Here is a 288358-nt window from a genome sequence, read left to right on the forward strand (position 1 = left end):
ATGGCAGATCTCTCGCCTACTTCAGCAGTTTTTTCTTGCTGTGGTTGTCCCACCTGATGACAATTGCTTGTGTTGCGATAGCAACGTCGTGATCTATTATTTTTCTACCGACGTGACTTTACCGAAAGAACCAAACAGTATTTAATAAAAATACTTAATACATCCTGTATTGTAGCCAATAGGGTGCCTGGGGTGCGTCACCTGGCTCCGCCCACTGTAGGCAGGGCCAATGACGTCATCTCCGGAGAGTTTACGTAACCTCCGACATTTATGTCACCTCCGGCGGTTACGTCACTCCGGCAGATCGAGCTGAGCGCCTGCTTGTGTCTCTTGCGCCCCCAACAGGAACCATGAGGTTCTTCAAGAGACCGCAGCAGTTGCAACCGATGCAGGAGATTCCAAATTCGTCAACAGTGGAGGTGAGTGGCGCCACCTCTTGCATTTTGTACGAAATAACAAATACTGTGATCACATACATTTTTAAAAATGTAATTTAAATTTAAAATTGAACGCTTGATACGTGGGTCAGGAGGTTCATAGTTTAAGATCACAGATTGAGAGTTTCGTCAAGGGATCTAGTTGGAGGGAGCTTTCTCTGGACAGTTGGTCCTTGTTTGCGTTGCCATGGTGACGGCATCTCGGGCCAACTGCCATTTCCCAGCAAGTGTGCCTGGGGGTCACGTGAACTTGGGTGACGCAATAAGGCCCGGCCATTGGCTCCGCCCAGGTTGGGTGGAGCCAATGACGTCATCACTGTAATGTATGGCGTCATCACCACATGAGCTTCTTGGTGCTGCGAGGTGGCCTGTTATTCCGGCAAAGCGAGCGAACTAAGCACCTGTGTTTATTTCTCTGGGTCGGCAAGAGTATCCACGATATTCTTAAACAGACCACAGTTGAAAGCAAAACACAGGAGACAAGGAATTCGTCAACGGTGGAGGTGCGTGGTGCCACCTCTTGCGTTTTGATGAGTTGTACTTGGTAAGAGAGTGGAGACAAATGTTGGATATATGAGCCTTTTACAAAATTGATATTAATAATAATATTTGCCGATAATTTTTTTTTATAGTAACCAAAATAATGAATGAAAACACACAAACCCAGAAACAGCAAACAGCATATGGAGGTCATGGAAAGGCCATTAAAAAATAAATGAAATAATGAACTCCAGGGCGAAGAGAGTTTAACAAATCTGCGAAATCTCCAGATGGCCATGGGAGGACGGTGACAAAGGGTACTTTTTTTCTCTCTCTCAAGAGTCAGCCAGAGAGAGAGAGAGCCTCCCGGCCGTCTTTGTCTTCCCGCAGCACGAGAAAGGAATTTAACCCCTAGCGAGGAATTGCTTGTTGTTGCAGGGTGAAGGGATATCTTGGGGAGGGGACGCTGATCAATGGGGGGACGCAGGATGGCTTGATGGGATGACACACACACGAACGCACACACACACACAGGCCACGCCCCCCCCACTGCGCAGAGCGGAGATTTTTTTTTCGAATATAACAACCCAACCATCATCTCGAAATACCAGTTCAACAAGGCACAGCGAGTTCAACAGGTCAATCAGCCCAGCGAGCTACAGAAAAGGGCACGAGCGGCTGGCTACAATGAGCCCCGCGATCAACTAAGGATGGCGAGACTCGCAGGGTAGCGAGGTGCCACCGAGTGTGAGTTTAGAGCTGAAAGAAGAAGAGCGTGTGCCGACTTGACTCATCCAGCAGCGGAAAGAGCCTGTATCTGCCAGCACGAGCAGCCAAGCCGACGCCTCAAACGAGAACAAAGCCCAGTGGAAAGAGCCTGCTGCTGCCAGCAAACCAGCAGCCAAGCGTGTGCCGTCTTGGCTCATCCAGCAGCGGAGAGAGCCTGCTGTCAGCAAACCAGAGAGAGCGCGTTCGGGCATCTCAACAGAGAGAGCGCAGTCATCCAGCAGTGGAGACTGTACCTACCAACACGAGCAGCCAAGCCGACGCCTCGAGCAAGAAAAAGCAACGAAGCCGTTGTAAGACACGCCCACCCTTACCGCTCCGCAGGGGACAAACACATTTTTGATACAAGGGATGCCCAACCTTGGCGTTTGTTTAACGCAAGAAGATCAACAACACTCACACATTAACACATACAAGAAGACTCATGATAAGTGCGTCAACTATTAGCTGATAACGAAAAACATTGCGGCCCATTGAGTTACGTGGATACGGTCACTTAGAAGTATTTGAGTCGTTCGTTTTTTTAAATTGCATAATCTTACAGATGTTAACGCTCGGCAATAATTGTATTGCCGAGCGTTAATACAGAATTAAACAACGAAGCGGAGCTAACTCTGGCATACTTACATCACACTGGCATAACTTAATACGATCAATTGCATGATCCTGACTGATAATCCGACCCTCGTCAGCAAGGCGGGGCCTAATTGTTATAACGGCGTGCATTAGCAAAAGCACACACACTCGCATAAATTAATACGAGTATTTATCTAATTAGCATAATTTATGCACATAATAGCATGAATTAACATAATTGCGGATAATTATGCGATTTTTCAAATTTCATTTGATTTTTATTATTTTCATCAAATTTTCATAACCTACATATACAACACAAAGCTGTGCTGGAGTGGAGGCTACCGCTGCAAATCTGTATGGAATGATGAAGAAGGCTTTGTCCTTTCTGGAAATAATCCAGGTGTTCAGATGTTCAAATGCCACCGTGGCACCCCAACACCAGATTGACACCTTTTACAACGCATCAAGTCCGCATTAACCACACATACCTGCTAACACCAGAACACCAGTGACAAGGGATATCTGAGCCAGTGTTGAGACTCCCCTGGGTCGACTTAGGTTAAAATGAATACAGGCAGTCCTCGCTTAGCGCTCAAGATGCATACATGGAGAAGTGAGCATTCATCAAATCAGCGCTAAAAGGATTATACCTTTGTATATATGGGGATGCCTTCCCAAGAGCATTATCTCTTATGAACATGATGATGATTGCTTGTGTTGCAATCGAAACGTCGTATATTATGTAATTTTATTTCTTCTTATTTTTACGTGACTTTACCGAAAAAAACAAAGATTAATAAATGAGAGCTTCATTGGGGTATCAGTATCAGCGCAATGTCATAACAGTAATAAAACAAATGGTAAACATTGTATCAAAACAAATATTAGTTTTTTTATTATAATAGCATCAGTATTATGTATTGCACTCACCAGTGTATCTGCCTGATGCTCACCCACCTCGACCGGCCTTATCACTTGCATGTTAACATTTTAAGTGATACTTTTCCCTGACGTTGGTCTCATTTCCAGCACTAACACTTGCAGGCCTCTTTTCAGACATTTTGGGGCTAAGATGCAAAAAAAGAAATAAGGCAGAGAGAGACTAAGGGGCCATCCATAAATGGCGTCACGTGATTTTGGCCGATTTTTGACCCCCCCTCCCCCCCTCGTCACATGGCGTCACATGGCGTCACAAAAAGTCAGACCCCCCCTCAAATATGACGTCACAAAGCTATGCCCCCCCAAAACCATAAACGATTGTCCTTGTAGTGTGTATTTAATGTGGCACTGCACTCTGATGTTGTAGGAGAAAACACGTATTAAAAAGGTGTTGTAAAGCTGAAATTGTGCATAAAAATTTTACTTGAAAATATTCAACGTCTAACTAAAACTGCAGATGTTCAGAATATTATATTGAAATTGTCTTATAATTATAAAATATTAAAAGTAATTATAACTACAAAAAAACATACTTGAAACTTTGTAGTAGAACGAAGCAAAATGGAGAGTACAATTATAACAATCACGTACTGTATGTGTAGAGAAGTAAAATTGGGACGTGACGTCATGTGTGCCGTCCAGTGTGATGACATCACGGAACGTGACGTCATGCGCAAATTCCCCCATCCGACCCGAGGGAGAGAGACTGGAGCTAGCCGGGCTGGACCAGGACCTAGTGTAGGACCCCTAACTCCTGGGAGTTGTCACACCCTTTGTGTATTGTAATAGCTTTGAATAAACCCTTGGCGAAATCCCTTACCTTCCAAGCCGTCTCCGAGTCGTCGTCGGGAACTCCTCAACATATGTAAGATTATATTGGCTTGTATGCATGGTGGTCGCCCATCAAAGCGCTGTCCAAGTTCAACCATGCTTTCCTTCCAAGATCTGAGACGAATAGGTGCATTCCGGGTCATTTGGTCATAGGTGGTGTATGGACATCTGTGAAAAAGAGCTTCATAGCTCATTACATCCAATTATAAATGAAGATTCTGGTCCTGTGTGTGTTGTTATATCCGTATGTTCTACAATGACCGCATGTAGTTGTTAAAATGCTTTTCCATGTCGCTCTGCCACCGTTTGCCTGTGGCCCATCCAGCTCATTGATAGGAATTGGCAGCTAGAATCTCTGCAGGCAGAGATTCAGTGGTACCAATGTGTGGTGGCGGAGCTGCACGCTGAGCTGGGGCCCTACCGTGACAACGTGCAGAATGCACACTCACAGCAGCAGCATCTGCAGAGCGAGGCGGAGGTGAGCGCACAGCACTTGCGCGTGGCACACACACACACGGCTAATGCTGCTGATGATGAATGGTCTAACCATCTCCTTGAGCCGTCATGGGCCCTGTTTACAAACGCATTGTCTATCCATATGTAGTGTAGTAGAACGACATTACTGTGTTGGCTCGGTATGGGGGCTGTAAGCGGGTGTCATGGAGGTCATGTCAGGCCATGACACTCTGCGTGAACCCAACAGGACACGTGACCAGATAAAGGGGGGCCAGGGGCCCCAGGGGGGTCACGTGGTTGAGGGCTCGGGCCTTCCCGAAGGATCGGGAAGGGGGGCGTGGCCTGGGGCGGAGCCGGCCACGCCGAAGTGGTTATAAGCGGGGTATGGACGGAGAGCTGGGCTGTTCTGTGCTGTTCTACTGGGTCAACTCTGGGATGAAGCCACCATCTGCGATCCTCGGTCTCCGGTCCAGAAATTTAGTATCCCCATGTGTTAGCTAAGTTAGGAACGGTGGTTACCACCCTATGTCATTATCCTGTTAATGTTAAGAGTTACCCGTTGTGTTTAGCTAATAAATAGTGGTGCCTCCAAAGTCCAGTGTGCGCCTGAATTTAACCCACTACACATAGACACAATTCCATTATTGCTTTAGACAGTGATGACGATGAGAATGATTTAACGCCCTCCTGTACAGCGGGGCATCTCATCTCAACACGTTTGAAAGGGCACCCCCAGTGACAGATGTCCCTGTGGGTACAAGGTGACTCAGCACCTGGCCTGCAATCGAGCATTTGTTTGCCAGTAGGGGGTGCTGATTGTTGCATATAATCCCAGTTGAGCTGGTGGTATATGTACTTAGTTGTGTGAAATGTCTAATGGGTCGGATTGTCCACAGGTTGTCACTGTTGAGGAGGAGGAAGAGGATGTCCCTGGCTACTCACAGGCCTCCAGCCCCCTCTGAGCCTTTTACAGCCCCCCATACTTCCAGCACCACCCACCCCCACCAGCACCCCCCTTCTTTTTTACAGAGCATCGGGTTTTAATAAGAAAGGTTTGTATTTAACATTATTGCTAGTCTCAATGTTTTTGAGTTTCTGGGACATGTGAGTGGTTCGTATTTCCAATGCTAAGGGCTGTCTAAGTCCACAGTGTGAGTGGGCTCCGTGGCTGTCGCGGAGCTTCTAGGAGCCAAATGTGAGGCAGAGCTCCCTGCCCCTTGGATAATGCCAGCCCTCTAAGGGGTCTGCACTGAGCTTGAGTAGGGGGCGACAAGCACAAGATTGTGGAGGCGGTGATGGTGGTGGAAATTTAGGATGGTGAGGAAGAGAAGATGTCCTTCAATAAACTAGTTGACCACAGTGGAGCCAGAAACCATAGTCGTTCCCACGTCCCTATTGCGAGTGGCGGTGCTGGAGGGCACTTCCACGATCTCAGACGGACGTTTCCAACTCAAAGGACGTGGATACTCATTACCATAATTGCACAGTTACAAAGTATTTCAACCAATTGGCACTGGGATTCAGATAGAAATAATCTGTGAATGTATATTCTAAAACAAGAATTACCTTCATAATGATATCTCATATATAAAATTTGGATGATGCTGAAATTGACTGTTTGCCTAATATGTGGAACTGCCCTATATGTAGTGCCAAATACTGATGCTCTTGTGTTGTAAGGACGAGCAGACTTCTTTAGGAGGCACACTCTGTTTATTGTATTATTTCCTTACACAATGGTTAACACACAGAGGGATATTCGGTCCCCTCACCCGATACCCTAGGGAGGTACAGCCTCCGGACCTGGCGGGACTCACACGTCTACCGCTAACCTCCTTGATACCTAAGGAGGTACAACCTCCGGACTTGGCGGGACTCACACGTCTACCGCTATCCTAGTCCTCCGGCTAGGACCTAGGGGAGGCTATCTGACCCACCGCTGGCCCGGTGGGTCCTGACCACTGGGTATGCCGAGCCTTAGCCCTTAGAAGGGCTGAAAGGCTGGTCCAGGGTCCTAGCTAGGCTTCAGCCCAGTCTTCTGTCTTCGTGCAGGGAGAGAACTCCCCGAGGTCCGTTGGGTCACCCGTCTTATACCCCTTCGTGGCCAGGTAGAACCAATCATACATTCCCACGTGAAACCGTCTGATTGGTTCGCACCAAACCCTGGCCACGATCCGTTTCACCTCGACTGACCCCAACCGTTGTACCCAGGGGTAATGCTGCACTGCCCTGGTGGCAACGCAGGTTACGTAACAGCGCATAGTTAACACCTCTACATCACCCCCTCCTTCGGAAGCTCCAGCCGTCCCGGCGGCAACAATGGGAAACTCCGAAATTACCAACGGTAGAAGAATTGTGAGTGTGCCTCACGAACAACAAGAACAATTAAACCCCTATAAATACCCCCCTTAACAACATAACGTATGTACAAGGCACTAGACATGCCAAAAAAACATAACAACCGGCGAGATTTCGCGCGCGTGCGTTTCGCGGGACCATCGTAAGGGATGGCAGGCTTTGTTGGCGGCACAAGGGAAGGAGGAGGATGAGCCAGAGCATCCGGTGGGCCTTTAGGCATCTCCACGGGGACACCTGCTGCTCCACGGTCCATTGAGGCCGAACGTGGCCTGCATGGAGCCGTCACTCCCGCGTCATCTGCAGGAGGAATGACACGCCTGCGCTGTGGGTTAGGCACCAACGGGGCAACATCCGGCTCGTCGGACGCGTCGCACACTCGGCCCCCATGTCGTGTGTGTTGTGGAGGGACGCGTGGCGTGACAAAGGGTTTTAACCGAGAGGGGTGAACGCACCAGCGACGCCGTCCCCAGCTAATTTTAACACATTGGGGACGCAGGACTTCCACTACCTCAACCGGGCCTCGCCATGGTCTGAGGAGTTTGGCCGACGTGGACACCGGCACCTGGGGGCAGTGGAGCCATGCCCTGTCTCCCGGTGCCCACCGATGCGTGTATGACCGAGGGTCCCGCAGTCGCAAATTCGCCCGTTGGCGGGAAGCCGAATTTTCATTGGCGGCCTCCCGTGCCTCGGCCAACTTACGGAGGTTGAATCGCAAGTGGTCAACGAGCTTTGACTTTTGCGGTGGCTGTTCGATTTCCAGCCGAACGTCGGCGGAAGGAAAGGCATCCCTGCCGTACATTAGAAAGAACGGGGAAAATCCCGTCGCCGCGTGAGGTGCCATACGGTATGCGGCGAGGACCCCCGGAACCTGCAAGTCCCAATCGAGGTGGGATTCATCGACCTGATGGCATAACATAGCGGTGAGAGTTCTATGAAGGCGCTCCACCATGCCGTCGGTCTGGGGATGGTAGGGCGAAGTGCGCACTTTCTTAGTGCCCAACAGGCGGCACACATCAGTCAACAAGGCTCCCGAAAAATTCCTTCCCTGATCGGTCAGCAACCGTTCTGGTGCGCCCTTGTCCAGGACGTAGCCTTGAACAAAGGCGTCCACAACGGCCGCCGCCGACTGGTTGGGGAGGGCCCAGGCCATAGGCCACCGTGTAAAATACTCTACCCCAACCAGAAGGTACTTATTACCCCGTGGCGTAGTAGGAAAAGGGCCCAAAATATCGAGAGCCACCAACTCATTTATACGAGAGACCGAAATGGGTTGCAGGGGTGGGCATGCCGGTTTAGCCGGCGGTTTACGTTGCGCACAATGGGTGCATCCCAGCAAAATGTCAGTGACGTCGCGCAGCATGCCCGGCCAGAAAAATTGCAACCGCAACAACCCAATGGTCTTATGAACACCCAGGTGCAATAAACGCTCATGCGCCGCCCATACGGCCTTGCATCGCAAGGCGGATGGCACGACGATTTTATGTTGACACGAGTCAGCATCCCAATGCATCAACAAGCCGCGCTTCATGACAAATGAATTAAATTTGCCCTGTCTTGGAACCGCATTATTCGCGTGGCGACGCAACCTCAATAATGACATGTCCTCGCCCTGGTGCCGACCCCATTCGGCCAAAGTTATCCCCAGCAAATCGTCACTGGCCATTGGATCTGCATGATCCAACATCGGCGCTGAGGCGGCGGGAAGTGCGGCTGACACCGTTGTGAGAGGCGCGACCTGCGCAGGCAGTGGCGGCTTACAACGGCCCGAGCCCAAAAAACACGCACATTTTTGAGCCGGCGGAAGGCGAGACAACGCATCGGCATTCGTGTGTTGTGCACCCCTACGGTAAGTGACATTGAAATCGTAGTCCTGAAGGACTTCGAGCCACCGAGAAAGCTGCCCGGATGGTTGGTCAACCCACAGAGCGTACTGTAAAGCCGAATGATCAGATCGCACGGTAAAATGCTGACCATACAGGTACGGCCTGTATTGCTGAATAAAAAAAAACAATGGCCAGCAGCTCGCGTCTGGTCACACAGTATCTTTGTTCAGCAAGAGACAAGACTCTGCTACTATAGGCAACAACCCTTTCAATGCCATCAACTTTTTGTGATAGAACACCCCCAATCCCCGTATTGCTAGCGTCGGTGTCCAACACGAATGGCACGGAAAAATCGGGGTACGCAAGGGACGGTGCCGTCACGAGCGCGTTCCGCAAGGAGTCGAACGCAGCCTGTTCTGCGTCCCCCCAATGAAACGCCACCCCTTTTGACGTAAGGGCGTGGAGCGGCTTGGCAATCGTCGCGAAGCCAGCAACAAACCGGCGGTAGTACGACGCAAAACCAATAAAACTACGAACATCGCCCGCAGATGTAGGGGTCGGTCAATGTTGAACACATTTGGTTTTTTCAGGGTCGGTAGAAATGCCCGAGCGGCTAACTATGTGGCCCAGATAGCGCACAGACTCACGCAGAAGGTGACACTTCTGCGGCTTGAATTTCAAGTTAGCGGCCCGCATTTTCAAGAAGACAGCACGCAACCGTTCGATGTGTTCGCCGAACGTGCGGCTAAAGACGATGACGTCGTCAAGATAAATGAGACATGAGTCCCACTGGAGCCCAGTGAGGACCAGCTCCATGAGCCTCTGGAACGTCGCTGGGGCCGAGTGGAGACCCATGGGCAATCTATTAAACTCGAAAAGGCCCTGTGGTGTCTGAAAAGCAGTCTTAGGTTTTGACGATTCGTCGAGGGGGAGTTGCCAAAACCCCGACAAAAGGTCCAAGGTGGAGAAATAGTGCGCCCCTGCCAGGGCATCCAATGACTCGTCCATACGAGGGAGAGGGTAGGCGTCCGCTACCGAGATTTTATTTAGGCGCCGAAAATCAACGCAAAAACGGAGACTGCCATCGTGCTTTTTGACCAGCACTATTGGAGCACCCCAGGGACTAGTGGAGGGAGAAATTATATCGGCCTTCAGCATGTCATCCACAGCCGATTTAACATGCTGTTTCTCCGCCGGGCTAAGCCGAAACGGGTTTTGTCGAATCGGGGCAGCGTCACCAGTATCAATGTGGTGACGCAGCAGCTTGGTGCAGCCAATATCAAATTTAGATTTACTAAAGACATCGGAAAATTCTCGCAGAAGAGCGCGCAATTTAATTCGCTGCGAATGAGACAGATCACCCGTGTCTGTGCAGAGCGCGTCCAACCATCTCTCATCCGATTCGGAAGGAGGTGGGACCTGCGGCGTGTCATGCACGTGTCCCGCGACTCCGGTCCACAAAGGCACCGGGGACGCGTGATCGAGCACAGTTCCTTGCGGAATGACGGTTGTGGACAATCCGACATTCAAAACCTGCAAGAACGGCTCCCTGTCGGCTGCTACGAGGGTCTGTGCAGCCACCAAATCTAACCCCTTAGCAGCTGCGTTTGAAGGCCCCAGCAAAATGCCATGTGCCGAGGCCTCCGGGGCTAGCGGTTTTTTAAGTTGCAAGGGCACGAGCATTTGTGTCCCTGGCGGAATGCGGACTGTGCTCGCGACAAACGCCTGCACCGAGGCACTAGCCATGCGCGGATGTGAGGGTGTGGGCAAGAACGCCATCCGTCGACCCGACGGGAGTTCGATGCAGCCTTGATCTACAAGGATCTTAATAGGCATTTTCGCGAGAAAATCAGTGCCTAACAAACACGGCACGGCGAGGGAAGAAGAGACCAAAATAGGCCCTGCCAATTTAATGTCTCCAATCGAAATTTGCGCCCGAATTTGCCCAATAATGCCAAGTGAACTGCCATTAGCGGCGAAACACGGGATAGAAACCCGTTCCAAGGGGCGGCATCGTACGGGCAGTATATTTTAAATCAGATCCGAAATGATCGTAGCCGACGCACCAGTATCGACCAACACGCGAAATTCCACACCCTCGATTGATCCGACAACCACGGACGAACCTGCCGTCGCCGCGACTACCCTATGAGCCAACTCAGACCACTGCCCAGGTCTGAGTGGCCGCGAACAAACGCCAGAATACCCCCCATCACACGCCGAATCGCGAGCCCTTCTTATGGTGCGTTGCAGTGTGTATGGTGTGAATGAGGGCCGAGCGTGAGAGGCGTCGCGACTTGCCTGGTTTTGCCGCGATGCCGTGGACGTCCTGTAGTCCTGGCCCCGGGATGCGGAGGGGCGTCGTCGAGGCGCACGGCAGTCAGAGGAGATGTGGCCTCGTCGGCCACAGTTGAAGCACGTCAAGTCGCCGCGTGGAGCAGGCCGTCCCCGCTGCTGGTCGTTGCGGCGACCAGCGTGGTCGGACGATCGCCGGCCCGTTGACCTGGTCGCCATGAAGGCCCGGTCGGGGGAGAACTCGGCATCCCTGCTGGCAGGCTCCGACGTCGAAGCCGAGGCGGCGATGGTCGATTCCGTGTGGAGCAGCAGATGTGCGTGGATGCACCGAGCGGATCGTAGCGAGCACATACTGTCGTCGTCCACCGCTTGGATGACGATGCGCAGCTCGCGCGCCAGCTCCAGCATCTTCTGGAGAACGATGGCATCGATGGCCTCGTCGTCCATGCGAGGGTAACCCGCTCTTGCCATCGCCAGTAGAGCGGTCCGGAATGCCAACGGAGACTCTTTAGGGCGGCGTTGCCTGTCGTAAAATCGGCTGCGGACGTCAGATGGAGGCCCGTACACGTCGGACATCCGTCGAAGGGCCGATTGAAGAGTCGCCCTTTGTTGCCTGGGGATGGTGAGGAGCGAGGCGAGAGCGTCATCATCCAAAGTGGCCGGTAGTGCTCGGAGCGCCTGTGCGTCCGACCAGCCCACCATCTCTTGGTGGCTCAGGAAGCGACGCTGGAACGCCGCCCAGTCGCCCCCTTCAGATGTGAATTCTCGGAAGATGGGCAGGCGTTGTTGGAGGGCGGACGTCGTCTCCCCCTCAGCTTGTACCGTCTCGAGCCGGAGATCGGCGATTTCCCGGCCGATAGAGTCTACTGTACCGTGTCGGTACAGTGATGATGCGGCGTCCGCTGAGAAACTTGAATTCGCAGCGTCGCGTGCTGATGACGTTGCGGGTTGTGATGGGCCCCCCGCGTTCCCAGGATGCCCCTGGCTTCCGCTTCCGGCGGAATCACGTGGTTCCCCGGCGGGAAAATCAAAATGTCTGCCCTGGCCGATGGCGGGAACGTCTGCCGGCGGTTGACTCGGCCTGCCCGCAACCTCCAAGTTGATCTCTTCGAGAATGGAGGCCACGGCGTGTAGGAGTTGAGCGAGACGGCCGTGTGCTGCCCTGAGTCCGTCCCCCATGGCAGGGGGAGCAACCGGCTGCTCAACCGGTGGCTGGGCGGCCGTCAACGCGGCAGCGTTTTCAGCGGAGCTGGTGGTGCTTGCAGGTGAGACAGCGTTATCTTCGTTCTGGCTCCGCGCGTGGGCTGAACTTCTGGTTTCCATTTCCAACCACTTCTGACTCCAGTTGTAGTGTTGTAAGGACGAGCAGACTTCTTTAGGAGGCACACTCTGTTTATTGTATTATTTCCTTACACAATGCTTAACACACACAGAGGGATATTCGGTCCCCTCACCCGATACCCTAGGGAGGTACAGTCTCCGGACCTGGCGGGACTCACACGTCTACCGCTAACCTCCTTGATACCTAAGGAGGTACAACCTCCGGACTTGGCGGGACTCACACGTCTACCGCTATCCTAGTCCTCTGGCTAGGACCTAGGGGAGGCTATCTGACCCACCGCTGGCCCGGTGGGTCCTGACCACTGGGTATGCCGAGCCTTAGCCCTTAGAAGGGCTGAAAGGCTGGTCCAGGGTCCTAGCTAGGCTTCAGCCCAGTCTTCTGTCTTCGTGCAGGGAGAGAACTCCCCGAGGTCCGTTGGGTCACCCGTCTTATACCCCTTCGTGGCCAGGTAGAACCAATCATACATTCCCACGTGGAACCGTCTGATTGGTTCGCACCAAACCCTGGCCACGATCCGTTTCACCTCGACTGACCCCAACCGTTGTACCCAGGGGTAATGCTGCACTGCCCTGGTGGCAACGCAGGTTACGTAACAGCGCATAGTTAACACCTCTACACTCTGAAAGATGTCTGCAGCTAATTAGTAACCCTAGCCCTAACTCCAACCCTGAGCAGACTATGGAATATATGACGACTCAATGCCCAATTTACAAATACGGAGGAGGCATTATCACAGGGCTCGCACTGGAAGCTGGCTCCCCCGTGCACCTGTGACAGCACCATGCAGTGGAGGCTCACGATCAACGCGAGCTCCCCAGGACCCTTGGGAACCATGCACAAGCGGCCGTGCCCCTCCACATCCCTGCACCGAGACAGATACACATAGGCAAAGGTCCCTTGTATCGCCTACAGCAAACTGTTGGGGCCAGTGCTGTTATGCAAGCTTCTGTTCAGATCAACAGCGGCACACGAGCGGGTGGTGTGGATAACACCACACTCAGCCGCCTATTGTCTCCCCAGCGCTGACGTTTGCACACATCGCACCAGATAGTTATTTGAGGCTGAGTAGACCTACGGGAGGAACAAAACTTGGGTCGCGGGTACATAACGCATTACGCTAACCACTACATTATCGTGGAGAGAGAGACACATTCGGGCACGTGTCATCATCAGCAGCAGCGGGAGCATCAGGTATAATTGTCACTAAACACATGGACAGTATTGCGATAATGCGTTGGCAGTGGTGCATACGCACACAACAAAAAATCGCAATCGTCAATAACACTGTGGTCTAAAAAGGAAAAGTAAATAATCGCCGACGTTGCGGGCTATGACCCTTCTTCATAGCGCATGTGCTTGGTTCACTCGATAACACGTGTGCTGTGTGAAGACGGGCCATTTCCCGAAACGTCGATTATATATTTTATCTTATGATCGTGAACTTGTGACGACGGGCACCATACCCGACGAGTATGGTGCGCAGCTCGTGCAAGCCGGCTCCCTCTATGCGCACGCGGTGCAGGGCGCGCGCCATGGGGTTCGTGGAGCAGAGCACGGAGATGAGATCGCGACCCACGTGCGTCCCCTCTATCACCTGTGGGGGATATTACAGCATCATCTTCACACGATCATCTAACATCGCACGATTATCACGCCATCACAACCACAGCTTCTACCATCACACCACCACCATCATCACGATCACACTTTCATTTGACATCGCATCATCATTATCATCACACCATCATTTACAACCGCACCATTATCAAGCCATCATCATCACACCAAGGCTGTAGCCATGGAGTCTACATTGGGAGGGACCAAATCTTCCAGGGGGTCTGGGGGTCCACCCCAGAAAAAAAATCAAAATTTGAAAACTCATTTCCTGCCTAAAATATAAAAAATGCACGAACACATGGGATAAACTTTTTATTTATTTTTTACAATAATGTCTAATAGTGTATTGTATTACATTGCTTTTTTTACCTTTTCTTGTTTCATTGTATGTAATGGCAGAGATTAAGGATTCATGAAGTACAACCATAACCACAATCATATAAACATAAATCTATGTATTGTTATATGAAGACAAGTCCATATATTGTGGCCAAGGTATAGCAAATTGTTTTTATTTACATAGCATCGCAATTATTATTTTTTAAAATATTTTTTATAGCAATATAATGGGGGGGGGGGGGGGACATTTTGAGCATATTTAAATATTGGGGGGGATGTGTCTCCCCAAAAATGGTGTCCCCCCCAATATATATTATAACTAGCTTACTACCCGGCTTCGCCCGGGACTTGGATCCACCACGTCCGGCCGCCTTTGTCTCCCCAGTGGCGATGTTGACACACCACAGCAGTTACTCGTTTGAGGCTGAGTCGACCTAGGGGAGGCCCAGGACCAGTTAAAATAATCGTCACCGGTGGTGGCCGTGAGTGGGAATCGAACTCGGGTCGCTGGGTTCGTAGCGCAGCGTGCGAACTGCTACACTACAATGCGTTACGTTTCCACATGCGAGGGTCACGTGACAGATTTGACGTCACAGCTCACTTGCCGTGCAAAAAATATATGCATTATTGAGCTCCCCCCCTAAAAAAAGTGTATTTTTATATTTTTTGCATGGTGTACAGTCTGGAAAGTACCCACATGGCAAATTTCAAGTTTGTTGCATGTTAGGAAGTACGCTAAGCATTTTGAACAGACACACATTCACAACTTTTCCTTTTATATATGGAGATTACGGCCTTGCATCACACCATCATTATACCATCATGCCATCGCAAACACACCTCCGAGAAGCACTGGTGGCTACGTACGGTGCGAAAGAAGTTCAACATACATCTAAGAAGTTCAACATACATCTAAGAAGTTCAACATACATCTAACATCACAGCATCGTCTAACAAACCATCATTATTCTAGATTTGAAGTTTTTGTGACTGCAGGAATCCATACTCTTAGGTTTTTTCGTTAAAGTCACGTAGGTATCAAATAAAATAAATCACGATGTTTCGATTGCAATACAAGCAATTATCATCAGGTGGGAAAACCAAAGCAAGAACATTTTTTTTTGCTGAAGTGGGAGAGAAAGAGAGCTGCCGTGGTAAGAGGTTATATAGGTAAGAAAGGGGGGAGGAGCAAGGGGGGAGAGAGAGGGGGGTGTGGGGTAGGGGGAGGGGAATGCTGCGTGGACAAAAGGAGAGGGACGTGAGGCTGGGAGGGGGTGGAAGTGGGCGGGGCTGGAAGTGGGAGTCCGAGAGAGCTGAGGATGCGGGGGGGGGGGGTTAACTCGGAAAAATACTCGTACCCGGCAGATATGATAGACAACAACCATAAAGCAGTTAGGGTTTTACCTGGTTAATAACATCCTTCCAATTATTGCTCAATTTGTATCAATTTTCTCGGTTGAAGTGTTTTGATAAGGGAATTCGACAGAACTTCGACAGAATTCCCTTATCAAAACACTACACCATAGGGCCCACTGCATTTCTGACGAACACCATCTAGCCAGTGAACTGGAACATGTACACCAGACCCTCAAGATGAATGGGTACTCGAAGCGCATTATTCGCAAAGCTGTTTCTCCAGCCATGGAGAAACAACCCCCTGAGAAGCCAATCAAAACCATCATGTTACCATACATAGCAGGTGTTACCAAAAAGATTTCCAAAATCTTAAACACAAGATCCAGGTCCGATTCAATACAGTACACAAAATCCACGATCTAATCCCATCTGTGAAGGATGTCATTCCTGACATGCAATATCCTGGAGTCTACAAACTGAGTTGTACCTGCGGCAGCAGTTACATCGGGGAAACGAAACGACATGTCTCGGACCGTGTCCGCGAACACAAGGCAGACCTGAAACACAGCAGAACCAATACCCTGCCATAGCTGACCATTGTTATAATACTGTGGGCTCACATGATATTGTTTTTTGGAGACCAAGGTACTCTGCAAACCTTCGGGCTACTATCAAAGGTTTGTTCATGAAGCCATCCAGATATATAAATACAGTGAGGGAAAAAAGTATTTGATCCCCTGCTGATTTTGTAAGTTTGCCCACTGACAAAGAAATGAACAGTCTATAATTTTAATGGTAGGTTTATTTGAACAGTGAGAGACAGAATAACAACAAAAAATCCAGAAAAACGCATGTCAAAATTGTTTTAAATTGATTTGCATTTTAATGAGGGAAATAAGTATTTGACCCCCTCTCAATGAGAAAGATTTCTGGCTCCCAGGTGTCTTTTATACAGGTAACGAGCTGAGATTAGGAGCACACTCTTAAAGGGAGTGCTCCTAATCTCAGCTTGTTACCTGTATAAAAGACACCTGTCCACAGAAGCAATCAATCAATCAATCAGATTCCAAACTCTCCACCATGGCCAAGACCAAAGAGCTCTCCAAGGATGTCAGGGACAAGATTGTAGACCTACACAAGGCTAGAATGGGCTACAAGACCATTGCCAAGCAGCTTGGTGAGAAGGTGACAACAGTTCGTGTGATTATTCGCAAATGGAAGAAACACAAAAGAACTGTCAATCTCCCTCGGCCTGGGGCTCCATGCAAGATCTCACCTCGTGGAGTTGCAATGATCATGAGAACGGTGAGGAATCAGCCCAGAACTACACGGGAGGATTTTGTCAATGATCTCAAGGCAGCTGGGCCTATAGTCACCAAGAAAACAATTGGTAACACACTACGCCGTGAAGGACTGAAATCCTGCAGCGCCCGCAAAGTCCCTCTGCTCAAGAAAGCACATATACACGCCCGTCTGAAATTTGCCAATGAACATCTGAATGATTCAGAGGACAACTGGTTGAAAGTGTTGTGGTCAGATGAGACCAAAATGGAGCTCTTTGGCATCAACTCAACTCGCCGTGTTTGGAGGAGGAATGCTGCCTATGACCCCAAGAACACCATCCCCACCGTCAAACATGGAGGTGGAAACATTATGCTTTGGGGTTGTTTTTCTGCTAAGGGGACAGGAGAACTTCACCGCATCAAAGGGACGATGGACTGGGCCATGTACCGTCAAATCTTGGGTAAGAACCTCCTTTCCTCAGCCAGGGCATTGAAAATGGGTCGTGGATGGGTGTTCCAGCATGACAATGACCCAAAACACATGGCCAAGGCAACAAAGGAGTGGCTCAAGAAGAAGCACATTAAGGTCCTGGAGTGGCCTAGCCAGTCTCCAGACCTTAATCCCATAGAAAATCTGAGGGAGCTGAAGGTTCGAGTTGCCAAACGTCAGCCTCGAAACCTTCATGACTTGGAGATCTGCAAAGAGGAGTGGGACAAAATCCATCCTGAGATGTGAGCAAACCTGGTGGCCAACTACAAGAAACGCCTGACCTCTGTGATTGCCAACACGGGTTTTGCCACCAAGTACTAAGTCATGTTTTGCAGAGAGGTCAAATACTTATTGCCCTCATTAAAATGCAAATCAATTTATAACATTTTTGACATGCGTTTTTCTGGATGTTGTTGCTATTGTCGCTCACTGGTCAAATAAACTTACCATTAAAATTATAGACTGATCATTTCTTTGTCAGTGGGCAAACATACAGAATCAGCAGGGGATCAAATACTTTTTTTCCCTCACCGTATAACTTCAACCGAGAAGATGGATACAAATTGAGCAATCATTGGAAGGATGTTACTAACCAGGTAAAACCCTAACTGCTTCATGGTTGTTTATCATATCTGCCGGGTACGAGTCTATTTTTCCGAGTTAACGACCCCCCGCATCCCCAGCTCACTCGGACTCCCACTTCCCCAGCCCCGCCCACTTCCCCAGCCCCGCCCACTTCCCCAGCCCCCACCCACTTCCCCACCCCCCGGCGTTACGCCCCCCTCCTGCTCTCCCCCCCCCCTTTCTTACCTATATAACCTCTTACCACGGCAGCTCTCTCTCTTCCACTTCAGCAAAAAAAATGTTGCTATGATTTTCCCACCTGATGATGATTGCTTGTGTTGCAATCGAAACGTCGTGATTTATTTATTTTTATACCTACGTGACTTTACCGAAAGAACCAAAGTATACACCATTATTATGCCATCATAAACACACCACCATCTAACATCGGCACCAGTGTCGATACCTAGTCTATTTTTAGGCGTATAGTTGCTGCTGCTATTGCTGTAGTGTGCCACTCACGTGCACGTGCAGGCGCGGTACACGCGCGCGACCTCGGCGTCCGTGTCGAGCACGCGCGCACTCGCCACCAGACAACAAGTTTCAAGTTTCATTTATTAGGAATAGCCCTGTGAGCCATGCGGCTCTTAAGTCGGGTGCAACCGCAACAAACAAAATTTGAACACAGAACATCTTAAAGCGACAACGCGTAACAGAAACATCCTGGAATAAACCAGCAAATATTCCACACAAAAAACGTATTCAAACGCTGTGTTAAAATAAATGTGGTGCAAGCCAACAACAACCATAAGACAATTTAGATTAACCATGTTTTCGAATCACCAAAATAAAGCTGTAAAACAATGTAACAACAGTAATCATAGGAACTGTGAATTTAAATTTAACAATAAACGATATACATAACACGTACGACAAAAAAACTGCAGACATAGCTGGCAGAACGACACTCCCAGTGTATGTGTGAGTGAGTGTATGATGTGCGAGTCAGCGTATGATGAGTGAGTCAGCTGCAGCGTGAGTGAGTGTATGATGTGCGAGTCAGCGTATGAAGAGTGAGATAGTGAATGTGTGAGCGAGTGTATGATGTGTGAGCGAGTCAGTCGCAGTGTGAGTGTATGATGTGTGAGTCAGCGCACGATGTGTTAGTCAGCGCATGATGAGTGAGTCAGTGTATGATGTGCGAGTGAGCCAGCAAACAATGAGTGAACCTGTGTATGATGAGTGAATGGGTCAGTGGTTGTGCGAGTGTATGTGTGAGTGAGTAAGCGCATGATGAGCGAGTCAGTGCATAATGTGTGAGTGAGTCAGTGCATGGTGTGAGTCAGTGCATGGTGTGAGTGAGTCAGTGTATGATGTGTGAGTCAGTGTATGATGAGTGAGTCAGTGTATGATGTGTGAGTCAGTGTATGATGTGTGAGTGAGTCAGTGCATGGTGTGAGTCAGTGTATGATGTGAGTCAGTGTATGATGTGTGAGTCAGTGTATGATGAGTGAGTCAGTGTATGATGTGTGAGTCAGTGTATGATGTGTGAGTTAGTCAGTGTATGATGTGTGAGTCAGTGCATGGTGTGAGTCAGTGTATGATGTGTGAGAAAGTGTATGATGTGAGTCAGTGTATGATGAGTGAGTCAGTGTATGATGTGTGAGTGAGTCAGTGTATGATGTGAGTCAGTGTATGATGTGTGAGTGAGTCAGTGTATGATGTGTGAGTGAGTCAGTGCATGGTGTGAGTCAGTGTATGTGTGAGAAAGTCAGTGTCGGCTCCCTCTGCTTGCGCCGTCGCCCCCCCCCCAGCTCCGTCGGCCCCCCCCCGGCCCCCCCCCAGCTCCGTCGCCCCCCCCCCGGCTCCGTCGGCCCCCCCCGGCTCCGTCGGCCCCCCCCCGACTCCGTCGGCCCCCCCCGGCTCCGTCGCCCCCCCCGGCTCCGTCGCCCCCCGACTCCGTCGGCCCCCCCCCGACTCCGTCGCCCCCCCCCCACCGACTCCGTCGCCCCCCCCCCCCGACTCCGTCGCCCCCCCCCCCCCGACTCCGTCGCCCCCCCCCCGACTCCGTCGGCCCCCCCCGGCTCCGTCGGCCCCCCCCCCCGGCTCCGTCGGCCCCCCCCGGCTCCGTCGGCCCCCCCCGGCTCCGTCGCCCCCCCCGGCTCCGTCGCCCCCCCCGGCTCCGTCGCCCCCCGACTCCGTCGGCCCCCGACTCCGTCGGCCCCCCCCCGACTCCGTCGCCCCCCCCCCGACTCCGTCGCCCCCCCCCCCCCGACTCCGTCGCCCCCCCCCCCCCGACTCCGTCGCCCCCCCCCCGACTCCGTCGGCCCCCCCCGACTCCGTCAGCCCCCCCCTGGCCCCCTCACAAACGGCCCCGCCAGCCGCTGCTGGCCGCGCGCGCCTCAGGCGGCCATCTTGCGGGCTGCGCGGGCCTCTCGGCCGTGAAGCTGGCGAGGAATCCGGTGCCGGCGTCCTCGCCGTCCGTGCGCATTCGCAGCCAAAGACAAAGGTCCCCCCGTATAGCCTTCAAACAGACTGTTGGGGCAAGTGGTGTTTGTTAGAGCACTTATGCAGGCCGGCACGGCACACGAGGTGGGTGACCAGCACCACGCTTGGCCGCCTCTCTCCCTAGTGGCGATGTTTACACAGCACCGGGTACTCATTTGAGGCTGAGTCGACCTAGGGAGGGCCCAGGACCGTTTGTAATAATCGTCACTCGGGCAATCGACCTCGGGTCGCCGGCTTCGTGGCGCAGCACCGCGCAAAACCGCTGCACCACCGCTCCCCCGCTATTACAGTGAAGCACTGTACCCAAGGCAAGATGGCCGCCCGCCCCACGTGACTCGGCGCGCGCACTCTGCCTGACACCACGTGCCGTCGCCCAGGGCACGCGGTCTCGCGCCGTCACCCAGGGCACGCGGTCTCGCGCCGTCACCCAGGGCACGCGGTCTCGCGCCGTCACCCAGGGCACGCGGTCTCGCGCCGTCACCCAGGGCACGCGGTCTCGCGCCGTCACCCAGGGCACGCGGTCTCGCGCCGTCACCCAGGGCACGCGGTCTCGCGCCGCCGCCCCTGCTGACGGAGTCGCTCCCGCGTGAGTCTCTTGGGCTTCTCGTGTCCAGCGTCTTTCGGTTTCTTGCCGCTCAGTGCGAGTCGCTTGCTATCTGTAAGGGTCTCTTTGTGGGCCTTTGTGTGTGTCGCTTGCTATCTGCAAAGGTCTCTTTGTGGGCCTTTGTGTGAGTCGCTTGCTATCTGTAAGGGTCTCTTGTGAGTCTTTGTGCGAGTCTCTGGGCCCGTGAGTCTCTGGGCCTAGTGCAATAGACAAAAGAATGGAGCCTGCCGATGTCTCCTCCACGTGGCGTGGCACTGCAGCCGCTCCCCGCTCGCGTGGGCCCGTGCAGTTGCACCGCCTGCACACGCGGTAGTAGACGCGGTGGCCACTGGTGGTGTACCGCGTGCTCATAGTTGTCTGTACTGTATAGTCATTTCCCAAACAGGAAAATAAAGGTAATTGTTTATAGCACATAGGGTTATAGCACAATACAGTTTTTTTGTTTGTTTAGATCGCGTGTAATAGTTTTTTGGGGTAAAAATGTTCGCGATCTAACCCAAAAAAAACCTGTATTATGGATGATATTGGTCGCGAAAGCCTACGCATTGAACTGTTTATAGCACAGTCTGCATGCACGTGCGTTTTGTGTTGGTGTGCTTGCTCCGTACACTCCGAGTAGCACCGTTGGCCATGTAGAAAGAAGTTCAACATAGTAAACATTGTTTTACTTGCTACATCCGTAAAAGGAGCAGATGACGGCAAAATTAACTAAAGTTTCGTGTAAGGCAGTGGCGCTTACAAACAGACACGCCTTGAGTTCAGGTGCATAGACAGTAAGAGTCTCGTTGAGACGCAACGTGAAGATTCCTGAAGAGAATTAAATTTCTGACGGGGAGAATCGGCGGAAACTCGAATCTGAACCATTTCTGGGGGCCTCCCTTAGGTCTGCTCGGCCTTAAATGAGTAGACAGTTCGCTGTGGACTCATGAGACAAAGACGGCTGTGATGCTGCTTACGCGACCACTAATACAACACGCTGTTGACCTTCATAGAAGCTCTCTCGCTGCCCTTGATGTGCAGAGCTTAAAATAGCGAATTGATTCCCCGAAAGAAGATCTGAGCTGGTCATCAAAATAAGCGGACAAACTCCGAATAGTTTTTTTTACGCTTCCCGTCATCAACACGCACCATTGTGTAATTTCAAGCAGCATTGGTTTAACACAAGCAGGTAAGAATTGTTTCAATACCACCAGGTAAATGAGTTGCTAGATGTACTGTTAATGTATTAAGTGCATAGGTTAAATGTGTTAATCTAATGGATTAATAATATAAGTACTGTAAATACTATTGTAGTAGCTTAATCCTGCCTTCCCCCCCTCAGTCCATAGTTGCGTCACCACTCACTGCTGGCCTAAACCAGCCCGCGCCTGGAGCAGAGCACGTGTCGAGCACGTGGTGAGGATGTCGTGGTCGTTGCTGAACACAGGCACCGCGGGGATGCACTCGCGCTCCTGCAGATCCTGCTTCCGAAACTACATCCTGGCATGTGAGTTCCAACTACACCCTGGCGTGTGAATGTAATGCAAGACTCCTGCAGCTTGCAAGCGTTGACTTTGAATGCTTCTGCAAAGGTAAAGAAGTCATCACAGCCTGTGCTGTTGGTTGCACATACCGCGCCATCGCTTCCTTCAATTTGCCAGAACCCTCAATGTCTATGCCTGCTTATCTGTTGGTCATTTTCCTTTGCGTCAACCCTGGGGTGCCACTTCCAGTGATTGAAAAAACAGCAGCCAACAGTCACAAGTGGCTGATAAAATTGGTAACACATTGGCAAATGAAAAACATTGGCCTCGAGTTACTCAATGGGGTGCCATGGTTTTCAGATGTTAACTACCTCGCCTGGTAAACAGAAGGTTGTGGGTTCGATCCCGACCCTGACGCGTGTATATTTGTAGTTTGCATGTCTCTCTCCCATGGTCGCATGGAATTTTCTCCGGGTCCTCCAGTTTTTCCATCCACATTTATTAATATGCGTTTATAGTATTTGGGTTTGACTTAAAGCTTTCGTGACTGCAGGAATTCATATTCTTTGGGTCTTTCGGTAAAGCCACGTAGATAGAAAAAATAATACAAATAATACCACGACGTTTCGATTGCAACACAAGCAATCGTCATCAGATATTGTTTTAATTTGATTAGTTTTTCTATCTACGTGGCTTTACCGAAAGACCCAAAGAATATTAATAGTATTTGGGCTGATATACATTTCCACATGATACGCCACTTTGTTGACCTATCATTTGTGATAGCCAGGTCGCTTCTGAAAAAGAGCCACATAGCTCAGTGGACCTAACCTGGTAAAATTAAAATGGTTGGTTTTTTCGTTTTCAATTGAACCTTATGGCAGGACCCCGGCGTCCCGAATAAACGGAAATCAAAATCGTAATTAATTTATTTTTGCCGACTCCGTCCCACCGCGCACATTAACGCTGCAACCCACCTGGCGCGGATGATTCTGTTGTCATGTCGTCCAAGCGCAGCGAGAACGAATGCGCATTTAGAAACAACACTTTTAAACTTTGATTAGCGCATCGTGTCGACCTCGTCGAGAGGAATAGTGCCGTATCGTTCGCCTTCACCAGACTTAAAATGACTTCGCGACGCAGTTTATTGCGAGAGCCGGGGGCTTATGGGACCCCGGGGTCCAAGATTGTTGTACAGTGGTTGACACGTAATTTGTGTGTCCTTTTTCTTTACAGCAGTCTTCATGTGGCCACATGCCATAGGAAGTGAAGTTGCATTCTGTAGTGTTCCCCACTCCTTAAACCCTATAGCCTTAACCCCTAATCCTCACAGGAAAACTCAAAAACTTTGCATACCTTAATCCAGTAGACCCTCGATTATCCACGTGCGGTTTACTTGATTTGCGGATTAACCGTGCACCACCTGAGATTTTGGCATAAATTAATAATTAATAAGATTATTTTATTCTCATTCTACGTGACTTTACCGAAAGAACCAAAGAAGATGAATTATTGCAGTCACGAAAGCTTTAAATCGAAATTTAAATCGAAAAATAAATTAATAACTCATGGATTTTGCCTCAAGCCCAAATTAATAATCTAAAAACAGTTATACATCGCATCAACTCCCAGCCCTGTGCACATTTTCACCCCCTCACCTCCCCCCCCCCCCCCCCGCCACTTCGCCGTTGCTTTGTTGTACTCGCTCCCTCGCCCGTTCAAGTGCACCCGTTCTTGCAGCTCACCACCCCCTACCCCACACCCTCCTCTATCTCTCTCCTCCCTGGCTCCTCACCCCCCCCTCTCTTGTTTATATAGCCTCTTGTTTAGAGAAGCTCTTTTGCCCACTTTAGCAAATTGTTTCATGCTGTGGGTGTCCCACCTGATGGCGGACGCTTGTGTTGTGCCAAAATCGTCGTGATTTGATGTATTTATTTCATTTATTTGATTTTATACGTTACTTTACCGAAATAACCAAAGAGTATACATTGATATTCTTGGATATTTTTATTACAAGTCACGTGCTTAAACCGAACAAATATGTTGCTCCAGGTTGATCCGAAATCCATGTGATCATCTCTAAAGTACAGTAGTTGTATATCTTTACAACAGTGGATGGAGTTTTATTTATGTTGATTGGCGTGGCTCTGCTGCTGTCCACTAAGTGGGCCGAGTAATTTGCGCGGGAGCAATGAAGTGTTATAACTGAGCACGCGCATAATCGATCGGTCGATTCTTTACTACAAATTATTTCGTAAACAAACTCATCTTTCTTAACTTAAACATAAGTTATATCTATTTTCGTGCTTTTTGGCATGGAGATCCGTGAAAAATTTTCATTTTTTATATTGCCCGCGATTTTGAATTATCCGCGGCCATCCTCCCCATCATTAGCACGTATAATAGATAGTCTACTGTACTTTATTAGCTGAATTCTAAACAAAATCCGGAATGAATATAAAATCAGGTCTTTGATTGAAACTAAAAACCTGCACGGACAGTAATTCCAGACTCGAGTTTCACCCCCTTAATCTGCAATGATGACGAGGAGTCGCCGCTTTCAAATGGAAAATGCCGACACTGTCTTTGCACGTCAGGTGCTGTCTTAGCACTTCGTCCATGCCTTCGTTGAGATTTTAAAGTTATCCGTTTCCCAGTGGAGCCTGGGGCACCCAACAGCCGCCCCTACCTGCTGGTGTGCGGACACGTCTTCTGTGGAGCATGCCTGCAGGACAAAGGCACACACGCAGGCTGCGAGTTTGCGTGCCCCACTTGCAAGGTACAGTTATTACAATTGTACGGCCACGTACGTATGGTTGTGTGCACGCGCGTGTACGAGTGTATGTACTGATGTGTCTATGTACATCTGCCTGCATGTGTATGATATTGTAGCGGTTAGTGTGCTGCGCTATGAACTTGGCGAGCCGAGTTCGATTTCCACTCACGGACACCAACACCAGTGACGATTATCTGAAGTGGTCCTGGGCCTCCCCTAGGTTGACTCAGCCTCAAATGAGTACCTGGTGCGGTGTGTAAACACCCCACTAGGGAGACAAAGGCGGCCGGGCGTGATGTTAGCCATCCACCGCCTCGTATGCTGTGCCGGCATTCATAGATGCTATTTGTTAAAAGCACTTGCCCCAAACAGTCTCTTAAGGCTCCATGGGGGAATCTTTGTCTTTTGTACGTGAACGTGTCATCAAAATGCCTCGGCTAGTTTTGTGTGAAGCCCCCAGTGGCGTAACTGGGCATTTCTGCAGTGGAAAAAAACAACCTGCAAATGTGAGCCAGAGACTGACTAACTCTGTGTATCCCCAATTACATACATCCAGATTAATTTGTTTACGGTGAAAACTAAGTTTTGCGGGAATTGACAAATCGCTTTGGCAAGTGACCAGAATGGATGGATGCGAGTCAACTAGATGGCGCTTGCGTCTGTCTGTCTGATTCGCAGCGACGAGTTTTACTCACTCGATACCATGCTTGCAATAGTTTCCTTGTATTTGGCAAGCAATCGGAGAGGGAGAAACGGTGACGCCATCTCTTTGTACGCTCTCGCTTTTAGGAGTCTACTGCTTGACATTGTAAGGTTAAACTACCAAGCTATCAGTTTAAGACATCCTGCTATCGCGACAAATATTATCCATAATAGAGGTTTTTTGGTTAGATGGCGTAAATATAAATGTCGTTAAACCCGCCACCACCCGACACGGCCAATTAGTAAGGTTTGTCACGTAAACAAAACATGACAATTAGTGACTAGTACAGCACACTGGTTTGTTGGAGAGTAAAGGTGGATTAAAATACAGGAAAATCTCTTGTTATCTGGCACTCTACCATCTGGAATGCTCTTAACTAGCCAGCATAAGTCGTAGACGGCAATGGGTTGCGGAAGACTCGACTTATGGAAATCCTACCTTATGGAAATGCTTCCATAAATCATGTAACAAAAAAATTCAATATGCAAAAATTTTTGCATTAATTACGTAAACGCATATAGTGCAGTGTGCTGAGGTTCGGGATAAATACTGTGGAGGGAGACGTAAGGCGGGCAACCTTATGTCTCGCTCGAGCTTCACCCGGATTAATACATTTATTGTAGTGTTACGTAATTTTCTTCCTTTCGTAGTTGTTTATTATCTATGCTTAGAACTATATTTTCCCCCCGTGTTTCTATTGATAGTTTTCTTAAATTTAAGGAACATTTTTAGGAGTTATTTACTGTATGTACTTAATTTAACACAATTCCACTTCGATTGCTCATGGTCTGAGCAAACAGTGACCCGGAGAAGTCGAGGCCTAGCCTAATACACAGAAAGCAAACATTCGGAAGTGACTGCTTTCTGTTAACAATTGATATTAAAATGTTTCGTGGTCTTCATAAACAATTGGATAGAGTCAGGGGCGGAGCCAGGATTTTCAGCCAGGGGTGACATTCAACAAATTTTAATTTCAAGAATGATTAGAGTGTCAGGCTGTTGAACTAGACGCCATCGGTTGGTGACACCCTCTGACAATGCAGTTGCACGGAGTCCGCCAGACCGAGTGTCGTACACTTATACGCAGAATGTTTCAGATTTTCGATTTTTTTTCGGGGGTGACAATTGTCTACCCTGTCACCCCCCTGGCTCTGCCCCTGGATAGAGTATATGTTCCATTCGTTTAATTATAGGCAGTGTTAGGGTTGATATTCTAAGAAATTGAAGAATCGTAGGAAATGCAAGAGCACAGCGATATTATACAGGCAGCGATAGAAAACTAACGACAGCGGGATACAGTACTAAGAGAAAACAAACTAGTAATCGGGTAGGGGAGGCACAACTATTTCCTGCTATGGGATGTTATCTTGATTTTAGGGGATAATTGTTCAGTTTCCGACATACGGAAAATTCGGGTTACGGATTGCTCTCGGGAACCCCTAACCCTTTCGTCACCCGGGGACTGTCTGTATCCAGAAAAATTCCGACGGCCGTCCGTCATCTTGCTGTGCGCTTTTCGTAGTTCCATTATTTACGGGAGCTTCAGGACGCTGCCGGGTGGTGGCGCCTCGTGGAAGTGTCAGTTTGTAAACAATCCGCTATGGTGATCGCGTTGTGTTGTATCCCATTTTTTCGCCATATGGCATTGTAATGTATAACGACTTATTGTTAGTAGCTCAGCTGATTGGAGAGTATATAGAGTTTATTGATAGCATTGATGTAGTTTATATTTTAGTTTTTTATTAGTTTACTATATGGTATTCATTATATAGTGTAGTGTATACCCAGTTACTTTATGTTTATAGCTCAACTTATTGAAGAATATATTGAGTACATTTATTATTGATGTAGTTTATACTTAGTTTTTTTCACATCGGTTTATTGTATGATAGTTGGTTAAGTTGCAGTCCTTTAGCGTCCATATACTAAATGCCTTTGTTGAGATGTAAACTTTGACTTTCACATAGCTATTTCCGTGACCAGTCACATGCTAATCCCTTACATTAACATCATGCTAATCTCCCAGTTACATGCTAATTTCTGACTTTAACACCCTGCTGATCCAACACTTTAACACAGCTATTTCAATGCTAAATTCTCCTGTTTGATATGTAAACTCCTTTGTCAAGGCGCTTTACCTCTCCCCACCTAGCTTAAAAGACGCTGCGAATCTTAACAGCAGTCATTGAAGCGCTGTCCCGACAGTTCTGTTCCTTCACCTGAAGAAGGCTAATTGTGTTGTGGCTGAAACGTCGTGAGAATTTTATTCTTTATTTTGTTTTATTTTTATTATTTTATTTCCATTCTACGTGAATTTACCGAAAGAACCAAGAAGATACATTCAACGTATCGTATCGTGGTAACCCTAAAAAGAAATCGCTAAAACTACGTATCATACATGCATTGAACGTATCGTAACGTATCATATTGTACTGTACTCACCCAAGATTCTGTCCATCGTCTGCATACTTGAAAGATGTTAGGTTGTTGATGGCTACATTGAAAATATTTTACAATTTTGTCGTATCACTATCGCCATCGTAAGATCGAAATATGTCGGACCATCGTAACTCGGGGACTATCTGTCCCTCTGTAAAAAGCAGATATTATTTCTTACATTATAGTTAAAATGTAGGCTTAGTTTCTTTCGTCAAAAGTTGTGTGCACTTGTAAAATGTTGTGAACCATAAGTATAACCAGATATCATGGATTTCTGATACAGAGATTTTCCTGTAGACAGCTGCATCAGCGACACTACTGCCCATTAAACCACTAACTTTAAATGTGGGCCCATTTTGGATGAATGTGGAGTTTCTCCACCACTGGCTGAGAACCGGCAGTAGAGGAGGGTGGTGAGCATTATATCCCGTACTCAGATACCGCATTCGCTTGAAAACACAAGTCAGAGGTTTAATTTTTTTTTAAAAGAAGTTGAGAGAGCCGGGAGAGCTGCGCACATCTCGGATTGATTGAGAAAATAACGCTCATAAGTTGTTTTTATAATGGTGTTGGTCTGGTCTTGCGCTGCTGATTGCCCCCCCCCCCCCCCCCGGGGTGGTGCAGATGGTGACCAGGATTCCTGGAGCCGGTGGCTTGTCTCAGCTGCCCCTGGATTACTATTCACTTGGAGTTTTGGCCGCATACAACTACTCGTGCGGTGTCCCACGGTAAAAATAATTTTAAAACGGGTTCAACTGGCCAAACGTCCCCGATGTAGCAGCACCCACCTGAAAAACAAGTCTTGAGGATTTGCGAGCTAAAGGAAGTGGATAGTTCCTCACTATTGCACAGCGTCTTCAGATGCTGTCGCAAGTCGATGTTTTGATGTTGTGGCAAATAGCATAAGAAATAGGGCCACGTTCCCATACTCCAGAACCTATCGTATTCCCAAACACCTCACTTTCCCCCTGACTCTTTTTATTTCTGAAAGAGCCATGCGATTTTTTTTCTGAGGCATTTAACCTTTTAACGATTCAACCACTATAAACTCGGTGATTTTTGTGTAACGACGCTACAGATTAATAAAAAAACTAAAAGTGGTTGACACTTGCTAAGTGGTGGTAATTTCAGGTTCTAGTGTGATCTGGAGGCTTATGAAAATGGAGTCCTTCTAAGCCCTTAACATTTTCATATTCTTTGGGTCTTTCGGTAAAGTCACGTGGATAGGTTCAAAGAAAATCTATTTGTGACTTTACCGAAAGACCCAAAGAATATTAATTCCTGCAGTCACGAAACCCTTATCATTTGCCTGGGAAGTTTTGGATCACACGGAATCATCAGGATGGGAATATGAAAGGATGGGAATTAATCATCAGCATGGGAATGCTGCCATTATTTTGTGCGTAGAACCGTCATTGAGCAGACGGGAGTGACCCAGTTACTGTTTTCGTATATTGTCTGTTACTTTCAACCGAGTTAATATCAAGCAAGTCTACAACAAGAGGAGATTAATTCTGAGTGAATGGAGAATTGAGTATCTCAGAGTGTGTGGTAGCGTACATGTTAACGTTTCTGTGCAGTGGCTGGCACAGGGTGATGTTTTTATTATAAATGTGCTCGTATATGAAATACAGAGGCGTACTATGCGCACGCACGCTCGCTCGTGACGCTCCGGAGTTGTTGTGCCCAACACGTCTCCTCCTTTTGTGCCACTCGCCGTTTCCTGCCCCCACCCCCCGACGCCGCTCAGGTCCAAACAAATCCTTGGTGGTGGGAGCCAAGCGAAGTTGCGCCAGCCCTTGCTCACGGACGGAGGAGCTCTCACGGAGGCCCGGGGGATCCCGGAAGATGTCCGCTTGAATCTGACCAGTACGCGTGGTGGGGGGGGGGAAGTGACATGTCGCCACGCTTGACGTCCAGAGTTGTCGATGCGCGTCTATATAGATGTGGTAGAATGAAAATACATGGGAAGCTTTTTTACGTGTTTTGTTCTGATTTTGTCTTGCAAAACAATCCACTTGTGCAAGCTCTAATTGATTTTGTTATGGCTAGTACGGTTACTATTGTAACCTCACCAAATCATGCATAGCTGCTTCACTCATAATTCTCAACCTAAATTTGATAAGAGGCTCTGACGATGCAGTATACCATCGATGATAATCGATGTAGAACATCGATGATAATCGATGTTCTACTGTTCTATTGTCGCCGCTGCTTTTGTCGGCTGCATTTCAGCTGGAAAGGAGAGGCGCTGTGCCGAATGCGAGCGCCAGAAAGCCATCCTGTTCTGCAAGCACTGCCAAGAGGACTTTTGCGACTCTTGCTTTAAGAAGGTAATCGCCGTGTAATTATGAAATGTGCTTTACCCGCTTAGGCTTTTGCGACCAATATCTGGAAAAAACAAAAAAACCTATTATGGATCAAACGTACTGGGTGCAATCCATTGCACTTACGGCCTCGTTGCAATCTTCTTGTATAAATGCTCCAGAGTGAGTGTGCCTAACACCTCATTTGCACTATAAATCCCCCTCATACACATGTTTTGCATGTCAATTCCAAAAACCTGATATTTTCTCTCACTTCTAAAGAGCATCATACAAACTTTTAAAACAGACACCGGCCACTACTTGTATAACAATCAAAATGTTTTGATTTAAAGCTTTCGTGACTGCAGTAATTCATATTCTTAGTTTTTTCGGTAAAGTCACGTTGAAGAGAAACAACAAAATAACAAAATATATATAAAACAATAAAAAATTCTCACGACGTTTCGACCATAACTCAAACGGTCATCATCAGGTGTGTCGGTTTGCATAAATTTATTTTTAAAACGGCACATTTATTTATTTATAAAAAACGTTGGCGTCACGCGCAGCGATTGGCAGTTTGCCCAGGACTAGTCCATCTATTTTTTTTAAAAGAGGAGGGGGGAGACGAATTATTTTTTTTTATAATGTATGCTGTCTGAAAGCCACTGTAAGCGTGAACAATCAATCAAGAACTGAAATGATTTATCAAATCTTTCCAATGATTGCTAAGATAGAATCCATCTTCTCGGTTGAAATTGTCTCTGTGCTTGTATATGTGGATAGCCTCATGAACGAATCTCTCATGGAAGCCAGATGGCTTACAAAGAACCTCCGTCTTGGAAAAGTCAATGGCATGTGAGCCTACTGAATTAGAACAATGATCTGCTACGGCCGAGGTGTTGGTCCTACCGTGTTTAAGGTCTGCTTTATGTTCACGAATGCGGTCCGAGACATGGCGTTTGGTTTCTCCAATGTAACTACTACCACAGAGGCAACTTAGTTTGTAGACACCAGGGTATTGTATGTCCGGAATCACATCTTTTACAGACGGAACCAGATCACGGATTTTATGTAATGTGTTGAAACGGACCTGGATCTTGTGTTTATTCAAGATTTTGGAGATCTTTTTTGTGATCCCAGCAATGTAGGGTAAAGTGATGGTTTTGAAAGGCTCCTCAAGAGGGTTCTTCTTCATGGTTTGAGTGATAGCTTTGCGGATTGTATAGTCGGAGTAACCATTAGCCCTAAGAGCTTGGTGTACGTGCTTGAGTTCACTGCTTATGTGTTCCTGGTCGGATATGCATTGGGCTCTATGATACAGAGTCTTGATGAGAGAATTCTTCTGTGATGGATGGTGGTGGGAATCCGGTTTCAGATAAGCATCCGTATGGTAGCTTTATATATATTTTGTTGTTTCTCTTCAACGTGACTTTACCGAAAAAACTAAGAATAATCAAAATGTTGTGAGGGCACACGTGACATCCCGATGGAATACGGTACAAGGCGTCATTCACTGTTTTTGTATTTGATTCAATTGTGGCAAACGTTGCACAAGGTTTAAAAATCGGACCACCTTTACAGACGAGAAACAGCCAAAGTTGGCTGTCGCCTGATGAGGCTGGTTGTAATTACTGGCGAAAACGTCACGGTTACTCGAATTATAAATGTCGTTAAACCCGCCACCACCACGCGACAGCCATTTAGTAAAGTTTGTCATGTAAACAAAACGTGCCAATTAGTTACTAGTTCAGCACACCGGTGTGTTGGAGAGTAAACCTGCAACATTTACAATTCGAGTACCGTGACGTTTCACCGGTAATTACAACAACCAGCCTCATCAGGCGGGTTTATCGAAACGTTTATATTTACTCAATCTAAGCCTAAAATAACCTCAAAGATAATATTGGTTGTCAAAGCCTCCTAGGATGTTAAACTTGTGGCAGCATATTTAGATGCTGTACAAGTTAAAAGTGTGTTGTCTATGTAGGTGTCTGTCCTAAGCAGTTTGTTCTTAAAGTGATTTGCTCCCGCTTGGTAAATTTCCGAAGTCTACGTTGTCAACCAGAATGTCTCTGCTCGCTAATTCTGACTGATTTCCATTCGCTTCCCAAGTAGCTCTCGCCAGGGTGGGGAGGAAATGTAAACTACCTCTCCTGGAATACAGAAGGTTGTTGGTTCGTTTGCATGTTCTCCCTGTGGTCGCATAGATTTTTCTCCGGGTCTTTCGGTTTTTCCCTCCATCAACCTCACATGTCTACAGTATTTGGCTGCTGCTATACATTTTCACATGATAAGCCATTTCATTCCACTATCATTTGTGATAGCCAGGTCGCTTCTGAAAAAGAGCTACGTAGCCCTCATCATCCTTGCTTTTGTCGCTTCTCAACTTGATCACTGCAGCTCTCTCACCGTTTCCGTGAACAAGAACACATCGTCGCAAGACGCAAAACTATCCGTGGACTCTCGTCACCGTGGGCTCTGCTTTAGCCGCAGGAGGCTCACTTCACAGAGGCAACTGCACGCGACTGCCAAGCTCACGCATAAGTCTGAGGTTGCATGAAGTTAAATTATTTGATAACAATTTAATAAAACTGGGAATGAGTAAGGTTTAATTGGCGGTGAATGTTTTGTAGGAATTCAGTCACGATGTGTACCTGCATGTATATGGTGTATGTGTTTGTGTGTTATTGTTTACCTGCATGTATGTAGTGTTTGTGTGTTACTGTGTACCTGTGTTGTGTGGAGCATCCGTGTAAGCGGTTAGCGCGCTGCACTACGTACCCGGCAACTTGAGTTCGATTTCTACTCACGGTCACCACCAGTGACGATTATCTGAACCGGTCCTGGGCCTCCCCTAGGTCTACTCAGCCTCAAATGAGTACCCAAGTACGGTGTGTAAACATCACCACTCGGGAGACAAAGGTGGTCGGGCATAGTGTTGGCCGTGCTGGCTTTCATAGGCGCTTACTATAATAGCAGTTGCCCAAACAGTCTGTTGAGGCTACACGGGGGAACTTTGCCTTTGTTACTGTGTACCTGTATTAGGGACTGATTTTGTTGGGAAGGCAAGTCCTTCAGATTGGGTGGCTACTTTTGTTTACCTGTGTAGCCTGTGTGTGACACTTGTGTACCTGCAGAGAGTGATGATGTTGTGAAGGCTGGCCTGATATTCTAGTATTGGGTTTGTGTATGTGCGTGTGATGCGTTTCAGGTTCACGGAAATGCGAAAGTGCTGAAAAACCACAAAGTGAACAAAATTGATCCCAGTGATTGGTAAGTGGTGGCTAGGAGATGTTAACTACCTCGCCTGATATACAGGAGGTTGTGGGTTCGATCCTGACGCCTTCATTTCTGGAGTTTGCATGTTCTTCTCTTGGTCACGTGGATTTTTCTCCGGGTCTTCAGTTTTTTCCCTCCACATTTAGAATCAACGTCACATTTAGAGTCTAAAAGAGCTGCCCAGTGGGCCTTACCTGGTAAAATAAAATAAAAAATATTTTAAATTGCTGCAACTAAAATGTTTTGCAGTGATTGATGCCCTGATACTTCACAACAGTCCTCATGTTGCCACATTCCCATAAAAGTGAAATTGCGGGCTGTAGGGTTCCCTACCCCTTGCCTTGAACGCTATAACCTTAACCCCTTAAATGAACCGTGCACCTGAGATTTTAATAAAAAATAATAACGCATGGATTTTTTCCTTCAGCACAAATTTTAACAAAAACTGTACATTGTTATTCTTGTAAATGTTCAATACAAGTCATGTGCTTAACCGAACAGATATGTGCTCTGGCTAATCAGAAATCTACGTGATCGCCGCTATAGTACAGTAGTTGCAGATCTTTACAACATTGGGTGGAGTTTGATTGATGTTGATTGGCAAGGCCCTGCTGCTGTCCACTTAGTGGGCCGAGTCATCTGTGCGGGAGCAGGAAAGTGTTATCACTGAGCACGCGCATCATTGATCGGTTTATCGTTAGTATTAATTCTAAATGTAAACGGTAACAATCAAAATCGTCAGTTGTGGTTCTTTTGAGTGATTTATCCCATCATTTCATGAGTTTTAATATAATTAATACCTTAATCAGTGGTTTTTGGCATAGAGATCCGTGGAAAATAGATTTCTTTGGGATTATCCGCAATTTTTTTATTATCTGCAGGCGTCTTCCCCGTCATTATCACGGATAATCGAGAGCCTACTATCGTCATGTAATATAGGGGCTGGGCAGTGGCACGTTGGACACTTTTACAAAGTGTTTCATACGGGGCCATCCATGCGTCCGTACTAAATGGATGGCTCCTAGAAAGGTTTCTGGCTTTGAAGTCCACTCTTGGGTTATGGGTGCTCTTGACTCCACCAGTGCCCTGGGTGTTATCCGATTGCAGCGGTCGCACCCATGAAGCATTTGAAACTAACGATTGAAACCATTTTTTTATTTATTTTAAGGCCCCACTGAGCGAAACGTTATTTTTCAGAAGCGTTTTTAGATTATTAATTTGGGCGTAAGGGAAAATGTGCACATTATTAATTTATGTCAAAATCTCAAGCGTGCGCGGTTAATCCACAAATTGGGTCAACTGCACGCGGTAATCAAGAATCCACTGTACTTCTTGGAGCACGTCAGCCATGGTCGCGACGTGCTCGACACTTTTAGCTGCCCCCTTCAAAAGAGACAAGGCCGTGTTTTTCATGTTCAACGTGACATTTTTACCAATTATAGTTTTTAAAAGCTGGGTAAAGAAAAATTGGAACAGAAGATTTTGTGATTGCCAGCTCATTGCTCTGGCTTGTCCCTTCGTCTCCGCTTCCTGGCTATGTGCCGGTGGGAACGTGACCTGTTCGTGATCTGTGCGTCGATGCACATGCTTGTTATCTATGACTGTTTATATTTCTGGCAGCCAAAAAAAACCCAAAAACAATGACGGATTATTTATTTGCAAATAACCGCATGAAATAAAGTGTTTTAGTGCAGCATTTAAATGTTGACAGTGTTGATCGATTTTTGACGAGGCCCTTTCCACAGCGAGAATTGTGAAGTGCATGGTAAGCTGTACGCCTACTGCTGCGAGCTTGGTGGTGGTGGTGGCGGTGGCAGCGGCGTCGCGTGCGCTGATTGCATCGCGGACTCTGAACACAGCGACCACGACCATACTCTGCTCGATGCCAAGGTGAACCACCACCAATGTTCGCCTGCGGGTGAGACGTCGATCGCGAGGTCAAATGAAGTGCACCACGTGGATGTAATGTCGCTCATCTGGTGCTTTTGTTCATTTTAGCCATATTGACATTAAAATGTGAAAAAAAACGTACAAATGTGGGCAACACATTAAATTAGAAATTAAAATTCTAGATTTGAAGCTTTCGTGACTGCAAGGATCCATACTCTTTGGTTCTATTCGGTAAAGTCACGTAGGTAAAAAATAAAACAACAAAAATCACGACGTTTCGGCCACAACACAAGTGGCCTTCATCAGGTGAAGGGACCGTGCTGTCACGAGGACAGCGTTGGAGTGAAGACAGTCCAGCCCAGGTCGCGTCCTTTTAAGCTGTGTGGGAGGAAACAAAATGCTTTGACAAAGGAATTAGCATAAAATGACCGTAAAGCACAAGAGGACCGGCACGGAGGGGGGGAGGGGGGTGTGAAGTGGAATGTAGAGGACCGGCACGGGGGGGGGGGGGGGGAGTTTACAAATGTAGGTGTGAAGTGAAATAAGCTTCTATGAAAGTTTGGTATATCACTACTTGGATAAATATACTGTACCATTGAAAATTAGTTTAATGTTTGGTATGATTTAGAACATCTTTCCAATGGTTGCTTAATTTGAAACCATCTTCTCGGTTGAAATTGTGTCTGTTTGTAAATCTGAATTGCCTCGTGGATAAATCTCTGATGAAAACCCATGGGTTTACAAAGGACCTTGGTATCGGAGAAAACTGTATTGTGATCACCAACAGCGTTGTAACAGTGGTCAGCTACGGCAGAAGAATTCATTCTGCCGTGTTTCAAATCTGATTTGTGCTCGCGAATTCGGTCAGAGACATGTCATTTCGTCTCCCCGATATAGCAATCACCACACGTGCAGCTGATTCACTATCAGTCAAATGCAAAGCTAACCTGATTTCTAAATTCAAACACCTATCAAAGGAGAACCCAGTCCCACATATAACAAAACTAGACGTTAACAAAATCGTCATTAATCAGAGTAGCACCCCGATTTCGGACAATCTGAAAACAGTACTAGCTAGAGGGCTAAATTTTGCTGTCACCCCAAAACATATACCTGTAGATGATATCATCTCTCAAGTCGATGTAGCCCTCAAAGGCGTAGGACACATCCAAGCAGACGTTGCGAGAGCTGAAATAGCCACTATTAAGAATGCTAAGAAACCCATTAGCAACATCAGCAAAAATGAACGCTCTGAACTCGCGAATTTAAAAAACAGAAATGATATAGTCATCCTCTCAGCCGACAAAGGCAACGCTACTGTAATTATGGATAAAGATTCATACAACAACAAAATCCAGAACCTTCTCAACGATAGAAGTTACTCAAAAATTAAAAATGACTCTACTAATAGCCTAACGATAAAAACCAACAATTTTTCGATTTAAAACTTTCGTGACTGCAATGATTCATCTTCTTTGGTTCTTTCGGTAAAGTCACGTAGAATGAGAATAAAATAATAAATTGATAAAATAAAATAACACAATAATATTCTCACGACGTTTCGGCCACAACACAAGCGGCCTTCATCAGGTGAAGGGACGAGACTGTCTGGTAGGACAGCGCTGGAGTGAAAGAGCCACGTTCAGATCACGGCCTTTAAGCTGTGTGAGAGGAACAAAGCGCCTTGACAAAGGAATTAGCATATAATTTAGCATTGAAATGGTTGAATGATTAGCTTGTGACTGGTCACAGAAATAGTTATGTTAAAAGTTAAAGCATACACATCCGCAGAGGCACCCCTTGACAATGGAATTAGCATAGAATTTAGCATTGAAATAGCTAAGTTAAAGCATACACATCCGCAGAGGCACCCCTTGGCAATGGAATTCGCATAGAATTTAGCATTGAAATAGCTGAGTGATTAGCTTGTAACTGCTCACAGAAATAGCTACGTTAAAGTCAGACCATACACATTCACCGAGGCACTTAGTACAAATCAAACAGGAGAATTTAGCATTAAATAACTAGGCGAATTTAGCATTGAAATAACTGAGTGATTAGCTAGTGACTGGTCACAGAAATGACTGTTGAAGTCAAGGCCTACACATCTGAGTTATTCACAGTACTATATAGTGAACCAATAAAAAACTAAAATATGAATTACCTTAATGTTATCAATAAACTCTATATTCTCCAATCAGCTAAGCTACCAACAATAAGTCGTTATATATCACAATGCTATATGGCGAAAAAATGGGTGGATTCTTACCCTCAACTTTAGCACCACGGATAGCTACGGGCCCCGTTCAGACGGACGAGTTCGTCCATGGTCGGAACAGAGGAGGGGGAGAGAGACAGCTGCGAGGCCCTAGTATACTCCATGTTGTAAAACCATACCATTAACCGTGGTGTGAGAGGTATTAAGAGGCAATGCTGGCGAAAGAGCTGCGGTCTGAAGGTCATCGTAAAAATACAATTAATTAAGAACAGAAATGATTTAAAACATCTTTCCAGTGGTTACTAAGCCAGAATCCATCTTCTTGGTTGAAATTGTCTCTGTGCTTGTATATGTGAATGGCCTCATGAACGAATCTCTCATGGTAGCCGGTTGGTTTGCAAAGAACCTCCGTCTTGGAGAAGTCCATGTCATGTGAGCCCACTGAATTATAACAGTGATCTGCCACGGCAGAGGAGTTCGTCGTACCGTGTTTCATGTCTGCTTGATGTTCGCGGATGCGGTCCGAGATATGTCTTTTGGTTTCTCCAATGTAGCTACTACCACAGAGGCACTTTAGTTTGTAAATGCCCGGGTACTGTATGTCTGGAACAGCATCTTTTACAGATGGAACTAAATCACGGATTTTATGTACTGTGTTGAATCGGACCTGGATCTTGTGTTTATTCAGGATTTTGGAGATCTTTTTAGTGACCCCTGCAATGTAGGGTAAGGTGATGGTTTTGAGTGGCTCCACAAGAGGATCCTTCTTCATGACTGGAGTGATGGCTTTGCGGATTGTGTAGTCGGAGTAGCCATTAGCCCTGAGAGCCTGGTGTACGTGCTTGAGTTCACTGGTAATGTGTTCCTGGTCGGAAATGCATTGGGCTCTATGGTATAGAGTCTTGATGAGGGAGTTCTTCTGGGATGGATGGTGGTGGGAATCCGGTTTCAAGTAAGCATCTGTATGGGTAGCTTTCCTGTAGACAGAGTGGCTCATTGAACCATCATGTCTCCTTTTAATTAAGACATCCAAAAAGGGTAGTTTGCCATCTTTTTCGACCTCCATGGTAAATCTGATGGCTGGGTGTATGGAATTGATGTGGTCGCGGAATTGGTCTAGAGCAGGCTGGCCATGTGGCCAGATGACAAAGGTGTCATCAACGTACCTCTTCCATAAGGTCGGGCGTAGAGTGGCAGTCTGGATGGCGTCAGTTTCCAATTTTTCCATGAATACGTTGGCTACAACCGGAGATAGGGGGGAGCCCATTTGGGTGCCCTCTGTTTGTAGAAAGTTCCATTCCAGGTGAAGTATGTGTTGGTTAAGCAATGTCTCACCAGGGAACTCAAGCACGTACACCAGGCTCTCAGGGCTAATGGCTACTCCGACTACACAATCCGCAAAGCCATCACTCCAGTCATGAAGAAGGATCCTCTTGTGGAGCCACTCAAAACCGTCACCTTACCCTACATTGCAGGGGTCACTAAAAAGATCTCCAAAATCCTGAATAAACACAAGATCCAGGTCCGATTCAACACAGTACATAAAATCCGTGATTTAGTTCCATCTGTAAAAGATGCTGTTCCAGACATACAGTACCCGGGCGTTTACAAACTAAAGTGCCTCTGTGGTAGTAGCTACATTGGAGAAACCAAAAGACATATCTCGGACCGCATCCGCGAACATAAAGCAGACTTGAAACACGGTAGGACGAACTCCTCTGCCGTGGCAGATCACTGTTATAATTCAGTGGGCTCACATGACATGGACTTCTCCAAGACGGAGGTTCTTTGCAAACCAACCGGCTACCATGAGAGATTCGTTCATGAGGCCATTCACATATACAAGCACAGAGACAATTTCAACCGAGAAGATGGATTCTGGCTTAGTAACCACTGGAAAGATGTTTTAAATCATTTCTGTTCTTAATTAATTGTATTTTTACGATGACCTTCAGACCGCAGCTCTTTCGCCAGCATTGCCTCTTAATACCTCTCACACCACGGTTAATGGTATGGTTTTACAACATGGAGTATACTAGGGCCTCGCAGCTGTCTCTCTCTCCCTCCTCTGTTCCGACCATGGACGAACTCGTCCGTCTGAACGGGGCCCGTAGCTATCCGTGGTGCTAAAGTTGAGGGTAAGAATCCACCCATTTTTTCGCCATATAGCATTGTGATATATAACGACTTATTGTTGGTAGCTTAGCTGATTGGAGAATATAGAGTTTATTGATAACATTAAGGTAATTTATATTTTAGTTTTTATTGGTTCACTATATTGTACTGTGAATAGCTCAGATGTGTAGGCCTTGACGTCAACATAGTCATTTCTGTGACCAATCACTAGCTAATCACTCAGTTATTTCAATGCTAAATTCGCCTAGCTATTTCAATGCTAAATTCTCCTGTTTGATTTGTACTAAGTGCCTCGGTGAATGTGTATGGTCTGACTTTAACGTAGCTATTTCTGTGAGCAGTTACAAGCTAATCACTCAGCTATTTCAATGCTAAATTCTATGCTAATTCCATTGTCAAGGGGTGCCTCTGCGGATGTGTATGCTTTAACTTTTAACATAACTATTTCTGTGACCAGTCACAAGCTAATCATTCATCCATTTCAATGCTAAATTATATGCTAATTCCTTTGTCAAGGCGCTTTGTTCCTCTCACACAGCTTAAAGGCCGTGATCTGAACGTGGCTCTTTCACTCCAGCGCTGTCCTACCAGACAGTCTCGTCCCTTCACCTGATGAAGGCCGCTTGTGTTGTGGCCGAAACGTCGTGAGAATATTATTGTGTTATTTTATTTTATCAATTTATTATTTTATTCTCATTCTACGTGACTTTACCGAAAGAACCAAATAAGAAAAACCAACAAGATCATCACAAGTTCGACCTCCCTAATCGAACCAACTAAACTTCCCTCCCTGAAACCTGCTGCAAGACCCCCTAGATTATATGGTCTCCCCACGATTCATAAAGAAGGTACCCCACTACGACCCATCGTATCCACGATCAACTCCCCTACCTATAAGCTAGCACGTTTTCTGTCAGATACCTTGCTACCTTTCACTGGCAAGACCTCCTCAGCAGTACTTAACTCAGCCCAATTGGTCTCTATGGTCAAAGACGTTGTACTGTCCCCTGACGATATTCTTGTCAACTTCGATGTGGTCTCTCTGTTCACCAAGGTCCCAGTACCTGATACCATTGAAATAATTGAAAATTTGGTACAACATGGACTAGACCCCGATACACCTGCACTGGTTAGGCACTGCCTCACCAATACCTACTTTACTTGGAAAGGCACCTTCTACAAACAAAATGAGGGTACCCCCATGGGTTCTCCCTTGTCACCAGTGATAGCCAATGTTTTCATGGAGAAATTTGAATCAGACGCCATCCAGACTTCCACCCTCAGACCTTCCCTGTGGAAGAGATATGTAGACGACACTTTCGTCATTTGGCCACATGGCCTCCCAGCTTTAAACCTTTTCCTACGCCACATCACTTCCAGACATCCCGCCATCAAATTCACCATGGAAGTGGAGAAAGATGGCAAGCTGCCATTCTTGGATGTTTTGTTTGAGAGGAGACCTGATGGCTCATTGGGAAATTCTGTCTACAGGAAACCCACCCACATAGATTCCTACTTGAAACCTGATTCCCACCACCACCCAACTCAAAATAATTCTCTCATCAAAACGTTATACCACAGGGCTCATTGCATTTCGGACCAACACCACCTGACCAGTGAATTAAAACATGTACACCTGGCCCTCAAGAGAAACGGATACTCTGACCGTACCATCCGCCAAGCTGTTTCTCCCTCCATACAGAAACAACCACTTGATACTCCGATCAAAACCATCACACTACCATATATAACAGGCGTTACTAAAAAGATCTTCAAAATTCTAAACAAACAAGATCCTGGTCTGGTTCAATACAGTACACAAAATTCGTGATCTGATCCCCTCCGTGAAGGATGTCATTCCTGACTTACAGTACCCCGGGGTTTACAAATTGAGCTGCACCTGTGGCGACTGCTATATCGCGGAGACGAAACGACATGTCTCTGACCGAATTCGCGAGCACAAATCAGATTTGAAACATGGCAGAACGAATTCTTCTGCCGTAGCTGACCACTGTTACAACGCTGTTGGTGATCACGATATAGTTTTCTCCGATACCAAGGTCCTTTGTAAACCCACAGGTTTTCATCAGAGATTTATCTACGAGGCAATTTAGATCTACAAACACAGACACAATTTCAACCGAGAAGATGGTTTCAAATTAAGCAACCATTGGAAAGATGTTCTAAATCATGCCAAACATTAAACTAATTTTCAATGGTACAGTATATTTATCCAAATAGTGATGTACCAAACTTTCATAGAAGCTTATTTCACTTCACACCTACATTTGTAAACTCCCCTGCCCCCCCACCGTGCCGGTCCTCTACGTTCCACTTCACACCCCCTCCCCCCCTCCGTGCCGGTCCTCTTGTGCTTTACGGTCATTTTATGCTAATTCCTTTGTCAAAGCGTTTTGTTTCCTCCCACACAGCTTAAAGGACGCGACCTGGGCTTGACTCTTTTCACTCCAATGCTGTCCTCCTGACAGCACGGTCCCTTCACCTGATGAAGGCCACTTGTGTTGTGGCCGAAACGTCGTGATTTTTGTTTTATTTTTTTACCTACGTGACTTTTCCGAATAGAACCAAAGAGTATAGAAATAAAAAACCCGCATTATCATAATCTAAATTGTACTAAAGTATAACACGTAGGCTTTTGCCACCAATATTATCCATAATAACTTATTGGCTGTATCGGGTGGTGACAGGTTAAACGATGTCTTTTTATTTGCGTGATCTAACCCAAAAAACCCTCTCATGTAATAAAGTACACGGATTAACCTGAGTGCAATCTTTGATCGCAACATTCCTGAAAGCGCGTTTCTCACACCTTGAGCCACGCTTCCATTGACGATCATGTCATTGCTGCCCATTGCAGAAGGAAGAGCTGAGCATGCAGCTTCCCAAGGCCATTGTGGTGGGCCAGGCGAGGGTCTTAAAACTGAAGGAGGCGCTGCGAGTGAGTGGTCGCTGGCTGCAGCGATGCTGTATCGTCGTCGTCATTGTCGTTATCATTGTCGTCACCGTTGTCACCGTTGTCGTCATCGTCCTCATCGTTGTCATCATTGTCGTTGTCGCCGTCAAAGTTGTCGTCAACGTTCTCAACAACCATGATCTATCCACAGCTGGTTTACTGCACAGCAGTCGTTTTTAAGATGGAATACTCTGCTTGTGTTTTTTTAAGTGAAAAACTACCTTTGGCTGGCCACGACTAATCAGAACACTCGAGATCTATATCTAAACGTTTGCACGAACCCATTATAAAGTAACAGAGCATTTTAACAATTTTATGCAACAACGATCTCATTTTGTGCGGATTTAATGGCGTAGATGATTAAAGTGCGGAAACGGGTTTTAATCGATGTGTGGGAATAGGCTGAATTTGTACGCCTTTTAGTGTGGTGCATTGTCAGGCACTGCTATCATGGCTTTTATCCAGACGTTCATCGTCCTGGTGTATCATCCGAGCTGAAGGGTGTCTTTGGCTATGAAAGTGGCAGGTGTAATTGTAGCTTCCCCGACAGGAGTTTGAGAAGCTGCAGTCTGAGCTGCAGCCGCAGCTTCACACGGTGGTGTGCAGCATACATGAGAGCATCCACTCGCTGTGCTCCATGGTGCAGGCCCGGTGAGTTCCACATTCCACATGCACACGTGTACACTCCGTGTCATCGCATTAATGCACAAACATAAAAATAAAACATTCTAAACTTTACTCCAGTGACCCGGGTGCTACTGCGGGGTCCACGTTCTGCTCTGCTTCCTTCCCCCCCCCCCGCCCCTTCTCTCTCCCCCCTGCTAGCCGACCTCTTCAGTGCTGCTGCGGTGGCCCACTTTACTCCAGTGACCCGGGTGCTGCTGCGGGGTCCACTTTCTGCCCCTCCTCCTCCTCCCCCCCCTTCTCTCTCCACCCCTACTGCCGAGGTCTATATAACCTCGTGCCACGGCAGATCTTGCCTACTTCAGTTTTCTCTTGCTGTGGTTGTCCCACCTGATGACGATTGCTTGTGTTGCGATCGAAACGTCGTGATCTATTATTTTTCTACCGACGTGACTTTACCGAAAGAACCAAAGAGTAATGACAATAAAACAAGCGTATGCCACCTTTAGTTACGTGATGCAAATCAATTGCATTTCACTATTTACTTATTATGTAAGACTTACGTTTTCAAACCCAATATTTAAATCGTAGTCATCCGTAGGCAGAGTTAAAATAAACCTACCATTACAATTATAGACTGATCATTTCCTTGCAGTGGGCAAACGTACAAAATCAGCAAGGGATCAAATACTTTTTTCCCTCACTGTATATCTCTTAAGCCCCTTTCCCGAAGGTTCCTTGAGCTTCCGCTTTCCCTCCAGCCAATTACCTTCCACTTTTCCTCACAGATTCCAACTGTCCACCCTGTCGATCATCCTCCGTTTCCTGCTCTATTCCAAGTTATATTTCACCTCCAAACCTCCAATTCCCTGCTTCTAATCACTCCCCTTTCAGGCCCTTTAAGCACCAATCGTAGGGGCTTGTTTTACTTACTCTTTGGTTCTTTTCGGTAAAGTCACGTAGGTAAAAAATAAAACAACAAAAATCACGACGTTTCGGCCACACACAACACAAGTATGGATCCTTGCAGTCACGAAAGCTTCAAATCTAGCTCGTTTTACTTCCTGATTGTTTGTGTCATGCACGCCGTGTCTATAACGTCGGGGTGAGTTTTTTCGGTTGTGGCTGGATCACTACGCTCGTAAGAACGGTCAACAGCACGGATGATGCCAGCGATGGTTCCCCGCCAGTAGCGATGCTGTGACTCCAGGCCGAGGGGGCCCCACGCCGCTGGGCCCTGATCCCGGGAGACGCACACTGACGGTCTCGCCGAGTGAACGAGATGCGCGCACGAGGAGCGACAACGATAAGTTGGCACGTCAGGGGTTGTGCTTCCACTAAAGCAGTTCTCGCTGGAGTAGAACGGGCGTCGGGAGATGGCGGCAATGAGATCCACTCCACAATCACGTTCACGCATCGCTCGAGACTGGGAATGCAAAGTTGCATTGCGCACACGCGCTCCTGAGTTGAAGCGTTCCGCTTACCCAGCTGGCATGCGTGCCAAGTCTCTGCTGCTACCAATAAGGGTACCTGGAATAAATTTTGACTTAAAGCTTTCATGACTGTAGGAATTCATATTATGTGTCTTTCGGAAAAGCCACATAGAAAAATAAAAAAAACGTTTCGATTGCAACACAAGCAATTGTCATTGGGTGAAAAAATATAGCGGGAGTGTTATATTTTTTCACCTGATAACCATTGCTTGTGTTGCGATCGAAACGTCGTGATTTTTTTTACCGAAAGACCCAAGAATATTGGAATAAATTAGTCTTCTTTCTGTGCTGCGTGAGTGTGTGCACCACCTCGTGTCATCGCATGTTTTAGCCGCGTGTTCACTCGAACGCAATTATGCGGAGGCAGTGTTCTTGGCTGCAGCGCTGGCCATAACCATGACTTGCCAATTGCTTTTCTTTGTCTTTTGCAGGGGTGCAGAGCTGGTTTTTAAACTGAAGGACATGGAGGTTTGGCTCAACCCCATACTGACGAGAGGAACGAGCGTTCTTCACGAGTCACTCTTGTCGAACTGTGTCACCCTCGACACTGCCTGCAGAATGGCTCGGGGCCAGCAGTTCTGTACGCGGGACGTGCAAAAGGCACGGACGTATTCATTTTCTGTGCGCATTCGGTTGCAATAAACATGTCTGTGCCGGCCGCTACGATGGTGAATAACCGGAAGTTTGCGTCTTCACCGTGATTTGTATCGTGTCAACGTGTTCCGTGCAGGTGGTAGACCAGCTCCTGACGATGGACGTGCCAGAGCTGTGCTCCGTATTGCTCGAGGACTCGCTGGACCTGCAGTGAGTACAGCTTTTGAGACGCGGCTGCTTGCAATGCGACCGTTGAGTGTGCGAGGACGCCTGCGAATTATACCTTCACGCACGAGCAGCTTCCGAGGTCAAGAGGTCATAGTCAATGTTACTGACACCACAGTAACCTCACCTGTGTTTCCTGTTGCTGGCTCCTCTGTCTTTTGTTCCCGTGTCAACACCTCACCTCGCTGCGTTTTTTAGTCTGATCACCAACACCTCTGGGTGTTGCTCCGTGCCCTGTCTAGGTCACTGCTTGCCCCCCTACCCCTATCCAGCACACTTTGCTGTGCCTATAGCTCAGATACATAATATTCCCAATTTCCAAGTTTTTTTAAGTCTTGTCACATTTCTATAATTCTCTTCATACACCTTCATGCCAGTATCAGAATTTTTTTTCTTCTATAATTGTGTAATGAGAGCGCCATCGCCTGGATCATCAGGGGGCCATACAATTACCTTAGCACAGGCTTATCGATAGTGGGGTTTCTACCTAGGTGAAAGGTGAGAGGCGGGTCCACCAGGGAAGCCTCTGGGACATTCGGGAAGGTTTCAGGAGGGGCGTGGCGAGAGGCGGGGCTGAGCCCCGGGGAGGGGGATATAAGCGGGACCCCGAGCAATGCGAGGGGTCGGTATCCGAATTCTGAAGAGGAGCCCCGTCGCTGCCCCGCCATCTCCATCGACCACGTGGCGGCTCGTCCTTCAGCCGCTCAGTCGCTCCCTGGCGCACCGTCAGCCAGCGGTGTGTCAGAGTGGTGAGCGCCACGTGGCGCGGGGCAGCGTAGCCACCCGAAGGTGGAGTCCGTAATAAGGAGACGGAGACTGTGGATGTACCAAGCTTTATTTGAAATAAACATACAAAGTTCCTCACGTGTCAAAGACCACTCATTACAATTGCTTTAATGAGGCACCTATTTGGTTGTGTTACCTCACGCATGATTCAAAGCTACGGTGAACATTTGATTCCTCACTCAAAGCATTTCTCCAGAGTCCACGCTTCTGCCTGCCTCCCTCTCTCCTGCTCGTAGTGAGGGGAGATATCGGCGTTGTGGCCACCCCCGTATCAGGGGGGATATTGATGTTGTGCCCAGCCCCCGTTTAAAGGGGAGATATTGGTGTTGTGTCCAGCCCCGTATAAAGGGGGATATTGGTGTTCTGCCTACCCCCCTAACAGGGGGGATATTGGCGTTATGCCCAGCCCCATATCAAGTGGGATATTGGTGTTGTGCCTAGCACCGTGGCAAGCGGGGGGATATTGGTGTTGTGCCTAGCCCTGTGGCAAGGGGGGATATTGGCATTATGCCCAGCCCCGTATCAAGGGGGATATTGGTGTTGTATCCAGCCCCGTTGCGACCGCTCCCCACTCCACGCTGCGTCCGTATCGGCGGTGGGCAACCTGCAGCCCGTTGAGCCTGGGTTTTGTTGAAGTGCTGCGTTGAATGGGTCCCATGATTTTAACGGCTGGCTCTCCACTCTCACCACACGGCCTTTCAGGACCACGTTGTGCCGATGAGGCTCGGTCTAAACCCATCCAGAGCTCGACCTCCTGATTAAACAAACGCCTCAGGAAAGTGGTGGGTCCAGTAGGCGCCATCGGCTGATGGACCAAATGTTAACCATCACGTGTTGAAATGCATCCTTGTCCTGATTATTAAAAAAAAGAATTTGATGCTACTTTAAGTAATACCGTTTAATAATACATGATAGCATGGATTAAAAAAAAACATTTTATGATCCAAGTGTCCAGCGGTGGTGTTTATGAGCAGTGTACAGATGTGGAATGGGGAGTTAATTCCGTGTGCTCATGCGCAGGTGTGACCTGGACGCGACGCAGCTGTTCGGCCACATTAAGGAACTCGGCACGATTTTGTTCCCCACAAGGTAATCCTGCTTCTTCGAACACGGTTTTTCAAACTATTGTTACATCAGTCATTGTTATATTTTTTGTCTCTTTTTCACCATCCCTTTGTTGAATGCTGCAGGCGTTGACGTCACGCGACGTTGACTTGCGTCTGGGAACTTGCGCGGAAAGCAGCAGCGCATCATACCCGTGTTGGAGAGAACAGCCCCTCTTGAAAGATGTCTGAACACTTTCTGTTATATTCCATCATGCACCATGGGTCCCACACCAGGCGGTGCTGCTGCCCCTCTTCTCATGCCCTGCCATGGAGGAATTTGCCGGATACCCCTCAAATTCACCGTTTCCGCCTCGCGTTACCTAAACGTACGCTAATGCGGTGGGTAACTTGTCTTCCCCCCTTTGTTGCCAGGCTCCTGGAGTATGGCAAAAGCATGAGTGCGGCTGCTGGGTCAGACCGGTCTCCAGTAGGGGCCATGCCCCTTTCGCCGATGCAACAGCAGCAGCAGCAGCAGGCTCACGGCAGCCGTGCCACAACCAGAGGCCACGCAGAAAAGGGACCAATCGGGCCTGACCTAAAGCTCACCCTGAACCTGCAGGTAAGTTAGCAAACACTATGGAGGGGTAGTGATGCTCTCTGATACTGGGCGGTGAACAGTTCGATTTAAAACCAATTCCTGCACTCATGCACCTTTGTAGTCTTGTTAGTGCGTCATTTATGGAGGTTATGTGTTCCTGTATACATGAATAATGCAATTGTCACTTTGGCTTTTGAAGTAAACATAGGAAGAAACGAGATGGAACATGTGGGGCAGACAATATGAATGAGATCATCTGAATGAGATGTAAAATAATGCATCTTTTTATGATTTACAAAAGATCTGCACATGCCAATTTCGCAAAGCAAACATCAAGAAAAAGATAAAAACAAGAAATGCAAACGACAAGTTGTTTTGGACGTGCAATTATACCTGTTATTGGTTCCATGGGGGTCACATGGTCATCGTGGAATTGTGAAATCCAGCACGGCTGAATTGTCAACACATCTGCATTGAGATAATTTAGACAATTTTGGTGCTTTAAATGTCCAAATGACAGGCCACTTTGTTGAGCTATCAGTTGTGGCCAGGTCGCTTCTGAAAAATAAGTTAATACCTCTGGAATTTTCTTGCTTAAATTTGGGGGCTTTAATTTTTATGTTTGGGTGATTTGTTTACCTTGTACTTTGCACTACTAGCATCTGTTTTGTTGTAACATTTTTACCCTGTGCTCCTACTGGACATCTGTGAAAAAGAGCTTTATAGCTCATCGGATTCCTCCTACAGTAGAAAAAAATATTTTGATTCTGTTATTAAAGAGTACTAGGTCGCTTATGTTCTTGTGCATGGCAATGTGTTGAAGACCTAAATGCCAACACCGTCTGCTGACCACGAGAGGCCTCCAGGAGAGAGCTGGTGCAGCTCTGCTATTCCTTCCCCCCCCGCCCCGTTGAAAGAGCGCAGTCGATAGCGTTTTTTTACGATGTGATCCGTAGCTGTGGGTTTTGCCTCGGCCTTGTCGGTGTTCAGATGAACGAGTTCCTGCCGGTTTTGTTGTGCAGGGTCCGAAGCACGCGAACCCCCCCACAGCGACGTGGTCCAAGAAGGGAGGAGCAGTGTCGGCTGCTGCAGCGCTATCGTCTGCATCGCTTGCCCGTTGCCTGTTCCCAGGCATATCTGGAGATGAGTCTGTCAGTCTGGCAGGTGAGCTCCCCCTCGCGCATCGGGGCACCGTGGTGGCGAGATGTTATCTCCTTCGCTTGGTGTGCAGGAGGTCGTTGTGGGTTCGGTCGTAACCCTGACGATGCCTGTTGTGTAATTGGCGTTTGCGTATCTCTCCCAGTGGCTGCGTGGATTTTTTCTCCCGGTCTTCCAGTTTTTCCCTCCACATTTCGTATCAACATCACTCTGCTGCTTTACATTTCCACGAGATCAGCCACTTCGTTGAACTATCATTTGTGGCCAGGTCACTTCTGAAAAAGAGCTATATTGCTCGGTGGGCTTTACCTGGTAAAGTAAAAATTGTATTTTCTTTCGTTTAGGAGGGGAAGCAGCCCCTCACTGGTAATTAATAATAATGTTATTCCAAATGCGTTACTGTGGCCATCTCGAACGCTCTTACTTCCGATATTATGAAGCCAGTGGAACTATGCACTTTTCATTCTAAATTGAAAACTAATTTCTTTAGAACTGCTTTTTGTGTTTAGTTTATTGTCCTCTCTTTGTACCTCCAATTATCATGGTTCGCTACGTACAGTTTCAAAGAAGTTCAACATAAACAATGAAACAAATAACAGGAGGTGGTCAGATGTTGAAACATCAAATAGGTACATTTTGCAAGGCATCAAGTCTGTACTAACCAAACGTATTTGTGGCAAAAATTCAAACAAACATGCTCTGAGAATAATATACGCATTGTCTTTGAAATTGATTGGACTACACCAGAGAGACACCCTTCTTTATGGTCTTGTCTCACCACCAGTGTTAGGCCAGAGAACGCCAAAAGGCAAACAGTACAAAGACAATGCAAGTTTCGGAGCACTTATAGCTCAGGTCGAGCAGTTATTTCTATGGGATACCTTTTTGCCAGTATAAAAAATGTTGAAAATAAAATGATAGGTTGTATACCCTTTGGCAATAAAGGTATCTATTTGAACATGTTAACACCTGTTTTATTGCCAGAAAGGGTACAAAACCTATTTTTTTTTTCATTTTAAATACTGGTAAATAGATCCCATAGATAAGTTCAATATAAACACACATTTCAGGGACTCCTCTACTTACCAACGAGTTAGGTTCCAGAGGTCTGTTCGTCAGTTGATTTGTTTGCAAGTCCAACTATCAATTTCAAACATGTTGTACTGCATGTACACTAAATATGGGGAATGGCTTTAAAAGTTGTATTATCTACTGTAGATATAGATGCCACTGGTTCTTCACGTTCTGTAGGTTAAGATGCTACCACCGCCATCATTTGCGCGGCGGTTGAAATTACGACTCTTGGTCCAAACAGGCAACTGGACATGCGGGACAGGTTTGTTTGTATCTCTGAAAGTTTCTAAGTCGAATATCCGTAAGTCCATAACCTTTTGCCGCTGCAATAAGCTCCATCCACGAATGGTTCGGTACTATGCTTCAGCACCTCGTCTGTGAATTACCACGGAACAAGTAGGGGCAGCGAGAATTGTTCCGTTTGTGTTTAGAGCCAGCAGTGGCAATGCGATTGTTCTCGAGATCCGAACCCCTACTTGAGCGTGGTGAGTGATAGTGTCACACACAGTGAAGTGAAATCATGTCAATGTATTTATCTACAACCCCTTGAGGGTTTTCCAGATGTTGGCGCTTGGCTGTTTTTTTCTTTTCCCTCCCCTTGGGTAGGAATGATGACAGCTGGTGGGGAGCCGAGCTCCGTCCAAAGGTGCAAGATAGGGAACGCAAAATCGTCCCGTAATCGGCCCTCCTGGATTTCACAGGGTCAGGAACCACGCACTCACGTGACAGATTACAGCACGCTTGTGAAAACATTCTCGGGCGTAATTTGTTTTATAAATAATAAAATAAAGATGTCGCTCTCAAGTCACTTTCTGCATTGTCCTTATTATTTGAACATCATGAACACATTATCATGCTATTGTGTCAATGCTAAATTTTAATCCTCTTGACTTTGGTATAAGTTATGGGCCTAATTCATATACATTTTTTTGGCCTTCATTCAACGTACGTTACTAAATGCTGCAAACACCACAAGGACAAATCTCCTGTCCACTAGAGCAATGGCCCCAGTGGACGATCAGAAAAACTTCAGAAAAAGCGGCAGGCACTGTCCTGACACGACACCCGACAGAATAGGAGCGAGTGTCCAGTCCTCAACGTCGCCTAAGAGCATTTCACTGGCAATGCCTGGATAAATGGTGTATCCATGACAACTCAAGGTGAGGGGGGAGGTAGGTGACGAGGTTATCTGACCCTGCGTCTGCCTCTCTCCCTCTGTACCGGTGCTCGATGAGCTTCCTAAAGCCTTTGTGTCGTCTAATCACTTGGCTGTTATTGACTGCAGGAATGGGATAGCAGATTTGTATGACGGTGTCTGATGTAGTAATTATAGCTGTAAACATAGCAGCCCCAAGCATACCATGTGAACTATAATGCGTTTTGCAATTGCCATATATTCGCATCAAACTTATGCCTGTATAGAAGAATATGCGGTGTGTAAGTGAAAATGCGCCAAACTTGGCAGCATAACACGTGCACCTGGTGCACGAAGTAAAGTGTATTTCTGTGTTGAATCGCATTCGTGTTGTTCATCGTTTATGTTGTGTTGTGCCGTGGGCTCATGTGCGCAGACGCGATGCATTCGGAGCAGGTAATGCTGACCCACGTGGTGAATCCCAGACACTTCTACGTGCAGTACTACGCCGCTCGCTACCGCAACGAGAAGCTCAACTTGGCGCTTTCCAAGTACTGCATGGCCCAGACTAAAAACTCTTCAGCCATACAAACCCTCAGCATCGGTAACACACGCACGCATGTACACGCACGCTCACACACGCAAGACAGTTGTGGCCCAAGCGGTTTTTGTTATTATTTATTTAGAACCATTGCAGGTCAAGTTTCAATATAGGTTTTAGAATTATGGAATGTGTGTGACGTCCAGGCTTGACCTTAGAGGGGGTGGTAGTTAATGCGTCTCCCCGAGCTGCGTGGCGTGAGAGGAGGGTGACTCCCCTGATCTTCGTGCGTCTCCAACTGGAATAACTTGCAGTGGGACGACTCCCTATAATCGTGTTGAGGGTTCTTTTTTTTCTTGGGCCATAAATAGTAGACTTGATTATCCGCGTGCGGTTTATCCGATTTGCGGATTTTGACAAATTAATAACTAATGATTATATCTAAAGCCCAAATTAATCATCTAAAAATAGTTAGACATTGTTATTCTCAGAAATGTTTATTACAAGTCACGTGCTTTAACCGAGCAAATATGTTGATCCAGGTTGATTCGAAATCCACATGATTGCTGCTACAGTAGAGTAGTTGCAAATATTTACAACAGTGGGTGGAGTTTGATTGATGGTGATTGGCGTGGCTCTGCTGCTGTCTACTTGGTGGGCGAAGTCTTCTGCGCGGGAGCAGGAAAGTGTTATCATTGAGCACACGCATCGAACGGTCGATCGTTACTATTCTAAATCGAAAGAGTATCAATCAAAATTGTCAATTGTGATTCATTTTGAGTGATTTATCCCATCATTAATCTTTTGAGTTTTACTTGACGAAACTGTGCGATGGCAGAGAAACGTAAACATAATTTACACCTAAATTATTGTTTTTTTGGCATAAAGATCCGCAGACAATGGATATTTTTGTATTATTCACGATGTTTGAATTATCCGTGGCCGTCTTCCCCGTCATTAGCGCGGATAATCGAGAGTCTACTGTAGTTTTAATAACACGAACCTCCACGTTCTTGACCCCAAAGCCACGAATTTTGAAACCGAAAAGTGCGGAGTCACTATTTTTAAGCGGCGTCAAACTGCATTGAATCCACTCATAAATAGCACAGCAGGGTTATTATAGCGGCGTGGCAGTAATTAAGTATTACACTGAATTCTTGAACGTCAAAACAATCCAGGCAATACTCTTAGCCATGGTGAGCAATGGCAAAAGACTTTGACACCCGAGGGTCACAGTGAACGAGAATGTTGTGCGGCCGGATAATTTCTGAATCCGTGGTGCAAACAAGATGCCGTTGGACTAACCCTCAGGAATACAATGCCCCAGCTGTCGAATGAGTGGATAGGACATGAATGTGCATGCAGTGGTGCGATTTACCATGGTGTCCGCTTTATCACGTTGCCTGAGATCTGACATCCGTAGAGCGAACGCGGCAAAACGCGTTCTCACCGCACGTCCCAAACCATCGAATTTTAACTTGAACGCTGCGAAGGTAAACGAGTTAACGGGACACGTGCGCCTACTCCACTGCGGTGCGACCCATTGCTTTCCTTGGATCCAACAGCCTTCCCGCCCTCATTTTGTGTCCAAGAAACCTTAAACAACATCTGACCTTAGAGCTGGTTCTCTTGGAGCGTTCCGAGTCACCCCAGCATGCGTGTAGGTCCCTAGAATACCGAGACAAACTGCTCCGTTGCCACTCACCACCATAATAGAGACTGTACATTGATGTGCGGTATTCCTTTGGTCAACAGTGGCATCGCTTAACGGTTTTTCACTTAATGTCTTGCCTTACATAGGGACCCATTGTTTTGATTAACGTTAACATTTTGACTAACGTTAACAGTGTGACTAAAGGTACGTTTACGTTATGTACGCGGCCGTCAATTTCGGCCAATCATAGTGCTCGTAAAAGGGACTGAGCCATGCCCTCAGCCAGTCGGCGACACCACATATGAGCGTTTAGACCTCGACTGGCTTTGTTTACATTACTTCTGTTTTAGCAGTGGAATGGATTCATGCTTTTGTAGTGACTGTGATTGTCACTGTGGTGCCGGGCTTACGAAGCCACGGCGGATAATGTGTTGGCATTATGTGTAGCCCGCTTACTGGGCGTAGTACCAGCCCTAGCGGGGCTTTGTGAGCGCTGGTCAGCGCGGAGGCACCACATACAGTGTGCGGTGCGGGCTCCCGGTGAGGGAGCTAGAGGGAGTGTCAGCCAGCCAGGGTTACGTTGGGGCATGATACGCTGGTTGACCTGCCGACACGTGACCGGATGATATTGGAGGGGGGGCCACCGGTGGACGGGGGCCGCTGGGGGGGTCACGTGGTATAAAAGAGCTCTCGGGAGCCTTCGGGAAAGAGCTCGAGAGATCTAGAAGGTGAGCGGGGCGAGGGGCGGAGCCAACCCCAGCCCAGGCCGATATAACGGGGGTCCCGTGAGGAGCTTGGGGTTCTTGGGGTTGTTGGTGATGAAGATCCACGTCGGGTAAAAGAAGCCTCTAGCCACGTGGTCCGGGACCCAGCTTGTGGTCCGGGCCGGAATAGCGAACCATGTCTAGTTCTGGCATAGCGTGGCTAGATGGGCACTCAACGCCTAAGTGTAGGTTGTGTTATGTTATGTTGAGTTACTAAAATAGTGTTGCTCCCAAGACCACGTCTACGACTTAGTTGGACTCACTACACTTTTAACATGTAATTCCTATATTCGAGTAACAGTTTTCGTGGAACAGATTAAAAATGTTGACCGAGGGACTACTGTATAGCTTGACGGTCATGTACATTTTGTTATAACAAAAATCATGAAATGTGGCACAAAGATTAAATTGTTGCTGCTTTTGATTTGCCAGGAGGAATTAGGTTTGAAAGCGCTGTGTGTATTTCTTCTGTTGGTGTACACTTTTAAAAAGAAATCCGTAACAAAATTGGAATTCTGAAAAGTAAACTTGTGACCTGTAATTATTGCGCCGAGTAGGCCACCAACAGACTAATTGGCGTTTCGTTCTCGCAGGCGAGGTTCTGTGCATGCGGAGCTGTGTGAGCAATAAGTGGCACCGCGTCAAAATAATTTCCATCCGGGCTGGTGAGGAGTTGTGCGGTTCTGTGCAAGCGGAGGGGGGAGAGGGCACGGCCAGCCTCGGGCTTTTACGAAGCATCGCATTGAAAATGCGGGTATTTGACGAGCGGGAGTCGGAAAACGACGCGGTCCTCGGAGTGGCGACAGCAGCCGAAATGACGTCGTCTGTGGAAGCTGGGCACGTGGCCGATGAGGGCATTGTGAAGGCGAGAGGCAGCACTGCTGGGCAGACGCTGCATGTGGCCGAGAGAAGCGGCTGTGGTTTTGTCGAGGCAGATTACCTCTCTCTGCTTGAATGCACACATCCAAAATCCCCCGGCGTATGTGGCTCGATCACGAGCTTGCAAAAGCGAGAGGATGCAGATGGCAAACGCGCGGACGCACGTGGAAAGGGCCACGTTGCCAAATGGAACTTTTCCACCGAGAAGAGCGCCGAACGTGCTCGTGAAATCTGCGAAACGAGCAAAAAAATTGGAGTGGTGTCGGGTCTGCTCACCTGCTCGGAGGAAATGGAAATGATCGACGGTGTCTTGGAATGCGGCTGGGAACACGAGGACAACTGTGCTGCTGCACCTGACAGGCACCCAGGAGTGGAAGGTGAAGCCCAAGCAAGCGCTGACACTCAGTCGTCCAAACCGGCCTTGGTTTCACAGGGAGCGTCATCATTCCCCATTGACAAAGTAACCAGGCTGAACGTTTTCCTGGTGGATGAAGGAAGAACGGAAGTGTTTTACGTGAGAAGGTATTGTCATTCTAAATAAGAACGTCTTTTGGATGTGCGTGTGTGCGTGTGTGCGTGCATTTGTTTATGATTTTTTAAATTGCCCTGTGGCAAGCGATGCTCTGTAACCTTTCGTTTGGGAAGTTGGTGGCCGAATTTGGTGACATAATCCACATGATTTAAAGCTTTCGTGACTGCAGGGATTCATATTCTTGGTCCTTTCGGTAAGGTCACGTAGAAGGGAAATAATACAATTATCAGGACATTTCGATTGCAACAAGCAATAATCATCAGGTGTGAAAACCACAGCAAGAAAATTTGAAAAAAGTGGCGTTTTTTCCCTATCATTAGCACCACTGCCAGCATCTGGCGGTTGTTCAGACGTACGAGTCCATCTATGCTCGGAATGGAGGGGGGAGAGAAAGATAATGGAATGCGGTCTGAAAGTCACCGTAAGTGTGAACACAATTAAGACCCAAAATGGTTTATCAAATCCTTCCAATGATTGCTAAGCCAGAATCCATCTTCTCAGTTGAAATTGTCTGTGTTTGTATATGTGGATAGCCTCATGAACGAATCTCTCATGGTAGCCAGATGGCTTGCAGAGAACCTCTGTCTTGTGAGCCCACTGAATTATAACAGTGGTCTGCCACGGCTGAGGTGTTGGTCCTACCGTGTTTTAGGTCTGCTTTGTGTTCACCGATGCGGTCCGAGACATGTCGTTTGGTTTCTCCAATGTAACTGCTACCACAGAGGCAACTTAGTTTGAAGAACATTAGCCTTGAGAGGGACTTCCCTCATCAAGACTCTACACCATAGAGCCCAATGCATCTCCGACCAGGAACACATTGCCAGTGAACTCAAGCACGTACACCAAGCTCTCAAGGCCATCACTCCAACCATGAAGAAGGACCCTCTTGAGGAGCCATTCAAAACCATCACTTTACCCTACATTGCGGGGGTCACAAAAAGATCTCCAAAATCTTGAATAAACACAAGATACATGTCCGATTCAACACTGTACATAAAATCCGTGATCTGGTCCCGTCTGTAAAAGATGTGATTCCAGACATACGGTACCCTGGCGTCTACAAACTAAGTTGCCTCTGTGGTAGCAGTTACATTGGAGAAACCAAATGACACATCTCGGACCGCATCCGTGAACACAAAGCAGACCTAAAACACGATAGGACCAACACCTCGGCCGTGGCAGATCACTGTTATAATTCAGTAGGCTCACATGACATTGACTTCCCCAAGACAGAGGTTCTCTGAAAGCCATCTGGCTACCATGAGAGATTCGATCATGAGGCTATCCACATATACAAACACAGACAATTTCAACTGAGAAGATGAATTCTGGCTTAGAAATCATTGGAAGGATTTGATAAACCATTTCGGGTCTTAATTGATTGTGTTCACGCTTACGGTGACTTTCAGACCGCATTCCATTCTCTTTCTCTCCCCCCTCCTCCGTTCTGAGCATAGATGGACTCGTCTGTCTGAACAACTGTCAGTTGCTGTCCGTGGTGCTAACGTTAAGAAAAAACCACCACTTCAAATTTTCTTGCTGTGGTTTTCACACCTGATGATGATTGTTTGTGTTGCAATCAAAACGTCGTGATAATTGTATTGTTTTATTTTTATTATTGTATTATTTCCCTTCTACGTGACTTTACCGAAAGAACCAAGAATATAATCCACATGCTTCTTTTTTCCAGATCTCTCCGATATTTCCCGCATTTCTCCACTTAAGGGTGTTTTTTTATTTTACAATATCTCTGTTGGGTAATCCACGTTGCGGGGGTGTCAGCCGTGTTTCGGGGGGTAGACTGTGATGATCACTGAGATCTCGAGTTTGATCTCCAGCCATGGCCAACGGTGGGGTGATACCTAAACCGACCGTGGCCCTAATGAGCTCCAAAACCTCAAAATATTTTTTTGGGATTCATTCCTTTTTTACCGACCGTCTTGTTAATTTCTCTTTGCTGGTATTTTATTCGATGCTTTTTTCTCCTTGGCACCTTTTAGCCAAGATCAAAATTATGAAAAATAAGAATAGATTTTACCTTTTTACTTGTGTTAAGTTCAAACACCAAAATAGATGGCCTTCTTTGTGGCCTTGTTCACGAACAGTTCAAAGTCTTTGTACCGTTCGCCTCTTGGCGTTCTCTGGTATAACACTGGTGAGAGCCATTTTTAAAGCAATTTGTAAACATTTAATTGCACTCTATTATAAATAAAATGTGGTGTTTTTTTACATATTTGTGGGGCAGGTGGAATTTTGTAAAGTTTATGGATGCAGCAAAATATTAAAACCCACCCGAGATCTAGCATTGTCCCAACAGTAATGTGAAATGCACTCTCAGCCTTGTACAGGTATCCCTCGATTTACGGAAGGGATGCGTTCTTCAAATGCACACACACATGGCATAAAAACGAAATTTCGTAAATTGGGAACTTATTTTCCCTTTAGTTTAACACTAACAATTATGGATGTGGCCATTACAACTCTACTTATAGCCTAAAACACACTGATATTGCGTTTCAAGATACGAAAATAATAAATAACATCATTATTAAAGCGATTAAATAATAATGAATAAATAAATACAAATATTCACCTTTTCAGGGAACTCGCAAAAGATCTGCTGCGTGTTGGAATGCCCGGCAAGGTGATGTGGATGCATTGCTGTTGCAGGGACACGGTGGTGGATTATTGTTTGCCGATCTCACGGCGTGCGTGCCGTAGTGACATTTTTTTAAATGCCGAAATCCGTTTTTGTTCATCGAAAAAGCATCCATAATTTGTAAATTGGCGTTCACGCGAAATTCCGTAAACCAAACGTTCGTAAACGGATGGATATCCCGTATTGTTATATCTGCCATGGACGTATTACTCGTCGCACCTCTACATGTATGTGAATCTGTGTGATGATCGACAGTTAAAATAAGTGCGCGTGTATTCCAGTAAACGTGCGCTCAAGCAGAGCAGAAGGAATGCCGCGTGCGCGGTTTCGGATTTGCAGCCACATCTTCGTCGTCCAGACCACGAGCTCCTGAATCTGTTTGAGAAAGTCCCAGCGGCCGCCGTGCGCTGTGCTCTCAAGGATGTGGTGCCCTTCGTCGCGGTGAGTCACACGCCGCCACCGTCGTCACGGTGAGTCGCAAGCCACCATCGTCTTCACGGTGACTCGTCACGATCGTCATCATGGTGAGTCATGCACCACGATCGTAGTCATGGTGAGTAGGACGCCATGACTGGTGTCACTGTGACTCACGCCACGTCCGTCGTCAAGGTGAGTTGCACGCCACAATCGTCATCACGGTGAGTTGCGCACTACAACCGTCACGGTGAGTTGCACGCCACAATCCTCACGTAGGCCGAGACAGCCGTGTGTCATCCTGCAGGTTAATTCGGGGGAGTCGACTGCAGGAAATCAACTGCGTGTGTTCTTTATGGCTTCGTTATTTTTTAGTTTTTCCCCAGTTCCAATTGCGCTGTCAACACCGAGCAGTGAGATGCCCTCTCCAGAGTTCTGTTGCTAGCAGTGCATCACTTTGTGTCAGTGAATGGCTCCAGACGGGATACATCAGAGAAGTGTTTCTGGACCTTCACCCACATTTAAGGCACATCTTTTAATGTCTTGCAAGCGGTGTATCTCGCGTGTCAAACCAAAATGTTTACATCTCAGAGCTGGAATTTGGACAAACGTTTAAGTGTGAAATAAGATTTAATCTGATGTGTGTGCAGTCATTGACCTGGCTGAGACTATCGAGATGTTATCTACCTTGCCTGGTATACAGGAGGTCGTGGGTCCTTTCCCGACCCTGACACCTGCTGCATATTTAGAGTTTGTTTGCGCAACCCGTGGATTGTGTGGATCTTTCTCTAGGCCCACAGGTTTTTCCCTTCCACGTTTAGAATCGACATACATTTTAGAGTATTTGGCTGCAGTACATTTCCCCTTGTCATGACAACTCGTTGTTTAGAGGCAAGATCGCTCTAACTTATTAGGCTGCTAAGTGTTGAAACTGGGCCCAAGGGGGTGTATTGCCCAGCTGATGTGTGTGCAGTCATTGACCTGGCTGAGACTATCGAGATGTTATCTACCTTGCCTGGTATACAGGAGGTCGTGGGTCCTTTCCCGACCCTGACACCTGCTGCATATTTAGAGTTTGTTTGCGCAACCCGTGGATTGTGTGGATCTTTCTCTAGGCCCACAGGTTTTTCCCTTCCACGTTTAGAATCGACATACATTTTAGAGTATTTGGCTGCAGTACATTTCCCCTTGTCATGACAACTCGTTGTTTAGAGGCAAGATCGCTCTAACTTATTAGGCTGCTAAGTGTTGAAACTGGGCCCAAGGGGGTGTATTGCCCAGCTGCATTGCTCTCTCGAAAGATGTTAAACATTGATGAGGTGAGGGGAACCACTTGGCTAAAGTTGAAAATTTAATCAGATTTTTGTTTAAATTGTATCACAAATATTGAATTGTGAAGTTTTTTAATTAGTATATTCTCTCCATTGTAAAGGGTGAAATGTACATGTAACAGTGCATACTGCCGAGCACAATCGGTGTATTATTGCATGTGTAGTGACATCAGGGATGTCACTGTATGGTGCTGACCCGGAAGGGTCATGCTGTTTGATGTTCCTACATCGTGGACAGCACCGTGTGGGTGGCTGTGTGTAATACCAGCCCTAGCGGGGCTTGGTGAGCACTGGGATAGTGCGGGCACCACACAGCGTGTGGTGAGGGCTTCCCCGTGGGGGAGGCGGGGGGAGTGTCAGCCAGGGGCAGGGTTGCCCCGGGCCATGGCACTCTGGTTGACCCCGTAGACACGTGATCCGGAATGTCCATACAGAGGGACTAAGGGGTGATCACGTGTCCTGAGAGAGAATTCTTGAGAAGGATGGAGAGGGAATAAGACTGTTCGGGAAGGCGGGTGGGGCCGAGGGCGGAGCGGCCCCAACCGGAGAGGGATATAAGTCGGGTCCCTGAGAGGGACCGGGGTCTCTTCGTTCTACAAGCTGGAAGTTCCGCGTCTCAAGCTGGAAGCGCCCCGTCCTACGGGGGACCATGTGGTCGGAGACCGAGTGAGGGTCCGACCCTTCGTAGCAGTAGCTCCCCTGTATAGTGTAGTTAGCTGGGTGTTGCCTCTAAAAGGAACGTCTGTGACTCAGTTGGACTCACTACACATGTACACTTTGTGTAATAATGTGCACATTGGGGGGAAAACGAAGTCACGTTTGCCGTCTTGCGTGTCATCGTTTTTTTTTCCCCCGTCGTGTGTTTTTTATGTCTGGCTCTGTCCGCTTATTCATTTTCTGTGCCACGGGGATTTTGTCGTCGCCAGGGTCAGGGTTGGAGTGCAGAGTCGAGCAAAGCGTTTGCCGAGATGCTCCAGGGACAGATTGTCCACATGGTCGTGGCCGCCAGAGCCGGCGATGTGTTCATCGTGGACCTCGTGAAGTCCCCGCACAACCAGGTGGAGAACGACGTCCCGGTGTCGCTCAGAGATGCCCTCGTCTTCTTGGAGCTTGCCAGGTGCTGTGCGCACGCGTGGTGTGATACATGTTCGCGTGTCGTCTTGGTGTAATTAATGTGCGTCACGCTCATGATGCGTGCATTGCGGTTAGTATAGTCGCCTCACGTTTTTTTACGCACGCGATTTTGGAATTTGCACGTCAGATTAATTTACAACGCGCTTCAGTGCCTTTGGCCCACGCTGTTTGGAATGCGCTGTGAGCAGCTGATGGTTAGTCAGGGCAGAAAAGTTTAGGTAGCGATGCTGCCTAAGGGGTAGCAGCATTACGACAACAGCCAGAAGTGCGGGACATCAGCATCAGTCAGCATCTGCTCCTCACGTGACGTTTTAAAGATCTTTGTCCCGCGTGAACTTTGTCTTGTGCACGCATTTGCCTATCATTATGTCCGGTAAGCATCTCACTGTGTGTTAAAAGTTTTTTTAAACTTTAATATGTTTATTTTTTCTTTATTTAATTGATGTCTTTAGGTTTTGTAAATATATGTACCTACTGTAACCAGTGAAACATGTAGATGTAAGAGTGAGGCTTGATAGCGTGCTCTCCCTAACACCAACCATTTTCTTTTTCTAGTGGGGAAAATGTTTAATTTAGGTCATTTTGAGTTTCTCTGCCGTTTTTCAAGGACACGACCTCCACGTAAGACGAGAGATAGCTGTCTAATAGTAATCTAAAGATTTCGATTCTGTGCCGATTCTGCTCATTGTCAGAACGTGCAAGATGTAGCACCGATAAGTCGCTGTTGGATGAGATGGCACAGATCAAAATCAGACGATACAAATGTGATACAACATGGGACACGGTACGGTTGATGGTACAAATCAACATTACAAACATGGCAAGGGCTCATTCCTCAAACATAGCGTGGATTGTGACCGGTAGATTCACGAGGTCTGGGGGATTACAAATTGTTGCGCGCCTAGAGAGGGAAGTTTTGCAGACGGGTTAGATGGCAATCGGTCATTATTGTAGAGTAATGCTCTCCCATGTTACAGTTGATAGGGGATGTAAGCACATGCAGACAGTGACTTTTAATATGGCAGCTCCCTTTGTAGGGGATGTAAGCACACACTGACTTTTTAATATGGCAGCTCCCTTTGTTTATAGGGGACTAGTTTTAATACCCGGCTTCGCCCAGGACTTGGATTCTTGTCTTGGATTAATACACGGCCTACGCAGAGGGTGGGGGGGGGATGCGTGACGTCAGCAGGCACACAGCGTAACGCTGCCACATGCGAGTGACATCACAGATGTGACATCACCGCTCACTTGCTGTGCAAAATATATCCATTAATGTGCCCCCCCCAAAAAAATACAAAAGTCTTATTTTTATACTTTTTGCATTGTGTACAGTCTGGAAATTGCCCACATGTCAAATTTCAAGTTTGTTGCATGTCGGGAAGTATGCTAAACATTTCGAACAGACACACATATTCACAAATTTCCCTTTTATGTATATGTAGATGTAAGCACACAGTGGCTTTATATGGCAGATCCCTTTGCCTATAGGGGATGTAAGCACACGCAAAAAGTAGCTTTAACATGGCAGCTCCCTTTGTCTATAGATGATGTAAGCACTTCGACAGTGGCTTTAACATGGCAGCTCCCTTTTTTATCAGTAAAAAACACAGTTAAGATGCTTATAAATGATGAATAAAAATGATCGGTTTTACCCTTTCTGACAATAAGACAGGAGGTTTTAAGATGTTTAAACACCAAATAAATACTCATAATAAAGGTTTTTGGGTTAGATCGCGTTTATTTATAAATGCGTCGTAACCCTCCACCACCCGACACGGCCAATCAGCAAAAAAAAAGTGTCACGTTGACAAAAGACAAATAATTCACTACTTCAGCCCACCGGTGTGTTGAACAGTTAATCCACATTTACAGTTTGAGTACGACGTTTCTCTGGTAAATACTTCCAGCATCATCGGGCAATTCGCCAGAATGGTAAAGCCCTCGCTTGCTCCCGGTTTTATATAGAGCAGCAGGGTGATGTCATCACTTAACTCATCAGGTGCAGTGATTAGAGGCGGAGGGGGGGGGTAATGTAATTATATAATCGATTAGTAATCAGTCATTGGTTATGATTAGTAATGAGTTGTAGATTAGTAATTCTTTAAATCAAAATGTAATGTGTATTATTTAATAATACGCTTCCAGGCCGCACTAAGCCGGTAGCTGTCAGAGCGATTAAAGTTATTCCTGTTCCTCTCAATTTCAATGGATTCTCTAATTAGTCTTTGCCAGTAATAATTAGTTTTACACACCACTGCAACATTGTCAAAATCAATTGAGTGTCCTTGTTGACAAGCATGTTCTGCCACTGCCGACAGTTGTGTTTGAGATAATTTAATATTTCTCTGATGTTCTTTTAGTCTTACGCTGATGTTACGTCCCGTCTGCCCAATGTAGCAGCTGCCACATGAACAATTAATCCGATATACACCTTCTGTTGATAGTTTAGGTAATGCGTCTTTAGTGCAAGATACTAGTTTTTTAATTTTGTGTACTGTACCAAATCTTACTGTAATGTTTTGCTTTTGCAAAACGCGGGCTAATTTGTCAGTTACTCCTGAGATATATGGAATTTTTATTGTTTTAACAATCTGGTCGCTTTCAGTTGTATTGCTTTGCGATCGTGATTTGGCATTCAGTGCTCTGTTAATTTGAGCATTATTGTAGCCATTCTGTCGTAGTGCGTCTTTAACGTGTTTAATCTCTCTCACTAGACTCTCACCATCTGACACTGTTTTCGCCCGATGTACGAGTGGTGGAGGGTTACGACACATTTATAAATAAACGCGATCTAACCCAAAAACCTTTATTATGAATAATATTGGTCGCGAAAGCCTACGTGTTAAACCAAATAAATACGTTTTACAAGACATCAATTCTGCATTAACTACACGTACTTGCGGTGAACATGCAAACAAACATGGCCTTGATAATCTATGCATTGTCTGTGAAACAGATTGGCCTACACAAGAGACAGCCTTCTTTATGGCCTTGTCTTACCACCGGTGTTAGATCAGAGAACCACGCCACAAGACGACCATGTTCATTAAGTTTGTAGAGCTAGCTATCCATGATTGAGTCAAACTTTGCCCACTTTTCACCCTGACAACTGGAGAGCACACACTATAAATGCTACTAAGCTATCATTAAAACTAACAATCATAACATATTTAAGTATCACAGTCAAGAGACTATTAAAATAAAAAAAAAATCTCATCAATGGGTTCTTGTACTATCTGGGACACTGCTCCAGTGCCCAACTAAGCTGCTATTATTATTTCATTGAAAACACCGTCAGCATCACCTGAACGCCACCAGGAAAATGTTTGCAATTGAAAAGCAGTTACTTGAAAGCCAGGAGATTGAATCCATAAGAGAGGTTTTTTTTAATATACAATTGCAATTTATATATAAATATATAAACCGCCCCCCGCCCCCCCCCCCCCCCGGTCTTCCTCCTGATCAACAGGAGGAGGATTTCTCCACAACTTTGGCTGTAGCCTGATGAGACTGGTTGTTGTAATTACCGGCGAAACATCACAATACCCGAATTGTAAATGTTGTGGGTTTACTCTCCAACACACAACCGGTTAGTGCTGAACTAGTAACTAATTGGCACGTTTTATTTACATGACAAACCTTACTAATTGGCTGAGTGGCGTGTGGTGGTGGCGGGTCTAATGGCATATTACATTTTATGCCATCTCATCCAAAACCAAAAAACCTCATCCATAATATTTGTCGTGAATGCCTACTACATGTTAAAGGAGATTGATTGTGATGAGTTTTGTTATTTTTTTGGTGTAGATTAAAAATTGCAATTATCAGTTGGTGGGCTAATGCTCATCTGTTTAATTGCCTTATAGACATTTTTTTGTTTAGATTTCGATCTAAGCCAAAAACCTCTGTGTGATGGCATTATTTATTATTGTTGCGAGCAGGTTCCAGTGTGACTCCGCGCCACTCTGCGTGCCAGACCACAGGCCCGGTCGTAGCCCAGCCTTCATTCCACCCAGCAATCTCCAGCCCCTCGCGTGGCTCTGTCTCATGCTGAGCCACATCAACAGTCCCAGCGACTTCTACGTGCAGCAGGTAAAACGCTCGCCGGGCCCCAGCAAGCGATTGCGTCTCTTGCACATGTTTTGGCCCCGGGGTCGGACCGTGCTCCGCGCGTGATTGTTGTATGGTGTGTGGCGATGCATGTAGCAACAAAAATAGATTTTTGCAACAAATGCAAAATAATGCCAGAAGCATATCTTTCAATGGGCAGTGCCTTTCTCGTCGGCGCTGCGGACATGGATTTTGTTTTCAGGTAATGCCTGAAGTGGGTGTCTCGGTGGCGAGATGTTAACTACCTCACCTGGTATACAGGAAGTCGTGGGTTCGATCCTGACCCTGACGCCTGTAGATTTGGAGTTTGCATGTCTCTGTCTCTACCCACAGTCGTGTCGACTTTTCTCCTTGTACTCCAGGTTTTTTCCTTGATTTAGAATAAAAATGCATTTAAAGTATTTGGGCTGCTATACATTTCCACGTGACAAGATACTTCGTTATCATTTGTAATAGCCGGATCACTTCTAAAAAAGAGCTACATAGCTCATTGACTGCATAAATTACTCATTTCTTTTCTTAGGTTTGTTGAAGTCTCGTCTCTCATCTTCTTGTTGTATTTACCTCCGTGCAGTTTAACGCTCTCTATGTGTTGCGTTGATGTCACCCTATGTGCTCCCTCGCTATTTGTTTTTTACACCTGATGATGATCGCTTGTGTTGCGGTCGAAACGTCGTGATTTATTTTAATATAATTTTATTGTATTTCTACATATGTGTAGAAATACAATAAAACTGGGGGTGAGATCAGGGAGGAGCAGGCGTAGAATGGGCGAGGTAAAAGAGAGGGTTGACACTGAGATGGTTTGATACTGAGATGGTTGATACTGAGGTAGCACAAACTTTTTTCTGGACAGTTCCAAATCACGTGATACAAGTTTTACATTTACTCCCATCAAACAGTTGAAACTGAAATAGTTTTGCTTATTTTAACTATTATGATACAATCTACCATTCTGTCGTGTGTTAACAAACAATGTGTTCACTTATTCTTTGGGTCTTTTAGTAAAGCCTTAGTAAAGCCATGTAGATAGAAAAATAAAAAAAGTATGACGTTTCGATCGCAACATAAGCAATTGTCATCAGGTGAAACAATAGTGGGAGAGCTGCTGAGGCAGGAAAAAATATAGTGGGAGAGCTGCTTAAGCAGGATGTGAAATAGGTTTGAGATGGGTGTAGCCCAAGGGTAAGTGGGCAGGGCTAGAGATGGAATTTGCGTGTAAATGTAAGATCGGAGAGCTGATATGCCTCCACGACTACGAAGCTGTGGAGGCGCTATCTACGTGGCTTTACAGAAGAACCCAAAGAATATTAATTCCTGCAGTCCCATAAGCTTTAAGTCAAATTTTAATGCATTCACTTTGTTTGTAGACTTCAGATGCCACTGCGCACGGTTGACTCGTTTGGTGAAATCTGGGGCCTGAGTACAGACAACGTATGATGTACGGACAGATCTCGCTTAACACTCAATATGCGTTCCTGGAGAAGTGAGCGATCATGGAATCGGCGCGAAAAGGGTCGTTACACCATTACATATATTGGGATGCGTTCCCCACAGCGCTATTTTCTAGCATATGAATAACATACGAAGGCTTCATTTGGGTACTGGTAGTAGCACAAATAATATGGATGGTAAACATCTTTTCTATAAAACTAGCTTGACTACCCGGTTTCGAGCACAAATCTCGGACAAGAACATTGTTTGCACACTAATCTTGTCTTAAAGGAATCTATATAGCACCTTAACCAAGGCACTTTAAAAAGAATTAACGGTACAACAGCGTATGAATGTAATTGTGGAGATGAAGTGAATAAAATTGATGAGAGGAAGCAATGGCGAGCTAATCTGTGATGATGCAGGAATTTGGTGAAAGCAAAATTGATGACAGACAATGATGATGCATGGATTGAATGAATGAGTAATGGGTGAAAGCCATATGAGAATACTACCTGGCTTCGCCCGGGACTTGGATCCACCGTGCCCGGCCGCCTTTGTCTCCCCAGTGGTGATGTTAACACACCACAGCAGTTACTCGTTTGAGGCTGAGTCGACCTAGGGGAGGCCCAGGACCGGTTCAAATAATAGTCACCGGTGGTGGCCGTGAGCGGGAATCGAACTCGGGTCGCCGGGTCCGTAGCGCAGCGCGCTAACCACTACACTACCGCTCCCCCCACACACACGCGCGTCCATAGGTACACATACACGCGCTTGCTGCAGACACAAAACTTTCAGGGTGCGTATGGCAGTAAACGACCCAAATAATCAACCAATGCTGCGCGAAGAACGCCTTAGACCTGCAACACATTTGTATTTCACTTTACCCGCGGAGGGTTGGGGGGGGGGTGCGTGACATCAGCAGGCACACTCCGTTACGCCCGCATACGGGTCACATGACAGATGTGACGTCACAGCTCACTTGCCGTGCAAAATATATCCATTATTGCACCCCCCCCCTCCGCAAAAAATACCAAATTCTATTTTGATAATTTTTGCATGGTGTCAGTCTGGAAAGTACCCACATGGCAAATTTCAAGTTTGTTGCATGTCGGGAAGTATGCTAAACATTTTGAACAGACACACATTCACAAATTTCCCTTTTAAATATAGAGATGAATTATGTACCGTACTCCCGAGTGCATTCTACTGTACTCCTACATTCTCGGAGGTGAAAACTCGCGAGACCAGGATAGATAAGGAGTCTCACAGGCTCAACCTTATCACGGGGGGGGGGTGGGGGTGCTGTGTTTCCTCGGCCGTTATTGCTCCTGTTCCTGCTGCTCCTGCTGCTCCTGCTGCTGCTGCTCTTGCTGCTGCTCCTGCCGCTGATCATGCTGCTGCTGCCGCTGCTCCTGATGCTGCCCACTGCTGCTGTCCTGATGCTGCTGCCGCGTGTTCTCGCTCATAAGCGGATTTTGGGATATTATTCTGTGATTTTTTTTTTTGCTTCTCCAGAACAAAGAACGCCGTGACGAATCGGCGTTCTTACGTACGGGATCGCGTTGAGCGAGATCTCCCTGTATTTTCTGCCAGGAAATGGTTCGCGTAGGATCTGGAACTGTTGTGCGTATCCCAGCAGCATTGCAAAACTGGGCCTGCCAGTCAGTGGTTGCTAGGGATTGTCATCTCTCCCATGTACAACAGCCAATAAGCTTCCAGCAAGATAACCCTCTCATGTACCATGGCGTCATTTCTGTGCACTACAGCCGGGTTGTGATGTGAGAGTGCATGTTTGTAATTGTTCCAGGGTGATACTTTGCATTGCAATGTCTTTATGTGCGTGTGTGAGTATCATGTATCTTGTGCCGGCTTTAATGGGTGCTTGTTAACAGTCTGTTAAAAGGCTGCATGGGTAGATGTTTGTGTATTTATGACAGTGCGTCTGTGTAGGGAGAGTATATGCTATTGTACGTGTGTATTTGGGAGTGGATGTGTTTGTGATAGTGTGTGACTGTGTGTGTATAGACATTAGAACGGTAGTGTAGTGGTTAGCGTGCTGCGCTCCTAACCCGGCGACCCGAGTTCTATTTCCAGTCACGGCCACCATTAGTGACGATTTTTTGAACCGCTCCTGGGCCCTCCCCTTGGTCGACTCAGCCTCAATTAAGTACCTGGTATGGTTTTCGATTTGAAGCTTTCGTGACTGCAGGGATTCATATTCTTGGTTCTTTCGGTAAAGTCACGTAGAAGGGAAATAATAAAAATAGAACATAATAAAATAAAATTCTCACGACGTTTCGGCCACAACGCAAGCAGCCGTCCTCAGGTGAAGAAACAGAGCTGTCGGAAAGACAGCGTCCTAATGAACACTGCTAAGCTTGGCAGTGTATCTTAAGCTGGGTCGGGGGAGGAGAGAGCCTTGACAAAGGAGTTTACATATCAACAGAGGAATTTGGCATATTGATGACAAATGCAGATATAGGGTTAGTCACTCCTTGCGGAATGTGTGGGCGGTGGGTTGTCCCAAAGTCATATTATGCTCGTGTATTATGTAGGATTAGCAGTAATAAAGGGAGGGAAATTTCTATAATAAAGAACTGCAGCAGCCAAACAACGACGTATCAAGCTAGTGCATTATGTGGAAAACAAAAAAGGAGTTTCTAAAGAACTACAAATACCCTACTACCATACAATAAACCGATGTGAAAAGCCTAAATATAAACTCCATCAATATAATCAATGTACTCAATATACTCTCCAATAAGTTGAGCTATTAACATTAAGTAACTGGGTATATACTACACTATATAATGAATACCATATAGTAAGCTGATAAAAAAACTAAAATATAAACTACATCAATATAATCAATATACTCTCAAATAAGCTGAGTTTACATATCAGCAGAGAAATTTAGCATATTGACGCTAAGCAACTGCAACTACCCTACTACTAACAATAAGTCATTATACATTACAATTTTACGTCGCAAAAGATATATATAATATGCCTCCAACTAAACTTTTTTCTACATCACACGACTATACCCCGTCATATACACTGCCATAGACAAACCCCAACATTGAATTATACACTGCATTATTAGACTATACATTGTAATATTACACTGTATTATTCTACAAACCATACTGTATACCACACTGCTGTATATTCACTATACAATTACGATACTATATATTACCTTATACATTATATTAAACATACTATTTTTCTATTTATTATTATACAATCTGCTATACACCATATCATTGACCGTCGCATGAAAGGTACTACGAGGAAGCAAAATATATGTAATGGGAGAGTGGTAGCAGGAAACTTGTAGCGGAGCAAAGACTCCGATCCGTGAGAATGCAAAAGATTTCTAGTCAATGCCAGCGAAATGGGCTGCGGTCTGAAAGTCACCGTAAATGTGAACACAATCACTCAAGACCCGAAATGGGGGAGGGAGGAGAGAGAGAGAGAAACAATCACGGTGCGTTACTCTGTCATGCTAAGCTTGGCAGTGTATTTTAAACTGGGTGGGAGGAGGAGTGCGCCTTGACAAAGGAGTTTACATATCAACAGAGAAATTTAGCATATTGATGACAAATACAGATATGGAGTTAGTCACTCCTTGTGGAACGTGTAGGCGGTGTGGGGTCTCAACGTCCTATTATGCTGTAGTGTATTATGTAGGATTAGCAGTAATAAAGGGAGGGAAATTTTAATAATAAAGAACTGTATATCAAGCTAGTGGATTATGTGGAAAACAAAAAAGGAGTTTCTAAAGAACTGCAAATACCCTACTACCATACAATAAACCGATGTGAAAAAAATAAATATTAACGACATCAATCTATGCTCGGAACGGAGGAGGGGGGAGAGAGAGAAACAGCCACGGTGCGCTACTCTGTCCTGTGCTGCGTGACAACTATGCTATAAACTAGACTACTATATTTTGATTTAAAGATTTCGTGACTGCAGGGATTCATATTCTTGGTTCTTTCGGTAAAGTCACGTAGAAGGGAAACAAAGAACCAAGAATATAGACTACTTCTAGATTTGAAGCTTTCGTGACTGCAAGGATTCATGCTCTTTGGTTTTATTCGGTAAAGTCACGTAGGTAAAACAAATGAAAAAAAATGTTTATTTTATTTTAATTTGTTTTACCTACGTGACTTTACCGAATAAAACCAAAGAGTATAATATAGACTACTATACATTACAATATTATACCTTCCAATCTAATCTACACTGTATAATATCGTATACACAGCCTAACATGAGCTCTAACATTATGCATTATATTGATGTACCTACAACTAAACTTTTTTCTACATCACACGACTATACACCGTACTATACACTGCCATAGACAAACCCCCAACATTGAATTATACACTGTGTTACTATACACTACCCTATACGCACTTTTTGGCAGATCGCAGTGTATATTTTTAGTTTTTATTGTTGTAGTTATTAGTCATGAAAAATGCGTATACGTCCAGTATATTCATTATTTAAGTTATATGCAGTGTATAATGTACTGTATAAATATTTGACACTGAAATCAAGCATAGCTACTTTTTTGTCACGCACACGGTGCTGATTGCCGGACTGGTTACAACCATTGGAGTGGTTTTGCCGGTCTCGCCCGATCGGCCTGAGACTGCAGGATAATGTTGGAAGCCGGATAATCGTGCTGGGGATAATCGATGATCAGCTGTAGTTGGTATAAGGAGTGGGTTTTTTTTTACTAGCGCCCTGTCATGGCTTTAACTCGCTTTGCATCGTAAAACAAAATACTTTGCCTTTTGTGGTTTCCAGGTGAGCACGACAAAGTGCTTGCTGGAGCTGAAGGGCGCTCTGCAACGCTTCTACCGGGACTACCGCAACGATTGGACGGTCGTGCATCCCACTGTGGGACAGCTTTGTGTTGCCCAGTTCAGCGCAGACCAGCAGTGGTACCGTGCCCAGGTCATCGGTATGTGCGGAACCGTTAGTCTCTAATGCCACGGATTGGCTTGGTACATGGGGTTAATAATTAGCATGTTAGCATGTAAGCTATTAAACTTATAAGCCCCCAACACTGAGCTATGTAGCTCTTTTTCAATAGCAACCTGGCTATCATAAATGATAGCTCATCATGTCTAAATGTATATCAGCCAAACACTCTTAAATGCGTGATGTTGTAAATGTGGAGGGGAAAAACCGGAGGACCCGGAGAAAAATCCATGCAACCATGGGGAGAATATACAAACTCCAAATATACAGCAGGTGTCAGTGTCGGGATCGAACCCACGACTTCCTGTATACAAGGTGAGGTAGTTAACATCTCGCGACCTTGTATCCTAATCTTTCATCCGAACTTAAATTTTGCTGTATTCCGTAAGCGACCATATAATATTTTACATGCTTTTGTTAATCTGTTAGCGTATCAGCCTTGTGCCATTTTAGGCCAAGGGGTTTGTTCGTCCATACTTCACCACTCTGGGGAATGGAGGCTGGTGCAGTGGGACCGGACCGGCGCAGCGTTATCACTCACTCGTGCCTTTGCAGCAAGGAAGGACCTGTCCTCCGTTACCGACTAGGGTGCCTTTCGATGTGAAGTTTGTATGTTTTCCCTCTTGTTATGGACGGGGCTTTCCTCAGGTTCCCTCGTTCCTTCAGTAGCCGAAATAAAAACACATGGTGAATAGTCTTGGCTAAACATTTCACGCTCACAAAAATACCTGCAAACATTGGTCAGTTGGGATTATTACTATTGCAAGATCTTTGCCATTACAGACCTGGAAAATTATCTTGGCTTGCCGAGGTGTTCCTGTTAAACATGCTGTAGTAGTAATCCTTATGTTATAATGGATGTGTTATTTTTGTGAAAATACATTTGGCAACAGAGACTTGGGCTGAGCTCAGTTTTTGAACTCGGCACGTCGGGTTTGCCGAGTTCAGTTTTCGTAGCAGATTACAGGACACGCCCTCAACTGTTGCTTTAAAAATACACTAAAGAAAATCCTCTTTACGTTCGAGATGGGTTTAACACCAGGGCCTGAACTGGTCCCGATCCCACCCTTCAACAGCGAACCCTGACCAGCGTGGTAGGCTATTGGTCAAACAACCCCAGTGATTGACAAAGAGTTGGGGAAGCTTTCATCCAGCAGTGGAAATATAAAAGGGGGCTGTACATTAACTATAATCTTTGGATCTTTAGGTAAAGTCACGTAGGTACAAAAATAATAGATCACGACATTTCGATCGCAACACAAGCAATCGTCATCAGGTGGGACAATCACAGCAAGAGAAAACTGCTCAAGTAGGCGAGAGATCTGCTGTGGCACGAGGTTATATAGGCCTCGGCAGTAGGGGGGAGAGAGAAGGAGGGGGGGGGAGGAGGCGTGGCAGAAAGTGGACCCCGCAGCAGCACCCGGACCACTGGAGTAAAGTGGACCACCGTGGCAGCACTGGAGAGATCGACTGCAGGGGCCTATATAGCCTCGTGCCACGACAGCTCTCTCACCCACTTCAGCATTTTTTTCTTGCTGTGGTTGTCCCACGTGATGACGATTGCTTGTGTTGCGATCGAAACGTCGTGGTTGGTTTTATTTGATTTTATTTCTAACTACCTGACTTTACCGAAAGCACCAAAGAGTATTTTTTTTATTTTTCTTTACTTGATGAGATCTCACATTGTGCGTCGTTACTGCCAGAGCAGTGGTTCTTAACCTTTACTGCAACCTGCACCCCTTTGGTTCTCAATAATAAAAAAAAATAATGTTAATAAACACATAGGGTTTGATGAAACAGTAGTTGTACTTACATGCCCGTGCTTAATTTGTTTTCGATTATGTACCTTCTAAAATTATCTGGCCATATCGCGCATCCCCAGAAAGGGCATCTCGCACCCCCATGTTTAGAACCACTGACGTAGATAGACATAGCTGGCTCGTGTAGAGGCCGACCGAAATTCGGTTTCGATTTCGGTGCCGAAAGTTGGCAAATGGCCTCTTTCGGCATAGTTTCTGTTTCGGCCGAAGCCAAAAAGTTAACTTTCGGTTTAGGCCGAAACTGATATTGACTTTCGGTCATCATTCGTCAACCGAAGATCTATTTTTAGAATATAACGCTCGTGCTACGTCTCACTATGCCTATAGGCCGGTCAGTCGGCGCCAGACAATCCTATGCGATAGGCTGCAAACACACACACGTCAGCAGCAGCAGCAGCTTAGGAGCGAGGTTACAGCCTCAACCATGGTCTTCTAATTAGAGGCTGACCGAAATTTGGTTTCTGCGCCGAAAAGTTGGCAAATGGCCTCTTTTGGCATCGTTTCCGTTTTGGCCAAAGCCAAAAAGTTAACTTTCGGTTTACTTTCAGTTTCGGCCGAAAGTCAATTTTTTACTTTCAGTCTGGTTTCATTTTCGGCCGAATCCAGAAATTCAGTTTCGCTCGGCCTCTAGGCTCGTGACTGCAAAGTTGTTTGCGATCGTCTCTGTGGTGCTGCTGTGCGTAACCTCTCCCCCCGTAGGTTTGCCGGGCAAGGGAGATGTGGAGGTGAGATACGTTGACTACGGGAACACAGAGCGCACCTCGGTGTCCTGCATACGCAAACTGGGCAACATGTTTCTACAACTGCCAGAGCTGGTAATTAAAATAATTTGCATTGACCAAAGTTATAACCCACCACATGTGGCCCCATGGTACAGAGGACTACCGAAAATCCGATGATGATGGCTGGATTTAACTACCGGCGAAACATCACAGTACTCAAATTGTAAATGTTGTGGCTTTACTCTCCACACCGGTGTGCTGTACTCGTAACGAATTGGCACGTTTTGTTTACGTGACAAACATTACTAATTGGATGTATCAGGTGGTGACGGATTAACCACACATTTATTTTTACGTGATTTAACCCCAAAAAAACCTCTTATGAATAATATTGGTCGCGATGCCTCCTACGTATTAAACTGACCTCCCTGCTTATTTGGATATATATCGCACACAGTGGTATTCCAAGAGTCTGTTTAGGTTTTCAGCATATGACGCCCGTGAGGAAAGAATGCAGATTTACAGGGTCAAGATCTCTGCTTGGCTCTCCTGCAGTGTCTAGAGCAGCATTGAGGAATGCGCTCACCCCTTGCATTGCGTAACTTCCCTGAAGCACACTGCACACCGTCGCGGGTGACCAAGTGGCTCAGGAAATGAGGGCCCCAGTAGTACACGGCTCTTTTAAGACTGTGATCCTAGAGGTCAAGGGTGCCTCAGTGGTTAGGAGATATTAACTGCCTCGCCCGGTATACAGGAGGTTGTGGGTTCGATCTCGACCCTGACGACACAGGAGGTTGTGGGTTCGATCTCGACCCTGACGACGCCTGTTGTATATTTGGAGTTTGCGTGTCTCTCTCTCTTCGTGGCCGCGTGGAATTTTCTCTGGGTCCCTCCGTTTTTACACGCTTTCTATTAACTCACCCTGTTGTCGTATCCTCAAATCTTGTAACTCAATTTTAACCCACTTCCCAATGTGGTATCGACTGCAAACTTGGTATACTTATAGCATACTGACGACAATACTATATTATTATATCATTAAAATTAAGAACATCTATTTTTAAACATTATTTTTTAATATGTTACTAGCGGCAAGTACCCTGCGTTGCCCGAGGGAAAAATTAATTTAAAAAAACTTCTCAAAACTTAAAAACACAACATACAAATGAAAATAAAACTTTGATCATTACCTCATTAATTAAAATAAAACCCAACGCGCGGTGAAAATAAAAACTTTCGCTCGCGCGCCAAGATTCGATTCTTTAAATTGAGCAAAGGAACCGAAGGTTGTAGATTTCTTTAGAATCGGCCTATTCACGTTTAATCGATACCACAAACGCTCACAAAATATCGATTCTCGCCAGTCTTGTATGCGGGTTGACGCCACACACTTCATGGTGATTCTCTCCCCCCCCCCCCCAAATACAAATGTCTTTTTTTAAACGTTTTACTTTGTGTACAGTATGGGAACTAGGCACATGGCAAATGAAAAGTTTGTAGCCTAGTTTATTATATCCATTATTTCCCCTCCCCCCCAGCCGCGCATTTGTGCGGGATACAGGGCCTACGCGAAGGGTTTGGGGGGGGGGGGATGCGTGACGTCAGCAGGCACACTGCGTAACGCTGGTGACGTGACAGAGATGTGACAGAGATGTGACGTCACAGCTCACTTGCCGTGCAAAATATATCCATTATTGCGCCCCCCCCAAAAAAAAATACAAGTGTATTTTTATAATTTTTGCATGGTGTACAGTCTAGAAAGTACCCACATGGCAAATTTCAAGTTTGTTGCGTGTCGGGAAGTACGTTAAACATTTTGAACAGACACACATTCACAAATTTCCCTTTTATAAATATATAGATGTTTCGGCTTGAGTCTAATTGTCCATGGTCAACTGACATTGGCTGTAAATCACCACGGTCCCTTACGTTATGGAAAGCTTCGGGGCCACTTCCTCGAGTCGTGGAGTTCTGCCATTACGAGTATGGTACATTTCATTAAAGCGTGTTTAAAAAAAGAAGTATTTTAAAATGTTACTGATTTCCCTCTACATTTAGAATCATTGACACATGCGTTGAGAGTATTTGGGCTGCTATATATTTCTATGTGATAAGTCAACCACTTTGTTGAGCTATAATTTGTGATAGCCAGGCCCCTTCTGAATAAGAGGTATATAGCACATTGGGCCTTAACTGGTAAAAGTATAAATCGTTTCAATTTTTTTTTTTTTTAATTGGAGGTGTTTTGAATACTTGCAGAGAGGGCATTTTGCCAATACCCAACTATCCTGCATTGCCTCTGCCAGCTCCCCCCCCCCCCCGTCGTTGATGCGGTGTCTGTTGTGGCAACTGCCTGCGTGTGTGAATGTGTGGCGATGCCCCACACGGCCGCTGCGCTATCCAGGCGGTGCCGTGCACGCTGGCAGACATCCGCGCAAACGGAGAGTGCTGGACAGTGGCGGCCATGGAACGCTTCCACCAGATAGTGGACAACAAGCACCTGTGGTCCTTGGTTACCGGTCTGTAATGCATGGCAATGTATTGCTTGGCTCGCCAGATGAACCTGACATACACTGCACTCACCACTTGAACATGACATACACTGCGCTCACCACTTGAACATGACATGCAGTGAGCTCACCACTTGAATGTGACATGCAGTGAGCTCACCACTTGAATGTGACATGCAGTGAGCTCACCACTTGAATGTGACATGCAGTGAGCTCACCACTTGAATGTAACATGCAGTGAGCTCATCACTTGAATGTGACATGCAGTGAGCTCACCACTTGAATGTAACATGCAGTGAGCTCATCACTTGAATGTGACATGCAGTGCGCTCATCACTTGAATGTGACATGCAGTGAGCTCACCACTTGAATGTAACATGCAGTGAGCTCATCACTTGAATGTGACATGCAGTGAGCTCACCACTTGAATGTAACATGCAGTGCGGTCGCCACTGTCTGTAATTGCAAATGCAGGTGTGCCTAAGACTGGTACCTGTAAAGAGAATAATGTATTACCAATCCTCTTATTTCTAGCTCTGACAGTTTCATCTGTGATGTCTGGAGGTGGTTAACAGCAGTGTTGGAACTGGTCCTGACTGACTCGCCCTTCAACAACCCGCACTGAGCAGTGTGGTAGGCTACGGTCAAACAACCCCAATTACCCAATGGCCCTAATCAGAATATTTATTTATACTGCAGGAGGAATCCGATTATCTACAGAGCTCTTTTTTACAGGTGTCCAGTGAGGACTGACAAAGCGTGAGAGAAGGCTTTCATCCAGCAAAATGTCGTTATCACATTTGGTGTAAATTGATGATCGTCTTCCAAAAGTTTTCCTTGAGATTAATTTTGTTGAATCGGCACTTTGATGTTGGTTGGATTTTTGCATCTTGACAAAGCAACAAAGTTGTCCATGGAAAAAAAGAGGTTCATTGATGTAAAGTCCAACATACTCAAAAGTTTGTCATTTGGCTTATTGACAGTGATAGCAAATCCAGGAATGATTGGAAACAGTTTTCTCTTCAAAATAACTGGTACATTACAATCTGACGGTGCCAGATCAATTCTGGGAATGAAGACAATATCTCTACGATTGGATTCTGAAATTATGTCATCCATAACAAAATGACGGTGCATTTCATGAATCACCAGACAGTGTGCCATTGCATAATCTTTTTTTGGGGTTGAGATTTCGAATTGACATTACAATGGTTACTTTTTTCAAAACCAATTAATAAGGCTGCATTCCAGATGGTGTTAGCAATGTGTGCAGAAATTCTACTGGATAATTTGTGACGTCACTTGGATCCACATAGCCTACCCAGCGTTACGCAAAGTGTACAGTGCCAGGCGTTAGGCACTTATAACCAGAACTATATGTATAATGATGATTTATCTTAAGACGTTGCCTGTCCTGCAGTTTTTATCCTGCCTGCTTTTTGCCAATAACTGACTTCTTTTAAACCAATCTAATGTCTTGCCTCATTCCTGTCAATTTGGACTGCATCGTCTCCTGCTATTTCCTTGTTATACGTCCGAATCATTGAGTTTTTCTAGCTTACCTGTCAGACCGAGAAACTGTAGCTGTCATTTCAACCCCAGTAAATATTAAACCTCTGTTACATCCTTGACCTTGGAATATTCATGACATTCCCCTGTTCCGTCTTTGCTACACGGTTGCAGTCTTGCTGTGTGACCAGATGTTTTTAAACTCCTGTCTTCTTCCCTGCTGTGGGATGCGTGTGTGGTTTTGTCGTCCAGATAACAGAAGTGGCAATCACGTGTCTGTGCACCTCTTTGTCGAACCGGCCCAGTTGTTGAGCAAGATGCTGGTGGATGAGGGCTTCGCACAACGTTTTGGACTCCGGTATGGACTTGGGGTGCAAATGCAATCACCAAACGCGGACGCGAAACCTCGCAGCAGCACCTCAGCCCCCATCAGCCGACAGTGCTGGCTTTTCTGTTCATCGCCTCTTGGCAAGATCATTGTTACATGCTCTATCATCAAATGATGGCTCTGATGAAAATGGTAGAAACATCACATATGGGGAAACCTCCTAAGCCGCACTCGAGTGAGCTGAAACTTTGGGTAAGCTGGGAGGTTGCTCTAAATGTATTAATAAATACGTATCTCGAGCACAAATCTCGGACAAGAACATTGTTTGCACACTGATCTTGTCTTAAAGGAATCTATATAGCACCTTAACCAAGGCACTTTACAAAGAATTAACGGTACAACAGCGTATGAATGTAATTGTGGAGATGAAGTGAATAAAATTGATAAGAGGAAGCAATGGCGAAGCTAATCTGTGATGCGGGAATTTGGTGAAAGCAAAATTGATGACAGACGACGATGCATAGATTGAATGAATGAGGAATGGGTGAAAGCCATATGAGAATACTACCCGGCTTCGCCTGGGACTTGGATTCACCACGCCCGGCCGCCTTTGTCTCCCCAGTGGCGATGTTCAGACACCACAGCAGTTACTCGTTTGAGGCTGAGTCGACCTAGGGGAGGCCCAGGAGCAGTTAAAATAATCGTCACCGGTGTTGGCCGTGAGCGGGAAGCGAACTCATGTCGCCGGGTTCGTAGCGCGGCGCGCTAACCACTACACGACAATGCGTTACGCTTCCACATGCGCGGGTCACATGACAGATTTGATGTCACAGCACACTTGCCGTGTAAAACATATATGCATTATTGAGCTCCCCCCCCCCAAAAAAACACAAAAGTGTATTTTAATTTTTTTGCATGGTGTACAGTCTGGAAAGTACCCACATGTAAAATTTCAAGTTTGTTGCATGTCAGGAATTATGCTAAACATTTTGAACAGACACACATAATCACAACTTTGCCTTTTATATATGGAGATGAAGAGGAAAACTAATGGTGGCAGTTATGAGGGGGAGATTAAGGGGCTGTGGGATAAGTTAGGGAACGATTACTGTGAGTTTTGAGTGTGGAGCATAGGAGAGTATGCACTTGCAATTTTTTTACTTTACTTATCCGTTGGGTGGAATTCTGTGAACCTGTTTTTTTGGATGCCACGTCTTCGGCTAAGGCGCTTCTCATTTTTCACATTTTACTGTTCTGGCAGAATTCCATTCATTTGAATGGCGATGCGGGACTTGCCATTGAAATTAAATTGGATGCTATGGATGGGTTCCTGGATTGTCTGGACACAATCCCCATTCATGTCAATGCTAAATGAGCACCAAATAGTTGAGATTAGAAGACATGGCAGAATGATTGTGGGGGAGTTGAGAGGAGGTTTACAACGGGAGAGGAGGAGACGCACGTGCAGCGTGGAGACGGTGGCAGGCTTCTGGGACTTGCATTGTCATGTTGGGTGGCTGTCGGAGGTCGCGGACCCGAGGGAAAGCCCAAGAACCAAATGATGGTGGTGATGTGAGGGGAAATCCTTAAAGGTGGGAGTGCCAGGTATGTCGTGGTTGTTAGGGTCTGGTAGCATGAAGGAAGCCATGGCCTTGTATTGAGGCAATAAACATATCCAATCTAGATTTGAAGTTTTCGTGACTGGAGGGATCCATACTCTTTTGTTCTTTCGGTAAAGTCACGTAGGTATAAAATGAATTAAATCACGACGTTTCAGGCGCAACACAAGCGTCCGTCATCAGGTGGGACAACCACAGCAAGAAAACAATTGCTTAAGTGGGAAAAAGGGCTTGTAATAAGAGGCTATATCGGTAAGAGAGGGGGGGAGGAGCCAGGGAGGAGAGATGGAGAGGGGGGTTTGGGGTAGGAGGAGTGTAGTGCTGCTCACTAGAGGGAATGAGGAGCGAGGGCGCCAGGGAGGAGATATAGAGAGTGGGGTTTGGGGTAGGAGGAGTGTAGTGCTGCTCACTAGAGGGAATGAGGAGCGAGGGAGCAAAAACAAAATGCCGGGGGGGGGGGGGGGGAGAAAGTGAGCGGGGCTGGGAGTGGGAAGCTGAGGAAACTGGAGATGCGGATATGAAGGCAACACCATAACACAGTTAAGGTTTTACCTGGTTAATAACATCCTTCCAATGATTGCTCAATTTGTATCCATCTTCTCGGTTGAAGTTACGTCTATGTTTATATGTATATCTGGATGGCTTCATGAACAAACCTTTGATAGTAGTGTTGTATATGTGGGTTATGAAAATATGATAATAATTTAAATCAAATGAAATTTGTATTTTTAATAATTTGTCCGAAATTATGTTAATTTTTGTAATTATATGCATAAATTATGCTAGTTTGAGGGATAATTGTATTAATTTATGCGAGTGGGTGTGGTTATGTTCATGACAGCCTTTATGATAATCAGACCCCGCCTCATTGACGAGGGTCGGTTATCAATCGGGATAATACAATTAATCGTATGCCGTTTTGCTAGTGTGATGCGGTATGCCAGAGTCAACTCGGCTTCGCTGTTTAACTTCGTATTATCGATCAGTATAATACAATTATTCTCGCTTTAACGTTTATTGAGTGGATTAGTGTGTTTATATTTTAGGTCACCAAGTTCATATAACCAGTTCTTATGCATAGATTTCAGGAAATAATCACACGACCACTTCTGCATTAATCAATTTATTTCTAATTAAACCTTAACTCTAAAAGATACAACTCTCGGCTTGGAATTACAACACAGTATCAACACAGTCTCATCAATGACTGGGTTGTTTCACTTTGACACCAGCACCTGGTGTTAATTCCGCCGCGTAACGCGAGCTCTGTTGGTGAGAGAGTCGTTAAAACATGCATATGCTAATCTAAATAAAAACCTTAACTTTATAATAAATGATTATACTTGAATTGTTCACGCAGTACCGCACTCATTATTGATCATATGTAACCCTTATCACGTTGTTAGCACATTGGGTCACGGAACGGTAGAGTATTTTCTCTAAAAAAATATGTGTCGGCAAATATTATTAATATCAATTTTGGAAAAAGGCGCATATCCAACAGTAGCCCAAAGGATTGCAGAGCACCTTAGTCTCGGAAAAAACTATCATGAGAGCCCACTGCGTTATAGCAATGGTCAGCCACGGCGGAGGTGTTAGTTCTGCCGTATTTCAGATCTGACTTGTGCTCGCGGACACAGTCCGAGACATGTTTCGTTTCCCCAATGTAACACCCTCCACATGTGCAACTTAGTTTGTAGACTCCAGGATATTGCATGTTAGGAATGACATCCTTCACAGATGGGATTAGATCACGGATTTTGTGTACTGTACTGAATCGGACCTGGATCTTGTGTTTGTTTAAGATTTTGGAAATCTTTTTGGTAACGCCTGCTATGTATGGTAACGTGATGGTTTTGATTGGCGTCTCAGGGGGTTGTTTCTCCCTGCGGGGAGTTATTAACAATTTCAATTCTTTGTAAAGCGCAGTCCATTCAAAGTGTATTCTTGGTTCTTTCGGTAAAGTCACGTAGAAGGGAAACAATAAAATAATAAAAATATGAAACAACAAAATTATTTTATTGTTTTCCCTTCTACGTGACTTTACCGAAAGAACCAAGAATATGAATCCCTGCAGTCACCAAAGCTTTAAATCAAAACATTCAAAGTGTGTTATAGGTGACATCTGTGGCCATTATTGCACGATTAGGACTTTGCCTGTCTTGCACCTTTGTTCATTAATAGCTTACATAATTTTTTAAAATTCAAATCAAGATTTTAATGTGAGCTTTGAGTTCTTCAGGAGCTCTCTTGCACTCAAGAGTGTCTGTGTGCCTCAAGCAACACCAACAAACAGTGATGCACCGAGACTCAAGACGTTTGAAATCTCGAGGAAACAAATTCATACAGTCGTATTCTCCTATAACGCTGTGGTAGTTGCGTTCCTGAAGAACATCGTGTTTTGGAAAAATCGCGTTATAATTACAATTGTTGATTCAATGGGAATTAAGGGGTTGTATTTCAACAATGTAATATTTTTTTTTGTTCCTGGGTAGTAAGTATTATTTCCTAATTGCTTATGCCTCATAAGTACAGAAAATTAATATTATTCCCCACAAACTTTGATTTTGTGACCAGGACAGTGATATTTTGAAATGTACCTATTTTCCAGAACATTCCAGATAGATTCAGTGCTGAGTAAACTTCTCGAACATTCTAGAACTTTCCAGGAATATAATTAGGAGTATAAAGACAGGGGCCTTAAGCCCACCAGTTCAGTTTAGTTCCAGCTGCCTAAGTGGCTACATATCTGCATTTTTCTGAGATGGCATCAAGAGGCTGCAAGCATCCGGCAAATGCAATTTTCGATGCCTGTGGCCGATTTATCAAGACGAGCGAAAAAGTACTCAGTGGAAGCATCTGCTAAGATGTGCGAGGCCTACAAGGCATATTTCGGCATGCCTGTCGGGGATCAAGATAAAGCCTGGGCACCTCATTTCGCCTGAGCAATGCAAAAAAAACTCTGGAAGGTAAAGTGGACAATTGTTGCTCGGAATTTGATGTAATAAAATTGAAAAAAAATGTAAAAGTTTTTTTTACATTTTTCAATGTTATTCGAAAAAATATATATGAAAATGTTGCGAGAATCTCTTACACATTAGTCATGGGTGAAATAAATGTATTCTTGTAGGATGGTTACAGAGGGGAAAAGAGAGCCATGAAGTTCCGCTATTCAAAGAATTTGGTGGGAATCCACTGACTACTCAAGCAACTGATACTTATGCATGGTGGACCCTTCCAAACGTCGGACTGGCAAGAATGCACCTGCTATCACGTATCTGGACCTTCCTTCATTCATCACCCCGGTGCCACACTGCCAATGAGCTCCCTGTACCCACTCCTCCAGAGAGAGAGCCAGCCGTCTTTAGAAGAGAGTAGCAAGTCGAGAAGCGAGGAAGACGTAGATCCAAATGACAATTTCAGAGGTGGAGCTGAGGCGAGAAACCCATACTATACTACCCCAACCAAAAATACATCAACGATTTGATCAGAGATCTTGGTCTCACCGAGTCCAATGCCGAGCTTTTGACATCTAGGCTCAAGCAGTGGAACTTGTTGGATGAAAGTGTGCAAGTCGCAGATCAGAAGGAAGCGTCGCCAACCTTTTTGTAGCTTCTTCACCCGTCAAGATGGGCTCTGCTTCTGCCACAATGTGACCAGTCTGTTGGAGGCAATCGGAATCGCCTGTAACCAGAATGAGTGGCGCCTCTTCATTGACAGCTCATCCAGGAGCCTGAAAGCCGTGCTGCTCCACAATGATAACAAGTACCCATCTCTTCCCCTGGCTCACTCGGTGCACCTCAAAGAGGATTACAACAGCATCAATACTCTGCAGGACGCCTTGAAGTATGATGAGTACGGCTGGGAGGTCATTGGAGACTTTGAAATGGTGGCATTCCTGATGGGTCTCCAAGGCGGTATTACAAAGTTTCCCTTTGGGACAGGAGGGACACCAAGACGCACTACCACAGGCGGAACTGGCCACAGCGGACATAGTTCTCTGTGGGGAGGAACAACGTCAAGTGGGAGCCACTGGTGGACTCCCGGACGGCGGTGATGCCACCACTGCACATCAAATTGGGCCTTATCAAACAATTTGTCAGAGTCGAAGATAAGGAGTCTACAGCCTTCAAGTACATTCAAGACTTCTTCCCTAAGCTGTCTGAGGCCACAGATAAAGAAGATCCTGGAGTGCAATGAATTTTCCCAAGAAGCTCACTATTAAGGAGAAAGCGGCTTGGAACAGCTTTGTCGTAGTGGTTTGTGGCTTCCTGGGCAATCACAAGGTCGAATACTATGTGGAGCTGGTTGACACTGGTGAAGAACTACAGCACAGTGGGATGTAGGATGTCCCCCAAAGTCCATATCCTTGATGCTCATCTTGATCTATTCAAGGAGAACATGGGAGCGTACTCGGAGGAGCAAGACGAGCACTTCCAGGATATAATGGACTTTGAACGCCGCTACCAAGGACAGTATAACAAGAACATGGTGGGAGACGATATTTGGTGGCTGATTCGTGAAAGTGATTTACAGTATAATCGGGAATCTCGAAAAACTACTCGCTTCCAAATGTTTTGTAATTTTTTTTATTACTTTAGTATAAATACGCGTTAATTTTGACAAAAATTTGCCCGTTTTCTCATGTGAAAATAGGTAAATTTCAAAATATCATTGTACTGGTCACAAAAGCAAAGTCTGTGGGGAATAATAGCCATTTTGTATACTTATTAGGCATGAGCAATTATGAAATAACACTTATTACCCAGGAACAAAATTTTTATTACGTAGTTTAATCAACAAAGTTGTGTGCAAAGCGAGACTAATTATATTTGGTAAAGCAACAGTCTGCGATCACACGTGAGATGCGTACGCAAGCTGAACAAAGACTGAGGCGCGTGGGTAGCATCTGGAAGCATCCAGCAGCATCCCGATGCCTTGTGCGATGATGCTACGCCGAGGCAGCCGCACAATTGCGTATTCCTACTCTCACGACGTAGTTCACTGCGATTGCGTTCTATCCAATTCGCATCTGCGTTATAAAAAAAAATGCGTCCTCTCATACATTCATTGTTTTCCAATCTACGTTATGAAAACAAAACGCGGCGTTACGGGAGAACATGGACCGTTACCGGCGTATTTTAGTAGCGACTTGTAGAGCATGGGGCGTTTATCCCTTTGGTGTTACCGCAGCTCGGTGTCCTTGGAGGAGTTGAAGTTGGCGAAAGAAAGAGCGGCGGTGCAGACGGACGTGCCGGAGGGGCCATGTGGCGTAGAGGCTGCGGCTGTGTGGTGGTCGGGCCGAGCTCGCCGGGGCACGACGACGATGCCGACTCATGCCTTCGTCTCCTTCGTCAGGTCCCCCGCCTCCTTCTACCTGCAGCCCGACGAAGCGCTCGGAAATTTCCTACCCACGTGAGAATCACCGCACTCCCCCTCGCCTCTGCGGTCGCTCGGCTCGTCTCCGTATGCGCAAAGTTGCGTGGTGATGTGTTTATTGCATTTCTCTTTTTCCTATACTACTATAAACTAAACTGTTATTTTACCAGGTAAGTGCCAACTGAGCTATATATATAGCTCTTTTTCAGAAGTGCCCTTGCTACAAAGAATAGCTCAACAAAGGGGGTTATCATGTGGAAATTTATAGTAGGCAAATATTCTTAAGGCATCTTGAATCTAATTGTGGATGGAAAAATCAGAGGACCCAGAGAAAAATCCACGTGACCACGGAGGGAACATGCAAACTCCAAATATACAGCAGGCATCACGGTCGGAATGGAACCCACGACGAGTATACTGGGCGAGGTACCGCGGCACTATACTGCCGACCACCGTCCAACATTCACAAGGTTTCAGCAATTCCCTTCGTGGCCCCGCGGAACACGCTGCAGATAAGGTTTTAGAGGGCGTGCACACAGTACCCACAGTTCCCACAGTGTCCACCCCCTACCCACAAGCCTCATCCCTCACCACTCCCTACTCACAATCCTCATCCTTCCCTACTTCCTATCCACAAGCCTCACGCCTCACCACCCCCTACCCACAATCCTCACCCTTCCCTACCCCCTATCCACAGCCTCACCCATCTCCTACCCACAAGCATACAGGTGCCAATCGCGCAGGCGCCACGTGCACGGATGCCATACAGTCAGGCCAAATACATAGCGGCAGTACTCAGGATTGCTTTATCAGATCCCCAGTAAGTCTGCGCTTCGGCTAACATTGTAGATCGCGGCGCAGACAGCCGAGTTAAACGTAAGCGCCCGCTCTACATGGAGCGTTAACGGCCTGCCGCCATACCGAACACACGTGGAAGCGTGCTCAGCAGCGTCAAAGCGAGCCGCCTTGAGTTGGGCGAGAAAGTTGACAGCCCTGACCACGGGGACGTGGCTTGTTCGGATGACGCGGCGACTTGCGGTCGCGAGCTTTTACTTGATCGGCGTTTCGACTCATCGGGACCGCTCCGTGTCAATGACCCGCGGCGGTCTCGAATGTTGCTCAGCCCAGGACTCTGGGCCTCGATCGGTCACGCAGAGCCAACGCCCTCCAAAACGTTGACCTGCAGCACATTGCGTTGCCGCAAGGGAATTGCTGAATGTTACGAGTAACGTTGAACTGGTGGCCCGCGGAATGGACTAGAGAAACAAGTTTTCCATTCATGAAAAATGTAATGGTATCTATTTGGGTGTTTGAACATCTTAACACCTATTTTATTGCCAGAAAGGGTTAAACCTATTCTTGTTTTTTTACACGCTTTTTATTAACTCTGTCGTTGTCGTTGTATCCTCAAATCTTGTAACTCAATTTTAACCCACTTCCCAATGTGGTATCGACTGCAAACTTGGTATACTTATAGCATACTGATGACAATACTATATTCTACCATGAAAAAATATATTTTTTTCAACATTCTTTTTTATATGTTATGTTTCGGCTTGGGTCTAATTTTCCACGGTCAACTGACGGCTGTTATTGACCACGGTCCCATACGTTATGGCAAGCTTCGGGGCCACTTCCTGGAGTCGTGGAGTTCTGCCATTACTGGTACATTTCATAAAAGCGTGTTTTTTTAAAAGTTTTTTTAAATATTACTTATTATACTTCGATGCTGGAAAATAGGTCCCGTGATAATTTATTATTTTTGTTTCCACAAATGACCAAACTCCTCCCCAAGTCTTCGTAACAGCCGTGCTTCATTGCTTTGTGTAGCAGCGCCACCGTGTGGATGGAGCCTCATAGCACTTGGACTGTGGCGTTTTTTCTAATTGTGTGCGGACATCGCATTGCGTCATGTGTGTGCGGGGCGCGCAGGCTGAAGGAAATGCTGGAGGAGCGATTTGGTGGGAAGCCGCGGCCGCTCGCTCAGGGCAGTGCAGCCGCTGCGCCGGCGTCTGGCGCCGATCTTGCCGAGGGCTCGCTGTGCGCTCTGTACAGCACAAACCACCGCACCTGGGCCAGGGCCCGGATCCAAAGCCTCCATCCTGACGGTCAGATTCAGGTCTGTTCCCATGGTCGAGTTGATGTTTAAATTCACGCTGAGCAATGAGTTGATTGCAACCTAGAGATGTAAAGTAGCAGTTAGGCCACTTCTGTCACCACGCCTTTTAGCTGCGTTCCGACCAAGGTTTTTTCTATACTCTTTGGTTCTTTCGTTAAAGTCATGTAGGTATTAAATAAATCACGATGTTTCGATTGCAACACAAGCAATCATCTTCAGGTGGGAAAACCACAGCAAGAGTTTTTTTTGCTGAAGTGGGAGAGAAAGGTTATATAGGTAAGAAAGGAGGGAGGGGCAACGGGGGAGAGAGAGGGGGGGTAGGGGGAGGGGAGCGCTGCGTGGACGCTCGGAGAGGGACATGAAGCTGGATGGGGGAATTGGGCGGGGCTGGAAGTGGCAGGCCGAGAGAGCTGGGGATGCGGGGGTGGGGAAGTTAACTCGGAAAAATACACTCGTACCCGGCAGATATGATAGACAACAACCATAATGCGGTTAGGATTTTACCAGGTTAATGACATCCTTCCAATGATTGCTCAATTTGTATCCATCTTCTCGGTTGAAGTTATGTCTATGTTTATATATCTGGGTGGCTTCATGAACAAACTATTGATAGTAGCCCGAAGGTTTGCAGAGTACCTTGGTCTCGGCAAAAACAATATCATGTGAGCCCACAGCATTATAACAATGGTCAGCTACGGCAGAGGTATTGGTTCTGCCGTGTTTCAGATCTGCCTTGTGTTCGTGGACACGGTCCGAGACATGTCGTTTCGTTTCCCCGATGTAACTGCTGCCGCAGGTACAACACAGTTTGTAAACCCCAGGATATTGCATGTCAGGAATGACATCCTTCACAGATGGGATTGTGAGCATTTTATTGTTTTATATTTTTTTTACGTGACTTTACCAAAAGAACCAAGAATATAAGATGGGATTAGATCATGGATTTTGTGTACTGTATTGAATCGGACCTGGATCTTGTGTTTGTTTAAGAATTTGGAAATCTTTTTGGTAACACCTGCTATGTATGGTAACATGATGGTTTTGATTGGCTTCTCAGGGGGTTGTTTCTCCATAGTTGGAGAAACAGCTTTGCGAATAATGCGGGCCGAGTACCCATTCATCTTGAGGACCTGGTGTACGTGTTCCAGTTCATTGGCTAGGTGGTGTTGGTCGGAAATGCAGTGGGCCCTATGGTGTCGTGTTTTGATGAGGGAATTCTTCTGTGCCGGATGGTGGTGGGAATCAGGTTTCAGATAGGAATCTGTGTGGGTGGATTTCCTGTAGACAGTGTCCCAACGAGCCGTCAGGTCCCTTCTCAAACAAAACATCCAGGAAAGGTAGCTTACCATCCTTCTCCACTTCCATGGTGAATTTGATGGATGAGTGTATGGAATTGATGTGGTTGAGAAATTGGTTCAAAGCTGGCAGGCCATGTGGCCAAATGACAAAAGTGTCATCTACATATTTCTTCCACAAGGAAGGACGTTGGGTGGATGTCTGGATAGCATCTGTTTCAAATTTCTCCATGACAACATTCGCTAGGGGGGACCGATGGGGGTACCTTCATTTTGTTTGTAGAAAGTACCATTGCAGGTGAAGGAAGTGTTGGTAAGGCAGTGCCTAGCCAGAGTAGGTACATCAGGTTTCAGTCCATGTTGGACTAAGTCTTCAATTATTGCTAAGATGTCAAGTACAGGAACCTTGGTGAACAGAGAAACTACATCAAAGCTGACGAGCAAATCATCTGGGGACAGTGAAATGCCCTTGATTATAGAGCTCAAGTGAGATGAGTTACGTACTGCTGAGGTAGTCTTGCCCGTGAATGGAAGCAAGGTGTCAGACAGAAACCGGGCCAGTTTGTAGGTAGGTGAGTTGATAGTGGAAACGATGGGTCGAAGTGGAGTACCTTCTTCATGGATTTTAGGAAGACCATATAATCTGGGTGGTCTAGTAGCAGAAGGTTTTAGGGAGAGCCGTTTGAATGGTTCGATTAGAGAAGTCGAACTGGTAATGCTATTGTTGTTTTTTGTAGCCAGGCGGTGAGTAGGATCTTTGTTGATTTTGGTGTAACTGCCATCATTAAGAAAGTCCTGGATTTTGTTGTTGTATGTAGTTTTATCCATGATGACATTAGCATTGCCCTTGTCGGCCGAGAGAATGACTAAGTCATCTCTCTTTTTCAATTTTGCGAGTTCAGAGCGCTCATCTTCTTGGTTCTTTCGGTAAAGTCACGTAGAAGGGAAATAATAAAATGATAAAAATAAAACATAATAAAATAAAAGTATCACGACGTTTCGGCCACAACACAAGCAGCCGTCTTCAGGTGAAGAAACAACTGTCGGGAAGACAGCGTTCCAATGAACACTGCTAAGCTTCTACAAACAAACTGAGGGCACCCCAATGGGCTCCCCCCTATCTCCGGTTGTAGCCAACGTTTTCATGGAGAAATTTGAGACTGACGCCATCCAGACTGCCACTCTACGCCCGATGTTATGGAAGAGGTACGTGGATGACACTTTTGTCATGTGGCCACATGGCCAGCCGGCTCTAGACCAATTCCTCGACCACATCAATTCCATACACCCAGCCATCAGATTCGCCATGGAAGTCGAAAAAGATAGTAAGCTACCCTTTTTGGATGTCCTAATTAAAAGGAGACCTGATGGTTCAATGAGCCACTCTGTCTACAGGAAAGCTACCCATACGGATGCTTACCTAAAACCGGATTCCCACCACCATTCATCCCAGAAGAATTCCCTCATCAAGTCTCTACATCATAGAGCCAAATGCATCTCTGACCAGGAACACAATGCCAGTGAACTCAAGCACGTACACCAGGCTCTCAAGGCTAATGGTTACTCCGACTACACAATCCGCAAAGCCATCACTCCAACCATGAAGAAGGATCCTCTTGAGCCATTCAAAACCATCACCTTACCCTACATTGCAGGGGTCACAAAAAATATCCAAAATCCTGAATGAACACAAGATCCAGGTCCGATTCAACACAGTACTTAAAATCCGTGATCTGGTCCCGTCTGTAAAAGATGTGGTTCCAGACATACAGTACCCGGGCGTCTACAAACTAAGTTGCCTCTGTAGTCGCAGTTACATTGGAGAAACCAAACGACATGTCTTGGACCGCATCCGCGAACATAAAGCAGACCTGAAACACGGTAGGATGAACACCTCAGCCGTGGCAGATCACTGTTATAATTCAGTGGGGTCACATGACATTGACTTCTCCACGACGGAGGTTCTCTGCAAGCCATCCGGCTACCATGAGAGATTCGTTCATGAGGCCATCCACATATACAAACACAGAGACAATTTCAACCGAGAAGATGGATTCTGGCTTAGTAATCATTGGAAGGACGTGATAAACCATTTCGGTTCTTGATTGATTGTGTTTTACGGTGACTTTCAGACCGCAGTCCATTCGCTGGCATTGCCTCTTAGTACCTTTCACGCGACGGTCAATGATATGGTTTATAGCATATTGTATAATAATAAATAGTAAAACAGTGTAATGTTTAATATGATCTATAAGGCAATATACAGTCTCGTAATTGTATAGTGAATATACAGCAGTGTGGTATACAGTAGGGTTGGTAGAGTAATACATAGTGTAATATTACAAGTCTAATATTATTATAGTCTAAAGTATAGGGTAGTGTATAGTAACGCATGGTATAATTCAATGGTGGGTTTGTCTATGGCAGTGTATAGTACTGTGTATAGTCGTGTAATGTAGAACAAGTTTAGTTGGAGGCATATCAATATAATACATAATGTTAGAGCTTATATTGGGCTGTGTATACGATATTATACAGTGTAGTTTAGATTGGAAGGTATAATATTGTAATGCATAGTCTAGTTTAACACGTAGGCTTTCGCGACCAATATTATTCATAATAAAGGTTTTTGGGTTAGATCGCGTTATTTATAAATGTGTCGTAACCCTCCACCACCCGACACGGCCAATCAGCAAAAAAAAGTGCCACGTTGACAAAAGACAAATAATTCACTACTTTAGCCCACCGGTGTGTTGAAGAGTGAATCCAGAACATTTACAGTTTGAGTACGACCTTTCGCTGGTAAATACATCCAGCATCATCGGGCAATTCGCCAGAATGGTAAAGCCCTCGCTTGCTCCCGGTTTTAAATAGAGCAGCAGGGTGACGTCATCATTTAACTCATATCAGGTGCAGTGATTTGAGGCGAAGGGGGGGGGTATTGTAATTATATAATCGATTAGTAATCAGTCAATGGTTATGATTAGTAATGAGTTGTAGATTAGTAATTAGTTGTAATGTGTGTTAGTGATTATATGCTATGTTAGTAATCCGTTAATTAGTATGTGTTTCCCCTATAAGGAATTGTAATGTGCATTCATATTCTTAGCTCCTTCGGCATAGTTGTAACGCAGCACAGGACAGAGTAGCGCACCGTGGTTGTTTCTCTCTCTCTCTCCCCCCTCCTCCGTTCCGAGCATAGATGGACCCGTCCGTGTAAACAACGCTCGCTGCTTTCCGTGGTGCTAGCGTTGAAAAGAAACCGCTACTTTTTTCGACATAGAATTGTAATGTATAGTGACTTATTGCTAGTAGCTCAGCTGATTGGAGAGTATATTGAGTTTATTGATAATATTGATGTAGTTTATATTTTATCTTTTATCAGTTTACTATATGGTATTCATTATATAGTGTAGTCTATACTCAGTTATTTAATGTTACTAGCTCAATTTATTGGAAAATATATTGAGTACATTGATTATATTAATGTAGTTTATATTTAGTTCTTTCACATCGGTTTATTGTATGATAGGTGGGTAGTTGCAGTTCTTTAGTGTTAATATACTAAATGCCTCTGTTGATATGTAAACTTTGACTTTTAACATAGCTATTTCCGTGACCAGTTACATGCTAATCCCTCACATTAACATCATGCTAATCTCCCAGTTACATGCTAATTTCTCATTATAACATCCCGCTAATCTCTTAGTACCTTTCAGTGTAATGTTTAATATAATTTCCCAGTTACATGCTAATTTCTGACTTTAACATCCTGCTAATCTATCACATTAACTTAGCTACTTCAATGCTAAATTCTTCTGTTGATCTGTAAACTCCTTTGTCAAGGCGCTCTGCTCCTCCCACCCAGCTTAAAAGACGCTGCCAAGCTTAGCGGTGTTCATTGGAACGCTGTCTTCCCGAAAGTTCTGTTTCTTCACCTGAAGACGGCTGCTTGTGTTGTGGCCGAAACGTCGTGATAATTTTATTTTATTATGTTTTATTATTTCCCTTCTACGTGACTTTACTGAAAGAACCAAGAAGATGAATCCATGCAGTTACGAAAGCTTTAAATCAAAATTCAGAGCGCTCGTCTTTGCTGATGTTACTAATGGGGTTATTAGCATTTTTAAGGGTGGTGGCAATTTCAGATCTATCAACGTCTGTCACGATGTGTCCCAAGCCTTTTGAGGGCGACGGCGACCTGGGCGATTATATCATCCACTGGGATATGTTTAGGGGTGACTGTGAAATTCAACCCTTTAGCTAGTACCGATTTTAGGCTGTCGGAAATTGATGACAATTTTGTTAACATCTAACTTTTTAACGTGTGGCTCTGGCTTCTTTTTTAACAGGAGGTTGAATTTAACGATCATGTTAACTTTACATTTTTCGATGTAAAGCTTTCGTGACTGCAAGGATTCATCTTCTTTGGTTCTTTCGGTAAAGTCATGTAGAACGAGAATAAAATAATAAATTGATAAAATAAAATAACACAATAATATTCTCACGACGTTTCGGCCAGCGCTGTCCTCCAGACAGTCTCGTCCCTTCACCTGATGAAGGCCGTTTGTGTTGTGGCCGAAACGTCGTGAGAATATTATTGTGTTATTTTATTTTATCAACTTTACATTTGGTTGACATGGAATTAGCAGAGTAGACTGTCATGTTATCTACATGGTCCCAATCAGAAGTGGACATTTTATCTGTTAATTTTAAGTGTGAATGTAAGAGAGTCTTGTCTAAATTATCAAGTTCAAATCGGAGCAATCTTTGTTCTCTCTGAGATTAGCGATAGGCTGGCTTTAAACAAGATCCGTTTAGCGTTAGGAGAAGTGACAGCAGCAGATGTGAGTGTAAATGCGATCGGTATTACCTTGTTATCGCGGCATCTCTTAAGAGAGGTTAGCGACTCGGTCAGGCGAGCCTTATTGTCTCGCAGTCTGTTAAAAGCTCTCACAGTTGTGTGAAAATCCTCCCTGTAGAGGCGGTTCAATCTAGATTTTAAGCTTTCATGACTGCTGGAAATCTATACTCTTTGGTTCTTTCGGTAAAGCCACTACTATACACTATGTCAAATCACCATCAATCAAACTTCACCCACTATTGTAAAGATCTGCAACTACTGTACTGTTGAGGCGATCACGTGGGTTTTGGATTAACCGGAGCAACATTTGTACGGTTTAAGCACGTGATTTGTAATAAAAATTTCCAAGAATAACAATGTAGAAATGAATTTCGATTTAAAGCTTTCGTGACTGCAGGGATTCTTCTTCTTGGTTCTTTCGGTAAAGTCACGTAGAATGGAAATAAAATAATAAAAATAAAACATGATAAAATAAATTCTCACCACGTTTCGACCACAACACAAGTAGCCTTCTTCAGGTGAAGGAACAGAACTGTCGGGCCGACTGCGCTTCAATGAACGCTGCTAAGATTCGCAGCGTCTTTTAAGCTAGGTGGAAGAAGTAAAGCGCCTTGACAAAGGAGTTTACATATCAAACAGGAGAATTTAGCATTGAAATAGCTATGTTAAAGTGTTGGATCAGTAGGGTGTTAAAGTCAGACATTAGCATGTAACTGGGAGATTAGCATGATGTTAATGTGAGGGATTAGCATGTAACTGGTCACGGAAATAGCTATGTTAAAAGTCAAAGTTTACATATCAACGGAGGCATTTAGTATATGGACGGTAAAGGACTGCAACTACCCAACTATCATACAATAAACCGATGTGAAAAAACTAAGTTTAAACTACATCAATATAATAAATGTACTCAATATATTCTTCAATAAGTTGAGCTATTGACATAAAGTAACTGGGTATACACTACACTATATAATAAATACCATATAATAAACTAATAAAAAACTAAAATATAAACTACATCAATATTATCAATAAACTCTATATACTCTCCAATCAGCTGAGCTACTAACAATAAGTAGTTATACATTACAATGCGATATGGCGAAAAAATGGGTGGCGTTTTTTTTCTTTTCAACGTGAGCACCACGGAAAGCGACGAGCTTTGTTTAGACGGACGAGTCCATCTATGCTCGGAACGGAGGAGGAGGGAGAAACAGCCATGATGCGCTGATCTGTCCTGTGTTGCGTTACAACCATGTTATAAACTATACTACTATACAATCTAAACTACTTTGTATAATGTCGTATACACAGCCCAATGTAAGCTCTAACATTATGCATTATATTGATATGTCTCCAACTAAACTTTTTTCTACATTACACAACTATACACCGTAATATACACTGCCATAGACAAACCCACCATTGAATTATACAATGCGTTACTATACACTACCCTATACTTTAGACTATAATAATATTAGACTTGTAATATTACACTGTATTATTCTACCAACCCTACTGTATACCACACTGCTGTATATTCACTATACATACGATACTATATATTTCCTTATGAATTATGTTAAACATTACAATGTTATACTATTTATTATTATACAACATGCTATAAACCATACCATTGACCGTCGTGTAAAAGGTACTAAGAGGCAGTGCCAGCGAATCGACTGCGGTCTGAAAGTCACCGAAAAATACAATGAATTCAGAACCAAAATGGTTTATAACGTCTTTCTAATGGTTACTAAGCCAGAATCCATCTTCTCGGTTGAAATTGTCTCTGTGTTTGTATATGTGGATGGCCTCATGAACGAATCTCTCATGGTAGCCGGATGGCTTGCAGAGAACCTCCGTCGTGGAGAAGTCAATGTCATGTGAGCCCACTGAATTATAACAGTGATCTGCCACGGCTGAGGTGTTCGTCTTACCGTGTTTCAGGTCTGCTTTATGTTCACGGATGCGGTCCGAGATATGTCGTTTGGTTTCTCCAATGTAGCTGCTACCACAGAGGCAACTTAGTTTGTAGACGTCCGGGTACTGTATGTCTGGAACCACACCTTTTACAGACGGAACCAGATCATGGATTTTATGTACTGTGTTGAAACGGACCTGGATCTTGTGTTCATTCAGGATTTTGGAGATTTTTTTTGTGACCCCCGCAATGTAGGGTAAGGTGATGGTTTTGAATGGCTCCTCAAGAGGATCCTTCTTCATGGCTGGAGTGATGGCTTTGCAGATTGTGTAGTCGTAGTTCCTTCATCTGAAGAAGGCTACTTGTGTTGTGGCCGAAACATCGTGAGAATTTTGTTTTATCATGTTTTATTTTTATTATTTTATTTCCATTCTACGTGACTTTACCGAAAGAACCAAGAAAATGTAGAAATGTTTTTAGATTATTAACTTAGGTTTAAGGGCAAATCAAAATCTCGGTGCGCGGTTAATCCGTCAATCGGATAATCGAGAGAACTCTATATTAGCCTCCTTTAGCCATTGTGTGACTTAACGTACTTTGGCCGATGACGTTGCATGGAGAAATCGGGCGACACCAGGGCAGGATCCAAGTCGCTCATCTGTCATCTTCATCAGCCATGATCTATCCGCTGATGGATAATAACCAAAAAACGACGCTTCTCTAATGTGGGTTTGTCATCTAATCCACATGCATCTTTCTCAGCAGGAATTTCTCTCTACTCTTTCACAATCTTCGCTCTGCTCTATCCGCTGCTGTATTGGAGCTCAATGCGATTTGTCCAACTTGCGTTCCCCCCTCCAATCCACACCTCTTCCTCTCTCTGTCTTATCCTTGTTCCAAGCGTGCATCTCTGTTTTTATCATGATTATCGTCAGTGCTGCGGTAAGCTCAAATTTGTGTCTCTAATTTGCCTGTTTTGTCTAATGTACTCTGTACCTTTTTCTGTGTCTCAGTGTAATTTCCAGCATCCCATCTCTCCACGCCGCTGTGAACAGCTGTCTATTTTCTTGCACTCTCCGTTTTCATTTGTTGTCCACGTTTCTGATTTCCATGTTTCATTGCGACAGTGGGTACCCATCGCATTGCAGAGTCTCCCAGGGTGAAGTATGGTGCAGGGTTTATAACGTAGGAGGCTTTCGCTCCAATATTGTCCATAAGAGAAGTTTATTTAATATTTTGGGTTAGAGCGTGTAAATCTAAATGTGTCGTTAAACCCGCCATCCCCACCCAACACAGCCAACTAGTCAGGTTTGTTACGTAAACAAAACGTGCCAATTATTTACAAGTTCAGTACACACGGTGTGTATTGGAGAGAAAACCCACAACATTTACAAATCAAGTACCGTGACGTTTCGACAGTAATTACAACATCAATCTTCATCAAGTTGTTTACGTAACAAACCTTACTAATTGGCTGTGTCGGGTGGTGGCAGGTTTCATGACACATTCATTTTTACGCGATCCAACCCAACAAAAACCTCTTTTGGATGGTATTGCGTCATGAAAGTACTACTACGTGTTAAAAGGCGCTAGGCCACTACCGTACGACACAGTTTGAGCAGCTTGTGACGCCATTTACAATGCATTACCCAGGGTCACAGCTCGAGACTGGCGCTGAGTCACAGGAGGTGAGAGTCCTGGGCTGGCTTTCTCCGAGTCCCCCGCTTCCTCACCAGTGCCTGTGTCTTCTGCTCGGTCTCAGGGCAGCTGCGTCTGCGTGCTGCTGTCCTGATCCGGGTATGCCGCCACACACAACGTGAGGCAGGCACGGGGCCACACCCCAGTCTCTGATGTGCAGGATATTCACTAAACTCTGAAGAGAATATTTGTGAAGTAAATAAATTCTGTGCTGGCATCTTAGAGATCCTCCTTCACTCACTGCTGCTGTTTCTGCTCCTGCTCGCTCCTCATCTGAGACGCCTTTTCATACGGGATGCCTCACACCCCTTTGTCTTCGCTCTGGACTAGGCGCGGGGCCTTCTGTCACTCGGCCAAAACCTACAATAACCACTTGTGGCTCTTGGGCAAATATAGAGAGGGTGTTTTGTGTTGTTTGTGTGTCTCTCTACAGTAAGTGTGGCTTTGCTATTGAGTAGTGAGTCTTATGGGTAGAGAGGAAATTGCTACATGTTGAGCTTAATGTTGGAGCAGTGGGGGGTGGGCATGGACTAGAGAAACAACTTTACCAAGGTTCAAAACTTTATTTCATTATAATATGTTTGGGAGCAGAAACCGAAAGAGACTGCAAACGAGATGGTAAAAGCGAGAGACTTAATTATTTTCCATCGAAGCATGACCCACGAGTTGCGATCGTTCATAAAATCGGAGGGGTGGATGGAGCCCGACACTCCACCTGGGCTCCTCACTCAGACGACTGACTGATTAACTAACTTGACTGACTAACTTGACACGCCTGTGTGCGGTTTATCGCACCGCCCGGTCTCCGAGTGCAGGTGCTGCTGCTCGACTACGGAGATGCGGCGGTGGTGGCGCCGAGCGAACTGCGCCCCATCGACATGGCGTGCAGCCGCTACCCTGCCATGGCGGTACACTGCTGCCTCGCTTGCTTGACGTAAGCGCTCCCTCACAACCCGCGTTCACACTGCCACGGCAGATGTGCACGCGCGTGTGAACAATGTAACATGTTTATAACCCTTTCCTTTCGTACGTTTGCAATTTGCCTGAAGCCGGCCCGTCCGCATGGCCAGAAACATTGTCTTGTGATTTTTCTGAAGGTTTCATGAATCCCATCTCCATCCAATCATCTCCCCCCATGGATTTGCTTGATTCGTGAATATTGTCTTTAAACACTTCATGTTGGTCCTTCTCCCTCGAGTGCCAGTCGTCGGCTCGTTACGAGAATATAGCATGGGGGTGGCATGCAGTCTCAGTCTCTATCCTCCCTGGGGGTGCTGCACTTAATTATTTCATCCAGAGTGCTGAACAAATCAGAAGCAGTCTATTTTTTATTGACTTTTTTAAACTCAGCCTTTAAAAAAAGAAAGTATTTAAATTTTTACTCAACATTTGTGACTGCAGGAATTCATATTTTATGGTTCTTTCGGTTAAGTCACGTAGATAGAAAAAATAATAACAATAAAATAATACAAATGAAAATAAAGTGAATAAAAAAATAATAAAAATACTACGACGTTTCAATCGCAACACAAGCAGTCATCATCAGGTGAAAAAGAGGGGGAAAGCTTCTGAGGCAGGCTGTTTATAAAGGTTTAGAGATGGGCGGGGCAGCTAATGGTAATGTAGGAGAGGTCTCCAACACGGGCAGTAGGTCTACACCAAGAAAACACAAATCAAGTCATGACCCAAAGTGGTTGATGACATCTTTCAAACGATTGCTGAGTTTATTATCATCCTCTCGGTTGAAATTGTGTACCTGGCTAATAACATCCTTCCAATGATTGCTCAATTTGTATCCATCTTCTCAGTTGAAGTTACGCCTATGTTTATATATCTGGATGGCTTCATGAACAAATCTTTGATAGTGGATCCCTGCAGTCACGAAAACTTAATCTAGATTGTTTACATACCTGTAATCAATGAGTGGTAGTTTTAGGTGACTGCGTTTACGAAGTTGACCGTGGTGATAGCGCGTGCCTGTAAACTCACGGGGCTGTGAGGTGGCAGTTTGGCAAGTTGGTGTCCGTCACTTGTCTGCGGCCCTGTGAATGTTGTCCCCTTGTGCTCGTGGGCTTTCGTTCCTTTCTCTGCCACAAAGCAGTGACAATAGGAGTGTCAAGTACAGTCGACTCTCGATTATCCTCGCTTTTGATGGGGAGGATGGCCGCGGACAATTCAAAATTGCAGATAATCACAAAATATTAATTTTCAATGGATCTCTGTGCCACAAAGTAAATTATCGGACAAATCACTCAAAATGAAGCACAACTTACGATTTCGATTATTACTCTTTCGATTTAGAACAAATACTAATTATCGATCATTAGTATTCGATGGCCTTGCTCAGTGATAACACTTTCCTGCTCCCACACAGAAGACTCAGCCCATGAAGTGGACAGCTGCAGAGCCACGCCAATCAACATCAATTCAACTCCCACCCACTGTTGTAAAGATCTGCAACTACTGTATTGTAGAGCGAACACGCGGATTTCGGATGAACCAGAGCACATATTTGTTCGGTTTAAACATGTTACTGTTAATAAACATTTCCAAGAATAACTACCGTATTTTCCCGCATATAGCCCGCATACGCATATAACCCGCAGACACATATACCCCGCAAAAATAGCGTTTTGCGTAAAACAAATTTCAGATAGCCCACACCTCCATATACCCCGCATGCATTCATATCTTTAACGTCGTTACCGCAGCTTAATTCCATCATATTAACACGAAGTTTACATTTGTAATACATTCCACTATCAATTGTTAACATTAAAATCATAACGTGCACAAAGAAAACAAGCTAACCGGAAACGAGTGAACTTAAAACAGTAAATAAGTAACAAATGTAAATATCCAATAAATAAGTATCACATAACTGGTAGATAAGTACAGTTTTAGCACTGGTAGATTGCGCACTGCACAGACAATAGCGGCACTACGGTTACGCCATTGCCTCGCCCCCAATCCCCCACCTCTCTCTCCCCCCAGCTCTCCCGTTGCTGGTAAACAAAGTGCGCCCACTTCAAACATTGTCGTTTCATTGTACAAACAATTTGGATGATTTAAAACGTGATAACGTGCAATTTCAGTATGAGTGGTTTATTCAGCAGTGCTTTAGTCAAAGGTAAGTGTTGCATAGTGGATAGTCCTACCATGAAAACATTTAGCGGGATAGCCTGCACCTCCATATACCCCGCAGGGTCTTGTTATGTTTGTAAAATGTATACCCCGTGGGTTATATGCGGGAAAATACGGTAACTGTTTTAACATTAATTTTGGCTTCAGGGAAAATTCCACGAGTTATTAATTTGCCAATCTCAGGTGCGCGCAGTTAATCCGCAAATTGGAGAAACCGCACGCCGACAATCGAGAGGCCACTGTAGTAGAGTGAGTGCGTGTGTGTGTGTGTGTGCGTGCCTCTGACCGTCTCCTTTTCCAGGCCAACAGGCGGCAGCGCGGAATGGTCGGCCGGAGCGTGCGACTTCTTGTCCGATGCCATTTCTGAGAAATACTGCTACGTCAAGGAAATGGTATCGTTAAGCGTTTCTCAGACATTTCCTTGTTGTAAACTGTGAATTTATGTTTTTGTATCTGTACTGTGTCTTGGCTTGCATGTGTTATACATGGTGTATACATTCCTTATAACGGGGAGCGGGTAGTATAGCAGTTAGCGCGCCACGCTACGAACCTGGCGGATAGGGAGAGGATCACTCGGGATGAGTGAATCCAGAGTGCAGTAATATCTCGACGTACGAAGCAGATGCCTTCCTTGAGCTTCGTTAGTATGTATCAAAACTTCGTATATTGAATAACATATAACAGTACTATTGGGATGTTTGTATGTTGAACTTCTTTCGCACTGTACGTAGCCCACTGCTAGTCAGAGGTGTGGAGGAAGGACATCAAAGTAAACACAAAATTCAGTTCTAAAGAAATTAGTTTGTCAATCGAGATGATTTAAAAGTGCACAGCTCCAACGGCTTCCTAATATCGGAAGGACGAGTGTTCCGAATGGCTTGCAGAAGCGCATCTGGGCGCACGATGCGGTGACTGTCTTTGTTTCATGGCCAGCCAATAGCCGATGTGAGGATTACCGGAGTTCGCGTGTTGGTTTGTTTTTTAATGAGATCAGCTAGGTGTCGTGGTTCATTTGTGGTGACTACTTTGTGTGTAATGAGCAACCTTATGTATTAGTTCAGCAACCAGAAGCCAATGCAGCTCAGCGAGCACCGGACGGACATGGTCAGATATTGCAGTACCCGTCACGAAATTTGCCAGAAATTTTTTTTACACACTGCAGCTTAGTCATGTTTTTACCAGACATCTCGTCTAGTTGCGCATTGCAATAATCGAGCCTCGTCAATACTATGCTACACGCCACGGTGTTGGCTCAATAGTGGCCGAATGTGTTGTAGAGCCCTGATATGAAAATTGGTGGTCAAATGAGATATTGTGGTCGATTATGGTGGCAAGGTTCTTTAGATGAGTAGAAAACTGAATCCTGGAGTCTGCAACCATCACACCTGGTCCGCCCATTATTTTTTTCGTCCGAGACTGCGGATACGTTCTCAGCCTTTGTGACGAGCCATTTCATATGATAAACACTTAATAACTTATTCTTAGTTTTTTCGGTAAAGTCACGTTGAAGGGAAACAACAAAATAATAAAATATATAAAACAATAAAAAATTCTCACGACGTTTCGACCATAACTCAAACGGTCGTCTTCAGGTGTGTTGGTTTGCATTAATTTATTTTTAAACGGCGCATTTATTTATTTATAAAAAAAACGTTAGTGCCACGCGCAACGATTTGGCAGTTTATTTAGGACTAGTCCATCTATATTCTGAAAAGAGGAGGGGGGAGATGAAATTTTTGTCTTGGAAATGAGGTTCTTTGTAAGCCATCTGGCTTCCATGAGAGATTCGTTCATGAGGCTATCCACATATACAAGCACAGAGACAATTTCAACCGAGAAGATGGATTCTATCTTAGCAATCATTGGAAAGATTTGATAAACCATTTCAGGTCTTAATTGATTGTTCACGCTTACAGTGGCTTTCAGACAGCATACATTATAAAAAATGTCGTCTCCCCCCTCCTCTTTTCAGAATATAGATGGACTAGTCCTAAATAAACTGCCAAATCGTTGCGCGTGGCGCTAACGTTTTTTAAATAAATAAATGAGCCGTTTAAAAATACATTTATGCAAACCAACACACCTGAAGACGACCGTTTGAGTTATGGTCGAAACGTCGTGAGAATTTTTTAATTGTTTTATATATATTTTATTATTTTGTTGTTTCCCTTCAACGTGACTTTACTGAAAAAACTAAGAATATGAATTACTGCAGTCACGAAAGCTTTAAATCAAAACTTAATAACTTACCATTCATATTGAATAAATATATATTTTATGCTGTACAGTATTAAAATGTAAAACTAACATAAATATAAGAAACCGTGTACTGTGAAATATATTTACACTCACCAGTGTAGTCTTGGGTGCAGTCATAAGGTTGCATTGCCCACCAAACGCCACAGCTCCATTATGTAGTGCGTTGCTGCGTACTGATTGGCGGAGACGAATGTTAACAAACGTTCTGTGACTCATCGCGATGCGCAACGTTCGGAAAACATAATAAAAATTGTTTTTATTTTTTTCAGTATATTTTTTTATTATTTTACCTTTTTTAAAAATCCCTTAATATAATGAGAATAAAACCAAAGCTCATTGCAGGGACTCTCCTCTACTTACGAACGAGTTAGGTTCCATAGGTCTCCGTAATTCGATTTGTTCGTAAGTCCAACTTTACTCCTGTCGATTTCAAACATGTTGTACGGCATGTATATGTCAATTTTCAAAAGCGGCCGCAGATTTTTGCGTTACGGAATCTCAGGGTGACGCTGGGACTTCCTGGTCCTTCCACTCGGACTCTCATTCTCCTCGAGGGTATTTAAAACTAAACTATTTTTTGCTTTACCAGGTAAGGCCCACTGAGTTACTCTAGCTATTTTTCAGAAGCAATCTGGCCACAAATGATAACTCAACAAAGTAGCCTATCATGTGGAAATTTATAGCAGTAAAATACTCTAAAAGCATGTTTCTTAATGTGGAGGGAAAAACTAGAGGACCCGGAGAAAAATCCACGCGATCACGGAAGAGAGACATGCAAACTACAAATATACAACAGGCATCAGGTTCGGGATTGAACCCACGACCTCCTGAATACCAGGCCATGGAGTTAACATCTATCCACCACGAAGGTGTTGGTCGTGTTCATCGCTCACCTGTGAAAGGACGGCATCGACGTGTACCCAAGTCCAAGCCACCTCGAGGACACGATCGACACTGCAGTGACCACTCGCCGACAGTGCGAAAAGGTCAGATGCCTCCGAGCGGAGACAGCCAAAGTGCAAGGCACACCCTGGTAACCCCCCTGGACTATGTGACAGCGATGGTCGACGTGGTCCCCTTGGGCCAGGCTACCTATGAGGGCCACGTAGTGGTGCTTCCTGACAGCATGGGTAGAGACCCCTTGTGGGGGTGACTTGAGGAACTCTGTGAAGCTCTCCCAGCCGGTGAGACAGGAACCTCTTAGTGGATTGAGTCGTCCCTCTCTTGCAGGAGGGAGGGCATTCCCCCGCGGCTTCTTGAAGGAGCAACAGGCAGTGGTGGAGACAGGCGAGCCCGTTCAGGATGTAGAGCGTGCTACCAAAGCACAGAGCTTTCGCGGGGCAGATGGTCGCCAGAAGAACCGAAGGAGCAGTATCAATATATTAAAGTTCAGAGCTGTACAGATATCGCTGTAGCCTCTAGGAGCAATGGACAAAGGATTGTCTTGTTGAAGTGCTGCGACAACCTGATGGCACGGCCCTTCACGGTTTCAAAAACTGACACGCTCGCCTCTTTATCCTGGGCAGAGAGAGCCAGGGTGTGCCCTTGCTGGGCTTGCCAGCTTGCTGGGACCGACAATTCAGACAGCCGGTTTGGTTAAGCTGAGAAAGCCTGGATTCGGGCGAGCAGTAACTGCATCCCGAGGTTTTTCAGCCGGTTGCCAGGAAGATCGGGATTGCCCAGGATGGACTGGGTTTTGCCTCCACAAAGAAAATGCAAAATTAAGGAGCTTTGTCTCGAGATAGCCCCGGCAACGAAGTTGTGGTCAGAGGCGGGATTTCAGTGCTGGACGGGGGACGAAGGTTGCCAGGGGAAGACCTTTAGTTTATCAAAAGCAACAAGTATGACCAAATAACTTTGCATAGATTACTAAAAATGAAATATTACGTCACAAATCATTTTCATTAGAAAATAATTGCTTTTGATTGTTTCAGTTGGTGACACTGCGGGTGTCATTGCTGGCTGTGCTCAATGTGACACTGCGGGTGTCATTGCTGGCTGTGCTCGCTGTGACACTGCGGGTGTCATTGCTGGCTGTGCTCGCTGTGACACTGCGGGTGTTATTGCTGGCTGTGCTCGGTGTGACACTGCGGGTGTCATTGCTGGCTGTTGTTCAGTGTGACACTGTGGGTGTCATTGCTGGCTGTGCTCGGTGTGACACTGTGGGTGTCATTGTTGGTTGTGGCTCAGTGTGACACTGCGGGTGTCATTGCTGGCTGTGCTCGGTGTGACACTGCGGGTGTCATTGCTGGCTGTGGCTCAGTGTGACACTGTGGGTGTCGTTGCTGGCTGTGGCTCAGTGTGACACTGCGGGTGTCATTGCTGGTTGTGCTCGGTGTGACACTGCGGGTGTCATTGATGGCTGTGCTCAGTGTGACACTGTAGGTGTCATTGCTGGCTGTGGCTCAGTGTGACACTGTGGGTGTCATTGCTGGCTGTGGCTCAGTGTGACACTGTGGGTGTCATTGCTGGCTGTGCTTGCTGTGACACTGCGGGTGTCATTGCTGGCTGTGCTCGCTGTGACACTGCGGGTGTTATTGCTGGCTGTGCTCAGTGTGACACTGCGGGTGTCATTGCTGGTTGTGCTCAGTGTGACACTGCGGGTGTCATTGCTGGCTGTGCTCAATGTGACACTGCGGGTGTCATTGCTGGCTGTGCTCAATGTGACACTGTGGATGTCATTGCTGGTTGTGCTCGGTGTGACACTGCGGGTGTCATTGTTGGTTGTGGCTCAGTGTGACACTGTGGATGTCATTGCTGGTTGTGCTGGGGGTGACACTGTGGGTGTCATTGCTGGCTGTTGTTCAGTGTGACACTGTGGGTGTCGTTGCTGGCTGTGCTCGGTGTGACACTGTGGGTGTCATTGTTGGTTGTGGCTCAGTGTGACACTGCGGGTGTCATTGCTGACTGTGCTCAGTGTGACACTGTGGGTGTCATTGCTGGCTGTTGTTCAGTGTGACACTGTGGGTGTCATTGCTGGCTGTGCTCGGTGTGACACTGTGGGTGTCATTGTTGGTTGTGGCTCAGTGTGACACTGCGGGTGTCATTGCTGGCTGTGCTCGGTGTGACACTGTGGGTGTCATTGTTGGTTGTGGCTCAGTGTGACACTGTGGGTGTCATTGCTGGTTGTGCTCGGTGTGACACTGTGGGTGTCATTGTTGGTTGTGGCTCAGTGTGACACTGCGGGTGTCATTGCTGGCTGTGGCTCAGTGTGACACTGCGGGTGTCATTGCTAGTTGTGGCTCAGTGTGACACTGCGGGTGTCATTGCTGGCTGTGCTCATTGTGACACTGCGGGTGTCATTGCTGGCTGTGGCTCAGTGTGACACTGAGGGTGTCATTGCTGGCTGTGCTCAATGTGACACTGCGGGTGTCATTGCTGGCTGTGCTTAGCGTGACACTGCGGGTGTCATTGCTGGCTGTGCTCAGTGTGACACTGCGGGTGTCATTGCTGGCTGTGCTCAATGTGACACTGCGGGTGTCATTGCTGGCTGTGCTCAATGTGACACTGTGGATGTCATTGCTGGTTGTGCTCGGTGTGACACTGCGGGTGTCATTGTTGGTTGTGGCTCAGTGTGACACTGTGGATGTCATTGCTGGTTGTGCTGGGGGTGACACTGTGGGTGTCATTGCTGGCTGTGCATGGTGTGACACTGTGGGTGTCATTGCTGGCTGTGCTCGGTTGTGACACTGTGGTGTCATTGCTGGCTGTGCTTGGTGTGATACTGTGGGCGTCATTGCTGGCTGTGGCTCTGTGTGACACTGCGGGTGGCATTGCTGGCTGTACTCGGTGTGACACTGTGGGTGTCATTGCTGGCTGTGGCTCAGTGTGACACTGCGGGTGTCATTGCTGGCTGTGCTCAGTGTGACACTGTGGGTGTCATTGCTGGCTGTGCTCGGTGTGACACTGTGGGTGTCATTGATGGCTGTGCTCAGTGTGACACTGCGGGTGTCATTGCTGGCTGTGGCTCGGTGTGACACTGTGGGTGTCATTGCTGGCTGTGCTCAGTGTGACACTGTGGGTGTCATTGCTGGCTGTGCTCGGTGTGACACTGTGGGTGTCATTGCTGGCTGTGCTCAGTATGACACTGCGGGTGTCATTGCTGGCTGTGCTCGATGTGACACTGTGGGTGTCATTGCTGGCTGTGGCTCAGTGTGACACTGCGGGTGTCATTGTTGGTTGTGCTCAATGTGACACTGTGGGTGTCATTGCTAGTTGTGGCTCAGTGTGACACTGCGGGTGTCATTGCTGGCTGTGCTCGGTGTGACACTGCGGGTGTCATTGTTGGTTGTGCTCGGTGTGACACTGCGGGTGTCATTGCTGGCTGTGCTCGCTGTGACACTGCGGGTGTCATTGCTCGGTGTGGCTCGCTGTGCAGGGGGAGATGGAGAGGGATGACCCCCTGCCTGTGCAACTCACCTGCCGAATGGCGGGAGATAAAGACCACCTGCGAGACATCGGCAACTTGCTGGTACTTCAGGGGCTGGCCTTCCACGTCAAAAGGTAGTACAACTCGCAGGGATTTTCATCACCTGTATTTGCCACTTAGTAATCCCCCTTGAGTGATGGTGGGGAAGAGGATAGCGAGTTGTCCTATCCTTCGTGGGTTTTCCCGCTTTTGTGCAGGCCGATCGCAGATCCAGGAGTGGTGCACAGGAGGATGGGCGAGGACATCGTCGCAGCGTGCGTCAAGGAGATGTCCCGCATGGTGGTTCCACCCCAGCAGTGGGCCGGTGTCCCCTACCTAGCGCCCGAACTCCCGGCCAGCGACACGTTCAGCCTGGTGGTGTCGCACGTGAGCGCCAGCGGCCGCATCTACGGACACCTGGCTTCAAATGGTGAGGACGCGGAGGTTTTGCACACGGTGTGCAATTTGACGACGGATTCATGAAGGGGCTCATACTCTTTGGGTCTTTCGGTCAAGTCACGTACATAGAAAATAATAGATCACGACATTTCGATTGCAACACAAGCAATCGTCCTCAGATGAGAGAGAGAGAGCTGCTGAGACAAGGTCTTATATAGGCCAGGGGAGGGTGCATCAAGGTGGGTGGAGCTAGCGATGGTCCAACCACAGAGGCTGGGGCAGTGGACACCCAGCCTGTCAATACAAAGACATCCATCCTAGTAATGAAACTCAGAGAGTCGGTTAACATCGGTAGAAAGGATGGAAACATCATAGCAAGTTAAGACTTTACCTGGTTAATCATGTCCTTCCAATGATTGCTTAATTTGTACCATCTTGTCGGTTGAAGTTGTCTGTTTATATATCTGGATGGCTTCATTAACAAATCTTTGATGATAGCCAGTGAGTTTGCAGAGTACTTTCGTCGTGGAAAAATCATTATTGTGAGCCCACAGCGTTAAAACAATGATCAGCCACGGCCGAGGTATTGGTCCTGCCATGTTTCAGATCCGCCTTGTGTTCACTAACACGGTCCGAAACATGTCGTTTATTTTCCCCAATGTAACTTCTGCCGCAGACACAACTTAGTTTGTAGACACCGGGGTATTGCATGTCGGGATCCCATCCTTCACAGATGGGATCAGATCACGAATTTTATGTGCTGTGTTGAATCGAACCTGTATCTTGTGTTTTGCCATGATTTTGCAAATCTTTTTGGTGACCCCTGCTCTGTATGTCAAGGTGATGGTTTTGATTTGGTTCTCAGATGGGTTTTTTTTCCCCACGGTTGGGGGGTGACAGTTTTGCGGATTATCCGGTCCGAATATCCATTCATCTTGAGGGCTTGATGTACGTGCTCCAGTTCACTGGCTAGGTGGTGCTGGTCGTAGATGCAACGGGGCCCTACGGTGTAGGGTTTTGATGAGGGAATTGTTCCGGGCTGGACGGTGGTGGGAGTCAGGTTTTAGATAGGCATCCGTGTGGGTGACTTTCCCGTAGACAGAATGTCCCAATGAGCCATCTGGTCTCTTTTCGATTAAAACATCCAAGAATGGTAACTTGCCATTCTTTTCCACTTCCATGGTGAATTTGATGGCTGGGTGTATGGAATTTGTGGTTGAAGAATTGGTTTAGTGCTGGCGGGCCATGTGGCCAGATGACGAACGTGTCATCTATGTATCTCTTCCACAAGGAAGTATGTAGGGTGGATGCCTGGACGGCATCTGTCTCAAATTTTTTAATGAAAACATTGGCTACCACTGGCGATAAGGGAGAACCCATTGCGGTACCTTCATCTTGTTTGTAGAATGTACCATTCCAGGTGAAGTAAGTGTTGGTATGACAGTGTCTCACCAGGGTTGGTACATCAGCATTCAGTCCTTGTTGGACCAAATCTTCAATGATTGCAATGGGCCAGTTTTGTAGGTGGGTGAGTCAGTGGAAGAGATGCTAGGATGGAGCGGTGTACCTTCTTTATGGATTTTTTGTAAGCCATAAAATCTGGGTGGTCTAGCAGCAGAGGATTTTATAGAGAGCCGCTTGGTTGGTTCGATTAAATATGTCGAATCAGTGATATTGTTGGTTTTCATAACCAGGCGGTTAGTAGGATCTCTGATTTTGGTATAGCTTCCATCATTGAGTAGGTCCTGAATTGTGTTATTTAACGTGGTTTTATCCATGATGTCGGCTGAAAGGATGACTGTCTCTCTTTTTCAGTTAAGCAAGCTCAAAACGCTCATCCTTGCTGATGTTGCTCATGGGTTTCTTAGCGTTTTTGAGGATTGCAGTGATTTCCGATCTCGCCACATCTGCAGGAATGTGTCCCCCAAACCCTTAAGGTCTACGTCGACCTGGGCAATGATATCATCAACTGGGATGTGTTTAGGGGTGAGTGCGAAATGCAACCCTTTAGCTAGTACCGATTTTTGGCTGTCAGAAATTGGGCTGTTACTTTGATAACAAAAGTGTGGATCAGGCTTATTCTTCGACAGGAGGCTCAATTCGGAAATCAGGTTAACTTTACATCGGGCTGACATTAAGACGGCTGAAGAAGCTATCATGTTATCTACATGGTCCCAATCAGATGTAGACATGTTGTCTGTCAATGCTAAGTGTGATTGTAAGAGAGTCTTGTCTCTAAACTATCGAATTCAAATTGTAGCAATCTTATTCTCTTTGAGATCAGGGCTAGGCTGGCTCTGAACAAGATCCGTTTAGCATTAGGAGAAGTGACAGCAGCAGATGAGTGTGAAAACCATCTGTGAGGACCCAATCAAAACCATCACCTTGCCATACATAGCAGGGGTCACCAAAAATATTTCCAAAATCATGAACAAACACAAGATCCAGGTTCGATTCAACACAGTACATAAAATTCGTGATCTGATCCCATCCGTGAAGGATGTCATTCCTGACTTACAGTACCCCGGGGTTTACAAATTGAGTTGTACCTGCGGTGATTGCTATATCGGGGAGACAAAGCGACATGTCTCTGACCGAATTCGCGAGCACAAATCAGATTTGAAACACGGCAGAACGAATTCTTCTGCCGTAGCTGATCACTGCCTCAACAATACCTACTTTACTTGGAATGGCTCCTTCTACAAACAAAATGAGGGTACCCCCATGGGATTCCCCTTGTCACCAGTGATAGCCAATATTTTCATGGAGAAATTCGAATCAGACGCCATCCAGACTTCCACCCTCAGACCTTCCCTGTGGAAGAGATATGTGGATGACACTTTCGTCATTTGGCCACATGGCCTCCCAGCTCTGAACCTTTTCCTACACATCAATGCCAGACATCCCGCCATCAAATTCACCATGGAAGTGGAGAAAGATGGCAAGTTACCATTTCTTAGATGTTCTGTTTGAGAGGAGACCTGATGGCTCATTGGGGCATTCTGTCTACAGGAAACCCACCCACACAGATTCCTACTTGAAACCTGATTCCCACCACCACCCAGCCCAAAATAATTATCTCATCAAAACTTTATACCATAGGGCTCATTGCATTTCGGACCAACACCACCTGACCAGTGAATTAAAACATGTACACCTGGCCCTCAAAAGGAATGGATACTCTGACCGTACCATCCGCCAAGCTGTTTCTCCCTCCATACAGAAACAACCACTTGATACTCGGTCAAAACCATCACACTACCATACATAGCAGGCGTTACTAAAAAGATTTCCAAAATTCTAAACAAACACAAGATCCAGGTCCGGTTCAATACAGTACACAAAATTCGTGATCTGATCCTATCCGTGAAGGATTTCATTCCTGACTTATAGTACTCCGGGGTTTACAAATTGAGTTGTACCTGCGGTGATTGCTATATCGGGGAGACAAAGCGACATGTCTCTGACCGAATTCGCGAGCACAAATCAGATTTGAAACACGGCAAAACGAATTCTTCTGCTGTAGCTGATCACTGTTACAACGCTGTGGGTGATCACGATATAATTTTCTCCGATACCAAGGTTCTTTGCAAACCCACGGGTTTTTATCAGAGATTTGTTCACGAGGCAATTCAGATCTACAAACAGACACAATTTCAACCGAGAAGATGGTTTCAAATTAAGCAACCATTGGAAAGATGTTCTAAATCGAACCAAACATTAAACTAATTTTCAATGGTACAGTATATTTTTCAAGTAGTGGTACCCCAAACTTTCGCAGCTCTTAAAAATTCCTTTTTCACACCATCAATAGGTAAGCTCCCCCTCCCCCCCGCGCCAACCGGCATGTTCACCCGCATGTACACCACCTCTACACCGTTCATCATGCTAAGTCGGCCAATCAAATGCTAATATTTATGCTAATTCCTTTGTCAAGGCACCTTGTGTCCTCGCACACAGCTTAAAGGTCGCGGTCTGAGCGTGGCTGTGTTTCACTCCAGCGCTGTCCTCGAGACAGCCTGGTCCCTTCACCTGATGAAGGCTGCTTGTGTTGTGGCCGAAACGTCGTGATTTTTGTTGTTTTATTTTTTACCTACCTGACTTTACCGAATAGAACCAAAGAGTATGGATCCTTGCAGTCACGAAAGCTTTAAATCTAGAATGGATTGATGTTGATTGGCGTGGCTCTGCTGCTGTCCACTTGGTGGATCGATTCTTCTGCGCAGGAGCAATGAAGTGTTCTCAATGAGCACGTGCCATCAATCGGTTGATGGTTACTTTTTGGCATAGATATCCGTGGAAAATGGATATTTTTCAATTATCTGCGGCCATCCTCCTTGTCATTAGTGCGGATTAATCGAGAGTCTACTGTACTCTTTGCCACTTAATGTTTCCTAATTTTTGTTGGGTCAGATGCGGTCCTGCAGAAGCTGATGGAATCCATGGATTTGGAGTGTGGCAGCAGCAGCAACAAGAACAGCAGCCTTTCTGGACTTGTGGATGTGCCTTTTTTCTTGGGCCAGCCATGCGTCGTTCAGCTGTCGGGAGGCTGGTACCGGGGCCAGATTCTCAATGTGCAAACAAACTCCGTGCAGGTGGGCGCTGCATGCACCAAGGCAAAGCCACTTGAGTAATGATGCACGTGGCTTGCCTAGAGCTGGATTAACCTTAATGTAGAAAATGACCGGGCAAAAGAAGCGATCGATATTGTGGCAAGATCTTAACCGAGGGCGTTGTGGTGGCGAGATGTTAACTCCCTCGCCTGGTATACAGGAGGTTGTGGGTTCGATCCCGACTCTGACAATGGCTGTTTTATGTTTGGAATTTGTGTCTCTCTCCCTCTGGTCGCGTGGATTTTTCTCCGGGTCCTCCTGTTTTTCCCTCCACATTTAGAATCAACATCACACGTTTACATTTCTACGTGATAAGCCACTTGAGCAGTGTCTCTCATTTGTTGACACTGCTCAAGTGCCTGGGCTGCTCTTCTTATGAATGAACTCTGCGATGTGATGATCCGTTCTTGTTGTTGTTGATGTTCACGCTGACTGGTAAAGGCGAGTGCGTGCATGTGTCTGCGTGTGGTGCGTTCGTGTGGTCTGTGTGTGTGTGCCAGGTGCGTTACGTCGATCACGGGGGTGAGGACGAGGTGGAGCCTGGCGCCGTGCATGTGACCGACCGTTTCACGCACGTGCCCCCGCTCTGCCTTGAGTGCGTGCTGAGCTCCCCGCATCTGGTAGGGGCTCTCTCTCACTCACCTGCATCTGCACGAAACCCCCACATGCCCAGGGAAGCACACACAAGGCTCGCATGCATTCTGTTTACACATTATTATTATGCTTATCATTGAATTTATATATTCATAAACAGCCTCGCTTAGAAGTTGTCAACACTTTTGTAGGAGGGTCATGCCAATTTTTTTAATGAGGTGGGTTGATGTTGCTTCTGTGGTACAGATGCAGGTGATGATTATCATCAGGGCATCTGGTGCAGATACAGGGCTGCTGAATCTAACAACTTTAGGAGCATCGCTCTTCCTAGTGTGCCGGGAAAGATCCTGGCAAGGGTTATTCAACATTGTCGTGCCAGACACGCTGAGGAAAGGCTTTCGGAGCCCCAATGTGGTTTCAGACCAGGACGGTCCTGCACGGATGCCATATTTTCTGTCTGTTTGCTACAGCAGAGGTGTAGAGAATTCCAACAAGACGTACATCTCTGCTTTATTGACCTGGTCAAGGCCTATGATACCATCAATAGGCCAGGGCTTTCAGAATCTCTGACTCTCTGCTTACAATCAGTAAGGGTCTTCATGATGGTGGGCAGGCCCAGTCTTCATGATGGTGGCCAGGAGTCAGAACCATTCCCTGTTCACCTTGGGGTGTGACAGGGATGTTATTTGGCTCCCACATTATTTAACATCATCTTTGACCACGTAGTTACAGAAGCTTTCCCTGGCTGTACCGGAGGAATCTCCATGTGGTACAGATACAACTGGAGGCTGATCGATACCCAGGTGCGGTCGAGGGATGCCTCCCTATTTGTCAACCATGTTGTATATCTTCTTTGGTTCTTTCGGTAAAGTCACGTAGAATGAGAATAAAATAATAAAATAAGAAAATAAAATTATCACGACGTTTCGGTCACAACACAAGTAGCCGTCCTCAGGTGAAGAAACAGGACTGTCCAGAAGACAGCGCTTGAGTGAACCATGTCAAGCTTGACAGCGTCTTTTAAGCTGTGTAGGAGGAACAGAGAGCCTTGACAAAGGAGCATGTAACTGGGAGATTAGCATGATGTTGGAGTGAGGGATTAGCACCACGGAGAGCGAACGAGCTAGGACTGGAGGAGGGGGGAGGGGAGTTCACATATAAATTAGCATGTAACTGGGGGATCAGCATGATGTTGGTGTGAGGGATTAGCACCAGGGAGAACGACAAGCTCGGACCGGGGGAGGGGGGGAGAGGAGTTTACATATAAATTAGCATGTAACTGGGGGATTAGCGTTGGTGTGAGGGAGAGATGAGCACCACGGAGAGAAAAAAATGGTGGTTTTTCCCATCTCCTCAACAACCAGCACCATGTTGTATATGCTGATGATCTGGTGATTGCTACTCACTCAGAGGAGGAGTTGGAGGTGCTACTGCTGAACCTGGAGTGTACCGCTAAGAGGTGGAGTCTTTTCATCAGCTCCACCAAAACTAAGCACCTGCCTGGGTATTTTCTGCCACTAAACACTCCACCCCCTCAGCTCCCCATTGGTGATGGAGCAGTTGTGGAGAGAGTTGAGAGTTTTCCATACCTGGGCAGTGTGCTTATGACCAGCTCCGATTTGACAGTAGAGGTCTCACTCCGAATCAGTCGGGCAGCATTCTATTTTCATCAGCTGCGCAATGCTTTGTGGAAGCTACCTAGTTTGTCACTGCGCACAAAGCTTTGAGTCTTCTCGGCCACAGTCATGCCCTCCTTTCTCAACGCTTGTGAAACATGGACCCCTCTAATGGAACATCTGCACCGGTTAGAAACATTTAGGCTGGCATGCCTACGATCCATCCTCGACTTAACTAGACTGGATTGTGTGAGGAGATCACATCCTTGAAAGATCTGGACACATAGCCATCGCTGATTGGCTGAGGGCATGGCTTAGCCCCACTTACGAGCACTCTGATTGGCTGAAATTGGCGCCTGCGTACATAACATAAACATGTTGCTGTTAGTCAACAATGTTAACGTTAGTTGAAACCATATAAGTCCTGACTTAGAGCTTTCGTGACTGCAGGAATTCATATTCTTTGGGTCTTTCAGTAAAGTCACGTAGATAGGTTGAAAGAATATAACCAAAAACTACGAGGTTTCGATCACACAAGCGATCGTCATCAGGAGGAAAAAAAAATGATCCAAACGTCGTAGTTATTTTCTTTCAACATATCTACGTGACTTGACCGAAAGATCCAAAGAACATGTGAGTCCTATTGGAGGCGAAATGTTAACCGCAAAGCACGTTAACTGATGTCACCATTAACCGAGGAATTACTCTACCAGTTAAACTGTGCGCTTTGGCTTATGGGGGTAAACCGGAAAACCCGAAGGAAACCCATACAGGACAGGGGTAGAGAGAGAGAGAGAATATACAAACTCCACACATGGAGAGGTGCCCAATTTGGGAATGGAACCCCCCACCCAGGTGCTTGCTGTGAAGTACACACAAGTGTGTTACTACTGGTTTATACCCTGCCGCCCAAAAGTAGTTCCCATTGCCAACGCTTAAATTTAGACTTGGTATATTCAATTGGTATATATGGAAGGTGGTGGTAGGTGGAAGCTATCTCTAGCTGTGCAGATGCAGCCTTTCTGAGTGAAAATGGATTATTAACTGTCTACTGAAGTCTTTTGCATTCGAGTACAATATCTATTTTTCTTGTCACACTTGTTCCGGTGACCATTGGGTATATATGCACAGAGGTACATGTGATATATTTTATTTTGAAAGCCTTTACAGTGCAGTATATCAAATTAGAATGCTGTATTTATAATGTGTACGAGCAACAAGTTAATACTTTCACCATAGTATGTTTTTTAAGGACAGCAAAATTAAAGTAAAATATTCACATTCAGAGTCCCCGTATTTTTCGTGACGATACTGCTAAGATTTGTTGGTTACTGCAGGCTGCTGTTCTGACTATATACTTCCAGGATGAAGGCGACGCACAGAAGGACGAGGTGGTTGAATACCTCTCCAGAATGCTCTGTGGACAAACAGTGAGCATGACACTGAAGGTACTTTGAAGGAAAATGAGCGGTCTTCACGGTGGCATCCATGTGCCTGTACACGCAAACGGATCGGGAGAATTGTCCACAACACCATTCATCACGATGGACGTGGCCTCTTTGCAGCCAACTGCATTTCCCAGGTTGCAGCGTTGACTTTGTTTACAATCAGCAAAGATTCCAGTAAACATGGTCGCAAGTGCACAAGACAAAGATCCCCTGTGTAGGCTTAACACACTGTTGGGGCAAGTGCTGTTAACGACCATCTATGAAGGCTGGCACGGCCATCACCACACCCGGCCGCTTTTGTCTCCCTCTCGGCGATGTTTAACACACCGTACCAGGTACTCATTTGAGTACTGGTTGAGATAATCGTCACTGGTGTTGGTCGTAAGTGGGATTTTAACTTGCAGGTGCCCTGCAGTGAAGCATCACTGCCCCTCCAAGTGGACGTCTACACAGAGCAGCAGGGCTCCCTAGAGGCTCTTTTGGTATTGGCTGAGCCTCTCGACGGGGAGCAGTGCAGCTCACAGGTCTATACAGTAGCACCAACAACAACACTGTTAGGGCTTTAGACCACATTAGTTTACTACTTAACATAGTCCGTGAGCCCAGACCGGATATTTTTCACTTGTTGGCACCGCCTTTGGTGGCATCACTTTAGTGGTTTAAATTTCTTTGTAGCCAAAAGAAAGTGAGTTATCACCATGTGAAATGCAACTCAACTCCATGTGGGTTGATTGGTTCATATTCGTTCCGTAATTTTGTTGAATGCTTTTGGTTAGGGGCCATCAACTATCTTTTGAAGAGTTGGGGTATGAAATCGTAAAGTAACAACGAGATTTCGATTTAAAGCTTTCGTGACTGCAAGGATTCATCTTCTTTGGTTCTTTCGGTAAAGTCACGTAGAATGAGAATAAAATAATAAATTGATAAAATAAAATAACACAATCATATTCTCACGACGTTTCGGCCACAACACAAGTGGCATTCATCAGGTGAAGGGGACGAGACTGTCTGGAGGACAGCGCTGGAGTGAGAAAGCCACGCTGAGATCACGACCTTTAAGCTGTGTGAGAAGAAACAAAGCGCATTGACAAAGGAATTAGCATATAATTTAGCATTGAAATGGCTGAGTGATTAGCTTGTGACTTGTCACTGAAAGGCTATGTTAAAGTTAAAGCATACACATCCGCAAAGGCACCCCTTGACAAAGGAATTAGCATAGAATTTAGCATTGAAATAGCTAAGTTAAAGTATACACATCCGCAGAGGCACTCCTTGACAAAGGAATTAGCATAGAATTTAGCATTGAAATGGCTAAGTGATTAGCTTGTAACTGGTCACAGAAAGAAGAGGTACGTGGATGACACCTTTGTCATCTGGCCATATGGCCAGCCTGCTCTAGACCAATTCTGCGACCACATCAATTCCATACACCCAGCCATCAGATTTACCATGGAGGTCGAAAAAGATGGCAAACTACCCTCTTTGGATGTCTTAATTAAAAGGAGACATGATGGTTCAATGAGCCACTCTGTCTACAGGAAAGCTACCCATACAGATGCTTACTTGAAACCGGATTCCCACCACCATCCATCCCAGAAGAACTCCCTCATCATAGAGCCCAATGCATTTCCGACCAGGAACACATTACCAGTGAACTCAAGCACGTACACCAGGCTCTCAGGGCTAATGGTTACTCCGACTACACAATCCGCAAAGCCATCACTCCAGTCATGAAGAAGGATCCTCTTGTGGAGCCACTCAAAACCATCACCTTACCCTACATTGCAGGGGTCACTAAAAAGATCTCCAAAATCCTGAATAAACACAAGATCCAGGTCCGATTCAACACAGTACATAAAATCCGTGATCTAGTTCCATCTCTAAAAGATGCTGTTCCAGACATACAGTACCCGGGCGTTTACAAACTAAAGTGCCTCTGTGGTAGTAGCTACATTGGAGAAACCAAACGACATATCTCGGACCGCATCCGCGAACATAAAGCAGATGAAACACGGTAGAACGAACTCCTCTGCCGTGGCAGATCACTGTTATAATTCAGTGGCCTCACATGACATTGACTTCTCCAAGACGGAGGTTCTTTGCAAACCAACCGGCTACCATGAGAGATTCGTTCATGAGGCCATTCACATATACAAGCACAGAGACAATTTCTGGCTTAGTAACCATTGGAAAGATGTTTTAAACCATTTCCGTTCTTAATTGTATTTTACGATGACCTTCAGACCGCAGCTCTTTCGCTGGCATTGACTCTTAATACCTCTCACACCACGGTTAATGGTATGGTTTACAACATGGAGTATAACAGCGCCTCGCAGCTGTCTCTCTCTCCCTCCTCTGTTCCGACCATGGATGAACTCGTCCGTCTGAACGGGACCCGTAGCTATCCGTGTTGCTAAAGTTGAGGGTAAGAATCCACCCATTTTTTCGCCATATAGCATTGTGATATATAACGACTTATTGTTGGTAGCTTAGCTGATTGGAGAATATAGAGTTTATTGATAACATTGAGGTAATTTATATTTTAGTATTTTTATTGGTTCACTATATAGTATTCATTATATATTGTATTGTATACCCAGTTACTGTGAATAGCTCAGATGTGTAGGCCTTAACTTGAACATAGCCATTTCTGTGACCAGTCACAAGCTAATCACTCAGTTATTTCAATGCTAAATTCGCCTAGTTATTTCAATGCTAAATTCTCCTGTTTGATTTGTACTAGGTGCATCGGTGAATGTATATGCTCTGACTTTAACATAGCTATTTCTGTGACCAGTTACAAGCTAATCACTTAGCTATTTCAATGCTAAATTCTATGCTAATTCCTTTGTCAAGGGGTGCCTTTGCGGATGTGTATACTTTAACATAGCCTTTTCTGTGACCAGTCACAAGCTAATCACTCAGCCATTTCAATGCTAAATTATATGCTAATTCCTTTGTCAAGGCGCTTTGTTTCTTCTCACACAGCTTAAAGGTCGTGATCTCAGCGTGGCTTTCTCACTCCAGCGCTGTCCTCCAGACAGTCTCGTCCCCTTCACCTGATGAAGGCCGCTTGTGTTGTGGCCGAAACGTCGTGAGAATATTATTGTGTTATTTTATTTTATCAATTTATTATTTTATTCTCATTCTACGTGACTTTACCGAAAGAACCAAAGAAGATGATAACGAGATCTTAAACGCCGTGTCACTTGACATTCTCAGGGGCAGGGGCCCATGGAAGGCGAGAGAAAGCCAACGAGCACCGAAGGCCAGATCCAAGTGAGAGAAGTGCCTCACTTCTTCGAGAGCGTGGTGGTTCATGCTCTTCAAGTGGATGACTCAGGAGAGGAGAAGGGCGCAGGTCTGGGCGCTCTTGGCGAATGGGGGGAGGAGGAAGATGAAGAAGATATGGCGGCTACGGAGAGGCCAGGGGGGAGCGGTGATCAAGATGAGCAGGAGGAAGATGTCATGTGGGATGAGCCCCTGGTATGTTTTTACAAATTATTAACACAACTGTTGGTTATTTTTGTTAAGTTCACATGCTATTTGAACAATAATATGGCGTATTTTCCCATATATAGCCCGCATACGCATATAGCCCGCATACGCATATAACCCGCAGACGCATATACCCCGCAAAAATAGCGTTTTGTGTTAAACAAATTTCAAATATCCCGCACCTCCATACAGTGAGGGAAAAAAGTATTTGATCCCCTGCTGATTTTGTACGTTTGCCCACTGAAAAATAAATTATCAGTCTATAATTTTAATGGTAGGTTTATTTGAACAGTGAGACAGAATAACAACAAAATCCAGAAAAACGCATGTCAAAAATGTTATAAATTGATTTGCATTTTAATGAGGGAAATACGTATTTGACCCCTCTGCAAAACATGACTTAGTACTTGGTGGCAAAACCCTTGTTGGCAATCACAGAGGTCAGACGTTTCTTGTAGTTGGCCACCAGGTTTGCTCACATCTCAGGAGGGATTTTGACCCACTCCTCTTTGCAGATCTTCTCCAAGTCATTAAGGTTTCGAGGCTGACGTTTGGCAACTCGAACCTTCAGCTCCCTCCACAGATTGTCTATGGGATTAAGGTCTGGAGACTGGCTAGGCCACTCCAGGACCTTAATGTGTTTCTTCTTGAGCCACTCCTTTGTTGCCTTGGCCGTGTGTTTTGGGTCATTATCATGCTGGAATACCCATCCACGACCCATTTTCAATGCCCTGGCTGAGGGAAGGAGGTTCTCACCCACGATTTGACGGTACATGGCCCCATCCATCGTCCCTTTGATGCGGTGAAGTTGTCCTGTCCCCTTAGCAGAAAAACACCCCCAAAGCATAATGTTTCCACCTCCATATTTGACGGTGGGGATGGTGTTCTTGGGGTCATAGGCAGCATTCCTCCTCCTCCAAACACGGCGAGTTGAGTTGATGCCAAAGAGCTCCATTTTGGTCTCATCTGACCACAACACTTTCACCCAGTTATCCTCTGAATCATTCAGATGTTCATTGGCAAACTTCAGAGGGGCATTTATATGTGCATTCTTAAGCAGGGGGACCTTGCGGGCGCTGCAGGATTTCAGTCCTTCACGGCGCAGTGTGTTACCAATTGTTTTCTTGGTGAATATGGTCCCAGCTGCCTTGGGATCATTGACAAGATCCTCCCGTGTAGTTTTGGGCTGATTCCTCACCGTTCTCATGATCATTGCAACTCCACGAGGTGAGATCTTGCATGGAGCCCCAGGCCGAGGGAGATTGACAGTTCTTTTGTGTTTCTTCCATTTGCAAATAATCGCACCAACTGTTGTCACCTTCTCACCAAGCTGCTTGGCAATGGTCTTGTAGCCCATTCCAGCCTTGTGTAGGTCTACAATTTTGTCCCTGACATCCTTGGAGAGCTCTTTGGTCTTGGCCATGGTGGAGAGTTTGGAATCTGATTGATTGATTGCTTCTGTGGACAGGTGTCTTTTATACAGGTAACAAGCTGAGATTAGGAGCACTCCCTTTATGAGTGTGCTCCTAATCTCAGCTAGTTACCTGTATAAAAGACACCTGGGAGCCAGAAATCTTTCTGATTGAGAGGGGGTCAAATACTTATTTCCCTCATTAAAATGCAAATCAATTTAAAACATTTTTGACATGCATTTTTCTGGAATTTTTTGTTCTTATTCTGTCTCTCACTGTTAAAATAAACCTACCATTAAAATTATAGACTGATCATTTCTTTGTCAGTGGGCAAACGTACAAAATCAGCAGGGGATAAAATAAAGTTTTCCCTCACTGTATACCCCGCATGCATTCATATCTTTAGCATCGTTACCGCAGCTTAATTCCATCTTATTAATACGAAGTTTACATTTGTAATACATTCCACTATCAATTGTTTTCATTAAAATGATAACGTGCACATAGAATTTTGATTTAAAGCTTTCGTGACTGCAGGGATTCATATTCTTGGTTCTTTCGGTAAAGTCATGTAGAAGGGAAACAATAAAATATGAAAAATATAAAACAATTAAATTCTCACGACGTTTTTTTTTCTTGCTGTGGTTTTCACACCTGTGCTTTTCACACCTGATGATGACTGCTTGTGTTGCAGTCGAAACGTCGTGAGAATATTATTGTTTTATATTTTTATTATGTTGTTTCCCTTCTACGTGACTTTACCGAAAGAACCAAGAATATGTGCACAAAGAAAATAAACTAACCGGAAACGAGTGAACTTAAAACAGTAAATAAGTAACAAAAGTAAATATATTGTTGGTTCTTTCGGTAAAGTCACGTAGAAGCCATCTGGCTACCATAGATTCGTCCATGAGGCTATCCACATATACAAACACAGACAATTTCAACCGAGAAGATGGATTCTGGTTTGGCAATCATTGGAAGGATTTGATAAACCATTTCGGGTCTTAATTGATTGTTCACGCTTTCGGTGGCTTTAAGACCGCATCCATTATTTTCGTCTCCCCCCTCCTCTTTTCCGAACATAGATGGACTCGTCCATCTGAATAACTGCCAAATCGCTCTCTGTGGTGTTAACGTTAAAAAAGCCACCTTTTTCAAATTTTATTGCTGTGTTTTCACACCTGATGATGATTGCTTGTGTTGCAGTCGAAATGTCGTGAATTTTTTTAAATATTTTTATTATTTTGTTTCCCTTCTACGTGACTTTACCGAAGGAACCAACAATATGAATCCCTGCAGTCACGAAAGCTTTAAATAAAAAAAGTTAATGTAATAAGTAACATAACTGGTAGATAAGTACAGTTTTAGCACTGGTAGATTGCGCGCTGCGCAGACAATAGCAGCACTGCGGTAATACCGTTGCCTCGCCCCCCCCCCCCCCAGCTCTCCCGTCACTACCGCAGACCTTGCTCTGCAACCACCCCCCCACCTCTCCCTCCCCCCAGCTCTCCCGTCGCCTGTAAACAAAGTGCGCCCACTTAAAACATTGTCGTTTCATTGTACAAACAATTAGAATCATTTAAAACGTGATAACGTGCAATTTTAGTGTGAGTGGTTTATTCAGCAGTGCTTTAGTCAAAGGTAAGTGTTGCATAGTGGATAGTCCTACCATGAAAAAATGTAAACGAGTCATGACATGTCACACGTGTAAAATATTTTTGGGATAGCCCGCACCTCCATATACCCCGCAGGGTCTTGTTTTGTTTGTAAAAAGTGGTATACTCCGTGGGTTATATGCGGGAAAATACGGTATTCTCTTTACAAATGTTGTTGGTTTTAAGGGAGTCTAAATATTTTAACTGCATATTGCAAATTATTTTTTCATGGTTCAATTATTAATAAGCTCAAGGGTATGGCCCAGTAATTTTGATTACTTATTTGTCCTATATGCACCCTCACTTTTTGTGTGTGGGTTTTTACTTCACATACGTGTACTGGCTCATTGGCAACAGCACAAATTTACAGCAAAATAACTGAACACATTTGTCAATAACACTGTGGCCTTAAACTAAAAATATATATCTAATTGGTGATGTTTCAAGCAGTAGCTCATCTTCATAGCACATGGCGTATTGTTATGTTTGTGGTAATGGATCACTGGCTATGCAGATGCAGTATCACCAAATAATTTCTGTATCTTTATAACACAAGAGGCTGGGGAAAGATGTGTCTGATGCAATCAAGCTGGAGGATAGATTGTCAGAATGCAGCTTTGCACCACTTTTACCCCTTTTCATTGGAAAATCCAAGCTAGTCCGCACTTGGGCATTACGGTATGCTTGGTTTATCCACTGGTTAAATACTGAGCCAAGCCGGAACCAATCAATGCTAAGCCATCTGAATCTGGCTCGTGACCTAGTCAGGCCAGGTGCTGGGCTGATAATAGTGAAAATGCATCTGACATCACACACAGTCCATAATAAAGGTTTTTGAGATCGCGTTATTTATAAATGTGTCGTAACCCTCCACCACCCGACACGGCCAAACAGTAAAAAATGTGTCACGTTTCCAAAGGACAAATAGTTCACTACTTTAGCCCACCGGTGTGTTGAAGAGTGAATCAACATCATTTTAAATTTTAGTAACCCTAATGATACAGTGAATTTTTACGTGATTTCTCTATTCACAAAGGTTCCAGTGAACGAGTCGCTTAAATTACTTGATACACTAGCAAAGAATACAGGTTTACCAAAACATATCCCGAAACTAGCTGATCATTGTTTAAATAACACTTCTTATGGAGAGGTGATTTATTTAAACAAAAGGAAGGAGCCACAATGGGCTCTCCTTTATGTCCTGCTATAGCAAATCTGTACATGGAAAACTTTGAAACAAGAGCACTTGCCTCGAGTACATTAAAACCATCTTTTTGGTTTAGATATTTTGATGACACTTGGGTTGTATGGCCACATGGTAAAGATGCACTTAATGATTTTCTAAATCATCTCAATGCACAAAACCCGGCAATCCAGTTCACCATGGAAATGGAGGTGAATAACACACTCCCGTTCCTAGATATATTGCTTGGACATGGTCTAAATGGCAAAATAACAGCCTTTACCGAAAGCAAATGCACACTGATGCCTATCTGAATGCAGATTCAGATCATCACCCAGCTCAGAAATCCTCTCGTATCAAGACACTCATGCATCGGGCTGAAACATTGTCAGATGGTGAAAGTCTAGTGAGAGAGATGAAACATGTTAAAGAAGCACTACGACAGAATGGCTACAATAATGCTCAAATTAACAGAGCACTGAATGCCAAATCCCGAACGCAAAGCAACACTGCTGAAAGCGATCAGATTGTTCAAACAATTAAAATTCCATATCTCAGGAGTAACTGACAAATTAGCCCGTGTTTTGCAAAAGCAAAACATTAAAGTAAGGTTTGGTACTGTACACAAAATTCTAAAACTAGTATCTTGCACTAAAGACGAATTGCCTAAATTACTAACAGAAGGTGTATAATCGGATTAATTGTTTGTGGCAGATGCTATATTGGTCAGACGGGACGTAACTTCAGCGTAAGACTAAAAGAACACCAAAGAAATATTAAATTATCTCAAACACAACTGTCGGCAATGGCAGAGCATGCTTGTCAACAAGGACACTCAATTGATTTTTATAACGTTGAAGTGTTGTGTATAACTAATTATTACTGGCCAAGACTAATTAGAGAATCCATTGAAATTGAGAGAAATACAAATAACTTTAATCGCTCTGACAGCTACAGGCTTAGTGCAGCCTGGAAGCGTATTATTAAAACGTATATATATATTACAATTACAATTCCTTATAGAGGAAACAAATACCAATGAATAACAATTGAATGATTACCAATCTAATTATATAATTACAATACCCTCCCTCTCTCTGCCTCAAATCACTGCACCAGATTGGGTTAAAAGATGATGTCACAGTGCTGCTCTATTTAAGACCGGGAACAAGTAGAGGGCCTCACCATTCTGGCAAAATTGCCCGATGATGCTGGATGTAATTACCAGCAAAACGGCGTACTCAGATTTTAAATGATATTGATTCACTCTTCAACACACCTGTGGGCTAAAGTAGTGAACTATTCGTCCTTTGTAAACGTGACACATTTTTTACTGTTTGGCCATGTCGGGTGGTGGTGGGTTACGACACATTTATAAATAACGCGATCTAACTCAAAAACCTTTTATGAATAATATTGGTCGCGAAAGCCTACATGTTATCACACTGTTTATTAATACTTTTAGCTTTGTGTGGAACAGGAATGTCCTCTTGTTCCGACACTTAACATCTTTTGACTGTGAAGTTCGAGAAGCTTTTTCCAAAACTGTACCAGTGGAACTTTCATCTGGTACATACACAGTGGAAGGCTGATTGATTGATGACCGGGTATAGTCAAGGGATAGCTCCTTACTGGTCAGTCATGTTAGTTGATGATCTTGTCATTGCTGCTAACTCTGAAAAGGAGTTGGAGACTGCTTCTGAACCTGGAGCATGCCACTCAGAGATGAAGCCTTTCCATCTGTCCCACCAAACCAAAGCACCTGCCATGGTATTTTATGTCCATCAAATACTCTATCCCCTCATCTCTCCATCTTAAGTCATGGGGCGATTGGGGAACGAGTGGAGAATTTCCGTACCTGGACAGTGTGTGCTTATGACCAGCTCCAGTTCCGCAGCAGTCCCGCTCTGAATCAGCCGAGCTTAATCTTTTCATCGGCTGCGTAATGCTGTGTGGAAGTTACCTGGCCTACTGTTGCATGACAAGCAAGCTCTGGGTCTTCTCCGCCACATCTATGCACCCTCCCTTCCCTACGTGTGCGAAACGTGGACCCCTTTAAAGGGACATCTACACCAGCTTGAAACATTTCATATCCCTACGATCCATCCTTGGTTTAACTAGACCAGATTTCATCAAGACCAGTTAATTCCTGACATGCAATATCCTGGAGTCTACAAACTAAGTTGCACCTGTGGTAGATGTTACATTGGGGAAATGAAACGACATATCTCGGACTGTGTCCGCGAGCACAAGTCAGATCTGAAATACGGCAGAACTAATACCTCCGCCGTGGCTGACCATTGCTATAACGCAGTGGGCTCTCATGATATTGTTTTTTCCAAGACCAAGGTACTCTGCAAACCTTCGGGCTCCTATCAAAGGTTTGTTCATGAAGCTATCCAGATATATAAACATAGACATAACTTCAACCGAGAAGATGGATACAAATTGAGCAATCATTGGAAGGATGTTATTAACCAGGTAAAACCTTAACTGCTTCATGTTGTTGCCTTCATTTTCCACATCTCCAGCTTCTTCAGCTTCCCACTCCCAGCCCCACTCACTTCAGCACTCCCCTACCCCCACACCCCTTCCCCCTCTCTATCTCTCCCCCCTTGCTCCTCCCCCCCTCTCTTCTTCAGCTTCCTACTCCCAGCCCCGTTCACTTCAGCACTCCCCTACCCCACACCCCCCCCCTATATCTCTCCCCCCTTGCTCCTCCTTCCTCTCCCACCTATATAGCCTCCTGTTACAGCAGCCCTTTTGCCCACTTCAGCAATTGTGTCTTGCTGTGGTTGTCCCACCTGATGACGGACACTTGTGTTGTGCCCGAAATGTCGTGATTAAATTTATTTTATTTTATACCTACGTTACTTTACCGAAAGAACTAAAGAGTATAGATTTCATACTCTTAGGTTCTTTCGGTAAAGTCACGTAGATAGGAAAATAAATGAAAAATAGATCACGAAGTTTCGATCGCAACAACAAGCGATCATCCTCAGTTGAAAGAGAGAAACATGCCTCTGACGAGGCATTATATAGAGGGGGAGGAGGGGAAGGGACCGGATTGTTTGAGGAGCTCACTAATTCTTGAAAGCTTTGGACACAGTCCAATAATCTGTAAATTCTGGCAGGCAAAGCTACATTGGCTGGTTCATATCGCCCACATTCCCTGTTTGACCGGAGAGAGGGGGCAAAACAGGAGTGCCATGGGCTAGATAAGAGATGGACTGATGTTGATCAAGACGTATGTAGAGCTGCGTGAACTTGCTAAAGAATGGTACTAGCGGTATCCAGATCGGCCTCTGGGCAGGCTCGTAAAGGACGCTACTGGGTAATTGTAGGCAGTCGCCCTCCAACAACGGAGGGCAGAAGAGCGATGCTAACAACGAGCGGAGCAGCATAAACGCAGCAAATTAGAAAAGTAGGGAATAAGTTGGGCATCTGCCAGTCATCTAAGGCAACCCTAACATCTGGGTCTTTCCCATGACTTCCTGCTGGTATGGCTATACAGGGGATCTTTATCTTTTTTTTGTCCCCGTGCCAAAAACACACGTCTCAAGACGTTAATTGTGCTCGACTTCGGGTGGCACGCCGGCATCTGCAGTGAGAAAACTAACCTGCGTTGTATATGCCAGTTCTTGAAAATTAAGAATAAATAAAAAGAAATTAAATACAATTTGGAAAAATGCCTAATTATCCAAAACTTTGTTAATTGCTGTAATTATGCGCCTACATTATGCTAATTAGGGAGGTGTTATCGTAAGTTGTGCAATTGCATGTGATTATGCTAATGAAAGCCGTTATGATAATTAGGCCCTGCCTCGCTGTCGAGGGTAGTATCAATCGGGATCATACAATTGTATGAAGTTATGCAGGTGTGCTGTAAGTATGCTAGATTAAGCTCGGCTTCGTTGTCTAGGTTCGTATTATCAATCGGTATAATACAATTATTCCCGCTTAACATTTACTGATTATGTCTTAGTGTTTTTATATCAGGTCTCCAAATTCAAATCTCACCGCAGGATACAGTTCTTATAATTAAGATTATTATGCATGAACTTAGGAAGACACTTCTGTGTTAAGAAATGTTTATTTCTAAACAAAACCTTAACTCTAATGTGCGAACTCTTATGCTTGGAATTGTCAACACAGTACTCCTGGAGATGTTCTCATTGATCCATACATTTAACCCTCAATGATCACGTTTGTTAACTGGGTAACAGAACAATTGATTAATTCCTCAGAGTAACACGAGCATATACGGCGATAGGAACAAAAAGTCCTTAAAAATTCATGCAACGATATTCATACGAATGCAATAAAGAAACATGTCCCGAAGGCAAAAGTATATCGGCAATGAATTAATGGGCAAGATTATGTAATTAACGAAATGCCTTAGAACAATGGTGTGCGGCAGTATGCCTGCTTCAGCAAATACTTATCAATTGGCTAAGGCTTCAATAAATTTGCGGGCAGATTCTACGATCACAAGAAAGATTTCAACACAATATTCTCCCTGTGAGTGTGTAGATTCGTAACTTAGGTTTCTAAACGTTTAGTTTTCATCGATGAATTCATTGATAATATTTATGCAAATCAAAAGAAACATAACTACTAAAATACTTGTAAACGACCGTTTCCCCGTAACCCAATGGCAGCCGTGTTCTTCGTTATCAGTTGATATTTGACGCACTTATCATGAGTCTTATTGTTAGTTCGTGTATGTGTTGACTGTGGATGTGTCTTTGATCAATTCTTTGCGTCAAGCAGACGCCAGGCGATGCGTTGTAATGTGTGGAAGTGTGCGTATCATACGGATAGCTGGGTTCTCCTTCCTTCTCACGGGCGGCCGGAGTTCTGTCCGCAGCCGGTTGGAAGCGTTGACACGACGCTCGCCGTCGGTGCGCGATGATCCCGTCGTCGGGTAGCACCCGCAGCTTGTCCGCTGGCAGCTGACACCCTTGCTTGGTGACGCTGCGGCGTGCTCTCTCCTGCTCCGTCTCTCTGGCGGTGTCGATTGCGCGTGCGGCTGGTTCTCTGCGATGCTGGCTTGGTCAGTGCTTGGCGCTTTCCCCCCTTTCTCGAGGTTGATTGCTTGGTGCTGCTCGCCAGTTCAACTCGAGCTCTTCGGTGACTGATGGCCCTCGGCTGGCTGTTATCTTCTGTGGTTGGCCATCTTCCATAGTTGATCGTTGTCTTCTGCCGTTGGTAGCTGTGACGATGTGCCAGTCACGGGGGCAGGTTCCCGGAGCCTGCCGTTCGCAGCACTGCTGGCTTGTGGGAGCTGGCACTCACTCTCAAAACTTGTAAATTGTATTCGCACACCTCTTACACAACTCTGATAGCTTAGTACAATACGACTTATCGCAATCCTTGACTTTGCAAGCGACTCAAAACATCAGGATAACTGTAAAATAAAACTTTCAGCGATACTCTGTCGGTCCATGCCGAACTCGGCACCAAACATCACCTTGCCCCTCTTCTCTGCGAGACACAGCACCCATTGTTGATCTCGAGGCCATGCCCCGGAGTCTGCCCGTCGCAGTTTCTGTCGTTCGCAGCACTCTTCCTTGCAGAGCTCAACTGTGTGTGTCGTCTTGCTGGTTATATGTGGAATTTCGCCCACCTCGGCTCGCCTTCTCACAAAGGACCGGAACTTCCTTTGATTTCGCTCTCAGCCTGTGGGAACAGCTGTTTGTCCGGCCTGTTTGTGTGTCATATTTATTGAAGTAATATAAGTTTCATCAAGGCATGGTTCCTGTCGCCTTCCTCAAGCCATCCCGCCATCAAAAGGAAACAGATGCTCCAGATTGCCCCCGAGTGCGTCCTTCTTCTGCAACCCTCTGTCACAATTAATCTGGAAGGAAAGGGGGGTTCCCCCTGTCCGGTCGAGTTCTCCCCCCTCTTCTCTTCCCTCCCGGTGTGACATTATTTTGCCTCTTCTTTGGTTCTTTCGGTAAAGTCACGTAGAATGAAAATAAAATAATGAAATAAAATAAGACGATAAAATTCTCACGACGTTTCGGCCACAACACAAGTAGCCTTTTTCGGGTGAAAGAACAGAACTGTCGGGACGACAGAGCTTGAATGAATGCTGATAAGATTCGTAGCGTCTTTTAAGCTCGGTGAGAGGCGTGGAGAGCCTTTACAAAGGAGTTTACCTATCAAAGAAGGAGAATTTAGCATTGAAATAGCTGAGGGATTAGCTTGTGACAGAAACAGCGGTGTTAAAGTCAAAGTTTACATATCAACAGAGGCATTTAGTATATGGACGCTAAAGGCCTCCAACTACCAACTATCATAAAGTAAACCGATGTGAAAAACTTTATCTATATTACATCAATATAATAAATGTACTTAATATATTCTTCAATAAGCTGAGTATTAATCACAAAGCAACTGGGTATACACTACACTATATAATGAATACCATATAGTAAACCAATAAAAAACAATATAAGCTCCCTCAATGTTATCAATAAACTCTATATACTCTCCAATCAGCTGAGTCACCAACAATCAGTCGTTATATATCAATGCCATATGGCGAAAAATGGTGTTTTTTTCCTTTCCCCTCAACGCCAGCACCACGGACAGCGACGTTCAGGCGGACGAGTCAATCCATGCTCGGAACGGAGGAGGGGGGAGAGGGAAACAACTCCAATGCGCTGTTATACTCCATGTTATAAACCATACCATTAACCGTGGTGTGAGAGGTATTAAGAGGCAATGCCAGCGAAAGAGCTGCGGTCTGACGGTCACCGTAAAATACAATTAATTAAGAACCGAAATGGTTTAAAACATCTTTCCAATGGTTACTAAGCCAGAATCCATCTTCACGGTTGAAATTGTCTATGCTTGTAAATGTGGATGGCCTCATGAACGAATCTCTCATGGTAGCCAGTTGGCTTGCAAAGAACCTCCGTCTTGGAGAAGTCAATGTCATGTGAACCCACTGAATTATAACAGTGATCTGCCACGGCAGAAGAATTCGTCCTACCGTGTTTCAAGTCTGCTTTATGTTCGCGGATGCGGTCCGAGATATGTCGTTTGGTTTCCCCAATGTAGTTGCTACCACAGATGCACTTAAGTTTGTAAACGCCTGGAAACTGTATGTCTGGAACAGCATTTTTACAGAAGAAACCAGATCACGGATTTATGTACTGTGTTGAATCGGACCTGGATCTTGTGTTTATTCAGGATTTTGGAGATATTTTTAGTGACCCCTGCAATGTAGGGTAAGGTGATGGTTTTGAGTGGCTCCTCAAGAGGATCCTTCTTCATGACTGGAGTGATGGCTTTGCGGATTGTGTAGTTGGAGTAACCATTAGTTCTGAGAGCCTGGTGTACGTGCTTGAGTTCACTGGCAATGTGTTCCTGGTCAGAAATGCATTGGGCTCTATGATGTAGAGACTTGATGAGGGAATTCTTCTGGGATGGATGGTGGTGGGAATCTGGTTTCAAGTAAGCATCTGTATGGGTAGCTTTTCTATAGACAGAATGGCTCATTGAACCATCAGGTCTCCTTTTAATTAAGACATCCAAAAAGGGTAGCTTGCCATCTTTTTCGACCTCCATGGTAAATCTGATGGATGGGTGCATGGAATTGATGTGGTCGAGAAATTGGTCTAGAGCAGGCTGGCCATGTGGCCAGATGACAAAAGTGTCATCCACGTACCTCTTCCATAAGGTCGGGCGTAGAGTGGCAGTCTGGAATGGCGTCAGTTTCAAATTTTTCCATGAATACGTTGGCTACAACCGGAGACAGGGGGGGGGGAGCCCATTGGGGTGCCCTCAGTCTGTTTGTAGAAAGTTCCATTCCAGGTGAAGTATGTGTTGGTTAAGCAATGTCTCACCAGGGGGGGTACATCAGTATGCAGTCCTTGATGAACCAAGTCTTCAATGATTGCGATGGTGTCAGGTACCGGAACTTTGGTGAATAAGGACACCACATCAAAACTGACAAGCAGGTCGTCTGGGGACAGGGAAATTCCTTTGATTGTCGATACCAGGTGAGTAGAATTTAGTACCGCAAAGGTGGTTTTTCCAGTGAAAGGTCGCAGTATATCAGCCAGTAAACGTGCAAGTTTATTGGTGGGGGAGTTTATAGTAGAGACGATGGGACGAAGCAGTGTATCCTCTTTGTGTATCTTTGGGAGGCCATATAATCTTGGTGGTCTGGCAGCAGAGGGTTTCAACGAGAACTGTTTGGTCTGATCAATTAATGCTGTTGAATCAGAGATGATTTTGTTCGTTTTGGTAACCAGGTTGTTGGTGGGATCTTGTTTCCCTCTCCCCCCTCCTCCGTTCCGAGCATGGATTGACTCGTCCGCCTGAACGTCGCTGTCCGTGGTGCTAGCGGTGAGGGGAAGGAAGAAAAAAACCCCACCATTTTTCGCCATATGGCATTGATATATGACTTATTGTTGGTGGCTCAGCTGATTGGAGAGTATATAGAGTTCACTGATAAGATTGAGGGAGCTTATATTTTGTTTTTTTATTGGTTTACTATATAGTATTCATTATATAGTGTAGTGTATCCCCAGTTGCTTTGTGATTAATAGCTCAGCTTATTGAAGAATATATTAAGTACATTTATAATGATGTAATATAGATTTAGTTTTTTCACACCGTTTACTTCATGATAGTTGGTAGTTGGAGGCCTTTAACGTCCATATACTAAATGCCTCTGTTGATATGTAAACTTTGACTTTAACACAGCTATTTCTGTCACAAGCTAATCCCTCAGCTATTTCAATGCTAAATTATCCTGCTTTAATAGGTAAACTCCTTTGTCAAGGCTCTCCACGCCTCTCACCGAGCTTAATAGACGCTACGAATCTTAACAGCGTTCTTTCAAGCTCTGTCGTCCCAACAGTTCTGTTCTTTCACCTGAAGAAGGCTACTTGTGTTGTGGCTGAAACGTCGTGAGAATTTTATTGTCTTATTTTATTATTTTATTCTCATTCTACGTGACTTTACCGAAAGAACCAAAGACGAGTAATCCTTGCAGTCTTGAAAGCTTTAAATCGAAATTAAGGGGTGTGTTGAGGCTTTTGAAGTTAAACATTTTATTTTACCTCATAACTTGATACCGTACCACTTTGTCGTTATGATTCTGTACGTGACTCAAGGTATGTTTTTAGCAGCGTTTAAATTGCTTCCATCGTGGTATTTGATTTTCATTTTCAAGAGGAGATGTCCTCTGCCTGCGTATGCAAATTCTATCACATGCTGCTGGAAGACAAAGGCGGTAGGGAGACTCTCTTTCTCTCTGGGATACATTTTATTTTGGTTATGTAAGTTTGACCTATTTCACCTCATCTCTTCCGGATTACCCCCGGTTTAATACTTCATAATTATTATTTGGTTTATGTTTCCCAAGATTCGTTATTTAAGATTTCCTAGGGTTTTATTAACCTTCGTTCCCCCGTCTGTATCCAGGGATCCATGCTGTTATACTCGAGTTATATTTTGATGTCCTGAGGTTAGAGGTATAACTAAGTTTCAGTTAAGCTTCTTGACTGCTGGAATTCATATTCCTTGAATTTTGTAAAGTCACATAGACGGCAAGATGTTATAGATTTTAAGGTGAATAACAGTATTAAACTCATATATGAGCGTTGATAACCCACTACTGTAGATTGTAGCCTGGTTTTTAATCGGAGTGAGTGTGTTGATCTATGATGCTCACTTATTCTTGTTGCTGAGTTTTTTGACTTTCTGTTAATTAAAATAACCCAAAAACTTGTCTGTCCGGTTTTCGCTGCCCTGGAAGCTGGCGAGGCTTTGAAGCCGTGTCGGGATTTTTCCAGACTCTCATGGGGAATTCCCCCCCTTCTCTTTTGTTTTGGGTTTTTATTATCTTTTATGGCTTATCTCCGGCTGCCTGTTTCCGAGTGAGAAGGGCTGCTGCTGTGAGGGGATGGGGGTTCACCTCACCCCCTTTTGCCCCCACGCGACACTACGATTAATAAAAAAAAAATTGCCAGAATTATTATTAACATCAATTTTGGAAAAAGGCCTATATATATACAACACCTGGTACCTTCTGAGCCGTGCCTGGATGGTTTGGCACGGCTTGAATGTGCCAGTGGGAAAGTGGAAACAGACTTCTGAATCCCATACCCAAAGTAACCAATCGGAGGTTTTTTTAAGCAAGGCAATATTAGCAAGGATTTTGCAGCCTGAATTCCAGAAAGGCTAAGCTTGGTAGATTTTATTCCGGAAGACACACGAGTAATCACTTTTAATTCAACCTGTGTTTACTACTTTGGGCTAAGAAAATATTGTGGTGTTTTCTCCATGTGTATTCTTGATGTGGTGTGTACGGTGTCGTGCAGGTATTCACGCTGCAGCAAAGGCCAACCAGTCTTAGTTTTATGACGCTGCCACCCCCAGGACACTATTACCCAGTCTCGGTCACCCATTTGGAACTTCCCAATCAGGTAACAGCGATGGTTAACAAGTAGACACTGTCCATGTCGAGAGTGGCGGTGGCATCATCAGGAATCCAAATACAGTAGATTCTCGATTATCTGCATGCAGTTTATCCGATTTTCTGATTAACCTCGCACTTAAGATTTTGACAAATTAACAACTCATGGATTTTCTCTTAAGCCCAAATTAATAATCTAAAAACAGTTATACATTGTTATTCAATGTTTATTACAAGTCATGTGCTTAAACTGAACAAATATGTTGCTCCGGTTGATCCTACATCCACGTGATCACCCCTACAGTCGAGTAGTTGCAAATATTTACAGCAGTGGGTGGAGTTTGATTGATGTTGATTGGCATGGCTCTGCTGCCGTCTCCTTAGTGGACCGAGTATTCTGCACGGGAGCTGGAAAGTGTTATCACTGAGCAAGGCCATGAAAACCTAACGATAGAATGATTGTTAGGATTCGTTCTAAATCTAAAGAGTAACAATCGAAATCAGTTCAGCTTCATTTGATTTATTTATCCGATCATTTATTTTGTGAGTTTTAATATATTTATGTTAGTGTTTTTTGGCATAGATATCTGCAGAGAATGGATATTTTTGGATTATATGCGATTTTGAATTATCCGCGGCCATCCTCCCCGTCATTAGCGTGGATAATTGAGATTCTACTGTACGTTGAGTTGTGCTGCATCATACTGAATTGCAATAATCTGAAGAGCAATGTATTTGTATTTTATAACATATTTGAGGCAGCGTTAAGATTTAACAGGCAAACGTAGGGGGTGGGGGGGGTTACTTTTGCATGATAGAGGAGGGGGCAAGTCACAGAACGGCCACGGGAGTGGCATCCAGAGGCTGGCGACTGAAGGGAAAGAACTAAAGCCACCAGTTGGTGACTATGAGAGAGCAGAGACCTTCAAGGTTGGCTGCCGATTCCTGCAAAAGCTTTGGGATCTGGTAGAATGAGAGAAGTGTTGTCATTGTGTTTGACTACAAAGGTATTGGCCGTTGCCCAGGATTATTAAACAGCCCTCACACCTAACATTAAAAATGAGCTGCGTAAAGCTAAATAAACTGCTATCCTAAATGTGTATTGCATATGGCGCTGTTATCTTAAAATAATTTATAAAGCGCCTTAACTAAGGCGCTTTACAAATAATTAACAACGATGCAACAATGTATGAATGTAATGATGAGGTGAATAAAATAGTTGAGAGGAAGCAATGGGAGAAAATTGGTAATGCGGGAATTCGGTGAAAGCAAAATTGATGACGGTCAATGATGATACATGGATTGAATGAATGGGGAATGAGTGAAAGCAATATGAGAATATGAAGAGGGAAAAGTAACGGTGGCGGTTATGAGGGGGAGATTAAAGGGGGGGGGGGTCGTGGGGTGAACTAAGGAACAATAAGTGTGAGTTTTGAGTGAGGAGCGGAAACTAGTTCACTGCTTAATGTGAAGGGGGAAGTTTGTTCCAGTGAAGGGGGGGGGAAGAAGAGAAAAAGAGTGCAAGCGTGGATTGAGCGCAAGGAAAAGGAGGAACAGAGAGACAGCAAGATACTCGTTTTGTGCTACAGTTATTCTTGGTCCAGTGAATTGATTTCGTTATCTCTTGGTGTCGTGATCTCTTGGTAATGATCCCACCACGTAGGTGTACATCCGCCTGTCTGCCAGCACCCCGCCCACGCCTCTCTTGGAGGGCCAAGAGTATGAGCAAGGCCTCAACCCCAATCTGATCGCCGCTTTCATTAAAATCCACACATCACCGATCCGCCTTTCTCCACAAAAGGATTTTAATGTTGGTAAGTAAGACGATGCAGTGCTCACAATAAACGTTGTTGTGCTTTCCGAATTTACAGTTTTCTACTTTTATAGAGCCTCAGCACCATCCTCAACCAGAATGTGTCGTTTGATCACCACGTGCAAAATATAGTCAGGTCGAGCAATTTTCACATCAGGGCTCTACGACACATTCGACCACTATTTAGTTGTGACGTAGCCAACACGGTGGCGTGTAGCATCGTCTCGACAAGGCTCAATTATTGCAACTCGTTACTCTACGAGACGTCTGGCATAAACATTACCAAGCTGCAGCGTGTACAAACTCTTTGCCACGTGTCGTGATGGGTAATGCAAGATCTGACCATGTCCGTCCGGTGCTCGCCAAGCTGCATTGACTTCCAGTTTCTGAACAATTCCACTGTAAGGTCATGCTCATTACACACAAAGTGCGCGCCACATATCAACCACAATACCTTAGTGATCTCGTCAAGGAATGTGAACCATCATGCGAACTCCGGTCATCCTCGCAGCGGCTTTTGACTTGCCATCGAACAAAGATGGTCACCACATCGTACGCTTTCAGATGTGCTGCTGTGTCCATCTGGAACTCTCTTCCTGATATTAGAAAACTTTCTGTAGAACCGCTTTGTGTGTGTTTAGTTTGTTGTCCTTCCCCCACACCTCCGATTAGCACGATTGACTACGTATGGTTCGAAAGAAGTTCCATGCAAACAAATATCCTCCGTAGAGCCTGAACAGACTGTGAGGCAAGTGCTGTTTGTAAGCATTTATACACACATACAACATGCTTGTATAGGTTCACACAAATAAGGTTTTTATACACAAGTTTGTCATGTGAAAACTTATTCCAAGAAAGCTAAACAGAGTGGTGTGGTAACAGCCACCCCTGCAGCTTCATATGTTGAAACAACAACACCCAAGTGGCAGTGACATCACCACGGCGCTTGTGCCATGCTCGGTGCACATTGAGACCAACGTGAAGGGTCGAAGGCCTGCTGCTGGCAGGAGGAGGTCACGGAACAGACTGGCAAGATCACGTGCAAAATTATGTCAGGTCGAGCAATTTTCATATCAAGCTCTGACACATTTGACCATTATTGAGTCGTGACGGAGCCAACACGGTGGTGTGTAGCATAGTATCAACGGGGCTCGATTATTGTAACTAGCTACTCTATGGGACGTCTGGCAAAAACATTTAATAATTATTTGGCACGTGTCGTGATGGGTACTGCAAGCTCTGACACATTTGACCATTATTGAGTCGTGACGGAGCCAACACGGTGGTGTGTAGCATAGTATCAACGGGGCTCGATTATTGTAACTAGCTACTCTATGGGACGTCTGGCAAAAACATTTAATAATTATTTGGCACGTGTCGTGATGGGTACTGCAAGATCCAAACGACAAGATGCACCAACTGTGCTCCACAATGCGTAACCCCCCACCCTCCCCTGCACACACCCCTCATTCGCGTAGTCTGCTCGTCGCGAGGTTTGCAACGACATTCTTTGAAACTGGTGAGAGCTGTGGGAGGAGAGGGCCGTTTATTAACGTGGTGGAGCGCGTTTGACCATCGGCACTGCCAAGACGAGCGATTCTCCTTGCTCACGTGGCCCATTGCCATGTATTTTGTGTTCATGTATGCCTTAAGCTTATCTCGCGGTGTTTACCAATGACCATAGCTTAGAAACATATCCTCATATAACGTTGCATATTAGTTATTGTAAGATGAATAGTCGATTGTTTACAGTATGGAGATATGTTCTAAATTGTTTAAATAATTATATAAGCTACCCTGGACCCAAAATATGTCTGTAACGTTGTTGTTGTGGGAGTCCATGACCCCCCCCCGAACTTCCACGTGTCTGTGGCTGCAGGCTCGCTCTGCATGGCGCCGTTCAGCGAGGACGGCCGCTGGTGCCGAGCTCGCGTCAAGTGCGGCCCCCGCATGCTCGCCGGTGGCGACAGCGTCCTGCTGGTGGAGTACGTGGACTTTGGCAGCTGCTACGAGCATCGCCCCAGCGAGTGAGCGCTCCTCTGTTTTTCACTGCTTGGTAAAAGTGCAAAATTTGTTGGGTGTGACTTGCATCCAATACTTATTTTTTCCATAATTGTTAAATGTTAGGACACCGTAGTAATGCATTACCACTTCTGTTCATGTGGCAACTTTATGAATTGGCTGTGAAGTGGAGCATGCTTCACGACACATTTTAATTTGGAGATCTGACCCAAAAATCTATTATGACTAAAACAAAAGCATAGTATAGTAGTGATCCCTTAAAAATGGGATATTGCAATATTGTAATGCAGGAAATGTCCTCTTATTCACGCTCCTATTACCCGCGGGTTTCTGATTGGCTTGGAGCGTTCGTCATCTCTCACTGGCTGAGCGAATGTAAACAAAGATGGCGGCAGGGTGCGCTTTTGTACCGTGGCACCACAATTAGGGACCCACCACACACAGTGCAGTAGCCCCTCGGTTAACGTTTCTAATCCATTCCACGAAACTACTGTTAACTGAAATAACTGAAGAGAGCTGTTTTCACTCCCAAAAACAGAAGGTATAATGTAAGCAAAGCCAGTGGAGGTCTAAACGGCTCATAAATGAGTGTCACTGATTGGCTGAGAGCATAGCTCAGCCCCACGTACAAGCGCTCGGATAAGTACAAATTGGCGCCACCGCATGCATAACTTTAATATGTTAGTCAACAATGTTAATATTAGTCAACTATGGGGGGGGGGGTGCCCTATGGCAGGCGAAACGTTAACCGCAAAAACCGTTGAACTGATGTCGCTGTTAACCGAGGGACTAGTGTTGTGTTTCTCACGGCGATGATGGCCTTATCACAAATGCTTTTCAGATTGCGAGCCATCCCGGTGGAGCTGCTGGAGTTTCCGGTGCAGACAGTACAGGTGCGCCTCTGGGGGCTTAGCCCACCACCCTTCGAGGGCCCCGCTTCCGCTGCTGCTGGTGCCGGGGAGAGACTCCCCTATGGGCCCGAGTGGCCCCGCTGCACCTTGCTAGCGGTGCGCAGCTGCGTGGATGGCGTGCCGCTGGTGGCCAGCACAGTGGTGAGTGCCAGGTTTGCGTGTGCTGCTGCGTGTGTGTGTGCATGCCAAACCGTGGTTTACACTTACCTGGCAGAGTCTGCTATCTGAAACTGGTCTTTGCGCAAAAAAACATTCCAATTCAATTTTGGGGGGAAAAAATACCTGCAATTATCTTGGTTGGAATTACGCATCGACAACGTCGCTCTCTCCAACTGCAAAAAAATACTTTGCAAGGCCTTCCTGAAAAAGAGCCTTGAGATTGAGTGAGGCTTTCGTGGGTAAAGAAGCCTAAATGGTAAAAGAACAAACAATGACAATACTGCCATTTGGTGGTAAACGGAGCGCTGCGTGTTTTCTCTACGTCCTATGCTGCCGGTCACCAGTCCAATGGTTTGTTCACGTTCAGCAATTCCCCTTTGGGCCATGGAACGCTCTGCGCTCATCATTGCCCTTTTCCAGGCTCCCTATCCAAAATCCTCGCTGCTTATTTCTGCACCTGGGGGGGGACGAGTTGTAGACAACAAGGCTAAAGCCATCTAGTAGTTAAGAGTTACACGTTTAGATATAAACAAGTTGATCAACGATTATCTGGTGCTGAACAATTTTCTGTGGCTCCAACATTATCCGGTGGTCCCGGGCTGATCTGGCAAAACCGCTCTGAAGGCTGTAACCAGTCCGGCGATTGGCACCGTGTGCATTAGAAAGAAAAGTAGATTTGCTTGATTTTAGTGTCAAATATATTCACTTCATTATACACTACATAATACAATTTAAACAATAAATATACTTCACGTATATACATCTTTCATAACTAATAAAAATAAAATATACAGTGATCCGGCAAAAAGTGCATGTAATTTGGCGTTCACATCAATCCGGCGATCGTCAAACACAAGTTGTTGAGAATCAAGAGTGTAGTAGTACTACTACTTACTATGTACATCACCCCATGCAGTCTTCGAGATTGGAGTGCAAAGTAGGATACAGTAAATACAAACTTTTTACAGTAGGATATTTATTTTTGTCTTTGTATGTTTATGCAAATTTCACAAACAAATGTAAGACAATTTTCGATTTAAAGCTTTCGTGACTGCAGGGATTTGTGTTCTTGGATCTTTCGGAAAAGTCACGTAGAAGGGAAATAATAAAAATAAAACAATAAAATTCTCACGACGTTTTGGCCACAACACAAGCAGCCGTCCACAGGTGAAGAACAGAGCTGTCGGAAAGACAGCGTCCTAATGAACACTGCTTAGCTTGGCAGCGTATTTTAAGCTGGGTGGGAGGAGCAGAGCGCCTTGACAAAGGAGTTTACATATAACAGAGGAATTTAGCATATTGATGCTAAAGAACTGCTTCTACCCTACTACTATACAATAAACCGATGTGAACAGAAACACAACACCTAAAAACATAATGTTAGGCAAGAATGTGCAAAAATAAGGAAGGTTCGCCGCTGCGTTACATGACAACGCCCAGTGAGGCGGGGGAGTCGCCAGCGTGCTGAGACGGGGGGGTGGGGGGGGAGCGCGCTCCTTTTGCCACGTAGTGCGGTAACGCAGCAGTGTTTGGGGGATTGCTTTATTAGCTCCACATAGCGAATTGCTGTGGCTATAACACTCATGCGGACCCTGGCACAGGCAGAGCTCACAACGCTCCTTCGCCGATTACGGAAGCAATTTGCTGTGCGATCGTTGACGGCCTGCTTTCCAAGCATGCTCGCTGAGTGTGCACAGCATCGAGCGCATCGTAGCGAGAGCGCAGTGGTGAACGCGTCGTAGTGAGCGCGCAGCGGCGACTGCGTTGTAGCGAGAATGCAGTGGTGAGCGCGTCGTAGGGAGTGTGTAAACGTCATAGCCCCGATCACGGCTTGCGCTCAGACTGCGCAGCAACTCCGCCCTCACTATTTTCACCAGAGTGGCATTCGGTTTGCCAGGGCCCGCCTCCACATCGGCCGCTCACGGCGATGACGTCCCTGAGTCGGTCACGGGGCCGGCCGGTTCTGTGGTCAGTGGCACGACTGAGTCGCAGGGTTTAGATTAATACATTTTATTATTCACAACATGTTCTGGTATAGCTGTATATTTTTAGATCAGGAGTAGAGTTGGAACGACTGAAGCACATCCTTAATTTTTGGTATTAAATTCATGGGAAAAGCCACGTCATTTACAGTGAGGGAAAAAAGTATTTGATCCCCTGCTGATTTTGTACGTTTTCCCACTGACAAAGAAATGATCAGTCTATAATTTTAATGGTAGGTTTATTTGAATAGTGAGAGACAGAATAAGAACAAAAAAATCCAGAAAAACGCATGTCAAAAATGTTATAAATTGATTTGCATTTTAATGAGGGAAATAAGTATTTGACCCCTGTGCAAAACATGACTTAGTCCTTGGTGGCAAAACCCTTGTTAACAATCAAAGAGGTCAGACTTTTTTTGTAGTTGGCCACCAGGATTGCACACATCTCAGGAGGGATTTTGTCCCACTCCTCTTTGCAGATCTTATCCAAGTCATTAAGGTTTCGAGGCTGACGTTTGGCAACTCGAACCTTCAGCTCCCTCCACAGATTTTCTATGGGATTAAGGTCTGGAGAATGGCTAGGCCACTCTAGGACCTTAATGTGCTTCTTCTTGAGCCACTCCTTTGTTGCCTTGGCCGTGTGTTTTGGATCATTGTCATGCTGGAATACCCATCCACGACCCATTTTCAATGCCCTGGCTGAGGGAAGGAGGTTATCACCCAAGATTTGACGGTACATGACCCCGTCCATCGTCCCTTTGATGCGGTGAAGTTGTCCTGTCCCCTTAGCAGAAAAACAAAGCATAATGTTTCCACCTCCATGGTTGACGGTGGGGATGGTGTTCTTGGAGTCATAGGCAGCATTCCTCCTCCTCCAAACACGGCACGTTGAGTTGATGCCAAAGAGCTCCATTTTGGTCTCATCTGACCACAACACTTTCAGTTGTCCTCTGAATCATTCAGATGTTCATTGGCAAACTTCAGACGGGCATGTATATGTGCTTTCTTGAGCAGGGGGACCTTGCGGGCTCTGCAGGATTTCAGTCCTTCACGGCGTAGTATGTTACCAATTGTTTTCTTGGTGACTATGGTCCCAGCTGCCTTGAGATCATTGACAAGATCCTCCCGTGTAGTTCTGGGCTGATTCCTCACCGTTCTCATGATCATTGCAACTCCACGAGGTGAGATCTTGCTTGGAGCCCCAGGCGAGGGAGATTGACAGTTCTTTTGTGTTTCTTTCATCTGATTGATTGATTGCTTCTGTGGACAGGTGTCTTTTATACAGGTAACAAGCTGAGATTAGGAGCACTCCCTTTAAGAGTGTGCTCCTAATCTCACCTCGTTACCTGTATAAAAGACACCTGGGAGCCAGAAATCTTTCTGATTGAGAGGGGGTCAAATACTTATTTCCCTCATTAAAATGCAAATCAATTTATAACATTTTTGACATGCGTTTTTCTGGATTTTGTTGTTATTCTGTCTCTCACTGTTCAAATAAACCTACCATTAAAATTATAGACTGATAATTTCTTTGTCAGTTGGCAAACGTACAAAATGATCAGGGGATCAAATACTTTTTTTCCCTCACTGTAATGTGTGCTTTTCGAGGTACGCATCCCTTGTTTGTAAACAGAGGAATACCTGCTTTGTTAAACAAATGTGTTTACGCATGCCTGTATGTGTGTATGTGTGTCCAATAATAGATGGATGCACGAGGGACCCAACAGTCTGTACAAGCTATATAGGGGATCTTTGTCTTTGTGCAATAGTGGGGAGCATTAGTGCAGTGATTAGCACGCTGCGCTACGAACCCGGGTACCCGAGTTCGATTCCTGCTCACGGCCAACACCAGTGACGATTATCTGAACTGGTGGTGGGCCTCCCCTAGGTCGTTTCGGCCTCAAATGAGTACCTGGTGTGTTGTGTAAACATCGCCACTGGGGAGACAAAGGCGTCCGGGCGTGCTTTTGGCCACCAACCCCCCTCGTGTGCTGTGCCGGCCTTCATAGGTCGTACTTGCAAACAGCACTTTTCCTACAAGTCTTTTCAGGCTAATTTATTTAATATTTTACCTACGTGACTTTACCGAAAGAACCAAAGAGTATGGATCCCTGCAGTCACGATAACTTCTAATCTAGATTATACGGGGGATCTTTGTCTTTGTGCAATAATAGACAGATGCACGAGGGCCATGCGTGGCGCTGTACCACGCTGCGGAGCCAGGCGGCCCCCTGGTCTACCAGCACATCCCAGAGCAGGGTCTGGCTCAGTGGGAGGTGGGCGCTGAGGGAGCGCGGCCGCCAAAACACGGGTGGGTTGAGTCATGTCATTCCGCTCAATGCCACATTGAGCAGTCAACTTCGCTAATTAGCTTCCACTTCTCCGTCGCAACTCACTTTTGTTTTCCCCTAGCGCATCTCACGGCATCTTAACCTCCTTGTTGCTACCATTCATTCCCCATCCATCGAATCCATTCGTCATAATTTGCTCTTCACTGTTGTATTATTTATAACTAAATTCACGCATCGCAGGGTTCACCCATTAATTCCTTCCTTGTATTTTATTCATCTTCACCTTGGTCAAGGTGCTCTATAAATTACAATAAAGATACGATCCCATTTTAGTTATAATCTCGGAGGCAGCCCGTTTGAGCCCACTAATTACAGCAGTCACAAATTTGATGAGTAATGGTGTCAATGCCAAGCAAACATCTGAACCAGTCCTGGCCATGCACCCCATATACCAATGTGCATTGACGAGAGATTTGGTGTATCCATAGAGGAGAGAGTTGCAGCAGACAGGTTCCGGATGTGCTAAATGCACTGATGAGAGTCTTGGCTGCAGCTGGCGTAAGGATATAGCGTATGCAGAGATGTCGGGTAGGGTGGAGATAGGTCCTGAAGAGTTGAGATATTGGTGCATGGGGCAGCACTTTGTTGATATTGTAGTTGGTTATATTTTCAGTCACAATACATTACTTTTATTACATTATAGATATAATATTGTAAGTAGCAAGAGTGACTATTGTATTGAGTTGGATTATATATTTTTCAAGTCATTTAAAAAATATGACATACAAACATGCACTGATTGAATAGCCAATATAGTTTGTGAAAGGTACTTTCTGTTGGCCTGGGGCTTACTGGATGCACAGTGATGTCTTTCTTTCAAAATATTCCTGTGTATACTTGGATTACACAGTCATCCATTAGAGGTTTTTTTTGGGGTTAGATGGAGTAAATATAAATGTGTCGTTGAACCCCCCACCATCTCACACAGTCAATTAGCAAGGTTTGTCATGTACTAGTTCAGCAATAACTGGTTCTGTGTTGGAGAGTAAACCCACAACATTTACAATTAGAGTACCCGTGACGTTTCGCAGGTAATTACAACAACCAGCGTCATCAGGCAACAGCCAGAGTTGTGGAGAAAGCCTCCTGTTTCGGACTATATTTATGCGATCTGACCCAAATTATCTTGGATAATATTGATCGCGAAAGCCTGCATGTTACACGTAGTAACATCGCTCGTTACTGGCAGACTAATTCCATATGTGAAACACTGCATCTTTGTAAGAAATGGCACAAATACCAAATGAATGTATCAACGTATGGTCTAGAATTTATAATTGTAAACGTTTGTAGGAGTTTTAGATTGTCACTATGCTAAGTTATTTGTTTGAGCATTGGAATATTAGACGTCGTAACCGCACCCTGTGTAGAAAGAATCAAGGTTGTTTCTTACTTGTGCGCAGATAAGAAAGTGCCTGGATCCTGAAAGCTCCCAAGTGCCAGGTAGTTTTAACGGACAGAGAATACTCGCATTTCTCCAACGCTGCGGCTGCACTTCTGGGCTTGCTGCTGCTGTTCTTCCTGCTGGTGCTCACACCGGTGATGTGCCAACGACGATGCCTCCACGCCGTCCAGTTCCAGCGCCACTTCGACGAAGACAGCCTCACTATGGAGGATTCAGCCGTGCACTCACCTGACGTTGAGATCATCGGTGAGGAGTACACTGTCAGAATGGAGGACAGCAAAAACGTGTTCACTCAGGTCGACAAAGCATCTGTGTTCAAATGATTATTCCCTTAGTTCAGTGGTTCTTAACCTTTACTACAGCCTTGCACTCGTTTGGTTCTCAATCGTTCAAATATATATGTTAATAAATGCATAGGTTTTATGAAACAAAGTAGTTGTACTTACGTGCCCGTGCTTAATGTGCGTTTCGATGATTTACCTTCTAAAGAAATCTGGCCACGTCTCGCACCCCCAGAAAGGGCATCTCGCACCCCCAGGGGGTGCATCCACCTCAGGTTAAGAACCACTGCCTAAGTTCAAGGCCATCGCTTATATACAATGTCTTATAAAACGTGATGGTCCAGATATTATTTCAAATCTTCTGATTCTTTAAGAGTTAAGTTTTACTTCTAAAAGAGCAATTTACCGATATCTTTCCCAAACTCTTGGAGTTCCTAGACCCCAAAGTTTGTTATGAAAAGTAAATCGGTATCAATGATATAAACCCAAATTCAATCCATGTTGTTGCATTTAATGTTTTTTATTATTATTAAATACAGTTATTAGATGTTTTCTTGCGATTGTTATTGGCAGTAATTTTATGAGAAGCTATATATACTGTGTAACAATGTAGTGGAATGAGAGCACCCACCACCATACTTGTTCACCTTCTGACTGAAAATAGGCAATTTGGAAACCACAATAATTACATCACTGTACACCACAATACTGTACACCACAATATTGTACTGTACATCACTGTTTCAGAGACAGAATATTTTCCATCAAATGTGTGAAAAACATTTAAAACTACACTTTAAAACATTTAAAACTACACTTTGCGTTTAAAGAAATAAAATTCCCACAGAAGATGTTATCCTTTGTGTACGTGTTGTGGGTATAAACTTCGAGGGAGACTTCTCCCTTGGAGGCAACGCGTTTATTTCAAATAAACGATAACAATAACAATAGCCGTAAGACTAAGGGTTATGGCCCCTGTAACACTACGGGATGCGGCCCCTTCACCCGATAACCTAAGGGAGGTACAGCCTCCCTTCTAGCGGGCCCTACAGACTCCGGGCTATGCTCTCACAGGTCCTCCGCTATGGGAGCTAGGGGAGGCTAGACTGACCCGACCTAGTCAGGGTACGGGTCTCACCGCTGGTCCGCTGCAACCCAGCTCTTACAAGAGCCTCGGTTGAGGGTCCCAGGGTGCTGGACTAGCCTTCAGATGTCTTCGGGTCTTGAGTGGACGAACGCTGCCGGTCCTGATGAGAGGACCGGCTTTTATACACAAGTTGGAGCTTACCCCGCCCCTTGCCACACCTTTCCTTGAACCTTCCAGAAGGGTCGGGAATGAACCGTTGGCCCCCAGTCCCGAGCCCTTGGGGTCTGGAGTCTCTACCTCCGTTCACGGGGCACCCGGGGGGGGGGGGGGGGGTTACCCGAGGTTAACCACTACACCTCCCGCTCACTCTCCCGGCTGCCCCCTATAGGCCTGTGAGCATGGTGACAGAAGACAGAGCGCCTTGATATGGCGCAACATCACCCCCCCCCCTCCTCCGTAGCACCCGGCCGTCCCAGCTGTCAGTAAACCTGAAGGGTACAACAATTAACAAGGTATTCGAGCCTCAACTATAACATCAATAACAACCGCGGGGAAGGTGAGTGACCCGATATAAATACCCGAGCCCACCTGTACAAATTTACACTATGTACAACCGATCAACAAAAACAAGAATGAACAAAGTGGACTGTACTCATTGTGAAGTGTGTCCTCACACACTTCACAATGTGTGTATGCGAGTCGGGGTCAAGAAAATCTCGAGTTCTGGACCGAGTCCTCATGGCCGGGCCGCCACAGCCCTCTGCCACGTCGCCGGTGACGGCGGCGTGGCAGAGGGCTGTTTGGGTTGAGTGTCCGGGGTGATGGGGGAGCTCCTCCTGGCAGGGCTCGGCGGAGCAGACGTCAGCGGTGCCGGTGCAGGCGTCAATTGTGCGGTGCCTGGAGAAAGGGGCAAGAACTTACGCTGTTCCGCATCAGTAGGCACACAACATGGCTCATCGGACACCTCACACAAATGGCCCGGACTAAGTGGGGATGAATCGGGAGCGTGTGAGTCAAAGAACGGCTTAAGACGTGACGGATACACGTACCAGCAGCAGCGACCCCACCGAATCTGCATGCATTGGGGCCGAACCACACGTACTACGATAACGGGGCCCCCATCACAGTTTAGCTAACTTGGGAGACGTCCTCACAGGGACCTGAGGGCAGTGAAGCCACGATTTGTTGCCCGAATGCCACCTGTGATCAGATACCATTCAAGAATGCCTCCGTGATGGCCGCCGCAGATTGGTTGGGGAGAGGCCAGGCCATGGGCCAACGTGTGAAGTATTCTGCTCCAACCAACAAATTTATTTCCGCGACGGGTGGCAGGATAGGGCCCCAAGATGCCAAGAGCAACAAGCTCACTGACCCGCTAAACTTTGATTGATTATAACGGTGGGCGACAGGGCTTTACCAGGCGATTTCGTCGTGTGCATTGCACGCATCCCTTCAACATCAGCTGCCATGCCCGGCCAGAAAAGTATTTATGAATGGTGTCTAAAGTTTTGTGCACACCCAGGTGCATCAGCCGATCGTGGACGGCCCACACAATCCTCCCACGGAGAGTCGTGGGAACAACGAGAACGTGTCTGCAGGCGGCGTCATCTCGGCGCATCAGCAGCCCCATCCCTCAGAACGACAGGCGCCACACACTCCGGATCGACCCCCTCGTCTGACCGAGCGGTACGGCGGCGCATTTTAATCAATGAAATGTCTTCAATCTGAAGACGACCCCATTCGGCCAGCTCGAGGTGCAATACTGTGTCGCATGCAACTGGGCTGGCGGCGTCCACCCGAGGCCCTACATCAGCCGAGGCTGCCAGAGGTGGGGCCGAATCAACTATGGGCCGCTTGTACCGACCAGAGCCCGAAAGGCAAGCGCAATCAGTGCACATTGGCAACCGAGATAGGGCATCAGCGTTGGAATGCTGGGTACCTTTCCTGTACATGACCTGAAATGAGAAATCCTGAAGGATTTCCAGCCACCTTGATAACTGGCCGGATGGCTGATTAACGCGTAGGGCATATTTGCAATGCCGCATGGTCAGAACGCACCGTGAACTTCCTCCCGTACAGATATGGCCGGTACATGCAGACAAAGAACACGATTGCTAGCAGTTCACGGCGAGTTATGCAGTAGCGTTGTTCAGTCGGTGAGAGAACTCTACTACCGTACGCGATAACACGCTCAACCCCGTCAACGACCTGTGACCGGACGGTGCCAATATCAGTGTTGCTCGCATCCGTATCAAGGATAAAAGGAACAGAAAAATCGGGATAGCGGGGAGGAGGCGCGTCGACCAGAGCCTCTCGAAGTGCCTGGAACGAGGCCTCCTCAGCATCACCCCAATGAAACTTCTGACCTTTTGCCATCAAGACATTGAGCGGTTTAGCGACGGCAAATTTCGCAACGAAGCAGCGGTAGTATGAAGCGAAACCAAGGAAGCTTCACACCTCTCCCACCGACGTGAGGGCATAGGCCATATTCTGACACAGTTTTTTCGGGATCCGTTGCAATGCCAGATTCGCTAACGATATGCCCGAGATAACGTATAGATTTTTGCAGGAGATGGCATTTTTGTGGCTTGAATTTCAGATTGGCAGCCCAGCTTTTTCCCAAAAACAGCACGCAACCGTTAGAGATGTTCGTCGAAGGTGCGGCTGAAGACAAACAGGAGTCCCACTGCAAACCGGCCAGAACGAGTTCCATTAACCTTTGGAATGTTGCTGGCGTGGAATGGAGGCCCATCGGGAGCCGATTGAACTCAAACAGACCCTGCGGCGTGCGGAAAGCCGTTTTGGGTCGAGACGCCTCGTCCAATGGCAATTGCCAGAATCCCGACACGAGGTCAAGTGTGGAGAAGTACCGAGCGCCGGCCAAGGCGTCAAGTGAGTCGTCCATCCTTGGCAATGGGTACGCATCAGTGATAGTAACTTTATTGAGCTTTCGAAAATCGACGCAGAAGCACAAGCTTCCGTCGTGTTTTTAACGAGAACTATAGGCGCACCCCATGGGCTAGTGGATGGTGAAATAATGTCGGTCTGCCAGCACGTCATCAACGGCCAGCCGAACGTGTTCCTTCTCCGCAGGACTGAGCCTGTAGGGGTTCTGGCGAATGGGGGCGGCATTGCCCGTGTCAATGTGGTGACTGAGCAGTTTTGTGCGGCCAAGATCGAATTTGCCGTTGCTAAAAATGTCCGAAAATTCCAGGATGAGTGACCACAATTTCTGGCGCTGTGACTCGGGAGAGCTCGGTCAATTCCGAGCACAGGGAGTTGACCCATCGGACATCCGGTCCGGAACATGGCGTCGGACTAGGCCGAGCCGCAACGCTACCGACGACACACGCGTCGCGAAGCACTGGCGACGCATGGGCAAGAACCGTGCCCTGGGGTACTACGGATATCATTAAGCCGGCGTTAAGAACCTGTAAAAACGGTTCTCTGTCTGCGGACACCAGGGTCTGCGCCCCCACGAGTTCTAATCCTCGTACTGCCGTATTAGACTGGCCCAACAGTATCCCAGCCGAAGTTGCAGCCGGGTCGAGAGGTTTATGGAAACGGAGTGGCACTAACATCTGCATGCCCGGTGGGATCCGGACGGTTACGGCTGCGAGCGCCTGCACCGTAGTGTTAGCAAAGCTTAGACGGGTGGGGAAGAAATGCCAAACGGCGACCCGAGGGTAACTCAATGAAACCTCGGTCAATGAGTATTTTGATGGACATTTTAACCAGAAAATCAGTGCCCATCAAACATGGAGCGGCCAGGGACGACGAGACCAGGATTGGCCCTGACAATTTAATATCCCCAATGGCAATTTGATCGTGAATTTGGCCTATTATACCTAGCGAACCCCCGTTTGCCGCAACACACGATACCTCGAAAAGGGCGCAGAGAACGACAGGTATCCAGCAGAATGTTAAAAATAAGCTCAGAAATAATGGTGGCGGATGCACCTGTGTCGATAAGCGTTCGAAACTCAACCCCGTCCATGACTACGGACGAACCGGCGGTCGTGGCGATCACCCTATGGGCCAGCTCCGACCACTGACCCGGTCGGAGCGGCCAGCTTTCACGAACGCGATCCAAAGCCGCGCAACCAGACGCACAATCCGAACGGATGCGGCGGGATGCATGAGGTGAAACTACGAGCCGTGTGTGTGAGGTGCCGCGACCTGCCTCCAGTTGATACGGTGAGGAGGGTGGCCTGCTGTAATTATAGCAGGTACCACCACAGCAGTATGCACTGCTGTAATCATAGCAGGTACCACCACAGTCAGTGTGCACTGATGTAATCATAGCAGGTACCACCACAATATTCACTGCTGTAATCATAGCAGGTCACCACCAGTCAGTGTGCACTGTTGTAATCATAGCAGGTGCCACCACAATATGCACTGCTGTAATCATAGCAGGTACCACCACAGCAGTATGCACTGCTGTAATCATAGCAGGTAGCACCACAGTCAGTATGCCCTGCTTTAATCATTGCAGGTACCACCACCACAGTATGCACTGCTGTAAACATAGCAGGTTCCACCACAGCAGTATGCACTGCTGTAATCATAGCAGGTACCACAGTATGCATTGCTGTAATCATAATAGGTACCACCACAGTCAGCATGTACTTCTGTAGTGATAGCAGGTACCACCACAGTATGCACTGTTGTAATCATAGCAGGTACCACAGTATGCACTGCTCTAATCATAGCAGGTACCACAGTATGCACTGCTGTGATCATAGGTACCACCACAATATGCACTACTGTAATCATAGCAGGTAGCACCACACTCAGTATGCACGGCTCTAATCATAGCAGGTACCACCACAGTCATCATGTACTTCTGTAGTGATAGCAGATACTACCACAGTAAGCACTGTTGTAATCATCGCAGGTACCACAGTATGCACTGCTGTGATCATAGCAGGTACCACCGCAGCAGTATGCACTGCTGTAATCATAGGTACCACCACAGTCAGTATGCACTGCTGTAATCATAGCAGGTACCACTACAGTGTGCACTGATGTAATCATAGCAGGTACCACCACAATATATGCACTGCTGTAATCATAGCAGGTACCACCACAGTAAGTACTGTTGTAATCATAGCAAGTACCACAGTATGCACTGCTGTGATCATAGCAGGTACCACCATAATATGCACTGCTGTAATCACAGCAGGTACCACCACAGAAGTATGCACCGCTGTAATCATAGCAGGTACCACCACAGCAGTATGCACTGCTCTAATCATAGGTACCACCACAGTGTGCACTGCTGTAATCGTAGCAGGTACCACCACAATATGCACTGTTGTAATCATTGCAGGTACCACCACAATATGCACTGCTGTAATCATAGCAGGTACCACCACAGTATGCACTGTTGTAATCATAGCAGGTACCAGTCAGTATGCACTGCTCTAATCATAGCAGGTACCACAGTATGCACTGCTGTGTTCATAGCAGGTACCACCACAATATGCACTGCTGTAATCATAGCAGGTACCACCACAGCAGTATGCGCTGCTGTAATAGCAGGTGCAACCACAGCAGTATGCACTGCTGTAATCATAGCAGGTACCACCACAGCAGTATGCACTGCTGTAATCGTAGCAGGTACCACCACGATATGCACTGTTGTAATCATAGCAGGTACCACCACAGTATGCACTGCTGTAATCATAGCAGGTACCACCACAGCAGTATGCACTGCTGTATTAGATACCACCACAGCAGTATGCACTGCTGTAATCATAGGTACCACCACAGTCAGTATGCACTGCTGTAATAGCAGGTGCAACCACAGCAGTATGCACTGCTGTAATCATAGCAGGTACCACCACAGCAGTATGAACTGCTGTAATCATAGCAGGTACCACCACAGCAGTATGCACTGCTGTAATCATAGCAGGTACCACCACAGCAGTATGCACTGCTGTAATAGCAGGTACCACCACAGCAGTGTGCACTGCTGTAATAGGTACCACCACAGTCAGTATGCACTGCTGTAATGATAGCAGGTACCACAACAGCAGTATGCACTGCTGTAATCATAGCAGGTACCACCACAGCAGTATGCACTGCTGTAATAGCAGGTACCACCACAGCAGTATGCACTGCTGTAATCATAGCAGGTACAGTGAGGGAAATAAGTATTTGATCCCCTGCTGGTTTTGTACGTTTGCCCACTGACAAAGAAATGATCAGTCTATAATTTTAATGGAAGGTTTATTTGAACAGTGAGAGACAGAATAACAATAAAACAATCCAGAAAAACGCATGTCAAAAATGTTATAAATTGATTTGCATTTTAAGGAGGGAAATAAGTATTTGACCCCTCTGCAAAACATGACTTAGTACTTGGTGGCAAAACCCTTGTTGGCAATCACAGAGCTCAGACGTTTCTTGTAGTTGGCCACCAGGTTTGCACACATCTCAGGAGGGATTTTGTCCCACTCCTCTTTGCAGATCTTCTCCAAGTCATTAAGGTTTCGAGGCTGACGTTTGGCAACTCGAACTTTCAGATTTTCTATCAGATTTTCTATGGGATTAAGGTCTGGAGACTGGCTAGGCCACTCTAGGACCTTAATGTGCTTCTTCTTGAGCCACTCCTTTGTTGCCTTGGCCGTGTGTTTTGGGTCATTGTCATGCTAGAATACCCATCCACGACCCATTTTCAATGCCCTGGCTGAGGGAAGGAGGTTCTCACCCAAGATTTGACGGTACATGGCCCCGTCCATTGTCCCTTTGATGCGGTGAAGTTGTCCTGTCCCCTTAGAAAAACACTCCCAAAGCATAATGTTTCCACCTCCATGTTTGACGGTGGGGATGGTGTTCTTGAGGTTATAGGCAGCATTCCTCCTCCTCCAAACACGGCGAGTTGAGTTGATGCCAAAGAGCTCCATTTTGGTCTCATCTGACCACAACACTTTCACCCAGTTGTCCTCTGAATCATTCAGATGTTCATTGGCAAACTTCAGACGGGCATCTATATGTGCTTAATTGAGCACGGGGACCTTGCGGGCGCTGCAGGATTTCAGTCCTTCACGGCGTAGTGTGTTACCAATTGTTTTCTTGGTGACTATGGCCCCAGCTGCCTTGAGATCATTGACAAGATCCTCCTGTGTAGTTCTGGGCTGATTCCTCACCGTTCTCATGATCACTGCAACTCCACGAGGTGAGATCTTGCATGGAGCCCCAGGCCGAGGGAGATTGACAGTTCTTTTGTGGTTCTTCCATTTGCGAATAATCGCACCAACTGTTGTCACCTTCTCACCAAGCTGCTTGGCAATGGTCTTGTAGCCCATTCCAGCCTTGTGTAGGTCTACAGTCTTGTCCCTGACATCCTTGGAGAGCTCTTTGGTCTTGGCCATGGTGGAGAGTTTGGAATCTGATTGATTGATTGCTTCTGTGGACAGGTGTCTTTTATACAGGTAACAAGCTGAGATTAGGAGCACTCCCTTTAAGAGTGTGCTCCTAATCTCACCTCGTTACCTGTATAAAAGACACCTGGGAGCCAGAAATCTTTCTGATTGAGAGGGGGTCAAATACTTATTTCCCTAATTAAAATGCAAATCAACTTATAACATTTTTGACATGCACTTTAATGGATTTTTTTGTCGTTATTCTGTCTCTCACTGTTCAAATAAACCTACCATTAAAGTTATAGACGGATCATTTCTTTGTCAGTGGGCAAACGTACAAAATCAGCAGGGGATCAAATACTTTTTCCCCTCACTGTACCACCACAGTCAGTATGCACTGCTGTAATCTTAGTTGATACCACCACAATATGCACTGCTGTAATCATAGCACGTACCACCACAGTCGATATGCACTGCTGTAGTGATAGTAGATACTGCTATCGAGTTTGTAGATACTTCTATATAGAGTTAGTAGATACTAAAACAGTCAGTATATACCACTACGGTCAGTATATACTGCTACAGTCAGCAAATACTACTACGGTCAGTATATACTGCTACAGTCAGCAAATACTACTACGGTCAGTATATACTGCTACAGTCAGCAAAGACTACTACACAGTAGATACTTCTACGGTCAGTAACTACTGCTATAGAGTCGGTAGATACTACTATACAGTCAGTAGATACTGCTATAGAGTTAGGAGTTACCACTATAGTCAGTGCATACTACTATAGAGTCAGCAGATACTACTATAGAATTAGTTGTTACTACTATCGAGTCGGTAGATTCTACTGAAGGGCCAGTCGATACTACTACGGTCAGTCGTTACTACAGTCACTAAATACTACTATACAGTCAGTAGCTACTACTGGCTCATTACATACTACTGTACAGTCAGTAGATACAACTACAGAGTCAAGAGATACTACTTACTCAGTTGTATGTAGGATGTGTAGGTATAGATACCTACGTGGGGCTAAATATATTTTTTAGGGGTTGGGTCGACAATTTTCGGAAACCTTTTAGATAAACTATTTACCCACCACTTTCTATTACTTTTTTGCTTTTGCAAGCCTCTTATAATTTTGTTGGTGCAGAAATGGACAAACAGCCCACCGGGCTTTCACAATACCTTAGTATCTGTGTATGTATATGTAAGGTTTTTAAGAGAAGTTTTGAAATATATTTTCACCCGGGCCACGCCGGGTACTTCCCGCTAGTACATATATATTTAAACACCCAGCTCTGTAATTCTGTCACTCTGTGACTGTGATTAACGCGGCACGGATTGGTTGAAGTGCATCACGTGACCGCGAGCAACAGACGGGTGAGTGAGAGTGAGGCAGAGCCGTGCTCCGTCCACTGCTGCCGAGGGACCCCCATGCTCTCCACTGCTGGCTTGAGGGAGAGCTACGCTGTCTTCACTGCTGCCATGAGGGAGCCAGACTCGCTCTCTCCACTGCCGCCCTGAGGGGGAGCCGTGCTCTGTCCACTGATGGCCTGAGGGAGAGCCGTGCTCTTTCCACTGCTGCCGTGAGGGAGCCAGACGCGCTCTCTCCACTGCTGCCCTGAGGCAGAGCCGTGCTCGGTCCGCTGCTGCCCTGAGGAAGAGCCGCGCTCTCCACTGCTGCCCTGAGGCAGAGCCGTGCTCTGTCCACTGCTGCCCTGGGGCAGAGCCGCGCTCTCTCCGCTGCTGCCCTGAGGGAGAGCCATGCTCCGTTCGCTGCTGCCCTGAAGGAGAGCCGCGCTCTCTCCACTGCTGGCCTGGGGGAAAGCCGCGCTCTCTACGCTGCTGCCCTGAGGCAGAGCCGTGCTGCGTCCACTGCTGCCCTGATGCAGCCAACCAGAGGTGCACCCCTCCCAAACATGTATGCCCCCGAAGTGATGTGTGCCCTAATAAGGCGCTATGGCCAGCTGATCTGCCAGCACGCTCAGGGTCCGACAGGGGTGGGGACTGAGGGGGAGGGGGACCCCCCCCCACACCACTTCCTAAGATCCCTTAAGAGCTTCCAAATAATCCTAACAGTTCACTTTAATGAGGCGCTGCTTGTGGAGATAGTCTCTAAAGCACTTCTCCTCTGCGCGGCACTCCACCCTGGCTGCACCTCAAAGAGGCGCTCCTCTACCATGAGGCGTTTCTCTGTCGCAAGGTCCTTTCTTCTTGAGACGCTTCACCCCGCTGAAGTCCTTCAACTCCCCAATTATCCTCTGTTCAAGCAAAGATAACCACAGCAATATTCAGACATGCACATGCAAACAAAAATTAATACCCACAGGCACGCAAACATAGACGTGCACATAAACCCAAACACATGCATACTCGCACATCTATGTACAGATAGAGACATCCACGTTCACTCATTCAAACTTGCGACAAATTTCACTGTAGTGCCCATAGTGGGCAACTGGAATGGCAACTTCAAAATCAACTAACAGACAATTAATGCGACTGATTTATATAATTATGTCTTCATTGGTAATAAATAACCACTTCAAGTGCTTGCATGAGTGGGATGGTGGAGAGATCGGGTGATGTCGGGAGATGGTGTTATTATTTGGAGAGTTGAAGTAGTGGAATGTTCTAGAGATATGGTGTCTTGTGATGGTATAGAGACATGATGAGGCTCTATGATGGTGTATTTAATTGGTGGTGGTGTGGTGTCATGAGAAATGTGATGCGGAGAGATGGTGTAGTTATATTTTGGTGTGATGGTGTGGTAACACGGTGTGCTAGTTTTGGAGAGAATGTTGTGTGTTTGACCCCCACAGACCCCACAACTTTAGGGAGCGATGCTTGTAACTTTGGCCTGGGAAAGGGTCCACTTTATCCATAATGTCCCCCACGTGGTCGACTGGCACGACGACTCCCGGCCTACAAAGAACAGAAAATTAATTCAAACGACGAGTAATGAATTAAGAGAATGAAGGACATGGAGTTTCACAGAAATAATTTTGAGATCCCTGTAATTACCTCTTACCACACAACAGAACCTGCTATTGAGAAATATTCATCACATGACAGTAAAACTTTACAAGTCATGTTTTTGTGGGCATGTTGAGACCATCAATTCATTAGCTTGAGACCCCAGTTTAAACAAAAATGGCTGAAACTCAGATCTAAACCCATCCTCTCAGCCACACTCGATCATTACGTCTTCCCATCACCACCAAGCCATGTCTACTAAAAGTAATTGATCAAGGAGCCTCCTCTGCATATAAGCAATGTGATGCAGGTATCTGGGACTTACCCTCAGTCATCCAAGATCTCAGCCCACTTGATTTGGCTGTCCATGTTGTTGGGAAGGAGTAGATTCTGTTTGAAGTTGGATGGCCTGGGGAGGTTGGAACAACGCTCAGATTTCACAACCTTTTGACTTAATCATCTTCTCAATTATTACATAAATGACCACTCACTGTACCAATCTAATCAATTTCGTGCCTGTTGCTTAACAAGCCACTCACTCGCTTGTTTGCCCAATCATGCATGCGTCCGATCACTCATTCATCCACATGGACATGTTTATTCCACCTGCCTATTGCATTAAACATAATCGCCAGACTTAATGCTATTTAACCTCCAATTCAGACATGCATGTTAATGTACAGCCCATTTGTATTAATCGAATGCTTGATGAAGGCCCCCCCCCCCATGCCTTGTACGTCATTAGGGTCATATGACCATACTTAAATAATTTGTTATAACCCGAGCATGACTTCGCAGGTCATTTGATGTCGGAGATACCACCCATGTGGCTGTGTCATCAGATTGGAGACAACTATGCCAGCAGCTAGTGTCTGAACATGAAGGCAGACTCCTCCCCAATGTTGAATACCATTCAATACATGTAATATAGGGCACAATTGTGCCAGCAATCAGAACACAATAATTGTAGACATGTTATTCATATTCTAAGAGATTTAAACAGGTTCGTTATGCATGTTTTAAATGCTGACTCGCTTGGGGTCTAAACAATGACAGTAACAGCAACATATCAGGACTTGGCAAGTTACTTATCTAACAGTCCTAGTTTCAGTTTCAATTATTAGGTATAACCCTGTGAGCCATGCGGCTCACAGAATAAACACCGCATTTCAATGCTGTGTGCAAAAATCCCAGTGGGATGCAAGTCAAATAATAACCATAAGACAATGTAGATTAAAGTTATCAGGCTAACTGTACCACAACAAACAAACATGGCTAAACAAAAGTTTTCAAAATCACCAAAATAAAGCTATAAAAACAATGTAACAGTGATCATAGGAACTGTGATTAAAATTTAACAATAAATGATATACATAACATGTATGACCAAACTTTGCAGCCATAGTTGGCAGCATGAGTCACTCTATAACAGCAGGAGTATCAGTAGCAGAATCAAAAAAATTATATACACCTTTAAAGATCAGAACACTATAATAAAAACTCAAGATAATACTTTGCAGCTGTCATCCGGAATGATACATTTGATTTCAGGCCATTCTGAATAGCAGTGGAAGCTAGGGTTGTACAATTCCTCCAGTGCAGTTTTGAGTGAAGATCTCACAGGTAGTGATCCAAGTTGCAGTTTATTGGGGATACAATTCCAGACCCTGAGGGCATCAATAGAGAAGGCCCTTCCTCCAGTATTTGTACGGCAATAAGGAATGTGAAGCTGGTAAATGAGCGAAGAAATTAGGTCACATTTATGTTCTTTGAAACAGTGAGGAGATCCAGCAGGTAGTCTGCTGATTTTTTTGTAAGTACATTGTGAATAAATAAGATATGATGCACATGCCGTCGATCATTAAGAGACGTTAAGTTTGACCCAATGTAGAGATCGCAGTAGTGGGTCCTATATGGGCAGTTCAGTGTAAATCTTAAGGCCGAGTGATAAATTGCATCAAACTTCTTCAGTAAAGTACTGGGGCTGATTTATACACGATGTCACAGTAATCAAGTAGAGGCAGTAAGGTAGCTTTTATCAATTCCAAGCGGAACATAGGGGGAAAGCAGTGCTTGTGTCGATACAGAAAACCAATTTTAAATTGTATTTTTACCAATATATTCAATGTGATCTTAAAAATGCAGTTTTGAATCAAAGATGACCCCAAGATACTTATAGATCTTGACTAGCTCTATGTGATTATTATTTTAGGAATATAATTGGGGAAAATAACTTCCTGCTTGAGTCCTGGTGAGAAGCAAAGCACCTTGGTTTTGGAGATGTTCAGAACTAGTTTAAGAGCAATTAGCTGATGTTGTAGTTTTCTGAAATCACCCTGGAGCTTAGCAATCACGTCATCCGGAGAGCGGCCAGCAGTAATCAGTATCGTGTCATCTGCAAAAAGATTTACCCTGGAATAATCCAGGTAAGTGCCCAAGTCATTGATATATAGAGAGAACAAGAGGGGGCCGAGAATGGAAACCTGTGGAACTCCTTTTGTTATCTTAACACTGTTTGACTTCAAACCAACCTGTGAATACAGTTTGGGTGCGAGAAGAGGTAATTTTTTAACCAATTCTACTGCGTGTTTGGCGAAATGGAGGCAACTTAGTTTACTAAGCAGAGTGTTGTGGTCCACTGTATCAAAGGCTTTGGACAAGTCAAGAAAAAGACTGGCGCAGTACTGCTTATTATCAAGGCTACTGTAAATGTGATTCCGAGAGTCTAATGCAGCAGATGTGGTGCTGTATTTTTTTCAGGAACCCAGATTGGTTTCGATGTAATAGATTGTTGTCGGACAGGAAACTGCTAATTTGGTAGTTCAATAATTTTTCTAAAATTTTCATCAACGGGGACAAAACTGAGATAGGCCAGTAGTTATTTGGATCATCTTTAGGGCCCTCTTTGTTAAGTGGACGAACATAGGAATGTTTCCATTCTAGAGGTACTGATGCTTCTTTGATTTGATTGCAGAAAATGAAATTACCAACATATCAAAAATAATGAAGCTTTAGTTTGTGATAAAATGTAAAATACAAATAACGCTCATCGTCAACAGGGACGCTCACCTCGTTGAGGATTCGCTCTCCAAAGGCTTCGACTGCTGCTCCCTCGTGTGCATTTTTTTTCCACTGTGGGTGGAGGCGTGGCTATGATGCTACAGAGGTGACATCACGACAGCGAGGCTCTGACCCCACGCACCCGGCTGGCGCACCACGTGGTGCAGTGTGGGTGGTGCACGTGAGTGGACACAGCAGGGGCTTTGGTTCTAAATTCAACATTTGCCCCCTCGCTTTGTGCTCTTTGATGTCGCCGTTCCTGCGACATCATATACCTAGGCCTCAGGCTTCATATTCGTCCATGGTCGGAACAGAGGAGGGGGAGAGAGACAGCTGCGAGGCGCTATTATACTCCATGTTGTAAAACCATACCATTAACCGTGGTGCGAGAGGTATTAAGAGTCAATGCTGGCGAAGGAGCTGCGGTCTGAAGGTCATCGTAAAACACAGAACCCTAAGGGAGTCTCACTGATTAACACGGAACCCTGTGGGAGTCTCACTGATTAACACTGAACCCTATGGGAGTCTCAGTGATTAACACTGAACCCTGTGGGAGTCTCACTGATTAGCACTGAACCCTGTGGGAGTCTCACTGATTAACACTGAACCCTATGGGAGTCTCACTAATTAACACTGAACCCTGTGGGAGTCTCACTGATTAACACCGAACCCTGTGAGAGTCTCACTGATTAACACTGAACCCTGTGGGAGTCTCACTATTAACACTGGACCTTGTGGGAGTCTCACTGACTAACACTGAACCCCGTGGGAGTCTCATTGATTAATGCTGAACCCTTTGGGAGTCTCACTGATTAACACTGAACCCTATGGGAGTCTCACTGATTAACACTGAACCCTGTAGGAGTCTCACTGATTAACACTGCACCCTATGGGAGTGTCACTGATTAACACTGAATGCTATGGGAGTCTCACTGATTAACACTGAACCCTATGGGAGTCTCACTGATTAACACTGAACCCTGTGGGAGTCTCACTGATTAACACTGAACCATGTGGGAACCTCACTGATTAACACTGAACCCTGTGGGAGTCTCACTGATTAACACTGAACCCTGTGGGAGCCTCACTGATTAACACTGAACCCTGTGGGAGTCTCACTGATTAACACTGAACCCTGTGGGAGCGCCCACTGATTAACACTGAACCCTGTGGGAGTCTCACTGATTACCCCTGAACCCTGTGGGAGTCTCACTGATTAACACTGAACCCTGTGGGAGTCTCAGTGATTAACACTGAACCCTGTGGGAGTCTCACTGATTAACACTGAACCCTGTGGGAGTCTCACTGATTAACACTGAACCCTGTGGGAGCCTCACTGATTAACACTGAACCCTGTGGGAGTCTCACTGATTACCCCTGATCCCTGTGGGAGTCTCAGTGATTAACACTGAACCCTGTGGGAGCGCCCACTGATTAACACTGAACCCTGTGGGAGTCTCTGATTACCCTGAACCCTGTGGGAGTCTCTGTGATTAACACTGAACCCTGTGGGAGTCTCAGTGATTAACACTGAACCGTGTGGGAGTCTCACTGATTAACACTGAACCCTGTGGGAGTCTCAATGTTTAACACTGAACCCTGTGGGAGCCTCACTGATTAACACTGAACCCTGTGGGAGTCTCAATGATTACCCCTGATCCCTGTGGGAGTCTCAGTGATTAACACTGAACCGTGTGGGAGCGCCCACTGATTAACACTGAACCCTATGGGAGTCTCACTGGTTACCCTGAACCCTGTGGGAGTCTCAGTGATTAACACTGAACCCTGTGGGAGTCTCAGTGATTAACACTGAACCCTGTGGGAGTCTCACTGATTAACACTGAACCTTGTGGGAGTCTCACTGATTAACACTGAACCCTGTGGGAGCCTCACTGATTAACACTGAACCCTGTGGGAGTCTCACTTATTACCCCTGATCCCTGTGGGAGTCTCACTGATTAACACTGAACCCCGTGGGAGTCTCATTGATTAATGCTGAACCCTTTGGGAGTCTCACTGATTAACACTGAACCCTATGGGAGTCTCACTGATTAACACTGAACCCTGTGGGATTCTCACTGATTAACACTGAACCCTATGGGAGTCTCACTGATTAACACTGAACCCTGTAGGAGTCTCACTGATTAACACTGAACCCTATGGGAGTGTCACTGATTAACACTGAATGCTATGGGAGTCTCACTGATTAACACTGAACCCTATGGGAGTCTCACTGATTAACACTGAACCCTGTGGGAGTCTCACTGATTAACACTGAACCATGTGGGAGCCTCACTGATTAACACTGAACCCTGTGGGAGTCTCACTGATTAACACTGAACCCTGTGGGAGCCTCACTGATTAACACTGAACCCTGTGGGAGTCTCACTGATTACCCCTGATCCCTGTGGGAGTCTCAGTGATTAACACTGAACCCTGTGGGAGTCTCACTGATTAACACTGAACCCTGTGGGAGTCTCACTGATTAACACTGAACCCTGTGGGAGTCTCACTGATTAACACTGAACCCTATGGGAGTGTCACTGATTAAAACTGAACCCTGTGGGAGTCTCACTGATTAACACTGAACCCTGTGGGAGTCTCACTGATTAACACTCAACCCTATGGGAGTCTCACTGATTAACACTGAACCCTATTGGAGTCTTTGATTAACACCGAACCCTATGGGAGACTCACTGATTAACACTGTACCCTATGGGAGTCTCACTGATGAACAATGAACCCTATGGGAGTCTCACTGATTACTGAACGCTGTGGGAGTCTCACTGATTAACACTGAACCCTGTGGGAGTCTCATTGATTAATGCTGAACCCTTTGGGAGTCTCACTGATTAACACTGAACCCTATGGGAGTCTCACTGATTAACACTGAACCCTGTGGGATTCTCATTGATTAATGCTGAACCCTTTGGGAGTCTCACTGATTAACACTGAACCCTATGGGAGTCTCACTGATTAACACTGAACCCTGTGGGATTCTCACTGATTTACACTGAACCCTATGGGAGTCTCACTGATTAACACTGAACCCTGTAGGAGTATCACTGATTAACACTGAACCCTGTGGGAGCCTCACTGATTAACACTGAACCCTGTGGGAGTCTCACTGATTACCCCTGATCCCTGTGGGAGTCTCAGTGATTAACACTGAACCCTGTGGGAGCGCCCACTGATTAACACTGAACCCTATGGGAGTCTCACTGATTACCCTGAACCCTGTGGGAGTCTCTGTGATTAACACTGAACCCTGTGGGAGTCTCAGTGATTAACACTGAACCGTGTGGGAGTCTCACTGAATAATACTGAACCTTGTGGGAGTCTCACTGATTAACACTGAACCCTGTGGGAGCCTCACTGATTAACACTGAACCCTGTGGGAGTCTCACTGATTACGCCTGATCCCTGTGGGAGTCTCAGTGATTAACACTGAACCCTGTGGGAGTGCCCACTGATTAACACTGAACCCTATGGGAGTCTCACTGGTTACCCTGAACCCTGTGGGAGTCTCAGTGATTAACACTGAACCCTGTGGGAGTCTCAGTGATTAACACTGAACCCTGTGGGAGCCTCACTGATTAACACTGAACCCTGTGGGGGTCTCACTGATTACCCCTGATCCCTGTGGAAGTCTCACTGATTAACACTGAACCCTGTGGGAGTCTCACTGATTAACACTGAACCCTGTGGGAGTCTCACTGATTAACAATGAACCCTATGGGAGTCTCAATGATTAACACTGAACCCTGTGGGAGTCTCTCTGATTAACACTGAACCCTGTGGGCGTCTCACTGATTAACAATGAACCCTATGGGAGTCTCAATGATTAACACTGAACCCTGTGGGAGTCTCACTGATTAACAATGAACCCTGTGGGAGTCTCCCTGATTAACATTGAACCCTACGGGAGTCTCACTGATTAACACTGAACCCTGTGGGAGTCTCACTGATTAACACTGAACCCTGTGGGAGTCTCACTGATTAACACTGAACCCTATGGGAGTGTCACTGATTAAAACTGAACCCTGTGGGAGTCTCACTGATTAACACTGAACCCTGTGGGAGTCTCACTGATTAACACTCAACCCTATGGGAGTCTCACTGATTAACACTGAAAACTGTGGGAGTCTCACTGATTAACAATGAACGCTGTGGGGGTCTCACTGATTAACACTGAACCCTATGGGAGTCTCACTGATTAACACTGAACCCTGTGGGATTCTCACTGATTTACACTGAACCCTATGGGAGTCTCACTGATTAACACTGAACCCTGTAGGAGTCTCACTGATTAACACTGAACCCTGTGGGAGCCTCACTGATTAACACTGAACCCTGTGGGAGTCTCACTGATTACCCCTGATCCCTGTGGGAGTCTCAGTGATTAACACTGAACCCTGTGGGAGCACCCATTGATTAACACTGAACCCTATGGGAGTCTCACTGATTACCCTGAACCCTGTGGGAGTCTCTGTGATTAACACTGAACCCTGTGGGAGTCTCAGTGATTAACACTGAACCGTGTGGGAGTCTCACTGATTAACACTGAACCCTGTGGGAGTCTCACTGATTAACACTGAACCCTGTGGGAGCCTCACTGATTAACACTGAACCCTGTGGGAGTCTCACTGATTACCCCTGATCCCTGTGGGAGTCTCAGTGATTAACACTGAACCCTGTGGGAGTGCCCACTGATTAACACTGAACCCTATGGGAGTCTCACTGGTTACCCTGAACCCTGTGGGAGTCTCAGTGATTAACACTGAACCCTGTGGGAGTCTCACTGATTAACACTGAACCCTATGGGAGCCTCACTGATTAACACTGAACCCTATGGGAGTTTCACTGATTACCCCTGATCCCTGTGGAAGTCTCACTGATTAACACTGAACCCTGTGGGAGTCTCACTGATTAACACTGAACCCTGTGGGAGTCTCACTGATTAACAATGAACCCTATGGGCGTCTCACTGATTAACAATGAACCCTATGGGAGTCTCAATGATTAACACTGAACCCTGTGGGAGTCTCACTGATTAACAATGAACCCTGTGGGAGTCTCCCTGATTAACATTGAACCCTACGGGAGTCTCACTGATTAACACTGAACCCTGTGGGAGTCTCACTGATTAACACTGAACCCTGTGGGAGTCTCACTGATTAACACTGAACCCTATGGGAGTGTCACTGATTAAAACTGAACCCTGTGGGAGTCTCACTGATTAACACTGAACCCTGTGGGAGTCTCACTGATTAACACTCAACCCTATGGGAGTCTCACTGATTAACAATGAACCCTGTGGGAGTCTCCCTGATTAACATTGAACCCTACGGGAGTCTCACTGATTAACACTGAACCCTGTGGGAGTCTCACTGATTAACACTGAACCCTGTGGGAGTCTCACTGATTAACACTGAACCCTATGGGAGTGTCACTGATTAAAACTGAACCCTGTGGGAGTCTCACTGATTAACACTGAACCCTGTGGGAGTCTCACTGATTAACACTCAACCCTATGGGAGTCTCACTGATTAACACTGAAAACTGTGGGAGTCTCACTGATTAACAATGCACGCTGTGGGGGTCTCACTGATTAACACTGAACCCTATGGGAGTCTCAGTGATTAACACTGAACCCTATGGGAGTTTCACTGATTAACACTGAACCCTATTGGAGTCTTTGATTAACACCGAACCCTATGGGAGTCTCACTGATTAACACTGTACCCTATGGGAGTCTCACTGATGAACAATGAACCCTGTGGGAGTCTCACTGATTAACACTGAACCATGTGGGAGCCTCACTGATTAACACTGATACCCTGTGGGAGTCTCACTGATTAACACTGAACCCTGTGGGAGCCTCACTGATTAACACTGAACCCTGTGGGAGTCTCACTGATTACCCCTGATCCCTGTGGGAGTCTCAGTGATTAACACTGAACCCTGTGGGAGTCTCACTGATTAACACTGAACCCTGTGGGAGTCTCACTGATTAACACTGAACCCTATGGGAGTCTCACTGATGAACAATGAACCCTATTGGAGTCTCACTGATTACTGAACGCTGTGGGAGTCTCACTGACTAACACTGAACCCCGTGGGAGTCTCATTGATTAATGCTGAACCCTTTGGGAGTCTCACTGATTAACACTGAACCCTATGGGAGTCTCACTGATTAACACTGAACCCTTTGGGATTCTCACTGATTAACACTGAACCCTATGGGAGTCTCACTGATTAACACTGAACCCTGTAGGAGTCTCACTGATTAACACTGAACACTATGGGAGTGTCACTGATTAACACTGAATGCTATGGGAGTCTCACTGATTAACACTGAACCCTATGGGAGTCTCACTGATTAACACTGAACCCTGTGGGAGTCTCACTGATTAACACTGAACCATGTGGGAGCCTCACTGATTAACACTGAACCCTGTGGGAGTCTCACTGATTAACACTGAACCCTGTGGGAGCCTCACTGATTAACACTGAACCCTGTGGGAGTCTCACTGATTACCCCTGATCCCTGTGGGAGTCTCAGTGATTAACACTGAACCCTGTGGGAGTCTCACTGATTAACACTGAACCCTGTGGGAGTCTCACTGATTAACACTGAACCCTGTGGGAGTCTCACTGATTAACACTGAACCCTATGGGAGTGTCACTGATTAAAACTGATCCCTGTGGGAGTGTCACTGATTAACACTGAACCCTGTGGGAGTCTCACTGATTAACACTCAACCCTATGGGAGTCTCACTGATTAACACTGAAAACTGTGGGAGTCTCACTGATTAACAATGAACACTGTGGGTGTCTCACTGATTAACACTGAACCCTATTGGAGTGTTTGATTAACACCGAACCCTATGGGAGACTCACTGATTAACACTGTACCCTATGGGAGTCTCACTGATGAACAATGAACCCTATGGGAGTCTCACTGATTACTGAACGCTGTGGGAGTCTCACTGATTAACACTGAACCCTGTGGGAGTCTCATTGATTAATGCTGAACCCTTTTGGAGTCTCACTGATTAACACTGAACCCTATGGGAGTCTCACTGATTAACACTGAACCCTGTGGGATTCTCACTGATTTACACTGAACCCTATGGGAGTCTCACTGATTAACACTGAACCCTGTAGGAGTCTCACTGATTAACACTGAACCCTGTGGGAGCCTCACTGATTAACACTGAACCCTGTGGGAGTCTCACTGATTACCCCTGATCCCTGTGGGAGTCTCAGTGATTAACACTGAACCCTGTGGGAGCGCCCACTGATTAACACTGAACCCTATGGGAGTCTCACTGATTACCCTGAACCCTGTGGGAGTCTCAGTGATAACACTGAACCCTGTGGGAGTCTCACTGATTAACACTGAACCCTGTGGGAGCCTCACTGATTAACACTGAACCCTGTGGAAGTCTCACTGATTACCCCTGATCCCTGTGGGAGTCTCACTGATTAACACTGAACCCTGTGGGAGTCTCACTGATTAACACTGAACCCTGTGGGAGTCTCACTGATTAACACTGAACCCTATGGGAGTGTCACTGATTAAAACTGAACCCTGTGTGAGTCTCACTGATTAACACTGAAACCTGTGGGAGTCTCACTGATTAACACTCAACCCTATGGGAGTCTCACTGATTAACACTGAAAACTGTGGGAGTCTCACTGATTAACAATGAACGCTGTGGGAGTCTCACTGATTAACACTGAACCCTATGGGAGTCTCAGTGATTAACACTGAACCCTATGGGAGTTTCACTGATTAACACTGCACCCTATTGGAGTCTTTGATTAACACCGAACCCTATGGGAGTCTCACTGATTAACACTGTACCCTATGGGAGTCTCACTGATGAACAATGAACCCTATGGGAGTCTCACTGATTACTGAAAGCTGTGGGAGTCTCACTGATTAACACTGAACCCCGTGGGAGTCTCATTGATTAATGCTGAACCCTTTGGGAGTCTCACTGCTTAACACTGAACCCTATGGGAGTCTCACTGATTAACACTGAACCCTGTGGGATTCTCACTGATTAACACTGAACCCTATGGGAGTCTCACTGATTAACACTGAACCCTGTAGGAGTCTCACTGATTAACACTAAACCCTATGGGAGTGTCACTGATTAACACTGAATGCTATGAGAGTCTCACTGATTAACACTGAACCCTATGGGAGTCTCACTGATTAACACTGAACCCTGTGGGAGTCTCACTGATTAACACTGAACCATGTGGGAGCCTCACTGATTAACACTGATACCCTGTGGGAGTCTCACTGATTAACACTGAACCCTGTGGGAGCCTCACTGATTAACACTGAACCCTGTGGGAGTCTCACTGATTACCCCTGATCCCTGTGGGAGTCTCAGTGATTAACACTGAACCCTGTGGGAGTCTCACTGATTAACACTGAACCCTGTGGGAGTCTCACTGATTAACACTGAACCCTGTGGGAGTCTCACTGATTAACACTGAACCCTATGGGAGTGTCACTGATTAAAACTGAACCCTGTGGGAGTCTCACTGATTACCCCTGATCCCTGTGGGAGTCTCAGTGATTAACACTGAACCCTGTGGGAGTCTCACTGATTAACACTGAACCCTGTGGGAGTCTCACTGATTAACACTGAACCCTGTGGGAGTCTCACTGATTAACACTGAACCCTATGGGAGTGTCACTGATTAAAACTGATCCCTGTGGGAGTGTCACTGATTAACACTGAACCCTGTGGGAGTCTCACTGATTAACACTCAACCCTATGGGAGTCTCACTGATTAACACTGAAAACTGTGGGAGTCTCACTGATTAACAATGAACACTGTGGGTGTCTCACTGATTAACACTGAACCCTATTGGAGTGTTTGATTAACACCGAACCCTATGGGAGACTCACTGATTAACACTGTACCCTATGGGAGTCTCACTGATGAACAATGAACCCTATGGGAGTCTCACTGATTACTGAACGCTGTGGGAGTCTCACTGATTAACACTGAACCCTGTGGGAGTCTCATTGATTAATGCTGAACCCTTTTGGAGTCTCACTGATTAACACTGAACCCTATGGGAGTCTCACTGATTAACACTGAACCCTGTGGGATTCTCACTGATTTACACTGAACCCTATGGGAGTCTCACTGATTAACACTGAACCCTGTAGGAGTCTCACTGATTAACACTGAACCCTGTGGGAGCCTCACTGATTAACACTGAACCCTGTGGGAGTCTCACTGATTACCCCTGATCCCTGTGGGAGTCTCAGTGATTAACACTGAACCCTGTGGGAGCGCCCACTGATTAACACTGAACCCTATGGGAGTCTCACTGATTACCCTGAACCCTGTGGGAGTCTCAGTGATAACACTGAACCCTGTGGGAGTCTCACTGATTAACACTGAACCCTGTGGGAGCCTCACTGATTAACACTGAACCCTGTGGAAGTCTCACTGATTACCCCTGATCCCTGTGGGAGTCTCACTGATTAACACTGAACCCTGTGGGAGTCTCACTGATTAACACTGAACCCTGTGGGAGTCTCACTGATTAACACTGAACCCTATGGGAGTGTCACTGATTAAAACTGAACCCTGTGTGAGTCTCACTGATTAACACTGAAACCTGTGGGAGTCTCACTGATTAACACTCAACCCTATGGGAGTCTCACTGATTAACACTGAAAACTGTGGGAGTCTCACTGATTAACAATGAACGCTGTGGGAGTCTCACTGATTAACACTGAACCCTATGGGAGTCTCAGTGATTAACACTGAACCCTATGGGAGTTTCACTGATTAACACTGCACCCTATTGGAGTCTTTGATTAACACCGAACCCTATGGGAGTCTCACTGATTAACACTGTACCCTATGGGAGTCTCACTGATGAACAATGAACCCTATGGGAGTCTCACTGATTACTGAAAGCTGTGGGAGTCTCACTGATTAACACTGAACCCCGTGGGAGTCTCATTGATTAATGCTGAACCCTTTGGGAGTCTCACTGCTTAACACTGAACCCTATGGGAGTCTCACTGATTAACACTGAACCCTGTGGGATTCTCACTGATTAACACTGAACCCTATGGGAGTCTCACTGATTAACACTGAACCCTGTAGGAGTCTCACTGATTAACACTAAACCCTATGGGAGTGTCACTGATTAACACTGAATGCTATGAGAGTCTCACTGATTAACACTGAACCCTATGGGAGTCTCACTGATTAACACTGAACCCTGTGGGAGTCTCACTGATTAACACTGAACCATGTGGGAGCCTCCCTGATTAACACTGATACCCTGTGGGAGTCTCACTGATTAACACTGAACCCTGTGGGAGCCTCACTGATTAACACTGAACCCTGTGGGAGTCTCACTGATTACCCCTGATCCCTGTGGGAGTCTCAGTGATTAACACTGAACCCTGTGGGAGTCTCACTGATTAACACTGAACCCTGTGGGAGTCTCACTGATTAACACTGAACCCTGTGGGAGTCTCACTGATTAACACTGAACCCTATGGGAGTGTCACTGATTAAAACTGAACCCTGTGGGAGTCTCACTGATTAACACTGGACCCTGTGGGAGTCTCACTGATTAACACTCAACCCTATGGGAGTCTCACTGATTAACACTGAAAACTGTGGGAGTCTCACTGATTAACAATGAACGCTGTGGGAGTCTCACTGATTAACACTGAACCCTATGGGAGTCTCAGTGATTAACACTGAACCCTATTGGAGTTTCACTGATTAACACTGAACCCTATTGGAGTCTTTGATTAACACCGAACCCTATGGGAGTCTCACTGATTAACACTGTACCCTATGGGAGTCTCACTGATGAAAAATGAACCCTATGGGAGTCTCACTGATTACTGACCGCTGTGGGAGTCTAACTGATTAACACTGAACCCTGGGGGAGTCTCATTGAATAATGCTGAACCCTTTGGGAGTCTCACTGATTAACACTGAACCCTATGGGAGTCTCACTGATTAACACTGAACCCTGTGGGATTCTCACTGATTTACACTGAACCCTATGGGTGTCTCACTGATTAACACTGAACCCTGTAGGAGTCTCACTGATTAACACTGAACCCTGTGGGAGCCTCACTGATTAACACTGAACCCTGTGGGAGTCTCACGGATTACCCCTGATCCCTGTGGGAGTCTCAGTGATTAACACTGAACCCTGTGGGAGCGCCCACTGATTAACACTGAACCCTATGGGAGTCTCGCTGATTACCCTGAACCCTGTGGGAGTCTCAGTGATTAACACTGAACCCTGTGGGAGTCTCACTGATTAACACTGAACCCTGTGGGAGTCTCACTGATTACCCCTGATCCCTGTGGGAGTCTCACTGATTAACACTGAACCCTGTGGGAGTCTCACTGATTAACACTGAACCCTGTGGGAGTCTCACTGATTAACAATGAACCCTATGGGAGTCTCAATGATTAACACTGAACCCTGTGGGAGTCTCACTGATTAACACTGAACCCTGTGGGCGTCTCACTGATTAACAATGAACCCTATGGGAGTCTCAATGATCAACACTGAACCCTGTGGGAGTCTCACTGATTAACAATGAACCCTGTGGGGGTCTCCCTGATTAACATTGAACCCTACGGGAGTCTCACTGATTAACACTGAACCCTGTGGGAGTCTCACTGATTAACACTGAACCCTGTGGGAGTCTCACTGATTAACACTGAACCCTATGGGAGTGTCACTGATTAAAACTGAACCCTGTGGGAGTCTCACTGATTAACACTGAACCCTGTGGGAGTCTCACTGATTAACACTCAACACTATGGGAGTCTCACTGATTAACACTGAAAAATGTGGGAGTCTCACTGATTAACAATGAACGCTGTGGGAGTCTCACTGATTAACACTGAACCCTATGGGAGTCTCAGTGATTAACACTGAACCCTATGGGAGTTTCACTGATTAACACTGAACCCTATTGGAGTATTTGATTAACACCGAACCCTATGGGAGTCTCACTGATTAACACTGTACCCTATGGGAGTCTCACTGATGAACAATGAACCCTATGGGAGTCTCACTGATTACTGAACGCTGTGGGAGTCTCACTGATTAACACTGAACCCCGTGGGAGTCTCATTGATTAATGCTGAACCCTTTGGGAGTCTCACTGATTAACACTGAACCCTATGGGAGTCTCACTGATTAACACTGAACCCTGTGGGATTCCCACTGATTAACACTGAACCCTGTGGGAGTCTCACTGATTAACACTGAACCCTGTAGGAGTCTCACTGATTAACACTGAACCCTATGGGAGTGTCACTGATTAACACAGAATGCTATGGGAGTCTCACTGATTAACACTGAACCCTATGGGAGTCTCAGTGATTAACACTGAACCCTATGGGAGTTTCACTGATTAACACTGAACCCTATTGGAGTATTTGATTAACACCGAACCCTATGGGAGTCTCACTGATTAACACTGTACCCTATGGGAGTCTCACTGATGAACAATGAACCCTATGGGAGTCTCACTGATTACTGAACGCTGTGGGAGTCTCACTGATTAACACTGAACCCCGTGGGAGTCTCATTGATTAATGCTGAACCCTTTGGGAGTCTCACTGATTAACACTGAACCCTATGGGAGTCTCACTGATTAACACTGAACCCTGTGGGATTCCCACTGATTAACACTGAACCCTGTGGGAGTCTCACTGATTAACACTGAACCCTGTAGGAGTCTCACTGATTAACACTGAACCCTATGGGAGTGTCACTGATTAACACAGAATGCTATGGGAGTCTCACTGATTAACACTGAACCCTATGGGAGTCTCACTGATTAACACTGAACCCTGTGGGAGTCTCACTGATTAACACTGAACCATGTGGGAGCCTCACTGATTAACATTGAACCCTGTGGGAGTCTCACTGATTAACACTGAACCCTGTGGGAGCCTCACTGATTAACACTGAACCCTGTGGGAGTCTCACTGATTACCCCTGATCCCTGTGGGAGTCTCAGTGATTAACACTGAACCCTGTGGGAGTCTCAGTGATTAACACTGAACCCTGTGGGAGTCTCACTGATTAACACTGAACCCTGTGGGAGCCTCACTGATTAACACTGAACCCTGTGGGAGTCTCACTGATTACCCCTGATCCCTGTGGGAGTCTCAGTGATTAACACTGAACCCTGTGGGAGTCTCACTGATTAACACTGAACCCTGTGGGAGTCTCACTGATTAACACTGAACCCTGTGGGAGTCTCACTGATTAACACTGAACCCTATGGGAGTGTCACTGATTAAAACTGAACCCTGTGGGAGTCTCACTGATTAACACTGGACCCTGTGGGAGTCTCACTGATTAACACTCAACCCTATGGGAGTCTCACTGATTAACACTGAAAACTGTGGGAGTCTCACTGATTAACAATGAACGCTGTGGGGGTCTCACTGATTAACACTGAACCCTATGGGAGTCTCACTGATTAACACTGAACCCTGTGGGATTCTCACTGATTTACACTGAACCCTATGGGAGTCTCACTGATTAACACTGAACCCTGTAGGAGTCTCACTGATTAACACTGAACCCTGTGGGAGCCTCACTGATTAACACTGAACCCTGTGGGAGTCTCACTGATTACCCCTGATCCCTGTGGGAGTCTCAGTGATTAACACTGAACCCTGTGGGAGCACCCACTGATTAACACTGAACCCTATGGGAGTCTCACTGATTACCCTGAACCCTGTGGGAGTCTCTGTGATTAACACTGAACCCTGTGGGAGTCTCAGTGATTAACACTGAACCGTGTGGGAGTTTCACTGATTAACACTGAACCCTGTGGGAGTCTCACTGATTAACACTGAACCCTGTGGGAGCCTCACTGATTAACACTGAACCCTGTGGGAGTCTCACTGATTACCCCTGATCCCTGTGGGAGTCTCAGTGATTAACACTGAACCCTGTGGGAGTGCCCACTGATTAACACTGAACCCTATGGGAGTCTCACTGGTTACCCTGAACCCTGTGGGAGTCTCAGTGATTAACACTGAACCCTGTGGGAGTCTCAGTGATTAACTCTGAACCCTGTGGGAGCCTCACTGATTAACACTGAACCCTGTGGGAGTCTCACTGATTACCCCTGATCCCTGTGGAAGTCTCACTGATTAACACTGAACCCTGTGGGAGTCTCACTGATTAACACTGAACCCTGTGGGAGTCTCACTGATTAACAATGAACCCTATGGGAGTCTCAATGATTAACACTGAACCCTGTGGGAGTCTCACTGATTAACACTGAACCCTGTGGGCGTCTCACTGATTAACAATGAACCCTATGGGAGTCTCAATGATTAACACTGAACCCTGTGGGAGTCTCACTGATTAACACTGAACCCTGTGGGAGTCTCACTGATTAACACTGAACCCTATGGGAGTGTCACTGATTAAAACTGAACCCTGTGGGAGTCTCACTGATTAACACTGGACCCTGTGGGAGTCTCACTGATTAACACTCAACCCTATGGGAGTCTCACTGATTAACACTGAAAACTGTGGGAGTCTCACTGATTAACAATGAACGCTGTGGGGGTCTCACTGATTAACACTGAACCCTATGGGAGTCTCACTGATTAACACTGAACCCTGTGGGATTCTCACTGATTTACACTGAACCCTATGGGAGTCTCACTGATTAACACTGAACCCTGTAGGAGTCTCACTGATTAACACTGAACCCTGTGAGAGCCTCACTGATTAACACTGAACCCTGTGGGAGTCTCACTGATTACCCCTGATCCCTGTGGGAGTCTCAGTGATTAACACTGAACCCTGTGGGAGCACCCACTGATTAACACTGAACCCTATGGGAGTCTCACTGATTACCCTGAACCCTGTGGGAGTCTCTGTGATTAACACTGAACCCTGTGGGAGTCTCAGTGATTAACACTGAACCGTGTGGGAGTTTCACTGATTAACACTGAACCCTGTGGGAGTCTCACTGATTAACACTGAACCCTGTGGGAGCCTCACTGATTAACACTGAACCCTGTGGGAGTCTCACTGATTACCCCTGATCCCTGTGGGAGTCTCAGTGATTAACACTGAACCCTGTGGGAGTGCCCACTGATTAACACTGAACCCTATGGGAGTCTCACTGGTTACCCTGAACCCTGTGGGAGTCTCAGTGATTAACACTGAACCCTGTGGGAGTCTCAGTGATTAACTCTGAACCCTGTGGGAGCCTCACTGATTAACACTGAACCCTGTGGGAGTCTCACTGATTACCCCTGATCCCTGTGGAAGTCTCACTGATTAACACTGAACCCTGTGGGAGTCTCACTGATTAACACTGAACCCTGTGGGAGTCTCACTGATTAACAATGAACCCTATGGGAGTCTCAATGATTAACACTGAACCCTGTGGGAGTCTCACTGATTAACACTGAACCCTGTGGGCGTCTCACTGATTAACAATGAACCCTATGGGAGTCTCAATGATTAACACTGAACCCTGTGGGAGTCTCACTGATTAACAATGAACCCTGTGGGAGTCTCCCTGATTAACATTGAACCCTACGGGAGTCTCACTGATTAACACTGAACCCTGTGGGAGTCTCAGTGATTAACACTGAACCCTATGGGAGTTTCACTGATTAACACTGAACCCTATTGGAGTATTTGATTAACACCGAACCCTATGGGAGTCTCACTGATTAACACTGTACCCTATGGGAGTCTCACTGATGAACAATGAACCCTATGGGAGTCTCACTGATTACTGAACGCTGTGGGAGTCTCACTGATTAACACTGAACCCCGTGGGAGTCTCATTGATTAATGCTGAACCCTTTGGGAGTCTCACTGATTAACACTGAACCCTATGGGAGTCTCACTGATTAACACTGAACCCTGTGGGATTCCCACTGATTAACACTGAACCCTGTGGGAGTCTCACTGATTAACACTGAACCCTGTAGGAGTCTCACTGATTAACACTGAACCCTATGGGAGTGTCACTGATTAACACAGAATGCTATGGGAGTCTCACTGATTAACACTGAACCCTATGGGAGTCTCACTGATTAACACTGAACCCTGTGGGAGTCTCACTGATTAACACTGAACCATGTGGGAGCCTCACTGATTAACACTGAACCCTGTGGGAGTCTCACTGATTAACACTGAACCCTGTGGGAGCCTCACTGATTAACACTGAACCCTGTGGGAGTCTCACTGATTACCCCTGATCCCTGTGGGAGTCTCAGTGATTAACACTGAACCCTGTGGGAGTCTCAGTGATTAACACTGAACCCTGTGGGAGTCTCACTGATTAACACTGAACCCTGTGGGAGCCTCACTGATTAACACTGAACCCTGTGGGAGTCTCACTGATTACCCCTGATCCCTGTGGGAGTCTCAGTGATTAACACTGAACCCTGTGGGAGTCTCACTGATTAACACTGAACCCTGTGGGAGTCTCACTGATTAACACTGAACCCTGTGGGAGTCTCACTGATTAACACTGAACCCTATGGGAGTGTCACTGATTAAAACTGAACCCTGTGGGAGTCTCACTGATTAACACTGGACCCTGTGGGAGTCTCACTGATTAACACTCAACCCTATGGGAGTCTCACTGATTAACACTGAAAACTGTGGGAGTCTCACTGATTAACAATGAACGCTGTGGGGGTCTCACTGATTAACACTGAACCCTATGGGAGTCTCACTGATTAACACTGAACCCTGTGGGATTCTCACTGATTTACACTGAACCCTATGGGAGTCTCACTGATTAACACTGAACCCTGTAGGAGTCTCACTGATTAACACTGAACCCTGTGGGAGCCTCACTGATTAACACTGAACCCTGTGGGAGTCTCACTGATTACCCCTGATCCCTGTGGGAGTCTCAGTGATTAACACTGAACCCTGTGGGAGAACCCACTGATTAACACTGAACCCTATGGGAGTCTCACTGATTACCCTGAACCCTGTGGGAGTCTCTGTGATTAACACTGAACCCTGTGGGAGTCTCAGTGATTAACACTGAACCGTGTGGGAGTTTCACTGATTAACACTGAACCCTGTGGGAGTCTCACTGATTAACACTGAACCCTGTGGGAGCCTCACTGATTAACACTGAACCCTGTGGGAGTCTCACTGATTACCCCTGATCCCTGTGGGAGTCTCAGTGATTAACACTGAACCCTGTGGGAGTGCCCACTGATTAACACTGAACCCTATGGGAGTCTCACTGGTTACCCTGAACCCTGTGGGAGTCTCAGTGATTAACACTGAACCCTGTGGGAGTCTCAGTGATTAACTCTGAACCCTGTGGGAGCCTCACTGATTAACACTGAACCCTGTGGGAGTCTCACTGATTACCCCTGATCCCTGTGGAAGTCTCACTGATTAACACTGAACCCTGTGGGAGTCTCACTGATTAACACTGAACCCTGTGGGAGTCTCACTGATTAACAATGAACCCTATGGGAGTCTCAATGATTAACACTGAACCCTGTGGGAGTCTCACTGATTAACACTGAACCCTGTGGGCGTCTCACTGATTAACAATGAACCCTATGGGAGTCTCAATGATTAACACTGAACCCTGTGGGAGTCTCACTGATTAACAATGAACCCTGTGGGAGTCTCCCTGATTAACATTGAACCCTACGGGAGTCTCACTGATTAACACTGAACCCTGTGGGAGTCTCACTGATTAACACTGAACCCTGTGGGAGTCTCACTGATTAACACTGAACCCTATGGGAGTGTCACTGATTAAAACTGAACCCTGTGGGAGTCTCACTGATTAACACTGAACCCTGTGGGAGTCTCACTGATTAACACTCAACCCTATGGGAGTCTCACTGATTAACACTGAAAACTGTGGGAGTCTCACTGATTAACAATGCATGCTGTGGGGGTCTCACTGATTAACACTGAACCCTATGGGAGTCTCAGTGATTAACACTGAACCCTATGGGAGTTTCACTGATTAACACTGAACCCTATTGGAGTCTTTGATTAACACCGAACCCTATGGGAGTCTCACTGATTAACACTGTACCCTATGGGAGTCTCACTGATGAACAATGAACCCTATTGGAGTCTCACTGATTACTGAACGCTGTGGGAGTCTCACTGACTAACACTGAACCCCGTGGGAGTCTCATTGATTAATGCTGAACCCTTTGGGAGTCTCACTGATTAACACTGAACCCTATGGGAGTCTCACTGATTAACACTGAACCCTGTGGGATTCTCACTGATTAACACTGAACCCTATGGGAGTCTCACTGATTAACACTGAACCCTGTAGGAGTCTCACTGATTAACACTGAACCCTATGGGAGTGTCACTGATTAACACTGAATGCTATGGGAGTCTCACTGATTAACACTGAACCCTATGGAAGTCTCACTGATTAACACTGAACCCTGTGGGAGTCTCACTGATTAACACTGAACCATGTGGGAGCCTCACTGATTAACACTGAACCCTGTGGGAGTCTCACTGATTAACACTGAACCCTGTGGGAGCCTCACTGATTAACACTGAACCCTGTGGGAGTCTCACTGATTACCCCTGATCCCTGTGGGAGTCTCAGTGATTAACACTGAACCCTGTGGGAGTCTCACTGATTAACACTGAACCCTGTGGGAGTCTCACTGATTAACACTGAACCCTGTGGGAGTCTCACTGATTAACACTGAACCCTATGGGAGTGTCACTGATTAAAACTGAACCCTGTGGGAGTCTCACTGATTAACACTGAACCCTGTGGGAGTCTCACTGATTAACACTCAACCCTATGGGAGTCTCACTGATTAACACTGAAAACTGTGGGAGTCTCACTGATTAACAATGAACACTGTGGGTGTCTCACTGATTAACACTGAACCCTATTGGAGTGTTTGATTAACACCGAACCCTATGGGAGACTCACTGATTAACACTGTACCCTATGGGAGTCTCACTGATGAACAATGAACCCTATGGGAGTCTCACTGATTACTGAACGCTGTGGGAGTCTCACTGATTAACACTGAACCCTGTGGGAGTCTCATTGATTAATGCTGAACCCTTTTGGAGTCTCACTGATTAACACTGAACCCTATGGGAGTCTCACTGATTAACACTGAACCCTGTGGGATTCTCACTGATTTACACTGAACCCTATGGGAGTCTCACTGATTAACACTGAACCCTGTAGGAGTCTCACTGATTAACACTGAACCCTGTGGGAGCCTCACTGATTAACACTGAACCCTGTGGGAGTCTCACTGATTACCCCTGATCCCTGTGGGAGTCTCAGTGATTAACACTGAACCCTGTGGGAGCGCCCACTGATTAACACTGAACCCTATGGGAGTCTCACTGATTACCCTGAACCCTGTGGGAGTCTCAGTGATAACACTGAACCCTGTGGGAGTCTCACTGATTAACACTGAACCCTGTGGGAGCCTCACTGATTAACACTGAACCCTGTGGAAGTCTCACTGATTACCCCTGATCCCTGTGGGAGTCTCACTGATTAACACTGAACCCTGTGGGAGTCTCACTGATTAACACTGTACCCTATGGGAGTCTCACTGATGAAAAATGAACCCTATGGGAGTCTCACTGATTACTGAACGCTGTGGGAGTCTCACTGATTAACACTGAACCCTGGGGGAGTCTCATTGAATAATGCTGAACCCTTTGGGAGTCTCACTGATTAACACTGAACCCTATGGGAGTCTCACTGATTAACACTGAACCCTGTGGGATTCTCACTGATTTACACTGAACCCTATGGGTGTCTCACTGATTAACACTGAACCCTGTAGGAGTCTCACTGATTAACACTGAACCCTGTGGGAGCCTCACTGATTAACACTGAACCCTGTGGGAGTCTCACGGATTACCCCTGATCCCTGTGGGAGTCTCAGTGATTAACACTGAACCCTGTGGGAGCGCCCACTGATTAACACTGAACCCTATGGGAGTCTCGCTGATTACCCTGAACCCTGTGGGAGTCTCAGTGATTAACACTGAACCCTGTGGGAGTCTCACTGATTAACACTGAACCCTGTGGGAGTCTCACTGATTACCCCTGATCCCTGTGGGCGTCTCACTGATTAAGACTGAACCCTGTGGGAGTCTCACTGATTAACACTGAACCCTGTGGGAGTCTCAATGATTAACACTGAACCCTGTGGGAGTCTCACTGATTAACACTGAACCCTGTGGGCGTCTCACTGATTAACAATGAACCCTATGGGAGTCTCAATGATCAATACTGAACCCTGTGGGAGTCTCACTGATTAACAATGAACCCTGTGGGGGTCTCCCTGATTAACATTGAACCCTACGGGAGTCTCACTGATTAACACTGAACCCTGTGGGAGTCTCACTGATTAACACTGAACCCTGTGGGAGTCTCACTGATTAACACTGAACCCTATGGGAGTGTCACTGATTAAAACTGAACCCTGTGGGAGTCTCACTGATTAACACTGAACCCTGTGGGAGTCTCACTGATTAACACTCAACACTATGGGAGTCTCACTGATTAACACTGAAAAATGTGGGAGTCTCACTGATTAACAATGAACGCTGTGGGAGTCTCACTGATTAACACTGAACCCTATGGGAGTCTCAGTGATTAACACTGAACCCTATGGGAGTTTCACTGATTAACACTGAACCCTATTGGAGTATTTGATTAACACCGAACCCTATGGGAGTCTCACTGATTAACACTGTACCCTATGGGAGTCTCACTGATGAACAATGAACCCTATGGGAGTCTCACTGATTACTGAACGCTGTGGGAGTCTCACTGATTAACACTGAACCCCGTGGGAGTCTCATTGATTAATGCTGAACCCTTTGGGAGTCTCACTGATTAACACTGAACCCTATGGGAGTCTCACTGATTAACACTGAACCCTGTGGGATTCCCACTGATTAACACTGAACCCTGTGGGAGTCTCACTGATTAACACTGAACCCTGTAGGAGTCTCACTGATTAACACTGAACCCTATGGGAGTGTCACTGATTAACACAGAATGCTATGGGAGTCTCACTGATTAACACTGAACCCTATGGGAGTCTCACTGATTAACACTGAACCCTGTGGGAGTCTCACTGATTAACACTGAACCATGTGGGAGCCTCACTGATTAATGCTGAACCCTTTGGGAGTCTCACTGATTAACACTGAACCCTATGGGAGTCTCACTGATTAACACTGAACCCTGTGGGATTCCCACTGATTAACACTGAACCCTGTGGGAGTCTCACTGATTAACACTGAACCCTGTAGGAGTCTCACTGATTAACACTGAACCCTATGGGAGTGTCACTGATTAACACAGAATGCTATGGGAGTCTCACTGATTAACACTGAACCCTATGGGAGTCTCACTGATTAACACTGAACCCTGTGGGAGTCTCAATGATTAACACTGAACCATGTGGGAGCCTCACTGATTAACACTGATCCCTGTGGGAGTCTCAGTGAATAACACTGAACCCTGTGGGAGTCTCACTGATTAACACTGAACCCTGTGGGAGTCTCACTGATTAACACTGAACCCTGTGGGAGTCTCACTGATTAACACTGAACCCTATGGGAGTGTCACTGATTAAAACTTAACCCTGTGGGAGTCTCACTGATTAACACTGGACCCTGTGGGAGTCTCACTGATTAACACTCAACCCTATGGGAGTCTCACTGATTAACACTGAAAACTGTGGGAGTCTCACTGATTAACAATGAACGCTGTGGGAGTCTCACTGATTAACACTGAACCCTATGGGAGTCTCAGTGATTAACACTGAACCCTATTGGAGTTTCACTGATTAACACTGAACCCTATTGGAGTCTTTGATTAACACCGAACCCTATGGGAGTCTCACTGATTAACACTGTACCCTATGGGAGTCTCACTGATGAAAAATGAACCCTATGGGAGTCTCACTGATTACTGAACGCTGTGGGAGTCTCACTGATTAACACTGAACCCTGGGGGAGTCTCATTGAATAATGCTGAACCCTTTGGGAGTCTCACTGATTAACACTGAACCCTATGGGAGTCTCACTGATTAACACTGAACCCTGTGGGATTCTCACTGATTTACACTGAACCCTATGGGTGTCTCACTGATTAACACTGAACCCTGTAGGAGTCTCACTGATTAACACTGAACCCTGTGGGAGCCTCACTGATTAACACTGAACCCTGTGGGAGTCTCACGGATTACCCCTGATCCCTGTGGGAGTCTCAGTGATTAACACTGAACCCTGTGGGAGCGCCCACTGATTAACACTGAACCCTATGGGAGTCTCGCTGATTACCCTGAACCCTGTGGGAGTCTCAGTGATTAACACTGAACCCTGTGGGAGTCTCACTGATTAACACTGAACCCTGTGGGAGTCTCACTGATTACCCCTGATCCCTGTGGGAGTCTCACTGATTAAGACTGAACCCTGTGGGAGTCTCACTGATTAACACTGAACCCTGTGGGAGTCTCAATGATTAACACTGAACCCTGTGGGAGTCTCACTGATTAACACTGAACCCTGTGGGCGTCTCACTGATTAACAATGAACCCTATGGGAGTCTCAATGATCAACACTGAACCCTGTGGGAGTCTCACTGATTAACAATGAACCCTGTGGGGGTCTCCCTGATTAACATTGAACCCTACGGGAGTCTCACTGATTAACACTGAACCCTGTGGGAGTCTCACTGATTAACACTGAACCCTGTGGGAGTCTCACTGATTAACACTGAACCCTATGGGAGTGTCACTGATTAAAACTGAACCCTGTGGGAGTCTCACTGATTAACACTGAACCCTGTGGGAGTCTCACTGATTAACACTCAACACTATGGGAGTCTCACTGATTAACACTGAAAAATGTGGGAGTCTCACTGATTAACAATGAACGCTGTGGGAGTCTCACTGATTAACACTGAACCCTATGGGAGTCTCAGTGATTAACACTGAACCCTATGGGAGTTTCACTGATTAACACTGAACCCTATTGGAGTATTTGATTAACACCGAACCCTATGGGAGTCTCACTGATTAACAATGAACCCTATGGGAGTCTCAATGATCAACACTGAACCCTGTGGGAGTCTCACTGATTAACAATGAACCCTGTGGGGGTCTCCCTGATTAACATTGAACCCTACGGGAGTCTCACTGATTAACACTGAACCCTGTGGGAGTCTCACTGATTAACACTGAACCCTGTGGGAGTCTCACTGATTAACACTGAACCCTATGGGAGTGTCACTGATTAAAACTGAACCCTGTGGGAGTCTCACTGATTAACACTGAACCCTGTGGGAGTCTCACTGATTAACACTCAACACTATGGGAGTCTCACTGATTAACACTGAAAAATGTGGGAGTCTCACTGATTAACAATGAACGCTGTGGGAGTCTCACTGATTAACACTGAACCCTGTGGGAGTCTCAGTGATTAACACTGAACCCTATGGGAGTTTCACTGATTAACACTGAACCCTATTGGAGTATTTGATTAACACCGAACCCTATGGGAGTCTCACTGATTAACACTGTACCCTATGGGAGTCTCACTGATGAACAATGAACCCTATGGGAGTCTCACTGATTACTGAACGCTGTGGGAGTCTCACTGATTAACACTGAACCCCGTGGGAGTCTCATTGATTAATGCTGAACCCTTTGGGAGTCTCACTGATTAACACTGAACCCTATGGGAGTCTCACTGATTAACACTGAACCCTGTGGGATTCCCACTGATTAACACTGAACCCTGTGGGAGTCTCACTGATTAACACTGAACCCTGTAGGAGTCTCACTGATTAACACTGAACGCTATGGGAGTGTCACTGATTAACACAGAATGCTATGGGAGTCTCACTGATTAACACTGAACCCTATGGGAGTCTCACTGATTAACACTGAACCCTGTGGGAGTCTCACTGATTAACACTGAACCATGTGGGAGCCTCACTGATTAACACTGAACCCTGTGGGAGTCTCACTGATTAACACTGAACCCTGTGGGAGCCTCACTGATTAACACTGAACCCTGTGGGAGTCTCACTGATTACCCCTGATCCCTGTGGGAGTCTCAGTGATTAACACTGAACCCTGTGGGAGTCTCAGTGATTAACACTGAACCCTGTGGGAGTCTCACTGATTAACACTGAACCCTGTGGGAGCCTCACTGATTAACACTGAACCCTGTGGGAGTCTCACTGATTACCCCTGATCCCTGTGGGAGTCTCAGTGATTAACACTGAACCCTGTGGGAGTCTCACTGATTAACACTGAACCCTGTGGGAGTCTAACTGATTAACACTGAACCCTGTGGGAGTCTCACTGATTAACACTGAACCCTATGGGAGTGTCACTGATTAAAACTGAACCCTGTGGGAGTATCACTGATTAACACTGGACCCTGTGGGAGTCTCACTGATTAACACTCAACCCTATGGGAGTCTCACTGATTAACACTGAAAACTGTGGGAGTCTCACTGATTAACAATGAACGCTGTGGGAGTCTCACTGATTAACACTGAACCCTATGGGAGTCTCAGTGATTAACACTGAACCCTATTGGAGTTTCATTGATTAACACTGAACCCTATTGGAGTCTTTGATTAACACCGAACCCTATGGGAGTCTCACTGATTAACACTGTACCCTATGGGAGTCTCACTGATGAACAATGAACCCTATGGGAGTCTCACTGATTACTGAACGCTGTGGGAGTCTCACTGATTAACACTGAACCCTGGGGGAGTCTCATTGATTAATGCTGAACCCTTTGGGAGTCTCACTGATTAACACTGAACCCTATGGGAGTCTCACTGATTAACACTGAACCCTGTGGGATTCTCACTGATTTACACTGAACCCTATGGGAGTCTCACTGATTAACACTGAACCCTGTAGGAGTCTCACTGATTAACACTGAACCCTGTGGGAGCCTCACTGATTAACACTGAACCCTGTGGGAGTCTCACTGATTACCCCTGATCCCTGTGGGAGTCTCAGTGATTAACACTGAACCCTGTGGGAGCGCCCACTGATTAACACTGAACCCTATGGGAGTCTCACTGATTACGCTGAACCCTGTGGGAGTCTCAGTGATTAACACTGAACCCTGTGGGAGTCTCACTGATTAACACTGAACCCTGTGGGAGCCTCACTGATTAACACTGAACCCTGTGGGAGTCTCACTGATTACCCCTGATCCCTGTGGGAGTCTCACTGATTAACAATGAACGCTGTGGGAGTCTCACTGATTAACACTGAACCCTATGGGAGTCTCAGTGATTAACACTGAACCCTATTGGAGTTTCACTGATTAACACTGAACCCTATTGGAGTCTTTGATTAACACCGAACCCTATGGGAGTCTCACTGATTAACACTGTACCCTATGGGAGTCTCACTGATGAACAATGAACCCTATGGGAGTCTCACTGATTACTGAACGCTGTGGGAGTCTCGCTGATTAACACTGAACCCTGGGGGAGTCTCATTGATTAATGCTGAACCCTTTGGGAGTCTCACTGATTAACACTGAACCCTATGGGAGTCTCACTGATTAACACTGAACCCTGTGGGATTCTCTCTGATTTACACTGAACCCTATGGGAGTCTCACTGATTAACACTGAACCCTGTAGGAGTCTCACTGATTAACACTGAACCCTGTGGGAGCCTCACTGATTAACACTGAACCCTGTGGGAGTCTCACTGATTACCCCTGATCCCTGTGGGAGTCTCAGTGATTAACACTGAACCCTGTGGGAGCGCCCACTGATTAACACTGAACCCTATGGGAGTCTCGCTGATTACCCTGAACCCTGTGGGAGTCTCAGTGATTAACACTGAACCCTGTGGGAGTCTCACTGATTAACACTGAACCCTGTAGGAGCCTCACTGATTAACACTGAACCCTGTGGGAGTCTCACTGATTACCCCTGATCCCTGTGGGAGTCTCACTGATTAACACTGAACCCTGTGGGAGTCTCACTGATTAACACTGAACCCTGTGGGAGTCTCACTGATTAACAATGAACCCTATGGGAGTCTCAATGATTAACACTGAACCCTGTGGGAGTCTCACTGATTAACACTGAACCCTGTGGGCGTCTCACTGATTAACAAGAACCCTATGGGAGTCTCAATGATTAACACTGAACCCTGTGGGAGTCTCACTGATTAACAATGAACCCTGTGGGAGTCTCCCTGATTAACATTGAACCCTACGGGAGTCTCACTGATTAACACTGAACCCTGTGGGAGTCTCACTGATTAACACTGAACCCTGTGGGAGTCTCTCTGATTAACACTCAACACTATGGGAGTCTCACTGATTAACACTGAACCCTATTGGAGTTTGATTAACACCGAACCCTATGGGAGTCTCACTGATTAACACTGTACCCTATGGGAGTCTCACTGATGAACAATGAACCCTATGGGAGTCTCACTGATTACTGAACGCTGTGGGAGTCTCACTGATTAACACTGAACCCCGTGGGAGTCTCATTGATTTATGCTGAACCCTTTGGGAGTCTCACTGATTAACACTGAACCCTATGGGAGTCTCACTGATTAACACTGAACCCTGTGGGATTCCCACTGATTAACACTGAACCCTGTGGGAGTCTCACTGATTAACACTGAACCCTGTGGGAGTCTCACTGATTACCCCTTATCCCTGTGGGAGTCTCACTGATTAACACTGAACCCTGTGGGAGTCTCACTGATTAACACTGAACCCTGTGGGAGTCTCACTGATTAACAATGAACCCTATGGGAGTCTCAATGATTACTGAACGCTGTGGGAGTCTCACTGATTAACACTGAACCCCGTGGGAGTCTCATTGATTAATGCTGAACCCTTTGGGAGTCTCACTGATTAACACTGAACCCTATGGGAGTCTCACTGATTAACACTGAACCCTGTGGGATTCCCACTGATTAACACTGAACCCTGTGGGAGTCTCACTGATTAACACTGAACCCTGTAGGAGTCTCACTGATTAACACTGAACCCTATGGGAGTGTCACTGATTAACACAGAATGCTATGGGAGTCTCACTGATTAACACTGAACCCTATGGGAGTCTCACTGATTAACACTGAACCCTGTGGGAGTCTCACTGATTAACACTGAACCATGTGGGAGCCTCACTGATTAACACTGAACCCTGTGGGAGTCTCACTGATTAACACTGAACCCTGTGGGAGCCTCACTGATTAACACTGAACCCTGTGGGAGTCTCACTGATTACCCCTGATCCCTGTGGGAGTCTCAGTGATTAACACTGAACCCTGTGGGAGTCTCAGTGATTAACACTGAACCCTGTGGGAGTCTCACTGATTAACACTGAACCCTGTGGGAGCCTCACTGATTAACACTGAACCCTGTGGGAGTCTCACTGATTACCCCTGATCCCTGTGGGAGTCTCAGTGATTAACACTGAACCCTGTGGGAGTCTCACTGATTAACACTGAACCCTGTGGGAGTCTCACTGATTAACACTGAACCCTGTGGGAGTCTCACTGATTAACACTGAACCCTATGGGAGTGTCACTGATTAAAACTGAACCCTGTGGGAGTCTCACTGATTAACACTGGACCCTGTGGGAGTCTCACTGATTAACACTCAACCCTATGGGAGTCTCACTGATTAACACTGAAAACTGTGGGAGTCTCACTGATTAACAATGAACGCTGTGGGAGTCTCACTGATTAACACTGAACCCTATGGGAGTCTCAGTGATTAACACTGAACCCTATTGGAGTTTCATTGATTAACACTGAACCCTATTGGAGTCTTTGATTAACACCGAACCCTATGGGAGTCTCACTGATTAACACTGTACCCTATGGGAGTCTCACTGATGAACAATGAACCCTATGGGAGTCTCACTGATTACTGAACGCTGTGGGAGTCTCACTGATTAACACTGAACCCTGGGGGAGTCTCATTGATTAATGCTGAACCCTTTGGGAGTCTCACTGATTAACACTGAACCCTATGGGAGTCTCACTGATTAACACTGAACCCTGTGGGATTCTCACTGATTTACACTGAACCCTATGGGAGTCTCACTGATTAACACTGAACCCTGTAGGAGTCTCACTGATTAACACTGAACCCTGTGGGAGCCTCACTGATTAACACTGAACCCTGTGGGAGTCTCACTGATTACCCCTGATCCCTGTGGGAGTCTCAGTGATTAACACTGAACCCTGTGGGAGCGCCCACTGATTAACACTGAACCCTATGGGAGTCTCACTGATTACGCTGAACCCTGTGGGAGTCTCAGTGATTAACACTGAACCCTGTGGGAGTCTCACTGATTAACACTGAACCCTGTGGGAGCCTCACTGATTAACACTGAACCCTGTGGGAGTCTCACTGATTACCCCTGATCCCTGTGGGAGTCTCACTGATTAACAATGAACGCTGTGGGAGTCTCACTGATTAACACTGAACCCTATGGGAGTCTCAGTGATTAACACTGAACCCTATTGGAGTTTCACTGATTAACACTGAACCCTATTGGAGTCTTTGATTAACACCGAACCCTATGGGAGTCTCACTGATTAACACTGTACCCTATGGGAGTCTCACTGATGAACAATGAACCCTATGGGAGTCTCACTGATTACTGAACGCTGTGGGAGTCTCGCTGATTAACACTGAACCCTGTGGGAGTCTCACTGATTAACACTGAACCCTGTGGGAGTCTCACTGATTAACACTGAACCCTATGGGAGTGTCACTGATTAAAACTGAACCCTGTGGGAGTCTCACTGATTAACACTGGACCCTGTGGGAGTCTCACTGATTAACACTCAACCCTATGGGAGTCTCACTGATTAACACTGAAAACTGTGGGAGTCTCACTGATTAACAATGAACGCTGTGGGAGTCTCACTGATTAACACTGAACCCTATGGGAGTCTCAGTGATTAACACTGAACCCTATTGGAGTTTCATTGATTAACACTGAACCCTATTGGAGTCTTTGATTAACACCGAACCCTATGGGAGTCTCACTGATTAACACTGTACCCTATGGGAGTCTCACTGATGAACAATGAACCCTATGGGAGTCTCACTGATTACTGAACGCTGTGGGAGTCTCACTGATTAACACTGAACCCTGGGGGAGTCTCATTGATTAATGCTGAACCCTTTGGGAGTCTCACTGATTAACACTGAACCCTATGGGAGTCTCACTGATTAACACTGAACCCTGTGGGATTCTCACTGATTTACACTGAACCCTATGGGAGTCTCACTGATTAACACTGAACCCTGTAGGAGTCTCACTGATTAACACTGAACCCTGTGGGAGCCTCACTGATTAACACTGAACCCTGTGGGAGTCTCACTGATTACCCCTGATCCCTGTGGGAGTCTCAGTGATTAACACTGAACCCTGTGGGAGCGCCCACTGATTAACACTGAACCCTATGGGAGTCTCACTGATTACGCTGAACCCTGTGGGAGTCTCAGTGATTAACACTGAACCCTGTGGGAGTCTCACTGATTAACACTGAACCCTGTGGGAGCCTCACTGATTAACACTGAACCCTGTGGGAGTCTCACTGATTACCCCTGATCCCTGTGGGAGTCTCACTGATTAACAATGAACGCTGTGGGAGTCTCACTGATTAACACTGAACCCTATGGGAGTCTCAGTGATTAACACTGAACCCTATTGGAGTTTCACTGATTAACACTGAACCCTATTGGAGTCTTTGATTAACACCGAACCCTATGGGAGTCTCACTGATTAACACTGTACCCTATGGGAGTCTCACTGATGAACAATGAACCCTATGGGAGTCTCACTGATTACTGAACGCTGTGGGAGTCTCGCTGATTAACACTGAACCCTGGGGGAGTCTCATTGATTAATGCTGAACCCTTTGGGAGTCTCACTGATTAACACTGAACCCTATGGGAGTCTCACTGATTAACACTGAACCCTGTGGGATTCTCACTGATTTACACTGAACCCTATGGGAGTCTCACTGATTAACACTGAACCCTGTAGGAGTCTCACTGATTAACACTGAACCCTGTGGGAGCCTCACTGATTAACACTGAACCCTGTGGGAGTCTCACTGATTACCCCTGATCCCTGTGGGAGTCTCAGTGATTAACACTGAACCCTGTGGGAGCGCCCACTGATTAACACTGAACCCTATGGGAGTCTCGCTGATTACCCTGAACCCTGTGGGAGTCTCAGTGATTAACACTGAACCCTGTGGGAGTCTCACTGATTAACACTGAACCCTGTAGGAGCCTCACTGATTAACACTGAACCCTGTGGGAGTCTCACTGATTACCCCTGATCCCTGTGGGAGTCTCACTGATTAACACTGAACCCTGTGGGAGTCTCACTGATTAACACTGAACCCTGTGGGAGTCTCACTGATTAACAATGAACCCTTTGGGAGTCTCAATGATTAACACTGAACCCTGTGGGAGTCTCACTGATTAACACTGAACCCTGTGGGCGTCTCACTGATTTACAATGAACCCTATGGGAGTCTCAATGATTAACACTGAACCCTGTGGGAGTCTCACTGATTAACAATGAACCCTGTGGGAGTCTCCCTGATTAACATTGAACCCTACGGGAGTCTCACTGATTAACACTGAACCCTGTGGGAGTCTCACTGATTAACACTGAACCCTGTGGGAGTCTCTCTGATTAACACTCAACACTATGGGAGTCTCACTGATTAACACTGAACCCTATTGGAGTTTGATTAACACCGAACCCTATGGGAGTCTCACTGATTAACACTGTACCCTATGGGAGTCTCACTGATGAACAATGAACCCTATGGGAGTCTCACTCATTACTGAACGCTGTGGGAGTCTCACTGATTAACACTGAACCCCGTGGGAGTCTCATTGATTTATGCTGAACCCTTTGGGAGTCTCACTGATTAACACTGAACCCTATGGGAGTCTCACTGATTAACACTGAACCCTGTGGGATTCCCACTGATTAACACTGAACCCTGTGGGAGTCTCACTGATTAACACTGAACCCTGTGGGAGTCTCACTGATTACCCCTTATCCCTGTGGGAGTCTCACTGATTAACACTGAACCCTGTGGGAGTCTCACTGATTAACACTGAACCCTGTGGGAGTCTCACTGATTAACAATGAACCCTATGGGAGTCTCAATGATTAACACTGAACCCTGTGGGAGTCTCACTGATTAACACTGAACCCTGTGGGCGTCTCACTGATTAACAATGAACCCTATGGGAGTCTCAATGATTAACACTGAACCCTGTGGGAGTCTCACTGATTAACAATGAACCATGTGGGAGTCTGCCTGATTAACATTGAACCCTACGGGAGTCTCACTGATTAACACTGAACCCTGTGGGAGTCTCACTGATTAACACTGAACCCTGTGGGAGTCTCTCTGATTAACACTCAACACTATGGGAGCCTCACTGATTAACACTGAACCCTATTGGAGTTTGATTAACACCGAACCCTATGGGAGTCTCACTGATTAACACTGTACCCTATGGGAGTCTCACTGATGAACAATGAACCCTATGGGAGTCTCACTGATTACTGAACGCTGTGGGAGTCTCACTGATTAACACTGAACCCCGTGGGAGTCTCATTGATTTATGCTGAACCCTTTGGGAGTCTCACTGATTAACACTGAACCCTATGGGAGTCTCACTGATTAACACTGAACCCTGTGGGATTCCCACTGATTAACACTGAACCCTGTGGGAGTCTCACTGATTACCACTGAACCCTGTAGGAGTCTCACTGATTAACACCGAACCCTATGGGAGTGTCACTGATTAACACAGAATGCTATGGGAGTCTCACTGATTAACACTGAACCCTATGGGAGTCTCACTGATTAACACTCAACCCTGTGGGAGTCTCACTGATTAACACTGAACCATGTGGGAGCCTCACTGATTAACACTGAACCCTGTGGGAGTCTCACTGATTAACACTGAACCCTGTGGGAGCCTCACTGATTAACACTGAACCCTGTGGGAGTCTCACTGATTACCCCTGATCCCTGTGGGAGTCTCACTGATTAACACTGAACCCTGTGGGAGCGCCCACTGATTAACACTGAACCCTGGGGGAGTCTCACTGATTACCCCTGAACCCTGTGGGAGTCTCAGTGATTAACACTGAACCCTGTGGGAGTCTCAGTGATTAACACTGAACCCTGTGGGAGTCTCACTGATTAACACTGAACCCTGTGGGAGTCTCACTGATTAACACTGAACCCTGTGGGAGCCTCACTGATTAACACTGAACCCTGTGGGAGTCTCACTGATTAACACTGAACCCTGTGGGAGTCTCACTGATTAACACTGAACCCTGTGGGAGTCTCAGTGATTAACACTGAACACTATGGGAGTCGCACTGATTAACACTGAACCCTATGGGAGTCTCACTGATTAACACTGAACCCTGTGGGAGTCTCACTGATAAACACTAAACCCTGTGGGAGTCTCACTGATTGACACTGAACCCTATGGGAGTCTCACTGATTAACACACAAACCATAGGGGAGTGTCACTGATTAACACTGAACCCTATGGGAGTCTCACTGATTAACACTGAAGTCTGTGGGAGCCTCACTGATTAACACTGAACCCTATGGGAGTCTCACTGATTAACACTGAACCCTATGGGAGTCTCAGTGATTGTCACTGAACCCTATGGGAGTGTCACTGATTAACACTGAACGCTGTGGGAGTCTCACTGATTAACACTGAACCCTGTGGGATTCTCACTGATTAACACTGAACCCTGTGGGAATCTCAGTGATTAACACTGAACCCTGTGGGAGTCTCACTGATTAACATTGAACCCTGTGGGAGTCTCACTGATTAACACTGAACCCTGTGAGAGCGCCCACTGATTAACAATGAACCCTGTGGGAGTCTCACCGATTACCCCTGAACCCTGTGGGAGTCTCACTGATTAACACTGAACCCTGTGGGAGTCTCACTGATTGACACTGAACCCTGTGGGAGTCTCAGTGATTTACACTGAACCCTGTGGGAGTCTCAGTGATTAACACTGAACCCTGTAGGAGTCTCAGTGATTAACACTGAATCCTGTGGGAGTCTCACTGATTAACACTGAACCCTGTGGGAGCCTCACTGATTAACACTGAACCCTGTGGGAGTCTCACTGATTACCCCTGATCCCTGTGGGAGTCTCACTGATTAACACTGAACCCTGTGGGAGTCTCACTGATTAACACTGAACCCTGTGGGAGTCTCACTGATTAACAATGAACCCTATGGGAGTCTCAATGATTAACACTGAACCCTGTGGGAGTCTCACTGATTAACACTGAACCCTGTGGGAGTCTCAGTGATTAACACTGAACCCTATGGGAGTCGCACTGATTAACAATGAACCCTGTGGGAGTCTCACTGATTAACACTGAACCCTGTGGCAGTCTCAATGATTCACACTGAACCCTATGGGAATCTCACTGATTAACACTGAACTCTGGAGGAGTCTCACTGATTAACACACAAACCATCGGGGAGTCTCACTGATTAACACTGAACCCTATGGGAGTCTCACTGATTAACACTGAACCCTGTGGGATTCTCACTGATTTACACTGAACCCTATGGGAGTCTCACTGATTAACACTGAACCCTGTAGGAGTCTCACTGATTAACACTGAACCCTGTGGGAGCCTCACTGATTAACACTGAACCCTGTGGGAGTCTCACTGATTACCCCTGATCCCTGTGGGAGTCTCAGTGATTAACACTGAACCCTGTGGGAGCGCCCACTGATTAACACTGAACCCTATGGGAGTCTCACTGATTACCCTGAACCCTGTGGGAGTCTCAGTGATAACACTGAACCCTGTGGGAGTCTCACTGATTAACACTGAACCCTGTGGGAGCCTCACTGATTAACACTGAACCCTGTGGAAGTCTCACTGATTACCCCTGATCCCTGTGGGAGTCTCACTGATTAACACTGAACCCTGTGGGAGTCTCACTGATTAACACTGAACCCTGTGGGAGTCTCACTGATTAACACTGAACCCTATGGGAGTGTCACTGATTAAAACTGAACCCTGTGTGAGTCTCACTGATTAACACTGAAACCTGTGGGAGTCTCACTGATTAACACTCAACCCTATGGGAGTCTCACTGATTAACACTGAAAACTGTGGGAGTCTCACTGATTAACACTGAACCCTGTGGGAGTCTCACTGATTAACACTGAACCCTGTGGGAGTCTCACTGATTAACACTGAACCCTATGGGAGTGTCACTGATTAAAACTGAACCCTGTGGGAGTCTCACTGATTAACACTGGACCCTGTGGGAGTCTCACTGATTAACACTCAACCCTATGGGAGTCTCACTGATTAACACTGAAAACTGTGGGAGTCTCACTGATTAACAATGAACGCTGTGGGAGTCTCACTGATTAACACTGAACCCTATGGGAGTCTCAGTGATTAACACTGAACCCTATTGGAGTTTCACTGATTAACACTGAACCCTATTGGAGTCTTTGATTAACACCGAACCCTATGGGAGTCTCACTGATTAACACTGTACCCTATGGGAGTCTCACTGATGAAAAATGAACCCTATGGGAGTCTCACTGATTACTGAACGCTGTGGGAGTCTCACTGATTAACACTGAACCCTGGGGGAGTCTCACTGATTAACACTGAACCCTGTGGGAGTCTCACTGATTAACAATGAACCCTATGGGAGTCTCAATGATTAACACTGAACCCTGTGGGAGTCTCACTGATTAACACTGAACCCTGTGGGCGTCTCACTGATTAACAATGAACCCTATGGGAGTCTCAATGATCAACACTGAACCCTGTGGGAGTCTCACTGATTAACAATGAACCCTGTGGGGGTCTCCCTGATTAACATTGAACCCTACGGGAGTCTCACTGATTAACACTGAACCCTGTGGGAGTCTCACTGATTAACACTGAACCCTGTGGGAGTCTCACTGATTAACAATGAACCCTATGGGAGTCTCAATGATTAACACTGAACCCTGTGGGAGTCTCACTGATTAACACTGAACCCTGTGGGCGTCTCACTGATTAACAATGAACCCTATGGGAGTCTCAATGATCAACACTGAACCCTGTGGGAGTCTCACTGATTAACAATGAACCCTGTGGGGGTCTCCCTGATTAACATTGAACCCTACGGGAGTCTCACTGATTAACACTGAACCCTGTGGGAGTCTCACTGATTAACACTGAACCCTGTGGGAGTCTCACTGATTAACACTGAACCCTATGGGAGTGTCACTGATTAAAACTGAACCCTGTGGGAGTCTCACTGATTAACACTGAACCCTGTGGGAGTCTCACTGATTAACACTCAACACTATGGGAGTCTCACTGATTAACACTGAAAAATGTGGGAGTCTCACTGATTAACAATGAACGCTGTGGGAGTCTCACTGATTAACACTGAACCCTATGGGAGTCTCAGTGATTAACACTGAACCCTATGGGAGTTTCACTGATTAACACTGAACCCTATTGGAGTATTTGATTAACACCGAACCCTATGGGAGTCTCACTGATTAACACTGTACCCTATGGGAGTCTCACTGATGAACAATGAACCCTATGGGAGTCTCACTGATTACTGAACGCTGTGGGAGTCTCACTGATTAACACTGAACCCCGTGGGAGTCTCATTGATTAATGCTGAACCCTTTGGGAGTCTCACTGATTAACACTGAACCCTATGGGAGTCTCACTGATTAACACTGAACCCTGTGGGATTCCCACTGATTAACACTGAACCCTGTGGGAGTCTCACTGATTAACACTGAACCCTGTAGGAGTCTCACTGATTAACACTGAACTCTATGGGAGTGTCACTGATTAACACAGAATGCTATGGGAGTCTCACTGATTAACACTGAACCCTATGGGAGTCTCACTGATTAACACTGAACCCTGTGGGAGTCTCACTGATTAACACTGAACCATGTGGGAGCCTCACTGATTAACACTGAACCCTGTGGGAGTCTCACTGATTAACACTGAACCCTGTGGGAGCCTCACTGATTAACACTGAACCCTGTGGGAGTCTCACTGATTACCCCTGATCCCTGTGGGAGTCTCAGTGATTAACACTGAACCCTGTGGGAGTCTCAGTGATTAACACTGAACCCTGTGGGAGTCTCACTGATTAACACTGAACCCTGTGGGAGCCTCACTGATTAACACTGAACCCTGTGGGAGTCTCACTGATTACCCCTGATCCCTGTGGGAGTCTCAGTGATTAACACTGAACCCTGTGGGAGTCTCACTGATTAACACTGAACCCTGTGGGAGTCTCACTGATTAACACTGAACCCTGTGGGAGTCTCACTGATTAACACTGAACCCTATGGGAGTGTCACTGATTAAAACTGAACCCTGTGGGAGTCTCACTGATTAACACTGGACCCTGTGGGAGTCTCACTGATTAACACTCAACCCTATGGGAGTCTCACTGATTAACACTGAAAACTGTGGGAGTCTCACTGATTAACAATGAACGCTGTGGGAGTCTCACTGATTAACACTGAACCCTATGGGAGTCTCAGTGATTAACACTGAACCCTATTGGAGTTTCATTGATTAACACTGAACCCTATTGGAGTCTTTGATTAACACCGAACCCTATGGGAGTCTCACTGATTAACACTGTACCCTATGGGAGTCTCACTGATGAACAATGAACCCTATGGGAGTCTCACTGATTACTGAACGCTGTGGGAGTCTCACTGATTAACACTGAACCCTGGGGGAGTCTCATTGATTAATGCTGAACCCTTTGGGAGTCTCACTGATTAACACTGAACCCTATGGGTGTCTCACTGATTAACACTGAACCCTGTGGGATTCTCACTGATTTACACTGAACCCTATGGGAATCTCACTGATTAACACTGAACCCTGTAGGAGTCTCACTGATTAACACTGAACCCTGTGGGAGCCTCACTGATTAACACTGAACCCTGTGGGAGTCTCACTGATTACCCCTGATCCCTGTGGGAGTCTCAGTGATTAACACTGAACCCTGTGGGAGCGCCCACTGATTAACACTGAACCCTATGGGAGTCTCACTGATTGCGCTGAACCCTGTGGGAGTCTCAGTGATTAACACTGAACCCTGTGGGAGTCTCACTGATTAACACTGAACCCTGTGGGAGCCTCACTGATTAACACTGAACCCTGTGGGAGTCTCACTGATTACCCCTGATCCCTGTGGGAGTCTCACTGATTAACAATGAACGCTGTGGGAGTCTCACTGATTAACACTGAACCCTATGGGAGTCTCAGTGATTAACACTGAACCCTATTGGAGTTTCACTGATTAACACTGAACCCTATTGGAGTCTTTGATTAACACCGAACCCTATGGGAGTCTCACTGATTAACACTGTACCCTATGGGAGTCTCACTGATGAACAATGAACCCTATGGGAGTCTCACTGATTACTGAACGCTGTGGGAGTCTCGCTGATTAACACTGAACCCTGGGGGAGTCTCATTGATTAATGCTGAACCCTTTGGGAGTCTCACTGATTAACACTGAACCCTATGGGAGTCTCACTGATTAACACTGAACCCTGTGGGATTCTCACTGATTTACACTGAACCCTATGGGAGTCTCACTGATTAACACTGAACCCTGTAGGAGTCTCACTGATTAACACTGAACCCTGTGGGAGCCTCACTGATTAACACTGAACCCTGTGGGAGTCTCACTGATTACCCCTGATCCCTGTGGGAGTCTCCCTGATTAACATTGAACCCTACGGGAGTCTCACTGATTAACACTGAACCCTGTGGGAGTCTCACTGATTACCCCTGATCCCTGTGGGAGTCTCAGTGATTAACACTGAACCCTGTAGGAGCCTCACTGATTAACACTGAACCCTGTGGGAGTCTCACTGATTACCCCTGATCCCTGTGGGAGTCTCACTGATTAACACTGAACCCTGTGGGAGTCTCACTGATTAACACTGAACCCTGTGGGAGTCTCACTGATTAACAATGAACCCTATGGGAGTCTCAATGATTAACACTGAACCCTGTGGGAGTCTCACTGATTAACACTGAACCCTGTGGGCGTCTCACTGATTAACAATGAACCCTATGGGAGTCTCAATGATTAACACTGAACCCTGTGGGAGTCTCACTGATTAACAATGAACCCTGTGGGAGTCTCCCTGATTAACATTGAACCCTACGGGAGTCTCACTGATTAACACTGAACCCTGTGGGAGTCTCACTGATTAACACTGAACCCTGTGGGAGTCTCTCTGATTAACAGTCAACACTATGGGAGTCTCACTGATTAACACTGAACCCTATTGGAGTTTGATTAACACCGAACCCTATGGGAGTCTCACTGATTAACACTGTACCCTATGGGAGTCTCACTGATGAACAATGAACCCTATGGGAGTCTCACTGATTACTGAACGCTGTGGGAGTCTCACTGATTAACACTGAACCCCGTGGGAGTCTCATTGATTTATGCTGAACCCTTTGGGAGTCTCACTGATTAACACTGAACCCTATGGGAGTCTCACTGATTAACACTGAACCCTGTGGGATTCCCACTGATTAACATCGAACCCTGTGGGAGTCTCACTGATTAACACTGAACCCTGTGGGAGTCTCACTGATTACCCCTGATCCCTGTGGGAGTCTCACTGATTAACACTGAACCCTGTGGGAGTCTCACTGATTAACACTGAACCCTGTGGGAGTCTCACTGATTAACAATGAACCCTATGGGAGTCTCAATGATTAACACTGAACCCTGTGGGAGTCTCACTGATTAACACTGAACCCTGTGGGCGTCTCACTGATTAACAATGAACCCTATGGGAGTCTCAATGATTAACACTGAACCCTGTGGGAGTCTCACTGATTAACAATGAACCCTGTGGGAGTCTCCCTGATTAACATTGAACCCTACGGGAGTCTCACTGATTAACACTGAACCCTGTGGGAGTCTCACTGATTAACACTGAACCCTGTGGGAGTCTCTCTGATTAACACTCAACACTATGGGAGCCTCACTGATTAACACTGAACCCTATTGGAGTTTGATTAACACCGAACCCTATGGGAGTCTCACTTATTAACACTGTACCCTATGGGAGTCTCACTGATGAACAATGAACCCTATGGGAGTCTCACTGATTACTGAACGCTGTGGGAGTCTCACTGATTAACACTGAACCCCGTGGGAGTCTCATTGATTTATGCTGAACCCTTTGGGAGTCTCACTGATTAACACTGAACCCTATGGGAGTCTCACTGATTACCCCTGATCCCTGTGGGAGTCTCAGTGATTAACACTGAACCCTGTGGGAGTCTCAGTGATTAACACTGAACCCTGTGGGAGTCTCACTGATTAACACTGAACCCTGTGGGAGCCTCACTGATTAACACTGAACCCTGTGGGAGTCTCACTGATTACCCCTGATCCCTGTGGGAGTCTCAGTGATTAACACTGAACCCTGTGGGAGTCTCACTGATTAACACTGAACCCTGTGGGAGTCTCACTGATTAACACTGAACCCTGTGGGAGTCTCACTGATTAACACTGAACCCTATGGGAGTGTCACTGATTAAAACTGAACCCTGTGGGAGTCTCACTGATTAACACTGGACCCTGTGGGAGTCTCACTGATTAACACTCAACCCTATGGGAGTCTCACTGATTAACACTGAAAACTGTGGGAGTCTCACTGATGAACAATGAACCCTATGGGAGTCTCACTGATTACTGAACGCTGTGGGAGTCTCACTGATTAACACTGAACCCTGGGGGAGTCTCATTGATTAATGCTGAACCCTTTGGGAGTCTCACTGATTAACACTGAACCCTATGGGTGTCTCACTGATTAACACTGAACCCTGTGGGATTCTCACTGATTTACACTGAACCCTATGGGAATCTCACTGATTAACACTGAACCCTGTAGGAGTCTCACTGATTAACACTGAACCCTGTGGGAGCCTCACTGATTAACACTGAACCCTGTGGGAGTCTCACTGATTACCCCTGATCCCTGTGGGAGTCTCAGTGATTAACACTGAACCCTGTGGGAGCGCCCACTGATTAACACTGAACCCTATGGGAGTCTCACTGATTGCGCTGAACCCTGTGGGAGTCTCAGTGATTAACACTGAACCCTGTGGGAGTCTCACTGATTAACACTGAACCCTGTGGGAGCCTCACTGATTAACACTGAACCCTGTGGGAGTCTCACTGATTACCCCTGATCCCTGTGGGAGTCTCACTGATTAACAATGAACGCTGTGGGAGTCTCACTGATTAACACTGAACCCTATGGGAGTCTCAGTGATTAACACTGAACCCTATTGGAGTTTCACTGATTAACACTGAACCCTATTGGAGTCTTTGATTAACACCGAACCCTATGGGAGTCTCACTGATTAACACTGTACCCTATGGGAGTCTCACTGATGAACAATGAACCCTATGGGAGTCTCACTGATTACTGAACGCTGTGGGAGTCTCGCTGATTAACACTGAACCCTGGGGGAGTCTCATTGATTAATGCTGAACCCTTTGGGAGTCTCACTGATTAACACTGAACCCTATGGGAGTCTCACTGATTAACACTGAACCCTGTGGGATTCTCACTGATTTACACTGAACCCTATGGGAGTCTCACTGATTAACACTGAACCCTGTAGGAGTCTCACTGATTAACACTGAACCCTGTGGGAGCCTCACTGATTAACACTGAACCCTGTGGGAGTCTCACTGATTACCCCTGATCCCTGTGGGAGTCTCCCTGATTAACATTGAACCCTACGGGAGTCTCACTGATTAACACTGAACCCTGTGGGAGTCTCACTGATTACCCCTGATCCCTGTGGGAGTCTCAGTGATTAACACTGAACCCTGTAGGAGCCTCACTGATTAACACTGAACCCTGTGGGAGTCTCACTGATTACCCCTGATCCCTGTGGGAGTCTCACTGATTAACACTGAACCCTGTGGGAGTCTCACTGATTAACACTGAACCCTGTGGGAGTCTCACTGATTAACAATGAACCCTATGGGAGTCTCAATGATTAACACTGAACCCTGTGGGAGTCTCACTGATTAACACTGAACCCTGTGGGCGTCTCACTGATTAACAATGAACCCTATGGGAGTCTCAATGATTAACACTGAACCCTGTGGGAGTCTCACTGATTAACAATGAACCCTGTGGGAGTCTCCCTGATTAACATTGAACCCTACGGGAGTCTCACTGATTAACACTGAACCCTGTGGGAGTCTCACTGATTAACACTGAACCCTGTGGGAGTCTCTCTGATTAACAGTCAACACTATGGGAGTCTCACTGATTAACACTGAACCCTATTGGAGTTTGATTAACACCGAACCCTATGGGAGTCTCACTGATTAACACTGTACCCTATGGGAGTCTCACTGATGAACAATGAACCCTATGGGAGTCTCACTGATTACTGAACGCTGTGGGAGTCTCACTGATTAACACTGAACCCCGTGGGAGTCTCATTGATTTATGCTGAACCCTTTGGGAGTCTCACTGATTAACACTGAACCCTATGGGAGTCTCACTGATTAACACTGAACCCTGTGGGATTCCCACTGATTAACATCGAACCCTGTGGGAGTCTCACTGATTAACACTGAACCCTGTGGGAGTCTCACTGATTACCCCTGATCCCTGTGGGAGTCTCACTGATTAACACTGAACCCTGTGGGAGTCTCACTGATTAACACTGAACCCTGTGGGAGTCTCACTGATTAACAATGAACCCTATGGGAGTCTCAATGATTAACACTGAACCCTGTGGGAGTCTCACTGATTAACACTGAACCCTGTGGGCGTCTCACTGATTAACAATGAACCCTATGGGAGTCTCAATGATTAACACTGAACCCTGTGGGAGTCTCACTGATTAACAATGAACCCTGTGGGAGTCTCCCTGATTAACATTGAACCCTACGGGAGTCTCACTGATTAACACTGAACCCTGTGGGAGTCTCACTGATTAACACTGAACCCTGTGGGAGTCTCTCTGATTAACACTCAACACTATGGGAGCCTCACTGATTAACACTGAACCCTATTGGAGTTTGATTAACACCGAACCCTATGGGAGTCTCACTTATTAACACTGTACCCTATGGGAGTCTCACTGATGAACAATGAACCCTATGGGAGTCTCACTGATTACTGAACGCTGTGGGAGTCTCACTGATTAACACTGAACCCCGTGGGAGTCTCATTGATTTATGCTGAACCCTTTGGGAGTCTCACTGATTAACACTGAACCCTATGGGAGTCTCACTGATTACCCCTGATCCCTGTGGGAGTCTCAGTGATTAACACTGAACCCTGTGGGAGTCTCAGTGATTAACACTGAACCCTGTGGGAGTCTCACTGATTAACACTGAACCCTGTGGGAGCCTCACTGATTAACACTGAACCCTGTGGGAGTCTCACTGATTACCCCTGATCCCTGTGGGAGTCTCAGTGATTAACACTGAACCCTGTGGGAGTCTCACTGATTAACACTGAACCCTGTGGGAGTCTCACTGATTAACACTGAACCCTGTGGGAGTCTCACTGATTAACACTGAACCCTATGGGAGTGTCACTGATTAAAACTGAACCCTGTGGGAGTCTCACTGATTAACACTGGACCCTGTGGGAGTCTCACTGATTAACACTCAACCCTATGGGAGTCTCACTGATTAACACTGAAAACTGTGGGAGTCTCACTGATTAACAATGAACGCTGTGGGAGTCTCACTGATTAACACTGAACCCTATGGGAGTCTCAGTGATTAACACTGAACCCTATTGGAGTTTCATTGATTAACACTGAACCCTATTGGAGTCTTTGATTAACACCGAACCCTATGGGAGTCTCACTGATTAACACTGTACCCTATGGGAGTCTCACTGATGAACAATGAACCCTATGGGAGTCTCACTGATTACTGAACGCTGTGGGAGTCTCACTGATTAACACTGAACCCTGGGGGAGTCTCATTGATTAATGCTGAACCCTTTGGGAGTCTCACTGATTAACACTGAACCCTATGGGTGTCTCACTGATTAACACTGAACCCTGTGGGATTCTCACTGATTTACACTGAACCCTATGGGAATCTCACTGATTAACACTGAACCCTGTAGGAGTCTCACTGATTAACACTGAACCCTGTGGGAGCCTCACTGATTAACAATGAACCCTGTGGGAGTCTCACTGATTACCCCTGATCCCTGTGGAAGTCTCAGTGATTAACACTGAACCCTGTGGGAGCGCCCACTGATTAACACTGAACCCTATGGGAGTCTCACTGATTGCGCTGAACCCTGTGGGAGTCTCAGTGATTAACACTGAACCCTGTGGGAGTCTCACTGATTAACACTGAACCCTGTGGGAGCCTCACTGATTAACACTGAACCCTGTGGGAGTCTCACTGATTACCCCTGATCCCTGTGGGAGTCTCACTGATTAACAATGAACGCTGTGGGAGTCTCACTGATTAACACTGAACCCTATGGGAGTCTCAGTGATTAACACTGAACCCTATTGGAGTTTCACTGATTAACACTGAACCCTATTGGAGTCTTTGATTAACACCGAACCCTATGGGAGTCTCACTGATTAACACTGTACCCTATGGGAGTCTCACTGATGAACAATGAACCCTATGGGAGTCTCACTGATTACTGAACGCTGTGGGAGTCTCGCTGATTAACACTGAACCCTGGGGGAGTCTCATTGATTAATGCTGAACCCTTTGGGAGTCTCACTGATTAACACTGAACCCTATGGGAGTCTCACTGATTAACACTGAACCCTGTGGGATTCTCACTGATTTACACTGAACCCTATGGGAGTCTCACTGATTAACACTGAACCCTGTAGGAGTCTCACTGATTAACACTGAACCCTGTGGGAGCCTCACTGATTAACACTGAACCCTGTGGGAGTCTCACTGATTACCCCTGATCCCTGTGGGAGTCTCCCTGATTAACATTGAACCCTACGGGAGTCTCACTGATTAACACTGAACCCTGTGGGAGTCTCACTGATTACCCCTGATCCCTGTGGGAGTCTCAGTGATTAACACTGAACCCTGTAGGAGCCTCACTGATTAACACTGAACCCTGTGGGAGTCTCACTGATTACCCCTGATCCCTGTGGGAGTCTCACTGATTAACACTGAACCCTGTGGGAGTCTCACTGATTAACACTGAACCCTGTGGGAGTCTCACTGATTAACAATGAACCCTATGGGAGTCTCAATGATTAACACTGAACCCTGTGGGAGTCTCACTGATTAACACTGAACCCTGTGGGCGTCTCACTGATTAACAATGAACCCTATGGGAGTCTCAATGATTAACACTGAACCCTGTGGGAGTCTCACTGATTAACAATGAACCCTGTGGGAGTCTCCCTGATTAACATTGAACCCTACGGGAGTCTCACTGATTAACACTGAACCCTGTGGGAGTCTCACTGATTAACACTGAACCCTGTGGGAGTCTCTCTGATTAACACTCAACACTATGGGAGTCTCACTGATTAACACTGAACCCTATTGGAGTTTGATTAACACCGAACCCTATGGGAGTCTCACTGATTAACACCGTACCCTATGGGAGTCTCACTGATGAACAATGAACCCTATGGGAGTCTCACTGATTACTGAACGCTGTGGGAGTCTCACTGATTAACACTGAACCCCGTGGGAGTCTCATTGATTTATGCTGAACCCTTTGGGAGTCTCACTGATTAACACTGAACCCTATGGGAGTCTCACTGATTAACACTGAACCCTGTGGGATTCCCACTGATTAACATCGAACCCTGTGGGAGTCTCACTGATTAACACTGAACCCTGTGGGAGTCTCACTGATTACCCCTGATCCCTGTGGGAGTCTCACTGATTAACACTGAACCCTGTGGGAGTCTCACTGATTAACACTGAACCCTGTGGGAGTCTCACTGATTAACAATGAACCCTATGGGAGTCTCAATGATTAACACTGAACCCTGTGGGAGTCTCACTGATTAACACTGAACCCTGTGGGCGTCTCACTGATTAACAATGAACCCTATGGGAGTCTCAATGATTAACACTGAACCCTGTGGGAGTCTCACTGATTAACAATGAACCCTGTGGGAGTCTCCCTGATTAACATTGAACCCTACGGGAGTCTCACTGATTAACACTGAACCCTGTGGGAGTCTCACTGATTAACACTGAACCCTGTGGGAGTCTCTCTGATTAACACTCAACACTATGGGAGCCTCACTGATTAACACTGAACCCTATTGGAGTTTGATTAACACCGAACCCTATGGGAGTCTCACTTATTAACACTGTACCCTATGGGAGTCTCACTGATGAACAATGAACCCTATGGGAGTCTCACTGATTACTGAACGCTGTGGGAGTCTCACTGATTAACACTGAACCCCGTGGGAGTCTCATTGATTTATGCTGAACCCTTTGGGAGTCTCACTGATTAACACTGAACCCTATGGGAGTCTCACTGATTAACACTGAACCCTGTGGGATTCCCACTGATTAACACTGAACCCTGTGGGAGTCTCACTGATTAACACTGAACCCTGTAGGAGTCTCACTGATTAACACCGAACCCTATGGGAGTGTCACTGATTAACACAGAATGCTATGGGAGTCTCACTGATTAACACTGAACCCTATGGGAGTCTCACTGATTAACACTGAACCCTGTGGGAGTCTCACTGATTAACACTGAACCATGTGCGAGCCTCACTGATTAACACTGAACCCTGTGGGAGTCTCACTGATTAACACTGAACCCTGTGGGAGCCTCACTGATTAACACTGAACCCTGTGGGAGTCTCACTGATTACCCCTGATCCCTGTGGGAGTCTCACTGATTAACACTGAACCCTGTGGGAGCGCCCACTGATTAACACTGAACCCTGGGGGAGTCTCACTGATTACCCCTGAACCCTGTGGGAGTCTCAGTGATTAACACTGAACCCTGTGGGAGTCTCAGTGATTAACACTGAACCCTGTGGGAGTCTCACTGATTAACACTGAACCCTGTGGGAGTCTCACTGATTAACACTGAACCCTGTGGGAGCCTCACTGATTAACACTGAACCCTGTGGGAGTCTCACTGATTAACACTGAACCCTGTGGGAGTCTCACTGATTAACACTGAACCCTGTGGGAGTCTCAGTGATTAACACTGAACACTATGGGAGTCGCACTGATTAACACTGAACCCTATGGGAGTCTCACTGATTAACACTGAACCCTGTGGGAGTCTCACTGATAAACACTGAACCCTGTGGGAGTCTCACTGATTGACACTGAACCCTATGGGAGTCTCACTGATTAACACACAAACCATAGGGGAGTGTCACTGATTAACACTGAACCCTATGGGAGTCTCACTGATTAACACTGAAGTCTGTGGGAGCCTCACTGATTAACACTGAACCCTATGGGAGTCTCACTGATTAACACTGAACCCTATGGGAGTCTCAGTGATTGTCACTGAACCCTATGGGAGTGTCACTGATTAACACTGAACGCTGTGGGAGTCTCACTGATTAACACTGAACCCTGTGGGATTCTCACTGATTAACACTGAACCCTGTGGGAATCTCAGTGATTAACACTGAACCCTGTGGGAGTCTCACTGATTAACATTGAACCCTGTGGGAGTCTCACTGATTAACACTGAACCCTGTGAGAGCGCCCACTGATTAACAATGAACCCTGTGGGAGTCTCACCGATTACCCCTGAACCCTGTGGGAGTCTCACTGATTAACACTGAACCCTGTGGGAGTCTCACTGATTGACACTGAACCCTGTGGGAGTCTCAGTGATTTACACTGAACCCTGTGGGAGTCTCAGTGATTAACACTGAACCCTGTAGGAGTCTCAGTGATTAACACTGAATCCTGTGGGAGTCTCACTGATTAACACTGAACCCTGTGGGAGCCTCACTGATTAACACTGAACCCTGTGGGAGTCTCACTGATTACCCCTGATCCCTGTGGGAGTCTCACTGATTAACACTGAACCCTGTGGGAGTCTCACTGATTAACACTGAACCCTGTGGGAGTCTCACTGATTAACAATTAACCCTATGGGAGTCTCAATGATTAACACTGAACCCTGTGGGAGTCTCACTGATTAACACTGAACCATGTGGGAGTCTCAGTGATTAACACTGAACCCTATGGGAGTCGCACTGATTAACAATGAACCCTGTGGGAGTCTCACTGATTAACACTGAACCCAGTGGCAGTCTCAATGATTCACACTGAACCCTATGGGAGTCTCACTGATTAACACTGAACTCTGGAGGAGTCTCACTGATTAACACACAAACCATCGGGGAGTGTCACTGATTAACACTGAACCCTATGGGAGTCTCACTGATTAACACTGAACTCTGTGGGAGCCTCACTGCTTAACACTGAACCCTATGGGAGTCTCACTGATTAACACTGAACCCTATGGGAGTCTCAGTGATTGTCACTGAACCCTATGGACATCTCACTGATTAACACTGAACCCTGTGGGAGTCTCAATGATTAACACTGAACCCTGTGGGAGTCTCACTGATTAAAAATGAACCCTGTGGGAGTCTCACTGATTAACACTGAACGCTGTGGGAGTCTCATTGATTAACACTGAACCCTGTGGGATTCTCACTGATTAACACTGAACCCTGTGGGAGTCTCACTGATTAACACTGAACCCTGTGGGAGTCTCACTGATTAACAATGAACCCTATGGGAGTCTCAATGATTAACACTGAACCCTGTGTGAGTCTCACTGATTAACACTGAACCCTGTGGGAGTCTCAGTGATTAATACTGAACCCTATGGGAGTCGCACTGATTAACACTGAACCCTATGGGAGTCTAACTGATTAACACTGAACCCTGTGGGAGTCTCACTGATAAACACTGAACCATGTGGGAGTCTCACTGATTCACACTGAACCCTATGGGAGTCTCACTGATTAACACTGCACCCTGGGGGAGTCTCACTGATTAACACACAAACCATAGGGGAGTGTCACTGATTAACACTGAACCCTATGGGAGTCTCACTGATTAACACTGAAGTCTGTGGGAGCCTCACTGATTAACTCTGAACCCTATGGGAGTCTCACTGATTAACACTGAACCCTATGGGAGTCTCAGTGATTGTCACTGAACCCTATGGACGTCTCACTGATTAACACTGAACCCTGTGGGAGTCTCAGTGATTAACACTGAACCCTATGGGAGTCGCACTGATTAACACTGAACCCTATGGGAGTCTCACTGAGTAACACTGAACCCTGTGGGAGTCTCACTGATTAACACTGAACCCTGTGGGAGCCTCACTGATTAACACTGAACCCTGTGGGAGTCTCACTGATTACCCCTGATCCCTGTGGGAGTCTCAGTGATTAACACTGAACCCTGTGGGAGCGCCCACTGATTAACACTGAACCCTATGGGAGTCTCGCTGATTACCCTGAACCCTGTGGGAGTCTCAGTGATTAACACTGAACCCTGTGGGAGTCTCACTGATTAACACTGAACCCTGTGGGAGCCTCACTGATTAACACTGAACCCTGTGGGAGTCTCACTGATTACCCCTGATCTCTGTGGGAGTCTCAGTGATTAACACTGAACCCTGTGGGAGCGCCCACTGATTAACACTGAACCCTGTGGGAGTCTCACTGATTAACAATGAACCCTATGGGAGTCTCAATGATTAACACTGAACCCTGTGGGAGTCTCACTGATTAACACTGAACCCTGTGGGCGTCTCACTGATTAACAATGAACCCTATGGGAGTCTCAATGATTAACACTGAACCCTGTGGGAGTCTCACTGATTAACAATGAACCCTGTGGGAGTCTCCCTGATTAACATTGAACCCTACGGGAGTCTCACTGATTAACACTGAACCCTGTGGGAGTCTCACTGATTAACACTGAACCCTGTGGGAGTCTCTCTGATTAACACTCAACACTATGGGAGTCTCACTGATTAACACTGAACCCTATTGGAGTTTGATTAACACCGAACCCTATGGGAGTCTCACTGATTAACACTGTACCCTATGGGAGTCTCACTGATGAACAATGAACCCAATGGGAGTCTCACTGATTACTGAACGCTGTGGGAGTCTCACTGATTAACACTGAACCCCGTGGGAGTCTCATTGATTTATGCTGAACCCTTTGGGAGTCTCACTGATTAACACTGAACCCTATGGGAGTCTCACTGATTAACACTGAACCCTGTGGGATTCCCACTGATTAACACTGAACCCTGTGGGAGTCTCACTGATTAACACTGAACCCTGTAGGAGTCTCACTGATTAACACCGAACCCTATGGGAGTGTCACTGATTAACACAGAATGCTATGGGAGTCTCACTGATTAACACTGAACCCTATGGGAGACTCACTGATTAACACTGAACCCTGTGGAAGTCTCACTGATTAACACTGAACCATGTGGGAGCCTCACTGATTAACACTGAACCCTGTGGGAGTCTCACTGATTAACACTGAACCCTGTGGGAGCCTCACTGATTAACACTGAACCCTGTGGGAGTCTCACTGATTACCCCTGATCCCTGTGGGAGTCTCACTGATTAACACTGAACCCTGTGGGAGCGCCCACTGATTAACACTGAACCCTGGGGGAGTCTCACTGATTACCCCTGAACCCTGTGGGAGTCTCAGTGATTAACACTGAACCCTGTGGGAGTCTCAGTGATTAACACTGAACCCTGTGGGAGTCTCACTGATTAACACTGAACCCTGTGGGAGTCTCACTGATTAACACTGAACCCTGTGGGAGCCTCACTGATTAACACTGAACCCTGTGGGAGTCTCACTGATTAACACTGAACCCTGTGGGAGTCTCACTGATTAACACTGAACCCTGTGGGAGTCTCAGTGATTAACACTGAACACTATGGGAGTCGCACTGATTAACACTGAACCCTATGGGAGTCTCACTGATTAACACTGAACCCTGTGGGAGTCTCACTGATCAACACTGAACCCTGTGGGAGTCTCACTGATTGACACTGAACCCTATGGGAGTCTCACTGATTAACACACAAACCATAGGGGAGTGTCACTGATTAACACTGAACCCTATGGGAGTCTCACTGATTAACACTGAAGTCTGTGGGAGCCTCACTGATTAACACTGAACCCTATGGGAGTCTCACTGATTAACACTGAACCCTATGGGAGTCTCAGTGATTGTCACTGAACCCTATGGACGTCTCACTGATTAACACTGATCCCTGTGGGAGTCTCAATGATTAACACTGAACCCTGTGGGAGCCTCACTGATTAAAAATGAACCCTGTGGGAGTCTCACTGATTAACACTGAACCCTATGGGAGTGTCACTGATTAACACTGAACGCTGTGGGAGTCTCACTGATTAACACTGAACCCTGTGGGATTCTCACTGATTAACACTGAACCCTGTGGGAATCTCAGTGATTAACACTGAACCCTGTGGGAGTCTCACTGATTAACATTGAACCCTGTGGGAGTCTCACTGATTAACACTGAACCCTGTGAGAGCGCCCACTGATTAACAATGAACCCTGTGGGAGTCTCACCGATTACCCCTGAACCCTGTGGGAGTCTCACTGATTAACACTGAACCCTGTGGGAGTCTCACTGATTGACACTGAACCCTGTGGGAGTCTCAGTGATTTACACTGAACCCTGTGGGAGTCTCAGTGATTAACACTGAACCCTGTGGGATTCTCAGTGATTAACACTGAATCCTGTGGGAGTCTCACTGATTAACACTGAACCCTGTGGGAGCCTCACTGATTAACACTGAACCCTGTGGGAGTCTCACTGATTACCCCTGATCCCTGTGGGAGTCTCACTGATTAACACTGAACCCTGTGGGAGTCTCACTGATTAACACTGAACCCTGTGGGAGTCTCACTGATTAACAATGAACCCTATGGGAGTCTCAATGATTAACACTGAACCCTGTGGGAGTCTCACTGATTAACACTGAACCCTGTGGGAGTCTCAGTGATTAACACTGAACCCTATGGGAGTCGCACTGATTAACAATGAACCCTGTGGGAGTCTCACTGATTAACACTGAGCCCTGTGGCAGTCTCAATGATTCACACTGAACCCTATGGGAGTCTCACTGATTAACACTGAACTCTGGAGGAGTCTCACTGATTAACACACAAACCATCGGGGAGTGTCACTGATTAACACTGAACCCTATGGGAGTCTCACTGATTAACACTGAACTCTGTGGGAGCCTCACTGCTTAACACTGAACCCTATGGGAGTCTCACTGATTAACACTGAACCCTATGGGAGTCTCAGTGATTGTCACTGAACCCTATGGACATCTCACTGATTAACACTGAACCCTGTGGGAGTCTCAATGATTAACACTGAACCCTGTGGGAGTCTCACTGATTAAAAATGAACCCTGTGGGAGTCTCACTGATTAACACTGAACGCTGTGGGAGTCTCATTGATTAACACTGAACCCTGTGGGATTCTCACTGATTAACACTGAACCCTGTGGGAGTCTCACTGATTAACACTGAACCCTGTGGGAGTCTCACTGATTAACAATGAACCCTATGGGAGTCTCAATGATTAACACTGAACCCTGTGTGAGTCTCACTGATTAACACTGAACCCTGTGGGAGTCTCAGTGATTAATACTGAACCCTATGGGAGTCGCACTGATTAACACTGAACCCTATGGGAGTCTAACTGATTAACACTGAACCCTGTGGGAGTCTCACTGATAAACACTGAACCATGTGGGAGTCTCACTGATTCACACTGAACCCTATGGGAGTCTCACTGATTAACACTGCACCCTGGGGGAGTCTCACTGATTAACACACAAACCATAGGGGAGTGTCACTGATTAACACTGAACCCTATGGGAGTCTCACTGATTAACATTGAAGTCTGTGGGAGCCTCACTGATTAACTCTGAACCCTATGGGAGTCTCATTGATTAACACTGAACCCTATGGGAGTCTCAGTGATTGTCACTGAACCCTATGGACGTCTCACTGATTAACACTGAACCCTGTGGGAGTCTCAATGATTAACACTGAACCCTGTGGGAGTCTCACTGATTAACACTGAAGTCTGTGGGAGCCTCACTGATTAACTCTGAACCCTATGGGAGTCTCACTGATTAACACTGAACCCTATGGGAGTCTCACTGATTAACACTGAACCCTATGGGAGTGTCACTGATTAACACTGAACGCTGTGGGAGTCTCACTGATTAACACTGAACCCTGTGGGATTCTCACTGATTAACACTGAACCCTGTGGGAGTCTCAGTGATTAACACTGAACCCTGTGGGAGTCTCACTGATTAACATTGAACCCTGTGGGAGTCTCACTGATTAACACTGAACCCTGTGAGAGCGCCCACTGATTAACACTGAACCCTGTGGGAGTCCCACTGATTACCCCTGAACCCTGTGGGAGTCTCACTGATTAACACTGAACCCTGTCGGAGTCTGACTGATTAACACTGAACCCTGTGGGAGTCTCAGTGATTAACACTGAACCCTGTAGGAGTCTCAGTGATTAACACTGAACCCTGTGGGAGTCTCAGTGATTAACACTGAACCCTGTGGGAGTCTCACTGATTAACACTGAACCCTGTGGGAGTCTCACTGATTAACACTGAACCCTGTGGGAGCCTCACTGATTAACACTGAACCCTGTGGGAGTCTCACTGATTAACACTGAACCCTGTGGGAGTCTCACTGATTAACACTGAACCCTGTGGGAGCCTCACCGATTAACCCTGAACCCTGTGGGAGTCTCACTGATTACCCCTGATCCCTGTGGAAGTCTCACTGATTAACACTGAACCCTGTGGGAGTCTCACTGATTAACACTGCACGTTGAGGGAGTCTCACTGATTAACAATGAACCCTATGGGAGTCTCAATGATTAACACTGAACCCTGTGGGAGTCTCAATGATTAACACTGAACCCTGTGGGAGTCTCACTGATTAACACTGCACGTTGAGGGAGTCTCACTGATTAACAATGAACCCTATGGGAGTCGCACTGATTAACACTGAACCCTATGGGAGTCTCACTGATTAACACTGAACCCTGTGGGAGTCTCACTGATTAACACTGAACCCTGTGGGAGTCTCACTGATTAACATTGAACCCTGTGGGAGTCTCACTGATTAACACTGAACCCTGTGAGAGCGCCCACTGATTAACACTGAACCCTGTGGGAGTCTCACTGATTACCCCTGAACCCTGTGGGAGTCTCACTGATTAACACTGAACCCTGTCGGAGTCTGACTGATTAACACTGAACCCTGTGGGAGTCTCAGTGATTAACACTGAACCCTGAGGGAGTCTCAGTGATTAACACTGAACCCTGTGGGAGTCTCAGTGATTAACACTGAACCCTGTGGGAGTCTCACTGGTTAACACTGAACCCTGTGGGAGTCTCACTGATTAACACTGAACCCTGTGGGAGCCTCACTGATTAACACTGAACCCTGTGGGAGTCTCACTGATTAACACTGAACCCTGTGGGAGTCTCACTGATTAACACTGAACCCTGTGGGAGCCTCACCGATCTAACCTGAACCCTGTGGGAGTCTCACTGATTACCCCTGATCCCTGTGGGAGTCTCACTGATTAACACTGAACCCTGTGGGAGTCTCACTGATTAACACTGCACGTTGAGGGAGTCTCACTGATTAACAATGCACCCTATGGGAGTCTCAATGATTAACAATGAACCCTGTGGGAGTCTCAATGATTAACACTGAACCCTATGGGAGTCGCACTGATTAACACTGAACCCTATGGGAGTCTCACTGATTAACACTGAACCCTGTGGGAGTCTCACTGATTAACACTGAACCCTGTGGGAGTCTCACTGATTACCCCTGAACCCTGTGGGAGTCTCACTGATTAACACTGAAAACTGTGGGAGTCTCACTGATTAACACTGAATCCTGTGGGAGTCTCACTGATTAACACTGAACCCTGTGGGAGTCTCACTGATTAACACTGAACCCTGTGCGATTCTCAGTGATTAACACTGAACCCTGTGGGAGTCTCAGTGATTAACACTGAACGCTGTGGGAGTCTCACTGATTAACACTGAACCCTGTGGGAGTCTCACTGATTAACACTGAACCCTGTGGGAGTCTCACTGATTAACACTGAACGCTGTGGGAGCCTCACTGATTAACACTGAACCCTTTGGGAGTCTCACTGATTACCCCTGATCCCAGTGGGAGTCTCACTGATTAACACTGAACCCTGTGGGAGTCTCACTGATTAACACTGAACCCTGTGGGAGTCTCACTGATTAACAATGAACCCTATGGAAGTCTCAATGATTAACACTGAACCCTGTGGGAGTCTCACTGATTAACACTGAACCCTGTGGGAGTCTCACTGAATAACACTGAACCCTGTGGGAGTCTCACTGATTAACACTGAACCATGTGGGAGTCTCACTGATTAACACTGAACCCTGTGGGAGTCTCAGTGATTAACACTGAACCCTATGGGAGTCGCACTGATTAACACTGAACCCTATGGGAGTCTCACTGATTAACACTGAACCCAGTGGGAGTCTCACTGATAAACACTGAACCCTGTGGGAGTCTCACTGATTGACACTGAACCCTATGGGAGTCTCACTGATTAACACTGAACCCTGGGGGAGTCTCACTGATTAACACACAAACCATAGGGGAGTGTCATTGATTAACACTGAACCCTATGGGAGTCTCACTGATTAACACTGAAGTCTGTGGGAGCCTCACTGATTAACACTGAACCCTATGGGAGTCTCACTGATTAACACTGAACCCTATGGGAGTCTCAGTGATTGTCACTGAACCCTATGGACGTCTCACTGATTAACACTGAACCCTGTGGGAGTCTCAATGATTAACACTGAACCCTGTGGGAGTCTCACTGATTAAAAATGAACCCTGTGGGAGTCTCACTGATTAACACTGAACCCTATGGGAGTGTCACTGATTAACACTGAACGCTGTGGGAGTCTCACTGATTAACACTGAACCCTGTGGGATTCTCACTGATTAACACGGAACCCTGTGGGAGTCTCAGTGATTAACACTGAACCCTGTGGGAGTCTCACTGATTAACACTGAACGCTGTGGGAGTCTCACTGATTAACAATGAACACTATGGGAGTCTCAATGATTAACACTGAACCCTGTGTGAGTCTCACTGATTAACACTGAACCCTGTGGGAGTCTCACTGATTAACACTGAATCCTGTGGGAGTCTCACTGATTAACACTGAACCCTGTGGGAGTCTCACTGATTAACACTGAACCCTGTGCGATTCTCAGTGATTAACACTGAACCCTGTGGGAGTCTCAGTGATTAACACTGAACGCTGTGGGAGTCTCACTGATTAACACTGAACCCTGTGGGAGTCTCACTGATTAACACTGAACCCTGTGGGAGTCTCACTGATTAACACTGAACGCTGTGGGAGCCTCACTGATTAACACTGAACCCTTTGGGAGTCTCACTGATTACCCCTGATCCCAGTGGGAGTCTCACTGATTAACACTGAACCCTGTGGGAGTCTCACTGATTAACACTGAACCCTGTGGGAGTCTCACTGATTAACAATGAACCCTATGGAAGTCTCAATGATTAACACTGAACCCTGTGGGAGTCTCACTGATTAACACTGAACCCTGTGGGAGTCTCACTGATTAACACTGAACCCTGTGGGAGTCTCACTGATTAACACTGAACCATGTGGGAGTCTCACTGATTAACACTGAACCCTGTGGGAGTCTCAGTGATTAACACTGAACCCTATGGGAGTCGCACTGATTAACACTGAACCCTATGGGAGTCTCACTGATTAACACTGAACCCAGTGGGAGTCTCACTGATAAACACTGAACCCTGTGGGAGTCTCACTGATTGACACTGAACCCTATGGGAGTCTCACTGATTAACACTGAACCCTGGGGGAGTCTCACTGATTAACACACAAACCATAGGGGAGTGTCATTGATTAACACTGAACCCTATGGGAGTCTCACTGATTAACACTGAAGTCTGTGGGAGCCTCACTGATTAACACTGAACCCTATGGGAGTCTCACTGATTAACACTGAACCCTATGGGAGTCTCAGTGATTGTCACTGAACCCTATGGACGTCTCACTGATTAACACTGAACCCTGTGGGAGTCTCAATGATTAACACTGAACCCTGTGGGAGTCTCACTGATTAAAAATGAACCCTGTGGGAGTCTCACTGATTAACACTGAACCCTATGGGAGTGTCACTGATTAACACTGAACGCTGTGGGAGTCTCACTGATTAACACTGAACCCTGTGGGATTCTCACTGATTAACACGGAACCCTGTGGGAGTCTCAGTGATTAACACTGAACCCTGTGGGAGTCTCACTGATTAACACTGAACGCTGTGGGAGTCTCACTGATTAACAATGAACACTATGGGAGTCTCAATGATTAACACTGAACCCTGTGTGAGTCTCACTGATTAACACTGAACCCTGTGGGAGTCTCAGTGATTAATACTGAACCCTATGGGAGTCGCACTGATTAACACTGAACCCTATGGGAGTCTAACTGATTAACACTGAACCCTGTGGGAGTCTCACTGATAAACACTGAACCATGTGGGAGTCTCACTGATTCACACTGAACCCTATGGGAGTCTCACTGATTAACACTGCACCCTGGGGGAGTATCACTGATTAACACACAAACCATAGGGGAGTGTCACTGATTAACACTGAACCCTATGGGAGTCTCACTGATTAACACTGAAGTCTGTGGGAGCCTCACTGATTAACTCTGAACCCTATGGGAGTCTCACTGATTAACACTGAACCCTATGGGAGTCTCAGTGATTGTCACTGAACCCTATGGACGTCTCACTGATTAACACTGAACCCTGTGGGAGTCTCAATGATTAACACTGAACCCTGTGGGAGTCTCACTGATTAACACTGAAGTCTGTGGGAGCCTCACTGATTAACTCTGAACCCTATGGGAGTCTCACTGATTAACACTGAACCCTATGGGAGTCTCACTGATTAACACTGAACCCTATGGGAGTGTCACTGATTAACACTGAACGCTGTGGGAGTCTCACTGATTAACACTGAACCCTGTGGGATTCTCACTGATTAACACTGAACCCTGTGGGAGTCTCAGTGATTAACACTGAACCCTGTGGGAGTCTCACTGATTAACATTGAACCCTGTGGGAGTCTCACTGATTAACACTGAACCCTGTGAGAGCGCCCACTGATTAACACTGAACCCTGTGGGAGTCTCACTGATTACCCCTGAACCCTGTGGGAGTCTCACTGATTAACACTGAACCCTGTCGGAGTCTGACTGATTAACACTGAACCCTGTGGGAGTCTCAGTGATTAACACTGAACCCTGTGGGAGTCTCAGTGATTAACACTGAACCCTGTGGGAGTCTCAGTGATTAACACTGAACCCTGTGGGAGTCTCACTGATTAACACTGAACCCTATGGGAGTCTCACTGATTAACACTGAACCCTGTGGGAGCCTCACTGATTAACACTGAACCCTGTGGGAGTCTCACTGATTAACACTGAACCCTGTGGGAGTCTCACTGATTAACACTGAACCCTGTGGGAGCCTAACCGATTAACCCTGAACCCTGTGGGAGTCTCACTGATTACCCCTGATCCCTGTGGAAGTCTCACTGATTAACACTGAACCCTGTGGGAGTCTCACTGATTAACACTGCACGTTGAGGGAGTCTCACTGATTAACAATGAACCCTATGGGAGTCTCAATGATTAACACTGAACCCTGTGGGAGTCTCAATGATTAAAACTGAACCCTGTGGGAGTCTCACTGATTAACACTGCACGTTGAGGGAGTCTCACTGATTAACAATGAACCCTATGGGAGTCGCACTGATTAACACTGAACCCTATGGGAGTCTCACTGATTAACACTGAACCCTGTGGGAGTCTCACTGATTAACACTGAACCCTGTGGGAGTCTCACTGATTAACATTGAACCCTGTGGGAGTCTCACTGATTAACACTGAACCCTGTGAGAGCGCCCACTGATTAACACTGAAACCTGTGGGAGTCTCACTGATTACCCCTGAACCCTGTGGGAGTCTCACTGATTAACACTGAACCCTGTCGGAGTCTGACTGATTAACACTGAACCCTGTGGGAGTCTCAGTGATTAACACTGAACCCTGTGGGAGTCTCAGTGATTAACACTGAACCCTGTGGGATTCTCAGTGATTAACACTGAACCCTGTGGGAGTCTCACTGATTAACACTGAACCCTGTGGGAGTCTCACTGATTAACACTGAACCCTGTGGGAGCCTCACTGATTAACACTGAACCCTGTGGGAGTCTCACTGATTAACACTGAACCCTGTGGGAGTCTCACTGATTAACACTGAACCCTGTGGGAGCCTCACCGATTAACACTGCACGTTGAGGGAGTCTCACTGATTAACAATGAACCCTATGGGAGTCTCAATGATTAACAATGAACCCTGTGGGAGTCTCAATGATTAACACTGAACCCTATGGGAGTCGCACTGATTAACACTGAACCCTATGGGAGTCTCACTGATTAACACTGAACCCTGTGGGAGTCTCACTGATTAACACTGAACCCTGTGGGAGTCTCACTGATTACCCCTGAACCCTGTGGGAGTCTCACTGATTAACACTGAACACTGTGGGAGTCTCACTGATTAACACTGAATCCTGTGGGAGTCTCACTGATTAACACTGAACCCTGTGGGAGTCTCACTGATTAACACTGAACCCTGTGCGATTCTCAGTGATTAACACTGAACCCTGTGGGAGTCTCAGTGATTAACACTGAATGCTGTGGGAGTCTCACTGATTAACACTGAACCCTGTGGGAGTCTCACTGATTAACACTGAACCCTGTGGGAGTCTCATTGATTAACACTGAACGCTGTGGGAGCCTCACTGATTAACACTGAACCCTTTGGGAGTCTCACTGATTACCCCTGATCCCTGTGGGAGTCTCACTGATTAACACTGAACCCTGTGGGAGTCTCAATGATTAACACTGAACCCTGTGGGAGTCTCACTGATTAACAATGAACCCTATGGAAGTCTCAATGATTAACACTGAACCCTGTGGGAGTCTCACTGATTAACACTGAACCCTGTGGGAGTCTCACTGATTAACACTGAACCCTGTGGGAGTCTCACTGATTAACACTGAACCCTGTGGGAGTCTCACTGATTAACACTGAACCCTGTGGGAGTCTCAGTGATTAACACTGAACCCTATGGGAGTCGCACTGATTAACACTGAACCCTATGGGAGTCTCACTGATTAACACTGAACCCAGTGGGAGTCTCACTGATAAACACTGAACCCTGTGGGAGTCTCACTGATTGACACTGAACCCTATGGGAGTCTCACTGATTAACACTGAACCCTGGGGGAGTCTCACTGATTAACACACAAACCATAGGGGAGTGTCATTGATTAACACTGAACCCTATGGGAGTCTCACTGATTAACACTGAAGTCTGTGGGAGCCTCACTGATTAACACTGAACCCTATGGGAGTCTCACTGATTAACACTGAACCCTATGGGAGTCTCAGTGATTGTCACTGAACCCTATGGACGTCTCACTGATTAACACTGAACCCTGTGGGAGTCTCAATGATTAACACTGAACCCTGTGGGAGTCTCACTGATTAAAAATGAACCCTGTGGGAGTCTCACTGATTAACACTGAACCCTATGGGAGTGTCACTGATTAACACTGAACGCTGTGGGAGTCTCACTGATTAACACTGAACCCTGTGGGAGTCTCAGTGATTAACACTGAACCCTATGGGAGTCGCACTGATTAACACTGAACCCTATGGGAGTCTCACTGATTAACACTGAACCCAGTGGGAGTCTCACTGATAAACACTGAACCCTGTGGGAGTCTCACTGATTGACACTGAACCCTATGGGAGTCTCACTGATTAACACTGAACCCTGGGGGAGTCTCACTGATTAACACACAAACCATAGGGGAGTGTCATTGATTAACACTGAACCCTATGGGAGTCTCACTGATTAACACTGAAGTCTGTGGGAGCCTCACTGATTAACACTGAACCCTATGGGAGTCTCACTGATTAACACTGAACCCTATGGGAGTCTCAGTGATTGTCACTGAACCCTATGGACGTCTCACTGATTAACACTGAACCCTGTGGGAGTCTCAATGATTAACACTGAACCCTGTGGGAGTCTCACTGATTAAAAATGAACCCTGTGGGAGTCTCACTGATTAACACTGAACCCTATGGGAGTGTCACTGATTAACACTGAACGCTGTGGGAGTCTCACTGATTAACACTGAACCCTGTGGGATTCTCACTGATTAACACGGAACCCTGTGGGAGTCTCAGTGATTAACACTGAACCCTGTGGGAGTCTCACTGATTAACATTGAACCCTGTGGGAGTCTCACTGATTAACACTGAACCCTGTGAGAGCGCCCACTGATTAACACTGAACCCTGTGGGAGCCTCACTGATTACCCCTGAACCCTGTGGGAGTCTCAATGATTAACACTGAAACCCTGTGGGAGTCTTACTGATTATCACTGAACCCTGTGGGAGTCTCAGTGATTAAAACTGAACCCTGTGGGAGTCTCAGTGATTAACACTGAACCCTGTGGGAGTCACAGTGATTAACACTGAACCCTGTGGGAGTCTCACTGATTAACAATGAACCCTGTGGGAGTCTCACTGATTAACACTCAACCCTGTGGGAGCCTCACTGATAAACACTGAACCCTGTGGGAGTCTCACTGATTACCCCTGATCCCTGTGGGAGTCTCACTGATTAACACTGAACCCTGTGGGAGTCTCACTGATTAACACTGAACGTTGAGGGAGTTTCACTGATTAACAATGAACCCTATGGGAGTCTCAATGATTAACACTGAACCCTGTGGGAGTCTCAGTGATTAACACTGAACCCTATGGGAGTCGCACTGATTAACACTGAACCCTATGGGAGTCTCACTGATTAACACTGAACCCTGTGGGAGTCTCACTGATTAATACTGAACCCTGTGGGAGTCTCAATGATTCACACTGAACCCTATGGGAGTCTCACTGATTAACACTGAACCCTGGGGGAGTCTCACTGATTAACACACAAACCATCAGGGAGTGTCACTGATTAACACTGAACCCTATGGGAGTCTCACTGATTAACACTGAACTCTGTTGGAGCCTCACTGATTAACACTGAACCCTATGGGAGTCTCACTGATTAACACTGAACCCTATGGGAGTCTCAGTGATTGTCACTGAACCCTATGGACGTCTCACTGATTAACACTGAACCCTGTGGGAGTCTCAATGATTAACACTGAACGCTGTGGGAGTCTCACTGATTAAAAATGAACCCTGTGGGAGTCTCACTGATTAACACTGAACCCTATGGGAGTGTCACTGATTAACACTGAACGCTGTGGGAGTCTCACTGATTAACACTGAACCCTGTGGGATTCTCACTGATTAACACGGAACCCTGTGGGAGTCTCAGTGATTAACACTGAACCCTGTGGGAGTCTCACTGATTAACATTGAACCCTGTGGGAGTCTCACTGATTAACACTGAACCCTGTGAGAGCGCCCACTGATTAACACTGAACCCTGTGGGAGTCTCACTGATTACCCCTGAACCCTGTGGGAGTCTCAATGATTAACACTGAAACCCTGTGGGAGTCTCACTGATTATCACTGAACCCTGTGGGAGTCTCAGTGATTAACACTGAACCCTGTGGGAGTCTCAGTGATTAACACTGAACCCTGTGGGAGTCACAGTGATTAACACTGAACCCTGTGGGAGTCTCACTGATTAACACTGAACCCTGTGGGAGTCTCACTGGTTAACACTCAACCCTGTGGGAGCCTCACTGATTAACACTGAACCCTGTGGGAGTCTCACTGATTACCCCTGATCCCTGTGGGAGTCTCACTGATTAACACTGAACCCTGTGGGAGTCTCACTGATTAACACTGAACGTTGAGGGAGTTTCACTGATTAACAATGAACCCTATGGGAGTCTCAATGATTAACACTGAACCCTGTGGGAGTCGCACTGATTAACACTGAACCCTATGGGAGTCTCACTGATTAACACTGAACCCTGTGGGAGTCTCACTGATTAATACTGAACCCTGTGGGAGTCTCAATGATTCACACTGAACCCTATGGGAGTCTCACTGATTAACACTGAACCCTGGGGGAGTCTCACTGATTAACACACAAACCATCAGGGAGTGTCACTGATTAACACTGAATCCTATGGGAGTCTCACTGATTAACACTGAACTCTGTTGGAGCCTCACTGATTAACACTGAACCCTATGGGAGTCTCACTGATTAACACTGAACCCTATGGGAGTCTCAGTGATTGTCACTGAACCCTATGGACGTCTCACTGATTAACACTGAACCCTGTGGGAGTCTCAATGATTAACACTGAACCCTGTGGGAGTCTCACTGATTAAAAATGAACCCTGTGGGAGTCTCACTGATTAACACTGAACGCTGTGGGAGTCTCACTGATTAACACTGAACCCTGTGGGATTCTCACTGATAAACACTAAACCCTGTGGGAGTCTCAGTGATTAACACTGAACCCTGTGGGAGTCTCACTGATTAACACTGAACCCTGTGGGAGTCTCACTGATTAACACTGAACCCTGTGGGAGCGCCCACTGATTAACACTGAACCCTGTGGGAGTATCACCGATTACTACTGAACCCTGTGGGAGTCTCACTGATTAACACTGAACCCTGTGGGAGTCTCACTGATTAACACTGAACCCTGTGGGAGTCTCACTGATTATCACTGAACCCTGTGGGAGTCTCAGTGATTAACACTGCACCCTGTGGGAGTCTCAGTGATTAACACTGAACCCTGTGGGAGTCACAGTGATTAACACTGAACCCTGTGGGAGTCTCACTGATTAACACTGAACCCTGTGGGAGTCTCACTGATTAACACTCAACCCTGTGGGAGCCTCACTGATTAACACTGAACCCTGTGGGAGTCTCACTGATTACCCCTGATCCCTGTGGGAGTCTCACTGATTAACACTGAACCCTGTGGGAGTCTCACTGATTAACACTGAACGTTGAGGGAGTTTCACTGATTAACAATGAACCCTATGGGAGTCTCAATGATTAACACTGAACCCTGTGGGAGTCTCAGTGATTAACACTGAACCCTATGGGAGTCGCACTGATTAACACTGAACCCTATGGGAGTCTCACTGATTAACACTGAACCCTGTGGGAGTCTCACTGATTAATACTGAACCCTGTGGGAGTCTCAATGATTCACACTGAACCCTATGGGAGTCTCACTGATTAACACTGAACCCTGGGGGAGTCTCACTGATTAACACACAAACCATCAGGGAGTGTCACTGATTAACACTGAATCCTATGGGAGTCTCACTGATTAACACTGAACTCTGTTGGAGCCTCACTGATTAACACTGAACCCTATGGGAGTCTCACTGATTAACACTGAACCCTATGGGAGTCTCAGTGATTGTCACTGAACCCTATGGACGTCTCACTGATTAACACTGAACCCTGTGGGAGTCTCAATGATTAACACTGAACCCTGTGGGAGTCTCACTGATTAAAAATGAACCCTGTGGGAGTCTCACTGATTAACACTGAACGCTGTGGGAGTCTCACTGATTAACACTGAACCCTGTGGGATTCTCACTGATAAACACTAAACCCTGTGGGAGTCTCAGTGATTAACACTGAACCCTGTGGGAGTCTCACTGATTAACACTGAACCCTGTAGGAGTCTCACTGATTAACACTGAACCCTGTGGGAGCGCCCACTGATTAACACTGAACCCTGTGGGAGTATCACCGATTACTACTGAACCCTGTGGGAGTCTCACTGATTAACACTGAACCCTGTGGGAGTCTCACTGATTAACACTGAACCCTGTGGGAGTCTCAGTGATTTACACTGAACCCTGTGGGAGTCTCAGTGATTAACACTGAACCCTGTGGGAGTCTCAGTGATTAACACTGAACCCTGTGGGAGTCTCACTGATTAACACTGAACCATGTGGTAGTCTCACTGATTAACACTGAACCCTGTGGGAGCCTCACTGATTAACACTGAACGCTGTGGGAGTCTCACTGATTAACACTGAACCCTGTGGGATTCTCACTGATAAACACTAAACCCTGTGGGAGTCTCAGTGATTAACACTGAACCCTGTGGGAGTCTCACTGATTAACACTGAACCCTGTGGGAGTCTCACTGATTAACACTGAACCCTGTGGGAGCGCCCACTGATTAACACTGAACCCTGTGGGAGTATCACCGATTACTACTGAACCCTGTGGGAGTCTCACTGATTAACACTGAACCCTGTGGGAGTCTCACTGATTAACACTGAACCCTGTGGGAGTCTCAGTGATTTACACTGAACCCTGTGGGAGTCTCAGTGATTAACACTGAACCCTGTGGGAGTCTCAGTGATTAACACTGAACCCTGTGGGAGTCTCACTGATTAACACTGAACCATGTGGTAGTCTCACTGATTAACACTGAACCCTGTGGGAGCCTCACTGATTAACAATGAACCCTATGGGAGTCTCACTGATTTCCCCTGATCCCTGTGGGAGTCTCACTGATTAACACTGAACCCTGTGGGAGTCTAACTGATTAACACTGAACCCTGTGGGAGTCTCACTGATTAACAATGAACCCTATGGGAGTCTCAATGATTAACACTGAACCCTGTGGCAGTCTCACTGATTAACACTGAACCCTGTGGGAGTCTCAGTGATTAACACTGAACCCTATGGGAGTCGCACTGATTAACACTGAACCCTGTGGGAGTCTCACTGATTAACACTGAACCCTGTGGGAGTCTCACCGATTAACACTGAACCCTATGGGAGCCTCACTGATTAACACTGAACCCTATGGGAGTCTCAGTGATTGTCACTGAACCCTTTGGACATCTCACTAATTAACACTGAACCCTGTGGGAGTCTCAATGATTAACACTGAACCCTGGAGGAGTGTCACTGATTAACACACAAACCATCGGGGAGTGTCACTGATTAACACTGAACCCTATGGGAGTCTCACTGATTAACACTGAACTCTGTGGGAGCCTCACTGATTAACACTGAACCCTATGGGAGTCTCACTGATTAACACTGAACCCTATGGGAGTCTCACTGATTAACACTGAACGCTGTGGGAGTCTCACTGATTAACACTGAACCCTGTGGGATTCTCACTGATAAACACTAAACCCTGTGGGAGTCTCAGTGATTAACACTGAACCCTGTGGGAGTCTCACTGATTAACACTGAACCCTGTGGGAGTCTCACTGATTAACACTGAACCCTGTGGGAGCGCCCACTGATTAACACTGAACCCTGTGGGAGTATCACCGATTACTACTGAACCCTGTGGGAGTCTCACTGATTAACACTGAACCCTGTGGGAGTCTCACTGATTAACACTGAACCCTGTGGGAGTCTCAGTGATTTACACTGAACCCTGTGGGAGTCTCAGTGATTAACACTGAACCCTGTGGGAGTCTCAGTGATTAACACTGAACCCTGTGGGAGTCTCACTGATTAACACTGAACCATGTGGTAGTCTCACTGATTAACACTGAACCCTGTGGGAGCCTCACTGATTAACAATGAACCCTATGGGAGTCTCACTGATTACCCCTGATCCCTGTGGGAGTCTCACTGATTAACACTGAACCCTGTGGGAGTCTAACTGATTAACACTGAACCCTGTGGGAGTCTCACTGATTAACAATGAACCCTATGGGAGTCTCAATGATTAACACTGAACCCTGTGGCAGTCTCACTGATTAACACTGAACCCTGTGGGAGTCTCAGTGATTAACACTGAACCCTATGGGAGTCGCACTGATTAACACTGAACCCTGTGGGAGTCTCACTGATTAACACTGAACCCTGTGGGAGTCTCACTGATTAACACTGAACCCTATGGGAGCCTCACTGATTAACACTGAACCCTATGGGAGTCTCAGTGATTGTCACTGAACCCTATGGACATCTCACTAATTAACACTGAACCCTGTGGGAGTCTCAATGATTAACACTGAACCCTGGAGGAGTCTCACTGATTAACACACAAACCATCGGGGAGTGTCACTGATTAACACTGAACCCTATGGGAGTCTCACTGATTAACACTGAACCCTATGGGAGTCTCAGTGATTGTCACTGAACCCTATGGACATCTCACTGATTAACACTGAACCCTGTGGGAGTCTCAATGATTAACACTGAACCCTGTGGGAGTCTCACTGATTAAAAATGAACCCTGTGGGAGTCTCACTGATTAACACTGAACGCTCTGGGAGTCTCACTGATTAACACTGAACCCTGTGGGATTCTCACTGATTAACACTGAACCCTGTGGGAGTCTCACTGATTAACACTGAACCCTGTGGGAGTCTCACTGATTAACAATGAACCCTATGGGAGTCTCAATGATTAACACTGAACCCTGTGTGAGTCTCACTGATTAACACTGAACCCTGTGGGAGTCTCAGTGATTAACACTGAACCCTATGGGAGTCGCACTGATTAAAACTGAACCCTATGGGAGTCTCACTGATTAGCACTGAACCCTGTGGGAGTCTCACTGATAAACACTGAACCCTGTGGGAGTCTCACTGATTCACACTGAACCCTATGGGAGTCTCACTGATTAACACTGCACCCTGGGGGAGTCTCACTGATTAACACACAAACAATAGGGGAGTGTCACTGATTAACACTGAACCCTATGGGAGTCTCACTGATTAACACTGAAGTCTGTGGGAGCCTCACTGATTAACTCTGAACCCTATGGGAGTCTCACTGATTAACACTGAACCCTAAGGGAGTCTCAGTGATTGTCACTGAACCCTATGGACGTCTCACTGATTAATACTGAACCCTGTGGGAGTCTCAATGATTAACACTGAACCCTGTGGGAGTCTCACTGATTAACACTGAAGTCTGTGGGAGCCTCACTGATTAACTCTGAACCCTATGGGAGTCTCACTGATTAACACTGAACCCTATGGGAGTCTCACTGATTAACACTGAACCCTATGGGAGTGTCACTGATTAACACTGAACGCTGTGGGAGTCTCACTGATTAACACTGAACCCTGTGGGATTCTCACTGATTAACACTGAACCCTGTGGGAGTCTCAGTGATTAACACTGAACCCTGTGGGAGTCTCACTGATTAACATTGAACCCTGTGGGAGTCTCACTGATTAACACTGAACCCTGTGAGAGCGCCCACTGATTAACACTGAACCCTGTGGGAGTCTCACTGATTACCCCTGAACCCTGTGGGTGTCTCACTGATTAACACTGAACCCTGTGGGAGTCTCACTGATTAACACTGAACCCTGTGGGAGTCTCAGTGATTAACACTGAACCCTGTGGGAGTCTAAGTGATTAACACTGAACCCTGTGGGAGTCTCAGTGATTAACACTGAACCCTGTGGGAGTCTCAATGATTAACACTGTACCCTGTGGGAGCCTCACTAATTAAAAATGAACCCTGTGGGAGTCTCACTGATTAACACTGAACCCTATGGGAGTCTCACTGATTAACACTGAACCCTGTGGGATTCTCACTGATAAACACTGAACCCTGTGGGAGTCTCAGTGATTAACACTGAACCCTGTGGGAGTCTCACTGATTAACACTGAACCCTGTGGGAGTCTCACTGATTAACACTGAACCCTGTGGGAGCGCCCACTGATTAACACTGAACCCTGTGGGAGTCTCACCGATTACCCCTGAACCCTGTGGGAGTCTCACTGATTAACACTGAACCCTGTGGGAGTCTCACTGATTAACACTGAACCTTGTGGGAGTCTCAGTGATTTACACTGAACCCTGTGGGAGTCTCAGTGATTAACACTGAACCCTGTGGGAGTCTCAGTGATTAACACTGAACCCTGTGGGAGTCTCACTGATTAACACTGAACCCTGTGGGAGTCTCACTGATTAACACTGAACCCTGTGGGAGCCTCACTGATTAACACTGAACCCTGTGGGAGTCTCACTGATTAACAATGAACCCAATGGGAGTCTCAATGATTAACACTGAACCCTGTGGCAGTCTCACTGATTAACACTGAACCCTGTGGGAGTCTCAGTGATTAACACTGAACCCTATGGGAGTCGCACTGATTAACACTGAACCCTGTGGGAGTCTCACTGATTAACACTGAACCCTGTGGGAGTCTCACTGATTAACACTGAACCCTATGGGAGCCTCACTGATTAACACTGAACCCTATGGGAGTCTCAGTGATTGTCACTGAACCCTATGGACATCTCACTAATTAACACTGAACCCTGTGGGAGTCTCAATGATTAACACTGAACCCTGGAGGAGTCTCACTGATTAACACACAAACCATCGGGGAGTGTCACTGATTAACACTGAACCCTATGGGAGTCTCACTGATTAACACTGAACTCTGTGGGAGCCTCACTGATTAACACTGAACCCTATGGGAGTCTCACTGATTAACACTGAACCCTATGGGAGTCTCAGTGATTGTCACTGAACCCTATGGACATCTCACTGATTAACACTGAACCCTGTGGGAGTCTCAATGATTAACACTGAACCCTGTGGGAGTCTCACTGATTAAAAATGAACCCTGTGGGAGTCTCACTGATTAACACTGAACGCTGTGGGAGTCTCACTGATTAACACTGAACCCTGTGGGATTCTCACTGATTAACACTGAACCCTGTGGGAGTCTCACTGATTAACACTGAACCCTGTGGGAGTCTCACTGATTAACAATGAACCCTATGGGAGTCTCAATGATTAACACTGAACCCTGTGTGAGTCTCACTGATTAACACTGAACCCTGTGGGAGTCTCAGTGATTAACACTGAACCCTATGGGAGTCGCACTGATTAAAACTGAACCCTATGGGAGTCTTACTGATTAGCACTGAACCCTGTGGGAGTCTCACTGATAAACACTGAACCCTGTGGGAGTCTCACTGATTCACACTGAACCCTATGGGAGTCTCACTGATTAACACTGCACCCTGGGGGAGTCTCACTGATTAAAACACAAACAATAGGGGAGTGTCACTGATTAACACTGAACCCTATGGGAGTCTCACTGATTAACACTGAAGTCTGTGGGAGCCTCACTGATTAACTCTGAACCCTATGGGAGTCTCACTGATTAACACTGAACCTTGTGGGAGTCTCAGTGATTTACACTGAACCCTGTGGGAGTCTCAGTGATTAACACTGAACCCTGTGGGAGTCTCAGTGATTAACACTGAACCCTGTGGGAGTCTCACTGATTAACACTGAAACCTGTGGGAGTCTCACTGATTAACACTGAACCCTGTGGGAGCCTCACTGATTAACACTGAACCCTGTGGGAGTCTCACTGATTAACAATGAACCCTATGGGAGTCTCAATGATTAACACTGAACCCTGTGGCAGTCTCACTGATTAACACTGAACCCTGTGGGAGTCTCAGTGATTAACACTGAACCCTATGGGAGTCGCACTGATTAACACTGAACCCTGTGGGAGTCTCACTGATTAACACTGAACCCTGTGGGAGTCTCACTGATTAACACTGAACCCTATGGGAGCCTCACTGATTAACACTGAACCCTATGGGAGTCTCAGTGATTGTCACTGAACCCTATGGACATCTCACTAATTAACACTGAACCCTGTGGGAGTCTCAATGATTAACACTGAACCCTGGAGGAGTCTCACTGATTAACACACAAACCATCGGGGAGTGTCACTGATTAACACTGAACCCTATGGGAGTCTCACTGATTAACACTGAACTCTGTGGGAGCCTCACTGATTAACACTGAACCCTATGGGAGTCTCACTGATTAACACTGAACCCTATGGGAGTCTCAGTGATTGTCACTGAACCCTATGGACATCTCACTGATTAACACTGAACCCTGTGGGAGTCTCAATGATTAACACTGAACCCTGTGGGAGTCTCACTGATTAAAAATGAACCCTGTGGGAGTCTCACTGATTAACACTGAACGCTGTGGGAGTCTCACTGATTAACACTGAACCCTGTGGGATTCTCACTGATTAACACTGAACCCTGTGGGAGTCTCACTGATTAACACTGAACCCTGTGGGAGTCTCACTGATTAACACTGAAGTCTGTGGGAGCCTCACTGATTAACACTGAACCCTGTGTGAGTCTCACTGATTAACACTGAACCCTATGGGAGTCTCAGTGATTGTCACTGAACCCTATGGACATCTCACTGATTAACACTGAACCCTGTGGGAGTCTCAATGATTAACACTGAACCCTGTGGGAGTCTCACTGATTAAAAATGAACCCTGTGGGAGTCTCACTGATTAACACTGAACGCTGTGGGAGTCTCACTGATTAACACTGAACCCTGTGGGATTCTCACTGATTAACACTGAACCCTGTGGGAGTCTCACTGATTAACACTGAACCCTGTGGGAGTCTCACTGATTAACACTGAAGTCTGTGGGAGCCTCACTGATTAACACTGAACCCTGTGTGAGTCTCACTGATTAACACTGAACCCTGTGGGAGTCTCAGTGATTAACACTGAACCCTATGGGAGTCGCACTGATTAAAACTGAACCCTATGGGAGTCTCACTGATTAGCACTGAACCCTGTGGGAGTCTCACTGATAAACACTGAACCCTGTGGGAGTCTCACTGATTCACACTGAACCCTATGGGAGTCTCACTGATTAACACTGCACCCTGGGGGAGTCTCACTGATTAACACACAAACAATAGGGGAGTGTCACTGATTAACACTGAACCCTATGGTAGTCTCACTGATTAACACTGAAGTCTGTGGGAGCCTCACTGATTAACTCTGAACCCTATGGGAGTCTCACTGATTAACACTGAACCCTAAGGGAGTCTCAGTGATTGTCACTGAACCCTATGGACGTCTCACTGATTAACACTGAACCCTGTGGGAGTCTCAATGATTAACACTGAACCCTGTGGGAGTCTCACTGATTAACACTGAAGTCTGTGGGAGCCTCAGTGATTAACTCTGAACCCTATGGGAGTCTCACTGATTAACACTGAACCCTATGGGAGTCTCACTGATTAACACTGAACCCTATGGGAGTGTCACTGATTAACACTGAACGCTGTGGGAGTCTCACTGATTAACACTGAACCCTGTGGGATTCTCACTGATTAACACTGAACCCTGTGGGAGTCTCAGTGATTAACACTGAACCCTGTGGGAGTCTCACTGATTAACATTGAACCCTGTGAGAGTCTCACTGATTAACACTGAACCCTGTGAGAGCGCCCACTGATTAACACTGAACCCTGTGGGAGTCTCACTGATTACCCCTGAACCCTGTGGGAGTCTCACTGATTAACACTGAACCCTGTGGGAGTCTCACTGATTAACACTGAACCCTGTGGGAGTCTCAGTGATTAACACTGAACCCTGTGGGAGTCTCAGTGATTAACACTGAACCCTGTGGGAGTCTCAGTGATTAACACTGAACCCTGTGGGAGTCTCACTGATTAACACTGAACCCTGTGGGAGTCTCACTGATTAACACTGAACCCTGTGGGAGCCTCACTGATTAACACTGAACCCTGTGGGAGTCTCACTGATTAACCCTGATCCCTGTGGGAGTCTCACTGATTAACACTGAACCCTGTGGGAGTCTCACTGATTAACACTGAACGTTGAGGGAGTCTCACTGATTAACAATGAACCCTATGGGAGTCTCAATGATTAACACTGAACCCTGTGGGAGTCTCAGTGATTAACACTGAACCCTATGGGAGTCGCACTGATTAACACTGAACCCTATGGGAGTCTCACTGATTAACACTGAACCCTGTGGGAGGCTCACTGATTAACACTGAACCCTGTGGGAGTCTCAATGATTCACACTGAACCCTTTGGGAGTCTCACTGATTAACACTGAACCCTGGGGGAGTCTCACTGATTAACACACAAACCATCAGGTAGTGTCACTGATTAACACTGAACCCTTTGGGAGTCTCACTGATTAACACTGAACTCTGGTGGAGCCTCACTGATTAACACTGAACCCTATGGGAGTCTCACTGATTAACACTGAACCCTATGGGAGTCACAGTGATTGTCACTGAACCCTATGGACGTCTCACTGATTAACACTGAACCCTGTGGGAGTCTCAATGATTAACACTGTACCCTGTGGGAGTCTCACTGATTAAAAATGAACCCTGTGGGAGTCTCACTGATTAACACTGAACCCTATGGGAGTCTCACTGATTAACACTGAACCCTATGGGAGTCTCACTGATTAACACTGAACCCTGTGGGAGTCTCACTGATTAACACTGAACCCTGTGGGAGTCTCAATGATTCACACTGAACCCTTTGGGAGTCTCACTGATTAACACTGAACCCTGGGGGAGTCTCACTGATTAACACACAAACCATCAGGGAGTGTCACTGATTAACACTGAACCCTATGGGAGTCTCACTGATTAACACTGAACCCTATGGGAGTCACAGTGATTGTCACTGAACCCTATGGACGTCTCACTGATTAACACTGAACCCTGTGGGAGTCTCAATGATTAACACTGTACCCTGTGGGAGTCTCACTGATTAAAAATGAACCCTGTGGGAGTCTCACTGATTAACAATGAACCCTATGGGAGTCTCAATGATTAACACTGAACCCTGTGTGAGTCTCACTGATTAATACTGAACCCTGTGGTAGTCTCAGTGATTAACACTGAACCCTATGGGAGTCGCACTGATTAAAACTGAACCCTATGGGAGTCTCACTGATTAGCACTGAACCCTGTGGGAGTCTCAATGATTAACACTGTACCCTGTGGGAGTCTCACTGATTAAAAATGAACCCTGTGGGAGTCTCACTGATTAACACTGAACCCTATGGGAGTCTCACTGATTAACACTGAACCCTATGGGAGTCTCACTGATTAACACTGAACCCTGTGGGAGTCTCACTGATTAACACTGAACCCTGTGGGAGTCTCAATGATTCACACTGAACCCTTTGGGAGTCTCACTGATTAACACTGAACCCTGGGGGAGTCTCACTGATTAACACAAAAACCATCAGGGAGTGTCACTGATTAACACTGAACCCTATGGGAGTCTCACTGATTAACACTGAACCCTATGGGAGTCACAGTGATTGTCACTGAACCCTATGGACGTCTCACTGATTAACACTGAACCCTGTGGGAGTCTCAATGATTAACACTGTACCCTGTGGGAGTCTCACTGATTAAAAATGAACCCTGTGGGAGTCTCACTGATTAACAATGAACCCTATGGGAGTCTCAATGATTAACACTGAACCCTGTGTGAGTCTCACTGATTAATACTGAACCCTGTGGGAGTCTCAGTGATTAACACTGAACCCTATGGGAGTCGCACTGATTAAAACTGAACCCTATGGGAGTCTCACTGATTAGCACTGAACCCTGTGGGAGTCTCACTGATAAACACTGAACCCTGTGGGAGTCTCACTGATTCACACTGAACCCTATGGGAGTCTCACTGATTAACACTGCACCCTGGGGGAGTCTCACTGATTAACACACAAACAATAGGGGAGTGTCACTGATTAACACTGAACCCTATGGGAGTCTCACTGATTAACACTGAAGTCTGTGGGAGCCTCACTGATTAACTCTGAACCCTATGGGAGTCTCACTGATTAACACTGAACCCTAAGGTAGTCTCAGTGATTGTCACTGAACCCTATGGACGTCTCACTGATTAACACTGAACCCTGTGGGAGTCTCAATGATTAACACTGAACCCTGTGGGAGTCTCACTGATTAACACTGAAGTCTGTGGGAGCCTCACTGATTAACTCTGAACCCTATGGGAGTCTCACTGATTAACACTGAACCCTATGGGAGTCTCACTGATTAACACTGAACCCTATGGGAGTGTCACTGATTAACACTGAACGCTGTGGGAGTCTCACTGATTAACACTGAACCCTGTGGGATTCTCACTGATTAACACTGAACCCTGTGGGAGTCTCAGTGATTAACACTGAACCCTGTGGGAGTCTCACTGATTAACATTGAACCCTGTGGGAGTCTCACTGATTAACACTGAACCCTGTGAGAGCGCCCACTGATTAACACTGAACCCTGTGGGAGTCTCACTGATTACCCCTGAACCCTGTGGGAGTCTCACTGATTAACACTGAACCCTGTGGGAGTCTCACTGATTAACACTGAACCCTGTGGGAGTCTCAGTGATTAACACTGAACCCTGTGGGAGTCTCAGTGATTAACACTGAACCCTGTGGGAGTCTCAGTGATTAACACTGAACCCTGTGGGAGTCTCACTGATTAACACTGAACCCTGTGGGAGTCTCACTGATTAACACTGAACCCTGTGGGAGCCTCACTGATTAACACTGAACCCTGTGGGAGTCTCACTGATTAACCCTGATCCCTGTGGGAGTCTCACTGATTAACACTGAACCCTGTGGGAGTCTCACTGATTAACACTGAACGTTGAGGGAGTCTCACTGATTAACAATGAACCCGATGGGAGTCTCAATGATTAACACTGAACCCTGTGGGAGTCTCAGTGATTAAAACTGAACCCTATGGGAGTCGCACTGATTAACACTGAACCCTATGGGAGTCTCACTGATTAACACTGAACCCTGTGGGAGTCTCACTGATTAATACTGAACCCTGTGGGAGTCTCAATGATTCACACTGAACCCTTTGGGAGTCTCACTGATTAACCCTGAACCCTGGGGGAGTCTCACTGATTAACACACAAACCATCAGGGAGTGTCACTGATTAACACTGAACCCTTTGGGAGTCTCACTGATTAACACTGAACTCTGGTGGAGCCTCACTGATTAACACTGAACCCTATGGGAGTCTCACTGATTAACACTGAACCCTATGGGAGTCACAGTGATTGTCACTGAACCCTATGGACGTCTCACTGATTAACACTGAACCCTGTGGGAGTCTCAATGATTAACACTGTACCCTGTGGGAGTCTCACTGATTAAAAATGAACCCTGTGGGAGTCTCACTGATTAACACTGAACCCTATGGGAGTCTCACTGATTAACACTGAACCCTATGGGAGTCTCACTGATTAACACTGAACCCTGTGGGAGTCTCACTGATTAACACTGAACCCTGTGGGAGTCTCAATGATTCACACTGAACCCTTTGGGAGTCTCACTGATTAACACTGAACCCTGGGGGAGTCTCACTGATTAACACACAAACCATCAGGGAGTGTCACTGATTAACACTGAACCCTTTGGGAGTCTCACTGATTAACACTGAACTCTGGTGGAGCCTCACTGATTAACACTGAACCCTATGGGAGTCTCACTGATTAACACTGAACCCTATGGGAGTGTCACTGATTAACACTGAACGCTGTGAGAGTCTCACTGATTAACACTGAACCCTGTGGGATTCTCACTGATTAACACTGAACCCTGTGGGAGTCTCAGTGATTAACACTGAACCCTGTGGGAGTCTCACTGATTAACATTGAACCCTGTGGGAGTCTCACTGATTAACACTGAACCCTGTGAGAGCGCCCACTGATTAACACTGAACCCTGTGGGAGTCTCACTGATTACCCCTGAACCCTGTGGGAGTCTCACTGATTAACACTGAACCCTGTGGGAGTCTCACTGATTAACACTGAACCCTGTGGGAGTCTCAGTGATTAACACTGAACCCTGTGGGAGTCTCAGTGATTAACACTGAACCCTGTGGGAGTCTCACTGATTAACACTGAACCCTGTGGGAGTCTCACTGATTAACACTGAACCCTGTGGGAGCCTCACTGATTAACACTGAACCCTGTGGGAGTCTCACTGATTAACCCTGATCCCTGTGGGAGTCTCACTGATTAACACTGAACCCTGTGGGAGTCTCACTGATTAACACTGAACGTTGAGGGAGTCTCACTGATTAACAATGAACCCTATGGGAGTCTCAATGATTAACACTGAACCCTGTGGGAGTCTCAGTGATTAACACTGAACCCTATGGGAGTCGCACTGATTAACACTAAACCCTATGGGAGTCTCACTGATTAACACTTAACCCTGTGGGAGTCTCACTGATTAATACTGAACCCTGTGGGAGTCTCAATGATTCACACTGAACCCTTTGGGAGTCTCACTGATTAACACTGAACCCTGGGGGAGTCTCACTGATTAACACACAAACCATCAGGGAGTGTCACTGATTAACACTGAACCCTTTGGGAGTCTCACTGATTAACACTGAACTCTGGTGGAGCCTCACTGATTAACACTGAACCCTATGGGAGTCTCACTGATTAACACTGAACCCTATGGGAGTCACAGTGATTGTCACTGAACCCTATGGACGTCTCACTGATTAACACTGAACCCTGTGGGAGTCTCAATGATTAACACTGTACCCTGTGGGAGTCTCACTGATTAAAAATGAACCCTGTGGGAGTCTCACTGATTAACACTGAACCCTATGGGAGTCTCACTGATTAACACTGAACCCTATGGGAGTCTCACTGATTAACACTGAACCCTGTGGGAGTCTCACTGATTAACACTGAACCCTGTGTGAGTCTCAATGATTCACACTGAACCCTTTGGGAGTCTCACTGATTAACACTGAACCCTGGGGGAGTCTCACTGATTAACACACAAACCATCAGGGAGTGTCACTGATTAACACTGAACCCTTTGGGAGTCTCACTGATTAACACTGAACTCTGGTGGAGCCTCACTGATTAACACTGAACCCTATGGGAGTCTCACTGATTAACACTGAACCCTATGGGAGTCACAGTGATTGTCACTGAACCCTATGGACGTCTCACTGATTAACACTGAACCCTGTGGGAGTCTCAATGATTAACACTGTACCCTGTGGGAGTCGCACTGATTAAAACTGAACCCTATGGGAGTCTCACTGATTAGCACTGAACCCTGTGGGAGTCTCACTGATAAACACTGAACCCTGTGGGAGTCTCACTGATTCACACTGAACCCTAAGGGAGTCTCACTGATTAACACTGCACCCTGGGGGAGTCTCACTGATTAACACACAAACAATAGGGGAGTGTCACTGATTAACACTGAACCCTATGGGAGTCTCACTGATTAACACTGAAGTCTGTGGGAGCCTCACTGATTAACTCTGAACCCTATGGGAGTCTCACTGATTAACACTGAACCCTAAGGGAGTCTCAGTGATTGTCACTGAACCCTATGGACGTCTCACTGATTAACACTGAACCCTGTAGGAGTCTCAATGATTAACACTGAACCCTGTGGGAGTCTCACTGATTAACACTGAAGTCTGTGGGAGCCTCACTGATTAACTCTGAACCCTATGGGAGTCTCACTGATTAACACTGAACCCTATGGGAGTCTCACTGATTAACACTGAACCCTATGGGAGGGTCACTGATTAACACTGAACGCTGTGGGAGTCTCATTGATTAACACTGAACCCTGTGGGATTCTCACTGATTAACACTGAACCCTGTGGGAGTCTCAGTGATTAACACTGAACCCTGTGGGAGTCTCACTGATTAACATTGAACCCTGTGGGAGTCTCACTGATTAACACTGAACCCTGTGAGAGCGCCCACTGATTAACACTGAACCCTGTGGGAGTCTCACTGATTACCCCTGAACCCTGTGGGAGTCTCACTGATTAACACTGAACCCTGTGGGAGTCTCACTGATTAACACTGAACCCTGTGGGAGTCTCAGTGATTAACACTGAACCCTGTGGGAGTCTCAGTGATTAACACTGAACCCTTTGGGAGTCTCAGTGATTAACACTGAACGCTGTGGGAGTCTCACTGATTAACACTGAACCCTGTGGGAGTCTCACTGATTAACACTGAACCCTGTGGGAGCCTCACTGATTAATACTGAACCCTGTGGGAGTCTCACTGATTAACCCTGATCCCTGTGGGAGTCTCACTGATTAAGACTGAACCCTGTGGGAGTCTCACTGATTAACACTGAACGTTGAGGGAGTCTCACTGATTAACAATGAACCCAATGGGAGTCTCAATGATTAACACTGAACCCTGTGGGAGTCTCAGTGATTAACACTGAACCCTATGGGAGTCGCACTGATTAACACTGAACCCTATGGGAGTCTCACTGATTAACACTGAACCCTGTGGGAGTCTCACTGATTAACACTGAACCCTGTGAGAGCGCCCACTGATTAACACTGAACCCTGAGGGAGTCTCACTGATTACCCCTGAACCCTGTGGGAGTCTCACTGATTAACACTGAACCCTGTGGGAGTCTCACTGATTAACACTGAACCCTGTGGGAGTCTCAGTGATTAACACTGAACCCTGTGGGAGTCTCAGTGATTAACACTGAACCCTGTGGGAGTCTCAGTGATTAACACTGAACCCTGTGGGAGTCTCACTGATTAACACTGAACCCTGTGGGAGTCTCACTGATTAACACTGAACCCTGTGGGAGCCTCACTGATTAACACTGAACCCTGTGGGAGTCTCACTGATTAACCCTGATCCCTGTGGGAGTCTCACTGATTAACACTGAACCCTGTGGGAGTCTCACTGATTAACACTGAACGTTGAGGGAGTCTCACTGATTAACAATGAACCCTATGGGAGTCTCAATGATTAACACTGAACCATGTGGGAGTCTCAGTGATTAACACTGAACCCTGTGGGAGTCTCACTGATTACAAATGAACCCTATGGGAGTCTCAATGATTAACACTGAACCCTGTGGGAGTCTCACTGATTAACACTGAACCCTGTGGGAGTCTCAGTGATTAACACTGAACCCTATGGGAGTCGCACTGATTAACTCTGAACCCTATGGGAGTCTCACTGATTAACACTGAACCCTGTGGGAGTCTCACTGACACTGAACCCTGTGGGAGTCTCAATGATTCACACTGAACCCTATGGGAGTCTCACTGATTAACACTGAACCCTGGGGGAGTCTCACTGATTAACAGACAAACCATCGGGGAGTGTCACTGATTAACAATGAACCCTATGGGAGTCTCAATGATTAACACTGAACCCTGTGGGAGTCTCACCGATTACCCCTGAACCCTGTGGGAGTCTCACTGATTAACACTGAAACCTGTGGGAGTCTCACTGATTAACACTGAACCTTGTGGGAGTCTCAGTGATTTACACTGAACCCTGTGGGAGTCTCACTGATTAACACTGAACCCTGTGGGAGTCTCACTGATTAACACTGAACCCTGTGGGAGCCTCACTGATTAACACTGAACCCTGTGGGAGTCTCACTGATTACCCCTGATCCCTTTGGGAGTCTCACTGATTAACACTGAACCCTGTGGGAGTCTTACTGATTAACACTGAACCCTGTGGGAGTCTCACTGATTAACAATGAACCCTATGGGAGTCTCAATGATTAACACTGAACCCTGTGGGAGTCTCACTGATTAACACTGAACCCTGTGGGAGTCTCAGTGATTAACACTGAACCCTATGGGAGTCGCACTGATTAACTCTGAACCCTATGGGAGTCTCACTGATTAACACTGAACCCTGTGGGAGTCTCACTGACACTGAACCCTGTGGGAGTCTCAATGATTCACACTGAACCCTATGGGAGTCTCACTGATTAACACTGAACCCTGGGGGAGTCTCACTGATTAACACACAAACCATCGGGGAGTGTCACTGATTAACACTGAACCCTATGGGAGTCTCACTGATTAACACTGAACTCTGTGGGAGCCTCACTGATTAACACTGAACCCTATGGGAGTCTCACTGATTAACACTGAACCCTATGGGAGTCTCAGTGATTGTCACTGAACCCTATGGACGTCTCACTGATTAACACTGAACCCTGTGGGAGTCTCAATGATTAACACTGAACCCTGTGGGAGTCTCACTGATTAAAAATGAACCCTGTGGGAGTCTCACTGATTAACACTGAACCCTGTGGGAGTCTCACTGATTAACAATGAACCCTATGGGAGTCTCAATGATTAACACTGAACCCTGTGGGAGTCTCACTGATTAACACTGAACCCTGTGGGAGTCTCAGTGATTAACACTGAACCCTATGGGAGTCGCACTGATTAACTCTGAACCCTATGGGAGTCTCACTGATTAACACTGAACCCTGTGGGAGTCTCACTGACACTGAACCCTGTGGGAGTCTCACTGATTAACACTGAACCCTGTGGGAGCCTCACTGATTAACACTGAACCCTGTGGGAGTCTCACTGATTACCCCTGATCCCTTTGGGAGTCTCAATGATTAACACTGAACCCTGTGGGAGTCTTACTGATTAACACTGAACCCTGTGGGAGTCTCACTGATTAACAATGAACCCTATGGGAGTCTCAATGATTAACACTGAACCCTGTGGGAGTCTCACCGATTACCCCTGAACCCTGTGGGAGTCTCACTGATTAACACTGAAACCTGTGGGAGTCTCACTGATTAACACTGAACCTTGTGGGGGTCTCAGTGATTTACACTGAACCCTGTGGGAGTCTCAGTGATTAACACTGAACCCTGTGGGAGTCTCAGTGATTAACACTGAACCCTGTGGGAGTCTCACTGATTAACACTGAACCCTGTGGGAGTCTCACTGATTAACACTGAACCCTGTGGGAGCCTCACTGATTAACACTGAACCCTGTGGGAGTCTCACTGATTACCCCTGATCCCTTTGGGAGTCTCACTGATTAACACTGAACCCTGTGGGAGTCTTACTGATTAACACTGAACCCTGTGGGAGTCTCACTGATTAACAATGAACCCTATGGGAGTCTCAATGATTAACACTGAACCCTGTGGGAGTCTCACTGATTAACACTGAACCCTGTGGGAGTCTCAGTGATTAACACTGAACCCTATGGGAGTCGCACTGATTAACTCTGAACCCTATGGGAGTCTCACTGATTAACACTGAACCCTGTGGGAGTCTCACTGACACTGAACCCTGTGGGAGTCTCAATGATTCACACTGAACCCTATGGGAGTCTCACTGATTAACACTGAACCCTGGGGGAGTCTCACTGATTAACACACAAACCATCGGGGAGTGTCACTGATTAACACTGAACCCTATGGGAGTCTCACTGATTAACACTGAACTCTGTGGGAGCCTCACTGATTAACACTGAACCCTATGGGAGTCTCACTGATTAACACTGAACCCTATGGGAGTCTCAGTGATTGTCACTGAACCCTATGGACGTCTCACTGATTAACACTGAACCCTGTGGGAGTCTCAATGATTAACACTGAACCCTGTGGGAGTCTCACTGATTAAAAATGAACCCTGTGGGAGTCTCACTGATTAACACTGAACCCTGTGGGAGTCTCACTGATTAACAATGAACCCTATGGGAGTCTCAATGATTAACACTGAACCCTGTGGGAGTCTCACTGATTAACACTGAACCCTGTGGGAGTCTCAGTGATTAACACTGAACCCTATGGGAGTCGCACTGATTAACTCTGAACCCTATGGGAGTCTCACTGATTAACACTGAACCCTGTGGGAGTCTCACTGACACTGAACCCTGTGGGAGTCTCACTGATTAACACTGAACCCTGTGGGAGCCTCACTGATTAACACTGAACCCTGTGGGAGTCTCACTGATTACCCCTGACCCCTTTGGGAGTCTCACTGATTAACACTGAACCCTGTGGGAGTCTTACTGATTAACACTGAACCCTGTGGGAGTCTCACTGATTAACAATGAACCCTATGGGAGTCTCAATGATTAACACTGAACCCTGTGGGAGTCTCACTGATTAACACTGAACCCTGTGGGAGTCTCAGTGATTAACACTGAACCCTATGGGAGTCGCACTGATTAACTCTGAACCCTATGGGAGTCTCACTGATTAACACTGAACCCTGTGGGAGTCTCACTGACACTGAACCCTGTGGGAGTCTCAATGATTCACACTGAACCCTATGGGAGTCTCACTGATTAACACTGAACCCTGGGGGAGTCTCACTGATTAACACACAAACCATCGGGGAGTGTCACTGATTAACACTGAACCCTATGGGAGTCTCACTGATTAACACTGAACTCTGTGGGAGCCTCACTGATTAACACTGAACCCTATGGGAGTCTCACTGATTTACACTGAACCCTATGGGAGTCTCAGTGATTGTCACTGAACCCTATGGACGTCTCACTGATTAACACTGAACCCTGTGGGAGTCTCAATGATTAACACTGAACCCTGTGGGAGTCTCACTGATTAAAAATGAACCCTGTGGGAGTCTCACTGATTAACACTGAACCCTGTGGGAGTCTCACTGATTAACAATGAACCCTATGGGAGTCTCAATGATTAACACTGAACCCTGTGGGAGTCTCACTGATTAACACTGAACCCTGTGGGAGTCTCAGTGATTAACACTGAACCCTATGGGAGTCGCACTGATTAACTCTGAACCCTATGGGAGTCTCACTGATTAACACTGAACCCTGTGGGAGTCTCACTGACACTGAACCCTGTGGGAGTCTCAATGATTCACACTGAACCCTATGGGAGTCTCACTGATTAACACTGAACCCTGGGGGAGTCTCACTGATTAACACACAAACCATCGGGGAGTGTCACTGATTAACACTGAACCCTATGGGAGTCTCACTGATTAACACTGAACTCTGTGGGAGCCTCACTGATTAACACTGAACCCTATGGGAGTCTCACTGATTAACACTGAACCCTATGGGAGTCTCAGTGATTGTCACTGAACCCTATGGACGTCTCACTGATTAACACTGAACCCTGTGGGAGTCTCAATGATTAATACTGAACCCTGTGGGAGTCTCACTGATTAAAAATGAACCCTGTGGGAGTCTCACTGATTAACACTGAACGCTGTGGGAGTCTCACTGATTAACACTGAACCCTGTGGGATTCTCACTGATTAACACTGAACCCTGTGGGAGTCTCACTGATTAACACTGAACCCTGTGAGAGTCTCAGTGATTTACACTGAACCCTGTGGGAGTCTCAGTGATTAACACTGAACCCTGTGGGAGTCTCAGTTATTAACACTGAACCCTGTGGGAGTCTCAATGATTCACACTGAACCCTATGGGAGTCTCACTGATTAACACTGAACCCTAGGGGAGTCTCACTGATTAACACACAAACCATCGGGGAGTGTCACTGATTAACACTGAACCCTATGGGAGTCTCACTGATTAACACTGAACTCTGTGGGAGCCTCACTGATTAACACTGAACCCTATGGGAGTCTCACTGATTAACACTGAACCCTATGGGAGTCTCAGTGATTGTCACTGAACCCTATGGACGTCTCACTGATTAACACTGAACCCTGTGGGAGTCTCAATGATTAACACTGAACCCTGTGGGAGTCTCACTGATTAACAATGAACCCTATGGGAGTCTCAATGATTAACACTGAACCCTGTGGGAGTCTCACTGATTAACACTGAACCCTGTGGGAGTCTCAGTGATTAACACTGAACCCTATGGGAGTCGCACTGATTAACTCTGAACCCTATGGGAGTCTCACTGATTAACACTGAACCCTGTGGGAGTCTCACTGACACTGAACCCTGTGGGAGTCTCACTGATTAACACTGAACCCTGTGGGAGCCTCACTGATTAACACTGAACCCTGTGGGAGTCTCACTGATTACCCCTGATCCCTTTGGGAGTCTCACTGATTAACACTGAACCCTGTGGGAGTCTTACTGATTAACACTGAACCCTGTGGGAGTCTCACTGATTAACAATGAACCCTATGGGAGTCTCAATGATTAACACTGAACCCTGTGGGAGTCTCACTGATTAACACTGAACCCTGTGGGAGTCTCAGTGATTAACACTGAACCCTATGGGAGTCGCACTGATTAACTCTGAACCCTATGGGAGTCTCACGGATTAACACTGAACCCTGTGGGAGTCTCACTGACACTGAACCCTGTGGGAGTCTCAATGATTCACACTGAACCCTATGGGAGTCTCACTGATTAAAACTGAACCCTGGGGGAGTCTCTCTGATTAACACACAAACCATCGGGGAGTGTCACTGATTAACACTGAACCCTATGGGAGTCTCACTGATTAACACTGAACTCTGTGGGAGCCACACTGATTAACACTGAACCCTATGGGAGTCTCACTGATTTACACTGAACCCTATGGGAGTCTCAGTGATTGTCACTGAACCCTATGGACGTCTCACTGATTAACACTGAACCCTGTGGGAGTCTCAATGATTAACACTGAACCCTGTGGGAGTCTCACTGATTAAAAATGAACCCTGTGGGAGTCTCACTGATTAACACTGAACCCTGTGGGAGTCTCACTGATTAACAATGAACCCTATGGGAGTCTCAATGATTAACACTGAACCCTGTGGGAGTCTCACTGATTAACACTGAACCCTGTGGGAGTCTCAGTGATTAACACTGAACCCTATGGGAGTCGCACTGATTAACTCTGAACCCTATGGGAGTCTCACTGATTAACACTGAACCCTGTGGGAGTCTCACTGACACTGAACCCTGTGGGAGTCTCAATGATTCACACTGAACCCTATGGGAGTCTCACTGATTAACACTGAACCCTGGGGGAGTCTCACTGATTAACACACAAACCATCGGGGAGTGTCACTGATTAACACTGAACCCTATGGGAGTCTCACTGATTAACACTGAACTCTGTGGGAGCCTCACTGATTAACACTGAACCCTATGGGAGTCTCACTGATTTACACTGAACCCTATGGGAGTCTCAGTGATTGTCACTGAACCCTATGGACGTCTCACTGATTAACACTGAACCCTGTGGGAGTCTCAATGATTAACACTGAACCCTGTGGGAGTCTCACTGATTAAAAATGAACCCTGTGGGAGTCTCACTGATTAACACTGAACCCTGTGGGAGTCTCACTGATTAACAATGAACCCTATGGGAGTCTCAATGATTAACACTGAACCCTGTGGGAGTCTCACTGATTAACACTGAACCCTGTGGGAGTCTCAGTGATTAACACTGAACCCTATGGGAGTCGCACTGATTAACTCTGAACCCTATGGGAGTCTCACTGATTAACACTGAACCCTGTGGGAGTCTCACTGACACTGAACCCTGTGGGAGTCTCAATGATTCACACTGAACCCTATGGGAGTCTCACTGATTAACACTGAACCCTGGGGGAGTCTCACTGATTAACACACAAACCATCGGGGAGTGTCACTGATTAACACTGAACCCTATGGGAGTCTCACTGATTAACACTGAACTCTGTGGGAGCCTCACTGATTAACACTGAACCCTATGGGAGTCTCACTGATTAACACTGAACCCTATGGGAGTCTCAGTGATTGTCACTGAACCCTATGGACGTCTCACTGATTAACACTGAACCCTGTGGGAGTCTCAATGATTAATACTGAACCCTGTGGGAGTCTCACTGATTAAAAATGAACCCTGTGGGAGTCTCACTGATTAACACTGAACGCTGTGGGAGTCTCACTGATTAACACTGAACCCTGTGGGATTCTCACTGATTAACACTGAACCCTGTGGGAGTCTCACTGATTAACACTGAACCCTGTGAGAGTCTCAGTGATTTACACTGAACCCTGTGGGAGTCTCAGTGATTAACACTGAACCCTGTGGGAGTCTCAGTTATTAACACTGAACCCTGTGGGAGTCTCAATGATTCACACTGAACCCTATGGGAGTCTCACTGATTAACACTGAACCCTAGGGGAGTCTCACTGATTAACACACAAACCATCGGGGAGTGTCACTGATTAACACTGAACCCTATGGGAGTCTCACTGATTAACACTGAACTCTGTGGGAGCCTCACTGATTAACACTGAACCCTATGGGAGTCTCACTGATTAACACTGAACCCTATGGGAGTCTCAGTGATTGTCACTGAACCCTATGGACGTCTCACTGATTAACACTGAACCCTGTGGGAGTCTCAATGATTAACACTGAACCCTGTGGGAGTCTCACTGATTAACAATGAACCCTATGGGAGTCTCAATGATTAACACTGAACCCTGTGGGAGTCTCACTGATTAACACTGAACCCTGTGGGAGTCTCAGTGATTAACACTGAACCCTATGGGAGTCGCACTGATTAACTCTGAACCCTATGGGAGTCTCACTGATTAACACTGAACCCTGTGGGAGTCTCACTGACACTGAACCCTGTGGGAGTCTCACTGATTAACACTGAACCCTGTGGGAGCCTCACTGATTAACACTGAACCCTGTGGGAGTCTCACTGATTACCCCTGATCCCTTTGGGAGTCTCACTGATTAACACTGAACCCTGTGGGAGTCTTACTGATTAACACTGAACCCTGTGGGAGTCTCACTGATTAACAATGAACCCTATGGGAGTCTCAATGATTAACACTGAACCCTGTGGGAGTCTCACTGATTAACACTGAACCCTGTGGGAGTCTCAGTGATTAACACTGAACCCTATGGGAGTCGCACTGATTAACTCTGAACCCTATGGGAGTCTCACGGATTAACACTGAACCCTGTGGGAGTCTCACTGACACTGAACCCTGTGGGAGTCTCAATGATTCACACTGAACCCTATGGGAGTCTCACTGATTAAAACTGAACCCTGGGGGAGTCTCTCTGATTAACACACAAACCATCGGGGAGTGTCACTGATTAACACTGAACCCTATGGGAGTCTCACTGATTAACACTGAACTCTGTGGGAGCCACACTGATTAACACTGAACCCTATGGGAGTCTCACTGATTTACACTGAACCCTATGGGAGTCTCAGTGATTGTCACTGAACCCTATGGACGTCTCACTGATTAACACTGAACCCTGTGGGAGTCTCAATGATTAACACTGAACCCTGTGGGAGTCTCACTGATTAAAAATGAACCCTGTGGGAGTCTCACTGATTAACACTGAACCCTGTGGGAGTCTCACTGATTAACAATGAACCCTATGGGAGTCTCAATGATTAACACTGCACCCTGTGGGAGTCTCACTGATTAACACTGAACCCTGTGGGAGTCTCAGTGATTAACACTGAACCCTATGGGAGTCGCACTGATTAACTCTGAACCCTATGGGAGTCTCACTGATTAACACTGAACCCTGTGGGAGTCTCACTGACACTGAACCCTGTGGGAGTCTCAATGATTCACACTGAACCCTATGGGAGTCTCACTGATTAACACTGAACCCTGGGGGAGTCTCACTGATTAACACACAAACCATCGGGGAGTGTCACTGATTAACACTGAACCCTATGGGAGTCTCACTGATTAACACTGAACTCTGTGGGAGCCTCACTGATTAACACTGAACCCTATGGGAGTCTCACTGATTAACACTGAACCCTATGGGAGTCTCAGTGATTGTCACTGAACCCTATGGACGTCTCACTGATTAACACTGAACCCTGTGGGAGTCTCAATGATTAACACTGAACCCTGTGGGAGTCTCACTGATTAAAAATGAACCCTGTGGGAGTCTCACTGATTAACACTGAACGCTGTGGGAGTCTCACTGATTAACACTGAACCCTGTGGGATTCTCACTGATTAACACTGAACCCTGTGGGAGTCTCACTGATTAACACTGAACCCTGTGAGAGTCTCAGTGATTTACACTGAACCCTGTGGGAGTCTCAGTGATTAACACTGAACCCTGTGGGAGTCTCAGTTATTAACACTGAACCCTGTGGGAGTCTCACTGATTAACACTGAACCCTGTGGGAGTCTCACTGATTAACACTGAACCCTGTGGGAGCCTCACTGATTAACACTGAACCCTGTGGGAGTCTCACTGCTTACCCCTGATCCCTGTGGGAGTCTCACTGATTAACACTGAACCCTGTGGGAGTCTCACTGATTAACACTGAACCCTGTGGGAGTCTCACTGATTAACACTGAACCCTGTGGGAGTCTCACTGATTAACACTGAACCCTATGGGAGTCTCACTGATTAACACTGAACGCTGTGGGAGTCTCACTGATTAACACTGAACCCTGTGGGATTCTCACTGATTAACACTGAACCCTGTGGGAGTCTCAGTGATTAACACTGAACCCTGTGGGAGTCTCACTGATTAACATTGAACCCTGTGGGCGTCTCACTGATTAACACTGAACCCAGTGAGAGCGCCCACTGATTAACACTGAACATTGTGGGAGTCTCACTGATTACCCCTGAACCCTGTCGGAGTCTCACTGATTAACACTGAACCCTGTGGGATTCTCACTGATTAACACTGAACCCTGAGGGAGTCTCAGTGATTAACACTGAACCCTGTGGGAGTCTCAGTGATTAACACTGAACCCTGTGGGAGTCTCAGTGATTAACACTGAACCCTGTGGGAGTCTCAGTGATTAACACTAAACCCTGTGGGAGTCTCAGTGATTAACACTGAACCCTGTGAGAGTCTTACTGATTACCCCTGAACCCTGTCGGAGTCTCACTGATTAACACTGAACCCTGTGGGAGTCTCACTGATTAACACTGAACCCTGTGGGAGTCTCAGTGATTAACACTGAACCCTGTGGGAGTCTCAATGATTAACACTGAACCCTGTGGGAGTCTCAGTGATTAACACTGAACCCTGTGGGAGTCTCAGTGATTAACAGTGAACCCTGTGGGAGTCTCACTGATTAACACTGAACCCCGTGGGAGCCTCACTGATTAACACTGAACCCTGTGGGAGTCTCACTGATTACCCCTGATCCCTGTGGGAGTCTCACTGATTAACACTGAACCCTGTGGGAGTCTCACTGATTAACACTGAAGCCTGTGGCAGCCTCACTGATTAACAATGAACCCTATGGGAGTCTCAATGATTAACACTGAACCCTGTGGGAGTCTCACTGATTAACACTGAACCCTGTGGGAGTCTCACTGATTAACAATGAACCCTATGGGAGTCTCAATGATTAATACTGAACCCTGTGGGAGTCTCACTGATTAACACTGAACCCTGTGGGAGTCTCAGTGATTAACACTGAACCCTATGGGAGTCGCACTGATTAACATTGAACCCTGGGGGAGTCTCACTGATTAACACTGAACCCTGTGGGAGTCTCAGTGATTAACACTGAACCCTATGGGAGTCGCACTGATTAACACTGAACCCTATGGGAGTCTCACTGATTAACACTGAACCCTGTGGGAGTCTCACTGACACTGAACCCTGTGGGAGTCTCAATGATTCACACTGAACCCTATGGGAGTCTCACTGATTAACACTGAACCCTGGGGGAGTCTCACTGATTAACACACAAACCATCGGGGAGTGTCACTGATTAACACTGAACTCTGTGGGAGCCTCACTGATTAACACTGAACCCTATGGGAGTCTCACTGATTAACACTGAACCCTATGGGAGTCTCAGTGATTGTCACTGAACCCTATGGACGTCTCACTGATTAACACTGAACCCTGTGGGAGTCTCAATGATTAACACTGAACCCTGTGGGAGTCTCACTGATTAAAAATGAACCCTGTGGGAGTCTCACTGATTAACACTGAACGCTGTGGGAGTCTCACTGATTAACACTGAACCCTGTGGGATTCTCACTGATTAACACTGAACCCTGGGGGAGTCTCACTGATTAACACACAAACCATCGGGGAGTGTCACTGATTATCACTGAACTCTGTGGGAGCCTCACTGACTAACACTGAACCCTATGGGAGTTTCACTGATTAACACTGAACCCTATGGGAGACTCAGTGATTGTCACTGAACCCTATGGACGTCTCACTGATTAACACTGAACCCTGTGGGAGTCTCACTGATTAAAAATGAACCCTGTGGGAGTCTCACTGATTAACACTGAACGCTGTGGGAGTCTCACTGATTAACACTGAACCCTGTGGGATTCTCACTGATTAACACTGCACCCTGTGGGAGACTCAGTGATTAACACTGAACCCTGTGGGAGTCTCACTGATTAACACTGAACCCTGTGGGAGTCTCACTGATTAACACTGAACCCTGTAGGAGCGCCCACTGATTAACACTGAACACTGTGGGAGTCTCACTGATTAACACTGAACCCTGTGGGAGTCTCAGTGATTAACACTGAACCCTGTGGGAGTCTCACTGATTAACACTGAACCCTGTGGGAGGCTCACTGATTAACACTGAACCCTGTGGGAGTCTCACTGATTACCCCTGATCCCTGTGGGAGTCTCACTGATTAACACTGAACCCTGTGGGAGTCTCACTGATTAACACTGAAGCCTGTGGAAGTCTCACTGATTAACAATGAACCCTATGGGAGTCTCAATGATTAACACTGAACCCTGTGGGAGTCTCACTGATTAACACTGAACCCTGTGGGAGTCTCACTGATTAACAATGAACCCTATGGGAGTCTCACTGATTAACACTGAACCCTGTGTGAGTCTCACTGATTAACACTGAACCCTGTGGGAGTCTCAATGATTCACACTGAACCCTATGAGAGTCTCACTGAATAACATTGAACCCTGGGGGAGTCTCACTGATTAACACTGAACCCTGTGGGATTCTCACTGATTAACACTGAACCCTGTGGGAGTCTCAGTGATTAACACTGAACCCTGTGGGAGTCTCATTGATTAACACTGAACCCTGTGGGAGTCTCAGTGATTAACACTGAACCCTATGGGAGTCGCACTGATTAACACTGAACCCTATGGGAGTCTCACTGATTAACACTGAACCCTGTGGGAGTCTCACTGACACTGAACCCTGTGGGAGTCTCAATGATTCACACTGAACCCTATGGGAGTCTCACTGATTAACACTGAACCCTGGGGGAGTCTCACTGATTAACACACAAACCATCGGGGAGTGTCACTGATTAACACTGAACTCTGTGGGAGCCTCACTGATTAACACTGAACCCTATGGGAGTCTCACTGATTAACACTGAACCCTATGGGAGTCTCAGTGATTGTCACTGAACCCTATGGACGTCTCACTGATTAACACTGAACCCTGTGGGAGTCTCAATGATTAACACTGAACCCTGTGGGAGTCTCAGTGATTAAAAATGAACCCTGTGGGAGTCTCACTGATTAACACTGAACGCTGTGGGAGTCTCACTGATTAACACTGAACCCTGTGGGATTCTCACTGATTAACACTGAACCCTGTGGGAGTCTCAGTGATTAACACTGAACCCTGTGGGAGTCTCACTGATTAACACTGAACCCTGTGGGAGTCTCACTGATTAACACTGAACCCTGTGGGAGTCTCAATGATTCACACTGAACCCTATGGGAGTCTCACTGATTAACACTGAACCCTGGGGGAGTCTCACTGATTAACACACAAACCATCGGGGAGTGTCACTGATTATCACTGAACTCTGTGGGAGCCTCACTGATTAACACTGAACCCTATGGGAGTCTCACTGATTAACACTGAACCCTATGGGAGACTCATTGATTGTCACTGAACCCTATGGACGTCTCACTGATTAACACTGAACCCTGTGGGAGTCTCAATGATTAACACTGAACCCTGTGGGAGTCTCACTGATTAAAAATGAACCCTGTGGGAGTCTCACTGATTAACACTGAACGCTGTGGGAGTCTCACTGATTAACACTGAACGCTGTGGGATTCTCACTGATTAACACTGAACCCTGTGGGAGTCTCAGTGATTAACACTGAACCCTGTGGGAGTCTCAGTGAATTAACACTGAACCCTGTGGGAGTCTCACTGATTAACACTGAACCCTGTGGGAGCGCCCACTGATTAACACTGAACACTGTGGGAGTCTCAATGATTACTCCTGAACCCTGTGGGAGTCTCACTGATTAACACTGAACCCTGTGAGAGTCTCACTGATTAACACTGAACCCTGTGGGAGTCTCACTGATTAACACTGAACCCTGTGGGATTCTCACTGATTAACACTGAACCCTGTGGGAGTCTCAGTGATTAACACTGAACCCTGTGGGAGTCTCATTGATTAACACCGAACCCTGTGGGAGTCTCAGTGATTAACACTGAACCCTATGGGAGTCGCACTGATTAACACTGAACCCTATGGGAGTCTCACTGATTAACACTGAACCCTGTGGGAGTCTCACTGACACTGAACCCTGTGGGAGTCTCAATGATTCACACTGAACCCTATGGGAGTCTCACTGATTAACACTGAACCCTGGGGGAGTCTCAGTGATTAACACTGAACCCTGTGGGAGTCTCATTGATTAACACTGAACCCTGTGGGAGTCTCAGTGATTAACACTGAACCCTATGGGAGTCGCACTGATTAACACTGAACCCTATGGGAGTCTCACTGATTAACACTGAACCCTGTGGGAGTCTCACTGACACTGAACCCTGTGGGAGTCTCAATGATTCACACTGAACCCTATGGGAGTCTCACTGATTAACACTGAACCCTGGGGGAGTCTCACTGATTAACACACAAACCATCGGGGAGTGTCACTGATTAACACTGAACTCTGTGGGAGCCTCACTGATTAACACTGAATCCTATGGGAGTCTCACTGAGTAACACTGAACCCTATGGGAGTCTCAGTGATTGTCACTGAACCCTATGGACGTCTCACTGATTAACACTGAACCCTGTGGGAGTCTCAATGATTAACACTGAACCCTGTGGGAGTCTCACTGATTAAAAATGAACCCTGTGGGAGTCTCACTGATTAACACTGAACGCTGTGGGAGTCTCACTGATTAACACTGAACCCTGTGGGATTCTCACTGATTAACACTCAACCCTGTGGGAGTCTCAGTGATTAACACTGAACCCTGTGGGAGTCTCACTGATTAACACTGAACCCTGTGGGAGTCTCACTGATTAACACTGAACCCTGTGGGAGGCTCAATGATTCACACTGAACCCTATGGGTGTCTCACTGATTAACACTGAACCCTGGGGGAGTCTCGCTGATTAACACACAAACCATCGGGGAGTGTCACTGATTATCACTGAACTCTGTGGGAGCCTCACTGATTAACACTGAACCCTATGGGAGTCTCACTGATTAACACTGAACCCTATGGGAGACTCAGTGATTGTCACTGAACCCTATGGACGTCTCACTGATTAACACTGAACCCTGTGGGAGTCTCAATGATTAACACTGAACCCTGTGGGAGTCTCACTGATTAAAAATGAACCCTGTGGGAGTCTCACTGATTAAGACTGAACGCTGTGGGAGTCTCACTGATTAACACTGAACCCTGTGGGATTCTCACTGATTAACACTGAACCCTGTGGGAGTCTCAGTGATTAACACTGAACCCTGTGGGAGTCTCAGTGAATTAACACTGAACCCTGTGGGAGTCTCACTGATTAACACTGAACCCTGTGGGAGCGCCCACTGATTAACACTGAACACTGTGGGAGTCTCACTGATTACCGCTGAACCCTGTGGGAGTCTCACTGATTAACGCTGAACCCTGTGAGAGTCTCACTGATTAACACTGAACCCTGTGGGAGTCTCACTGATTAACACTGAACCCTATGGGAGTCTCACTGATTAACACTGAACGCTGTGGGAGTCTCACTGATTAACACTGAACCCTGTGGGATTCTCACTGATTAACACTGAACCCTGTGGGAGTCTCAGTGATTAACACTGAACCCTGTGGGAGTCTCACTGATTAACATTGAACCCTGTGGGCGTCTCACTGATTAACACTGAACCCTGTGAGAGCGCCCACTGATTAACTCTGAACATTGTGGGAGTCTCACTGATTACCCCTGAACCCTGTCGGAGTCTCACTGATTAACACTGAACCCTGTGGGAGTCTCAGTGATTAACACTGAACCCTATGGACGTCTCACTGATTAACACTGAACCCTGTGGGAGTCTCAATGATTAACACTGAACCCTGTGGGAGTCTCAGTGATTAAAAATGAACCCTGTGGGAGTCTCACTGATTAACACTGAACGCTGTGGGAGTCTCACTGATTAACACTGAACCCTGTGGGATTCTCATTGATTAACACTGAACCCTGTGGGAGTCTCAGTGATTAACACTGAACCCTGTGGGAGTCTCACTGATTAACACTGAACCCTGTGGGAGTCTCACTGATTAACACTGAACCCTGTGGGAGTCTCAATGATTCACACTGAACCCTATGGGAGTCTCACTGATTAACACTGAACCCTGGGGGAGTCTCACTGATTAACACACAAACCATCGGGGAGTGTCACTGATTATCACTGAACTCTGTGGGAGCCTCACTGATTAACACTGAACCCTATGGGAGTCTCACTGATTAACACTGAACCCTATGGGAGACTCATTGATTGTCACTGAACCCTATGGACGTCTCACTGATTAACACTGAACCCTGTGGGAGTCTCAATGATTAACACTGAACCCTGTGGGAGTCTCACTGATTAAAAATGAACCCTGTGGGAGTCTCACTGATTAACACTGAACGCTGTGGGAGTCTCACTGATTAACACTGAACCCTGTGGGATTCTCACTGATTAACACTGAACCCTGTGGGAGTCTCAGTGATTAACACTGAACCCTGTGGGAGTCTCAGTGAATTAACACTGAACCCTGTGGGAGTCTCACTGATTAACACTGAACCCTGTGGGAGCGCCCACTGATTAACACTGAACACTGTGGGAGTCTCACTGATTACCCCTGAACCCTGTGGGAGTCTCACTGATTAACACTGAACCCTGTGAGAGTCTCACTGATTAACACTGAACCCTGTGGGAGTCTCACTGATTAACACTGAACCCTGTGGGATTCTCACTGATTAACACTGAACCCTGTGGGAGTCTCAGTGATTAACACTGAACCCTGTGGGAGTCTCATTGATTAACACCGAACCCTGTGGGAGTCTCAGTGATTAACACTGAACCCTATGGGAGTCGCACTGATTAACACTGAACCCTATGGGAGTCTCACTGATTAACACTGAACCCTGTGGGAGTCTCACTGACACTGAACCCTGTGGGAGTCTCAATGATTCACACTGAACCCTATGGGAGTCTCACTGATTAACACTGAACCCTGGGGGAGTCTCAGTGATTAACACTGAACCCTGTGGGAGTCTCATTGATTAACACTGAACCCTGTGGGAGTCTCAGTGATTAACACTGAACCCTATGGGAGTCGCACTGATTAACACTGAACCCTATGGGAGTCTCACTGATTAACACTGAACCCTGTGGGAGTCTCACTGACACTGAACCCTGTGGGAGTCTCAATGATTCACACTGAACCCTATGGGAGTCTCACTGATTAACACTGAACCCTGGGGGAGTCTCACTGATTAACACACAAACCATCGGGGAGTGTCACTGATTAACACTGAACTCTGTGGGAGCCTCACTGATTAACACTGAATCCTATGGGAGTCTCACTGATTAACACTGAACCCTATGGGAGTCTCAGTGATTGTCACTGAACCCTATGGACGTCTCACTGATTAACACTGAACCCTGTGGGAGTCTCAATGATTAACACTGAACCCTGTGGGAGTCTCACTGATTAAAAATGAACCCTGTGGGAGTCTCACTGATTAACACTGAACGCTGTGGGAGTCTCACTGATTAACACTGAACCCTGTGGGATTCTCACTGATTAACACTGAACCCTGTGGGAGTCTCAGTGATTAACACTGAACCCTGTGGGAGTCTCACTGATTAACACTGAACCCTGTGGGAGTCTCACTGATTAACACTGAACCCTGTGGGAGTCTCAATGATTCACACTGAACCCTATGGGAGTCTCACTGATTAACACTGAACCCTGGGGGAGTCTCGCTGATTAACACACAAACCATCGGGGAGTGTCACTGATTATCACTGAACTCTGTGGGAGCCTCACTGATTAACACTGAACCCTATGGGAGTCTCACTGATTAACACTGAACCCTATGGGAGACTCAGTGATTGTCACTGAACCCTATGGACGTCTCACTGATTAACACTGAACCCTGTGGGAGTCTCAATGATTAACACTGAACCCTGTGGGAGTCTCACTGATTAAAAATGAACCCTGTGGGAGTCTCACTGATTAAGACTGAACGCTGTGGGAGTCTCACTGATTAACACTGAACCCTGTGGGATTCTCACTGATTAACACTGAACCCTGTGGGAGTCTCAGTGATTAACACTGAACCCTGTGGGAGTCTCACTGATTAACACTGAACCCTGTGGGAGTCTCACTGATTAACACTGAACCCTGTGGGAGTCTCAGTGATTAACACTGAACCCTGTGGGAGTCTCACTGATTAACACTGAACCCTGTGGGAGTCTCACTGATTAACACTGAACCCTGTGGGATTCTCACTGATTAACACTGAATCCTGTCGAGTCTCAGTGATTAACACTGAACACTGTGGGAGTCTCACTGATTAACACTGAACCCTGTGGGAGTCTCACTGATTAACACTGAACGCTGTGGGAGTCTCACTGATTAACACTGAACCCTGTGGGATTCTCACTGATTAACACTGAACCCTGTGGGAGTCTCAGTGATTAACACTGAACCCTGTGGGAGTCTCACTGATTAACACTGAACCCTGTGGGAGTCTCACTGATTAACACTGAACCCTGTGGGAGCGCCCACTGATTAACACTGAACACTGTGGGAGTCTCACTGATTACCGCTGAACCCTGTGGGAGTCTCACTGATTAACACTGAACCCTGTGAGAGTCTCACTGATTAACACTGAACCCTGTGGGAGTCTCACTGATTAACACTGAACCCTATGGGAGTCTCATTGATTAACACTGAACGCTGTGGGAGTCTCACTGATTAACACTGAACCCTGTGGGATTCTCACTGATTAACACTGAACCCTGTGGGAGTCTCAGTGATTAACACTGAACCCTGTGGGAGTCTCACTGATTAACATTGAACCCTGTGGGCGTCTCACTGATTAACACTGAACCCTGTGAGAGCGCCCACTGATTAACTCTGAACATTGTGGGAGTCTCACTGATTACCCCTGAACCCTGTCGGAGTCTCACTGATTAACACGGAACCCTGTGGGAGTCTCAGTGATTAACACTGAACCCTGTGGGAGTCTCAGTGATTAACACTGAACCCTGTGGGAGTCTCAGTGATTAACACTGAACCCTGTGGGAGTCTCAGTGATTAACACTGAACCCTGTGGGAGCCTCACTGATTACCCCTGAACCCTGTCGGAGTCTCACTGATTAACACTGAACCCTGTGGGAGTCTCACTGATTAACACTGAACCCTGTGGGAGTCTCAGTGATTAACACTGAACCCTGTGGGAGTCTCAGTGATTAACACTGAACCCTGTGGGAGTCTCAGTGATTAACACTGAACCCTGTGGGAGTCTCAGTGATTAACACTGAACCCTGTGGGAGTCTCACTGATTAACACTGAAACCTGTGGGAGCCTCACTGATTAACACTGAACCCTGTGGGAGTCTCACTGATTACCCCTGATCCCTGTGGGAGTCTCACTGATTAACACTGAACCCTGTGGGAGTCTCTCTGATTAACACTGAACCCTGTGGCAGTCTCACTGATTAACAATGAACCCTATGGGAGTCTCAATGATTAACACTGAACCCTGTGGGAGTCTCACTGATTAACACTGAACCCTGTGGGAGTCTCACTGATTAACAATGAACCCTATGGGAGTCTCAATGATTAACACTGAACCCTGTGGGAGTCTCACTGATTAACACTGAACCCTGTGGGAGTCTCAGTGATTAACACTGAACACTATGGGAGTCGCACTGATTAACACTGAACCTTATGGGAGTCTCACTGATTAACACTGAACCCTATGGGAGTCTCACTGATTAACACTGAACCCTGGGGGAGTCTCACTGATTAACACTGAACCCTGCGGGATTCTCACTGATTAACACTGAACCCTGTGGGAGTCTCAGTGATTAACACTGAACCCTGTGGGAGTCTCACTGATTAACACTGAACCCTTTTGGGAGTCTCACTGATTAACACTGAACCCTGGGGGAGTCTCACTGATTAACACACAAACCATCAGGGAGTGTCAATGATTAACACTGAACCCTATGGGAGTCTCACTGATTAACACTGAACTCTGTGGGAGCCTCACTGATTAACACTGAACCCTATGGGAGTCTCACTGATTAACACTGAACCCTATGGGAGTCTCAGTGATTGTCACTGAACCCTATGGACGTCTCACTGATTAACACTGAACCCTGTGGGAGTCTCAATGATTAACACTGAACCCTGTGGGAGTCTCACTGATTAAAAATGAACCCTGTGGGAGTCTCACTGATTAACACTGAACCCTATGGGAGTCTCACTGATTAACACTGAACGCTGTGGGAGTCTCACTGATTAAAACTGAACCCTGTGGGATTCTCACTGATAAACACTGAACCCTGTGGGAGTCTCAGTGATTAACACTGAACCCTGTGGGAGTCTCACTGATTAACACTGAACCCTGTGGGAGTCTCACTGATTAACACTGAACCCTGTGGGAGCGCCCACTGATTAACACTGAGCCCTGTGGGAGTCTCACCGATTACCCCTGAACCCTGTGGGAGTCTCACTGATTAACACTGAACCCTGTGGGTGTCTCACTGATTAACACTGAACCCTGTGGGAGTCTCAGTGATTTACACCTAACCCTGTGGGAGTCTCAGTGATTAACACTTAACCCTGTGGGAGTCTCAGTGATTAACACTGAACCCTGTGGGAGTCTCACTGATTAACACTGAACCCTGTGGGAGTCTCACTGATTAACACTGCACCCTGTGGGAGCCTCACTGATTAACACCGAACCCTGTGGGAGTCTCACTGATTACCCATGATCTCTGTGGGAGTCTCACTGATTAACACTGAACCCTGTGGGAGTCTCACTGATTAACACTGAACCCTGTGGGAGTCTCACTGATTAACAATGAACCCTATGGGAGTCTCAATGATTAACACTGAACCCTGTGGGAGTCTCACTGATTAACACTGAACCCAGTGGGAGTCTCAGTGATTATCACTGAACCCTATGGGAGTCGCACTGATTAACACTGAACCCTATGGGAGTCTCATTGATTAACACTGAACCCTGTGGGAGTCTCACTGATTAACACTGAACCCTGTGGGATTCTCACTGATTAACACTGAACCCTGTGGGAGTCTCACTGATTAACATTGAACCCTGTGGGCGTCTCACTGATTAACACTGAACCCTGTGAGAGCGCCCACTGATTAACACTGAACATTGTGGGAGTCTCACTGATTACCCCTGAACCCTGTCGGAGTCTCACTGATTAACACTGAACCCTGTGGGAGTCTCACTGATTAACACTGAACCCTGTGGGAGTCTCAGTGATTAACACTGAACCCTGTGGGAGTCTCAGTGATTAACACTGAACCCTGTGGGAGTCTCAGTGATTAACACTGAACCCTGTGGGAGTCTCACTGATTAACACTGAACCCTGTGGGAGTCTCAGTGATTAACACTGAACCCTGTGGGAGTCTCACTGATTACCCCTGAACCCTGTCGGAGTCTCACTGATTAACACTGAACCCTGTGGGAGTCTCACTGATTAACACTGAACCCTGTGGGAGTCTCAGTGATTAGCACTGAACCCTGTGGGAGTCTCAGTGATTAACACTGAACCCTGTGGGAGTCTCAGTGATTAACACTAAACCGTGTGGGAGTCTCAGTGATTAACACTGAACCCTGTGGGAGTCTCACTGATTAACACTGAACCCTGTGGGAGTCTCACTGATTACCCCTGATCCCTGTGGGAGTCTCACTGATTAACACTGAACCCTGTGGGAGTCTCAATGATTAACACTGAAGCCTGTGGAGCAGTCTCACTGATTAACAATGAACCCTATGGGAGTCTCAATGATTAACACTGAACCCTGTGGGAGCGCCCACTGATTAACACTGAACCCTGTGGGAGTCTCACCGATTACCCCTGAACCCTGTGGGAGTCTCACTGATTAACACTGAACCCTGTGGGAGTCTCACTGATTAACACTGAACCCTGTGGGAGTCTCAGTGATTTACACTGAACCCTGTGGGAGTCTCAGTGATTAACACTGAACCCTGTGGGAGTCTCAGTGATTAACACTGAACCCTGTGGGAGTCTCACTGATTAACACTGAACCCTGTGGGAGTCTCACTGATTAACACTGAACCCTGTGGGAGTCTCAGTGATTAACACTGAACCCTGTGGGAGTCTCAGTGATTAACACTGAACCCTGTGGGAGTCTCAGTGATTAACACTGAACCCTGTGGGAGTCTCAGTGATTAACACTGAACCCTGTGGGCGTCTCAGTGATTAACACTGAACCCTGTGGGAGTCTCAATGATTACCCCTGAACCCTGTCGGAGTCTCACTGATTAACACTGAACCCTGTGGGAGTCTCACTGATTAACACTGAACCCTGTGGGAGTCTCAGTGATTAACACTGAACCCTGTGGGAGTCTCAGTGATTAACACTGAACCCTGTGGGAGTCTCAGTGATTAACACTAAACCGTGTGGGAGTCTCAGTGATTAACACTGAACCCTGTGGGAGTCTCACTGATTAACACTGAACCCTGTGGGAGTCTCACTGATTACCCCTGATCCCTGTGGGAGTCTCACTGATTAACACTGAACCCTGTGGGAGTCTCAATGATTAACACTGAAGCCTGTGGCAGTCTCACTGATTAACAATGAACCCTATGGGAGTCTCAATGATTAACACTGAACCCTGTGGGAGCGCCCACTGATTAACACTGAACCCTGTGGGAGTCTCACCGATTACCCCTGAACCCTGTGGGAGTCTCACTGATTAACACTGAACCCTGTGGGAGTCTCACTGATTAACACTGAACCCTGTGGGAGTCTCAGTGATTTACACTGAACCCTGTGGGAGTCTCAGTGATTAACACTGAACCCTGTGGGAGTCTCAGTGATTAACACTGAACCCTGTGGGAGTCTCACTGATTAACACTGAACCCTGTGGGAGTCTCACTGATTAACACTGAACCCTGTGGGAGCCTCACTGATTAACACCGAACCCTGTGGGAGTCTCACTGATTACCCATGATCCCTGTGGGAGTCTCACTGATTAACACTGAACCCTGTGGGATTCTCACTGATTAACACTGAACCCTGTGGGAGTCTCACTGATTAACATTGAACCCTGTGGGCGTCTCACTGATTAACACTGAACCCTGTGAGAGCGCCCACTGATTAACACTGAACATTGTGGGAGTCTCACTGATTACCCCTGAACCCTGTTGGAGTCTCACTGATTAACACTGAACCCTGTGGGAGTCTCAGTGATTAACACTGAACCCTGTGGGAGTCTCAGTGATTAACACTGAACCCTGTGGGAGTCTCAGTGATTAACACTGAACCCTGTGGGAGTCTCAGTGATTAACACTGAACCCTGTGGGAGTCTCAGTGATTAACACTGAACCCTGTGGGAGTCTCAGTGATTAACACTGAACCCTGTGGGAGTCTCACTGATTACCCCTGAACCCTGTCGGAGTATCACTGATTAACACTGAACCCTGTGGGAGTCTCACTGATTAACACTCAACCCTGTGGGAGTCTCAGTGATTAACACTGAACCCTGTGGGAGTCTCAGTGATTAACACTGAACCCTGTGGGAGTCTCAGTGATTAACACTAAACCCTGTGGGAGTCTCAGTGATTAACACTGAACTCTGTGGGAGTCTCACTGATTAACACTGAACCCTGTGGGAGTCTCACTGATTACCCCTGATCCCTGTGGGAGTCTCACTGATTAACACTGAACCCTGTGGGAGTCTCAATGATTAACACTGAAGCCTGTGGCAGTCTCACTGATTAACAATGAACCCTATGGGAGTCTCAATGATTAACACTGAACCCTGTGGGAGTCTCACTGATTAACACTGAACCCTGTGGGAGTCTCACTGATTAACAATGAACCCTATGGGAGTCTCAATGATTAACACTGAACCCTGTGGGAGTCTCACTGATTAACACTGAACCCTGTGGGAGTCTCAGTGATTAACACTGAACCCTATGGGAGTCGCACTGATTAACACTGAACCCTATGGGAGTCTCACTGATTAACACTGAACCCTATGGGAGTCTCACTGATTAACACTGAACCCTGGGGGAGTCTCACTGATTAACACTGAACCATGTGGGATTCTCACTGATTAACACTGAACCCTGTGGGAGTCTCAGTGATTAACACTGAACCCTGTGGGAGTCTCACTGATTAACACTGAACCCTTTTGGGAGTCTCACTGATTAACACTGAACCCTGGGGGAGTCTCACTGATTAACACACAAACCATCAGGGAGTGTCACTGATTAACACTGAACCCTATGGGAGTCTCACTGATTAACACTGAACTCTGTGGGAGCCTCACTGATTAACACTGAACCCTATGGGAGTCTCACTGATTAACACTGAACCCTATGGGAGTCTCAGTGATTGTCACTGAACCCTATGGACGTCTCACTGATTAACACTCAACCCTGTGGGAGTCTCACTGATTAACACTGAACCCAGTGGGAGTCTCAGTGATTAACACTGAACCCTATGGGAGTCGCACTGATTAACACTGAACCCTATGGGAGTCTCACTGATTAACACTGAACCCTGTGGGAGTCTCACTGATTAACACTGAACCCTGTGGGATTCTCACTGATTAACACTGAACCCTGTGGGAGTCTCACTGATTAACATTGAACCCTGTGGGCGTCTCACTGATTAACACTGAACCCTGTGAGAGCGCCCACTGATTAACACTGAACATTGTGGGAGTCTCACTGATTACCCCTGAACCCTGTTGGAGTCTCACTGATTAACACTGAACCCTGTGGGAGTCTCAGTGATTAACACTGAACCCTGTGGGAGTCTCACTGATTAACACTGAACCCTGTGGGATTCTCACTGATTAACACTGAACCCTGTGGGAGTCTCACTGATTAACATTGAACCCTGTGGGCGTCTCACTGATTAACACTGAACCCTGTGAGAGCGCCCACTGATTAACACTGAACATTGTGGGAGTCTCACTGATTACCCCTGAACCCTGTCGGAGTCTCACTGATTAACACTGAACCCTGTGGGAGTCTCACTGATTAACACTGAACCCTGTGGGAGTCTCAGTGATTAACACTGAACCCTGTGGGAGTCTCAGTGATTAACACTGAACCCTGTGGGAGTCTCAGTGATTAACACTGAACCCTGTGGGAGTCTCACTGATTAACACTGAACCCTGTGGGAGTCTCAGTGATTAACACTGAACCCTGTGGGAGTCTCACTGATTACCCCTGAACCCTGTCGGAGTCTCACTGATTAACACTGAACCCTGTGGGAGTCTCACTGATTAACACTGAACCCTGTGGGAGTCTCAGTGATTAACACTGAACCCTGTGGGAGTCTCAGTGATTAACACTGAACCCTGTGGGAGTCTCAGTGATTAACACTAAACCGTGTGGGAGTCTCAGTGATTAACACTGAACCCTGTGGGAGTCTCACTGATTAACACTGAACCCTGTGGGAGTTTCACTGATTACCCCTGATCCCTGTGGGAGTCTCACTGATTAACACTGAACCCTGTGGGAGTCTCAATGATTAACACTGAAGCCTGTGGAGCAGTCTCACTGATTAACAATGAACCCTATGGGAGTCTCAATGATTAACACTGAACCCTGTGGGAGCGCCCACTGATTAACACTGAACCCTGTGGGAGTCTCACCGATTACCCCTGAACCCTGTGGGAGTCTCACTGATTAACACTGAACCCTGTGGGAGTCTCACTGATTAACACTGAAGCCTGTGGGAGTCTCAGTGATTTACACTGAACCCTGTGGGAGTCTCAGTGATTAACACTGAACCCTGTGGGAGTCTCAGTGATTAACACTGAACCCTGTGGGAGTCTCACTGATTAACACTGAACCCTGTGGGAATCTCACTGATTAACACTGAACCCTGTGGGAGTCTCAGTGATTAACACTGAACCCTGTGGGAGTCTCAGTGATTAACACTGAACCCTGTGGGAGTCTCAGTGATTAACACTGAACCCTGTGGGAGTCTCAGTGATTAACACTGAACCCTGTGGGCGTCTCAGTGATTAACACTGAACCCTGTGGGAGTCTCAATGATTACCCCTGAACCCTGTCGGAGTCTCACTGATTAACACTGAACCCTGTGGGAGTCTCACTGATTAACACTGAACCCTGTGGGAGTCTCAGTGATTAACACTGAACCCTGTGGGAGTCTCAGTGATTAACACTGAACCCTGTGGGAGTCTCAGTGATTAACACTAAACCGTGTGGGAGTCTCAGTGATTAACACTGAACCCTGTGGGAGTCTCACTGATTAACACTGAACCCTGTGGGAGTCTCACTGATTACCCCTGATCCCTGTGGGAGTCTCACTGATTAACACTGAACCCTGTGGGAGTCTCAATGATTAACACTGAAGCCTGTGGCAGTCTCACTGATTAACAATGAACCCTATGGGAGTCTCAATGATTAACACTGAACCCTGTGGGAGCGCCCACTGATTAACACTGAACCCTGTGGGAGTCTCACCGATTACCCCTGAACCCTGTGGGAGTCTCACTGATTAACACTGAACCCTGTGGGAGTCTCACTGATTAACACTGAACCCTGTGGGAGTCTCAGTGATTTACACTGAACCCTGTGGGAGTCTCAGTGATTAACACTGAACCCTGTGGGAGTCTCAGTGATTAACACTGAACCCTGTGGGAGTCTCACTGATTAACACTGAACCCTGTGGGAGTCTCACTGATTAACACTGAACCCTGTGGGAGCCTCACTGATTAACACCGAACCCTGTGGGAGTCTCACTGATTACCCATGATCCCTGTGGGAGTCTCACTGATTAACACTGAACCCTGTGGGAGTCTCACTGATTAACACTGAACCCTGTGGGAGTCTCACTGATTAACAATGAACCCTATGGGAGTCTCAATGATTAACACTGAACCCTGTGGGAGTCTCACTGATTAACACTGAACCCAGTGGGAGTCTCAGTGATTAACACTGAACCCTATGGGAGTCGCACTGATTAACACTGAACCCTATGGGAGTCTCACTGATTAACACTGAACCCTGTGGGAGTCTCACTGATTAACACTGAACCCTGTGGGATTCTCACTGATTAACACTGAACCCTGTGGGAGTCTCACTGATTAACATTGAACCCTGTGGGCGTCTCACTGATTAACACTGAACCCTGTGAGAGCGCCCACTGATTAACACTGAACATTGTGGGAGTCTCACTGATTACCCCTGAACCCTGTTGGAGTCTCACTGATTAACACTGAACCCTGTGGGAGTCTCAGTGATTAACACTGAACCCTGTGGGAGTCTCAGTGATTAACACTGAACCCTGTGGGAGTTTCAGTGATTAACACTGAACCCTGTGGGAGTCTCAGTGATTAACACTGAACCCTGTGGGAGTCTCAGTGATTAACACTGAACCCTGTGGGAGTCTCAGTGATTAACACTGAACCCTGTGGGAGTCTCAGTGATTAACACTGAACCCTGTGGGAGTCTCAGTGATTAACACTGAACCCTGTGGGAGTCTCAGTGATTAACACTGAACCCTGTGGGAGTCTCACTGATTACCCCTGAACCCTGTCGGAGTATCACTGATTAACACTGAACCCTGTGGGAGTCTCACTGATTAACACTCAACCCTGTGGGAGTCTCAGTGATTAACACTGAACCCTGTGGGAGTCTCAGTGATTAACACTGAACCCTGTGGGAGTCTCAGTGATTAACACTAAACCCTGTGGGAGTCTCAGTGATTAACACTGAACTCTGTGGGAGTCTCACTGATTAACACTGAACCCTGTGGGAGTCTCACTGATTACCCCTGATCCCTGTGGGAGTCTCACTGATTAACACTGAACCCTGTGGGAGTCTCAATGATTAACACTGAAGCCTGTGGCAGTCTCACTGATTAACAATGAACCCTATGGGAGTCTCAATGATTAACACTGAACCCTGTGGGAGTCTCACTGATTAACACTGAACCCTGTGGGAGTCTCACTGATTAACAATGAACCCTATGGGAGTCTCAATGATTAACACTGAACCCTGTGGGAGTCTCACTGATTAACACTGAACCCTGTGGGAGTCTCAGTGATTAACACTGAACCCTATGGGAGTCGCACTGATTAACACTGAACCCTATGGGAGTCTCACTGATTAACACTGAACCCTATGGGAGTCTCACTGATTAACACTGAACCCTGGGGGAGTCTCACTGATTAACACTGAACCATGTGGGATTCTCACTGATTAACACTGAACCCTGTGGGAGTCTCAGTGATTAACACTGAACCCTGTGGGAGTCTCACTGATTAACACTGAACCCTTTTGGGAGTCTCACTGATTAACACTGAACCCTGGGGGAGTCTCACTGATTAACACACAAACCATCAGGGAGTGTCACTGATTAACACTGAACCCTATGGGAGTCTCACTGATTAACACTGAACTCTGTGGGAGCCTCACTGATTAACACTGAACCCTATGGGAGTCTCACTGATTAACACTGAACCCTATGGGAGTCTCAGTGATTGTCACTGAACCCTATGGACGTCTCACTGATTAACACTGAACCCTGTGGGAGTCTCACTGATTAACACTGAACCCAGTGGGAGTCTCAGTGATTAACACTGAACCCTATGGGAGTCGCACTGATTAACACTGAACCCTATGGGAGTCTCACTGATTAACACTGAACCCTGTGGGAGTCTCACTGATTAACACTGAACCCTGTGGGATTCTCACTGATTAACACTGAACCCTGTGGGAGTCTCACTGATTAACATTGAACCCTGTGGGCGTCTCACTGATTAACACTGAACCCTGTGAGAGCGCCCACTGATTAACACTGAACATTGTGGGAGTCTCACTGATTACCCCTGAACCCTGTTGGAGTCTCACTGATTAACACTGAACCCTGTGGGAGTCTCAGTGATTAACACTGAACCCTGTGGGAGTCTCAGTGATTAACACTGAACCCTGTGGGAGTCTCAGTGATTAACACTGAACCCTGTGGGAGTCTCAGTGATTAACACTGAACCCTGTGGGAGTCTCAGTGATTAACACTGAACCCTGTGGGAGTCTCAGTGATTAACACTGAACCCTGTGGGAGTCTCACTGATTACCCCTGAACCCTGTCGGAGTATCACTGATTAACACTGAACCCTGTGGGAGTCTCACTGATTAACACTCAACCCTGTGGGAGTCTCAGTGATTAACACTGAACCCTGTGGGAGTCTCAGTGATTAACACTGAACCCTGTGGGAGTCTCAGTGATTAACACTAAACCCTGTGGGAGTCTCAGTGATTAACACTGAACTCTGTGGGAGTCTCACTGATTAACACTGAACCCTGTGGGAGTCTCACTGATTACCCCTGATCCCTGTGGGAGTCTCACTGATTAACACTGAACCCTGTGGGAGTCTCAATGATTAACACTGAAGCCTGTGGCAGTCTCACTGATTAACAATGAACCCTATGGGAGTCTCAATGATTAACACTGAACCCTGTGGGAGTCTCACTGATTAACACTGAACCCTGTGGGAGTCTCACTGATTAACAATGAACCCTATGGGAGTCTCAATGATTAACACTGAACCCTGTGGGAGTCTCACTGATTAACACTGAACCCTGTGGGAGTCTCAGTGATTAACACTGAACCCTATGGGAGTCGCACTGATTAACACTGAACCCTATGGGAGTCTCACTGATTAACACTGAACCCTATGGGAGTCTCACTGATTAACACTGAACCCTGGGGGAGTCTCACTGATTAACACTGAACCATGTGGGATTCTCACTGATTAACACTGAACCCTGTGGGAGTCTCAGTGATTAACACTGAACCCTGTGGGAGTCTCACTGATTAACACTGAACCCTTTTGGGAGTCTCACTGATTAACACTGAACCCTGGGGGAGTCTCACTGATTAACACACAAACCATCAGGGAGTGTCACTGATTAACACTGAACCCTATGGGAGTCTCACTGATTAACACTGAACTCTGTGGGAGCCTCACTGATTAACACTGAACCCTATGGGAGTCTCACTGATTAACACTGAACCCTATGGGAGTCTCAGTGATTGTCACTGAACCCTATGGACGTCTCACTGATTAACACTGAACCCTGTGGGAGTCTCAATGATTAACACTGAACCCTGTGGGAGTCTCACTGATTAAAAATGAACCCTGTGGGAGTCTCACTGATTAACACTGAACCCTATGGGAGTCTCACTGATTAACACTGAACGCTGTGGGAGTCTCACTGATTAACACTGAACCCTGTGGGATTCTCACTGATAACCACTGAACCCTGTGGGAGTCTCAGTGATTAACACTGAACCCTGTGGGAGTCTCACTGATTAACACTGAACCCTGTGGGAGTCTAACTGATTAACACTGAACCCTGTGGGAGCGCCAACTGATTAACACTGAACCCTGTGGGAGTCTCACCGATTACCCCTGAACCCTGTGGGTGTCTCACTGATTAACACTGAACCCTGTGGGAGTCTCACTGATTAACACTGCACCCTGTGGGAGTCTCAGTGATTTACACTGAACCCTGTGGGAGTCTCAGTGATTAACACTGAACCCTGTGGGAGTCTCAGTGATTAACACTGAACCCTGTGGGAGTCTCACTGATTAACACTGAACCCTGTGGGAGTCTCACTGATTAACACTGAACCCTGTGGGAGCCTCACTGATTAACACTGAACCCTGTGGGAGTCTCACTGATTACCCATGATCCCTGTGGGAGTCTCACTGATTAACACTGAACCCTGTGGGAGTCTCACTGATTAACACTGAACCCTGTGGGAGTCTCACTGATTAACAATGAACCCTATGGGAGTCTCAATGATTAACACTGAACCCTGTGGGAGTCTCACTGATTAACACTGAATGCTGTGGGAGTCTCATTGATTAACACTGAACCCTATGGGAGTCGCACTGATTAACACTGAACCCTATGGGAGTCTCACTGATTAACACTGAACCCTGTGGGAGTCTCACTGATTAACACTGAACCCTGTGGGAGTCTCAATGATTCAAACTGAACCCTATGGGAGTCTCACTGATTAACACTGAACCCTGGGGGAGTCTCACTGATTAACACACAAACCATCGGGCAGTGTCACTGATTAACACTGAACCCTATGGGAGTCTCACTGATTAACACTGAACTCTGTGGGAGCCTCACTGATTAACACTGAACCCTTTGGGAGTCTCACTGATTAACACTGAACCCTCTGGGAGTCTCAGTGATTGTCACTGAACCCTATGGACGTCTCAATGATTAACACTGAACCCTGTGGGAGTCTCAATGATTAACACTGAACCCTGTGGGAGTCTCACTGATTAAAAATGAACCCTGTGGGAGTCTCACAGATTAACAATGAAACCTATGGGAGTCTCAATGATTAACACTGAACCCTGTGGGAGTCTCACTGATTAACACTGAACCCTGTGGGAGTCTCAGTGATTAACACTGAACCCTATGGGAGTCGCACTGATTAACACTGAACCCTATGGGAGTCTCACTGATTAACACTGAACCCTGTGGGAGTCTCACTGATTAACACTGAACCCTGTGGGAGTCTCAATGATTCACACTGAACCCTATGGGAGTCTCACTGATTAACACTGAACCCTGGGGGAGTCTCACTGATTAACATACAAACCATCGTGGAGTGTCACTGATTAACACTGAACCCTATGGGAGTCTCACTGATTAACACTGAACTCTGTGGGAGCCTCACTGATTAACACTGAACCCCATGGGAGTCTCACTGATTAACACTGAACCCTATGGGAGTCTCAGTGATTGTCACTGAACCCTATGGACGTCTCACTGATTAACACTGAACCATGTGGGAGTCTCAATGATTAACACTGAACCCTGTGGGAGTCTCACTGATTAAAAATGAACCCTGTGGGAGTCTCACTGATTAACACTGAACGCTGTGGGAGTCTCACTGATTAACACTGAACCCTGTGGGATTCTCACTGATTAACACTGAACCCGGTGGGAGTCTCAGTGATTAACACTGAACCCTGTGGGATTCTCACTGATTAACACTGAACCCTGTGGGTGTCTCAGTGATTAACACTAAACCCTGTGGGAGTCTCACTGATTAACATTGAACCCTGTGGGAGTCTCACTGATTAACACTGAACCCTGTGAGAGCGCCCACTGATTAACACTGAACCCTGTGGGAGTCTCACTGATTACCCCTGAACCCTGTGGGATTCTCACTGATTAACACTGAACCCTGTGGGAGTCTCAGTGGTTAACACTGAACCCTGTGGGAGTCTCACTGATTAACATTGAACCCTTTGGGCGTCTCACTGATTAACACTGAACCCTGTGATAGCGCCCACTGATTAACACTGAACATTGTGGGAGTCTCACTGATTACCCCTGAACCCTGGGGGAGTCTCACTGATTAACAATGAACCCTGTGGGAGTCTCACTGATTAACACTGAACATTGTGGGAGTCTCACTGATTAACACTGAACCCTGTGGGAGTCTCAGTGATTAACACTGAACCCTGTGGGAGTCTCAGTGATTAACACTGAACCCTGTGGGTGTCTCACTGATTAACACTGAACCCTGTGGTAGTCTCACTGATTAACACTGAACCCTGTGGGAGCCTCACTGATTAACACTGAACCCTGTGGGAGTCTCACTGATTACCCCTGATCCCTGTGGGAGTCTCACTGTTTAACACTGAACCCTGTGGGAGTCTCACTGATTAACACTGAAGCCTGTGGGAGTCTCACTGATTAACACTGAACCCTGTGGGAGTCTCAATGATTAACACTGAACCCTGTGGGAGTCTCACTGATTAAAAATGAACCCTGTGGGAGTCTCACTGATTAACAATGAAACCTATGGGAGTCTCAATGATTAACACTGAACCCTGTGGGAGTCTCACTGATTAACACTGAACCCTGTGGGAGTCTCAGTGATTAACACTGAACCCTATGGGAGTCGCACTGATTAACACTGAACCCTATGGGAGTCTCACTGATTAACACTGAACCCTGTGGGAGTCTCACTGATTAACACTGAACCCTGTGGGAGTCTCAATGATTCACACTGAACCCTATGGGAGTCTCACTGATTAACACTGAACCCTGGGGGAGTCTCATTGATTAACATACAAACCATCGTGGAGTGTCACTGATTAACACTGAACCCTATGGGAGTCTCACTGATTAACACTGAACTCTGTGGGAGCCTCACTGATTAACACTGAACCCTATGGGAGTCTCACTGATTAACACTGAACCCTATGGGAGTCTCAGTGATTGTCACTGAACCCTATGGACGTCTCACTGATTAACACTGAACCATGTGGGAGTCTCAATGATTAACACTGAACCCTGTGGGAGTCTCACTGATTAAAAATGAACCCTGTGGGAGTCTCACTGATTAACACTAAACGCTGTGGGAGTCTCAGTGATTAACACTGAACCCTGTGGGATTCTCACTGATTAACACTGAACCCTGTGGGTGTCTCAGTGATTAACACTAAACCCTGTGGGAGTCTCACTGATTAACATTGAACCCTGTGGGAGTCTCACTGATTACCCCTGAACCCTGTGGGATTCTCACTGATTGACACTGAACCCTGTGGGAGTCTCAGTGGTTAACACTGAACCCTGTGGGAGTCTCACTGATTAACATTGAACCCTTTGGGCGTCTCACTGATTAACACTGAACCCTGTGATAGCGCCCACTGATTAACACTGAACATTGTGGGAGTCTCACTGATTACCCCTGAACCCTGTGGGAGTTTCACTGATTAACAATGAACCCTGTGGGAGTCTCACTGATTAACACTGAACATTGTGGGAGTCTCACTGATTAACACTGAACCCTGTGGGAGTCTCAGTGATTAACACTGAACCATGTGGGAGTCTCAGTGATTAACACTGAACCCTGTGGGTGTCTCACTGATTAACACTGAAGCCTGTGGGAGTCTCACTGATTAACACTGAACCCTGTGGGAGTCTCAATGATTAACACTGAACCCTGTGGGAGTCTCACTGATTAAAAATGAACCCTGTGGGAGTCTCACTGATTAACAATGAAACCTATGGGAGTCTCAATGATTAACACTGAACCCTGTGGGAGTCTCACTGATTAACACTGAACCCTGTGGGAGTCTCAGTGATTAACACTGAACCCTATGGGAGTCGCACTGATTAACACTGAACCCTATGGGAGTCTCACTGATTAACACTGAACCCTGTGGGAGTCTCACTGATTAACACTGAACCCTGTGGGAGTCTCAATGATTCACACTGAACCCTATGGGAGTCTCACTGATTAACACTGAACCCTGGGGGAGTCTCATTGATTAACATACAAACCCTCGTGGAGTGTCACTGATTAACACTGAACCCTATGGGAGTCTCACTGATTAACACTGAACTCTGTGGGAGCCTCACTGATTAACACTGAACCCTATGGGAGTCTCACTGATTAACACTGAACCCTATGGGAGTCTCAGTGATTGTCACTGAACCCTATGGACGTCTCACTGATTAACACTGAACCATGTGGGAGTCTCAATGATTAACACTGAACCCTGTGGGAGTCTCACTGATTAAAAATGAACCCTGTGGGAGTCTCACTGATTAACACTGAACGCTGTGGGAGTCTCACTGATTAACACTGAACCCTGTGGGATTCTCACTGATTAACACTGAAACCTGTGGGAGTCTCAGTGATTAACACTGAACCCTGTGGGATTCTCACTGATTAACACTGAACCCTGTGGGTGTCTCAGTGATTAACACTAAACCCTGTGGGAGTCTCACTGATTAACATTGAACCCTGTGGGAGTCTCACTGATTAACACTGAACCCTGTGAGAGCGCCCACTGATTAACAGTGAACCCTGTGGGAGTCTCACTGATTACCCCTGAACCCTGTGGGATTCTCACTGATTGACACTGAACCCTGTAGGAGTCTCAGTGGTTAACACTGAACCCTGTGGGAGTCTCACTGATTAACATTGAACCCTTTGGGCGTCTCACTGATTAACACTGAACCCTGTGATAGCGCCCACTGATTAACACTGAACATTGTGGGAGTCTCACTGATTACCCCTGAACCCTGTGGGAGTCTCACTGATTAACAATGAACCCTGTGGGAGTCTCACTGATTAACACTGAACATTGTGGGAGTCTCACTGATTAACACTGAACCCTGTGGGAGTCTCAGTGATTAACACTGAACCCTGTGGGAGTCTCAGTGATTAACACTGAACCCTGTGGGTGTCTCACTGATTAACACTGAACCCTGTGGTAGTCTCACTGATTAACACTGAACCCTGTGGGAGCCTCACTGATTAACACTGAACCCTGTGGGAGTCTCACTGATTACCCCTGATCCCTGTGGGAGTCTCACTGTTTAACACTGAACCCTGTGGGAGTCTCACTGATTAACACTGAAGCCTGTGGGAGTCTCACTGATTAACAATGAACCCTATGGGAGTCGCAATGATTAACACTGAACCCTGTGGGAGTCTCACTGATTAACACTGAACCCTGTGGGAGTCTCACTGATTAACAATGAACCCTATGGGAGTCTCAATGATTAACACTGAACCCTGTGGGAGTCTCACTGATTAACACTGAACCCTGTGCGAGTCTCAGTGATTAACACTGAACCCTATGGGAGTCGCACTGATTAACACTGAACCCTATGGGAGTCTCACTGATTAACACTGAACCCTGTGGGAGTCTCAATGATTCACACTGAACCCTATGGGAGTCTCACTGATTAACACTGAACCCTGGGGGAGTCTCACTGATTAACACTGAACCCTGTGGGATTCTCACTGATTAACACTGAACCCTGTGGGAGTCTCAGTGATTAACACTGAACCCTGTGGGAGTCTCACTGATTAACACTGAACCCTGTGGGAGTCTCACTGATTAACACTGAACCCTGTGGGAGTGCCCACTGATTAACACTGAACCCTGTGGGAGTCTCACTGATTACCCCTGAACCCTGTGGGAGTCTCACTGATTAACACTGAACCCTGTGGGAGTCTCACTGATTAACACTGAACCCTGTGGGAGTCTAACTGATTAACACTGAACCCTATGGGAGTCTCACTGATTAACACTGAACGCTGTGGGAGTCTCACTGATTAACACTGAACCCTGTGGGATTCTCACTGATTAACACTGAACCCTGTGGGAGTCTCAGTGATTAACACTGAACCCTGTGGGAGTCTCACTGATTAACATTGAACCCTGTGGGAGTCTCACTGATTAACACTGAACCCTGTGAAAGCGCCCACTGATTAACACTGAACCCTGTGGGAGTCTCACTGATTACCCCTGAACCCTGTGGGAGTCTCACTGATTAACACTGAACCCTGTGGGAGTCTCACTGATTAACACTGAACCCTGTGGGAGTCTCAGTGATTAACACTGAACCCTGTGGGAGTCTCAGTGATTAACACTGAACCCTGTGGGAATCTCACTGATTAACACTGAACCCTGTGGGAGTCTCACTGATTAACACTGAACCCTGTGGGATTCTCACTGATTAACACTGAATCCTGTGGGAGTCTCAGTGATTAACACTGAACCCTGTGGGAGTCTCACTGATTAACACTGAACCCTATGGGAGTCTCACTGATTAACACTGAACGCTGTGGGAGTCTCACTGATTAACACTGGACCGTGTGGGATTCTCACTGATTAACACTGAACCCTGTGGGAGTCTCACTGATTAACACTGAACCCTGTGAGAGCGCCCACTGATTAACACTGAACCCTGTGGGAGTCTCACTGATTACCCCTGAACCCTGTGGGAGTCTCACTGATTAACATTGAACCCTGTGGGAGTCTCACTGATTAACACTGAACCCTGTGAGAGCGCCCACTGATTAACACTGAACCCTGTGGGAGTCTCACTGATTAACACTGAACCCTGTGGGAGTCTCACTGATTAACACTCAACCCTGTGGGAGTCTCAGTGATTAACACTGAACCCTGTGGGAGTCTCAGTGATTAACACTGAACCCTGTGGGAGTCTCAGTGATTGACACTGAACCCTGTGGGAGTCTCACTGATTAACACAGAACCCTGTGGGAGCCTCACTGATTAACACTGAACGCTGTGGGAGTCTCACTGATTACCCCTGATCCCTGTGGGAGTCTCACTGATTAACACTGAACCCTGTGGGAGTCTCACTGATTAACACTGAACCCTGTGGGAGTCTCACTGATTAACAATGAACCCTATGGGAGTCTCAATGAATAACACTGAACCCTGTGGGAGTCTCACTGATTAACACTGAACCCTGTGGTAGTCTCACTGATTAACAATGAACCCTATGGGAGTCTCAATGATTAACACTGAACCCTGTGGGAGTCTCACTGATTAACACTGAACCCTGTGGGAGTCCCAGTGATTAACACTGAACGCTATGGGACTCGCACTGATTCACACTGAACCCTATGGGAGTCTCACAGATTAACACTGAACCCTGTGGGAGTCTCACTGATTAACACTGAACCCTGTGGGAGTCTCAATGATTCACACTGAATCCTATGGGAGTCTCACTGATTAACACTGAAACCTGGGGGAGTCTCACTGATTAACACTGAACCCTGTGGGATTCTCATTGATTAACACTGAACCCTGTGGGAGTCTCAGTGATTAACACTGAACCCTGTGGGAGTCTCACTGATTAACACTGAACCCTGTGGGAGCCTCACTGATTAACACTGAACCCGGTGGGAGTCTCACTGATTACCCCTGATCCCTGTGGGAGTCTCACTGATTAACACTGAACCCTGTGGGAGTCTCACTGATTAACACTGAAGCCTGTGGGAGTCTCACTGATTAACAATGAACCCTATGGGAGTCTCAATGATTAACACTGAATCCTGTGGGAGTCTCACTGATTAACACTGAACCCTGTGGGAGTCTCACTGATTAACAATGAACCCTATGGGAGTCTCAATGATTAACATTGAACCCTGTGGGAGTCTCACTGATTAACACTGAACCCTGTGGGAGTCTCAGTGATTAACACTGAACCCTATGGGAGTCGCACTGATTAACACTGAACCCTATGGGAGTCTCACTGATTAACACTGAACCCTGTGGGAGTCTCACTGATTAACACTGAACCCTGTGGGAGTCTCAATGATTCACACTGAACCTTATGGGAGTCTCACTGATTAACACTGAACCCTGGGGGAGTCTCACTGATTAACACTGAACCCTGTGGGATTCTCACTGATTAACACTGAACCCTGTGGGAGTCTCAGTGATTAACACTGAACCCTGTGGGAGTCTCACTGATTAACACTGAACCCTGTGGGAGTCTCACTGATTAACACTGAACCCTGTGGGAGCGCCCACTGATTAACACTGAACCCTGTGGGAGTCTCACTGATTACCACTGAAGCCTGTGGGAGTCTCACTGATTAACACTGAACCCTGTGGGAGTCTCACTGATTAACACTGAACCCTGTGGGAGTCTAACTGATTAACACTGAACCCTATGGGAGTCTCACTGATTAACACTGAACGCTGTGGGAGTCTCACTGATTAACACTGAACCCTGTGGGATTCTCACTGATTAACACTGAACCCTGTGGGAGTCTCAGTGATTAACACTGAACCCTGTGTGGAGTCTCACTGATTAACATTGAACCCTGTGGGAGTCTCACTGATTAACACTGAACCCTGTGAGAGCGCCCACTGATTAACACTGAACCCTGTGGGAGTCTCACTGATTACCCCTGAACCCTGTGGGAGTCTCACTGATTAACACTGAACCCTGTGGGAGTCTCACTGATTAACACTGAACCCTGTGGGAGTCTCAGTGATTAACACTGAACCCTGTGGGAGTCTCAGTGATTAACACTGAACCCTGTGGGAGTCTCACTGATTAACACTGAACCCTGTGGGAGTCTCACTGATTAACACTGAATCCTGTGGGATTCTCACTGATTAACACTGAATCCTGTGGGAGTCTCAGTGATTAACACTGAACCCTGTGAAAGCGCCCACTGATTAACACTGAACCCTGTGGGAGTCTCACTGATTAACACTGAACCCTGTGAGAGCGCCCACTGATTAACACTGAACCCTGTGGGAGTCTCACTGATTACCCCTGAACCCTGTGGGAGTCTCACTGATTAACACTGAACCCTGTGGGAGTCTCAGTGATTAACACTGAACCCTGTGGGAATCTCACTGATTAACACTGAACCCTGTGGGAGTCTCACTGATTAACACTGAACCCTGTGGGATTCTCACTGATTAACACTGAATCCTGTGGGAGTCTCAGTGATTAACACTGAACCCTGTGGGAGTCTCACTGATTAACACTGAACCCTATGGGAGTCTCACTGATTAACACTGAACGCTGTGGGAGTCTCACTGATTAACACTGGACCGTGTGGGATTCTCACTGATTAACACTGAACCCTGTGGGAGTCTCACTGATTAACACTGAACCCTGTGAGAGCGCCCACTGATTAACACTGAACCCTGTGGGAGTCTCACTGATTACCCCTGAACCCTGTGGGAGTCTCACTGATTAACATTGAACCCTGTGGGAGTCTCACTGATTAACACTGAACCCTGTGGGAGTCTCACTGATTAACACTGAACCCTGTGGGAGTCTCACTGATTAACACTGAACCCTGTGGGAGTCTAAATGATTAACACTGAACCCTATGGGAGTCTCACTGATTAACACTGAACGCTGTGGGAGTCTCACTGATTAACACTGAACCCTGTGGGATTCTCACTGATTAACACTGAACCCTGTGGGAGTCTCAGTGATTAACACTGAACCCTGTGTGGAGTCTCACTGATTAACATTGAACCCTGTGGGAGTCTCACTGATTAACACTGAACCCTGTGAGAGCGCCCACTGATTAACACTGAACCCTGTGGGAGTCTCACTGATTACCCCTGAACCCTGTGGGAGTCTCACTGATTAACACTGAACCCTGTGGGAGTCTCACTGATTAACACTGAACCCTATGGGAGTCTCACTGATTAACAATTAACCCTATGGGAGTCTCACTGATTAACACCAAACTCTATGGGATTCTCAATGATTAACACTGAACCCTGTGGGAGCCTCACTGATTAACACTGAACCCTGTGGGAGTCTCACTGATTACCCCTGATCCCTGTGGGAGTCTCACTGATTAACACTGAACCCTGTGGGAGTCTCACTGATTAACACTGAACCCTGTGGGAGTCTCACTGATTAACAATGAACCCTATGGGAGTCTCAATGAATAACACTGAACCCTGTGGGAGTCTCACTGATTAACACTGAACCCTGTGGGAGTCTCACTGATTAACAATGAACCCTATGGGAGTCTCAATGATTAACACTGAACCCTGTGGGAGTCTCACTGATTAACACTGAACCCTGTGGGAGTCCCAGTGATTAACACTGAACCCTATGGGAGTCGCACTGATTAACACTGAACCCTATGGGAGTCTCACAGATTAACACTGAACCCTGTGGGAGTCTCACTGATTAACACTGAACCCTGTGGGAGTCTCAATGATTCACACTGAACCCTATGGGGGCTCACTGATTAACACTGAAACCTGGGGGAGTCTCACTGATTAACACTGAACCCTGTGGGATTCTCACTGATTAACACTGAACCCTGTGGGAGTCTCAGTGATTAACACTGAACCCTGTGGGAGTCTCACTGATTAACACTGAACCCTGTGGGAGCCTCACTGATTAACACTGAACCCTGTGAGAGCGCCCACTGATTAACACTGAACCCTGTGGGAGTCTCACTGATTACCCCTGAACCCTGTGGGAGTCTCACTGATTAACACTGAACCCTGTGGGAGTCTCACTGATTAACACTCAACCCTGTGGGAGTCTCAGTGATTAACACTGAACCCTGTGGGAGTCTCAGTGATTAACACTGAACCCTGTGGGAGTCTCAGTGATTAACACTGAACCCTGTGGGAGTCTCACTGATTAACACTGAACCCTGTGGGAGCCTCACTGATGAACACTGAACCCTGTGGGAGTCTCACTGATTACCCCTGATCCCTGTGGGAGTCTCACTGATTAACACTGAACCCTGTGGGAGACTCACTGATTAACACTGAACCCTGTGGGAGTCTCACTGATTAACAATGAACCCTATGGGAGTCTCAATGAATAACACTGAACCCTGTGGGAGTCTCACTGATTAACACTGAACCCTGTGGGAGTCTCACTGATTAACAATGAACCCTATGGGAGTCTCAATTATTAACACTGAACCCTGTGGGAGTCTCACTGATTAACACTGAACCCTGTGGGAGTACCAGTGATTAACACTGAACCCTATGGGAGTCGCACTGATTAACACTGAACCCTATGGGAGTCTCACAGATTAACACTGAACCCTGTGGGAGTCTCACTGATTAACACTGAACCCTGTATGAGTCTCAATGATTCACACTGAACCCTATGGGAGTCTCACTGATTAACACTGAAACCTGGGGGAGTCTCACTGATTTACACTGAACCCTGTGGGATTCTCACTGATTAACACTGAACCCTGTGGGAGTCTCAGTGATTAACACTGAACCCTGTGGGAGTCTCACTGATTAACACTGAACCCTGTGGGAGCCTCACTGATTAACACTGAACCCTGTGGGAGTCTCACTGATTACCCCTGATCCCTGTGGGAGTCTCACTGATTAACACTGAACCCTGTGGGAGTCTCACTGATTAACACTGAAGCCTGTGGGAGTCTCACTGATTAACAATGAACCCTATGGGAGTCTCAATGATTAACACTGAATCCTGTGGGAGTCTCACTGATTAACACTGAACCCTGTGGGAGTCTCACTGATTAACAATGAACCCTATGGGAGTCTCAATGATTAACACTGAACCCTGTGGGAGTCTCACTGATTAACACTGAACCCTGTGGGAGTCTCAGTGATTAACACTGAACCCTATGGGAGTCGCACTGATTAACACTGAACCCTATGGGAGTCTCACTGATTAACACTGAACCCTGTGGGAGTCTCACTGATTAACACTGAACCCTGTGGGAGTGTCAATGATTCACACTGAACCTTATGGGAGTTTCACTGATTAACACTGAACCCTGGGGGAGTCTCACTGATTAACACTGAAACCTGTGGGATTCTCACTGATTAACACTAAACCCCGTGGGAGTCTCAGTGATTAACACTGAACCCTGTGGGAGTCTCACTGATTAACACTGAACCCTGTGGGAGTCTCACTGATTAACACTGAACCCTGTGGGAGTCTCACTGATTACCCCTGAACCCTGTGGGAGTCTCACTGATTAACACTGAACCCTGTGGGAGTCTCACTGATTAACACTGAACCCTGTGGGAGTCTAAATGATTAACACTGAACCCTATGGGAGTCTCACTGATTAACACTGAACGCTGTGGGAGTCTCACTGATTAACACTGAACCCTGTGGGATTCTCACTGATTAACACTGAACCCTGTGGGAGTCTCAGTGATTAACACTGAACCCTGTGTGGAGTCTCACTGATTAACATTGAACCCTGTGGGAGTCTCACTGATTAACACTGAACCCTGTGAGAGCGCCCACTGATTAACACTGAACCCTGTGGGAGTCTCACTGATTACCCCTGAACCCTGTGGGAGTCTCACTGATTAACACTGAACCCTGTGGGAGTCTCACTGATTAACACTGAACCCTATGGGAGTCTCACTGATTAACAATTAACCCTATGGGAGTCTCACTGATTAACACCAAACTCTATGGGATTCTCAATGATTAACACTGAACCCTGTGGGAGCCTCACTGATTAACACTGAACCCTGTGGGAGTCTCACTGATTACCCCTGATCCCTGTGGGAGTCTCACTGATTAACACTGAACCCTGTGGGAGTCTCACTGATTAACACTGAACCCTGTGGGAGTCTCACTGATTAACACTGAACCCTGTGGGAGTCTCACTGATTAACAATGAACCCTATGGGAGTCTCAATGAATAACACTGAACCCTGTGGGAGTCTCACTGATTAACACTGAACCCTGTGGGAGTCTCACTGATTAACAATGAACCCTATGGGAGTCTCAATGATTAACACTGAACCCTGTGGGAGTCTCACTGATTAACACTGAACCCTGTGGGAGTCCCAGTGATTAACACTGAACCCTATGGGAGTCGCACTGATTAACACTGAACCCTATGGGAGTCTCACAGATTAACACTGAACCCTGTGGGAGTCTCACTGATTAACACTGAACCCTGTGGGAGTCTCAATGATTCACACTGAACCCTATGGGGGCTCACTGATTAACACTGAAACCTGGGGGAGTCTCACTGATTAACACTGAACCCTGTGGGATTCTCACTGATTAACACTGAACCCTGTGGGAGTCTCAGTGATTAACACTGAACCCTGTGGGAGTCTCACTGATTAACACTGAACCCTGTGGGAGCCTCACTGATTAACACTGAACCCTGTGGGAGTCTCACTGATTACCCCTGATCCCTGTGGGAGTCTCACTGATTAACACTGAACCCTGTGGGAGTCTTACTGATTAACACTCAACCCTGTGGGAGTCTCAGTGATTAACACTGAACCCTGTGGGAGTCTCAGTGATTAACACTGAACCCTGTGGGAGTCTCAGTGATTAACACTGAACCCTGTGGGAGTCTCACTGATTAACACTGAACCCTGTGGGAGCCTCACTGATTAACACTGAACCCTGTGGGAGTCTCACTGATTACCCCTGATCCCTGTGGGAGTCTCACTGATTAACACTGAACCCTGTGGGAGACTCACTGATTAACACTGAACCCTGTGGGAGTCTCACTGATTAACAATGAACCCTATGGGAGTCTCAATGAATAACACTGAACCCTGTGGGAGTCTCACTGATTAACACTGAACCCTGTGGGAGTCTCACTGATTAACAATGAACCCTATGGGAGTCTCAATTATTAACACTGAACCCTGTGGGAGTCTCACTGATTAACACTGAACCCTGTGGGAGTACCAGTGATTAACACTGAACCCTATGGGAGTCGCACTGATTAACACTGAACCCTATGGGAGTCTCACAGATTAACACTGAACCCTGTGGGAGTCTCACTGATTAACACTGAACCCTGTATGAGTCTCAATGATTCACACTGAACCCTATGGGAGTCTCTCTGATTAACACTGAAACCTGGGGGAGTCTCACTGATTTACACTGAACCCTGTGGGATTCTCACTGATTAACACTGAACCCTGTGGGAGTCTCAGTGATTAACACTGAACCCTGTGGGAGTCTCACTGATTAACACTGAACCCTGTGGGAGCCTCACTGATTAACACTGAACCCTGTGGGAGTCTCACTGATTACCCCTGATCCCTGTGGGAGTCTCACTGATTAACACTGAACCCTGTGGGAGTCTCACTGATTAACACTGAAGCCTGTGGGAGTCTCACTGATTAACAATGAACCCTATGGGAGTCTCAATGATTAACACTGAATCCTGTGGGAGTCTCACTGATTAACACTGAACCCTGTGGGAGTCTCACTGATTAACAATGAACCCTATGGGAGTCTCAATGATTAACACTGAACCCTGTGGGAGTCTCACTGATTAACACTGAACCCTGTGGGAGTCTCAGTGATTAACACTGAACCCTATGGGAGTCGCACTGATTAACACTGAACCCTATGGGAGTCTCACTGATTAACACTGAACCCTGTGGGAGTCTCACTGATTAACACTGAACCCTGTGGGAGTGTCAATGATTCACACTGAACCTTATGGGAGTTTCACTGATTAACACTGAACCCTGGGGGAGTCTCACTGATTAACACTGAAACCTGTGGGATTCTCACTGATTAACACTAAACCCTGTGGGAGTCTCAGTGATTAACACTGAACCCTGTGGGAGTCTCACTGATTAACACTGAACCCTGTGGGAGTCTCACTGATTAACACTGAACCCTGTGGGAGCGCCCACTGATTAACACTGAACCCTGTGGGAGTCTCACTGATTACCCCTGAACCCTGTGGGAGTCTCACTGATTAACACTGAACCCTGTGGGAGTCTCACTGATTAACACTGAACCCTGTGGGAGTCTAAATGATTAACACTGAACCCTATGGGAGTCTCACTGATTAACACTGAACGCTGTGGGAGTCTCACTGATTAACACTGAACCCTGTGGGATTCTCACTGATTAACACTGAACCCTGTGGGAGTCTCAGTGATTAACACTGAACCCTGTGTGGAGTCTCACTGATTAACATTGAACCCTGTGGGAGTCTCACTGATTAACACTGAACCCTGTGAGAGCGCCCACTGATTAACACTGAACCCTGTGGGAGTCTCACTGATTACCCCTGAACCCTGTGGGAGTCTCACTGATTAACACTGAACCCTGTGGGAGTCTCACTGATTAACACTGAACCCTATGGGAGTCTCACTGATTAACAATTAACCCTATGGGAGTCTCACTGATTAACACCAAACTCTATGGGATTCTCAATGATTAACACTGAACCCTGTGGGAGCCTCACTGATTAACACTGAACCCTGTGGGAGTCTCACTGATTACCCCTGATCCCTGTGGGAGTCTCACTGATTAACACTGAACCCTGTGGGAGTCTCACTGATTAACACTGAACCCTGTGGGAGTCTCACTGATTAACAATGAACCCTATGGGAGTCTCAATGAATAACACTGAACCCTGTGGGAGTCTCACTGATTAACACTGAACCCTGTGGGAGTCTCACTGATTAACAATGAACCCTATGGGAGTCTCAATGATTAACACTGAACCCTGTGGGAGTCTCACTGATTAACACTGAACCCTGTGGGAGTCCCAGTGATTAACACTGAACCCTATGGGAGTCGCACTGATTAACACTGAACCCTATGGGAGTCTCACAGATTAACACTGAACCCTGTGGGAGTCTCACTGATTAACACTGAACCCTGTGGGAGTCTCAATGATTCACACTGAACCCTATGGGGGCTCACTGATTAACACTGAAACCTGGGGGAGTCTCACTGATTAACACTGAACCCTGTGGGATTCTCACTGATTAACACTGAACCCTGTGGGAGTCTCAGTGATTAACACTGAACCCTGTGGGAGTCTCACTGATTAACACTGAACCCTGTGGGAGCCTCACTGATTAACACTGAACCCTGTGGGAGTCTCACTGATTACCCCTGATCCCTGTGGGAGTCTCACTGATTAACACTGAACCCTGTGGGAGTCTTACTGATTAACACTGAAGCCTGTGGGAGTCTGACTGATTAACAATGAACCCTATGGGAGTCTCAATGATTAACAATGAATCCTGTGGGAGTCTCACTGATTAACACTGAACCCTGTGGGAGTCTCACTGATTAACAATGAACCATATGGGAGTCTCAGTGATTAACACTGAACCCTATGGGAGTCGCACTGATTAACACTGAACCCTATGGGAGTCTCACTGATTAACACTGAACCCTGTGGGAGTCTCACTGATTAACACACAAACCATCGGGGAGTGTCACTGATTAACACTGAACTCTGTGGGAGCCTCACTGATTAACACTGAACCCTATGGGAGTCTCAATGATTAACACTGAACCCTGCGGGAGTCTCAGTGATTAACACACGAACCCTGTGGGAGTCTCAGTGATTAACACACGAACCCTGTGGGAGTCTCAGTGATTAACACACGAACCCTGTGGGAATCTCACTGATTAACACTGAACCCTGTGGGAGTCTCTCTGATTAACACTGAACCCTGTGGGAGCGCCCACTGATTAACACTGAACCCTGTGGGAGTCTCAGTGATTAACACACGAACCCTGTGGGAGTCTCAGTGATTAACACACGAACCCTGTGGGAGTCTCAGTGATTTACACTGAACCCTGTGGGAGTCTCAGTGATTAACACTGAACCCTGTGGGAGTCTCAGTGATTAACAATGAACCCTGTGGGAGTCTCAATGATTAACACTGAACCCTGTGGGAGTCTCACTGATTAACACTGAACCCTGTGGGAGTCTCAGTGATTAACACTGAACCCTGTGGGATTCTCACTGATTAACACTGAACCCTGTGGGAGTCTCACTGATTAACACTGAACCCTGTGGGAGTCTCTCTGATTAACACTGAACCCTGTGGGAGCGCCCACTGATTAACACTGAACCCTGTGGGAGTCTCACTGATTACCCCTGAACCCTGTGGGAGTCTCACTGGTTAACACTGAACCCTGTGGGAGTCTCAGTGATTTACACTGAACCCTGTGGGAGTCTCAGTGATTAACACTGAACCCTGTGGGAGTCTCAGTGATTAACAATGAACCCTGTGGGAGTCTCACTGATTAACACTGAACCTTGTGGGAGTCTCAGTGATTAACACTGAACCCTGTGGGAGTCGCACTGATTAACACTGAACCCTGTGGGAGTCGCACTGATTAACACTGGACCCTGTGGGAGTCTCAATGATTCACACTGAACCCTGTGGGAGTCTCACTGATTAACACTGAACCCTGTGGGAGTCTCAGTGATTAACACTGAACCCTGTGGGAGTCGCAATGATTAACATTGAACCCTGTGGGAGTCGCACTGATTAACACTGAACCCTGTGGGAGACTCACTGATTAACACTGAACCCTGTGGGAGTCTCAATGATTCACACTGAACCCTATGGGAGTCTCACTGATTAACACTGAACCCTGGGGGAGTCTCACTGATTAACACTGAACCCCTTGGGATTCTCACTGATTAACACTGAACCCTGTGGGAGTCTCAGTGATTAACACTGAACCCTGTGGGAGTCTCACTGATTAACACTGAACCCTGTGGGAGTCTCACTGATTAACACTGAACCCTGTGGGAGCGCCCACTGATTAACACTGAACCCTGTGGGAGTCTCACTGATTACCCCTGAACCCTGTGGGAGTCTCACTGATTAACACTGAACCCTGTGGGAGTCTCACTGATTAACACTGAACCCTGTGGGAGTCTAACTGATTAACACTGAACCCTATGGGAGTCCCACTGATTAACACTGAACGCTGTGGGAGTCTCACTGATTACCCCTGAACCCTGTGGGAGTCTCACTGATTAACACTGAACCCTGTGGGAGTCTCACTGATTAACACTGAACCCTGTGGGAGTCTCAGTGATTAACACTGAACCCTTTGGGAGTCTCACTGATTAACATTGAACCCTGTGGGAGTCTCACTGATTAACACTGAACCGTGTGAGAGCGCCCACTGATTAACACTGAACCCTGTGGGAGTCTCACTGATTACCCCTGAACCCTGTGGGAGTCTCACTGATTAACACTGAACCCTGTGGGATTCTCACTGATTAACACTGAACCCTGTGGGAGTCTCACTGATTAACACTGAACCCTGTGGGAGTCTCTCTGATTAACACTGAACCCTGTGGGAGCGCCCACTGATTAACACTGAACCCTGTGGGAGTCTCACTGATTACCCCTGAACCCTGTGGGAGTCTCACTGGTTAACACTGAACCCTGTGGGAGTCTCAGTGATTTACACTGAACCCTGTGGGAGTCTCAGTGATTAACACTGAACCCTGTGGGAGTCTCAGTGATTAACAATGAACCCTGTGGGAGTCTCACTGATTAACACTGAACCTTGTGGGAGTCTCAGTGATTAACACTGAACCCTGTGGGAGTCGCACTGATTAACACTGAACCCTGTGGGAGTCGCACTGATTAACACTGGACCCTGTGGGAGTCTCAATGATTCACACTGAACCCTGTGGGAGTCTCACTGATTAACACTGAACCCTGTGGGAGTCTCAGTGATTAACACTGAACCGTGTGGGAGTCGCACTGATTAACATTGAACCCTGTGGGAGTCGCACTGATTAACACTGAACCCTGTGGGAGACTCACTGATTAACACTGAACCCTGTGGGAGTCTCAATGATTCACACTGAACCCTATGGGAGTCTCACTGATTAACACTGAACCCTGGGGGAGTCTCACTGATTAACACTGAACCCCTTGGGATTCTCACTGATTAACACTGAACCCTGTGGGAGTCTCAGTGATTAACACTGAACCCTGTGGGAGTCTCACTGATTAACACTGAACCCTGTGGGAGTCTCACTGATTACCCCTGAACCCTGTGGGAGTCTCACTGATTAACACTGAACCCTGTGGGAGTCTCACTGATTAACACTGAACCCTGTGGGAGTCTAACTGATTAACACTGAACCCTATGGGAGTCTCACTGATTAACACTGAACGCTGTGGGAGTCTCACTGATTAACACTGAACCCTGTGGGATTCTCACTGATTAACACTGAACCATGTGGGAGTCTCAGTGATTAACACTGAACCCTTTGGGAGTCTCACTGATTAACATTGAACCCTG

The 288358-nt window shown here is 46.4% G+C and overlaps 1 protein-coding gene across 5 annotated transcripts; it reads left to right on the forward strand.

Moving 5' to 3' along the window:
* Window positions 1-20376: 20376 nt before the first annotated feature.
* LOC116957289 (RING finger protein 17-like) lies at window positions 20377-146718 on the forward strand. Of its 5 annotated transcripts, none has more exons than XM_032979344.2 (42): window positions 20378-21069; window positions 22409-22573; window positions 25208-25329; window positions 29093-29196; window positions 30219-30337; window positions 30704-30801; window positions 33989-34050; window positions 35802-35946; window positions 43179-43259; window positions 43825-43925; window positions 45823-45991; window positions 46122-46195; window positions 48017-48085; window positions 48475-48661; window positions 49663-49804; window positions 51479-51574; window positions 52444-52611; window positions 55560-56367; window positions 59318-59477; window positions 61708-61898; window positions 65860-66010; window positions 72293-72449; window positions 74989-75104; window positions 77416-77530; window positions 79283-79388; window positions 86336-86392; window positions 88289-88475; window positions 99081-99199; window positions 101711-101801; window positions 108047-108171; window positions 108295-108506; window positions 112889-113070; window positions 113589-113708; window positions 116663-116746; window positions 117151-117270; window positions 119969-120232; window positions 134844-134948; window positions 136602-136752; window positions 138631-138778; window positions 139615-139825; window positions 144000-144136; window positions 145580-146718. In XM_032979344.2, exons 2-42 carry the CDS (start codon window positions 22489-22491, stop codon window positions 145581-145583), a joined length of 5943 nt encoding a protein of 1980 aa, XP_032835235.2. In that variant the 5' UTR covers window positions 20378-21069; window positions 22409-22488; the 3' UTR covers window positions 145584-146718. The 5 variants fall into 5 exon arrangements, with proteins under 5 accessions (XP_032835237.2, XP_032835235.2, XP_032835233.2 ...); XM_032979342.2 differs by having other exon boundaries at window positions 20379-21069; window positions 86171-86392; XM_076055739.1 differs by lacking the exon at window positions 20378-21069 and adding an exon at window positions 21087-21482 and having other exon boundaries at window positions 86171-86392.
* Window positions 146719-288358: the final 141640 nt, after the last annotated feature.

This window comes from Petromyzon marinus, chromosome 72, assembly GCF_048934315.1.
Source record: "Petromyzon marinus isolate PM22_M1 ecotype Great Lakes invasive population chromosome 72, UKy_Petmar_22M1.pri1.0, whole genome shotgun sequence".
Taxonomy (NCBI): Eukaryota; Metazoa; Chordata; class Hyperoartia; order Petromyzontiformes; family Petromyzontidae; genus Petromyzon; species Petromyzon marinus.

Coding starts and splice junctions, on each gene's coding strand:
- LOC116957289 (XM_032979342.2), top strand. CDS start 22,489: ATGTCGTGGTCGTTGCTGAACACAGGCACCGCGGGGATGCACTCGCGC. Junction 51,575..52,443: donor GCCCTCCTGGATTTCACAGG/GTCAGGAACCAC, acceptor TCATGTGCGCAG/ACGCGATGCATTCGGAGCAG. Junction 75,105..77,415: donor TTCTACAACTGCCAGAGCTG/GTAATTAAAATA, acceptor TGCGCTATCCAG/GCGGTGCCGTGCACGCTGGC.